This window comes from Nerophis lumbriciformis, linkage group LG09, assembly GCF_033978685.3.
Source record: "Nerophis lumbriciformis linkage group LG09, RoL_Nlum_v2.1, whole genome shotgun sequence".
NCBI lineage: Eukaryota > Metazoa > Chordata > Actinopteri > Syngnathiformes > Syngnathidae > Nerophis > Nerophis lumbriciformis.
The window spans coordinates 4,150,385-4,438,742 of NC_084556.2; the positions used below are offsets into that span (position 1 = coordinate 4,150,385).

Here is a 288,358-nt window from a genome sequence, read left to right on the forward strand (position 1 = left end):
TGGCTCAGGGTGGAGGACAGAGTAAACCAACTTGCACTGAGCCTAGTCTATAAAATACGCTACACCTCCCTGATACCGAAGCACATGTCAAACTACTTCCTTAACGTAAATGACCGCTATAACCACAACACCAGGGGGAGCTCCACTTACCACGTTAAACCCAGATTCCGATCTAACAAAGGTCTTAACTCATTCTCTTTCTATGCCACATCAATGTGGAATGCGGTCCCAAAAGGTGTAAAAGAAAGGGCATCTCTATCCTCCTTCAACATCGCAATAAAAGTACACCTCCAGGCAACTTCAACCCTAAACTAACACCCTCCCCGGATTGTTAATAATCAAATGTAAGTAATCTCTCTCTCTCTCTCAAGTCAGACCTACACTGTTTCAACCAAACCTAACCCCCTCCACCCCACAGGATTGTAAATAATGTAAATAATTCAATGTATATACCCTGCTGATTATCTTGTGTGATGACTGTTTTATAATGATGATGATAGTATATATGACAGTATATATCTGTATCATGAATCAATTTAAGTGGACCCCGACTTAAACAAGTTGAAAAACTTATTCGGGTGTTACGATTTAGTGCTCAATTGTACGGAATATGTACTTCACTGTGCAACCTACTAATAAAAGTCTCAATCAATCAAGAAAAGAATCTGGGTATTATCTTCGACCCAACTCTCTCGTTTGAATCACACATTAAGAGTGTTACTAAAACGGCCTTCTTTCATCTCCGTAATATCGCTAAAATCCGTTCTATTTTATCCACTAGCGACGCTGAGATCATTATTCATGCGTTCGTTACGTCTCGTCTCGACTACTGTAACGTATTATTTTCGGGTCTCCCTATGTCTAGCATTAAAAAATTACAGTTGGTACAAAATGCGGCTGCTAGACTTTTGACAAGAACAAGAAAGTTTGATCATATTACGCCTATACTGGCTCACCTGCACTGGCTTCCTGTGCACTTAAGATGTGACTTTAAGGTTTTACTACTTACGTATAAAATACTACACGGTCTAGCTCCGTCCTATCTTGCCGATTGCATTGTACCATATGTCCCGGCAAGAAATCTGCGTTCAAAGAACTCCGGCTTATTAGTGATTCCCAGAGCCCAAAAAAAGTCTGCGGGCTATAGAGCGTTTTCTATTCGGGCTCCAGTACTATGGAATGCCCTCCCGGTAACAATTAGAGATGCTACCTCAGTAGAAGCATTTAAGTCCCATCTTAAAACTCATTTGTATACTCTAGCCTTTAAATAGCCCCCCTGTTAGACCAGTTGATCTGCCGTTTCTTTTCTTTTCTCCTCTGCTCCCCTTTTCCTTGAGGGGGTGGGGGGGGCACAGGTCCGGTGGCCATGGATGAAGTGCTGGCTGTCCAGAGTCGGGACCCGGGGTGGACCGCTCGCCTGTGCATCGGCTGGGAACATCTCTGCGCTGCTGACCCGTCTCCGCTCGGGATGGTGTCCTGCTGGCCCCACTATGGACTGGACTCTTACTATTATGTTGGATCCACTATGGACTGGACTCTCACAATATTATGTCAGACCCACTCGACATCCATTGCTTTCGGTCTCCCCTAGAGGGGGGGGGTTACCCACATATGCGGTCCTCTCCAAGGTTTCTCATAGTCATTCACATCGACGTCCCACTGGGGTGAGTTTTTCCTTGCCCTTATGTGGGCTTTGTACCGAGGATGTCGTTGTGGCTTGTGCAGCACTTTGAGACACTTGTGATTTAGGGCTATATAAATAAAGATTGATTGATTGATTGATTGATTCATGACGTCATTTCCGGGCTGGATTTGGCCTGTGGGCCGCCAGTTGAATAGCACTGCTCTACAGCAAACTATGAACAGCATTCATATGTTTCATTCTGGCACTTTTTAAATGCCTTGAATTATACATTTTAGTACATCTTGTATTGTAAATGACCACATATTTTAACAAATAAATAAAAATGCAGGCACTGTATTAAAAGCAACAACTTAAGATGACAACAATGTGAAAGACAAGATGGTCAAGCAAGCTCACCTTTAAAGTTTTAAAATTTAAAACAATGACGTTTCACAATAGTCCAGAAGCCGGTCCAGAAGCACTACTCCCGTCCTTGAGCAGCGTGTTGTTCCAAGTTTTATCATGCTGCCACACCGGAAGAGGCATTTCTCACCTCCTCATTCTCCTCCTCCTCCTCCCTCGAATATGGCGTCCATTGAGACATTTATGTCCAGTGCGGATGTTAGCCGCTTCAGTTCATTTGTTTTGTCACACCAACTTGTCAATTGAAGCATTTGTTCGATTAGCTTGCCAGCCTTGCGTTGCTCCCGGTGTGGTGTTAGCGCATATGTGTCGCATGGCGATGACGTAACTACTGTCTCGACCAATCAGAGTGTTTTGTTGTTGTTACGTCATAATCCCGGAAGGCTTTCAAAACAACCGTGCCAAATGTAAACAATGTGGTAAATAACAAAACATTCTTCGACGGCAGCTGATTAAAATGATTAGAACATAACTTTGGTTAGGGGGTGACAGCATCACTGACAAATAGATTGAAATAAGATAGTATATGTAAATATCAAATATAAAATATAAATACATTTATATATAAAATATAAAATTCCTCACTAAGATTACTAGTTTACAAAATATGCAGTTTTTAATCCTCAACCAACAGAAGTAGCGTGAGGCCAATTGTAAGACAGCGAGTTGATTTAATCAGAATGAATTGTCACAATTGCACTATTCCCTTAAATAAACAAATCACTACAGAGTGTGACTGTGACCAAAGATAAACAAAAGCCATGGCAGTGATTACATCAGTAGGGGAAACTAAACTACTTATTTCCTGCCTCTTGTTCTGCGTGTTCTTCATAAGGAATGCATTTATATAAGACAATACATATATGTATACATACATATATGTATGTACGACGTGTTTGTGTGTTTCTTTTGTTGTCAAATGGAGGATGGATTTATGTTTGCTTCTGTCACACAGAATGATAACTAACACAAAAACGTTCTGGTCATAACTCATAGAAATAATGTCAAGGTCATCTTTTTATTGGCTGCTGTACCGAAGATAACAACCCTTTATATATGTTCATTGGAGATTTTTTTTTCTTTTAATCCATAATGAAATAGTGCTTGAAAATAGATCGTTTTATGATATAAAGATTGAGATAAATTGCATTTAGGACTAAAATATTTCTAGATATTATGTATTTCATAATTTCTAGCTTTCATTGATTAATTATGAGATAACTATGACTCAAACGAATTTCATAATTTCGATTTTTTTATCTCATAATTTCGATTTTTAATCTCATAATTTCGATTTTTTTAATCCAATAATTATAATTTTTTTTATCTCATAATTTCGACTCTGTATCTCATAATTATGATTTTTTTTTTCTGATAAATTCGAATTTCTTGTATCTTAATTTAGACTTTTTATTATGACTTTTTATGGCATAACTGCGATTTATACTTATCTCATAATTTAGATTTTTTTTAATCACATAATTTCACATTTTTAATCTAATATTTTCTCATAATTTTTACTTTCTTATCTCATGTCGCTTATTTATCTCATAATTATGACTTTTCATCTCATACTTTCGATTTTCTTATCTCATAATTAAACTTTTTATTCCATAATTTAAATTTTTGAATCTCATTATTTCGTGTTTTTTAAATCTCATAGTTATGATTTTTGTTATCTCATATTTTTATTTATTTTAATCTCATACTTATGAATTCGTATCTTACAATTTAGACGTTTTTATCTCGTAATTTCGAGTTTTTGTCTTATAACCAGGGGCGCCGCTAGGGATTTTGGTTCCCATGAAAATAATCTTTACAGGGCCCCCAACACAGTGTCATTATTTTTTCTGTATTATAACTTATTAGTGATTCCCAGAGCCCAAAAAAAGTCTGCGGGCTATAGAGCGTTTTCTATTCGGGCTCCAGTACTATGGAATGCCCTCCCGGTAACAATTAGAGATGCTACCTCAGTAGAAGCATTTAAGTCCCATCTTAAAACTCATTTGTATACTCTAACCTTTAAATAGCCCCCCTGTTAGACCAGTTGATCTGCCGTTTCTTTTCTTTTCTCCTCTGCTCCCCTTTTCCTTGAGGGGGGGGGGGGGCACAGGTCCGGTGGCCATGGATGAAGTGCTGGCTGTCCAGAGTCGGGACCCGGTGTGGACCGCTCGCCTGTGCATCGGCTGGGAACATCTCTACGCTGCTGACCCGTCTCCGCTCGGGATGGTGTCCTGCTGGCCCCACTATGGACTGGACTCTTACTATTATGTTGGATCCACTATGGACTGGACTCTCACAATATTATGTCAGACCCACTCGACATCCATTGCTTTCGGTCTCCCCTAGAGGGGCGGGGGGTTACCCACATATGCGGTCCTCTCCAAGGTTTCTCATAGTCATTCACATCGACGTCCCACTGGGGTGAGTTTTTCCTTGCCCGTATGTGGGCTTTGTACCGAGGATGTCGTTGTGGCTTGTGCAGCCCTTTGAGACACTTGTGATTTAGGGCTATATAAATAAAGATTGATTGATTGATTGATAATTTCATCATCATCATCATCTGGGTCCCCCTATATGGGCCCCTAGAATCCGTCTCCTTTACCCCCCCTTTTCGGCGCCCCTGCTTATAACTATAACTTTTTATCTCATAATTATGACTTTCCATCCAAACTTTGATTCATCTCATCATTATGACTTTTAATCTCATAATTTTTTTTTTGTGGCGGAAACGGGCTTCCATAGTGGTTTGATGTATTTTTTTTTCCATAGTACGAATTTGTAAGTGTAAATACTTTTTTTTAAATGTATTTTATAAACCTTTATTTATAATATGAACATTTACTTACAATCAAGAAACAATAAACAAAACAAGTACAGAAATAGTACAGAACAGCGGGGTTGTAAACTCGATAAACCCAGGTAACACGCGAACGTTATGAGAACGTTAGGAGAACGTAGTGGCATTGTTATGGGAACGTTAGTTTGTAACGTTCAAAGAACGTTAGGTTGTGGAGTTCTTGCTTGGTTAGCAGAACGTTAGCCAAGAACGTTTGGCAAGAACGTTTAGGGAACTGTTTAGGAACATGCTATTTTCGTCTGTTTTTGCTCTATATTGTCAGGACTAACACTCAAACACAAAATTCAACAATAATTCTTTATTAGTGATAATTATAATACAATAGAAATGGAATGCAATGGTATTTACGTCTGTTTTTGTGCTATATTGTCAGGACTATAACAAACAGAAAATTCAACAATAATTCTTTATTAGTGATAATTATAATACAATAGAAATGGAATGCAGTGGTATTTACGTCTGTTTTTGTGCTATCTTGTCAGGACTGACACTCAAACAGAAAATTCAACAATAATTCTTTATTAGTGATAATTATAATACAATAGAAATGGATTTGCATTCTATTTTAGTTACTTAAGTAACTAAAATAGAATGCAAAATATACAGTATATGGAACAAAATGTTCCGTAAATAATCCAAATTTGGCACACAGCATCATAGATTTCACAGCTTTTTGGTTGTTAGAGGTAGAGAGTGTTTTAAAATAGAGTTCTAATTATTTTTTAAAGGCACAAAAAACTTACATTTATGAATATAAAACTTAACCAAAAGTATAATGAGGTTACAAATGTAAAATTCCTTTTAATTTTTTTTTCATCCATCCATTTTACTACCGCTTGTCCCGTTCATACAGTGCAATCCAAATAGTGTAAGTGTAAATACTGGAGAAGAGCCATTCAATAATATGACAACCCACTGCCTGTTCACGCGAGATTCGGCGAGACTATAAGTTAAGGGAACATGGCGTCGTCTAATTTGCTAAAGGTAAGACCCCCGCTCCTATTCAATTAATTTCCACCTCACGGCCACCGAAGTGCGTGTCACCGGCAAGGTGTCGCGTCGCTGATAAAGTCTCACGCTCACAGAGCACCCGAGTCACCGAAACCCCGCGGGTCGTCAGCTTGACGCCGGCGGGGAGCATTTTAAGTTTGCTAGCATTAGCTCTCCCTGTCTTGAGATTTAGCTTGGCTAAATGGCTAAGGTATTATACACCTAAACAAGAGAGGGAAAAAGGCAGCCCACGGCGGCGTGAAGACTGTGTCCTGGGCCGCATGTCCCCACATAACCGGGTGTGGACGCGTTTTTGTCCGGCGCAACCCACGCAGAAGAGGAACTATTAGCGGTGGCCGCGCAAAGCTTGAATATCATCTGTCAAGTCAGGAATCTGCAGCTGACTCGAGCCCCCCTAAAAACCCACGCTAAAGGCTGCCAAAAGGCTACTGCGTGGTATTTTCTGCACGCTGAGCCGTCACTAAACCCCCCTGCTGGTCTCTTTCTAGGCATAACAGCACCTTTTGACTCTTGTTTTTTTTTTTGTCAGAGCACTTTTAAGGACCTACTGCGAAAACACTAATCAAAGATCGTCTAAATGACAGATCTGCGTTGTGTTTCTAAAGACATACTGCAAAAATGCTACGACGTACTGCACAAATGCTATTCAAAGATCCCTCGAATAACAGCTGTTTTTAAATACCTGTTGCCCAAAATGTTTTTTGATTGAAACTTTTATTAGTAGATCAATACAGTACATATTTCGTACAATTGACCACTAAATGGTAACACCCGAATAAGTTTTTCAACTTGTTTAAGTCGGGCTTCACGGTGACAGAGGGGTTAGTGCATCTGCCTCACAATACGAAGGTCCTGCAGTCTTGGGTTCAATCCCGGGCTCGGGATCTTTCTGCGTGGGTTCCCTCCGGGTACTCCGGCTTCCTCCCACTTCCAAAGACATGCACCTAAACACTAAAAATTGGCCCTAGTGTGTGGATGTGAGTGTGAATGTTGTCTGTCTATCTGTGTTGGCCCTGCGATGAGGTGGCGACTTGTCCAGGGTGTACCCCGCCTTCCGCCCGATTGTAGCTGAGATAGGCTCCAGCGCCCCCCGCGACCCCAAAGGGAATAAGCGGTAGAAAATGGATGGATGGATGGAACTTGTTTAAGTCGGGGTCCACGTTAATCAATTCATGGCACAAATACAGTATACAGGTAAAAGCCAGTAAATTAGAATATTTTGAAAAACTTGATTTATTTCAGTAATTGCATTCAAAAGGTGTAACTTGTACATTATATTTATTCATTGCACACAGACTGATGCATTCAAATGTTTATTTCATTTAATTTTGATGATTTGAAGTGGCAACAAATGAAAATCCAAAATTCCGTGTGTCACAAAATTAGAATATTACTTAAGGCTAATACAAAAAAGGGATTTTTAGAAATGTTGGCCAACTGAAAAGTATGAAAATGAAAAATATGAGCATGTACAATACTCAATACTTGGTTGGAGCTCCTTTTGCCTCAATTACTGCGTTAATGCGGCGTGGCATGGAGTCGATGAGTTTCTGGCACTGCTCAGGTGTTATGAGAGCCCAGGTTGCTCTGATAGTGGCCTTCAACTCTTCTGCGTTTTGGGGTCTGGCATTCTGCATCTTCCTTTTCACAATACCCCACAGATTTTCTATGGGGCTAAGGTCAGGGGAGTTGGCGGGCCAATTTAGAACAGAAATACCATGGTCCGTAAACCAGGCACGGGTAGATTTTGTGCTGTGTGCAGGCGCCAAGTCCTGTTGGAACTTGAAATCTCCATCTCCATAGAGCAGGTCAGCAGCAGGAAGCATGAAGTGCTCTAAAACTTGCTGGTAGACGGCTGCGTTGACCCTGGATCTCAGGAAACAGAGTGGACCGACACCAGCAGATGACATGGCACCCCAAACCATCACTGATGGTGGAAACTTTACACTAGACTTCAGGCAACGTGGATCCTGTGCCTCTCCTGTCTTCCTCCAGACTCTGGGACCTCGATTTCCAAAGGAAATGCAAAATTTGCATGGTTGGGTGATGGTTTGGGGTGCCATGTCATCTGCTGGTGTTGGTCCACTCTGTTTCCTGAGATCCAGGGTCAAAGCAGCCGTCTACCAGCAAGTTTTAGAGCACTTCATGCTTCCTGCTGCTGACCTGCTCTATGGAGATGGAGATTTCAAGTTCCAACAGGACTTGGCGCCTGCACACAGCGCAAAATCTACCCGTGCCTGGTTTACGGACCATGGTATTTCTGTTCTAAATTGGCCCGCCAACTCCCCTGACCTTAGCCCCATAGAAAATCTGTGGGGTATTGTGAAAAGGAAGATGCAGAATGCCAGACCCAAAAACGCAGAAGAGTTGAAGGCCACTATCAGAGCAACCTGGGCTCTCATAACACCTGAGCAGTGCCAGAAACTCATCGACTCCATGCCACGCCGCATTAACGCAGTAATTGAGGCAAAAGGAGCTCCAACCAAGTATTGAGTATTGTACATGCTCATATTTTTCATTTTCATACTTTTCAGTTGGCCAACATTTCTAAAAATCCCTTTTTTGTATTAGCCTTAAGTAATATTCCAATTTTGTGACACACGGAATTTTGGATTTTCATTTGTTGCCACTTCAAATCATCAAAATTAAATGAAATAAACATTTGAATGCATCAGTCTGTGTGCAATGAATACATATAATGTACAAGTTACACCTTTTGAATGCAATTACTGAAATAAATCAAGTTTTTCAAAATATTCTAATTTACTGGCTTTTACCTGTATACTATCACCATAATACGGCGTGGCGCAGTGGAAGAATGGCCGTGCGCGACCCGAGGGTCCCTGGTTCAATCCCCACCTAGTACCAACCTCGTCATGTCCGTTGTGTCCTGAGCAAGACACTTCACCCTTGCTCCTGATGGGTGCTGGTTAGCGCCTTGCATGGCAGCTCCCTCCATCAGTGTGTGAATGTGTGTGTGAATGGGTAAATGTGGAAGTAGTGTCAAAGCGCTTTGAGTACCTTGAAGGTAGAAAAGTGCTATACAAGTACAACCCATAATACAGTCATCACACAAGTTAATCATCAGTATTGATTGATTGATTGTTTGAGACTTTTATTAGTAGGTTGCACATCCATCCATCTTCTTCCGCTTATCCGAGGTTGGGTCGCGGTGGCATCAGCCTAAGCAGGGAAGCCCAGACTTCCCTCTCCCCAGCCACTTCGTCCAGCTCTTCCTGTGGGACCCCGAGGCGTAGTAGTCTTCCCAACGTGTCCTGGGTCTTCCCCGCGGCCTCCTACCGGTCGGACGTGCCCTAAACACCTCCCTAGGGAGGCGTTCGGGTGGCATCCTGACCAGATGCCCGAACCACCTCATCTGGCTCCTCTCGATGTGGAGTAGGTTGCACAGTGAATTACATATTCCGTACAATTGACCACTAAATGGTAACGCCCGAATAAGTTTTTCAACTTGTTTAATTCATGATACAGATACTATCAGATATACACTATCATCATAATACAGTCATCACACAAGATAATCATCAGGGTATATACATTGAATTATTTACATTATTTACAATCCGGGATGTGGAGGGGGGGGGTTAGGTTTGGTTGTTATCATCACTTCAGTCATCAACAATTGAGAACAGAGAAATGGACATTGAAACAGTGTAGGTCTGACTTGGTAGGATATGTACAGCAAGTAGTGGACATAGAGAGAGAGAGAGATCAGAAAGCATGAGAAAAAGTATCTACATTTGATTATTAACAATCTGGGGAGGGTGTTAGTTTAGAGTTGAAGTTGCCTGGAGGTGTACTTTTATTGCGGTTTTGAAGGAGGATAGAGATGCCCTTTCTTTTACACCTGTTGGGAGCGCATTCCACATTGATGTGGCATAGAAGGAGAATGAGTTAAGACCTTTGTTAGATCGGAATCTGGGTTTAACGTGGTTAGTGGAGCTCCCCCTGGTGTTGTAGTTATGGCGGTCATTTACGTTAAGGAAGTAGTTTGACATGTACTTTGGTATCAGGGAAGTGTAGCGGATTTTATAGACTAGGCTCAGTGCAAGTTTTTTACTCTGTCCTCCACCCTGAGCCAGCCCACTTTGGAGAAGTGGGTTGGAGTGAGGTGGGATCTGGGGTGGAGGTCTAAAAGTAACCTGACTAGCTTGTTCTGAGATGTTTGGAGTCTAGATTTGTGGGTTTTGGAGGTGCTAGGGTAACAGGAGGTGCAAGCGTAATCGAAAAAGGGTTGAACAAGAGTTCCCGCTAGAATCTTCAAGGTGCTTTTGTTGACCAGAGAGGAGATTCTATAGAGAAATCTCATTCGTTGGTTGACCTTTTTGATTAAACGCACCTTTTGCCTCTTGTTTTTTGTGTCAGAGCACTTGTGGCAGGATCATTTTTAAGGACCTACTGCGAAAACACTAATCAAAGATCGTCTAAATGACAGATCTGCGTTGTGTTTCTAAAGACATACTGCAAAAATGCTACGACGTACTGCACAAATGCGCTTGCACCTCCTGGTACCCTAGCACCTCCAAAACCCTGAAATCGGCGCCATCTGCAGTCCGACTTCTTCAGGACTTTGTCCCAGGTGTGGGACAGGTGGTACGCCCCCTCGTCCCGGCCGAAACCGCCAGGTACGGAAATGAACACAGGTCTGGCTATAAGAATAACAAAATTGCAAAAATGCTTGTTAAAGATTATCTATAAGACATGGGCACTGTGCTGTTTTGAAGACCTAGAGCAAAAACACTATTCAAAGATCCTTTCCGTGACAGGAGCTTTCTGCTGTTTTCAAGAACATATTGCAAAAATGCCAGTAAGAGATTCTCTTTATCAAAAATAAATGCTAATCAAATATACTTCAAAAGAAGGCACTGATGAAAAATAACTACACAGTGCTAAAATAAAATACATTCTAACTAAATTAATGATAATATATATGTTTCTTAAATAACTGTCAATACAATTTAAGTGTAAATTAACATACAGGTACACTTAAGTCATAATTCTCCTATGACTTTCGCACCAGACTTCTGTTTATTTGATATCAATACCGCCACAAGTGGTGGAAAAGTGTATTACAGCTGAGAAACAGATATTTTTGGCTTTTCAGGACTTTCCTGCAAAAAGGTAAGTCAAAGATCTCATATGTGAGGAAGCGCTGTACTGTCCTCAAAACAGGAGTGCTCTGCTGTTTTTGAGGACTCACTGAAAAAATGCTGGTCAAAGATCGTCTATAAGATACAAACGCTCTGCCGCTTTTAAAGACCTACTACAAAAAATACTATTATAAGTCCCCTTAATAACAGGAGTACTGTTATTTTTAAGGCCCAACTGGCAAAATCCTAGTCAAAGATCATCGCTATGACATGACTTGAAGCACTCTGCTGTTTTTAAGGACAGACTGCCAAAACTTGAGAATTACGTGATATAGATAGCACTTTCTACACCAGCGGTGCCCATTACATCGATCGCGAGCTACCGGTCGATCGTGGAGGGTGTGTCACTCGATCGCCAGCCGGGCATTAAAAAAATAGACCTAAAAATTAGCGATCATCAGTCTTCACCAATACGTCACTTTCGTCACTTGATTGACATTCACGGCACCCGGAGTCTTGTGAGATGACGCTGGCTGCTGCAAGCTCATTATTAAGAAAAAATTACCGACAGGAAGACGAGAAACACTTTGTATTTCAACAGACTCTCGCGCCGTACCTGCCGTCAAAACTCTAAAGACCGACTGCACAGTTCCTATCTTCACAATAAAAGCGCTCCGTCATCCTGCCTGCGCTAACAAAATAAGAGTCTCAGAAAACTGGCGTGCACAATGTATTTCTTGTAAAGTGTATAAAAAGGAGTATGGAAGCTGGACAAATAAGATGCCAAAAAACAACCACTTTCATGTGGTATTGGACAGAAAGGAGGACTTTTTTTCTTCCTCCATTTGAAAATGTGGACGTTATCAGCATTAATGTCTGATTCCAATCAATGCAAGTCATCAGAATCAGGTAATACACCAACTTATATTCTTGTCTTCATGAAAGAAAGGAATATACATGCTTGTATTATCATTAAATACCTTTAACTTGTTAACAAAAACGTCTCTTTCATAATTAAATAAATATAAATGATATATATGAATGAGGTAGATCCCCTCCAATCAAAAAGTAGCTTGCCTGCAGAAAAAGTGTGGGCACCCTTGCTCTACACAATGTTCATACCCCGTATTATCGTCGTTCCTGCGATGCGCATTACTAGGTGACGCTGTTACGCCAATTTGGAAAAGTTTGAGGCTCTGCGGCACATCATGTGCAGATAAGTGCTATTTAGTGCTTGTCATAGAAGCCTTTGATTGACAGCTGCTTTAAAAATAAAATGAAGATGATCAATACTAAAGGCATGTAAGAATGTAGTGTTTCACTTAGGTTGCTGTCACACAGTTGACGTGGGATCAATTCTGACTAAAAGTCCCAATCCCGTCGTCTTTCTTGGATTTATACTTCCAAGGAAAGCATGCTGCTTCCTTGTGACCTTCGGCAAGATCAAATGATTAAATGTTTGATTCCTTTTTACACATCTGCTCAGTCTTCCAATATCATAACAACAGCTTGTTTTCCAGAACAAAGGCTCCCTTCAGTTTGAGGACAAATGGGACCTGATGCGTCCCATCGTGCTAAAGCTCTTACGGCAAGAGTCCGTCACCAAGCAGCAGTGGTTTGACCTTTTCTCGTAAGTTTGTCGTAAAAATCTAACTGGTAGGGGGGTAGGGGGGTGGACTTTCACAACTCAACATTGTGTTTTTCGTCCCCACAGAGATGTCCATGCAGTGTGCCTGTGGGATGACAAAGGCCCCGCCAAGATCCACCAGGCCCTTAAAGAGGACATTCTGGATTTCATCAAACAAGCACAAGCAGTAAGACAAGCCCTCAAGTCTATTTACATGCCACATTTTTATTAATGTATTTTCAGTCCTATTTCATATCAGTGCAGAGTTGTCATAGTTGTCCTATGACAACTTTGCACTGCTGGTTGTCATAGTGATACAGCATGAAACTGCTCTGACTGGGATATTAAAAGGGGAGAACGATACAATGATCTTGAGATTTGTACATGCAAACCAGTGGGTGGCACCAAATGAGCTTCTTTGCCTGTCACACACGTGTGCTGGAGACTTCAGACAGAGCTGGGTCAAGTGGGCAAATTCTCGCAGCTAATTGTTATGATCTCCATTTTTATTGCAGTCTAACCGCTGTTGTTTTACGGATATTGAAAAACATGATGTAAACGTATTCATATTTTATGTAATACTTTTTATGTTGACGATTTTGTTTTAAAAATGAGGGGTTTCCCTGACCCGATATTGATATCAGCAAAAAACAAGGCTTGCATCTAAAATCTCCGATATCAGCGCTCCGATACAAGCAGTCCTGCAGCGTGTCTACTTGTGCAAAGCTGGACAGCCACTTAACATCTAAATGTCCTCCAATAAGCACACACCTTTTCCTGTATATTAGTCAAGCCATTTACAAAAGGTAAACATAAGGGGTGTCAAAAAAACCAGATTTTCGAATGAGTCGCGATTCTCATTTGTAACGATTCTTAATCGATTCATTAAAAAAAGTATTATTTTTTTAAATTGTATTAAATTTTTTGTAACTCCGTCCCGTCCAGCCACTCAGACAAATCATATTGTTAATGTATATGCTCATATCTGCTGTACAAATATACTGAGAAATGTTCACATACTTCTCTGGTTGCCTTATTTGTATTTGACATAAAGTTTGCATGTTCTCCCCGTGACTGCGAGGGTTCCCTCCGGGTACTCCGGCTTCCTCCCACTTCCAAAGACATGCACCTGGGGATAAGTTGATTGGCAACACTAAAATTGGCCCTAGTGTGTGGATGTGAGTGTGAATGTTGTCTGTCTATCTGTGTTGGCCCTGCGATGAGGTGGAGACTTGTCCAGGGTGTACCCCGCCTTCCGCCCGATTGTAGCTGAGATAGGCTCCAGCGCCCCCCGCGACCCCAAAAGGGAATAAGCGGTAGAAAATGGATGGATGGATGGATAATTAAATATTTGAGTAGGATTTTACTAAACAAAACCGGTTTTCTTTTAAGTAATAAAGAAATTGATCAGAGCTGTTTATCTATTTTATGGAGGAATTTAATTAATCATAGAACTTGCACCCAATGTTATTAAAAAAGTATTGATTTTGAATCGAGAATCGTTTTGAATCGATTCTGAATCGAATCGTTACTCCCAAGAATCCAATTGAATCGTGCGGTGCCCAAGATTCACAGTCGTAGTAAACATAGTAGCAGAGGCGGATCCAGACTATTTTGAAGTGGCAGGCACAGAGTGTACAACCAATACATTAGGGGGGTTCAAGTTAAAACGACAAAAAAGAAAGTTAGTGCCTTTTATATGTAGACCAATAGGTACTAATAATTACTGCTCATGAATCACACAGAAAACAATGATGTCTTTATCATATATATAAAATGTCAAATAAGTTTTCGTAGCCAAAGACTGTTAATGTGAAAAAGTAAAACATTTTCAAAATGCATGAAACTCTTATGCACAGTTCCGCTATAACTAAAGAAAAGAAAAAATGAAACTGCTTCTCCTGTTGGAGAAATGTCTATAAAGTGAATACGTTTCAAAATGAGTCTGTGAATATGTATTCTCCTGATTCAGTGTTTGAGCTTAAAGGGGAACTGCACTTTTTGGGGGGAATTTTGAGAGACAAAACCTTTTTTTATTTATTTTTTGCTTTCTAATCGGCTCGTTCTTGGTGGCTAGCAATGCAGCTAACGGGAGCAATCAGATCTACCTCTAAATCACTTTAAAAATGCATTCAAAAACCGTCAACAATACTTCATTTATGTTCCGTAACCCGTATAATAACCAAGCTGTAGCAAAACTGTTATTGTCAGAACGAACAACGGGGAACTCTTTTTCTAGCATAGTTACACATCGGCATTCTTCGGTATTAGCCGTAAAAGCTAGCTACAGAAAGAGATAAGCTAGCTTCTACGTCAGCGTTTGAGTTTGTGATGCACAACACAATATAATAGGACAACACTGTACTGGCTGAAAAATATGAACAATTATATTACAGTATCTATAAAGTATTAGCCCACATATCACGTTTTGTTTGTACACAACGAGCCAGACAGTGTATACACTAGTTGTACAGTGATGTGTTGCGTGTATCATGATTAATATTAAAGTATGACTCACTCAATAGACAGTTCCACGTTTGGTCCATCTGGTAGGGGAAGTTTTTTCCGCTTTATTTGGGTAAGCACTCCCTTTATGTTGAAATGGCATGGCTTCAACTTCCACATTTTGCAGCTTCGAGTCACATTGACTTCACTCTCTCGGCTTTCGTCTGCTCCAACATTTCACTCTTCATCCGTGCTCGCTTCTAAAACCCGCAGTTCATCCGCTGTATATTCAGCTTCAAAAAGATAAGGTTGTGAATCCTCATTTGTCCAAAAAAACAGTTGTCTTCGTTGTCAGTAACCAAGTCTGCCATGATTAGAAAACACACTTGTGTCTGATTCCGGAAGTAGGAATGCACATTTGTTGCCACAAGTCGGAAGTGCGCTGCTATGGAAACGGAAATCAATGCGCTGAAGAAATCAGTCCCGACAGTGATTAAAATGATGAAGATACGGTAAATATTGTACATATTACATATTGTTATGAATGTGTCTTTTATCACATTTTATATATATATATATATATATATATATATATATATACTTGCAGTGTGTTTATAAAACGTTAATAGAGGTGTTTGAAGTTGTTTTAGAGGGCTTTGAAGGCTACAACGGCTACTCCCTGTAGCTGCATCTTCCAAGCGTTTTTTGTCATCTTTAAAATCCTAAAAAAAAAAAAAAGATGTGTTGCTGTCTCATAATGATTAACAGTGTAGAATGTCAATACAGAGTTTGAACCTAGAAGACAATTTTTTTCTTCAGAAAAAAAACTTTTGTTTAATAAAAGAACATTGCAGATATTATTTTCCAAGTATAAATATTTCTGTGTAATTCAAAGCATTACAGAAAGGGAACTTGAACAAACAAGTCTCAACCATCTTAATTCTAATTGTTCTGATAGAAAACTGCATTACAGCAGGTAAAACTCCAAACATCATAATTAAGTGTTCTAGTATAACAATATCCTGAAGCACATACTTAGGTAGAAATCTTACTGGATGAAGCTACGTGTACTGTAGTAGGCTACATACGTCAATTGTTTGAACCAAACAAAACTCAGCCAGCTCACATAGATTAACTACATAAAATGCATTAGAAAATGATCTGCATCACTAGACAATGCCAAATAAAGACATCACTGGGTAAACATTAGGCACTACATAAATTAATAAATAAAACCTGAAATACAAATCTAAACTGGCCAGGAAAAAAACAAAACTTACAACAAAATTATATTTCTTAGTTGTGTCCTCGTTATCAAACTTAGCACTGCTTCAGCACCAAGGAGACCACCTGGCTGTTTTTATTTTTAAGTTTTGTCCATGAAAAGTGACTTCACTGTTTCAGCTGCTGTTACTTTATCTGTGTTTGAATCCTCTTTGTGTTTTAGAAGGAACGTGTGCATGGACAGGGAAGCTTCTTTTTGAGCAACTCCTTGTTTGTAAGCCTCGCAGCTTCTGTCATTTCATGTCATATTCACCTGCGTGTGAAATGGTAAACGACTCGAGCAGATTTCGCACAAAACTTTACCAGACTAGCCTTGTATTGGTTTTACCTCGGAATAGATGGTTTGCTAGTCTTTGTTGTAGCTGCATTTACCTTTTTTAGCTGTACAGATTGTGATTTTCTCCCCTTTCTCCATTGCTCACACTCGTGCTGCACACGGAGATGCCGTACTGACCTGATTTGCATATTTCTAATTGGTGGGTGTGGCCATCTGTGTCGCAGTTTGATTGACATGACTAAACAACCCGACCTTCACTGCTTTCGCCACACAATGCCTTCCACTTGATAAGTGTCAGATTAGCCGTACAGAACAACCCATTTCAAAACGAGAGGCCGACTGTTAGCAATGCGGGACGTCTAGTCACCCTATTTTTAACCTGTGGCTGCAACATTTCCATCACAGTGTTGGAGAACTCTGTGGTAGTGTCTTACCTGCAGTCGTCCTTTGTCAGATCCTGTTTGTAGAACTTCAAATTAAAAGCCCCCTTTTATTTTAGACAGAGTTTTCTCATAATAAATACAAATACTGTGTTTTTGAATGTGGTTGGTGACAGAATAGAGGGGAGCAACTACATGACTGACAGCGTCAAGAGCAAATTTAGTTTGGGGTGGCGCACAAGCTCTGTCACTGCATAGTAGGCTATAGGCTACTAGGAGATAGCAGCTACACAACAGCTAAGCACACAATAGCACACAAGCTAGACATATGTAATAAGTGTTAGTTGAAAATGATTGCAGTCTAAAACAGCACATTTGTCACTGTGAACAAGTATCAACTAATTATAGTTGCATATACACATACAAAATATGTTGATTGATCGAATTTAGTTTATTTCAAACATTAACACAATTACATTATAATACATCACACATCAGTTCATATAATTTCTCTATATGTACATCATGTTTGAAAAGGAGTAGGAAGAAGCAAATCTTATTTAATCCTACCCATTTCCCACGTCAGAGCGTTTACAAATACAAATGTTCATTTACTGTCTTCTATTTGTAACACAAACACATCAGTGAATAATGAATACAGCAGTTCTTGCAATAGATAATTAAGTCAGTCATGAACATACTGAGATAAAGAATATCTATTTTTCAATAAGGTTGAAGGTGTTTCTCATAATTCTTCTCAACCTCTTAAACTAGATCATATCAGTACATTGTTTAACTTATTTGCTTAATCCATTCCATAGTTTAGTTCCACATACTGATATACTAAAGGTCTTAAGTGTTGTTCGTGCAAACAAATGTTTTAAGTACATTTTTCCTCTAAGGTTATATTTCTCCTCTTTAGTTGAGAAGAATTGTTGTACCTTCTTGGGTAGCAGGTTATAGTTTGATTTGTACATCATTTTAGCTGTTTGCAATTTTACCAAATCGTTGAGTTTCAGTATCTTTGATTCATACATCTCTATATCCAACATGATGTATCAGTCTAACTGATCTTTTTTGTAACACGGCTAGTGAATGAAGTGCACATTTGTAGTTATTTCCCCATATTTCTGCACAATAACTCAGATATGGTAAGTATCTTCAAGGCAGAAGTGTATTAGAAAGTATCAATTGATAAATGTGTCCGCATCATTCAACTTACTGTGTCATGAGCCTAAAGGGGTCCTATTGTGCAAAGCCAACTTTTCTTACCTGTTGGTTTTTGTGTAGTCGGGATCCCCATAACTCTCGCAACTGTGAAATCAAACCATAGAGCAGTGGTTCTTAACCTTGTTGGATGTACCGAACCCCACCAGTTTCATATGCGCATTCACCGAACCTTCAGTAAAAAATATATATCTTTTTTTTTTTTCAAATTCAAGACAAAGTTATATGTTTTTTCACCGGTGCACAAAATGAACCATGCATGAACATCACCTTGTTCAAAGAACAAAACCAACACAGTGCATAAACTCACAACAATTTACACACCTGCAAATCAGTGTGACTTCTGCTGTTGCCGTATCCATAATACGCCGATATGGAGAAGTTTTTATTTACACAATGAGTCGGGTGTGTCTCGACATCCGTGGCAGAGGGTCCGCCGAACCCCTGAGGCCGACTCACCGAACCCCTAGGGTTCGATCGAACCCAGGTTAAGAACCACTGCCATATAGGCATGGCAGGGATATTCATAAAACATTATTGCCTACTTCCAAACTTTCCATTTGGAATTTGAGACTGTAATGACGTATTATTATATTATTTTAAGTTGTAGTTTATAAGTTCCTTCTTTTTCTCTATCCTCTTGTTTTGAGGCAGCCTGGCTCGTACATGCACATGCATCCTCCACTGTTGCCATTTCTAATACAAAATAGCGTATAGTTTTAACTTAGTTGACTTGATATCCATCCATCCATCTTCTTCTGCTTATCCGAGGTCGGGTCGCGGGGGCAGCAGCCTAAGCAGGTAAGCCCAGACTTCCCTCTCCCCAGCCACTTCGTTCAGCTCTTCCAGTTGGATCCCGAGGCGTTCCCAGGCCAGCCGGGAGACATAGTCTTCCCAACGTGTCCTGGGTCTTCCCCGTGGCCTCCTACCGGTCGGATGTGCCCTAAACACCTCCCTAGGGAGGCGTTCGGGTGGCATCCTGACCAGATGCCCGAACCACCTCATCTGGCTCCTCTTGATGTGGAGGAGCAGCGACTTTACTTTGAGCTCCCCCCAGATGGCAGAGCTTCTCACCCTATCTCTAAGGGAGAGCCCCGCCACCCGGCGGAGGAAACTCATTTGGGCTGCTTGTACCCGTGATCTTGTCCTTTTGGTCATAACCCAAAGCTCATGACCATAGGTGAGGATGAGAACGTAGATCGACCGGTAAATTGAGAGTTTTGCCTTCCGGTTAAGCTCCTTCTTCACCACAACGGATCGATACGGCGTCCGCATTACTGAAGACGCCGCACCGATCCGCCTGTCGATCTCACGATCCACTCTTTCCTCACACGTGAACAAGACTCCGAGGTACTTGAACTCCTCTACTTGGGGCAAGATCTCCTCCCCAACCCGGAGATGGCACTCCACCCTTTTCCGGGCGAGAACCATGGACTCGGACTTGGAGTTGCTGATTCTCATCCCAGTCACTTCACACTCAGCTGCGAACCGATCCTGACTTTATATGGAAGCGCTAAAAGCTACAACATGGCTGACGGGGAAAAGATGTAGTCGAAAGGGGCATGGCCGGGAGGAGGACTTTGGCGTGTAAATAATATCTGCCACAAAACGATAGACAGCCAAAAAGCGAGACCAATTTGCCCATTTTTTGTCCAGAAATAGTCAGAAAATCCATCTAATGCACCCTAAATTAAACAAACTGTATGCAATAAAATGTGAGAATATGTTGATTTTAGAGTGTCTCTAATGCCAATTTTGTTTGCATCTTGTCACAAAGCGGGTGTTGAGTCACCAAGATGACACGGCGCTGCTGAAGGCCTATATTGTAGAGTGGAGGAAGTTCTTCACACAGTGCGACATCCTGCCCAAGCCTTTTTGCCAACTGGAGATCACGCTGATGGGAAAGCAGGGCAGCAACAAGAAGTCCAATGTTGAGGACAGCATCGTCCGCAAGGTGAGAGACCGAACTGACGTGCTAGATCTAACGCGGCGCCGTACACGAATAATCTAACGCGCCGTTGTACATGATTGACCTCTATCCACCGACTTTGCCCTGCAGCTGATGCTGGACACGTGGAACGAGTCCATCTTCTCCAACATCAAGAACAGATTACAAGACAGTGCAATGAAGCTGGTCCATGCTGAGCGGCTAGGGGAAGCCTTCGATTCGCAGTTGGTCATCGGAGTACGGGAGTCCTACGGTGAGCAATGCACACTTATTGCATAATCACACTGTCAATAGCTTTATCATTTACAACATCAATTCTATCTCATCTGAAACAAAGTATAACTGCTCACACAAAGTAAATTAAAAAAAGGGAAGCTTCCATTTTAAATCTAGTGGTCAACATTACACATTCTTTTCTTTTTTCCATTTTTGTATTTTTCATTATTACAAAACACAAACGCCTTGAATAAAACCTATATTAAATGTACACTCATTTTTCTAAAATTTTAATTTTCTCAAATCATTCAAGTGTTAAAAGATGAACCTCTGCTAACTTTAAGACATTTTGAGATTTAAAAACGAGACACTTTTAGGCCTCATGTTTAATTACTGTTTCTTTTTTTTATATTTATTGTCACACAAGTGTAGAAAAAGCTAACCACTAGGGGACAATAAATATTGCCTCAATGAGTGTGTGGCACACTCACTGGTTGTATTGACACTGCTCTGATACTTTGTGTTTCAAAATGGCTCCATCTGCTGGATTAAAAAGTCACTACATTTGACCTGCAAATAAAATTAATAGAAAATGTTTTGTTTTTTTAAACCATTAGCTTTGTAGAAAATAATGTGAAACATGCAACTCTGGTCAATGAACCTAAAGAACAAGAAAAGAAGAACATTCACCTTATTTGACGCTATAAAAGAAAAATCCATTGCGCTTGATGATGGTGACAAAAGCCGAAATCAAACGCGGCAGGTCACTCCCTTGACTTCATTTTGTACAAGCTGTCACTCGTGAGCCGAAAGAAACGCTTCCTAATAAACGCTACTTCACGCTTCACACTCAAGTGACACAACAGCTGTATCAATCACATGTTTTTTTCTTAGAGTGACACAAACATCCTCGAACACACTCGATGCTTCAGTATCGTTTGACCCATCACTACTAACCACTGTCTCCCTTCTCAGTTTCTTCTTTTGTTGTTCTCTTTCTTGAGTTGCAAAACAAGGCTCAAGTAAACCCTTGGGCAAAGTGTTATTTTTAGTGTTTGTTAAAAACTTGTCAAAACACTTTTAATTGTCAAAATACGTATAAAGTACCGTTATGTCTAATTTTTTGCGTTTCTATCGATGTCATCTCTTTGTGGCTGCAGTAAACCTGTGCTCCAACCCCGATGACAAGCTGCAGATCTACAGAGACAACTTCGAAAAGGCCTACATGGACTCGACCGAGCGCTTCTACAGAACTCAGGCGCCCGCCTATCTGCAGCAGAACGGCGTCCAAAACTACATGAAATATGTGAGTGTCGCACAGGCTGGGATCTTTTAATAAACATATATGTGGAGCGCTGTATGAATACACATTGTCAACCTGTCATCAGGCTGATTCCAAGTTGAGGGAAGAGGAGAAACGTGCACTGCGATACCTGGAGACGAGGCGCGACTGCAACTCTGTACAAGCAGTGAGTACTTTGTAACGTATTTTTCGGATCATAGGGCGCACCGGATTATAAGGCGCACTGCCAATGAATGGTCTATTTTTTATCTTTTTCATATATTAGGCGCATTGAAACACTTCCTTGCGGTCTCCATAAAATGTAATGGTGGTTCTTTGGTAAGATCATCTTCAAGCCGCTTTCTGACAGTCGCTTTCCGGATGCGCCGTTTTGTGGGTTGTCTTATTTACGTGGCTCACTTATTTACGTCTTCTCCCCGTCATCTTTGTTGTAGCGGTGTAGCGTGCAAGGACGGGAGTGGAAGAAGTGTCAAAAGATGGAGCTAACTGTTTTAATGACATTCAGACTTTACTGAAATCAATAACGAAGCAGCATCTCTTCATCAGGAAACAACCACACTGGAAATGTGTCCCGTGAAAAAATATCCGAAAGAAACTCTAATAACTAAAGTTCCTTGGGTGAATAATGTAAACTCACTACGCCGGTATGTTTTAGCGCTTTCATGGCCAGTTTACTGACAGATATAAGTAAGACATTTAAACTACTTTATATTAGATATGGCAACAGCGGAGAATGAATGTCACATAACAAGAAGATAGACAACAAAATAAGTTTATTGACTATAGTGTCGGCGCGGACGCGCGCAATTTTTCAGGATTTATGCAGATCCCAAATGCAGATCGGCAGGTACCAGAAGGTAAGAAAAGTTGCTTTTGCGTAATATTGCGAAACAAAACGCCAGATAATGTCTTACCTTATACACACACCATAATAATACTCGTAGGTTTTAATGCGCCGACAATCTATGCAAAATGTTGACGATAAGAAAGTGTTTTAAATATAGAAAAAAAATAGGATCCCTTTAATGGCAAAGACTACTTCCAGACAGTGGCAACACCTAGAACAAACTGAAATGAACACATAGGGACAACATTTATTATCAGCACAGTTTTAAATGTTAAAAAATAGCATTTATTATCGCATAAACATACTTAAAAATTGCAAAAAATGGTACTGTTAAATACCGATATTGATATAAATGTGAAATGTATCCATCTCTAATGTCCCAATACTTTTGTGCACGTGCATCTTCACACACAAACCTCTGTTTCTGCTTCCCAGCTGATGGAGTGTTGCGTCAACGCGTTGGTGACGTCCTTCAAGGAGACCATCTTAGCAGAGTGTCCGGGCATGATCAAAAGGAATGAAACAGATAGTGAGTACCAAAAGCTTCCAGAAATTGGTTTTGGTTATGATTTGTTTGTTTCAGACATGTTTATCAAGTTACATTAAGGAACAACACGTGGTTACATTTGCACAATTCAACATATCCCAAGAGGAGTAAATTCCATGTATTTTACCGATAATTCATTCACATCAAAACTTTTACATGTTTAAATGTAGTTCCCTCCCTGTGTGAAAGAAAGCAAGGTGTTGGAAAAAATATATAAATAGCAGTACATCTCAATATGTAAATAGAGAGCAAGCACAATGAGACTCAAGAATGTTGACTTATTTCTACAATTCATAAATAATGTCTAGATCAGTGACGTGCGGTGAGGTTCATGACTGGTGAGGCACTGACTTCATCACAGTCAGATTTACAAACATATGAACCCTAAAGAGTATCTTATTCACCATTTGATTGGCAGCAGTTAACGGGTTATGTTTAAAAGCTCATACCAGCATTCTTCCCTGCTTGGCACTCAGCATCAAGGGTTAGAATTGGGGGTTGAATAACCAACAATTATTCCCGGGCGCGGCGCCGCTGCTGCCCACTGCTCCCCTCACCTCCCAGGGGGTGATCAAGGGATGGGTCAAATGCAGAGGACAAATTTCACCACATCTAGTGTGTGTGTGACAATCATTGGTACTTTAACTTAACTTTAACTTTACACATACAAACTGTAGCACACAAAAAAGCACATTTAATTAAAAAAACGTTATTATGGTCTTGCCTTTACTTATAAGTGCGGGAACAGTGGTGTTCGTGTTGGAGGAGTTGTGAATGAATGAAATATGAAATCCGTGCTGCAGTCTGCAGGTGTACCTAATGTTGTGTCCCTGCAGTCGTTCACGGCTCCTCCGGCGCGAGCAATGTTGTTTTTGCACTTTTTGGCTTCTTGTTAAGTGACTTTTTTTGGATGGATTCGGTCTTGCACGTGGAGGGTTTGGGTGTGGGCTTTGGTTGGTGTGGCGCTCCCGTCGGGGGGTGCAGTCTGCGGCGAAGGTGCCTTAACCGGCACCAGGAGGCGGGGTTACGCGAGCCTCAGCCAGTGCGTCTTCGCAGCAGTTTTAGGATTGCTCAGCACAAGAGATACTTTACACACATACAGTTGTTGACAAAATACACTGTACATTATATACCTCAGCTAACTAAACTATGGAAATGTATAATATAATTCATATAGCAATACGGTCTCACTGCACAGCAGGCCAGCAGTTAGCCGAGTCCGCAATCCATGTTGAGGCACAATTGAGTGATGTGCCTCAACTGGCTGCTGATCACCGCACCGTCTCTTCTCAGTATTTGAACGGCAAATGTGAAAATTCAGCGATTTTGAATAAAAATAATCTAAAACTGGTGAAGTTAAATGGAAAATAACTTTATAGTATAATCAATGGATACATATAACAATTTACGGTAATAATTTTTTTTTCTTTTTACATTTTTTTTCTTTCCATCCTCTAGTGACCGCACGTCACTGGTCTAGATATACATAAAGTAATAACTTATAAATGATAGTCAATGGATTTAATGTATTACTTATTATTGGGGATTATTTCTGTTACTATTAGAGAGTTGTTATAATCGACTTTAGCTGAGAATTTGTCTTTTAGTTACCTGTAGTCAAGATTAAGATGATTCATTTTCAGTGTTTGTCCCGTTCCTTGACGTCTTTGACAACAACTTCTTTGGCTTCATCCTGTCCTCCATTTGACTTCATTTAGATGTTTCCGGGCCCTCAGTGTCCCCCTGCTTCCTCAACTGGCGTGCTTTCTTGGCGATGTCAGTGTTGTATTTTGTCAGATGTTCATTTTTTTTGTAGACATTGGTTCCTTTCAGCTTGACTCTGCGCCTCAGCATACCGACCTTGCATTTTTTGTCGATGAAATCTGTGATGATGAAAGCTATTCCTGCTGGACAATAGCGGCATTTCTATTGCAGTTTTTAGCAAAATAAAAGCGATATATTTAAAATGTCGACAAAGTACATGCTTCTGTATGTATGTATTTAGTATAATATTTATTTACTGTAAACAACACATTGAACATAAATTGTTCTCAGGACTGGACTGTGCACCTTACCTCCTTTTGCACTATTTTTCTTTTTCTTTTCTTCCCATGTTTTGCATATTTTGTAGACTGTCGCACTGATACTGGAGTTGCTTTTAATCTAATTGTACCTGTGTATAGTGACAATAAAAGGCATTCTATTCTATTCTGTTTGCGTCATAAGCCGTAATTCTCGTAAAATCTCATCCCGTAAGACTCCACTATGAGGAAGATATTGCTGCCACCACTGTTGCCGTGATGTCAATAGATGACGAAGGCAGCGGGTGATCGCTCAAAGGCAACATCCTTATGGTCTCCTTGACATTGTTCGGGCATGTGAGTCTATCCGAGCCTGCGGGTCGGCCTCTATTGCGGGGAAGGGACCCGCTCCGACCGGAAGCGAGACAAGACAATCCGTCTGCCCTAGTTGTCCTGCATTGGCGCCCCACCATTTGGGTACTTAGGTGACCTCTAAATGCGCAAAGTGTTTCCATCATGCTTTTGCGAAACACTTCGTAATCGAAACGTCTCAAAAACCACCTCATGAGGGTGCAAAAATGTTATAGCTATATATATATATTTTTAATATATGGTTGTCAATGTTCCCTCTAATTGTTCATGTGTCTGAGCAAACACAAAAACTCCCTGAGCATTCAGTGGAGCACATGTGAGCAACATCACATGTGGCAATATCAGCAGCACACCTGTCTCAAACCAATCTTTTATAATAACACTCAAATGAGAGGAGTCATTTTCATGAGATTATTTTGTGATATTAGTGATTTGGCCCACTTGTAATGAAAATAAAAGAAATCTTGTTTTTCATAAGCTATGGATTAGTATTGTACAATATGTCTGGGTGGGGGTCCTGCTTTGGAAATCATTTGTACCCCTTTCAGAGATCACATTTAGTTCCCCTTAAACATCCTCATGTTGCACAATGAGATGTAAGCATAGGATGAAGTGTGCATTCCTGTAACTTTCTCTAGTAACAGCATTCCATGATTAATATAAATAAATTAACATGAATAATAAATGACAGTAGAATAAGCACACGTATGACTGAGGAGTCATAGTGTAACTTTGTGTGGTGTTTGAGTTGTCTGACTTTTTGTGTGGCCATAAACGCACCAGTGGCTTAGTGGTATGCGTGTTGGTGACAGATGACAAGTTGGTTTTGGCCTGGTTTGTACGGCAGAAAATGACTAGTTTTTCGGGATAGAAGTTTTTTACTCATGTTTTTGGTGTGGTTATGGCCGAATATAAACAGTTTTGCGCAATAAAGTGCTCGATATAATTCCTGTCCTCGAAGCATCTCGATAGACGTTACAATAATTGAACGGTGTTGACGAACACCGTTAGGGTCGCTTGTTGTCACTGTCACTCAGAGTTGCATTGCATAATTATACAGAATAAATGTGTTTATTTTGTTTAGAATTCAGATGGGATTTGATGTGGTGCGCGGCATATATTTGCTGTGCGCAGAGGACGCTTGAGCCGTGCGCAATTGCGCAGGCGCGCACCTTAGAGGGAACGTTGATGGTTGTTTATGGCGTCACATTAGTGCCAAAAATCAGAGCGCATAAAAACTGTTATCGCGCGCTGATTCTCCACTTCGTGCGCGCGCGACACCATTTTGCGCGCGCGCGGTGCCTTTCTGCGTGCGCGCGACGCCTTTCTGCGCGCTCTCTGTGTACTCCTGGCATCTCTCCTCGCGCTGTGATGTTTCTTTTTGGCACTTTGGGGGCGGGTATGCTTAGACGGCCCCTTCTTTCTGATTGGCTGTGAGCATTTTTCATATGACCAATCATTCTCCAGCGTAGCAACGTTGTAGCCATCTTACCTCGGACATCTAGCCTCAATCATTACATTGATGTCAATGGTACATGTACTAATTAAATTACCATAACTTGCTCGATTTTCGACCAATTTACAAACGGTTTGCCTTGTTACAAATCTTATTACATGTAGATATGACATAGGATGCTGTACCTGTTGAAATTACCTCTTTCGCTTTAAAAAAAAATGACTTAATTGTGCAACATAGTTGTGTAGGGTCAGTGTTAGTCAGTTCTCTGATTATTTTAAACTGTTTCAGAATACATTATTAAAAGCTATTTTTAACATTTTAAAAACAAAATTCGAAGATTATTTCATTACTTTTATGGCTCAATCAAAAGAAATTCCATAAATTAGAAAACAAATGTTCAAGAAGAAGTGAAAATATAAAATAATGTTATGGTTGGATGTTATTGCTGGTGGACCAGTTCCGGCTGAAAGATGTGATTATGGTGTTTGTTGTCTTATTATTTATTTGGGTCACATTTTGTATTACCCTGTATTGTGTTTATGTGGTATGAAATAACCTTCATCAGCGCGCGACATTTTTTTATCCACTTCTTCCTCCGTAAATCTTGATACATATTGACGATGACCCGCCCTGCTATACTTCTGATTGGCTCTGAGCATTTTTCAGCATTTTTCGCCTGACCAATCAGAAAGGAGGGACCGTCTAAGCATACCCGCCCCCAAAATGCCAAAAAGAAACATGACAGCGCGAGGAGAGATGCCAGCAGTACACAGAGAGCGTGCAGAAAGGCGTCGCGTGCGCGCAGAAAGGCACCGCGCGCACACAGAAAGGCACCGCGCGCAAAATGGTGTCGCGCGCGCACGAAGTGGAGAATCAGCGCGCGATAACGTTTTTATGCGCTCGGATTTTTGGCACTAATGTGACGCCATAGTTGTTTCCATTACCAATTTTTATTTTGCAATATTTAGGTATTTTCACATTTCTAGGGGTAATGGAAATGCAGCTATTGGAATGCATGTTTCATCCACCCCCTGTGATTGCAGAAAGTTGACCACCTGTTGGAGCAGCATCATCTTGTCCTCTGTTTTCAGCTGCTCTGCCATTAGGCATGCACGTTATCAGAAGCCCAGTCCTAATCACATTGTTCATACAGACTCTTGCACTTCCTGGATTGGACACATCATTTCATACATAATGTGATTCCTCACATTATTTTGCTTCTTAAAACATTCACTTTATCTTTCAGACGATTCACTTGTTTATGAATGTTGCATTATCATTCCTCCCTCCCTAGTATGTTTTGTTAGTTCAGCCCAATTCCCATATTATTTAACATTGTTACTACTTCTTGGAGACAACCTGATATTTGATGCTTTTCCATATCATCCTCCTCTGGTGCAGAAGCCTTTTTTCTGCTTAAGTGGTTGGTTAGAAGGCTTTAAAGTTCAGGGGTTAGCAATCTGATCTGGAATTATTGTCAAGAGGTTGGTAAAAGTGCCAAAATAGTTCAAAAACCTTGAATTTGTCCTTCTTCACAAGAAGTGATATAAAAAAACAGCCCTGACTTAAACTTCATAAGGAGACTTAAAGTTAAAGTATCAATGATTGTCACGCATGCACTAGGTGAGGTGAGATTATCCTCTGCATTTGGCTCATCACCCTCACCCCCTGGGAGGTGAGGGGAGCAGTGAGCAGCAGGGGTGGCCGCGCCCGGGAATCATTTTAGTGATTTAACCCCCAATTCCAACCTTGTCATATTAATCTGTGTGTTTCTGCATCTCAAGTGTTTTTTTTTGTTGTTTTTTTAAATGTTAGAGTTGCATCTGATGTTCTCACTGATGGACAAAGTGCCGAGCGGCATCGAACCCATGCTGAAGGACCTGGAGGAGCACATCATGAGCGCCGGCCTGGCTGACATGGTGGCGTCCGCCGAGACCATCACCTCCGTGAGTGCCCTTTCGGCCTTGATAACATTACAGGCGGGTCTCTGCCTTGACAAGACTTGTCCCTGTTTGTCGCAGGACTCTGAGAAATATGTGGAGCAGCTGCTCACTCTGTTCAACCGCTTCAGTCGGCTGGTGAAGGAAGCGTTTCAGGATGACCCGCGTTTCCTCACGGCGAGAGACAAAGTGAGTCTCGTCCCCTTTTGCATTGGTAAAAGCCGGTACTATCAGGTGCCATTGGTTGAGCAAATTTCTCGTCAAAAAATGACAAAAAATAAACACGTGCAAACGTTAGCTTCGGTGTTATAATCCTCAGTCTCCCGGGATCAAATTTAACATATGTCAACTTCTTTTCATCCCTTTGCAGGCATACAAAGCAGTCGTCAACGATGCCACTATTTTTAAATTAGAGCTTCCATTGAAACAGAAAGGGTAAGTGTGTAACTGTGTTTTTTTTGTATTTAATTTAATTTGATGTGTATATTTCTTTATTTTCTTCACAAGCAAGTGAAAGATTTTTGATACCTTTAATTTATTTGTATTTTATTGAACAATAAATCAATTAATTTTAATCCTGTAGTAAGTCACTCGCTCAAAATATACTGTCAATTTCGAAAACATTTTAACCTGCAAGGAATGAGCCTTTTCAGTCCAGTAGCATCAAATCACTGCTTTCCACCTTCAACACTTGACACAGCTTTTAATATGTGGCATCAAAGGGGTTTGAAATGCTTCAATGATCTTTTTATAGACAATATATTCGCCTCTTTTACGGAGTTGTCCAAGAAATTTAATCTACCCAGTTCCCATATATTTAGATATTTCCAGATAAGGGATTATGTTAAAACAGTTCTTCCGCAGTTCCCTAACAAACCCTCTAAATCAACCACAGATGAAATTATGTCTTTAAATCCAATAAAGAAGAGGGCAGTCTCACATATACTTAATTTACTCTCAGGATTAGAATGCACTTCCATGCTAAGAATCAGAACAGCATGGGAACAAGATAGGGCTGCAGCTAACGATTATTTTTCTATCGATTAATCTATAGATTATTTTTTCGATTAATCGGTTAATCTATAGATTATTTTTTTCGATTAATCTATAGATTATTTTTCCTTTTACCGATTATTTTTTTTATTTAAAATGAAGAGGAAAAAATAAATGTAGGCCAGTTTTTTCAAAAGGCATGGCTTTTATTTACAAAAAAAAAAGTATGGCCACTCAGTCAACATTGACAACAACATGACAAAATATTCTGTAACAATGTAAATTTAAAACTTTTAACATTTAACAAAATTAAAAGTAGCTTATTTGCTTTTTAATGTGCAAATATAAAAGTAAACATCCAGTGCAAATCTTAATATTCTGGAATAGTATAAGCATTTCAAAAGTAAAAGTATTGCTTATTTTGCTTTAAAATGTGCAAAAATAAAGATAAACATCCAATACAAAAAAGTGCAAAACGGAAATATTCTGTAACAAGTGTAAACATTTCAACAAAAGTAAAAGTATTGCTTATTTGCTAAAATGTGCAAAAATAAAGCTAAACATCCAATACAAAAAAGTGTACAGTGTAAACATTTCAACAAAAGTAAAAGTATTGCTTATTTTGCTTAATAACACAACAATGATAGTATGATTAAAGTGAAAGTTAATTGTTGGTTTGTACATAGTATATGTAACTGTTAATGTTGTAAAAGGTATTTGCACAACTAATTAACGTTAGCGTTTGTGACACGTCTTGTGCCGTGGGGTTCTTTCAGGACCGACAGACTGAACGCCAGACGGCTTTGCCAGGTTTACAATCTTTTAATTTTAAACTAAGTCTTTTCTCTTCCAACTCTTTTCTCTCCTCGCTTTTCGGCTCCTCTTCCTCGCTCGCTCGGATCGCGCACCTGGGCACGATTGCGGCGTCGCTCCCGGCGCGCCCCGCCTCGCCGCTCGCTCGCCGCCGCCGCCTCTCCACAGCGTTAAAGAGGAGCGCGTCTTTGTAAACACTGAACAGGCACGCCAAACGCGCCTCTCAGAGCGAAACGGTGCTTTAGTTTATGAATTTACAACGCAGATACAAATGACACATTCATGTTTTTGTGTAATAATGACAACGTATACGCACGCGGACGATTTACTTGGTGATGGCAAGAACGCTGTCGGGGGTTTTCTTTTCAAATGTTCGTTCATAGCCGTTGGGCTGCTATGATAGGCCATTTCCGCTCGACACAGTGTGCATACAACAACGTTATTAGGCCGTTTATTGAAATACTCCGACACTTTTGACGACTTTTGGCGTGCTTTTTTCCCCTCGCTCGCATCGTCTGCTTTGCGCTCCGCCATGACAGTAGTGTGACGTAAATATGCGACACGCCGACGCACAAAAACGGCGTCGACGTATTTACGTAACCGATGACGTCGACTACGTCGACGCGTCGTTTCAGCCTTAGAACAAGACCTCCAAACATCAATAGATGACGTAACCTGGGCAAAAATTGAGAAAAGGGTTCAGTCATCTTCAATGTGCGCACGACACTCACTGGTCCAATTTAAAGTGATACACCGGGTGCACTTCTCAAAAGCAAAATCAGCAAAAATATTTCCACGTATTAACCCATTATGTGATAGATGTAAACTAGATAACGCAACATTAATACACGTTTTGGCTTTTTCCGAAGCTAAAAGGGTACTGGAAGTCCATCTTCGAAGCACTCTCCACGGTCTTAACAATTCAAATCGATCCAAACCCTTTAATTTCTGTATTTGGAATCATTCCTGAAGGGATGGAACTACCTGTCGGGGGTCACAAAATAGTTGCCTTTACCACCCTCCTCGCACGCCGCCTGATATTGTTGAAGTGGAAGGAGGCTGTCCCACCCTTAGTCTCCCACTGGATAAGGGACGTACTAGCAAACCTGAAGCTTGAGAAAATAAGATACACATTACGGGGCTCTGAAAACAAGTTTTTTTAAGTGTGGAGACCTTTTTTGACTTTTTTTGACCAATCTTCTACACAAGTGCAGGAAGAGCCCTAGATATGTACCTAAATATGGCCTTGTCATGCTGCGTCTACATTATGTTTCAGTTTTCAATGACGGTACCGGTACTTTGTTTTAAGTGCCTTGTACTGAACTTTATTTATTTTATTTTTTTTACTCCGGGTACTTTTGTACTCTTACTTTTGTTTTTTGTTTTTGTTTTGAGTGACAGCAGGGGTAGGGGATGAAGAGGGTTTGAATATGTTGTTAATGTGAATGTGAAATCAATAAAAAGAACTATGAAAGAAAGAACAATAAATCATGTGATTGGACTCGCCTTTCTCCACAGTGTGGGCTTGAAAACTCAACCCGAGTCCAAGTGTCCGGAGCTGCTGGCCAACTACTGCGACATGCTGCTGAGGAAGACCCCGCTGAGCAAGAAGCTCACATCGGAGGAGATCGAGGCCAAGCTCAAGGAAGTGGTGCGTGTTGTTTTTAAACCTCATACTTGTTAGCATTGGGCCTGATGCGTCATGGGAAATGGTTTCAAGCAGGTCAGCACTGAGCTCTATTATGATTATGACCAAATACTGTAGATCACTTGTCAAACTCAAGGCCCCGGGACCACATCATTTTTTTATAGCCCGAGAACGCCTGGAAATAAAAACGCATCAATAAAGCAATAACCCATTATTATTTTTATTATTGAAGTTGTTTTAGAGGGCTTTGAAGGCTACAACGGTGACTCCCTTTAGCCGCATCTTCCAAGCGTTTTTTGGGGGGGTAAATTGGTTATACTTGTATAGCGCTTTACTATTTCCACATTCACCCATTCACACACTGAAGGCGGGAGTTCCCATGCAAAGCCCAAACCACCACCCATCAGTAGCATGGGTGAAGTGTCTTGCTCAAGTACACAATGGACGTGACTAGGATTGCGGAAGCTGGGATCAAACCCGGAACCCTCAAGTTGCTGGCACGGCGAGCCACGCCGTCCCCATTATCATCAGTAAAATCCAAAAAAAGACTTCTTGTCTCTCAGTCATACTTGCCAACCCTCCCGGATTTTCCAGGAGACTCCCGAAATTCAGCGCCTCTCCCGAAAACCTCCCGGGACAAATTTTCTCCCGAAAATCTCCCGAAATTCAAGCGGAGCTGGAGGCCACGCCCCCTCCAGCTCCATGCGGACCTGAGTCGCTTTCCCACAATATAAAGAACGTCTACAGTAAAGCAGTCCGTCTGCCGTAAACAGCAATGTTGTGACACTCTTAAACAGGACAATACTGCCATCTAGTGCATTTGATGAAAGCACTTTTGTGCGTGCCACACAGCAATGCATAATCAGAGAGGGTGTTCAGCATGGTTAGAAAGATAGTGACAGAGAATAGAACAAGGATGGACAATTCAACCCTTAACTCAACAATGAGTAGATGAGTGTTATGTGTGTGTATATGTGTAAATAAATGAACACTGAAATTCAAGTATTTCTTTTATTTATATATATATATATATATATATATATATATATATATATATATATATATATATATATATATATATATATATATATATAGCTAGAATTCACTGAAAGTCAATTATTTCTTATATATATATATATATATATATAAGAAATAATTGACTTATCCCGCGACCTTCGGGGTCGCGGGATATATATATATATATATATGAAATACTTGACTTGGTGAATTCTAGCTGTAAATATACTCCTCCCCTCTTAACCACGCCCCCGCCCCAGCCACGCCCCCTGCACCCACCCCCCACCTCCCGAAATTGGAGGTCTCAAGGTTGGCAAGTATGCTCTCAGTATGATTGTGAACGATAGGCAAATTACAAAATAAGTGCAGTTTCCCTTGAGCTTAGCTTGTGGCCACTAGATGTCGCCAAAAGACAAATTACCATTTCACTTCAATTTAAAGACAGCCATTCCAGTTAATAATACATATGTTAGTATTCTTCAAACCTACCATTATTTGATTAATTTCACTTGATCAAACCTTTTTTGACATTCCACACTACAAAATAATAAAAGTATGTACTGATTAATACTCGAGCCTAATATCTGTATCGTATCGAAAGTGAAAAAGTTGCATCGGGACACCTCTACTAAAAAGTTGATTGAAATCAATATAAGACAGCAAGTGTAACGTGTGTGTGCGTTTAAAATGTAAAGTTAAAGTACCAATGATTGTCACACATACACTAGGTGTGGTGAAATTATTCTCTGCATTTGACCCATCACCCTCGATCACCCCCGGGAGGTGAGGGGAGCAGTGAGCAGCAGCGGTGGCCGCGCCCGGGAGTCATTTTTGGTGATTCAACCCCCAATTCCAACCGTTGATGCTGAGCGTCAAGCAGGGAAGTAATGGGTCTCATTTTTATAGTCTTTGGTATGACTCCGTCGGGGTTTGAACTCACGACCTACCGATCTCAGACCTGCTCAGTAGCACCATTCTAAAGCGCATGCAGAGCTGAAACAAGCTGCTTGTGATACTTAAAATGCAGCTGCTGTCATCTTGTGACGTTAATTCAAACAAAAAACTACATCTGCAAAAAAAGTATTTAATCTGAGCAATACTTACTAAGATGAATGCATTCTGTCATGTTAATTTTCCAAATATTCATTTCCAGCTGTTGGTTCTTAAGTATGTCCAGAACAAAGACGTGTTCATGCGCTACCACAAAGCCCACCTGACCCGCCGCCTTATCCTGGACATCTCAGCGGACAGCGAGATTGAGGAGAACATGGTGGAGTGGCTCAGGGTAAGAACAAATAGAAAGTCTTTGTCATTTTACTGAGGAAAATCGATTATTGATATGATTTTATCCATCCCAACAGGAGGTAGGAATGCCGGCTGACTACGTCAACAAACTGGCCAGGATGTTCCAGGACATTAAAGTGTCAGAGGACCTCAACCAGTCTTTCAAGGAATTGCACAAACACAACAAGCTGGCTTTGCCAGGTGAAGACGCACGGGAGTGGTAATAACTTTGCAATATCCTGCTCTAATGCGCTGTTGACCTTTCTCCATCCGGCAGCTGACTCCGTCAACATTAAGATCCTGAACGCCGGAGCGTGGTCGAGGAGCAGCGAGAAGGTGTTTGTCTCGCTGCCCACCGAGCTGGAAGATTTGATTCCGGAGGTGGAGGACTTCTACAAGAAGAATCACAGCGGACGCAAGCTTCACTGGCATCACCTCATGTCTAACGGCATTGTGAGTGCAATCCGCAATAACACACGCACACACTTTATTAGGTACACAATCTAATAGATTAAAATATTAACACGCTCTCAGTGCGATGTAATAGGCAACCTCCTCTGACAGTTTTTATTAGCTGCATTGAAATTGTCATGAGCAGCTTTACCTTGCTCTGCATGCACTTTAAAATGTTGCAACTTTGCTGTCAGGTGTACTGTTGCTTACAATGAAGTCAACAGCTCCAATATTGCTGATTTGGTTTTGGTTAGATTTTTGGCGCTATTACAACATTGGTCCTCCTGTTGCTGCTGTGTTGTGCAATATACTTGCTAATTCATGATTGTGGATTCATAGAGAAATAATTTTTTCCCCACTTATGCAGTCAAAAATATTATTAAAGCTGATCACATACTTCAGAATCAGCTTTATTGTCATTACGCAGGGTAACGAGATTGAGGCCATTCCATACAGTGCGATGTGTGCATGCTAGAAAAACAATGTGTAAATATATAAAAATATAAAAAATATAGAAGTGCAATGAATATAGGATGAAATGAATATATACATGAAAAAAAAACCAAAAAAAACAAAACAAGGTGGTTGGTGGAATGGGTTATTGTGTATAATTTGAGTTTCCATATTTTCTCTTAATTCTTACCTGCTTCCAACCAACGTTTTGTCCTCTTTGCACTGAAACTAAATACTTTTTTAAGCTCTGTAACCACAAAAGTCACAAAGATTGTTTTCTAAATATTTATGTACACATGCATATAGAGTGGAACCTCGAATTATGAAGTTAATTGTTTCTTGATCAGGGTTCGTAAATAGAAAACAAAATTCTCCATAAAAAACAATGTAATTATTAATAATGGGTTCCAGCCTCGACAAAAGTCCATTTATTAACAAGCTAAAACAACAACAAGCTGAATTGTCCTGTATGTGCTGCTCTGCCAACACACACACGTGTCCTCACAAACTATCAGAAATCACAAAAATCTTCAACTTTTCCAACCATATTGCTACAATAATAAACATTTTAAAAAGTAAAATCCATTTACACACATTAACATTGGCAAAGGAGCAGCTTAAGAGAGGGGAGGAAGAAGCAGACAGACTGGGAGGAGGCCAGGGGAAGGGCCGTGTATGTGTGTGTGCGCTTTTGGATAAGGGGCTGCTGAATGAGAGGTAATCTTCTCTGCCGCTGTGAAATTAGTAAGCTTTGGCATCTTTTTCCAGAGAAGTAAGTTTTTTCACCACAATTAAAAACTTGCTGTGGTACGAAGTCTGCTTCCCAAATCTCTTCAATATGAGCAAGCAAAAAATTCTTGCCAATGGGACACAAAATGAATGAATGAAGCGTTCGTACATACAGACATGTTTGGCGCATTCTAAAATTCATAAACCAAAAAGTTTGCCAACAGAGGTTCCATTGTACACTATCATCAACAACAAGTGGAAGCCCGCTGGGGTACATTGTGGTCGTTGACAAGTATGAATTTCTAGGTGAAACTATTACTTCACCAGTAAATAGAACTACAGCATTATAATAGCACTCATATATATGCAGTAAAAAAAAAAAAATCAGATGATGTCCAGTGGGATACATTGTGGTCATCTACAACCATATTCGTATGATTTTCTTTGTAGAGGCAGCATTTTTGTGTGGGACATCATGACATTGTACAGCTATGTGCCTCACTTTAGTTGCTGGTGAAAAATATGAAACGTCTTTGTTTTATTCCCCCCCCACAGATCACCTTCAAGAACGAGGTGGGTCAGTACGACCTGGAGGTGACCACCTTCCAGCTGGCCGTGCTCTTCGCCTGGAACCAGAGGCCCCGAGAGAGGATCAGCTTCGAAAACCTCAAGCTCGCCACGGAGCTGCCAGACGCCGAACTAAGGCGTACTCTCTGGGTAAAATAAAAAATAATATTACCCCACAGTATCTTTTTTTGAGACACTCGTTGCTCCTTCAGTCGCTGGTGGCGTTTCCCAAACTCAAGCGGCAGGTGTTGTCGTACGACCCGCTGGTATCGTCACCCAAAGACTTCGCAGAGGGAACGCTATTCTACGTCAATCAAGAGTTTTCCCTCATGTAAGTAAGGGCGTACTCACACATTCGTAACTTGCAGGACCCTCCTTGTCCTGACCTGCGCTTCGGCCCCTTAGATAATCTGTGGTACAGGGCATCCGCAGGGTCTTAAAATGTCTTAAATACAACAATTCGAATTAAAGGGCTTAAAATATCTAAAATTCTCTTAAAATCTCATAAAAGGTCCTAAATACGATTTTGAGCGGTCTTAAAAAAATCTATTAACATTACTTTTATTTAAAACATGCATAAACTTCAGTCTTGCTCTTGAATGTTTTGATTTTTTAGGACGCTGTAACTTCAAAACGTAACTAAAGTAGGCTACCTTGTGCTGCTTGGTGAGCACCAACAGCCAGTGGGCTGTGTGTGCCCAGTGGTGTGTTGTTTTAGATAGATAGATAGATAGTACTTTATTGATTCCTTCAGGAGAGTTCCCTCAGGAAAATTAAAGTTCCAGCAGCAGTCTACAAAATTGATATTGAATTTAAAAAGTAAAAAGTAAATCATAAATAATGGGGGTATATGTTATTGTTTTGCATCCCCTGTCATCCTAGTACCCTCCCGCCGAGTGTCCGAATCTGTGAGTTTAAGATGTGTCAAACAAACATTATTCAGAAGTCACAACAACAAGCTGCTGTCCTGTATGCACTGCTCTCCCACACAGAAGTCGCTTTGGTGCCCCCACAAATGATCAGAAATCACAAAAATCCCTAACTTTAATAACCTTTTTGCTATTAAATAATAATATTTGATAATATAATATATTAAAAAAGGTAGAAAAGCGCTGTACAAGTATAACCCATAGTTGACAAGAAAGCAGCAGGCAGACATAGGGAGAGAAGGGAGCTATTAGGAGAGAGCGGCCATGTGTGCGTGCGCGTGTGTGTGGGCGTGTTAAGAACAAAAAATATTTTTTCTGCGCTATGACATAAGTCTTTTTTGGCATCTTTTTCTTGAAAAGTTCGATCTCATCACAATTAGAACTTGCTGTGGGACGAAGCCTGCTTTGTTGATTCTTCCATACTTGAGCACCGTTATTGTACACCTTGAAAATAGTTTTTTTTTAAAACTCCACATCGATTCCCTCCTTCTTTCGATGCTGGTTTGTTGAGTTTTTTGAAAGTCATATTGCTTGGTTAAAGTTTATTTTGAACATTATATGATGATACGATTTGATAGACTTTATTTATCCCATAATGGGGAAATTATGTGGCTACAGTGCAGATACCTTATTTTTTGTGGACTTTTTGTAAGAAAAACACCACAACAGGGAAACAAAGAACACAATATGTATACAGTTTCAATATTATCCGTGACATATTTTCCATTTCTCTTTACAACATGCCCAAAAAGGGAGTATAAAGAAGAAAATCTTATTTGATCCTACATCTTTTCCACTTCAAGCAACACATATTTTTTTTCGTTCTCAATTTGTAACACAATTTACATCAATAATTTCTAAATACAACACTTTTGGTAATAGAATAGTTCAGTCAGTTATGATTCACTTAATGAAATCATTAATATTTTATTTTCAGTAAGTTCAATACCGACCTACTCAGTGGCCTAGTGGTTAGAGTGTCCGCCCTGAGATCGGTAGGTTGTGAGTTCAAACCCCGGCCGAGTCATACCAAAGACTATAAAAAAAAATTAAAATGGGACCCATTACCCCGCTGCTTGGCACTCAGCATCAAGGGTTGGAATTGGGGGTTAAATCACCAAAAATGATTCCAGGGCGCGGCACCGCTGCTGCTCACTGCTCCCCTCACCTCCCAGGGGGTGATCAAGGGGATGGGTCAAATGCAGAGGACAAAGTTCACCACACCTAGTGTGTGTGTGACAATCATTGGTACTTTAACATTTGTCAAAATTCTTCTGCCTTGTACTTTGTAAACAGTTGTTGAATATTCTCTTGAACTGAATCATATTAGTACATTGTTTGACTTCTTTGCTTAACCCATTCCATAATTTAATTCCACAAACTAATATGTTGAAGTTTTTAAGTGTTGTACGTGCATGCAAATGTTTTTAGTTAGATTTTTCTCTAAGATTATATTTTTCCTCTTTTTGTTAAGAAATATTGTTGTACATACCTATTGAGTTAGCAAAATGGACAAACTTGTCAAAAGGCGAAAAAACACAGAAAAGACTTAAGCGCTGAGAAGTGACGAGTAGTGTACTGCTCCGCCTCCCCAAAAAGGCTGCACCCTGCTTTATGCCCGCAGGCTGGACACAAAATTAATGAATGAAGCTACTTACACAAGGGACATGGTTTAAAGTTAAAGTACAAATGATTGTCACACACACACTAGGTGTGGTGAAATGTGTCCTCTGCATTTGACCCATCCCCTTGATCACCCCCTGGGAGGTGAGGGGAGCAGTGGGCAGCAGCGGTGCAACGCCCAGGAATCATTTTTGGTGATTTAACCCCCAATTCCAACCCTTGATCAGGGAGGTAATTTTTATAGTCTTTGGTATGACTCGGCCGGGGTTTGAACTCGCAACCTACCGATCTCAGGGCGGACACTCTAACCACTAGGCCACTGAGTAGGTGGCCTAGTTTAGGTTTGCACATGGAGACATATTTGATGCGATCTAAAAATGTGTAAATCAAAAAGTTTGCAAAGAGGGGTTTGTATATCGAGGTACCTTTTTATATTAGTTTCACCTTGTAAATCTAAATGCTTTAATAAACAAACTTTTGCACGACATTCACATTTTTTTGAGTTTTGCCTGTAAACTGTTGCCTCTTGTTGATAACTTGGAGTGATCCCATTAAGAAGGGGTGCATGATAAGTATTGGACAGATATGAGAAATTATGACTTTGAACGGAATAAAAAAGCTCAGGTGAAAATATTAGATAATTAGACACCTGTTCTGTGCTGTAAGTGGGTTAGGTTGAGCAAATCAAGCGCTTTTTTTCCGTACTGTAATCCTGTCATAAACTTCCCCTGAACTTATGGTGTGTTCCATTTGCACTGGGAAGTCAGAATTTCCAAGTTCCTCGTCTGTAACTGTAACGCCCCTTGAAGTCGGATTTCCAGCTCGGAAAGCTGGAGAATTCTGACCAAACCCGAGTTTGTTTCAAAGATGGCGGCTCTGAATGTAAACAATGATATCCGCTTCTATAATATCCATTATTACCACTTCTGTTTTTTGTATTGTTTTACGTTTATATATGGCAGTGCTTCTCAAATATTTTCTATTCCGCCCCTCCTAGGGAGGAGAAAATATTTTGCGGCCCCCCCCATTTTCCACTGTGACTATAAATAGTATCATTTGTCTATAAAATTGTTATACCTATACCTCTTCATAACATTGTAAGCTTATTAACGTTAAAGGAAACAACACGCTGGTCTTTCCTCATCTCCTACCATGTTTGCAGTGAAGCCAAGTGAGACATACGCTTCATCATATAAGCGAAAAAAGCATGTTTCCCAAGGTCACACGTGCCCCCTTCACTATTTCATACCTGCCAACTACTCCGGTTTTCCCGTAATTAGTACGGTTTTCATCAACCTATTCCGGGTTACGGTTGCAGTGATAAAAAATACGGTTTTTCATTAATTAAAATTTTTTTTAAAATGCGCGAGGCTATTTATAGCACCGCTGCCAAGCACGAGGCACCTGTTGCCATTGTTTCCAAACGAGCGAACGATCATGGAATCAGCCGGAGAAAAATCGCAAACCAGTCTTAAACCGAAAAGAAAACTGCAGTCATTCCGTGAAGAATATTCAAAAGCCTATCCGGGAATAATTATCCTTTCCAAAAAGGGTGAAAACTACGCGAATTGCACCTTGTGCAGACAAGATTTTTCGATCGGACACGGAGGAATTAGCGATGTAAAAGACCACGTTGGGACAAAAAAACACAAGTCTAATGCCGTTGCTAGCGATACAAGTGCGAAACTTTCAACGTTTTTCGGATTTTAGCCACAAAAAGGTAATGACACCAATGTTATCTATTGGAATTGTTTTGTTATATAGTGTTGTTATACTGTTAAAAGTGTTTATACTATTTATGCTTTCAAGTCCAAGTTGAAGAAATCTTGTTAAATGTTGACAGCATAACTACCAAAATACAGAAGTATGTCCTTAATATTTTTGCAGTGCTATTTCTGTTGAAAAGTTAAAATGATTACATTCGAGATGTGATGTGCCACTTTTCAAGTGTCTGATGGCTTAAATTAATTTTCATTAATTTTTCATATTTTGAATTCTTTTGAAAGGCTTACAAAAAAACTACATTTGAATTGTAATTCCATGCTATTGACAGGACTATTAATTTTAATGAAGTTAGCTTACCATGTTTACAGTATGATAATTGTGATAGAAATGTGAATTTTATACAATTTTTTATACAATTGAACAAGGCAGTAGATTATACAAGCTTGGACAGAAAGTTAATAATGACACCAATTTTTTTTTTAATGGAATTGTTTAGTACTGTTTTACCATTTGTTTACTGTAAAAAGTGTTTATACTGTTTATACTTTCAATTAACAAATTGAAGTCTTGTGAAAGGTTGACAGGATAACTGGCATTAACTGTCAAAATAATTTCAAACTATTGAAGTTAGCTTACAGAATAAACATGTCAATCAACCCATATGATTTTTGCTGTAATATTTTGTTTTGAAAAGTCACTGTGACTGATAGAAAAGTGATGGTTTTAGCAACATTTTAACCTGTCTGAATGCTAATAATCATTTTGCGTCGGGGAACCCCCCACCAGGACTTTGTCCTGGACCTACCGGGGCCTGCGGCCCCTGGACCCTGGCTACTAGGTTTTTCTGATTTCAAAAGTTGGCAGGTATGCTATTTGAGAAGGACTGATACATGGTAACATCACTGTAGTGTAAAATAAATGTATTTGATGTGGTATATACATTCTATATCGCTAGCAATATCGTGTGGGACTACTTCACTGTTTCAGAGGAAGACATTCCGCATGCTATTTGCACCAAATGTTCTGCAAATGTTCCGTGGGTAGGGAAAAACATAAAGCCACAACACAATAAACCTTATCAGCCATCTGAATCGCATCACTACGACAATGTTTTGAAGGCCCACAGAGACGCCTGCTGCTAAAGAAGTTGACCCAAGCCTGCCACAAAGAAAGGACACGCTAAATTTAAAGAATAAAATATATCAAGTTGTCAGTGTTGAGAAGCAGGTAGTTATCTGTATCGGCCTGAAAAAAATATTGTGCGTCCCAAGCAGAATAATGACACGTCCTTATTACACTTACGAATGTAGCGTGCTGTGTTTTTTGTCCTTTGGAATATTTAATTAGGTTAGTTAATGGTACGATTGACCTATGTGAGTACCGTATGCTCTGCAGTGACTCCTCCCCCTTAAAGGACATACTCTGAACTTTGTGTGCTTTTTGTTTAATTTTCAGAAAAAATTCCAAGGTTCAAAAGAGAGGGAAGATCAACCTAATTGGCCGGCTGCAGCTCACCACAGAGCGGATGCGAGAGGAGGAGAACGAGGGCATCGTCCAGCTCAGGATACTAAGAACACAGGTAGGCAGGGGAGCGCTCAGCACGTCCCACCCCCTAGAGAGAGCTCCCCCTACTAGGCATAGATGGTGTCGCCTTCCCCCTCCAAATATGACTTCATGTTTTTACAGTATAAGCCGGGTGTGTGCAGACTTTTATGACAGAGGGTCGTATACAGAAAACAATAAAAATAGAGGGGACCACTTGGCATTATTGGTCTTTTAGGTTTTTATTCAACTCGCTAAAAACAATACACTGTATGGATGAAACGGCATACAATTTTAGGGCTACAGTTGAGGAGTGAGCATATGTTCATCAAATTTAAGCACTATGGGGATATTATTGATAACATGAGTGTCCCGATCCGCTATTGTAATTGGATATCAGTCCATTATTTAAAAAAAACCAATCTGCTTACACCTAAATTCACTGATGCAAGCAGTCCTGCAGAGTGTTTACTTGTGCAAAGCTGGACAGCCAGTTAACATCTAAATGTCCTCCAATAAACACATAAGGTTAGTCTTTTCCTGTATTCGAGCCAATCAATCAATCAATCAAAGTTTATTTATATAGCCCTTAATCACAAGTGTCTCAAAGGGCTGCACGAGCCATAACGACATCCGCGGCTCAGATCCCACATCAGGGCAAGAAAAAAACTCAATCCAGAGAGACAAAGAGAAACCTTGGAAGGGACAGCAGATGTGGGGACCCCACCACCGGTGCAATGGATGCTAAGTGGATACGGTTAATAATGTGAGAGTCCAGTCCATTGCATGTAGACACGTCACAGCGCAGGGACATCACCGACTGATGCATAAGGAGGGGTCCACCCCGGGTCCCGACTTCATGTGAAAGTCCAGTCCATTGGGAGACCAGCAGGGGATCATCTGGAATGGAGAAAAGTCGGCAGCAGAGTGACGTCCCTAACTGATGCAAAGAGGTGTGATCCATCCTGTGTCCCGACTTTGAACAGCTGGCGTATCATCCGTGGAGGCTGATAGAGGGGGGCAGAGCAGAAAAAACAGACCGCAGATCAACTGGTCCAAAACGGGTCTATTTAAAGGCTAGAGTATACAAATGAGCTTTAGGATTGGACTTACATGCTTCTACGGAGATAGCATCTCTAACTGTTACCAGGAGGGCATTCCAGAGTACTGGAGCCCCAATAGAAAACGCTCTAAAGCCCGCAGACTTTTTGGGGGCTCTGGGAATCACTAATAAGCCGGAGTTTTTTGAACATATGGTACAATACAATCAGTAGATAAGATGGAGCTAGACCGTTTAGTATTTTATACGTAAGTAGTAAAACCTTAAAGTCACATCCTAAGTGCACAGAAAGCCAGTGCAGGTGAGCCAGTATAGGTGTATTATGATCAAACTTTGTTGTTATTGTCAAAAGTCTAGCAGCCGCATTTTGTCCCAACTGTAATCTTTTAATGCTAGACATAGGGAGACCCAAACATAATACGTTACAGTAATCGAGACGAGACATAACGAACGCATGAATAATGATCTCAGCGTCGGTGATGGACAAAATGGGTGAATTAAAAAAAATCCAATTCAATATCAGCAGGAATCATACATATACTGTAGCTACTTGTATTTGTAGTGTGGAATATGAGAAAAGGCTTGGTCAAACAAAGAACAATTATATTAAAAACACTAACCTATTTATTATTAACCATCTGGAATGGACTTATGGTGTCTTTTAAGTTGAAATGGAGTGGTATTAGTTTTTTTTGACGATACCTATTGGACACAATAATTCATGGAGTTAAGATCGTGACGCAGTAAATTAAACGTAAATGTGGAAACGTTTGTTACTAAGTACTCCCTAATATGCTTCTGTTACCTTCAGGACTTTGTATGTGTAAGTAATTTGTAACTATAATTATTTGATACTTGCTTATATTGACAAATGTACTGTTTTAGACTGCAATATTGTTCAATTGATGACATATGTCTAACTTGTGTGCTATTTTGTGCTTAACTGTCATAGCATGTTTACCTTTTGTAAATGACTTGACTAAATTAGAAGAAAAAACCATTTTGTGTGTTTATTGGAGGACATTTAGATGTTAACTGGCTGTCCAGCTTTGCAAAAGCCAGTCCTTCTCAAATAGGTTAAAGTGTATTATTATATATTGTGAGTCCTGAGTTAATATTGCTGATCAGTTTGAATTTATTTTCATTTATTGAGTTTATTTTTCATATTCTTTAAGTCTTTTGAATAAGGATTAAAAATTTTTTTTATTTCAGTCAAATTGATGCACTTTAAATCTTTTCTGTTACAAACTAAATAATATTTATGAAGTTGTTCTTTTTTGTAAGTTGATCTACAATGTTATACAGAGGTGTACTTATAATTTTATAAACAAATTAAGAGTGGGGGCGAGGGGGCGCAAAATGTTTTCTTATTACTTGGGAGGCATAACAAAATATAATTGAGAAGTATTGACGTATGTAAACACGCTGCAGGACCGCTTGTATCGGACATTTTACATGCAAACTAATATCATCCGGCACTTGTTTTTTGTTGTTGATTTTTTTGCTGTTTGTGGCCAAACCGCTACATTTTTTTGTTTCATCTAACCACGGAACTTTCCTCCAGAAGGTCTTATCTATGTCCATGTGATATATTGCAATCCAAACACCACGTTTGTGAATACAAACAATGACAAAATATTAGTTGCATATTACTTACAGATACAGAGTCTCCAAAGCAGACGTGCGTTTGAGTTTGAGTTTGAGTTTATTTCGAACATGCAAGCATACAACATGATACATCACAATTTCCAGTTTCTCTTTTCAACATGTTCGAAAAGGAGTAGGAAGAAGCAGATCTTATTTAATCCTACCCCTTTTCTTTTACATAACAGTTGCTAAAACTTTTTGTTCACTTCCTGTTCACAATTTATTCACAATATACTCCATAAGTAATCACAATATAAATAAATAATAATAATTTAATAATAATAATTGGTGAAGTAAGTCATATTTCATATGATCAGATAAGTAAGTTTATTTTGTGAATGAATGAATGAATGGATTGATGAAATAAATTGAGAATGTTTGTCATGGTTCTTGTTCTTTGTACTTTGTAAACACTTAAAGTTTGAAGAGTTTCTTGAAGTGGATCATATTAGTACATTGTTTGATTGCTTTTCCATAATTTAATTCCACATACTGATATACTGAAGGTCTTAAGTGTTGTACGTGCGTACAAATGTTTTAAATTACATTTTTCTCTAAGATTATATTTCTCCTCTTTTTTTGAGAAGAATGGTTGTATATTCTTGGGTAGCAGGTTATAGTTTGCTTTGTGTATAATTTTAGCTGTTTGCAAATTCACTATGTCATGGAATTTCAGTATTTTTGATTCAAAAAATAAAGGATTTGTATATTCTCTATATCCAACATTATGTATTATTCTAACTGATCTTTTTTGTAACACCGTTAGTGAATGAAGTGCACTTTTGTAGTTATTTCCCCATATTTCTACACAGTAACTCAGATATGGTAACACTAGCGAGCAGTAGAAAATATGAAGTGATTTTTGGTCTAGAACATGTTTTGCTTTATTCATTATTGATGTGTTTCTCGCTACTTTATGTTGTATATTTTTTACATGAGATTTCCAGTTCAATTTATCATCAATAATTATACCTAGACATTTGGTTTCATTTACTCTTTCAATTTCCACTCCGTCTATTTGTACTTGTGTTTGACTTTCTCTTCTACTGGTACCATGTATTAGAAAGTATCTAGTAACAAATGTGTCTGCGTCAATAAATATGTGTCATGAGCTTAATATAATTAATTATATAAATTGTGGTCACTTGATGTAGCCAAAAAAAACAAAACCCCAGCCACTTAAACTTAAAAACACCACATCGCCATTCCAGACGGTTAATGAAAAATGTGTTTATATTTTTCATACATAGCGCAAGCATTTCATTGTTAACTTTTGCTGATTGTCTGGCGATGCTTGAGGCATCCTAGTAATCATCATAACGCAATCATAACTATATTTTACTATTCAAAACATGTTTAGCAAGTGTGTGATAAGCATATTGTAGTTTTTAGAGTAAGGGTGCCCAAAGCAGGGCCCGTGGGATAAATTCAGCCCGCTAAAAAGTGGGAACTTAATTATTTACATTACATTAACAACTATTTGTGTTTCATGTTTCAAATAGCTGTATTTAGCCCCTTTGCACATACAGGTAAAAGCCAGTAAATTAGAATATTTTGAAAAACTTGATTTATTTCAGTAATTGCATTCAAAAGGTGTAACTTGTACATTATATTTATTCATTGTACACAGACTGATGCATTCAAATGTTTATTTCATTTAATTTTGATGATTTGAAGTGGCAACAAATGAAAATCCAAAATTCCGTGTGTCACAAAATTAGAATATTACTTAAGGCTAATACAAAAAAGGGATTTTTAGAAATGTTGGCCAACTGAAAAGTATGAAAATGAAAAATATGAGCATGTACAATACTCAATACTCAATACTTGGTTGGAGCTCCTTTTGCCTCAATTACTGCGTTAATGCGGCGTGGCATGGAGTCGATGAGTTTCTGGCACTGCTCAGGTGTTATGAGAGCCCAGGTTGCTCTGATAGTGGCCTTCAACTCTTCTGCGTTTTTGGGTCTGGCATTCTGCATCTTCCTTTTCACAATACCCCACAGATTTTCTATGGGGCTAAGGTCAGGGGAGTTGGCGGGCCAATTTAGAACAGAAATACCATGGTCCGTAAACCAGGCACGGGTAGATTTTGCGCTGTGTGCAGGCGCCAAGTCCTGTTGGAACTTGAAATCTCCATCTCCATAGAGCAGGTCAGCAGCAGGAAGCATGAAGTGCTCTAAAACTTGCTGGTAGACGGCTGCGTTGACCCTGGATCTCAGGAAACAGAGTGGACCGACACCAGCAGATGACATGGCACCCCAAACCATCACCCAACCATGCAAATTTTGCATTTCCTTTGGAAATCGAGGTCCCAGAGTCTGGAGGAAGACAGGAGAGGCACAGGATCCACGTTGCCTGAAGTCTAGTGTAAAGTTTCCACCATCAGTGATGGTTTGGGGTGCCATGTCATCTGCTGGTGTCGGTCCACTCTGTTTCCTGAGATCCAGGGTCAACGCAGCCGTCTACCAGCAAGTTTTAGAGCACTTCATGCTTCCTGCTGCTGACCTGCTCTATGGAGATGGAGATTTCAAGTTCCAACAGGACCTGGCGCCTGCACACAGCGCAAAATCTATCCGTGCCTGGTTTACGGACCATGGTATTTCTGTTCTAAATTGGCCCGCCAACTCCCCTGACCTTAGCCCCATAGAAAATCTGTGGGGTATTGTGAAAAGGAAGATGCAGAATGCCAGACCCAAAAACGCAGAAGAGTTGAAGGCCACTATCAGAGCAACCTGGGCTCTCATAACACCTGAGCAGTGCCAGAAACTCATCGACTCCATGCCACGCCGCATTAACGCAGTAATTGAGGCAAAAGGAGCTCCAACCAAGTATTAAGTATTGTACATGCTCATATTTTTCATTTTCATACTTTTCAGTTGGCCAACATTTCTAAAAATCCCTTTTTTGTATTAGCCTTAAGTAATATTCTAATTTTGTGACACACGGAATTTTGGATTTTCATTTGTTGCCACTTCAAATCATCAAAATTAAATGAAATAAACATTTGAATGCATCAGTCTGTGTGCAATGAATAAATATAATGTACAAGTTACACCTTTTGAATGCAATTACTGAAATGAATCAAGTTTTTCAAAATATTCTAATTTACTGGCTTTTACCTGTATTCACTTCAGCCCTCAGGCAAACGTTTGTGCACCCCTGCTTTAGATCATCTAAAATTGTTATGGGTATGTCTATTAGGCCATTTGCCGGGAGTCTCAGTACACTTTTTAAGTTGACTTACTCTCACTGCTTCACACTCGCATTAGTTAAATTAGTTGTTGGTGCAAACTGTCACTCGCACTGATTTCTCCCGTTTTTGTTTTTCTTTCTCCCCCGCCTACCTTCAGGAGGCCATAATCCAGATCATGAAGATGAGGAAGCGCATCAACAACGCCCAGCTGCAGACGGAGCTGGTGGAGATCTTAAAGAACATGTTTTTACCACAGAAGAAGATGATCAAGGAGCAGATCGAGTGGCTGATCGATCACAAGTACATCAAGCGGGACGAGACCGATATAAACACCTTCATCTACATGGCATAGCACAGCGGCGCGTGTGACGGTTTGGACTTATTTTTTGGGGGTGGGTTTCGATCAGGCCTGATGGACACTAGATTACTTCCAGGCCCCCTCCCCCAATCCCCTTGTCCCCTATTTAAGAATACATCCTGTGCAGGGAGGCATGAATTAAAGACTTGAGACCTATTTAAAAACACTTCCTGCCTTAAAGTTGTACAAAGGAAAGATAAAAAAAAAAAGAGTCTGCACCTAGTGGTTGTTACTGTTTTTATTTGGGATGTCAGATGAGGGTGTAATTCATGTTTCTTGTTTTGGTTTTTCCGGAACGCTACGGCGTGCCCGGCTAGTCTCATGCTTGATGCTTGTGGAATTCTACTGACTGGCTTGAGGATCCTGGAAAACGTTTTTGTTTTGTTTGTTTGTTTTAAACAGTCTGAGCGAGGCGCCTGTGCTTTCTTGCCTGCGCCGCCCCACCCGCTCCCGTTGTTTGTATTGTTGTTGTGAGAGTAAGTAATCACTGATAATCAGGACTTCCGAGAGTGCAGCCAGTGCCACACAGCAGTACAGTAGGATGGGTGTCCCCGGGGTCAGCGGGGGGGGCAGTCCTAACCCCGGGAGCTTATTTGTATTAGCAAAAACAAAACAAAAATCACTATTTTCTGCAGGAAGTCCCGGGAGGAGAGGCAGAGGTCAGTATTAAGCTTGGTGAAATTCATACGATTCAGAAGGCGTGTACCGTGAGATGTGAATATTGAAATAAAAACAGCACCTTATCATGAAAACACATGCAGACATGCATTTTTGTCCTGCTTTCCCAGTCGTGAGCCCGTTTGACATGATGTACTTCAAAGGGGCCAGTAGGTGGCGTCAGAGCAAAGCTCTTAAGAAACACTGTTTAAAATGTCCATTTTTTTAGAATTGACATGAAATGTCAATATTTGTGGGTGTGTCACAATTTACAGATTGCATATTCATTGATCTAGATTGTGTTTAATTTGCAATTGTGTTCTGTTACAGGTTGTTCAAGCGACCTGCTGACTTTAATTAGACTGCTATTTTTCCTAATTACAGATTCGCCTTGGATGTGTGACAAAGGGATGGGGGAATAGGAATAACCATACAGCAGGCCTCTCCGCCGTGCGCATGCGCTGTCATCAGTCCTTTTTGCCATAGAAAGCTGGTAAGACTTCCTACTTTCAAAATAATGTCAGCATGATTTGAGTGGCTATTCGTGTTGGGACTCATACGGAGAACATAATAGTGGTCAAATAATACGATTTTTGTTATTTATGGGTTGAATACATCTAATGTTCTGTTTGTAAGTGACATATATCTAAGCTAGCTGCTAGCTACGTCGTATTTATGTCAGCCCAGCCGAGGCTACACTTTATAAATACATGACTTCTCACTTTTAATACGAATTGACTGAAATAACGTTAATATCACGCATTACTTCTCACTTTTAGTATTAATTGACTAATATCACGCCACAAAGCTGAAAACATGTTGAACTTATTTTGAAAAGCGGCGGAATTTCCGGTGTTTTGGCGGAATGATACATGCCAGCTTGACACTAGCTCCAGCGGAGGAGGAGAGAGGAACTCCGGCGGAGGACCAGGGAGGAGAGAGCGTGGTGGTGAGGAACCCCGGCAGCCCCTCTCCCCCCACCCCCGACCCTGGAGAGCGAGAGTTGGACCCGGCCGGACCCCCACCCCGGTCCCCGGAGGAGAGGACCCGAGAGAGAACCACGTTGCCACGGGAGAGGCCTCCGCTCAGGTAACCGCGACGACTCCCCGGGATCTCGCCTCCTCGCCCGGAGCGTAGGGATGCTGTAGAGGCGGTCGGTCGGTCGGTCGGTGAGCGAGTTGCACGAAGCGGCTCGTTAAATCTCTGGAGATCCGAGATGCTATTACTTACTGAGCGTTTCATTTAGAGGGCTCGACTTACTGGGCATGAAAAGATGAAGGAGGGGGAGAAAAAAAAAAAATCCAAACACTAAGCCTGTACGTCTGCGCATAAAAACAGCGGCATTTATGCCAGCAGCACCGCATATCTTGCTTGTACTGCTATTATGTCTTATTCAAATCTATAGGTGATAACTTCATGTGGATTCACTCCTATGCTTTCAAATAATAGGAAATATACATCATGCAGAGCGTATGGCATCCATGTATGCTCTGCTACAACACTAAAGAAAACATCCCAGTATAGTGATGTCATGTTCTCTAATATATTGCCTACAAACCGGGGGCTAGAAATGTTATCAATTAGGCTTAAAAAAAAAATCCTGCCTCTTAATGCACCGCTGCCTCGGTCTGATCCTTTACAGCCATCTTCTTCCGTGTGCTCTCATCATGAATTACTTACTTCAAGAAGTGTATTGTTGTGCCAAAAAAGACACATTCAAATGCCAGCCTGCGCAGTCTTAAGACCTACAGTACAGCATTTTACGGCAGCGTTTGCCTTCCAAGATACAGGCGGTAGCATCCGGGCACGCAGTGTGAAGAAAAAGAAGAATACGGAGTAATAATAATATTAAACAATTGAAAACTGGTTTTACGAGTAAAGAAATCGGAGACTAAAGTCATGTTCGGAACCCCCCATTTAAGGGCAAGGTCCTCCGAATTTCCTTTTATTCCAATAAAGCCAGTATTGAAGACAAACATTAATGTATTCTACAAAAATGAGTAAACACAAACAGTCGCAATACCAAACTGAGCTGTCTAAAGTCTGGCACGTTCTCTGAAAATGGTCGCACTGTCCATCTCGCAGCCCCGCCTTGGCGGAGATTTCACACCGAAAGTTAAACACATCTTCCCCCTCTGACTTCGTCTAGTTCCATACCTCGCTCCCTAAAGCCTAAATGAGATTAACAACTATGTTTAACCAATTTGGCGCCCTAGGCAAGATTTTAGGTGGCACCCCCCCACATCGGCAGTGAAGTGTATATACTCACAAGAAACCGAATAGCTTTGTCTTTGACCTTTTTTTTTTAAACTTACAACTATACCTAATATATAAAGGGGTGGAAAAGTGACTATTATCTGCAGGGCAAACATTAGCTAACCAGAAGGCAATAACAATGTAAACAAAAAACACCTGCTTAAAAGATCTAATACAAATGTCCCTGAGGAATGTAAGGTGGGAGTACTGTAATTACCTAACGTTACATTATTATTTTCCATAACAATTTAGCCCCCTCCACAATATTAACCCGACGTTAAAACAGAACTAGCTATTTATTGATTAGCAATTGCCGAATCATGTAAAATTAGCTTAATGCTAAAAAGCCAGGTTACTATCACATTCTGTAACAGACAAATAATTTCATGTAGGCTAACGTTACCTCCCTGCTACCTCTGTCTTTTCTCGTTTCTCCTCCTCTTCTTTTCTCTTTTTTCTTCCCTGGGCACCTGACAGTTTTGGCCATTTTTGACATCTTGTGTTGATTTTTTGATGTGGTGACGTCCAAAAAGAGTCATGATACGGGAAGGGAGGGGACGCACCGTGCGGTGGGAGGGGGGGGGGGGGGGTGTAATGTTGTAACAAATAATATTTCTATTAAATAGGCTTTACTTTGCATTTTAATTAACGTGGGATTATTTTTTGTATTTAGAAAGAATAGTACCAACTTTTTTTTTTCTTTTTTTTTTTCTCCAACATTTGTGGCACTGGCGTGGCGCCCCCTGATGGACGGCGCCCTTAGCATTTGCCTATACGGCCTATGCCACGGGCCGGCCCTGTTTACACTGCAGGCCAAAGTGGACCATACTTGATTTTTTTTCCAAATCTATTTTTTTCCCCCCGCAGCTGACTCTTTTGATACCAAGTAAGTCATGTGATCTTTATCGGACTCCAGTATAAACGCGCACAGGCCCCAATGTTCAGTTCAGTTCAGTTCAGTTTATTTCGAACATGCATACGATACAATGTAATGCGCCACATATTTCCAGATGTTTCATTACAGCACGTCCGAAAAGTAGTAGGAACTTGTAGTTTGAACAGTCTATTAAACTGAATCATATTGGTGCTTTGTTTGATTTCTTTGGTTAATCCATTCCATAATTTAATTCCACATACGGATATGCTAAAGTTTGTAAGTGTTGTACGAGCATACAAATGTTTTAAATTAGATTTTCTTCTAAAGGGGAACATTATCACCAGACCTATGTAAGCGTCAATATATACCTTGATGTTGCAGAAAAAAGACCATATATTTTTTTAACCGATTTCCGAACTCTAAATGGGTGAATTTTGGCGAATTAAACGCCTTTCTATTATTCGCTCTCGGAGCGATGACGTCACAACGGGAAGCAATCCGCCATTTTCTCAAACACATTACAAACACCGAGTCAAATCAGCTCTGTTATTTTCCGTTTTTTTCGACTGTTTTCCGTACCTTAGAGACATCATGCCTCGTCGGTGTGTTGTCGGAGGGTGTAACAACACGAACAGGGACGGATTCAAGTTGCACCAGTGGCCCAAAGATGCGAAAGTGGCAAGAAATTGGACGTTTGTTCCGCACACTTTACCGACGAAAGCTATGCTACGACAGAGATGGCAAGAATGTGTGGATATCCTGCGACACTCAAAGCAGATGCATTTCCAACTGGACTGGACAGATCAGCTTTCAGGAAAAGAGAGCGGATGAGGGTATGTCTACAGAATATATTAATTGATGAAAACTGGGCTGTCTGCACTCTCAAAGTGCATGTTGTTGCCAAATGTATTTCATATGCTGTAAACCTAGTTCATAGTTGTTAGTTTCCTTTAATGCCAAACAAACACATACCAATCGTTGGTTAGAAGGCGATCGCCGAATTCGTCCTCGCTTTCTCCCGTGTCGCTGGCTGTCGTGTCGTTTTCGTCGGTTTTGCTTGCATACAGTTTAAACCGATATGGCTCAATAGCTTCAGTTTCTTTTTCAATTTCGTTTTCGCTACCTGCCTCCACACGACAACCATCCGTTTCAATACATGCGTAATCTGTTGAATCGCTTAAGCCGCCGAAATCTGAGTCTGAATCCGAGCTAATGTCGCTATAACTTGCTGTTCTTTCCGCCATGTTTGTTTGTATTGGCATCACTGTGTGACGTCACAGGAAAATGGACGGGTGTATATAACGATGGTTAAAATCAGGCACTTTGAAGCTTGTTTAGGGATATTGCGTGATGGGTAAAATTTTGAAAAAAAACTTCGAAAAATAAAATAAGCCACTGGGAACTGATTTTTAATGGTTTTAACAGTTCTGAAATTGTGATAATGTTCCCCTTTCTAAGGTTATATTTCTCCTCTTTTGTTGAGAAGAATTGTTGTACATTCTTGGATAGAAGGTTATATATTTTGCTTTGTACATCATTGTAGCTGTTTGCAAATGCACCAAATCGTTGAATTTCAATATTTTTGATTCAATAAATAAAGGGTTTGTATGTTCTCTATATCCAACATTATTATGTATTATTCTAACTGATCTTTTTTGTAACACCTTTAGTGAATGAAGCGCACATTTGTAGTTGTTTCCCCATAATTCTACACAATAACTCAAATATGTTAACACTAGCAAGCAGTAAAGAGTATGAAGTGATTTTTGGTCTAGAACCGGGGTGTCAAACTCATTTTAGATCGGGGACCACATGGAGAAAAATCTACTCCCAAGTGGGCCGTACTGTTAAAATCATGGCACGATTACTTAAAAATAAAGACAACTTCAGATTGTTTTCTTTGTTTAAAAATAGAACAAGCACATTCTGAAAATGTACAAATCATAATGTTGTTGTTTTTTTTTCCACACTTACATGTTTATTTGTTGTTATTTATACTTTCTGAATAAATTATGTGATAATGTTCATCAGTGAACTCATTGGTGTTAATTTTCAATCTATCAAGATAAAAAAATCAAATTACAGTATGTTATTTATGTAGTTTGCTCATTTTCCTCGACTGGTGCACTAACATGTGGTTTATTTTTTTTACATATGTAGCATCATCTACAAAGATACAAAGAATTGTTATTGCGACATCGAGTGGACACATTTCGAACGGTAGTTTCTTTCATTAAAAAAGTTCGGCTCATTTTTATACTTAGCAAACTCATCCCGCGGGCCAGATAAAACCTGTATCAGGCCCGCGGGCCATACGTTTGACACCCCTGGTCTAGAACATGTTTTGCTTTATTCAGTATTGACGTGTTTCTTGCTACTTTATGTTGTATATTTTTTTACATGAGATTTCCAGTTCATTTTATCATCTATTATTACACCCAAAAATTTGTTTTCTTATACCCTTTCAATATCTACTCCGTCTACTTGTAATCGACATCACTCGCAGGCATGTAAAATATCTGCGTGCATGCGGAAATCCGTGTTTTTAAACATTCATTTTTGCGTCAAAATATCACTTCCACGTTTTTTTAAATAAAATATCAATAAAAATACGAACGCTTGTCTTGGCCGCAGGTACCGTGCTTTTCGGAGTATAAGTCGCACCGGAGTATAAGTCGCACCGGAGTATAAGTCCTTAATCACTCGTCTTGAGAACTGTGTGGGCATTAAGGGCGCCGCCCTCAACTGGTTCCGGTCGTACCTAACCGACAGGAGTTTTTGTGTAAAAGTAGACAGTTTTATGTCGTCCACAGCTCCTTTACCACATGGGGTCCCCCAGGGCTCAATCCTTGCCCCAATTTTATTTGCGCTTTACCTTCTCCCCCTTGGTTCTATTTTTAGGAAGTACAGTATTGCATTTCATTTTTATGCCGATGATTGCCAGATTTATTTTCCCATGGCACAAAATAACACGGTTCAACGTCTTATTGACTGCCTGCACGACATCAAAGTCTGGCTTTCAGCTAACTTCCTGAGCCTAAATGAAGACAAAACAGAAGTTATGTTGTTCGGTCCAAGTCGCTCTCCCTCCCCCAACGTTGACCTCGGCACTCTGACCCCGTATCTCAGCGACTCTGTCACAAACCTGGGGGTAAAGTTTGACTCAGATTTTAAATTCGAAAAACAAATCAGCAGCGTCGTTCAAAAAAGCTTTTATCAATTACGCCAAATAGCGAAAGTGAAACCGCTTCTATCAAGACATGATCTTGAGAAATTAATCCACGCTTTTATCTCGACTCGTCTTGATTATTGTAATGCCCTGTATGTTGGCATTAGCCAGGCCTCCCTCGCCCGCCTGCAGCTCGTGCAGAACTCTGCTGCTCGTCTGCTAACACAGACCCGCAGACGTGAGCACATCACCCCTATTTTAGCGTCCCTTCACTGGCTCCCTGTGCGTTACCGAATACATTTTAAACTCCTTTTATTTGTTTTTAAATGTCTAAACAACCTCGCGCCAACCTATCTCTCCGACCTCCTTCAGCCTTACTGCCCCACCCGATCCTTAAGATCAGCCGATCAGCTGCTGTTGACGGTCCCTGACACAAGGCTGAAGCTTAGAGGTGACAGAGCTTTCGCCGTTGCTGCTCCCAAGCTCTGGAACGACCTACCCCTGAGTGTTAGACAAGCCTCCTCTCTTCCTGTTTTTAAATCTCTCTTAAAAACATACTTTTATTCCATGGCTTTTAACACTGAGTGATATCCATCCTGCAATGGCGCCCCATAATACACCTGCTGTGATCCTGTTTTTATGTTTTTATTAATTCTATTTTAATTATTTATTTTCTATCGTGTTCTGTTTGTGTTGTGTTGTGTTTGCTCGGTACTCGTTTTATCTTTTAACCTGCTCATTGTACAGCACTTTGGCTACCCCTGTGGTAAATTTTAAATGTGCTCTATAAATAAAGTTGATTTGATTTGATTTGATTTGAAAATATCACTTCCACGTTTTTTTAAATAAAATATCAATAAAAATACGAACGCTTGTCTTGGCCGCAGGTACCGTGTTTTTCGGAGTATAAGTCGCACCGGAGTATAAGTCGCACCGGAGTATAAGTCGCACCGGAGTATAAATCGCACCGGCCGAAAATGCATAATAAAGAAGGAAAAAAAAACATATATAAGTCGCACTGGAGTATAAGTCGCATTTTTTGGGGAAATTTATTTGATAAAACTCAACACCAAGAATAGACTTTTGAAAGGCAATTTAAAATAATTAAAGAATAGTGAACAAAAGGCTGAATAAGTGTACGTTATACAGTGTTGGGTTAGTTACTGAAAACCAGTAACTAGTTACAGTTACTAGTTACTTAATTTCAAAAGTAACTCAGTTACTAACTCAGTTACTTTTTTCTTGTTTTTGTTTGTATAGTATTGTTCTTGTATTATATTGTTTATGTTAAATAGGGAGTGAGTGAGAGGGGTTGGGATATTATAAGCAATTGCTTCATCCAACCCCTTTTCAAGCCATGCATAAATGTCTCTGCCAAAATGTAAAAAAAAAATAAAAAAAAATGTGTGTTGTGCAGGTTTGAAATAAATACTTCAATCAATCAATCAATCACTTACACCAAAAAGTAATGCGTTACTGTGAAAAGTAACTATTTAGTTACTTTTTTTAAAGCTCCCATTAATGCCCTTTTAGCCTTCATTTCAGTGCTGTTATTGCACTGGAGAATAATACAATGTGTTGATCAACTTGACATGCATTTGCATCACTGAACTCTGCTAAGCAATGTGCTCTACATACAACACACAGAGACAAAGATATGTTTCAAAGGGCCAATTTATTTCAGGCCAGAACAAATTGACAAAACTATTTTAAATAGCTGCAACATAACATACCAGAGGTGGGACCAAGTCATTGTTTTGCAAGTCACAAGTAAGTCTCAAGTCTTTGCCCTCAAGTCCGAGTCAAGTCCCGAGTCAAGACAGGCAAGCCCCGAGTCAAGTCCAAAGTCAAGACTGGAAAGTCTCAAGTCAAGTCCTAAGTCCTGCATTTTGAGTTTCGAGTCCTTTCAAGTCCTTTTAACCACAGACTAATATATTAACACAGATTGTGTATGCTTTTCAAACGCTGTATTTATTTATTAAAACAAGTGCATTTTAAATTGCAGGAAAGAAAATTGTGCTGACATTGCACTTTATAATAGCACTATTAACCAGTCATTTTAAACATTAACTCATTCCTTTACAGAACAAACACATTAAAAAATAAAGTGCAAATGTACTTATTTGTACAAAAGTGTTAACATTGAAAAAACATGACATATACGTGAACATAACAAAAAAGTTGTACTTTTTATATGTCAGGGCCCTATGCTGCATTGCATTTGCAAAAGACCAAATTAGCCAAGAGTCTGTCAGTCATTTGTGCACGATGGGGGCGTAGTATGATGCCACCATGGCTGAAAACTCGCTCCACTGGAGCACTGGAGGCAGGCACTGCCAAGACTCATGGCCACTCGGAACAGTGAAGGAAGAGTCTTCATGTTCAATGCCCAGAACAAAAGGGGAGAGAGGTTTTTTGGGTTGGTGCACTACTTGTAAGTGTATCTTGTGTTTTTTACGTTGATTTAATAAAAAAAATAAATAAAATAAATTATTTCTTGTGCGGCCCGATACCAATCGATCCACGGACCAGTACCGGGCCGCGGCCCGGTGGTTGGGGACCACTGAGGTAAACAACCAACAGTATGTCAGAAAGCTAGCTAAAACGGTACACATATTCATAATATAGTATACATTTTAACTGACCTTTATTTTACTATTTTTGTCTTTTTTTAGGTGGCTAAAATACGCGGTGCTGCTGACCGCCGTCTAACGTTACGTGTGATATATTGACTAACGTAACCCTGCTTGAAAAAAATCACTGAACAAAAAGTATGAATAAGGTAGTGAACTGCAACAGATTCCCGTGTTTGCAATAATGTTATAACGTTAGCAGTGAGTTTACAGCCTCACTGATTTAACTACACAGCAAATAAAAGTCACGTTACTTAGCCAATAAACGTTATCTTACATTCAAAACTTACCGTTCTTTGTGCAACTTCAAATGCCGGACGAAGTTGGAAGTTGTTGCCTCTCCATCAGTAATTTTCGAACCGCATGTGTTGCATACTGCAAACCGTTTTGTGTTGACCACCTCGTAATTTTTATACCCAAACGAAATTATTTTAGTTATCATTTTTTGTTCACTGGCGTGTGGTTTGGACATGTCTTCTTCGTTGGTTGTCCTGCAATTTGATTGGATGAATGCTGTGTGATGAAAACAAAGTAGATCTAATTTGATTGGCTGTTGCACTGAGACCACACCAGCTGACACACGCAACGCTGATAGACAAGTACACAATGAAAAATACGGAGCGCTCCCGAATAACTTTTTCATCTTTGGGTTTTGGCGAAAGTAGCAAGTCATGTCAAGTCATGTCAATTCAAAAGGCTCAAGTCCAAGTGAAGTCACAAGTCATTGATGTTAAAGTCTAAGTCGAGTTGCAAGTCTTTTTACATTTTGTCAAGTCGAGTCTAAAGTCATCAAATTCATGACTCGAGTCTGACTCGAGTCCAAGTCATGTGACTCGAGTCCACACCTCTGTAACATACGTAAGTAACAAACAGCATAATGACAACATAACTGTAAAGCTGGCTTCACCTAAGGAAGGCACACGTGACATACACAGAGCCTAACCAGGCAGATTTGAATTGTTGTTTTGGGCAGTAGACGGGATCTTTGATCCAAGACACAACTTACATTTAACTAAAATGTTCTTTTCTTTGTGCTCGACAAAAGAAAAGAAGTGAGAATATCTCATACTTGCCAACCCTTCTGAATTGCAGTGCCTCTCCCCGGGATAACCATTCTCCCAAATTTCTCCCGATTTCCAGCCGGACTTAAGGCACGTACCCCAACAGGTCCGTGCGGACCTGAGTGAGGACAGCCTGTCGTCACGTCCGCTTGGCCAACCAAAAAGTAACCACAGAACACTATACCGTATAGTCGTATAGTGTTCTGTGGTTACTTTTTGGTTGGCCAACGGTTTACGTTGTATTGCCCTCCCCTTCCCACACCCAGACACACACACACAGAGAGAGCGCAGAGGAAGAATCAGAAGCACGTCACTGCTTCGCTGCAATAAAACACACTCAGATCTTCTGTTTCTAACCGATACTACATAGAAAGTAACGTAAAATAACGCAGTAACGCATCTTGTATTAACGGTAACTGAGTTACTGAATATAAAAAATAACGCGTTAGATTACTAGTTACCGCCGAAACTAACGGCGTTACAGTAACGCGTTACAAACACTGACGTTATATGACGCATAAATAACCAACTGAGAAGGTGCCTGGTAGAGATGCGCGGTTTGCGGACACAACCGCGGAGTCCGCGGATTATCCGCGGATCGGGCGGATGAAATAAAAAAAAATAAGATTTTATCCGCTCGCGGGTCGGGTCGGGCGGATTAATTAGATTTTTTTTTTTTTTTTTTTTTTTTGCGGGTGGCAGTTAAACCAATTCGGAAATATATATACATAGTTAAATGTTGTTACCCACATACGAAAAACGAGCAGGCACCTGCTGCATATGCCACAACAGAAGAAAAAAAAAAAAAGAAGAGATGGACACTTTTACGGAGCGGAGAAGGGACGCCTCGCTGGGGTCCGGGACCGAGGCCCCTTCCCCCGAGAGGGCCCCACCGCTCCCATATGATTGCGCACTGGTGTGCGTCTGGGTCGTGACAGCGTGGCACGCGAATGTCTGTGCATTGGATCAGTCTCCTTTCTTTAACAGGCAAAAGCTTTATAACCTCACCATACCTGCCAACTTTTAAATCAGAAAAACCTAGTAGCCAGGGTCCAAGGGCCGCAGGCCCCGGTTGGTCCAGGACAAAGTCCTGGTGGAGGGTTCAGGGCTTCGCCCCCCGACGCAAAATGATTATTAGCATTCAGACAGGTTAAAATGTTGCTAAAACCATCACTTTTCTATCAGTCACAGTGACTTTTCAAAACAAAAATATTACAGCAAAAATCATATGGGTTGATTGACATGTTTATTCTGTAAGCTAACTTCAATAGTTTGAAATTATTTTGACAGTTAATGCCAGTTATCTTGTCAACCTTTCACAAGACTTCAATTTGTTAATTGAAAGTATAAATAGTATAAACACTTTTAACAGTATGTCGTGCTGTGAAATACAGCTGACAGGATTGCGCATGCACGGTGCAGGAGAACAAAGGACTTCTTTCATTTAAGGTTTGTGATAAACCATCAAACTCATTCGTTAAAAGGACTCTATAGTAATATAAAGCGAATTTTTCTGGACATTATCATGCAAGAAAGGTTTATTTTTGGGATCGCGATCACCGCGTAATGATTTTTAAAGGTTGCATTACATTATTAACTGTCCCATGTGATCAGCCAGTGCGATTGGAAGTCCATGCTCAATTATTGCCTCCGTAAATAAAACTTCGGCATTTATCACATCCAAAGAATCTGTTTGGGCGACGAAAAACGTTGAAAGTTTTCCACTTGTATAGCTAGCAACTGCATTAGACGTGTGTTTTTTTGTCCCAACGTGGTCTTTTACATCGCTAATTCCTCCGTGTCCGATCGAAAAATCTTGTCTGCACAAGGTGCAATTCGCGTAGTTTTCACCCTTTTTTTTTTTTTTAAATTAATATTAGATATATAACAACGGGCGGATGGCGGGCGGGTGCAGTTCTGATCAAACGTTACATCGGGTGGATGGCGGATGGTTGACGACTTTCTGACGCGGTTGCGGATGAAATAATTGCCTATCCGCGCATCTCTAGTGCCTGGTATGTTAACGTAACATATTATGGTAAGAGTCATTCAAATAACTATAACATATAGAACATGCTATACGTTTACCAAACAATCTGTCACTCCTAATCGCTAAATCCCATGAAATCTTATACGTCTAGTCTCTTACGTGAATGAGCTAAATAATATTATGTGATATTTTACGGTAATGTGTTAATAATTTCACACATAAGTCGCTCCTGAGTATAAGTCGCACCCCCGGCCAAACTATGAAAAAAAACTGCGACTTATAGTCCGAAAAATACGGTACTCTCTGTTCTTCATGCCTAAACGCAGCACCGAGTTGCAAGACGAGGAGCACCGAAACAAGCTCACAAGTTAGCTAACCATCTAGCTAGCACAGGTCTAGGCAAAACACGGCCTGCGGGCCACATGCGGCCTGTTAAGATTTTCAATCCGACCGGCCGGATGTTGTACATAATTTATTTTTAGACCTTTAACATCTAAACTGTCGCCGCCATTATGATCTTCAGTGCTGTTTTTAAATGACCGTAAGTCTTGGACTATACAAAGTATTTCATTGGTCGAAACATGTGCTTATGAGTGTTGTAGGAGTTATTACTGTAATCTACGTCAGTGGTTCTCAAATGGGGGTACGCATACCCCTGGGGCTACTTGAAGGTATGCCAAGGGGTACGTGAGATTTTTTTTAAATATTCTAAAAATAGCAACAATTCAAAAATCCTTTATGAATATAAATAAAAACCTATCTTGTTTTCCAAATAGTTCAAGAAAGAACACTACAAATGAGCAATATTTTGCACTGTTATACAATTTAATAAATCATAAACTGATGACATAGTGCTGTATTTTACTTCTTTATCTCTTTTTTTCAACCAAAAATGCTTTGCTCTGATTAGGGGGTACTTGAATTTAAAAAAAATTCACATGGGGTACATCACTGAAAAAAGGTTGAGAACCACTGATCATACTTGCCAACCCTCCCGGAATTTCCGGGAGACTCCCGAAATTCAGCGCCTCTCCCGAAAACCTCCCGGGACAAATTTTCTCCCGAAATTCAGGCGGACTCAGGTCCATGCCGTAAACAGCAATGTTGTGACACTCTTAAACAGGACAGTACTGCCATCTAGTGCATTTGATGAAAGCACTTTTGTGCGTGCCATACAGCTATGCACCATCAGAGAGGGTGTTCAGCATGGTTAGAAAAATAGTGACAGAGAATAGAACAAGGATGGACAATTCAACCCTTAACTCAACAATGAGTAGATGAGTGTTATGTGTGTGTATATGTGTAAATAAATGAACACTGAAATTCAAGTATTTATTTTATATATATACATATATATATATATATATATATATATATATATATATAAAATAAAATAAATATATATTTATAGCAAGAATTCACTGAAAGTCAAGTATTTATTGTGTGTATATATATATATATATATATATATATATATATATATATATATATATATATATGAAATACTTGACTTAGTATTTCTTATATATATATATATATATATATATGAAATACTTGACTTGGTGAATTCTAGCTGTAAATATACTCCTCCCCTCTTAACCACGCCCCGCCCCCAACCACACACCCCGCCCCGCCCCCTCACCTCCCGAAATCGGAGGTCTCAAGGTTGGCAAGTATGCCACTGATCTACGTCACAGCAGCTCAGAGGAGGAACAAAGCAGAGTGGGCGGGGTTTGTTTTCAGAGTAGCCAGCCCGAAACGCCTGTGTCACAAACAGATGCGGAAGCAGATATTTACAACACATTTCTGCATAAAAGTGATAATATATCACATTGTAGGTGTTTATTACACTTTGCATTCATATGTTGCTGTTTGTTACATTTTTGTTGTGTTTTGCTTGATTGTAAAAGATACACTACTATGGAGGAGCTGGTCTGAGAAGTAAAATATGTTCATATGTTGTTAATATTCAGTGTTTTATTGTTCATAGTTAATACTCAGTGGCCTAGTGGTTAGAGTGTCCGTCCTGAGATCGGTAGGTTGGGAGTTCAAATCCCGGCCGAGTCATACCAAAGACTATAAAAAAAATGGGACCCATTACCTCCCTGCTTGGCACTCAGCATCAAGGGTTGGAATTGGGGGTTGAATCACCAAAATGATTCCCGGGCGCAGCCGCCGCTGCTGCCCACTGCTTCCCTCACCTCCCAGGGGGTGATCAAGGGTGATGGGTCAAATGCAGAGAATAATTTCGCCACACCTAGTGTGTGTGACAATCATTGGTACTTTAACTTTAACTTTATTGTAAATCCTACTGTCTTTATTTTAACATACATTTTGGGTGTCCCATTCAGTAAAAAACTGTAAAATTCCATTCCGTTTTTTGGAGTTGGTCTGTCATAACTTTTTTAGAACTCTATCGGACATTGTGACTTTTGGTATTAGTGTTCCGGAAAAAAAGGGACCCTAACACACATACTGTACAGCAGATTTTTACAGCTAAATGTGTACGTATAATTTATACACACATACACTTTGGCCCCCCAGACACATTTTTTTTCTCTAAATGTGGCCCCCGAGTCGAAATATTTGCCCAGCTCTTGCCTCGGTTTGCCCTCCGAGCCAGAACGTTGACTGCGGTCTACTTGACTTGTAATTATATTTGGATGATAACAATCCGAACACTGTTAGTTCCAAACCAGTTGCAGTTCTAGAGCATGTATTAGTAGCCAGGGAGAAGGTATATTTTTGACGTGACGGATGTAAACAGAGGTCACAACACAGGAAGTATATTACCAGAGGGGGCTTGGTTACAGGATAAGAGTTGCCAAATGAGAAATGTTTTCGGAGTACTTTGCATGCAGGTTATAGAACAGGGGTGTCAAACTCATTTTAGCTCTAGAGGAAAATCTGTGCACACGCGGGCCGGACTATTAAAATCCTGGCATTAAAACTTCAAAATAAAGACAACTTCAGATTGTTTTCTTTGTCCTACTTTCTCAGTGGTACCTCACTTTTTGCTACTAATTATTTGCATTAGTTCAGACGAAAAACTGAATCGAGCTAAAAAAAAAAACTAAGCAATTCTTCCAAAAGGAAATCATGTAAATCCAATTAATCCTAAAACAATAATACAAAACACATTTTATGGAGCGAATAATTAAAGTTTTCCAATTATGCTAAATACAAAACCCAAAACCAGTGAAGTTGGCACATTGTGTAATTTGTGAATAAAAACAGAATACAATGATTTGCAAATCATTTTCAACTTATATTCAATTGAATAGACTGCAAAGACAAGATATTTAACGTTCGAACTGAGAAAATTGCAATTAATCATTAACTTAAAATTTAATGGCAGCAACACATTGCATAAAAGTTGGCACAGGGCATACTTGCCAACCTTGAGACCTCCGATTTCGGGAGGAGGGGGTGGGGCGGGCCGTGGTTAAGAGGGGAGGAGTATATTGACAGCTAGAATTCACCAAATCAAGTATTTCATACATATACAGTATATATATATATATATATATATATATATATATATATATATAGAGAGATATCTACATCCTGAAAATATGCAAACAAAACTGTGTTTAGATAATTGATACTTCAAACTTGCATAAATAAATATTAAGGAATATAACATAACTTGGCTTCTGAGAGTTTCAAAATGTAATGAATAAAATGCTAAAATTGTTGATAAACAAGCAATTATTTTAATGATTAAATATGGTCATTTTAAATGAATTATTATGATAATTTAAAATCAATTATTTCAAATATGTTTATTTTAATGTATAATTCTATGGCTGGATGTAATAAGGAGTCAGGAAAAAATACAAATAAAAATACAATTAATTTTGATGTTTTCAGCAAAATATAGTAAACATGTATTTGGTTTTTTTTTTTTGTAAATTATTAAATATATTTATTTTTAGGTAAGATAAACATAATGATACAATTTATCTCTAGTCTGGATGATTTAGTTCTTGTCACCCTGTTGTCCTCCCGTCATGAAAAAAGGCTGTCCTCACTCAGGTCCGCATGGAGCTGGAGGGGGCGTGGCTTCCAGCTCCGGCTGAAAATCGAGAGATTTTCGGGAGAATATTTGTCCCGGGAGGTTTTCAGGAGAGGTGCTGAATTTCGGGAGTCTCCCGGAAAATTCGGGAGGGTTGGCAAGTATAGCACAGGGGCATTTTTATCACTGTGTTACATGGTTTTTCCTTTTAACAACCCTTAGTAAACGTTTGGGAACTGAGGAGACCAATTTTTGAAGCTTTTCTCATTGTTGCTTGATGCACAGCTTAAGTTGTTCAACAATGGAAGACAGGTCTGGACTACAGGCAGACTCTTTTACTATGAAGCCACGCTGTTGGCATTGTCTTGCCGAAATAAGCAAGGGGCATCCATTATAATGTTGCTTGGATGTGTTGCTCCTAAACCTGTATGTACCTTTCAGCATGAATGGTATATTCACATATGTGTAAGTTACCCAAGCCTTGAGCACTAATACACCCCCATACCATCACAGATGCTGGCTTTTCAACTTTGCGCCTAGAACAATCCGGATGATTCTTTTCCTCTTTGTTCCGGAGGACACAACGTCCACAGTTTCCAAAAATGTTTTGAAATGTAGACTCGTCAGACCACAGAACACTTTTCCACTTTGCATCAGTCCAACTTAGATGAGCTCGGGCCCAGCGAAGCCGGCGGTGTTTCTGGCTTTCGCTTTGCATAGTAGAGTTTTAACTTGCACTTACAGATGTAGCTACGAACAGTAGTTACTGACAGTGGTTTTTTCCGAAGTGTTCCTGAGCCCATGTGGTGATATCCTTTACACACTGATGTCGTTTTTTGATGCATTACCGCCTGAGGGATCGAAGGTCCATAATATCATAGCTTGCGTGCAGTGACTTCTCCAGATTCTCTGTACCCTTTGATGATATTACGTCCTGTTGATGGTGAAATCCCTAAATTCCTTGCAATAGCTCGTTGAGAAATGTTGTTCTTAAACTGTTCGACAATTTGCTCATGAATTTGTTCACAAAGTGGTGACCCTTGCCCCATCCTTGTTTGTGAATGACTGAGCATTTCAGTGGCTTTTATACCCAATCATGGCACCCACCTGTTCCCCATTAGCCTGTTCACCTGCAGGATGTTCCAAATAAGTGTTTGATGAGCATTCCTCAACTTTCTCAGTCTTTATTGCTACTTGTGCCAGCTTTTTGAAACATGTCGCAGGCATCAAATTCCAAACGAGCTAATATTTGCAAAAAATAACAAAGTTTTCCAGTTCTAACGTTAAATATCTTGTCTTTGCAGTCTATTCAATTGAATATAGGTTGAAAATGATTTGCAAATCATTGTATTCTGTTTTTATTTACCATTTACACAACATGCTAACTTCACTGGTTTTGGGTTTTGTATATATAAATGACAAAGGGGATTCTGTTTTTGGCGTAATTTTGGGGAACGATACATAAGCAAATGGAGTAGTTTGTTACTCGCAGTGTTTGGCCCCAAGAAAACTAGAGAAAGTATTAAGTCCAAAACCAAATCATGTAAAAAGCGGGGTGTACAAAAACCGAGGTACCGCTGAATACAAAAAAGTTGAATTTCCCTGGGAGTAAGATCACAATATTATGAGAAACTAGATAGAAATTATAGTCTGGTGTAATTTATTTTTACTGCGATGAGGAACTGGAAATAAATCTGGAATCCAAGGGATTTTCATTTTGGATTTTCTAAAACATGAAAGAACAAAAATTCTCTCTACAGACAAAAAACCTACCTTGTGACTGATTGACCTGTTGTGTTTAATAGACAAACCATAGAAAACATTTAAGGACGTCATCATGAACATATTGATCTGTTACCCTCTATCGTCCATACACAGTCCCAGTGTCTTGGTCAATGACTCAAAGTATGCTTATGTGCTTTTCTAGGTCACCTCCGGCCATTTTGACTTTCAGTAAAATTCTTTATTCTGGTGGTGTTGCAAAAACTCAAGGGAGCGCAGAGCTCCGGCAAGGCCAATTTGCTGTCCTCCTAACTGAACTATAGCTGTAAACAATCCTGGAATTAAGCCTTTGTGTCCAAAAACACTCCTGCCTGGGGATGAGCTCTTTTATTGTACAGCCATAAAATACCATATCAATCTGTCCAAATGGTTTATATCTCATAGTCAAAACAGAGGATTGTTAAATTATATTTTTAGTGCAGTTTCTGACTCGTGTACCTAATTTGACTTGTGAATTTATAGTTGTGTGTCAATCATATCCTTTTTTTTTTAACATATCTTTACAGCTCGGGAAAAAAATTGTCTTTAGAAAGGATCCTTGCGGGACTCCACATGTAGCAAGATGTTCTAATGATTAGGCAAAATTCAGTGACTGGACACTTGCTTTTAGTACACCAGAAATACTTTTCCTTTTCAGAAAACTATAACCACAACAATAATAAACATGTCAAATTAAATACATCACTATAGAAAACGTAGAATTATGTTTTTACAATAAGTTTCTGATACAGGTTTATGATTCTAAGTGCAACAGCCTCGTGGTTAGAGCAGGGGTGCTCACACTTTTTCTGCAGGCGAGCTACTTTTCAATTGATCAAGTCGTGGGGATCTACCTCATTCATATATATAATTTATATTTACTTATTTATGAAATATATGTTTTTGTTAACAAGTTAAAGGTGTTTAATGATAATACAAGTATGTTTAATACATATAGTTAATATTGTTAACAAGTTAAAGGTGTTTAAAGATAATGCAAGCATGTTTAACACATGTAGTTAATATTGTTAACAAGTTAAAGGTGTTTAATCATATACAAGCATGTTTAACACATAGTTAATATTAATAAATTAAAGGTGTTTAATGATAATACAAGAATGTTTAATACATATAGTTAATATTAACAACTTAAAGGTGTTTAAAGATAATACAAGCATGTTTAACACATATAGTTAATATTGTTAACAAGTTAAAGGTGTTTAAAGATAATACAAGCATGTTTAACACATATAGTTAATATTGTTAATAAGTTAAAGGTGTTTAAAGATAATACAAGCATGTATAACACATATAGATTCCTTTCTTTCATAAAGACAAGAATATAAGTTGGTGTATTACCTGATTTTGATGACTTGCATTGATTGGACAGTGGTGCTGATAACGTCCGCATTTTCGAATGGAGGAGGAAAAAAGTCCTCCTTTCTGTCCAATACCACATGAAAGTGGTTGGTTTTTGGCATCTTATTTGTCCAGCTTCCGTACTCCTTTGTATACACTTTACAAGAAATACATTGTCGGCAAACTCCGTAGCTTGCTAGCTTGTGCACGCCAGCTTTCAGAGACTCTTATTTTGTTAGCGCAACTGCGCAACTGTGCAGTCGGTCTTTGTAGTTTTGACGACAGGTACGGCGCCAGAGTCTGTTGAAATAAAGTAATTCTCGCCTTCTAGTCGGTAATTTTAATGAGCTGGCAGCAGCCAGCGTCATCTCAGAAGACCCTCGGGTGCCGTGAATGTCAATCAAGTGACGAAAGTGACGTCATAGTGAAGATTTATGATCGCTCATTTTTAGGACTATTTTTTTAATGCCTAGCTGGTGATCGACTGACACACCCTCCGAGATCGACCGGTAGCTTGCGATCGACGTAATGAGCACCCCTGGGTTAGAGTGTCCCCCTGAGATCGGTAGGTCATTATAGTCATACCAAAGACTATAAAAATGGGACCCATTACCTCCCTGCTTGTCACTCAGCATGGAATTGGGGGTTAAATCACCAAAATGATTCCCGGGCGCGGCCACCGCTGCTGCTCTCTGCTCCCCTCACCTCCCAGGGGTTGAGGGTGATGGGTCGAATGCAGAGAATAATCTCACCACACCGAGTGTGTGTGTGACAATCATTGCTACTTAATAGTGTTAGAGCTAGTCAAAAAGGCAGTGTAATACAAAAAAAAGTGGTCTTAGAGTGGATCCTTGTGGGACACCACAAGTAGTAAGCATAACCTAAGGATGAAAAACCCAGTGGTCCTAGAAAGGATCCCTGTGGGACACCACATGTAGGACTATGTTTTGATGTGATTTAAATACATTTCTTCGAGTTCACCCGAAACTATTTAAAATGTCGCAATATGTATTTCAAAGCTGTAAAATAAAAACAATGTTTATGCTACCTGAGGTGTGTGGGCAGCAGACCAGAACAGGAAGTCTTACCCATGAGTCCAACTTGGGAATGAGCGATGCCGCTGTCTCTCAGGCCACATTCATTTTATGCACCCAAGGTCTGTTACTCCCGCGTAATGCCATTCATTATGAAAATATCAATATTAAATATCCCCAAGTTTAATGGCTGATGCTTCACTGCCTCACCGAGTTCAGTGACTATCGAGCGGGTAGTTGTTGTTGATAGTCAGAGAAAGACAGCTGCCATTGTGAGAGTTTATAGGTAGTTGTTTTTTTTGGATTGCAGCATGATGCTCTAGGCCAGACCTGAGTAAATTAAGGCCCGTTAAGCTTTTCAATCTGGCCCGCCGGACGTTCCCAAATAATTGTATTAGATCTTTAAGATGGAAACTGTAGCTGCCATTATGATGATTGTGCAGTGAGGTTTTCAAATGACTGTAAGTCTTGAACTAAACAAAGTATTTCAATGGTTGGAATCTGTGCTTTTGCATGATATACTAGTTACTATGGTAATCTAAGTCACAGCAGCTCAGACGAGGCACCAAGCAGTGTGGGTGGGGAGCGTTTCCACAGAGTGTTTCTAGAGCGACCAGCCTGAAATGCGGGTGTCAGGGACATACGCGGAAGGAGATTTTTACAAGAAAGTTCTAAAATGTAGTGATATATCAGATTGTAGGTGGGTTTTTTTTTTACCCTTCGCGTTAATTTTTCGCTGAGTTTGTTGCGTTTCGCTTGATTGTAAAATATGTCGATCGAGAGGGGGTCTGACATTCATATGTTGTCAATATTCAGTCTTTTATCATTAATAGTTAATATTGTAAATCCCGCATTCTTTATTTTCATGTACATTCTGGGTGTCTCATTCAGTAAAACAATGTAAAATTCCATTCCGTTTTTTAAGGCGGTCTGTCATAACGTTTTTGGCAATCAGACATTATTGTGAGGTTTTGTATTAATATTTGTGTATTAGTGTTCCTACAAATAGGTATACCAGCCCCGAGACACATTTAAATTTGGCCCCATGAGTCAAAATTATTGCCCAGGCCTGCTCTAGGTTGATTTAAAAAAAAAAACATGCCAATGCCATATTGACCACTAAATGGTAACACCCGAATACGTTTTTCAACTTGTTTAAGTCGGGGTCCACTTAAATTGATTCATGATACAGATATATACTATCAGATATACAGGTAAAAGCCAGTAAATTAGAATATTTTGAAAAACTTGATTTATTTCAGTAATTGCATTCAAAAGGTGTAACTTGTACATTATATTTATTCATTGCACACAGACTGATGCATTCAAATGTTTATTTCATTTAATTTTGATGATTTGAAGTGGCAACAAATGAAAATCCAAAATTCCGTGTGTCACAAAATTAGAATATTACTTAAGGCTAATACAAAAAAGGGATTTTTAGAAATGTTGGCCAACTGAAAAGTATGAAAATGAAAAATATGAGCATGTACAATACTCAATACTTGGTTGGAGCTCCTTTTGCCTCAATTACTGCGTTAATGCGGCGTGGCATGGAGTCGATGAGTTTCTGGCACTGCTCAGGTGTTATGAGAGCCCAGGTTGCTCTGATAGTGGCCTTCAACTCTTCTGCGTTTTTGGGTCTGGCATTCTGCATCTTCCTTTTCACAATACCCCACAGATTTTCTATGGGGCTAAGGTCAGGGGAGTTGGCGGGCCAATTTAGAACAGAAATACCATGGTCCGTAAACCAGGCACGGGTAGATTTTGCGCTGTGTGCAGGCGCCAAGTCCTGTTGGAACTTGAAATCTCCATCTCCATAGAGCAGGTCAGCAGCAGGAAGCATGAAGTGCTCTAAAACTTGCTGGTAGACGGCTGCGTTGACCCTGGATCTCAGGAAACAGAGTGGACCGACACCAGCAGATGACATGGCACCCCAAACCATCACTGATGGTGGAAACTTTACACTAGACTTCAGGCAACGTGGATCCTGTGCCTCTCCTGTCTTCCTCCAGACTCTGGGACCTCGATTTCCAAAGGAAATGCAAAATTTGCATGGTTGGGTGATGGTTTGGGGTGCCATGTCATCTGCTGGTGTCGGTCCACTCTGTTTCCTGAGATCCAGGGTCAACGCAGCCGTCTACCAGCAAGTTTTAGAGCACTTCATGCTTCCTGCTGCTGACCTGCTCTATGGAGATGGAGATTTCAAGTTCCAACAGGACTTGGCGCCTGCACACAGCGCAAAATCTACCCGTGCCTGGTTTACGGACCATGGTATTTCTGTTCTAAATTGGCCCGCCAACTCCCCTGACCTTAGCCCCATAGAAAATCTGTGGGGTATTGTGAAAAGGAAGATGCAGAATGCCAGACCCAAAAACGCAGAAGAGTTGAAGGCCACTATCAGAGCAACCTGGGCTCTCATAACACCTGAGCAGTGCCAGAAACTCATCGACTCCATGCCACGCCGCATTAACGCAGTAATTGAGGCAAAAGGAGCTCCAACCAAGTATTGAGTATTGTACATGCTCATATTTTTCATTTTCATACTTTTCAGTTGGCCAACATTTCTAAAAATCCCTTTTTTGTATTAGCCTTAAGTAATATTCTAATTTTGTGACACACGGAATTTTGGATTTTCATTTGTTGCCACTTCAAATCATCAAAATTAAATGAAATAAACATTTGAATGCATCAGTCTGTGTGCAATGAATAAATATAATGTACAAGTTACACCTTTTGAATGCAATTACTGAAATAAATCAAGTTTTTCAAAATATTCTAATTTACTGGCTTTTACCTGTATACTACCATCATAATACAGTCATCACACAAGATCATCACATTGAATTATTTACATTATTTACAACCCGAAGTATGGAGGGGGGTGGGTTTGGGTTTGGTTGTTATCATCAGTCATCAACAATTGAGAACAGAGAAATGGATATTGAAACAGTGTACAGTAGGTCTGACTTGGTAGGATATGGACAGCAAGTAGCAGAGGTGGGACCAAGTCATTGTTTTGCAAGTCACAAGTAAGTCTCAAGTCTTTGCCCTCAAGTCCGAGTCAAGACAGGCAAGCCCCGAGTCAAGTCCAAAGTCAAGACTGGAAAGTCTCAAGTCAAGTCCTAAGTCCTGCATTTTGAGTTTCGAGTCCTTTCAAGTCCTTTTAACCACAGACTAATATATTAACACAGATTGTGTATGCTTTTCAAACGCTGTATTTATTTATTAAAACAAGTGCATTTTAAATTGCAGGAAAGAAAATTGTGCTGACATTGCACTTTATAATAGCACTATTAACCAGTCATTTTAAACATTAACTCATTCCTTTACAGAACAAACACATTAAAAAATAAAGTGCAAATGTATTTATTTGTACAAAAGTGTTAACATTGAAAAAACATGACATATACGTGAACATAACAAAAAAGTTGTACTTTTTATATGTCAGGGCCCTATGCTGCATTGCATTTGCAAAAGACCAAATTAGCCAAGAGTCTGTCAGTCATTTGTGCACGATGGGGGCGTAGTATTTATTTTACCTTTATTTTACTATTTTTGTCTTTTTTTAGGTGGCTAAAATACGCGGTGCTGCTGACCGCCGTCTAACGTTACGTGTGATATATTGACTAACGTAACCCTGCTTAAAAAAAAATCACTGAACAAAAAGTATGAATAAGGTAGTGAACTGCAACAGATTCCCGTGTTTGCAATAACGTTATAACGTTAGCAGTGAGTTTACAGCCTCACTGATTTAACTACACAGCAAATAAAAGTCACGTTACTTAGCCAATAAACGTTATCTTACATTCAAAACTTACCGTTCTTTGTGCAACTTCAAATGCCGGACGAAGTTGGAAGTTGTTGCCTCTCCATCAGTAATTTTCGAACCGCGTGTGTTGCGTACTGCAAACCGTTTTGTGTTGACCACCTCGTAATTTTTATACCCAAACGAAATTATTTTAGGTATCATTTTTTGTTCACTGGCGTGTGGTTTGGACATGTCTTCTTCGTTGGTTGTCCTGCAATTTGATTGGATGAATGCTGTGTGATGAAAACAAAGTAGATCTAATTTGATTGGCTGTTGTACTGAGCTCAGTACAACAGCTGGTGTGCTCTAGAGCACGCCAGCTGACACACGCAACGCTGATAGACAAGTACACAATGAAAAATACGGAGCGCTCCCGAATAACTTTTTCATCTTTGGGTTTTGGGGAAAGTAGCAAGTCATGTCAAGTCATGTCAATTCAAAAGGCTCAAGTCCAAGTGAAGTCACAAGTCATTGATGTTAAAGTCTAAGTCGAGTTGCAAGTCTTTTTACATTTTGTCAAGTCGAGTCTAAAGTCATCAAATTCATGACTCGAGTCTGACTCGAGTCCAAGTCATGTGACTCGAGTCCACACCTCTGGCAAGTAGTGGGCAGAGAGAGAGAGAGAGAGATCAGAAGGCATATGAAAAAGTATCTGCATTTGATTGTTTACATTTGATTATTAACAATCCGGGGAGGGTGTTAGTTTAGGGTTGTAGCTGCCTGGAGGTGAACTTTTATTGCGGTTTTGAAGGAGGATAGAGATGCACTTTCTTTTATACCTGTTGGGAGCGCATTCCACATTGATGTGGCATAGAAAGAGAATGAGTTAAGACCTTTGTTAGTTCGGAATCTGGGTTTAACGTGGTTAGTGGAGCTCCCCCTGGTGTTGTGGTTATGGCGGTCATTTACGTTAAGGAAGTAGTTTGACATGTACTTCGGTATCAGGGAGGTGTAGCGGATTTTATAGACCAGGCTCAGTGCAAGTTGTTTTACTCTGTCCTCCACCCTGAGCCAGCCCACTTTGGAGAAGTGGGTAGGAGTGAGGTGGGATCTGGGGTGGAGGTCTAGAAGTAATCTGACTAACTTGTTCTCTGTTGAGAACTCAGGTTACTGTTTGGAAAAGTCAATATTTTGGGTCTTCATTATTGACAAAATGGCATTGTAATTGATCACCCTGTTGGTCATCAGGTAAAGGTGTTTTAATGCGTCTGGCAGCGAGGAGGCGACGCTGCAGAGGGAAGATCACGAAGGTGGGAGCATGGGACAGCCCTCCTCCCTGGCGCAGGCCACACATGGAGGAGGGTAAGGGGGCTCGATGAGGTATGATGTGGTAGAAACCCTCCTTCATTCTCTCCCCTCTTCTCTGTGGGATAGTGGTGCATTACTGCTCCCTCTTCACTTCTTTGGGTCTAATCAGTCTGTCAGCAGAAGCAGACTCAATCAGTCACCGCGCACACCCCCCCGAAGCCCACCCCTCCCCTAGAACAGCAGAGTACACTCGTCCCTGATCTCTGACCAGCCAGAATGTGCTGCTGCAGCCCGCTGTGCACAGTCTTGATTCTGTACCCCAGGTCTGGTATAATCACACTTCCCAGCAGGGAAAATTGCTATTACATGGCTGGTTCCTTTTATTTTTTTTGTTTTTGGGCTCGTGGGGCGATGTTTGTCACGACTCCATCTCACTAAAAAGCATCCGTCGTGATTTTAACTCGCCTACGCTGCAGCAACTTCTGTAGCATTATAATATGTCGAGCGCTCCAACGTGACTGTATGTGTTTATTCTACTTCTGAATTGCTGCAATTGTTAAAAAAAACATGCGCCCTTACTGTGTTGCCCGTGCTATTTTGCATGCAAAAACACCACATTGTGGCATTGTTATTAAAGGCCTACTGAAATGCGATTTTCTTATTCAAACGGGGGATAGCAGGTCCATTTTATGTGTCATACTTGATCATTTCGCGATATTGCCATATTTTTGCTGAAAGGATTTAGTAGAGAACATCGAGGATAAAGTTCGCAACTTTTGGTCGCTGATAAAAAAAAGCCTTGCCTGTACTGGAAGTAGCAGACGAGTAGCGTGACGTCACAGGTTGTGGAGCTCCTCACATCCGCACATTGTTTACAATCATGGCCACCAGCAGCGAGAGCGATTTGGACCGAGAAAGCGACGATTTCCCCATTAATTTGAGCGAGGATGAAAGATTTGTGGATGAGGAAAGTGAGAGTGAAGGACTAGAGGGCAGTGGGAGCGATTCAGATAGGGAAGATGCTGTGAGAGGCGGGTGGGACCTGATATTCAGCTGGGAATGACTAAAACAGTAAATAAACACAAGACATATATACACTCTATTAGCCACAACACAACCAGGCTTATATTTAATATGCCACAAATGAATCCCGCATAACAAACACCTCCCCCCTCCCGTCCATATAACCCGCCAATACAACTCAAACACCTGCACAACACACTCAATCCCACAGCCCAAAGTACCGTTCACCTCCCCAAAGTTCATACAGCACATGTATTTCCCCAAAGTCCCTAAAGTTAGGTACGTGACATGCACATAGCGGCACGCACGTACGGGCAAGCGATCAAATGTTTGGAAGCCGCAGCTGCATGCGTACTCACGGTACCGTGTCTGCTTATCCAACTCAAAGTCCTCCTGGTAAGAGTCTCTGTTGTCCCAGTTCTCCACAGGCCAATGGTAAAGCTTGACTGTCATCTTCCGGGAATGTAAACAATGAAACACCGGCCGTGTTTGTGTTGCTGCAGTTGGCCGCAATACACCGCTTCCCACCTACAGCTTTCTTCTTTGCTGTCTCCCTTGTTCATTGAACAAATTGCAAAAGATTCACCAACACAGATGTCCAGAATACTGTGGAATTTTGCAATGAAAACAGACGACTTAATAGCTGGCCACCATGCTGTCCCAAAATGTCCTCTACAATCCGTGACGTCACGCGCAGACGTCATCATACCGAGACGTTTTCAGCAGGATATTTTGCGCAAAATTTAAAATTGCACTTTAGTAAGCTAACCCCGGCCGTATTGGCATGTGTTGCAATGTTAAGATTTCATCATTGACATATAAACTATCAGACTGCGTGGTCGGTAGTAGTGGGTTTCAGTAGGCCTTTAAACTCAATTGCACTACAAACTCACGTACATGCCAATATTTGCATTTGAAAATAAGGTACATTTCCCGGAAAAAAACACTAACATTTTACATGTTCAGAAGTTAAAACTTAGACAATGTGGGGACATTATCAAACACTCCTACTCAATTGTCAAGACTATACAGACCTGTTTTGAACCATTTTAGCAAACCGTATGAGTTACTTTTGCAGTAAGTTAGATATTTATGTGGCTAACTAAAATGTTAGCTTAGCTGCTAGTGTTGTCCCAATACCAATATTTTGGTACCGGTACCAAAATGTATTTCGGTACTTTTCGATACTTTTCTAAATAAAGAGGACCACAAAAAAATTGCATTATTGGCTTTATTTTGACAAAAAATCTTAGGGTACATTAAACATATGTTTCTTATTGCAAGTTTGTCCTTAAATAAAAGAGTGAACATACAAGACAACTTGTCTTTTATTAGTAAGTAAGCAAATAAAGGCTCCTAATTTAGCTGCTGACGTAGGTAGTAACATATTGTGTCCTTTATCTTGCTATTATTTTGTCAACATTAGAATCAGAATTAGAATCAGAATAGTTTTTATTGCCATTGTTTGAGAACGGGTTCACAAACTAGGAATCAAGGACAAGTGGTAGAAAATGAATTATTGATCTACTTGTTCATTTACTGTTACTATCTGCTTACTTTCTCTTTTAACATTTTCGATCTACACTTCTGTTAAAATGTAATAATCACTTACTCGTCTGTTGTTTGGATGCTTTACATTAGTTTTGGATGATACCACAAATTTGGGTATCAATCCAATACCAAGTCGTTACAGGATCATACATTGGTCATATTTTGAGTGTCCCGGGATGTATTTACTGAGTTTATAAACATGATATGAACTTGAAATAAAACTAAAAAAGATTTTGTGATGCTAAAAAATATAGATGTAATCATAGTAGTATTGACTAGATACACTCTTGTACTCAGTATCATTACAGTGGATGTTAGGTGTCGATCCACCAATGGCGTTTGTTTACATTCAGGTACGGCGGTGAGTTACGGTGTGTAGTGAAACATATTTAGCTGGGGGAGGGGGGGTTTGACGTTACTTTTTAGAGGCGCTATAGTACAGAATATGATTCATTAGTATCGCGGTACTATACTAATACCGGTAAACCGTACAACCCTATTAGCTACCTACAGTATATTTACACTTGGAGCTAACATTAGGCAACGGTGATGATTTGGGTGTCTTTGTTTTTTGTTTTTTCTACCGACATCAGAGTCTGATTTTGGAAGTCTAAGAGATAGGTTGAGGAGGTCTGTCATTCTGGAGGTAGTCAAAGTAAAGCCGCTGCTCCTCCACATCTAAAGGAGCCAGATGAGGTGGTTCGGGCATCTAGTCAGAATGCCCCCCGAACACCCCCCTTGGGAGGTGTGTAGGGCACGTCCAAACAGTAGGACACCACGGGGAAGACCCAGGACACAGTGGATAGACTATGTCTCCCAGCTGGCCTGGGAACGCCTCAGGATCCCCCGGGAAGAGCTGGACGAAGTAGCTGGGGAGAGGGAAGTCTTGGCTTCTCTGTTTAGGCTGTTGCCTCTGCGACCAGACTTTGGATAAGCGGAAAAAGATGGATGGATGGTTGGTCTTGTCCCAGTGAAATGTAGTACACACCATTAGCGGACTGACACGCACATTTGTGTAACATTTAAAAAAGCTTGTTTAAAAAACATAGGCGCCATTAAACAAAAGGGGGAGGCATAGTAGGTTATTGTCCACAAGCTATCAACCATTTGTCTACTGATGACAAAACCTGATTACATCTTTATTACATGTACAGTAGGTAAGGTTGTATTTTTGCCTCATCCTTCACTTAACGCGTGACTGAAGAATGTGTGAAGAAACGCTATACCGGACCTGATGAGTCTGAAAGAGAACGAGATGATACAGTATTATCTGCCCACACTGCTCACTACCTGGTGTTTGTTTGAACACACTGCAGATAGTCCTGGGTAGTCCCACTCCTTGATTCTTTGGTCACACGCAGGATTCTCACAGGAATGAGGCAAATATACAACCGTACGTACTCTATGCTATTCAAAACTTTTTAACTACCACCCACAAATGTTTTATGTTGACCAGTGGGCACAAGGAACGGACTGTTTTGACCTTAACATTTAACTTTACAACTAATGAGATCAGCTGTATCAAAAACCTTCATTTATTCGATGATTATTTCCCAATCGTAAAACCAATTGTTGTGTGCAATATTGTGGCTAGGTTGTGTATTGCTTTTACACTCATCTTAGGAAACCATAATCTTTAGAATTTGGCTGAAATATAAGCACCAAATAATAACTGTGGTTCAGGAATGGATCCTTGCGGTACTCCATATTCAAAGAGGCAGTTGATCATGTTTTTTTTAATGACAGTAAATACTGACAGGCAAACCAAAAACAGGAACAAGCAAGCTTACAGGTAAAAGCCAGTAAATTAGAATATTTTGAAAAACTTGATTTATTTCAGTAATTGCATTCAAAAGGTGTAACTTGTACATTATATTTATTCATTGCACACAGACTGATGCATTCAAATGTTTATTTCATTTAATTTTGATGATTTGAAGTGGCAACAAATGAAAATCCAAAATTCCGTGTGTCACAAAATTAGAATATTACTTAAGGCTAATACAAAAAAGGGATTTTTAGAAATGTTGGCCAACTGAAAAGTATGAAAATGAAAAATATGAGCATGTACAATACTCATTACTTGGTTGGAGCTCCTTTTGCCTCAATTACTGCGTTAATGCGGCGTGGCATGGAGTCGATGAGTTTCTGGCACTGCTCAGGTGTTATGAGAGCCCAGGTTGCTCTGATAGTGGCCTTCAACTCTTCTGCGTTTTTGGGTCTGGCATTCTGCATCTTCCTTTTCACAATACCCCACAGATTTTCTATGGGGCTAAGGTCAGGGGAGTTGGCGGGCCAATTTAGAACAGAAATACCATGGTCCGTAAACCAGGCACGGGTAGATTTTGCGCTGTGTGCAGGCGCCAAGTCCTGTTGGAACTTGAAATCTCCATCTCCATAGAGCAGGTCAGCAGCAGGAAGCATGAAGTGCTCTAAAACTTGCTGGTAGACGGCTGCGTTGACCCTGGATCTCAGGAAACAGAGTGGACCGACACCAGCAGATGACATGGCACCCCAAACCATCACCCAACCATGCAAATTTTGCATTTCCTTTGGAAATCGAGGTCCCAGAGTCTATTGAGTATTGAGTATTGTACATGCTCATATTTTTCATTTTCATATTTTTCAGTTGGCCAACATTTCTAAAAATCCCTTTTTTGTATTAGCCTTAAGTAATATTCTAATTTTGTGACACACGGAATTTTGGATTTTCATTTGTTGCCACTTTAAATCATCAAAATTAAATGAAATAAACATTTGAATGCATCAGTCTGTGTGCAATGAATAAATATAATGTACAAGTTACACCTTTTGAATGCAATTACTGAAATAAATCAAGTTTTTCAAAATATTCTAATTTACTGGCTTTTACCTGTATATGAGGTATCGGCGACTGTATGCTAGACTCTGTTGGAGTCGCAGCGTCACTCTTGATTAATGCCCATCATCATCCGACTCACTGCACCGCCCTGCACTATTATGTCCACTGTGCTGAAACATCTGTTTGACAGAGCACTTTGTTTCCTTCCACTCGCTTCCTGGATTATTGAATATTGACCGAAAGGCTCATACTTGCACCTTACTTGTCTCTCCGCATTGCAGGAGCGGACTGTTTTTTGAATCATGCTTCGAGAGAGAGAAAGAGAGAGAGCGGGAGAATCAGTCAGTCCTGAATTTATGGACTCGCAAATCATTTGGCTTTGGCATACGTCCTATTTTAGTTTTATAGGACCCACATTTTATACCCCCCTTCAACATCATAAGTCAGTCTCAGAGGTATGTTGGGATTTAGGCAGTTTAAAAGTGTTTTTGGTAAGCCCAACTGGGAACATGCGGTTTTGCATGTCTGTAGCTTGTGTGTGTCTCTAGAAATCTCTATTGTGTACTTGATCTACATTTTACATAGTGCACTAGAAAATTAAAAGAGAGTTAGCAGAACTCCAGGGTTTATTTTAAGATGTGTAGCAAAGCCTTTTTTGCATCACTGTATACATTATTGTTAAATAAGTCTCTAAAGTTGCACAAAATCTTTTGTGTTCGAACCACCGTTTTGAAAGACGTCACGCAAATCCTCAACGAATGTCAGAGGTCTTCACTTCAAACTTCTGCTAGCTTGCAAGAAACACAGTTTGAACCGCTAACGCCAAATACCGCAATTAACCGTAATATTAAAGAGTGTGACAGGTGGATACGAAAATTAGCCACACTTGCATAGCCACGTGAGCTACATGCTAAAATTGCACTATTTTAACGGTAACATCATGCTCGGTTAGCCTAGAAAACTAAAAGATCAGACTTACACCTCAAATGTCTGTAGCTGATGGGGAGTTAGCAGAACCCCAGGCTTTATTTTAGGATGTCTAGCATAGCTTTCTGTACGTCATTGTTTACACTATTGTTAAATAAGACTCTAAAGTTGTACAAAATCTCTCTGTTTGTACCACCGTTATGAAAGATGTCACAAATCTTCAGTTTAGACTTTTGCTAGCGTATAAAGAAACACAGTTTGAACTGATAACGCCAAATTCTTCAGTTAACATTAATATTAAGGAGTGTGACAGGCGGATACGAAAATTAGTCACACTAGCATAGCCGTGTGTGCTACGTGCTAACATTGCACTATTTTAACAGTAACATCATGCTAGGTTAGTCTAGAAAACTAAAATATCAAACTTACACCTCAAATGTCTGTAGCTGATGGGGAGTTAGCAGAACCCCAGGCTTTATTTTAGGATGTCTAGCAAAGCTTTCTGTACGTCATTGTATACACTATTGTTAAATAAGACTCTAAAGTCGTACAAAATCTCTCTGTTTGTACCACCGTTATGAAAGATGTCACAAGTCTTCAGTTTAGACTTTTGCTAGCGTGTAAAGAAGCACTATTTGAACTGGTAACGCCAAATACTTCAGTTAACATTAATATTAAGGAGTGTGACAGGCGGATACAAAAATTAGCCACACTAGCATAGCCACGTGAGCTACATGCTAACATTGCACTATTTTAACGGAAACATCATGCTCGGTTAGCCTAGAAAACTAAAAGATCAGACTTACACCTCAAATGTCTGTAGCTGATGGGGAGTTAGCAGAACCCCAGGCATTATTTTAGGATGTCTAGCAAAGCTTTCTGTACGTCATTGTATACACTATTGTTAAATAAGACTCTAAAGTCGTACAAAATCTCTCTGTTTGTACCACCGTTATGAAAGATGTCACAAATCTTCAGTTTAGACTTTTGCTAGCGTGTAAAGAAACACAGTTTGAACTGGTAACGACAAAACAAAAACAAAAATTAGTCACACTAGCATAGCCGTGTGAGCTACATGCTAACATTGCACTATTTTAACAGTAACATCATGCTAGGTTAATCTAGAAAATTAAAGTACACCTACACCTCGAATGTCTGTAGCTGATGGAGATTTAGCAGAACCCCAGGCTTTATTTTAGGATGTCTAGCAAAGCTTTCTTTACATCATTGTATACATTATTGTTAAATAAGTCTCTAAAGTTGCACAGCATTTTTTTGTGTTTGAACCACCGTTTTGAAAGACGTCACACAAAACCTCAACGGATCTCACAAGTCTTCAGTTCAAACTTCTGCTAGCTTGCACTAACGCCAAATACTGCAATGAACCGTAATATTAAAGCGTGTGACAGGCGGCGGATACAAAAATGAGCCACACTGGCATAGCCATGTGAGCTACATGCTAACATTGCACTATTTTACCAGTAACATCATGCTAGGTTAGTCTAATAAACTAAAATATCAAACTTACACCTCGAATGTCTGTAGCTTATGGAGATTTAGCAGAACCCCAGGCTTTATTTTAGGATGTCTAGCAAAGCTTTCTTTAAATCATTGTATACGTTAAGCCTCTAAAGTTGCACAAAATCTCTCTGTCTACAGTTCAGACTTTTGCTAGCTTGTAAATAACTACAGTTCCAACTGCTAGCGCCACAATTAATATTCATATTAAGGAGTGTGACAAGAATACAAACATCATGCTAGGTCATACTTGCCAACCCTCCCGGATTTTCCGGGAGACTCCCGAAATTCAGCGCCTCTCCCGAAAACCTCCCGGGACAAATTTTCTCCCGAAAATCTCCCGAAATTCAAGCGGACTCGGGTCCTCCACAATATAAAAAAGCGTACCTGCCCAATCACGTTATAACTATAGAATGATGGAGGGCGAGTTCTTGGTTTCTAATGTGGGTTTATTGTTAGGCAGTTTCATTAACGTCCTCTCAGCGTGGCAACAACACACAACAACAGCAGTCACTTTTTTGTATACCGTAAAGCAGTTCGTCTGCCGTAAACAGCAACGTTGTGACACTCTTAAACAGGACAATACTGCCATCTAGTGCATTTGATGAAAGCACTTTTGTGCGTGCCACACAGCAATGTCAGAGAGGGTGTTCAGCATGGTTCGGAAAATAGTGACAGAGAATAGAACAAGGATAGACAATTCAACCCTTAACTCAACAATGAGTAGATGAGTGTTATGTGTGTGAATATGTGTAAATAAATGAACACTGAAATCCAAGTATTTATTTTATATATATATATATATATATATATATATATATATGAAATACTTGACTTGGTGAATTCTAGCTGTAAATATACTCCTCCCCTTTTAGCCCCGCCCCCGCCCTACCCCGACCACGCCCACCCCACCCCCTTCCCCCCACCTCCCGAAATCGGAGGTCTCAAGGTTGGCAAGTATGTGCTAGGTTAGGCTAGAAAACGAAAATATCAAACTTACATCTCCCACGTCTGTAGCTGATGGAGAGTCAACAGAACCCTAGGCTTTATTTTGAGATGTGTAGCGAAGCTTTCTTTGCGTCATTGTATACATTATTGTAAAATAAGCCTCTAAAGTCGCACAAAATCTCTCTGTCTGAACCACCATTATGAAAGAAGTCACGCAGAACCTCAACGTATGTCACAAGTCTTCAGTTCAGACTTTTGCTAGCTCGTAAAAAACCACAGTTCTAACTGCTCACGCCAAATACCGCAATTAACCATAATATTAAAGGGGAACATTATCACAATTTCAGAAGGGTTAAAACCATTAAAAATCAGTTCCCAGTGGCTTATTTTATTTTTCGAAGTTTTTTTCAAAATTTTACCCATCACGCAATATCCCTAAAAAAAAAGCTTCAAAGTGCCTGATTTTAACCATCGTTATATACACCCGTCCATTTTCCTGTGACGTCACACAGTGATGCCAATACAAACAAACATGGCGGATAGAACAGCAAATTATAGCGACATTAGCTCGGATTCAGACTCGGATTTCAGCGGCTTAAGCGATTCAACAGATTACGCATGTACTGAAACGGATGGTTGTAGTGTGGAGGCAGGTAGCGAAAACGAAATTGAAGAAGAAACTGAAGCTATTGAGCCATATCGGTTTGAACCGTATGCAAGCGAAACCGACGAAAACGACACGACAGCCAGCGACACGGGAGAAAGCGAGGACGAATTCGGCGATCGCCTTCTAACCAACGATTGGTATGTGTTTGTTTGGCATTAAAGGAAACTAACAACTATGAACTAGGTTTACAGCATATGAAATACATTTGGCAACAACATGCACTTTGAGAGTGCAGACAGCCCATTTCAGGCGCGCTAAGAACATATATATTTTTCCATGATTTCAGCACTCAGGTTAACCATACCTAAATAGACACAAAATACTGTATTACACAAGACTACCCGAATGTACTCGAATGATTGAAAAAAATAAATGTTTTTAAGCTAAATTATTGGTAAACACAGTTTATGTATAATAATTTACGTAAAACCGCGAGTAATGAATAAAGTTTTCATCAATTAATATATTCTGTAGACATACCCTCATCCGCTCTCTTTTCCTGAAAGCTGATCTGTCCAGTTTTGGAGTTGATGTCAGCAGGCCAGGGAAGCTAGGGTCTTTATCGTTGGAAATGCATCTGCTTTGAGTGTCGCATGATATCCACACATTCTTGCCATCTCTGTCGTAGCATAGCTTTCGTCGGTAAAGTGTGCGGAACAAACGACTGACCATTTCGTCGGCTTTCCCCACACCTTCGTATTTTTAACAAATTTCGTCCAATTTCTTGCCACTTTCGCATCTTTGGGCCACTGGTGCAACTTGAATCCGTCCCTGTTCGTGTTGTTACACCCTCCGACAACACACCGACGAAAGTGAGAAAATGGCGGATTGCTTCAAGAGCGAATAATAGAAAGGCGTTTAATTCGCCAAAATTCACCCATTTAGAGTTCGGAAATCGGTTAAAAAAAATATATGGTCTTTTTTCTGCAACATCAAGGTATACAGGTAAAAGCCAGTAAATTAGAATATTTTGAAAAACTTGGTTTATTTCAGTAATTGCATTCAAAAGGTGTAACTTGTACATTATATTTATTCATTGCACACAGACTGATGCATTCAAATGTTTATTTCATTTAATTTTGATGATTTGAAGTGGCAACAAATGAAAATCCAAAATTCCGTGTGTCACAAAATTAGAATATTGTGTAAGGCTAATACAAAAAAGGGATTTTTAGAAATGTTGGCCAACTGAAAAGTATGAAAATGAAAAATATGAGCATGTACAATACTCAATACTTGGTTGGAGCTCCTTTTGCCTCAATTACTGCGTTAATGCGGCGTGGCATGGAGTCGATGAGTTTCTGGCACTGCTCAGGTGTTATGAGTGCCCAGGTTGCTCTGATAGTGGCCTTCAACTCTTCTGCGTGTTTGGGTCTGACATTCTGCATCTTCCTTTTCACAATAACCCACAGATCTTCTATGGGGCTAAGGTCAGGGGAGTTGGCGGGCCAATTTAGAACAGAAATACCATGGTCCGTAAACCAGGCACGGGTAGATTTTGCGCTGTGTGCAGGCGCCAAGTCCTGTTGGAACTTGAAATCTCCATCTCCATAGAGCAGGTCAGCAGCAGGAAGCATGAAGTGCTCTAAAACTTGCTGGTAGACGGCTGCGTTGACCCTGGATCTCAGGAAACAGAGTGAACCGACACCAGCAGATGACATGGCACCCCAAACCATCACTGATGGTGGAAACTTTACACTAGACTTCAGGCAACGTGGATCCTGTGCCTCTCCTGTCTTCCTCCAGACTCTGGGACCTCGATTTCCAAAGGAAATGTAAAATTTGCATGGTTGGGTGATGGTTTGGGGTGCCATGTCATCTGCTGGTGTCGGTCCACTCTGTTTCCTGAGATCCAGGGTCAACGCAGCCGTCTACCAGCAAGTTTTAGAGCACTTCATGCTTCCTGCTGCTGACCTGCTCTATGGAGATGGAGATTTCAAGTTCCAACAGGACTTGGCGCCTGCACACAGCGCAAAATCTACCCGTGCCTGGTTTACGGACCATGGTATTTCTGTTCTAAATTGGCCCGCCAACTCCCCTGACCTTAGCCCCATAGAAAATCTGTGGGGTATTGTGAAAAGGAAGATGCAGAATGCCAGACCCAAAAACGCAGAAGAGTTGAAGGCCACTATCAGAGCAACCTGGGCTCTCATAACACCTGAGCAGTGCCAGAAACTCATCGACTCCATGCCACGCCGCATTAACGCAGTAATTGAGGCAAAAGGAGCTCCAACCAAGTATTGAGTATTGTACATGCTCATATTTTTCATTTTCATACTTTTCAGTTGGCCAACATTTCTAAAAATCCCTTTTTTGTATTAGCCTTAAGTAATATTCTAATTTTGTGACACACGGAATTTTGGATTTTCATTTGTTGCCACTTCAAATCATCAAAATTAAATGAAATAAACATTTGAATGCATCAGTCTGTGTGCAATGAATAAATATAATGTACAAGTTACACCTTTTGAATGCAATTACTGAAATAAATCAAGTTTTTCAAAATATTCTAATTTACTGGCTTTTACCTGTATATTGACGCTTACATAGGTCTGGTGATAATGTTCCCCTTTAAGGATTGTGACAGGTGGTTACAAACAATTGCAACACTAGCATGGCTATGTGAGCTAAATGCTAACATGGCACTCATTTTAACAGCGACATCATGCTTGGTTAACAATACTTGCTGGGGAAAAACAAAACCAGCTTCCACGTCTTTGGCTGGATTGTTGGCAAAGTTCCAGGCTTTCTTGTAAGACGTGTCGCGAAGCCTGTGGTCGTTTGAGCGCCTCTTTTCTCAACAAGTGAAACAGATGAGGGCTTTGTACCGAGGATGTCGTTGTGGCTTGTGCAGCCCTTTGAGACACTTGTGATTTAGGGCTATATAAATAAAGATTGATTGATTGATTGATGATAGATTTTTCTCACGTTTGGTGCTCTTAAACCGGCTGTACTATCAGAACGTCATTAAAATGTCAATTTGGCATAATGTTGTTGTGTTGAAAGGCAGCTATCCCGCCGGCCTTTCCGAATCCGCTCTCCGCAGGTAATGCTGTTGGCCGTCTGCAGAGGCCGAGCGACAGCATGGTTTTCCCTGTGGTGGTCACGAGCCAAGGCACCGAGCCATCTGTCAGATTTAGAATCCCGCTGCGACCTCCTCAATCTGACTGGAACCGCTTTATATCGCCCGTTTAGGAGCCAGATACCTTGCAAAATCCGAGGACTTAGCTGTTTAGACCAGGATGAGTTAGAGCAGGAGTGTCCAAACTTCCACTGAGGGCCACGCACTGAAACATTTAAGCAGGCAGGGGCCATTTTTATATTTTTCATTTTCAAAGCCAATACAATATATTTTTTTACCTTTAGGGCTCCTCTCAAGTTTGGTCCCGGTGACTTGGAAGGGTCTTAGTCATAAAAATGGTTAAAAAATACGTATTTAAAAAAAATGTTATTATTAAACTCTTAAATTTCTAGATCAACTTCAGGTTTACAGTATCTGTTGATATAAAGTAAAAAAAAAAGAAAAAGGTTTTGTTTTTTTAATGTTTAATGCCCTTTTTGTCAAAGAAAACCCTGTGTTTTAATGGAAAAAACACAAAATATGCAATATTTTCCCCAAAAAATCTTCAAAGTGGAATATTTGATGTGAAAAAACTAGAGCTTTAAACAACTCAATGATTCATAACACCATTGATTTGAATTAATTATTTTTTGAGAAGTGACTTTTAAAAAAAAAATAAAATCACACTAAAATTATTGGGGATCCATACGGGCCTCACTCATAAATTAAAAAAAAAAAAGTCTTACATTTATTTATTATTTTTTTTACTTTCAACACTTATTTATTTTGTATACCTTTTTTTGTCAAAAAAAACGTACGTTTGTTTATGTAAAAAAAAAACGAACAAAGAAAACAATTTTGTCACCCCCCAAAAAATGTCAAAACGGAATATTTGATGCGATTGGAGCTTTGAATAGGTCAAAAATACCATAACATTGATTTTGATTCATTATTATTTTTTGAGCAATGGCAGCTTTAAAGAAAAAAACAGCCTCCATAGCAGCTTTGTGTTGTTACAGTCAAAATTGCAACGTTTTTCATTACATTTCACCTGTTTAATCTTTTATTCCACTTTTTTATATTAACTAACATTTTTTCTTTATATATATATATATACATACATATATATATATATATATATATATATGTATATATGTATGTATATATATATATATATATATATATGTATGTATATGTTTATATATATATATGTTTATGTGTATATATGTATATGTATATAAATGTATATATATGTATATATATATATATATATATACATATACCAAGCAACCCCCCCGTACCAAAAAGCCCTTGATGAAAGCGGATACAATTTCACCCTCACCTATGAACCCACGCCAGGAAACCAGCCAAAAAAGAACAGAAAACGAAACGACATCATCTGGTACAACCCCCCATACAGCAAAAACGTCTCAACTAACATTGGACACAAATTCCTCAATCTGATTGACAAACACTTTCCCAAAGACAACACCCTAAGAAAAGTATTCAACAAGAACAACATTAAATTGAGCTACAGCTGCATGAACAATATACGACAAATCATCTCAAACCACAACAAAACAATTGCAAATGAGCCGTCGGCCCCCAGACAGAGCGACTCCAAAACCAACAAAGGCTGTAACTGCCGAAAGAAACCTGATTGCCCTCTCAACGGGGGGTGCTTACAAACATCAGTTGTCTACCAATCTAAGGTAATACGCAAGGACATTAACACATCCGACACATATGTAGGATTAACCGAGGGAGAATTCAAAACCAGATGGAACAATCACAAGGCTTCTTTCAGGAACAAAAACCTGCGAAATACCACAGAACTCAGCAAACACATTTGGGACCTCAAAGACAATAATGTTGAATATTCAATAACATGGCAAATTCTTGCATCCAGCACACCTTACAATAGTGGTAATAAAAGATGCAACCTATGCTTGAAAGAGAAACTGTTTATTATTTACCGTCCAGACCTGTCATCCCTCAACAAGCGCAGCGAAATTGTAACAGCATGCCGCCATAGACGGAAACACCTCCTAGGTAACACATGAGCCAATCACCACGCCCCTACGCCAGCCTGTACCCACCCACTCTGTGCCCTATATAAACCATGGTATGCGAATGCTCCCATTAAAATCTCCTGATGATTGAGGGTACCCCCCCTCATGAAACAGGCCTGTAGAGATGAAATAGTCTTGTGATTTTTTTCCCCACACATACATATATATATATATATATGTATATACACAGTATATATATATATATATATGTATATACATGTATATATGTATATACACATATGTATATGCATATATATATATATATGTATGTACAGTATATGCATATATATATATATATATATATATATATATATATATATATATATATATATATATATATATATATATATATATATATATAAATAAAAGGGACGGCGTGGCGCAGTGGAAGAGTGGCCGTGTGCGACCCGAGGGTCCCTGGTTCAATCTCCACCTAGTACCAACCTCGTCATGTCCGTTGTGTCCTGAGCAAGACACTTCACCCTTGCTCCTGATGGGTGCTGGTTAGCGCCTTGCATGGCAGCTCCCTCCATCAGTGTGTGAATGTGTGTGTGAATGGGTAAATGCGGAAGTAGTGTCAAAGCGCTTTGAGTACCTTGAAGGTAGAAAAGCGCTATACAAGTACAACCCATTTATCATTTATCATATATATATATGCATATATATATATATATATATATATATATATATATATATATATATATATATATATATATATATCCATCCATCCATTTTCTACCGCTTATTCCCTTTTTGGATATATATATATATATATATATATGCATATATATATGCATATATATATATACATACAAGTTTCAATAGTAGTTTTATACTTTGGACACCCCTGAGTTAAACCATGGATAGAGACAAAAAATCCTGTAAATTTGTGACAGTATCTAGTAGAGGTGGGAATCTTTGGGCACCTCACAATTCGATTACGATTACGATTCAGGAGCTATGATTCTATTAAAAATCAATTCTTAATGCATCATTAATTTATATATTGATGCAGTTCGACAATTATTTTCGTTTCACTAAATAAGCGTTTATCACTTGCAACATTCAAAAACAGTGCAGTTGTAATAAGAAATAGTTAAATGAATTCAGATCACATTTATTATGTTACGTATATTAAATGTGTGCAAAACTGGAACACACAGTAAGTGCTCTATAATGAAGGAGTTGGTGGGATCTCTCAGTGAGGTGGCTCGCTGCAGTCAGTCAAATTTTAGAACTGTCTGCATTACGTTATTTACAATAAATACATCCATTATTGATTTTCTAATTTTCTATGTCCGCATTGCGATTAATCTAAAAATGGATTATTTCCCCCGCCTCTAATATCTAGTAACTTTTTGACGAATGCTATTTAGTTCCAATGATAGCTCTGCATCGTCGGCATTCCGGCCTCGTTAGTGTAAAATCGATAGTATGGTGGTAACAAGATGGAGCTCAATCACCTAGGTATGACATCAATATTGATATTTACGAGATTGAACAATCATGTTTGCCGGGGAAGAATTAGGTTAAATGATAGAGAGCTTTATCTAGTGGCGCAGTTATCGATCACGACTCGGGACGGCTCCATTTTAGCGCAGCCCAGCCCAGACTGGCTGTTCCCTGAGTCGGCTGATCAATGTGGACATGTCTGCCGCTCTCTGCATTGCTGTGCTAATTAGGCCCTGGAGGACATCAGCACATTGGCAGATTCATCATTTGGACCCGGTGGATTCAAGTATCTGCACACTCGTGGTTTGGCTCCCTAGTTTGGTGCGGTCCACTCAGCAGGTATCTTTGTCATGTGACCAAAGGCTGCACAATAAAGAAAATATGCATAAAGTAAGGACTTGATTGGACGTCCAAACCAGAACGCCGTCTGCTGAGTTGGTTATTTTTCCATTATGATATACAGGTAAAAGCCAGTAAATTAGAATATTTTGAAAAACTTGATTTATTTCAGTAATTGCATTCAAAAGGTGTAACTTGTACATTATATTTATTCATTGCACACAGACTGATGCATTCAAATGTTTATTTCATTTAATTTTGATGATTTGAAGTGGCAACAAATGAAAATCCAAAATTCCGTGTGTCACAAAATTAGAATATTACTTAAGGCTAATACAAAAAAAGGATTTTTAGAAATGTTGGCCAACTGAAAAGTATGAAAATGAAAAATATGAGCATGTACAATACTCAATACTTGGTTGGAGCTCCTTTTGCCTCAATTACTGCGTTAATGCGGCGTGGCATGGAGTCGATGAGTTTCTGGCACTGCTCAGGTGTTATGAGAGCCCAGGTTGCTCTGATAGTGGCTTTCAACTCTTCTGCGTTTTTGGGTCTGGCATTCTGCATCTTCCTTTTCACAATACCCCACAGATTTTCTATGGGGCTAAGGTCAGGGGAGTTGGCGGGCCAATTTAGAACAGAAATACCATGGTCCGTAAACCAGGCACGGGTAGATTTTGCGCTGTGTGCAGGCGCCAAGTCCTGTTGGAACTTGAAATCTCCATCTCCATAGAGCAGGTCAGCAGCAGGAAGCATGAAGTGCTCTAAAACTTGCTGGTAGACGGCTGCGTTGACCCTGGATCTCAGGAAACAGAGTGGACCGACACCAGCAGATGACATGGCACCCCAAACCATCACCCAACCATGCAAATTTTGCATTTCCTTTGGAAATCGAGGTCCCAGAGTCTGGAGGAAGACAGGAGAGGCACAGGATCCACGTTGCCTGAAGTCTAGTGTAAAGTTTCCACCATCAGTGATGGTTTGGGGTGCCATGTCATCTGCTGGTGTCGGTCCACTCTGTTTCCTGAGATCCAGGGTCAACGCAGCCGTCTACCAGCAAGTTTTAGAGCACTTCATGCTTCCTGCTGCTGACCTGCTCTATGGAGATGGAGATTTCAAGTTCCAACAGGACTTGGCGCCTGCACACAGCGCAAAATCTACCCGTGCCTGGTTTACGGACCATGGTATTTCTGTTCTAAATTGGCCCGCCAACTCCCCTGACCTTAGCCCCATAGAAAATCTGTGGGGTATTGTGAAAAGGAAGATGCAGAATGCCGGACCCAAAAACGCAGAAGAGTTGAAGGCCACTATCAGAGCAACCTGGGCTCTCATAACACCTGAGCAGTGCCAGAAACTCATCGACTCCATGCCACGCCGCATTAACGCAGTAATTGAGTCAAAAGGAGCTCCAACCAAGTATTGAGTATTGTACATGCTCATATTTTTCATTTTCATACTTTTCAGTTGGCCAACATTTCTAAAAATCCCTTTTTTTGTATTAGCCTTAAGTAATATTCTAATTTTGTGACACACGGAATTTTGGATTTTCATTTGTTGCCACTTCAAATCATCAAAATTAAATGAAATAAACATTTGAATGCATCAGTCTGTGTGCAATGAATAAATATAATGTACAAGTTACACCTTTTGAATGCAATTACTGAAATAAATCAAGTTTTTCAAAATATTCTAATTTACTGGCTTTTACCTGTATTTACATTACCAGCTTCGAAGGCCCAAGGGTGCTTTGTAAAACTTGCCAAGTTTTGTTGGGTTAAAATAAACTCTGGTGCGCATCCCTTGCTTGTACGCTTTGTTTGGTCAAGACTAGTGGCGAAGTTGGGAGAGTGGTCGTGCCAGCAATCTGAGGGTTACTGGTTCAATCCCCACCTTCTACCATCCTAGTCACGTCCGTTGTGTCCTTGAGCAAGACACTTCACCCTTGCTCCTGATGGGACTGGTTAGCGCCGTGCATGGCAGCTCCCGCCATCAGTGTGTGAATGTATGAATGTGTGTGTGTGAATGGGTGAATGTGGAAAATAGTGTCAAAGCGCTTTGAGTTCCTTAAAAAGGTAGAAAAGCGCTATACAAGTACGACCCATTTAGTGTTTTGGCACCAGGACCAAAGTGTATTTCGATACTTTTCAAAATAAAGGGTACCACAAAAAATGTCATTATCAGTTTAATTTTAACAGAAAATCATATGATACATTAAACATATGTTTCCTATTGAAATCAACAAACAATTATGGCATTAAATAAGATAACATACGAGACAACTTCTCTTTTAGTAGTAAGTAAGCCAAGGGGTTAAAAAGGCTCCTAATGTGGCTGCTAACCTACTCACACAAAAATGCTGGGTTATTTTAATAACCCAATTTATGAGTTGCGAGGGTTGGGTTAAATTTTGGAGTTATTTTTATGAAGAGCAATCAATTTTTTGGGTTATAAGGGAATTTTTAAAAATAAATTTCTGGGTTTTCAAAACTATGAACCATTTTGGGGTTGTTTTTCAATTAGTAACACATTTTGGGGTAAAAAGCTTTTTTTTTTTTTTTTTAATTAAAAAGGTACTTTTTTCTTGAAGGGAAGTTTATTATGGATTAATCTCATTAAGATTATTTACAATCACACAGCTTATGTACACGAAGATATTTGAGCATGCTGTATAGGACTACTATCACCATACACTGCAATTCTTGTAAAAAAAATAAAATGTCACTCATATCTTGCTTTTGAGTATATTTTAATGGAATAAAAATTATTTTGATCAGAAGTTGGGAAGGAGTAGGACAAACCAGCAGTAAAATGTATAATTTTTAACCAACTATTGGGTCAAGGAGATGCTAAATTGCTCAACCCAATAGTTGGGTTTGGAATAACCCAACATTGTAGTTGGCATATTCAGCTTTTGTGTTAAATAAATTAAACCCAATAGTTAGGTTATGAATCAACCAACATTGAGTTAGCATAACTCAACTTTTGGGTTAAATAATTCAACCCAATAGTTTGGTTGGGAATAACCCAACATTAAGTTATCATAACTCAACTTTTTGGTTAAATAATTCAACCCAATAGTTTGGTTGGGAATAACCCAACATTAAGTTATCATAACTCAACTTTTTGGTTAAATGATACAACGCAAAAGTTGGGTTAAAAAAATTACCCAAAATGTTGAGTTAAAATAACTCAAATAAGCGGTTCGTCCTTTTCTGAACCAGCAGTTGGGTAAAATTGGGTTATTTTTCAACCCAACATTTTTGTGTGTGTATGCAGTAACTTATTGTGTCATTTCCCATTCTATTATTTTGTCTAAATTTTGAGGGACAAGCAGTAGACATTGGATTATTAATCTACTTGTTCATTTACTGTTAATATCTGCTTACTTTTTGTTTTAACGTGTTCTATCTACACTTCTGTTGAAATGTAATAAGCACTTATTCTTCTGTTGTTTGGATATTTTGCATACGTTTTGGCTGATGCTACAAACTTGGGTATCGATCCAATACCAGGATCATACATTGGTCATAATTAAAGTTCTCATGTGTCCAAGGACACTATTTATTAATTAATAAACAATTTGAAAAATGGCAAAAGATTTTGTGATAATAAGAAATATTGATGTAATCATTGTAGTATTGACTATATATGGCTTTTGGAGTTGGTATCGTTACAGTCGATGTCTGTGTAGATCCACCCATTTGTTTCCATTGAGGAGCCCTAGCTTGCTGTTAGCAGTTAGCGATTGTATCCTCCTACAGTGTGTAGTGAAGCATGTTTAGCTAGTCTTCGTCCTGCAGGGATGATACTTGCTTCAGTGTTTAAAGCTCCACCTTTATCTTTAGTTTTTGAGCCAAAATACGTCCATTCTTCCGCTTCTGTCTTCAAGCAAAAAAAAGTACCGGTATTTTTCAAAGGCAGTATAGTACCTTTTAAATAATTAGTACCCCCGTACTTTATTAGTACAGGTATACGGTACAACCCTAGTCAAGAATGAACGCCATTAGCGTTGTTTTTTTGCTCAGGTATTTTCACCAGCTTATTTTTGAAAATATATTCTAAAACAGGTGTGTCCAAATTGCGGCCCGTTGGCCAAGTGCAGCCCACCAGCCTCTTCAGTCTGGCCCGCGACACGTCGTGAGTTTATAAAAGCATTTTTGTGCCCATTTTGTGGACAACGTGAGTAAATCTGGTCAACGAACATGAATCGTGCGTTGAAGAAAGATCAGCACAGCATTCACTTGTATGACCCAATCCAAACAACCTTCCCTAGCCATGGTACAAAAAAAATGCAACCAACACAAAATGTCAACACACGGTCACACATAACCCAACCTGCTCACAATCTATCCATCTATCCATCGATCCATCTATCTATCTATCTATCTATCTATCTATCGCTCTCTACGTATATATATATATATATATATATATATATATATATATATATATATATATACACATACACACACACACGTTAGGTCAGGAAAAAACACAAGAGGCTATATCATCCCTACAAGCCTGTTTCGCAGGCTTCCCTGCTCGTCAGGGGATTTTATGCTGTTTGTGCTGAAAACAAAGTTTTGTTGTACTTGTGCAATGACAATAAAGACCTACCCTTTATTCACCTTTTAAACAGGCTTGTAGGGATGATATAGCCTCTTGTGTTTTTTCCTGACCTAACGTATATTCCGCTCTACCCCGGTATTGAGCATTGTATAATGCAGGGGTCGGCAACCCGCGGCTCCGGAGCCGCATGCGGCTCTTTGATCACTCTGATGCGGCTCAGCAGCTTATTTGCTGAACCCCCCAATTTTCCCGTGAGACTTCCGGATTTCAGTGCCCTCGCAGAAAACTCCCGGAATTAATATTCACCGATTTTCACCCTTACAGGTTTAATAAGGGCGTGCCATGATGGTACAACATTTGACGCCCTCTACAATCTGTATTAACAACGTGCCAGCCCAAAACTTGTTATACATTAAACATCTTCTGCTTGCACACGTACGTGACAGCAAGGCATACTTGGTCAACAGCCACACAGGTTACACTGACGGTGACCGTATAAAACAACTTTAACACTCTTACTAATAATGCGCCACACTTTGAACCAAAACCAAACAAGAATGACAAACACATTTCGGGAGAACATCCGCACCTTAACACAACATAAACACAACAGAACAAACACCCAGAATCCCATGCAGCCCTGACTCTTCCGGGCCACATTATACACCCCTGCTACCTCCCCCGTGCGTTGGTTGAGGTGGGCGGGGTTTGGTAGCGGGGGGTGTATAATGTAGCCCGGAAGAGTTAGGGCTGCATGGGATTCTGGGTATTTGTCCTGTTGTGTTTATGTTGTGTTACGGTGCAGATGTTCTCCCGAAATGTGTTTGTCATTCTTGTTTGGTGTGGGTTCACAGTGTGGCGCATTATTAGTAAGAGTGTTAACGTTTTTTTTATACCGCGACCGTCAGTGTAACCTGTGTGGTTGTTGAGCAAGTATGCCTTGCTGTCACTTACGTGGGCAAGCGGAAGCCCTATTCAACATGTGGCTGATCAGGCACGCTGATTGTAGTGGGCGCTATATGCTGTACCATCACGGCACGCATGACGCTGACAACCGCTATTCATTTAAAACCTGCGTGCCGCACCAGCTTAAAAATTCCATAAAAAGGTGTGGGCATCGTGTCTGAGACCCCTGGTTAATACATAGCACAAAGCAAAAAAAACAACTTTGTATGCAGTGTTATTTCATTTAAAATTTCAAAAATGTTTGCGGCCCCCATTGTTTTCTATAATTTGTGAAACTGGTCAAAATGGCTCTTTGACTGGTAAAGGTTGCCGACACCTGGTATAATGGATAAACCACAGAAACCTCGACTATATATATGCTGCTGATTCCAATACCGATCTTCCTAGAGTGAAATCGTCTGATACCAATATTGATACAGATCACAATATATTTATGTTGAGTGCTATTGACAGCGTAACAATACCAACACGATATTTAAACTACTTCCTCATAGTCTTTTATTGCATATAATTGTTTGATCGCAATAACGTTAAAAATAATCAAACAAAAGCAAAAACTACTATCTACTACTCACTGGAATAATTTGGTTTTGGCCCTCACAGTCCTCCTGTGTCGAGGGAAATTGTTTCATGAAGTTGTAAACATGAAAATATAAATCTAAACGTTTTGAAGCACCTATTTCTCGATTGTTTTAATCTAGCTTAGCCACGAGCATGTCTCTTACCGTGTGAAACCTGTGTAGCCGAGTACTCCAGTGATAACGGGTACGTGACAATGATAAGATACTGAGAAATGTAGTTTATTTGCCACGATGGAGGTGATTGTATTAACTAAGTCGGTAACCGCCTCTGTCAGTCGAGTGACCAAATCAGTCAGAGGTGATCTGATTTGAAAGGCATTTATCGGCATGTTCTTTTCAACTAAAATAGGCTGATACTAATAGATGACAAATTGATCGGCAGAGCTCTACTCCCAACACTATTTCTGTGACAAATGTGTCATTTAAGCGTGCTTTGAGCTGTCATTTCAACATTGCTTCTTGTCTGTAGTCCGAGATTGGTCTCAGCCCCCTTGTTAGCGCACACCATGATTTGGATAATCATATTCCGACTTGACCAAATGAACCATACTGGTACAGCAAATGCACCACAGTTCCTATTAACCAAACCAAGCATGACAAGTGTGAACACACTTTCAGGGGCATAATGAACAAAACACATTAAAAAAGATCATGAAGTCTTTGCTGAGAGGATCTATTGACCGCTCTGGTCCTCCACAGGGCTGCAGTATGTTTGCGTCGGTGAAGGCCTTCGAGGGGCAGCAGTACTCCACCCTGAAGAGGCAGTGCCTGCAAAGCGGCCTGCTCTTCGAGGACCCCCGTTTTACTGCATTCGATGACTCGCTCTTTCACCAGGGCAACAGGATCGGACGTGTGGTGTGGAAGAGGCCGCGGGTAAGTTGCTGGAAACGGTTATCATCATTTGGTAACTTATTTACGGGTGTGTGGCGAATGTTGACAACCTACGGTATATATATATATTTTTAAATTATTTTTACTTTTATTATTTGTTAATTAGTTTCATTTGTATTTATATATATACAGGTAAAAGCCAGTAAATTAGAATATTTTGAAAAACTTGATTTATTTCAGTAATTGCATTCAAAAGGTGTAACTTGTACATTATATTTATTCATTGCACACAGACTGATGCATTCAAATGTTTATTTCATTTAATTTTGATGATTTGAAGTGGCAACAAATGAAAATCCAAAATTCCGTGTGTCACAAAATTAGAATATTACTTAAGGCTAATACAAAAAAGGGATTTTTAGAAATGTTGGCCAACTGAAAAGTATGAAAATGAAAAATATGAGCATGTACAATACTCAATACTTGGTTGGAGCTCCTTTTGCCTCAATTACTGCGTTAATGCGGCGTGGCATGGAGTCGATGAGTTTCTGGCACTGCTCAGGTGTTATGAGAGCCCAGGTTGCTCTGATAGTGGCCTTCAACTCTTCTGCGTTTTTGGGTCTGGCATTCTGCATCTTCCTTTTCACAATACCCCACAGATTTTCTATGGGGCTAAGGTCAGGGGAGTTGGCGGGCCAATTTAGAACAGAAATACCATGGTCCGTAAACCAGGCACGGGTAGATTTTGTGCTGTGTGCAGGCGCCAAGTCCTGTTGGAACTTGAAATCTCCATCTCCATAGAGCAGGTCAGCAGCAGGAATCATGAAGTGCTCTAAAACTTGCTGGTAGACGGCTGCGTTGACCCTGGATCTCAGGAAACAGAGTGGACCGACACCAGCAGATGACATGGCACCCCAAACCATCACTGATGGTGGAAACTTTACACTAGACTTCAGGCAACGTGGATCCTGTGCCTCTCCTGTCTTCCTCCAGACTCTGGGACCTCGATTTCCAAAGGAAATGCAAAATTTGCTTTCGTCAGAAAACATGACTTTGGACCACTCAGCAGCAGTCCAGCTGGTGTCGGTCCACTCTGTTTCCTGAGATCCAGGGTCAACGCAGCCGTCTACCAGCAAGTTTTAGAGCACTTCATGCTTCCTGCTGCTGACCTGCTCTATGGAGATGGAGATTTCAAGTTCCAACAGGACTTGGCGCCTGCACACAGCGCAAAATCTACCCGTGCCTGGTTTACGGACCATGGTATTTCTGTTCTAAATTGGCCCGCCAACTCCCCTGACCTTAGCCCCATAGAAAATCTGTGGGGTATTGTGAAAAGGAAGATGCAGAATGCCAGACCCAAAAACGCAGAAGAGTTGAAGGCCACTATCAGAGCAACCTGGGCTCTCATAACACCTGAGCAGTGCCAGAAACTCATCGACTCCATGCCACGCCGCATTAACGCAGTAATTGAGGCAAAAGGAGCTCCAACCAAGTATTGAGTATTGTACATGCTCATATTTTTCATTTTCATACTTTTCAGTTGGCCAACATTTCTAAAAATCCCTTTTTTGTATTAGCCTTAAGTAATATTCTAATTTTGTGACACACGGAATTTTGGATTTTCATTTGTTGCCACTTCAAATCATCAAAATTAAATGAAATAAACATTTGAATGCATCAGTCTGTGTGCAATGAATAAATATAATGTACAAGTTACACCTTTTGAATGCAATTACTGAAATAAATCAAGTTTTTCAAAATATTCTAATTTACTGGCTTTTACCTGTATATTGACTCTTTCTCGTTACTACCAATTACTCTTCCTTTTTCTTTATTTGCTTTCTCACTATTATAAAATGTTAACATTCTAAACACAGAAAGTGGAGAAACTATTAACTGGATTATATAAGGTGTGCTTTTTCCTTTTTCTTTTTAGACGTGTTGAATTGTGTAAGTGTAAACACCTGACGTTTCTTCTGTTTAGCATGTTTGGAACAAATTAAACCAAAAAATAAAAGAAATGAGTAAATAATATCGACATAGAAATAACAAATTAAATGAATAGGGAAAAAATAAATGAATAGAAAAAAGATACAGGAATAAAAACAAAATCAGTAATAATTAATCTCTTTTGGTTTTTTACATAAATGTATGGCAATAATGTATGCAGGCAGGCAGACAGGCTGTGGTTGTGGATGGCACAACCTCCTTCTGCCTGTGCGTCGCTGCAGCGACAGCCAGCGTGCATTGCCATGGAAACTGGGTCACGCAGATTATATGTTTTGGTCTGTGCGGATGTCAGTCATGCGGACTGAGCGCTGCGAGATGAGCGGAAGGGAAAGAGGAAGGGAAGAAAAGCAGGAGGATCCTCTCTTTCAGAGCCAGCCGAGCACATTGTAACTGTGTTAATATATAAATATATGTATTTATATTTATATATATATATATGTGTGTGTGTGTGTATATATGTATGTATATATATATATGTATGTATGTATGTGTGTGTGTATGTATATATATGTGTGTATATATATATATGTGTATATATGTATATATATATATATATATATATGTGTATATACAGTATATGTATGTATATATATATATATGTATACATGTATATATATATATATATATATATATATATATATATATATATATATATATATATATCCATCCATCCATCCATCCATCCATTTTCTACCGCTTATTCCCATTGGGGTCGCGGGGGGTGCTGGAGCCTATCTCAGCTACAATCGGGCGGGAGGCGGGGTACACCCTGGACAAGTCGCCACCTCATCACAGGGCCAACACAGATAAACAGACAACATTCACACTCACATTCACGCGCTAGGGCCAATTTAGTGTTGCCAATCAACCTATCCCCAGGTGCATGTCTTTGGAAGTGGGAGGAAGCCGGAGTACCCGGAGGGAACCCACGCAGTCACGGGGAGGACATGCAAACTCCACACAGAAAGATCCCGAGCCCGGGATTGAACCCAAGACTACTCAGGACCTTCGTATTGTGAGGCAGACGCACTAACCCCTCTTCCACCGTGCTGCCCTATATATATATATATATATATATATATATATATATATATATATATATATATATATATATATATATATATGTCTTAATAAGGTTATCCAAAAAATAGTGCTCGATACCGTAGTAGAGCGCAATATATGTATGTTTGGGAAAAAAATCACAAGACTATTTCATCTCTACAGGCCTGTTTCATGAGGGGGGGTACCCTCAATCGTCAGGAGATTTTAATGGGAGCATTCGCATACCATGGTTTATATAGGGCACAGAGTGGGTGGGTACAGGCTGGCCTAGGGGCGTGGTGATTGGCTCATGTGTTACCTAGGAGGTGTTTCCGTCTATGGCGGCATGTTGTTACAATTTCGCTGCGCTTGTTGAGGGATGACAGGTCTGGACGGTAAATAATAAACAGTTTCTCTTTCAAGCATAGGTTGCATCTTTTATTACCACTATTGTAAGGTGTGCTGGATGCAAGAATTTGCCATGTTATTGAATATTCAACATTATTGTCTTTGAGGTCCCAAATGTGTTTGCTGAGTTCTGTGGTATTTCGCAGGTTTTTGTTCCTGAAAGAAGCCTTGTGATTGTTCCATCTGGTTTTGAATTCTCCCTCGGTTAATCCTACATATGTGTCGGATGTGTTAATGTCCTTGCGTATTACCTTAGATTGGTAGACAACTGATGTTTGTAAGCACCCCCACGTTGAGGGGGCAATCAGGTTTCTTTCGACAATTACATCCTTTGTTGGTTTTGAAGTCGCTCTGTCTGAGGGCCGACGGCTCATTTGCAATTGTTTTGTTGTGGTTTGAGATGATTTGTCGTATATTGTTCATGCAGCTGTAGCTCAATTTAATGTTGTTCTTGTTGAATACTTTTCTTAGGATGTTGTCTTTGGGAAAGTGTTTGTCAATCAGATTGAGGAATTTGTGTCCAATGTTCGTTGAGTATATATATATATATATATATATATATATATATATATATATATATATATATATATATATATATATATATATATATATATATATATATATATATATATATATATATATACATATATATATATATATATACATATATATATATATATATATATATACATATATATATATATATATATATGTATGTGTGGGAAAAAAAAATCACAAGACTACTTCATCTCTACAGGCCTGTTTCATGAGGGGTTCCCTCAATCATCAGGAGATTTTCTCACGTAAGAGACTAGACGTATAAGATTTCATGGGATTTAGCGATTGGGAGTGACAGATTGTTTGGTAAACGTATAGCATGTTCTATATGTTATAGTTATTTGAATGACTCTTACCATAATATGTTACGTTAACATACCAGTTGGTTATTTATGCCTCATATAACGTACACTTATTCAGCCTGTTGTTCACTATTCTTTATTTATTTTAAATTGCCTTTCAAATGTCTATTCTTGGTGTTGGGTTTTATCAAATAAATTTCCCCCAAAAATGTGACTTATACTCCAGTGCGACTTATATATGTTTTTTTCCTTCTTTATTATGCATTTTCGGCCGGCGCGACTTATACTCCAGAGCGACTTATAGTCCGAAAAATACGGTACTTACTTTCCATCCTTACTTTTTCCATACTTTGAAACTGAGCTACTGTGTGGAACAATTTCCCTTGTGGATCATTAAAGTTTGTTTAAGTCTAAGTCTAAATTAGTCACAGTAACAATCTAAATGTTATGTTATCACTGCACCTTAACGGTAATCTGAACACAGAAGTGAAGCACCACCCACTGCAGCAGGCTTTTGCTGCAGGAAGGTTGTGTCTTCTCACGACGAAAAATAGTCATTTTCTTGTCGGGAAAACAACTTGCCATTGATTTGAACCTGATATTTCCACAAGGTAGACTTTCTGCTCGCTTGTGGCTAATCAGTAGCAAGTGAACTGCAGCCAAGTTCCCCCGCTACGGCACGGTCCGAGTGTTAAAAAGGAAGTATTTGTGTTAATCGCCCGATAAAAAAAATTGTGCCGTTATTGAAATGTATATTTAACACGTTATTATCGCGTTAACTTTTACAGCCCTAATGTATATATGTACATACAGTATATTTATATATACAGGTAAAAGCCAGTAAATTAGAATATTTTGAAAAACTTGATTTATTTCAGTAATTGCATTCAAAAGGTGTAACTAGTACATTATATTTATTCATTGCACACAGACTGATGCATTCAAATGTTTATTTCATTTAATTTTGATGATTTGAAGTGGCAACAAATGAAAATCCAAAATTCGGTGTGTCACAAAATTAGAATATTACTTAAGGCTAATACAAAAAAGGGATTTTTAGAATTGTTGGCCAACTGAAAAGTATGAAAATGAAAAATATGAGCATGTACAATACTCAATACTTGGTTGGAGCTCCTTTTGCCTCAATTACTGCGTTAATGCGGCGTGGCATGGAGTCGATGAGTTTCTGGCACTGCTCAGGTGTTATGAGAGCCCAGGTTGCTCTGATAGTGGCCTTCAACTCTTCTGCGTTTTTGGGTCTGGCATTCTGCATCTTCCTTTTCACAATACCCCACAGATTTTCTATGGGGCTAAGGTCAGGGGAGTTGGCGGGCCAATTTAGAACAGAAATACCATGGTCCGTAAACCAGGCACGGGTAGATTTTGCGCTGTGTGCAGGCGCCAAGTCCTGTTGGAACTTGAAATCTCCATCTCCATAGAGCAGGTCAGCAGCAGGAAGCATGAAGTGCTCTAAAACTTGCTGGTAGACGGCTGCGTTGACCCTGGATCTCAGGAAACAGAGTGGACCGACACCAGCAGATGACATGGCAGCCCAAACCATCACTGATGGTGGAAACTTTACACTAGACTTCAGGCAACGTGGACCCTGTGCCTCTCCCGTCTTCCTCCAGACTCTGGGACCTCGATTTCCAAAGGAAATGCAAAATTTGCTTTCGTCAGAAAACATGACTTTGGACCACTCAGCAGCAGTCCAGCTGGTGTCGGTCCACTCTGTTTCCTGAGATCCAGGGTCAACGCAGCCGTCTACCAGCAAGTTTTAGAGCACTTCATGCTTCCTGCTGCTGACCTGCTCTATGGAGATGGAGATTTCAAGTTCCAACAGGACTTGGCGCCTGCACACAGCGCAAAATCTACCCGTGCCTGGTTTACGGACCATGGTATTTCTGTTCTAAATTGGCCCGCCAACTCCCCTGACCTTAGCCCCATAGAAAATCTGTGGGGTATTGTGAAAAGGAAGATGCAGAATGCCAGACCCAAAAACGCAGAAGAGTTGAAGGCCACTATCAGAGCAACCTGGGCTCTCATAACACCTGAGCAGTGCCAGAAACTCATCGACTCCATGCCACGCCGCATTAACGCAGTAATTGAGGCAAAAGGAGCTCCAACCAAGTATTGAGTATTGTACATGCTCATATTTTTCATTTTCATACTTTTCAGTTGGCCAACATTTCTAAAAATCCCTTTTTTGTATTAGCCTTAAGTAATATTCTAATTTTGTGACACACGGAATTTTGGATTTTCATTTGTTGCCACTTCAAATCATCAAAATTAAATGAAATAAACATTTGAATGCATCAGTCTGTGTGCAATGAATAAATATAATGTACAAGTTACACCTTTTGAATGCAATTACTGAAATAAATCAAGTTTTTCAAAATATTCTAATTTACTGGCTTTTACCTGTGTATATATATATACGTACATACAATATATTTATATATTGTTAAATATGCTGACATGCAGTTAATTAAAGCTAACATTTTATAGATCAACCCTATTCCTTTTATAGATTGCAGTAAGTCCTCCATAATGACTGCAGTGTACCAAGAAGGTTAGCCTAATGCACCTTTTAATAAAAACAAACCCCTGGATGACCATTATTACAAGAACAATGATGCACATTTACCACACAATTTCACTCCGTTTCACTGAAACCATTAAGCAACGTATCCCCGTCCCTTTTCACTAATGGCTACTGAAAGCTCTTTCAACTCCGCGGGAGGCTTGGGTTCACTGAGGTGGAGAGGGAAAGTGCGGGGTAATCGAGTTTAACGTCAAACTACTTCGGGGATAAAGCGTTTTCTTTTTTTCAAGATTGAAGTCGAAATTGAACGCAATTCCTGAGAAAAGCTCATCACACGCACAGGGTTGATGATTGTGCACTACACTCGAAGTAAACATTGCATCAAACTACTCCAGAGCCGCAATATTTGCCGATTATGTTCCAAGACCCCCAGCAAATGGCGAACCCTTGCGAAGGCTTACAATGTGAATTTTTTATATTCTGTCCCAATCCGATATTAATATCCAATATCGGTCTGATATCAGCAAAAAAGCTTTACGGTATTAAATCGGCTTACATCTTACGTTTATTTGTGCAAAGATGGACAGCCCGTTTACGCCTAAATGTCCTCCAATAAGCACACTAAGGTTGGTCTTTTCTTGTACTTCAGTCAAGTCATTTACAAAAGCTAAATACGCTACTAGCAGCTACACAACAGCCAAGCACACAAAAGCACACAAGCTAGTAATAACTGTCCTTAATTGAATAATATTGCGGTCTAAAATAGCCATACTTGCCAACCTTGAGACCTCCGATTTCGGAAGGTGGGCGGTGGGGGCGTGGTGTGGGGTGGGGCGTGGTTGGGGGCGTGGTTAAGAGGCGAGGAGTATATTGACAGCTACAATTCACCAAGTCAAGTATTTCATACATATATATATATATATATATATATATATATATTAGAGATGCGCGGATAGGCAATTATTTCATCCGCAACCGCATCAGAAAGTCGTCAACCATCCGCCATCCACCCGATGTAACATTTGATCAGAACCGCACCCGCCCGCACCCGCCCGTTGTTATATATCTAATATAGACGATGCAAGGCATTAGTGAGGTTATAAAGCTTTTGCCTGTTAAAGAAAGGAGACTGATCCAATGCAGCACAGACATTTGCGTGCCACGCTGTCACGACCCAGACGCACACCAGTGCGCAATCATATGGGAGCCGCGCTGAGCGCACCTCCAAGCGCGTCTCGCTGCCGGCGACGGCCGGGTATGTGCCCGACGCTCCAGCGCCATCCATTTTCAGGGCTAGTTGATTCGGCAGGTGGGTTGTTACACACTCCTTAGCGGGTTCCGACTTCCATGGCCACCGTCCTGCTGTCTATATCAACCAGGGTGAGCCCCACCCCTTTCGTGAGCGCACTGCGCGCGGAGTGACCCCTGTTACGCGCCCCCGGCAACAGGGGTGGCGGGCTGGTAAGCTGCGCGGGCGGAGCGCGCGGAGTGACCCCTGTTACGAGCCCCCGGCCACGGGGGTGGCGGGCAGGTAAGCTGCTTACCTGCTGCGCGTGACGCCGGCCGCGGCGAAGGCGGACGAGGCGGGGTGTCGGTGCGGTGGGCGCGGTGGTGACCCTGGACGTGCGTCGGGCCCTTCTCGCGGATCGCCTCAGCTACGGCTCCCGGTGGGGCCCTCTCGGGGGAAGGGGCCTCGGTCCCGGACCCCGGCGAGGCGTCCCTTCTCCGCTCCGTAAAAGTGTCCATCTCTTTTTTTTTTTTTCTTCTGTTGTGGCATATGCTGCAGGTGCCTGCTCGTTTTTCGTATGTGGGTAACAACATTTAACTATGTATATATATTTCCCAATTGGTTTAACTGCCACCCGCCTGAATCTATTTAAAATCTAATTTTTTTTTATTTCAACCGCCCGACCCGACCCGACCCGACCCGCGGATAAAATCTAATTTTTTAAAATTTCATCCGCCCGATCCGCGGTTAATCCGCGGACTCCGCGGTTGTGCCCGCAAACCGCGCATCTCTAATATATATATATATATATATATATATATATATATATATATATATATATATATATATATATATATATATATACTTATATATATATATACTTATATATACATATATATATATATATATATATATATATATATATATATATATATATGCAAACAAAACTGTGTTTAGATAATTGATACTTCAAACTTGCATAAATAAATATTAAGGAATATAACATAACTTGACTTCTGAGAGTTTCAAAATGTAATGAATAAAATGCTAAAGTTGTTGATAAACAAGCAATTATTTTAATAATTAAATATGGTCATTTTAAATGAATTATTATGATAATTTAAAATCAATTATTTCAAATATGTTTATTTTAATGTATAATTCTATGGCTGGATGTAATAAGGAGTCACAAAAAAATACAAATAAAAATACAATTAATTTTGATGTTTTTAGCAAAATATAGTAAAAATGTATTTAGTTTTTTTTTTTTTTTTTTTAAATAATAAATATATTTATTTTTAGGTAAAATAAACATAATAATACAATTGATCTCTAGTCTGGATGATTTAGTTCTTGTCACCCTGTTGTCCTCCCGTCATGAAAAAAGGCTGTCCTCACTCAGGTCCGCATGGAGCTGGAGGGGGCGTGGCTTCCAGCTCCGGCTGAAAATCGGGAGATTTTCGGGAGAATATTTGTCCCGGGAGGTTTTGGGGAGAGGCGCTGAATTTCGGGAGTCTCCCGGAAAATTCGGGAGGGTTGACAAGTATGGAAATAGCACATTTGCCAATAAAAACAGGTATAGGATATTTATAGTTTCATATTACTTACACATACTGTACAGTACAAAGTCTCCAAGGCAGAAAACCGCGTTCGTAAGTATCCAGTAACAAAAGTGTCCGCATCATTCCAAAAAGTTACCGATGATGAACTCAATGTTTTATTGTTGTCACCGAGTGTCACCAAAAAACACAATCACCACTCCGCTTCAACTTAAAGACAGCATACGTCCATTCCAGACAGTTAATAATAAACAGGTTCATACCTTCCATTGTTCTCTGTTTGACTAATTTCCCTTCATCAAACTATTTCTCACCTTTCACACAGAAAAGCGCATTAGAAAGTATCCAGTAACAAAAGTGTCCGCATCATTCCAAAAAAGTTACTGTGTCTTCCATTGTTCTCTGTTTGACTAATGTCCCTTGATCAAACTATTTCTCACCTTTCACACAGAAAAGCGCATTAGAAAGTATCCAGTAAAAAAAGTGTCACCAAGTGGCCACCAAGTGTCACCAAAAAAACCCCAATTACCACTCCACTTCAATTTAAAGACAGCATACGTCCATTCCAGACAGTTAATAATAAACAGGTTGGTGTTTTTCCATACCTACCATTGTTCTCTGTTTGACTAATTTCCCTTAATCAAACTATTTCTCACCTTTCACACAACAAAGTAATAAAAGTATGTACGATTGGTGTTGATTTTGTAGTATCCAGTAACAAAAGTGTCCGCATCATTCAAAAAAAGTTACTGTGTCATGGGGTGAACTTAATGTTTTATTGTGGCCACCAAGTGTCACCAAAAAAAACCCAATTACCACTCCACTTCAACTTAAAGACAGCATACGTCCATTACAGACAGTTGATAATAAACAGGTTGGTGTTTTTCCATACCTACCATTGTTCTCTTTTTGACTAATTTCCCTTAATCAAACTATTTCTCACCTTTCACACAACAAAGTAATAAAAGTATTTATGATTGGTGCTGATTTTGTATCGGACCAATATTGCTATCGGCCAACACTCGAGGTTCCAATATCTGTTTGACTAATTTCCCTTCATCAAACTATTTCTCACCTTTCACACAGAAAAGCGCATTAGAAAGTATCCAGTAACAAAAGTGTCCGCATCATTCAAAAAAAAGTTACTGTGTCATGGGGTGAACTTAATGTTTTATTGTGGCCACCAATTTCCCTTAATTTCCCTTAATCAAACTATTTATCACCTTTCACACAACAAAGTAATAAAACCAATATTGCTATCGGTTCCAATATCGGTATCGTATTGGGAGACAGCATACGTCCATTCCATGGTGTTTTTCATACCTACCATTGTTCTCTGTTTGACTCATTTTAACTGTCTGGAATGGACGTATGCTGTCTTTAAGTTGAAGTGGAGTGGTAATTGTTTTTTTTTTGGTGACACTTGGTGGCCACAATAAAACATTAAGTTCACCCCATGACACAGTAACTTTTTTTGAATGATGCGGACACTTTTGTTACTGGATACTTTCTAATGCGCTTTTCTGTGTGAAAGGTGAGAAATAGTTTGATGAAGGGAAATTAGTCAAACAGATATTGGAACCTCGAGTGTTGGCCGATAGCAATATTGGTCCGATACAAAATCAGCACCAATCATAAATACTTTTATTACTTTGTTGTGTGAAAGGTGAGAAATAGTTTGATTAAGGGAAATTGGTGGCCACAATAAAACATTAAGTTCACCCCATGACACAGTAACTTTTTTTGAGTGATGCGGACACTTTTGTTACTGGATACTTTCTAATGCGCTTTTCTGTGTGAAAGGTGAGAAATAGTTTGATAAAGGGAAATTAGTCAAACAGATATTGGAACCTCGAGTGTTGGCCGATAGCAATATTGGTCCGATACAAAATCAGCACCAATCATAAATACTTTTATTACTTTGTTGTGTGAAAGGTGATAAATAGTTTGATTAAGGGAAATTAAGGGAAATTGGTGGCCACAATAAAACGATAATTCACCCCATGACACAGTAACTTTTTTTGAGTGATGCGGACACTTTTGTTACTGGATACTTTCTAATGCGCTTTTCTGTGTGAAAGGTAAGAAATAGTTTGATGAAGGGAAATTAGTCAAACAGATATTGGAACCTCGAGTGTTGGCCGATAGCAATATTGGTCCGATACAAAATCAGCACCAATCATAAATACTTTTATTACTTTGTTGTGTGAAAGGTGAGAAATAGTTTGATTAAGGGAAATTAAGGGAAATTGGTGGCCACAATAAAACATTAAGTTCACCCCATGACACAGTAACTTTTTTTGAATGATGCGGACACTTTTGTTACTGGATACTTTCAAATGCGCTTTTCTGTGTGAAAGGTGAGAAATAGTTTGATGAAGGGAAATTAGTCAAACAGATATGGGAACCTCGAGTGTTGGCCGATAGCAATATTGGTCCGATACAAAATCAGCACCAATCATACATACTTTTATTACTTTGTTGTGTGAAAGGTGAGAAATAGTTTGATTAAGGGAAATTAAGGGAAATTGGTGGCCACAATAAAACATTAAGTTCACCCCATGACACAGTAACTTTTTTTGAATGATGCGGACACTTTTGTTACTGGATACTTTCTAATGCGCTTTTCTGTGTGAAAGGTGAGAAATGGTTTGATGAAGGGAAATTAGTCAAACAGATATTGGAACCTCGAGTGTTGGCCGATAGCAATATTGGTCCGATACAAAATCATCACCAATCATACATACTTTTATTACTTTGTTGTGTGAAAGGTGAGAAATAGTTTGATTAAGGGAAATTAAGGGAAATTGGTGGCCACAATAAAACATTAAGTTCACCCCATGACACAGTAACTTCTTTTGAATGATGCGGACACTTTTGTTACTGGATACTTTCTAATGCGCTTTTCTCTGTGAAAGGTGTGAAATAGTTTGATGAAGGGAAATTAGTCAAACAGATATTGGAACCTCGAGTGTTGGCCGATAGCAATATTGGTCCGATACAAAATCAGCACCAATCATAAATACTTTTATTACTTTGTTGTGTGAAAGGTGAGAAATAGTTTGATTAAGGGAAATTAAGGGAAATTGGTGGCCACAATAAAACATTAAGTTCACCCCATGACACAGTAACTTTTTTTGAATGATGCGGACACTTTTGTTACTGGATACTTTCTAATGTGATTTTCTGTGTGAAAGGTGAGAAATAGTTTGATTAAGGGAAATTAAGGGAAATTGGTTGCCACAATAAAACATTAAATTCACCCCATGACATAGTAACTTTTTTTGAATGATGCGGACACTTTTGTTACTGGATACTTTCTAATGCGCTTTTCTGTGTGAAAGGTGAGAAATAGTTTGATGAAGGGACATTAGTCAAACAGATATTGGAACCTCGAGTGTTGGCCGATAGCAATATTGGTCCGATACAAAATCAGCACCAATCATACATACTTTTATTACTTTGTTGTGTGAAAGGTGAGAAATAGTTTGATTAAGGGAAATTGGTGGCCACAATAAAACATTAAGTTCACCCCATGACACAGTAACTTTTTTTGAATGATGCGGACACTTTTGTTACTGGATACTTTCTAATGCGCTTTTCTGTGTGAAAGGTGAGAAATAGTTTGATAAAGGGAAATTAGTCAAACAGATATTGGAACCTCGAGTGTTGGCCGATAGCAATATTGGTCCGATACAAAATCCGCACCAATCATACATACTTTTATTACTTTGTCGTGTGAAAGGTGAGAAATAGTTTGATTAAGGGGAATTAGTCAAACAGAGAACAATGGTAGATATGGAAAAACACCAACCTGTTTATTATTAACTGTCTGGAATGGACGTATGCTGTCTTTAAGTGGGATCAATATTGCTATCGGCCAACACTACACTATTACACGATATATTACTCCAAAGTGTGTAATATGCTTCTCACACTTCAAAGGAATGTGTGAGTATGCGGGCGAGCGAATGACAGATGTTGTCCCGCCTCTGTTACAGCTCTGATATTGCCCTCAAAAAGGGAGAATTGCCAGGTCGCGCTCAGAAGAGGCCCGTTATATTCTATATTCTATATTCTATATATATTTTTAATTTTTTTTTGCAAAGACGCGCTCCGCCCGGCCGTCCGCGTTGTCATCGTCAGGGTGAAGGTTCAGGGGCATCCCGACGAGCGGGAACGTTATCCTTGCTCTGATGCATTCAGGCGATATTTATGGCTGCGCTCAAGTCCCGGCGGCAAAGCAGGCGAGCATAAAGAGCGAGGGCTAATAAAATGTTGCTCCTCTTCGGTCGTCTCGTGCGGCTCGCCGCTCTGTCGTCCTACGGTAGGGCGAAATGTAATTGAGGAAAACAAATTAAGTGTACGCTAACAAGGTATTGGAATACCTGACCAGTACAACTACAGGAAGTCATTATTGAGGACTGTATGGAGAGGGAAGGAAGTGTATGCTATTTCAGTTTGAGCACATAAAATAAGGCCCCATAGTTTGACATTCGCAGGTGGACTTCTCGTAGGAAAGAGGCCCTAATTTGGACTTCAGAATGCAAAAGTGATAGCCCTATCCTTGAGAAGAGACTACATGTTTAGCTCAATGCCAACATTTATGTGTAAATGTTTTAAGGCAGAGGTGTCAAACTCATTTTAGATGCGGGGGCCACATGGAGAAAAATCTACTCCCAAGTGGGCCGGACTGGTAAAAACACGGCATGATAACTTAAAAATAAAGACAACTTCAGATTGTTTTCTTTGTTTAAAAATCGAACAAGCAGATTCTAAAAATGTACAAATCATAATGTTGTTGAGTTTTTTTTACGCTTACATGTTGCAGTTAATAGTGTTCTATCTTTATTTGTCGTTATTTGTACTTTGTGAATAAATGATGTGATAATGTTCATCAGTCAACTCATTGGTGTTCATTTTCAATCCATCAAGATAAAAAAAATTATATCAAAATCAAATTACAAGATGTTATTTATATAGTTTGATCATTTTCCTCGACTGGTCCCCTGGTTTATTTATTTTTTTTTTACATACAGTATGTAGCATCATCTACAAAGATACAAATAATTGCTTTTTCAACATCTAGTAGACACATTTAGAAGAGCAGTTTCTTTCAATAAAATATTTCGGCTCATTTTTATACTTTGCAAACTCATCCCACAGGCCGGATCAAACCTGTTCCGGCCCGCGGGCCGTTTGTTTGACACCACTGGTTTAAGGCATTTGACTTGGGGGCCGCATTGGGCTAAAAAAAATAAAAAAAATAAAAAAATAAAAAAAATAAATAAATTTAAAAAATAATAATAATAATAATAAGAATAAAAAAATTAAAAAAATAAATAAATATATAAGACCTACTGACTCAAGCACTAGACTTCGCCTCAGACTACGACTCAATCACAGGCAACGAAAGAAACATCATCATCCACGCAAAAAACTCCATTCTCATCCACAACAGTACACCATGGCAAAAAAAGAACAATGCAACATTTGACGTCACTATGGGAAGTTTTGACGGAGCAGAAACGTGTGAACTCGTTGGGAGTTTCCTCCTCTCCCAGCTCGCTAGCCTCAATCTGAACCTTGGTATTTACCGTGATGACGGACTGGCAGTGTGTCGCGCCTCACCAAGGAGCAGCGAGAATACCAAGAAGCGCATATGCCAAATTTTCAAAGAGAACGGCCTACGGATCACGATTGAAGCCAACAAGCAAACCGTCAACTTCCTTGACGTCACTTTCAACCTGAGAAATAACAGCTACCAACCATTCACGAAACCCAACACAACACTCCAATACGTGCACCATGACAGCAACCACCCACCCACCACCACGAAAAGAATACCTACCGGAATCAATAAAAGGCTATCGATGCTGTCATCTAGCAAAGCTGAATTTGACCAAGCAACCCCCCCGTACCAAAAAGCCCTTGATGAAAGCGGATACAATTTCACCCTCACCTATGAACCCACGCCAGGAAACCAGCCAAAAAAGAACAGAAAACGGAACGACATCATCTGGTACAACCCCCCATACAGCAAAAACGTCTCAACGAACATTGGACACAAATTCCTCAATCTGATTGACAAACACTTTCCCAAAGACAACATCCTAAGAAAAGTATTCAACAAGAACAACATTAAATTGAGCTACAGCTGCATGAACAATATACGACAAATCATCTCAAACCACAACAAAACAATTGCAAATGAGCCGTCGGCCCTCAGACAGAGCGACTCCAAAACCAACAAAGGATGTAATTGTCGAAAGAAACCTGATTGCCCTCTCAACGGGGGGTGCTTACAAACATCAGTTGTCTACCAATCTAAGGTAATACGCAAGGACATTAACACATCCGACACATATGTAGGATTAACCGAGGGAGAATTCAAAACCAGATGGAACAATCACAAGGCTTCTTTCAGGAACAAAAACCTGCGAAATACCACAGAACTCAGCAAACACATTTGGGACCTCAAAGACAATAATGTTGAATATTCAATAACATGGCAAATTCTTGCATCCAGCACACCTTACAATAGTGGTAATAAAAGATGCAACCTATGCTTGAAAGAGAAACTGTTTATTATTTACCGTCCAGACCTGTCATCCCTCAACAAGCGCAGCGAAATTGTAACAACATGCCGCCATAGACGGAAACACCTCCTAGGTAACACATGAGCCAATCACCACGCCCCTAGGCCAGCCTGTACCCACCCACTCTGTGCCCTATATAAACCATGGTATGCGAATACTCCCATTAAAATCTCCTGACGATTGAGGGTACCCCCCCTCATGAAACAGGCCTGTAGAGATGAAATAGTCTTGTGATTTTTTTCCCACACATACATATATTGCGCTCTACTACGGTATCGAGCACTATTTTTTGGATAACCTTATTAAGACATATATATATATATATGTATATATATATATATATATATATATATGTATATATATATATGTGTATGTATATGTATATATATATATATGTATGTATGTATGTATGTATGTATATAGGCGGTATAGCTCGGTTGGTAGAGCGGCCGTACCAGCAACTTGAGGGTTGCAGGTTCGATCCCCGCTTCCGCCATCCTAGTCACTGCCGTTGTGTCCTTGGGCAAGACGCTTTACCCACCTGCTCCCAGTGCCACCCACACTGGTTTAAATGCAACTTAGATATTGGGTTTCACAATGTAAAGCGCTTTGAGTCACTTGAGAAAAAGCGCTATATAAATGTAATTCACTTCACTTATATATATATATATATATGTACTGAACACAAATTTTAACGCAACACTTTTGTTTTTGCTCCCATTTTTCCCGAGTTGAACTCAAAGATGTAAAACTTTTAATGTACACACAATACACCTATTCCTCTCAAATATTGTTCACAAATTTGTCTAAATCTGTGTTAGTGAGCATTTCTTCTTTGCCAAGATAATCCATCCCACCTCACAGGTGTGACATACCCAGATGCTGATTAAACAGCATGATTATTGCACAGGTGTGCCTTAGGCTGCCCACGAGAAAAGACCACTCTGAAATGTGCAGTTTTGCTTTATTGGGGGTGCAGTCAGTATGTGGTGTGACCACCATTTGCCTCACGCAGTGCAACAAATCTCCTTGGCATAGAGTGGATCAGGTTGCTCTTCAATGGCTGTGCCAAGTTGCTGGATATTGGCAGGAACTGGAACACGTTGTTGTATACACCGATCCACAACATCCCAAACATGCTCAATGGGTGACAGTGTGCTGGCCATGCAAGAACTGAGATGTTTTTCGGCTTCCAGGAATTGTGTACAGATCCTTGCAACATGGGGTCATGCATTGTCATGCTACAACTTGAGGTGATGGTTTCAGATAAATGGCACAACAATGGGCCTCAGGATCTCGTCACGGTATCTCTGTGCATTCAAAATGCCATCAACAGATAACCATCAGCGGTTAAGATAAAGGAGCATGTGCGCGCCAAATAAATTGCATGATTAATCTGCGTTTGTACATGATTAATGCGATAATGTTGTGCGATTAATCACACACGTTAACTCAGACGTTGACAGTATGTTTATTTTCAAATTTGCAGACTTTGGTATCCTCAAAGCACGTTAAACTGAAGACTTCTGACGGACTTTGAGATTTGTTTAGCTCGTCATCTTTAGTGGTGGTGGTTGTTTGAACTCAGAGGTTTTGAGACTAATCTAACACTAATGTCCATTATACGTTTCAAGCAGGCTTCACTACACATCTTAAAATACAACTTTGCCACCTACTTGTCAGTTAGCTACAACAGACCTGGTTTATTTACAGGTAAAAGCCAGTAAATTAGAATATTTTGAAAAACTTGATTTATTTCAGTAATTGCATTCAAAAGGTGTAACTTGTACATTATATTTATTCATTGCACACAGACTGATGCATTCAAATGTTTATTTCATTTAATTTTGATGATTTGAAGTGGCAACAAATGAAAATCCAAAATTCCGTGTGTCACAAAATTAGAATATTACTTAAGGCTAATACAAAAAAGGGATTTTTAGAAATGTTGGCCAACTGAAAAGTATGAAAATGAAAAATATGAGCATGTACAATACTCAATACTTGGTTGGAGCTCCTTTTGCCTCAATTACTGCGTTAATGCGGCGTGGCATGGAGTCGATGAGTTTCTGGCACTGCTCAGGTGTTATGAGAGCCCAGGTTGCTCTGATAGTGGCCTTCAACTCTTCTGCGTTTTTGGGTCTGGCATTCTGCATCTTCCTTTTCACAATACCCCACAGATTTTCTATGGGGCTAAGGTCAGGGGAGTTGGCGGGCCAATTTAGAACAGAAATACCATGGTCCGTAAACCAGGCACGGGTAGATTTTGCGCTGTGTGCAGGCGCCAAGTCCTGTTGGAACTTGAAATCTCCATCTCCATAGAGCAGGTCAGCAGCAGGAAGCATGAAGTGCTCTAAAACTTGCTGGTAGACTGCTGCGTTGACCCTGGATCTCAGGAAACAGAGTGGACCGACACCAGCAGATGACATGGCACCCCAAACCATCACCCAACCATGCAAATTTTGCATTTCCTTTGGAAATCGAGGTCCCAGAGTCTGGAGGAAGACAGGAGAGGCACAGGATCCACGTTGCCTGAAGTCTAGTGTAAAGTTTCCACCATCAGTGATGGTTTGGGGTGCCATGTCATCTGCTGGTGTCGGTCCACTCTGTTTCCTGAGATCCAGGGTCAACGCAGCCGTCTACCAGCAAGTTTTAGAGCACTTCATGCTTCCTGCTGCTGACCTGCTCTATGGAGATGGAGATTTCAAGTTCCAACAGGACTTGGCGCCTGCACACAGCGCAAAATCTACCCGTGCCTGGTTTACGGACCATGGTATTTCTGTTCTAAATTGGCCCGCCAACTCCCCTGACCTTAGCCCCATAGATAATCTGTGGGTTATTGTGAAAAGGAAGATGCAGAATGCCAGACCCAAAAACGCAGAAGAGTTGAAGGCCACTATCAGAGTAACCTGGGCTCTCATAACACCTGAGCAGTGCCAGAAACTCATCGACTCCATGCCACGCCGCATTAACGCAGTAATTGAGGCAAAAGGAGCTCCAACCAAGTATTGAGTATTGTACATGCTCATATTTTTCATTTTCATACTTTTCAGTTGGCCAACATTTCTAAAAATCCCTTTTTTGTATTAGCCTTAAGTAATATTCTAATTTTGTGACACACGGAATTTTGGATTTTCATTTGTTGCCACTTCAAATCATCAAAATTAAATGAAATAAACATTTGAATGCATCAGTCTGTGTGCAATGAATAAATATAATGTACAAGTTACACCTTTTGAATGCAATTACTGAAATAAATCAAGTTTTTCAAAATATTCTAATTTACCCGGCTTTTACCTGTATGTAATTTGGATCCATCCATCCATCCATTTTCTACCGCTTGTCCCTTTTGGAGTCGCGGGGGGTACTGGAGCCTATCTCAGCTGCATTCGGGTGGAAGGCGGGGTACACCCTGGACAAGTCGCCACCTCATCACAGGGCCAACACAGATAGACAGACAACATTCACACTCACATTCACACAATAGGGACCATTTTTTTTAGTGTTGCCAATCAACCTATCCCCAGGTGCATGTTTTTGGGCGTGGGAGGAAGCCGGAGTACCCGGAGGGAACCCACGCAGTCACGGGGAGAACATGCAAACTCCACACAGAAAGATCCCGAGCCCGGGATTGAACTCAGGACTACTCAGGACCTTCGTATTGTGAGACACATTGATCATTTTGTTTAATTCAGCAAATGGTAATGTTTGCACATAGCTATGCTAGTGTCACCAACATTTGTGTCCGAGTGTTCCATTCTTGAATGTTTAGTTGTGGTTTGTGCACTAGTGCAACAACAGCGCCGGAAATGTGTCCCGTGAAAAAACGTCTCATAACTAAAATTCCTTGGGTGAATAATGTAAACTCACTACACCGGTATGTTTTAGTACTTTCATGGCGAGTTTACTGACAAATATAAGTGAGAACTTTACACTACTTTATATTAGAAATGGCAACAGCGGAGGATGAATGTCCCTGAACAAGAAGATAGAGAAAAAGAAGAAGCTTATCGACTATGGGGTCGGCACGGACTAGAAAGGCGGACTCGCGCAATTTTTCAGGACTTATGCAGATCCCAAATACAGATCAGAAGGTAAGAAAAGTTGCTTTTGCATAATATTGCGAAACAAAACGCCAGATAATATGTCTTACCTTATACACCCACCTTAATAATACTCCTATGTTGAAGCACAGTACAATCCATCAAGCGGTGCGGCTTCATGGCTTACCAAAGTCGTACTAAAACATTTTGATAGATTTTTGAGCGCCGTGTGTAATGTTCTATATTTTCAAATGGAACATATAAAATGTTGATGTTGTTTACTTGAGTCATATTGCAGTCTACACGTATCTCTTATGTGTGACTGCCATCTACTGGTCACACTTATCATTTCACCATGTACCAGATAAAATAGCTTCGAGGTCGGTAAGCAAAACCAGAAATATTCCATTTATAAGGCGCCTTATAGTCGGGAAAATACGATACTCGTTACTAGTAAAAGTAACAGCGTTTTTCCCAATGCTGGTAAAAAGTAGATGGAGTGCATAAACACTTCCTAGGGACAAACAGCCCATTAGCATTAAAGCTACAGACACAAACTAAAATGTTCCCAGTTGAGCTTACCTAAAGCATTTTGAAACGGTCTCAAGTCCAGCAACAAGGCTAGATATAGGACAACACACAATTATTGGACCTCTAAAATACAGAGATAAAATTAATGAGGTTATCAGAGTTATCAGTAGCGTAGACATTTAGTACCGGGTAATGGAGACGGATGCATAAAGGCCACAAAAGTCATTGGTCAGTCATGCTGCTTGCTGCCCTTTAATGAACAAGCGTATGTTGATTTACAAGCTGGGTTGTTTCTGTTTTTTGAAAGAAAAGACCACACCCAACCAGGATTGTTTTCTCGTTCTGTGGTAGCGCGGTGCCGCTGGTAGTGGTGCTTGATGATGGATGGCGCCGAGGAGGCGACCGCGGAGCTGGTTGACAGCTTCTCAGTAGCAGGGTAAATGATTCGGCCGCGATGTTGGCATGACTTCACTGTCTGCAGGGCGGGGATCGATACGCCATTATTATTCTACCTGGGACGTTTCCCCCCAGAACCAAAACCAGAACCGGTGATTAGATTTCTTCAACACCGCCATCCTTCAGCTTCACACAGTCATGCTGGTCAGGGGAACTCTGCTGCAATCCCGCAGAGTCAGCGAAATTCCTGACCTTGGTGTGTGTGCGAGTTTGCATTAAAGCACATTCACGTGGGGCTTTGAAGGCTTCGGCGTCAATATATGGATGATTTAATGTGGCGCTCACCTTCACCCCTGTCAACAAGTGTGGGCTGCGAATAGCAATTAGAAGGGGTGGTCGCTAACCAAACGAATGTAGTTGATGATATATTACAATACATCTTTTTTTGAACAAAGAAAAAAAACACATATATATGGACTTGCATGGAAAATCTAAAATTTAAAAAAATATATAGATAGAGATATACTGTATGTATACAGGTAAAAGCCAGTAAATTAGAATATTTTGAAAAACTTGATTTATTTCAGTAATTGCATTCAAAAGGTGTACCTTGTACATTATATTTATTCATTGCACACAGACTGATGCATTCAAATGTTTATTTCATTTAATTTTGATGATTTGAAGTGGCAACAAATGAAAATCCAAAATTCCGTGTGTCACAAAATTAGAATATTACTTAAGGCTAATACAAAAAAGGGATTTTTAGAAATGTTGGCCAACTGAAAAGTATGAAAATTTGCCTCAATTACTGCGTTAATGCGGCGTGGCATGGAGTCGATGAGTTTCTGGCACTGCTCAGGTGTTATGAGAGCCCAGGTTGCTCTGATAGTGGCCTTCAACTCTTCTGCGTTTTTGGGTCTGGCATTCTGCATCTTCCTTTTCACAATACCCCACAGATTTTCTATGGGGCTAAGGTCAGGGGAGTTGGCGGGCCAATTTAGAACAGAAATACCATGGTCTGTAAACCAGGCACGGGTAGATTTTGCGCTGTGTGCAGGCGCCAAGTCCTGTTGGAACTTGAAATCTCCATCTCCATAGAGCAGGTCAGCAGCAGGAAGCATGAAGTGCTCTAAAACTTGCTGGTAGACGGCTGCGTTGACCCTGGATCTCAGGAAACAGAGTGGACCGACACCAGCAGATGACATGGCACCCCAAACCATCACTGATGGTGGAAACTTTACACTAGACTTCAGGCAACGTGGATCCTGTGCCTCTCCTGTCTTCCTCCAGACTCTGGGACCTCGATTTCCAAAGGAAATGCAAAATTTGCATGGTTGGGTGATGGTTTGGGGTGCCATGTCATCTGCTGGTGTCGGTCCACTCTGTTTCCTGAGATCCAGGGTCAACGCAGCCGTCTACCAGCAAGTTTTAGAGCACTTCATGCTTTCTGCTGCTGACCTGCTCTATGGAGATGGAGATTTCAAGTTCCAACAGGACTTGGCGCCTGCACACAGCGCAAAATCTACCCGTGCCTGGTTTACGGACCATGGTATTTCTGTTCTAAATTGGCCCGCCAACTCCCCTGACCTTAGCCCCATAGAAAATCTGTGGGGTATTGTGAAAAGGAAGATGCAGAATGCCAGACCCAAAAACGCAGAAGAGTTGAAGGCCACTATCAGAGCAACCTGGGCTCTCATAACACCTGAGCAGTGCCAGAAACTCATCGACTCCATGCCACGCCGCATTAACGCAATAATTGAGGCAAAAGGAGCTCCAACCAAGTATTGAGTATTGTACATGCTCATATTTTTCATTTTCATACTTTTCAGTTGGCCAACATTTCTAAAAATCCCTTTTTTGTATTAGCCTTAAGTAATATTCTAATTTTGTGACACACGGAATTTTGGATTTTCATTTGTTGCCACTTCAAATCATCAAAATTAAATGAAATAAACATTTGAATGCATCAGTCTGTGTGCAATGAATAAATATAATGCACAAGTTACACCTTTTGAACGCAATTACTGAAATAAATCAAGTTTTTCAAAATATTCTAATTTACTGGCTTTTACCTGTATAATATGTATATAGGAGCTAGCAGCTACTCAACAGCTAAGCACACAGTAGCACACAAGCTAGGCCTACATAATAAGTGTCCTTAATTGAATATTGCCGTCTAAAGAATGTTTGTATGTGTCAAAATAAACAAGTGACCAATAAGCATGGTTGCATATTACTTATATATACAACGTTTCCAAGGCAGAAGCGTCTTGGAATGTATCCAGTAATAAACGTGTCCGTATCATTCAACGTACTGCTTCACAAGCTTAATTTAATGAATTATCATGGCCAGTGAGTGTCACCAATATCGATATCGGCCAATACGCAAGGCTCCAATGTTGGCACTGTATAGGAAGTGAAAAAGTTGTATTTACGGAGAAAAATAGTTTCAAATCTGAATCATGTTGAAAATGTATTTTACGGGTATCGCTGAAAACCCACGCAGTGGCGTCTCCCCGGGAGAGGTGGAAAATATTAGCACCCATTACAAAGCGTCAGATTGACATGAAATCAAGTACACACATTCATCATGGCAGGAGGCGCTGAAATCAACAAATGTGATTGCTGAATCAGCAATCCAAGAAGTGGCGCCTTAAAGCATCATCAGTGATGATGCTTTAAGGCGCCACTTCTTGGATTATGTGATGAGCAGTCTTGAGTAGTCCAATGGTAGACACCAAGCATCTCTCGTTCTACGGAGGCGAATCACCGCACTTCAGTGAAGTTGTCTTCGAAAAACATTGACAGGGACAAAAAGATGGACTGTGACACTGAAAAGCGCACACGTCATAATTTAAAGATACTGTATTTTTTTTATTAGGCGTGTTTTATTGTTCAATGAAACTCTTGTATGTCATTTTCTACTTAGTGTCAGTGTTCTGAACCATAAAGTTACCTTAAACGCCAATCACATGTTCTTGTTTAAGGAGGTACTTGCTACTATTGGATCAAGTGTCCTTAACATTATCAATAGTAGCCTCTCTTCTGGAATAGTTCCAGTAGAGTTTAAACATGCAGTGGTACGACCTCTACTTAAAAAACCCAGCCTCGACCCCTCTCTCCTCTCTAACTTCAGACCTATCTCTAATCTTCCATACATTTCCAAAATATTAGAGAAGGTTGTCTACAGTCAGTTGTTGCCCTTCTTAGAGGATAATGGTATCACTGAGCTGTTCCAGTCCGGTTTTAAAGCCCTCCACAGCACAGAGTCAGCGCTTCTAAAAGTTTTTAACGATATCCTCCTGTCCACTGATTCTGGTAAATATGTTGTCCTGGTGCTTTTAGATCTGTCTGCTGCGTTCGACACCGTCGACCACGCCACCTTAATCACTCGTCTTGAGAACTGTGTGGGCATTAAGGGCGCCGCCCTCAACTGGTTCCGGTCGTACCTAACCGACAGGAGTTTTTGTGTAAAAGTAGACAGTTTTATGTCGTCCACAGCTCCTTTACCACATGGGGTCCCCCAGGGCTCAATCCTTGCCCCAATTTTATTTGCGCTTTACCTTCTCCCCCTTGGTTCTATTTTTAGGAAGTACAGTATTGCATTTCATTTTTATGCCGATGATTGCCAGATTTATTTTCCCATGGCACAAAATAACACGGTTCAACGTCTTATTGACTGCCTGCACGACATCAAAGTCTGGCTTTCAGCTAACTTCCTGAGCCTAAATGAAGATAAAACAGAAGTTATGTTGTTCGGTCCAAGTCGCTCTCCCTCCCCCAACGTTGACCTCGGCACTCTGACCCCGTATCTCAGCGACTCTGTCACAAACCTGGGGGTAAAGTTTGACTCAGATTTTAAATTCGAAAAACAAATCAGCAGCGTCGTTCAAAAAAGCTTTTATCAATTACGCCAAATAGCGAAAGTGAAACCGCTTCTATCAAGACATGATCTTGAGAAATTAATCCACGCTTTTATCTCGACTCGTCTTGATTATTGTAATGCCCTGTATGTTGGCATTAGCCAGGCCTCCCTCGCCCGCCTGCAGCTCGTGCAGAACTCTGCTGCTCGTCTGCTAACACAGACCCGCAGACGTGAGCACATCACCCCTATTTTAGCGTCCCTTCACTGGCTCCCTGTGCGTTACCGAATACATTTTAAACTCCTTTTATTTGTTTTTAAATGTCTAAACAACCTCGCGCCAACCTATCTCTCCGACCTCCTTCAGCCTTACTGCCCCACCCGATCCTTAAGATCAGCCGATCAGCTGCTGTTGACGGTCCCTGACACAAGGCTGAAGCTTAGAGGTGACAGAGCTTTCGCCGTTGCTGCTCCCAAGCTCTGGAACGACCTACCCCTGAGTGTTGGACAAGCCTCCTCTCTTCCTGTTTTTAAATCTCTCTTAAAAACATACTTTTATTCCATGGCTTTTAACACTGAGTGATATCCATCCTGCAATGGCGCCCCATAATACACCTGCTGTGATCCTGTTTTTATGTTTTTATGTTTTTATTAATTCTATTTTAATTATTTATTTTTTATCGTGTTCTGTTTGTGTTGTGTTGTGTTTGCTCGGTACTCGTTTTATCTTTTAACCTGCTCATTGTACAGCACTTTGGCTACCCCTGTGGTAAATTTTAAATGTGCTCTATAAATAAAGTTGATTTGATTTGATTTGATTTGTTTTTACTTTTGTGGGTGTGTAGGAGCTGTGCGAGGACCCTCATCTGTTCGTAGACGGCATCAGCGCGCACGACTTGCACCAGGGGCAGCTGGGTAATTGCTGGTTTGTGGCGGCGTGCTCCAGCCTGGCCTCCAGAGAGTCTCTGTGGCAAAAGGTAAGTGCGCTCCTCTCTCGGTCAGAGCTCTTCAGGAGTCTGATGTCATTCCTTGAATGGATTTGATTGGAAACTTGGAAGCGGCAGGCATATTTGCAGCAGATTGCTACAAACAGCAGAGCATTGTTCTATAGAGGATCTTTGATCAGCGTTTTTGCAGAATGTCCTTAAAAACAGCAATATGCTCCTGTTCTATGGAGGAGGTTTTAAGTAGTGTTTTTGAAGTAGATGCTCCAAAACAGTAAAGTGGCCCCGCCCCGTCACATAGAGCAGTGGTCCCCAACCACCGGGCCGTGGATCGATTGGTACCGGGGCGCACAAGAAAAAAAAATTAAATAATTTTTTTTAATTTATTTTTTATTTTTTATTAAATCAACATAAAAAACACAAGATACACTTAAAATTAGTGCACCAACCCAAAACACCTCCCTCCCCCATTTACACTCATTTGCACAAAATGGTTGTTTCTTTCTGTTATTAATATTTGTGACTCCTATATTATATATCAATATATCAATCAATCAATCAATCTTTATTTATATAGCCCTAAATCACAAGTGTCTCAAAGGGCTGCACAAGCCACAACGACATCCTCGGTACAAAGCCCACATACGGGCAAGGAAAAACTCACCCCAGTGGGACGTCGTATATAGATCAATACAGTCTGCAGGGATACAGTCCGTAAGCACACATGATTGTATTTTTTTATGACAAAAAAAAAAAAAAAAAATATATATATATATATATATATATATATATATATATATATATATATATATATATATATATATATATATATATATATATATACATATATATATATATATATATATATACACACAGGTAAAAGCCAGTAAATTAGAATATTTTGAAAAACTTGATTTATTTCAGTAATTGCATTCAAAAGGTATAACTTGTACATTTTATTTATTCATTGCACACAGACTGATGCATTCAAATGTTTATTTCATTTAATTTTGATGATTTGAAGTGGCAACAAATGAAAATCCAAAATTCCGTGTGTCACAAAATTAGAATATTACTTAAGGCTAATACAAAAAAGGGATTTTTAGAAATGTTGGCCAACTGAAAAGTATGAAAATGAAAAATATGAGCATGTACAATACTCAATACTTGGTTGGAGCTCCTTTTGCCTCAATTACTGCGTTAATGCGGCGTGGCATGGAGTCGATGAGTTTCTGGCACTGCTCAGGTGTTATGAGAGCCCAGGTTGCTCTGATAGTGGCCTTCAACTCTTCTGCGTTTTTGGGTCTGGCATTCTGCATCTTCCTTTTCACAATACCCCACAGATTTTCTATGGGGCTAAGGTCAGGGGAGTTGGCGGGCCAATTTAGAACAGAAATACCATGGTCCGTAAACCAGGCACGGGTAGATTTTGCGCTGTGTGCAGGCGCCAAGTCCTGTTGGAACTTGAAATCTTCATCTCCATAGAGCAGGTCAGCAGCAGGAAGCATGAAGTGCTCTAAAACTTGCTGGTAGACGGCTGCGTTGACCCTGGATCTCAGGAAACAGAGTGGACCGACACCAGCAGATGACACGGCACCCCAAACCATCACTGATGGTGGAAACTTTACACTAGACTTCAGGCAACGTGGATCCTGTGCCTCTCCTGTCTTCCTCCAGACTCTGGGACCTCGATTTCCAAAGGAAATGCAAAATTTGCATGGTTGGGTGATGGTTTGGGGTGCCATGTCATCTGCTGGCAAGTTTTTCAAAATATTCTAATTTACTAGCTTTTACCTGTATATATACACAGTATATATATATATATATATATATATATATATATATACAGTATATATATATATATATATTTATACAGTATATATATATATATATATATAAGTATATATATATATATATATATATATATATATATACATACATATATATGTACACACACACACACACACACACACACGCGCACGCACACACACACACACACGCACACACACACACACACAGACACACACACACGTACACCCTCCCCCGGTCCGTGGGACAAATTTTCAAGCGTTGACCGGTCCGCAGTTACAAAAAGGTTGGGGACCACTGACATAGAGCAGTGGTTCTCAACCTTTTTTCAGTGATGTACCCCCTGTGAAAATGTTTTTAATTCAAGTACCCCCTAATCAGAGCAAATGATTTTTGGTTGAAAAAAAGAGATAAAGAAGTAAAATACAGCACTATGTCATCAGTTTCTGATTTATTAAATTGTATAACAGTGCAAAATATTGCTCATTTGCAGTGGTCTTTCTTGAACTATTTGGAAAAAAAGATAGGATTTTGAATTGTTGCTATTTTTAGAATATTTAAAAAAAATCTCACGTACCCCTTGGCATACCTTCAAGTACCCCCTGGGGTACGCGTACCCCCATTTGAGAACCACTGACATAGAGGATTTTTGACAAGTGCAGTTGGTCCTTAAAAACGGAGCACTCCTGTCATGTAGATCAGTGCTTCTTCACTATAGCTGTTTCTCATCTGTGGCAGTTGTAATACACTTTTCCACCACTTGTGGCAGTAATGGCCATCTCAAACAAATAGAAGAAGTCTGGCCTTTGAGTCACAGACAAGTCTCTTAAGTGCAAAAGTTATGACTAAAGTGGTAAAGCTGTATTTTCTTTTGCGCTTTAATTTATTAGCAGTTTTGTTAAGAAATAATAAATAAAAACAGAATACAGTGATTTGCAAATCTTTTTCAACCTATATTCAATTGAATACACTGCAAAGACAAGATACTTAAAGTTCGAACTGGAAAACTTTGTTATTTTTTGCAAATATTAGCTCATTTGGAATTTGATGCCTGCAACATGTTTAAAAAAAAAGCTGGTGGGTGCCATGATTGGGTATGAAAGTAGCTTCCATGAAATGCTCAGTCATTCACAAACAAGGATGGGCAAGGGTCACCACTTTGTGAACAAAAGCCTGAGCAAATTGTCGAACAGTTTAAGAACAACATTTCTCAACAAGCTATTGCAAGAAATTTAGGGATTTCACTATCTACGGTCCGTAATATCATCAAAATGTTCAGAGAATCTGGAGAAATCACTGCACGTATGCGATGATTATACAGACCTTGGATCCCTCAGGCGGTACTGCATCAAAAAGCGACATCAGCGTGTAAAGGATATCACCACATGGGCTCAGGAACACTTCAGAAAACCACTGTCAGTAACTACAGTTTGTCGCTACATCTGTAAGTGCAAGTTAAAACTCTACTATGCAAAGCCAAAGCCATTTATCAACAACACCCAGAAACCCAGAAGATTAAGTACCCTTTATGCAGATGATCTTTGATTCACATTTTTGCAGTAGGTCCTAAACAACAGCAGAGTACTCCTGTCAAATAGATGATCTTTAACTACCATTTTTGCAGTTACTGTATAGGTCCTCAAAAACAGCAGAGGTATTGAGTTGTTTTTTTAAGTAGATGCTCAAAACAGCAAACTGGGCCTGTCATATAGAGAGGATCTTTGATTTAAATTGTTTAAAAAGTAGGTTACCCTTAAACATTAGCATGCTCCTGATGTTTGAGGAGTCTTTAAAAAAACCAAAAAAAAACCAGCTCCGCGGTCCTGTCATTTACAACTGAGGCCAATATGGATCTCAGAAGAGAAACAGGTGTTTTTGGTGGCCCTATAGGGGGCGCTCACTGCCCAACAATTGGCCCCGGCCTTATGATTAAAAAATACTGATAAAGAGGATTTTTGACTTGCGTTTTTTTCCATCCATCCATCCATCCATCCATCTTCTTCCGCTTATCCGAGGTCGGGTCGCGGGGGCAGCAGCTTAAGCAGGGAAGCCCAGACTTCCCTCTCCCCAGCCACTTCGTCCAGCTCTTCCTGTGGGACCCCGAGGCGTTCCCAGGCCAGCCGGGAGACATAGTCTTCCCAGCGTGTCCTGGGTCTTCCCCGCGGCCTCCTACCGGTGGGACGTGCCCTAAACACCTCCCTAGGGAGGCGTTCGGGTGGCATCCTGACCAGATGCCCGAACCACCTCATCTGGCTCCTCTCGATGTGGAGGAGCAGCGGCTTTACTTTGAGCTCCTCCCGGATGGCAGAGCTTCTCACCCTATCTCTAAGGGAGAGCCCCGCCACCCGGCGGAGGAAACTCATTTCGGCCGCTTGTACCCGTGATCTTGTCCTTTCGGTCATAACCCAAAGCTCATGACCATAGGTGAGGATGGGAACGTAGATCGACCGGTAAATTGAGAGCTTTGCCTTCCGGCTCAGCTCCTTCTTCACCACAACGGATCGATACAGCGTCCGCATTACTGAAGACGCCGCACCGATCCGCCTGTCGATCTCACGATCCACTCTTCCCCCACTCGTGAACAAGACTCCGAGGTACTTGAACTCCTCCACTTGGGGCAAGATCTCCTCCCCAACCCGGAGATGGCACTCCACCCTTTTCCGGGCGAGAACCATGGACTCGGACTTGGAGGTGCTGATTCTCATCCAAGTCGCTTCACACTCAGCTGCGAACCGATCCAGTGAGAGCTGAAGATCCTGGCCAGATGAAGCCATCAGGACCACATCATCTGCAAAAAGCAGAGACCTAATCCTGCAGCCACCAAACCAGATCCCCTCAACGCCTTGACTGCGCCTAGAAATTCTGTCCATAAAAGTTATGAACAGAATCGCTGACAAAGGGCAGCCTTGGCGGAGTCCAACCCTCACTGGAAACGTGTCCGACTTACTACCGGCAATGCGGACCAAGCTCTGGCACTGATCATACAGGGAGCGGACTGCCACAATCAGACAGTCCGATACCCCGTACTCTCTGAGCACTCCCCACAGGACTTCCCGAGGGACACGGTCGAATGCCTTCTCCAAGTCCACAAAACACATGTAGACTGGTTGGGCAAACTCCCATGCACCCTCAAGGACCCTGCCGAGAGTATAGAGCTGGTCCACAGTTTTTTCCCCAAATGTGTTTAAAAAAAATAGCAGAGCGGTCTTGTCAAATAGTGATTTTTAAGTAGATGCAAACACAAAACAGCAAATTGCTCCTGTCATATAGAGAATATTGGCCCAGCAGAAACATCATGTTTTTATTTATGACTATATTTTCCGCAAGGTATTTCCCCGAAAGGACATGAAATAAAAAAAGCATAAAAGAACATTTGGGGGGAAGTAATTTGGGTTGCTTTTTGCTAACTCAACAAACCGCAGTCCAGTTCACTCCAGTTAATTGTGTAATAAATGCAGCCTTACTAGAACTCGTAACGCTTGCTATTAATCCAAAGACTGGGAAGACATCCAAATGGAGAGAAATAATTTGCAGAGCAGATGAAATAATAAATTCTGTCCTCTCTCTGACGCTTTGGTACTAATTTGTAGCTCAGAATCAGACGATGGCTCCCGTAAAAGACAATTAAAGGAAAAGCTATGTTAGATCCGAGCCATAGAAAGCAGTCTTTGTTGCAGTCACATTCATCTGTTCAGTTCTCCTCCAACTTTACTTGCCTTTACTGTCATAGTTAGGGGGTCTCGAAGGACGAGATTTTTCCCAGTGAAACCAGCGCCGCCGCTTCCAAAACATGATTTTTTTTTGTTTCATAGCGTTTAGACGTTAATCACCAGCCAATATCGGCGAGTGCTTTTTATTTACAGCCTCGCTTAGATCTTTTTAATTACACTCCCTTGTCTGCCGGAGCAGAGTATTAGCATGCAGCCTGCAGCAGCCAGTCTACCGGGCATCTTCTTCCTTAATAACGAGACTCATTTTGCAAAAACGCAGCCCATTTGTTTGGCTCCCGGTCATAAATTGATACACGCACACACAATAAGTTATGCACTCAAGACTTACGGCAAGATCGATTTTATTAGCCTCGTTAGAGTCTGCGGTATTAGATTTTCAATAGAGTTGCACGCCAAGTAAAAAAAATAAAAAAAATCCATCAGTAATTTTAATAGCGAATAAGATAATTAGTGCTCTAATGTTGCGACTGTCCAGGGTCAACTTAGCAGGAGATAAAAATGTTTTTTTTTTGGTTTTTGCTCAGTCATTCCGATGACTGCAAGCGCACTGCACTGCGTAAATGTGAAGTTATTGTGAAGCGCATTTTCTCGATGTGAGTTTGTAATTGCTGCGAAAATCTACAATTTAATTTGGATATGTCATTTTAATCCTATAATACAGCAATATCTCGTGTATCCTGTCTAATTGGTGACAGGCCTAAGTAGTATTTTCACAGTTGAAGCTTAAAAAAGAGTTTTTGTGTAAAAGTAGACAGTTTTATGTCGTCCACAGCTCCTTTACCACATGGGGTCCCCCAGGGCTCAATCCTTGCCCCAATTTTATTTGCGCTTTACCTTCTCCCCCTTGGTTCTATTTTTAGGAAGTACAGTATTGCATTTCATTTTTATGCCGATGATTGCCAGATTTATTTTCCCATGGCACAAAATAACACGGTTCAACGTCTTATTGACTGCCTGCACGACATCAAAGTCTGGCTTTCAGCTAACTTCCTGAGCCTAAATGAAGATAAAACAGAAGTTATGTTGTTCGGTCCAAGTCGCTCTCCCTCCCCCAACGTTGACCTCGGCACTCTGACCCCGTATCTCAGCGACTCTGTCACAAACCTGGGGGTAAAGTTTGACTCAGATTTTAAATTCGAAAAACAAATCAGCAGCGTCGTTCAAAAAAGCTTTTATCAATTACGCCAAATAGCGAAAGTGAAACCGCTTCTATCAAGACATGATCTTGAGAAATTAATCCACGCTTTTATCTCGACTCGTCTTGATTATTGTAATGCCCTGTATGTTGGCATTAGCCAGGCCTCCCTCGCCCGCCTGCAGCTCGTGCAGAACTCTGCTGCTCGTCTGCTACCACAGACCCGCAGACGTGAGCACATCACCCCTATTTTAGCGTCCCTTCACTGGCTCCCTGTGCGTTACCGAATACATTTTAAACTCCTTTTATTTGTTTTTAAATGTCTAAACAACCTCGCGCCAACCTATCTCTCCGACCTCCTTCAGCCTTACTGCCCCACCCGATCCTTAAGATCAGCCGATCAGCTGCTGTTGACGGTCCCTGACACAAGGCTGAAGCTTAGAGGTGACAGAGCTTTCGCCGTTGCTGCTCCCAAGCTCTGGAACGACCTACCCCTGAGTGTTAGACAAGCCTCCTCTCTTCCTGTTTTTAAATCTCTCTTAAAAACATACTTTTATTCCATGGCTTTTAACACTGAGTGATATCCATCCTGCAATGGCGCCCCATAATACACCTGCTGTGATCCTGTTTTTATGTTTTTATTAATTCTATTTTAATTATTTATTTTTTATCGTGTTCTGTTTGTGTTGTGTTGTGTTTGCTCGGTACTCGTTTTATCTTTTAACCTGCTCATTGTACAGCACTTTGGCTACCCCTGTGGTAAATTTTAAATGTGCTCTATAAATAAAGTTGATTTGATTTGATTTGATAAAAAACCTGTTAACAGCCTTCTAAAGACAATTTTTAGCTTTATTGGAGCCATCTCGACATGAAATAACGCAGGTTTTACACACTATATTAGCCTTGAGTGTGTTTCACTTGATAAGTTAGCACCGACATTTAGGGATGGGTGCCTAACTGTACATATTTTAACCAATAGGGTACCAATTCACGGTTCCTGGGAATCAATGCAGGTACTCAACGGTACCAATTTTTATTTTCTGTGCTTAGGTGTTCCAGTCGTTCAAATAGAGAGATAGGAAAGAGCTTTCTCAGAGACCCGAAAAAAGTGGTTCATAAAGGTAATAAAGTCAGGAAAAAAACAAAATGACGTCAAAGGAAAGGGCTCTTAAACATAATCACTTTCATCATCTTGTGGAATACAATCGGACAATGCTTGTGTCTGCAGTGATCCATCCATCCATCCATCTTCTTCCGCTTATCCGAGGTCAGGTCGCGGGGGCAGCAGCTTAAGCAGGGAAGCCCAGACTTCCCTCTCCACAGCCACTTCGTCCAGCTCCTCCCGGGGGATCCCGAGGCGTTCCCAGGCCAGCCGGGAGAGATAGTCTTCCCAGCGTGTCCTGGGTCTTCCCCGTGGCCTCCTACCGGTCGGACGTGCCCGAAACACCTTCCTAGAGAGGCGTTCGGGTGGCATCCTGACCAGATGCCCGAACCACCTCATCTGGCTCCTCTCGATGTGGAGGAGCAGCGGCTTTACTTTGAGCTCCCCCCGAATGACAGAGCTTCTCACCATATCTCTAAGGGAGAGCCCCGCCACTCGGCGGAGGAAACTCATTTCGGCCGCTTGTACCCGTGATCTTGTCCTTTCGGTCATGACCCAAAGCTCATGACCATAGGTGAGGATGGGAACGTAGATCGACCGGTAAATCGAGAGCTTTGCCTTCCGGCTCAGCTCCTTCTTCACTACAACGGATCGATACAGTGTCCGCATTACTGAAGACGCCGCACCGATCCGCCTGTCGATCTCACGATCCACTCTTCCCCCACTCGTGAACAAGACTCCGAGGTACTTGAACTCCTCCACTTGGGGCAAGATCTCCTCCCCAACCCGGAGATGGCACTCCACCCTTTTCCGGGAGAGAACCATGGACTCGGACTTGGAGGTGCTGATTCCCATCCCAGTCGCTTCACACTCGGCTGCGAACCGATCCAGTGAGAGCTGAAGATCTTGGCCGGAGGAAGCCATCAGGACCACATCATCTGCAAATAGCAGACACCTAATCCTGCAGCCACCAAACCAGATACCCTCAACGCCCTGACTGCGCCTAGAAATTCTGTCCATAAAGGTTATGAACAGAATCGGTGACAAAGGGCAGCCTTGGCGGAGTCCAACCCTCACTGGAAAAGTGTCCGACTTACTGCCGGCAATGCGGACCAAGCTCTGACACTGATCATACAGGGAGCGAACTGCCACAATAAGACAGTCCGTTACGCCATACTCTCTGAGCACTCCCCACAGGACTTCCCGGGGTACACGGTCGAATGCCTTCTCCAAGTCCACAAAGCACATGTAGACTGGTTGGGCAAACTCCCATGCACCCTCAAGGACCCTGCCGAGAGTATAGAGCTGGTCCACAGTTCCACGACCAGGACGAAAACCACACTGTTCCTCCTGAATCCGAGGTTCGACTATCCGGCGTAGCCTCCTCTCCAGTACACCTGAATAGACCTTACCGGGAAGGCTGAGGAGTGTGATCCCACGATAGTTGGAACACACCCTCCGGTTCCCCTTCTTAAAGAGAGGAACCACCACCCCGGTCTGCCAATCCAGAGGTACCGCCCCCGATGTCCAGTCTGCAGTGATCACTTTGGAAAATGTTTATGTAAACATTTGATTTGTTTTACAAACTTTCTGTGATGCAATTTTGTTTATTCTCTACTATATTAGTAGTGTTTGATAGCAGAACTAAACGTAAAGACAGGACAAGAGATTGCATTAGTTTGTGTTCTTTAGTGGTTGTTATGCCTAAATAGAACTACAAAGACCTGTTTGTGCAAATAAACTAACGTCATGTTAAGTTCTAGTAATAAATATTGTGATTGTTGGTCCAATCCACCATATTTTTATTGCTGATTTTCATAACAGAAACTACAAGCTTATGTTGTTGTGCAGGAAAGCCAAGTGCTTTATTCTTTGGTGCTATTTGTTAGCATCAAGAAAATATCCTTAATAGTATTAATAAACTAGATGAATAAATCTCTCGTAGGCTCAACAGCATATACTGGATCTTGATATCGCTTGCTGAACAACAGGGACATTTGTAGCTAAATAATGAGACAAAATATACTTCACACCATAAAAACAACTGCAGACATGAATTGTAGATGACAGATGTGTCGCAGGAAATCAACTGCAAAAATTAAACTTGTCTTTTTTACCAATAGCATCACGATCACAACAATACGGCACTCGTTATGTCAATTACAATAATTACTAATATTGTCTTTCACCGATTAATGCTTAATTTGTGGACCCCTCCAGATTTAAGGACATGATGTGCCTCCAATATTTTCTACTCTAAATCCAGGTGAGTGTCAAATGAAGTTAGGTCGTAGCGAGCAGTCTTGATGATCAATGGTTTAAATCTTTCAAAAAATGTTTTTATTAAGAGTGTATAAACCCACTCCATCCCATTTTTTTTATATTTTTTTCATCGTTGCTTATACATTTCAAACCTAGATCTGCACTGATACAGGTAAATATACAGTAGCTCAATGAGACTCTAAAGTTAAAGTTAAAGTACCAATGATTGTCACACACACACTAGGTGCGGTGAAATGTGTCCTCTGCATCTGACCCATCCCCTTGTTCACCCCCTGGGAGGTGAGGGGAGCAGTGGGCAGCAGCGGTGCCGCGCCCGGGAATCATTTTTGGTGATTTAACCCCCAATTCCAACCCTTGATGCTGAGTGCCAAGCAAGGAAGTAATGGGTCCCATTTTTATAGTCTTTAGTATGACTCGGCCGGGGTTTGAACTCACAACCTACCGATCTCAGGGTGGACACTATAACCACTAGGCCACTGAGTAGGTGACCAGGGGTCGCCAAACTTTTTGACTTGGGGGCCGCATTGGGTTATAAAAATTGGGCTGGGGGCCGCACTGTACATATATATATATATACATATATATATATATATATATATATATATATATATATATATATATATATATATACAGTATATGTCAGAACGTGGACTTTGGGGTTTGTTTTCCCGGAATGCAAACAAAGGTTGGCGCGGGCAAGGCGTGAAGGAAAAGACATTATTTATTTTACACTAACATCCATCCATCCATCCATTTTCTACCGCTTATTCCCTAACAAAGGAACAAAAAGCGCGCTCAAGGGCGGAAGTACAAAACTTGACTATAAACACAAAAACTTGCACAAAGGCTGAAACTATGAACAATGAAACAAAACTTGCAAACTATGGCATGAATAAAGAAAACTTACTTGGACGAGAAAACGGCATGAAAAAGAGCAGCAAGGGTCATAAGGGTGTGTGGAGAGTGATGTTGCCAGACAGACAGCCTGGCAACTCGAAGCTTAAATAATAGTGACATGATTAGTGAAAACAGGTGCGTGACTCAAAACGTGAAACAGGTGCGTGACGTGACAGGTGAAAACTAATGGTTGCTATGGTGACAAAACAGACAAAAGTGCACAAAAAGTCCAAAACCAAACATGACTAAAACAAAATATGATCACACAGACATGACAGTATATATATATATATATATATATATATATATATATGTTTATATATATATATATATATATATATGTTTATATATATATATATATGTTTATATATATATATATATATGTTTATATATATATATATATATATATATATATATGTGTTTATATATATATATATATATGTGTTTATATATATATATATATAAATATATATATATATATATATATAAATATATGTGTTTATATATACATATATATATATATATATATATATATATAAATGTGTATATATATATATATGTGTGTTTATATATATATATATATATATATATATATATATATATATATATATATATATATATATATATATATATATATATACCGAGCGCGATGATGTCATGTTGTCGATGGAAAAATGCATTTTTCGACAATATGATTTGCCTGAGCGGCTAAGAGACACCAAGAATAACAAGCGGTAGAAAATGGATTAGAAAGGACAGATTTAAAAAAATTATAACAATTTGGGACTTCCCGTGGGCCGTAGTTTGGGAACCCCTGCTCTAGACCATCACCTGAAAACAGAAAGTGCCTCTAGGTCACGTGATTGCAACCCAGCAATGAGCCACAGATATACTGACATTGTGAAATGAGATATTTGCGTTGAAAGATTTTGAAAATGTTGATACCTTGATTATTTCCAAACGTTGCCTGTAAAATGGCTGATCAAAGATGTTTATCAGGATTTTTCTTCCTAAACACTTTGAGTTGGAACAGTTTCGAAAATAAATTTTAGGACATTGTTTTATTTCAATTCCATAATTTAGCCGTTAGCGAGGAAAAATACATAGATTAGCCGCACCTTTGTATAAGCCGCAGGGTTCAGAGCGTGGGGAAAAAAGTAGCGGCTTATAGTCCGGAAAATACGGTACTCCAGAGTCAAGCGGGTCATTCAAACCCCTTTCAGCGACCACTGAGATATGTGGTCACAACAATTATATATCTTTTTTTTTCATTATTTTCAATGTGGAGGTTTATGACTTAATCTAAATGTAGTTCGAATGAACGGAATAAGCAATTATGTGCTGGTAATGGTTTTATTTGTTAGAGATATGCTTAAAAAGTTACATTGAAAGACATCACAATTCAGCATGTCGAAAAGCAGTAGGAAGAAGCAGAACTTATTAAATCCCACCTAATATATACAGTATATTTTTTAAAGCATGTTGATGTAACATAAATTGTAGACAGGAAGTTGCACACAAATCAAACCCTGTCTTTTTCACTGAAAGCACTTGAAGCAAATTTGAGAAGAAGAAAAAATATGAATAAAAATAATAATATGCTAAAGTGTTTTATGGGAGGGGTAGTTCTCAGTGGGATCCGTGTCGGGGGAATCTGGCACATGAAGACAAAAACACAACAATTCCTGTCATGTGGGACTCAACGCAAGCCAGCCGGAGATAAACATGCTCGTGAGGAGAATTCTAACACGCCTTAAAGTCCAATTAACTTCCACAAAATAATACAAGAATGTGAGTTATTGTTAAAAAGTCATTATCTAAGTTTGAGTAGTTTGTCTTTATTTTGGTTTTATTGTACCGTTTGTTTTGACTATTTTCCTCGAAACTTCAACTAAAAGCGCCTCCAAGTTGTCGTCCTGCCTTCATCTGTCCACAGTGAAGGCGACGGAGCAGTCCACGCTCTCAGGGCTGCAGCCGTCCTCGAACGCAAACAGGAAGTACATCACCTTCCTCACCTTCGCCAGCTCGGCGATCCTCTCGCCGAACTCGTGCGCGTCGGCCTCGTAGCACTTGATTTGCGTTTCGGAGCTTTCCCTCGGCGCCCGCCAGAAAACCCCGGCGGGCTCCAGGAGCTGCCGGGTCATCAGGTGGGTGAGGTCTGGGGTCCATAGCTGCGAGGTGGCCACGATGGTGAGGCAGCCCGTCTGGGCCAGACGCACCGTCCAGTGGGAGAAGTGCAGGGACTGCTGGGAGAAGTCCAGGCGGTACACGGCCTCGTTGGGCTGCAGCAGCCGCTCGCCGTCCTGCTTGCTCTGGCCTCGCTGCTGCAGGGACTGAACCCGCAGGCGCATCACCTCCGTCAGCTGGGAGTCCAGTCGGAAAGGCAGCTCCAATTTTTTGGCCATAACTTGCAGGACTAGACTTCTTTCTGGTAAATAACGCTCTCGACTGCTCGCTTTCTGAGCGTTGCACTGGGCAGGGCGGGGTCTGACTCCCGGCTGCAGATGGCAACAAGATCTAATGACGTTTGCGAGCCGAGCGCAGGGTTTTGTCCTCGGGGGAGCTGCCTTTTGTTTGGTTGCTCAGCCCTCGTTGGAATACACGACACGTACACAAGAATCCAACCTGGATAAGTCAGTGTCAATAAATCCTCATCTGCTGGCTTGCCAGGAAATGTTGGCTATTCTGCGAACCAGCTTCATCCATCCCTTCGAGTTAGCTTTTATGATGACGCCGGCTGGAAAGGTCTCTTTTGGCAAGGTCTTCCTTTTGAATATCACCATGGGTGGAAGTTTCTGGCCATTAGCATGGCAAGCTAGAACCACAGTGAAGGATGACTTCTCATTCCCTGTGGTGCGAATATTCACCGTACGTGCTCCCGTTGTATCCACAGTGCGGTTCACAGGAATATCAAAAGTCAGTGGAACCTCGTCCATGTTGATAATGTTCTCTGGCCGGATCTTTTTTTCAGCTATCTTGTTTTTACAATATGCACGGAAAGTAGCCAGCTTTTCTTGAAAGTCTTTAGGCAGTTGCTGTGAAATAGTAGTCCGTGTGCGGATGGAGAGATTGCGTCTTTTCATGAACCGGAAACCTGTCGCTTAGTAGGAGCCATTTTGTGGTCTTTACAGATGTAAACACACAAAGGACATGAAACGTACGGTAATATCCGCGCGCTTCTTCTTCTTCTACGCGGGCGGGTGGTTGCTTACAGTAGAAGAAGAAGCGCTTCCTGTTCTATGGGGGCGGGTGCTTACCTTGGCGGTTGCTTGCGTAGAAGAAGAAGCACTTCCTCTTCTACGGGGAAAAAAGATGGCGGCTGTTTACCGTAGTTGCGAGACCGAAACTTTATGAAAATGAATCTTAATATTAATCCATATATAAAGCGCACCGGGTTATAAGGCGCACTGTCAGCTTTTGAGAAAATTTGTGGTTTTTAGGTGCGCCTTATAGTGCGGAAAATACGGTACGTGGGGGGACGTTATTACAGTTTACACATATCACACCGATTACTACATTAAAGGGGAACATTATCACCAGACCTATGTAAGCGTCAATATATACCTTGATGTTGCAGAAAAAAGACCATATATTTTTTTTAACCGATTTCCGAACTTTAAATGGGTGAATTTTGGTGAATTAAACGCCTTTCTATTATTCGCGAAGTGCGTGGCTCAGTCTGCTCGTAGAAACATTTGTTAGTAAGTTTCAGTTTATTTTGAACATGCATACAATACAATTACAATGTAATGCATCACATATTCCAAGTTGTTTCATTACAGCACGTCCGGAAAGGAGTAGGAAGAAGCAGAGCTTATTTAAAGGCCTACTGAAATGCGATTTTCTTATTTAAACGGGGATAGCAGGTCCATTCTATGTGTATTTGAACCTACTCAGTGGCCTAGTGGTTAGAGTGTCCGCCCTGAGATCGGTAGGTTGTGAGTTCAAATCCCGGCCGAGTCATACCATCCATCCATCCATCCATCCATCCATCTTCTTCCGCTTATCCGAGGTCGGGTCGCGGGGGCAGCAGCTTAAGCAGGGAAGCCCAGACTTCCCTCTCCTCAGCCACTTCGTCCAGCTCCTCCCGGGGGATCCCGAGGCGTTCCCAGGCCAGCCGGGAGACATAGTCTTCCCAACGTGTCCTGGGTCTTCCTCGTGGCCTCCTACCGGTCGGACATGCCCTAAACACCTCCTTAGGGAGGCGCTCGGGTGGCATCCTGACCAGATGCCCGAACCACCTCATCTGGCTCCTCTCGATGTGGAGGAGCAGCGGCTTTACTTTGAGCTCCCCCCGGATGGCAGAGCTTCTCACCCTATCTCTAAGGGAGAGCCCCGCCACCCGGCGGAGGAAACTCATTTCGGCCGCTTGTACCCGTGATCTTGTCCTTTCGGTCATAACCCAAAGCTCATGACCATAGGTGAGGATGGGAACGTAGATCGACCGGTAAATTGAGAGCTTTGCCTTCCGGCTCAGATCCTTCTTCACCACAACGGATCGATACAGCGTCCGCATTACTGAAGACGCCGCACCGATCCGCCTGTCGATCTCACGATCCACTCTTCCCTCACTCGTGAACAAGACTCCGAGGTACTTGAACTCCTCCACTTGGGGCAAGATCTCCTCCCCAACCCGGAGATGGCACTCCACCCTTTTCCGGGCGAGAACCATGGACTCGGACTTGGAGGTGCTGATTCTCATCCCAGTCGCTTCACACTCAGCTGCGAACCGATCCAGTGAGAGCTGAAGATCCTGGCCAGATGAAGCCATCAGGACCAAATCATCTGCAAAAAGCAGAGACCTAATCCTGCAGCCACCAAACCGGATCCCCTCAACGCCTTGACTGCGCCTAGAAATTCTGTCCATAAAAGTTATGAACAGAATCGGTGACAAAGGGCAGCCTTGGCGGAGTCCAACCCTCACCGGAAACGTGTCCGACTTACTGCCGGCAATGCGAACCAAGCTCTGACACTGATCATACAGGGAGCGGACCGCCACAATCAGACAGTCCGAAACCCCATACTCTCTGAGCACTCCCCACAGGACTTCCCGAGGGACACGGTCGAATGCCTTCTCCAAGTCCACAAAGCACATGTAGACTGGTTGGGCAAACTCCCATGCACCCTCAAGGACCCTGCCGAGAGTATAGAGCTGGTCCACAGTTCCACGACCAGGACGAAAACCACACTGTTCCTCCTGAATCCGAGGTTCGACTATCCGGCGTAGCCTCCTCTCCAGTACACCTGAATAGACCTTACCGGGAAGGCTGAGGAGTGTGATCCCGAGTCATACCAAAGACTATAAAAATGGGACCCATTACCTCCCTGCTTGGCACTCAGCATCAAGGGTTGGAATTGGGGGTTAAATCACCAAAATGATTCCCGGGCGTGGCCACCGCTGCTGCCCACTGCTCCCCTCACCTCCCAGGGGGTGATCAAGGGTGATGGGTCAAATGCAGAGAATAATCTCGCCACACCTAGTGTGTGTGTGACAATCATTGGTACTTTAACTTTAACTTTACTTGATCATTTTGCGATATTGCCATATTTTTGCTGAAAGGATTTAGTAGAGAACATCGACGATAAAGTTCGCAACTTTTGGTCGCTGATAAAAAAAGCCTTGCCTGTACTGGAAGTAGCAGACGAGTCGCGTGACGTCACAGGTTGTGGAGCTTCTCACATCCGCACATTGTTTACAATCATGGCCACCAGCAGCGACTGACTGCGGATGGACGATAGCCGCCAACTAGCTAGCCGTGTTTTAAAGCCCCTTTTGCTGAGCGGCGTTTCAGTGTTATAACTTCACCTTTATTGTTAGTTTTTAGGCCAAAATGCGTCCGTTCTCCCTTTTCTGTCTACACACTGTATCTGCTTGTAAGTACTCCGTGATTGTGCGCTGCCGAACATGCTCGTAAAACCAGCAATGTCATGATGTGACGGGGAAAAAAATGGGGAACTTTTCAAACAGGGTATAGTACTGTTTTTGATTCATTAGTACCGCGATACTATACTAGTAACCGGTATTCCGTACAACCCTAATACACAATAAAATTCCCATAAATAAATAGTTAGATAAATTATAGTTGCCAAAGAAAATGTGGTTTCTTTTTTTTAATAATGTACAATCCATTCATTTTGCAACCAATGTGAATCGGGATTATATTGCTTGGAATTATTATCGCAATGTTCTAGCATGTGAAGACACACACACCATGTTCAGGGCCACATATTTACGTTGTAAAGAAATCGTACCCGTTTCTATTATTTTTATTATTATTATTATTATTATTATTATTATTATTGTACCGTATTTTCTAGACTATAAACCGCACTCACTGAATTTTCAAAGAAAAAATATGTTTCCATATATTAGCCGCACCGAAATTAGTGAAATTTGTTATTTACACAGTAAGAGTAGGGATGTCCGATAATGGCTTTTTGCCGATATCCGATATCCCGATATTGTCCAACTCTTTAATTACCGATACCGATATCAACCGATATATACAGTCGTGGAATTAACACATTATTATGCCTAATTTGGACAACCAGCTATGGTGAAGATAAGGTACTTTTTAAAAAAATTATTAAAATAAAATAAGATAAATAAATTAAAAGCATTTTCTTGAATAAAAAAGAAAGTAAAACAATATAAAAACAGTTACATAGAAACTAGTAATTAATGAAAATGAGTCAAATTAACTGTTAAAGGTTAGTACTATTAGTGGACCAGCAGCACGCACAATCATGTGTGCTTACGGACTGTATCCCTTGCAGACTGTATTGATATATATTGATATATAATGTAGGAGCCAGAATATTAATAACAGAAAGAAACAACCCTTTTGTGTGAATGAGTAAATGGGGGAGGGAGGTTGTTTGGGTTGGTGCACTAATTGTAAGTGTATCTTGTGTTTTTTATGTTGATTTAATTTAAAAAAAACGATACCGATAATAAAAAAAACGATACTGATAATTTCCGATATTACATTTCAACGCATTTATCGGCCGATAATACCGGCAGGCCGATATTATCAGACATCTCTAAGTAAGAGTTTTTAAATGTTTATTAACGTACCTTAATTGTTTCCAAACAGTGTCTGTAAAACAGCAGTAAAATGGCTGCTCAAACAAAACAGAAGTCATCGTCATGGACCCACGAGCTGCAAAAGCTTGCTCTCCAACCAGCTAAACAGACTCAATAAATCCATAGTGACGTTTTGGCGAGTTTGCTGGGGAATTTGTTAAACTGAAACAATACAAAAAGAATGCCATTGTAAGTTAATAATACTAACGCATACACTCGTGAACGTGCTAGCAAATTAGCTAATGCTAATGACGCTAGCGTCAGTACATTACGATAGCACGTGCAAATATGCATGAAAACACTTCTACAAACATCACACAAGGGACGGTTTAGTAATTAGAATTTTTCAGTTAAATTGGAGAACTTACATAGTGATGAATGAAGAATCCATACGAGTAGAAATGTTTTGGACGGCTAGAAGACTGATAAAAAAAATAAAAAATGCACTTCCGATAAATGAAAGGACACTGCTGACAATCCGATGGATATATTGCTTTGCAAACAGAAGTCAAGGTGACAAGCACCTATTATATTATATTGTTATTGTTATATATTGATTATTTTTTTAAAAGGGTTTCAATGAAAAGTAAAATGCATAGAATAGTTTTTTTTATTTATTTAAGAAGCAGTTGTATGCAGTAAAATAATATATCTGTAAAATGTTATACACATTGAGCAAAAATGCCATGACATGAATGACATGAACATGTTGAGCCAAATGCGACAAAATTAAACAGATACATCTTTAAATAATTAATTATTATAGTTAATTAATTATAATTGGAATTAAATACACTGTTACCAACTGTCATCAATTTAAAGTGAAATTACATTTATTATTTAATTATTTATTGATTTCATGATTTATCTAATGATTTAATTATAACAATGAAACGTTGAGGTAAATATGTATTTATTAATTTAATTTTGTCTCGTTTGGCCCTTCGTATATTGACACAGGTTTTCGCGAGCCACATGAAACAATGTGGCGGGCCCGATGTTGGAGTTTTTATTTTTTATAAAGGTTTATTTGAAATAGGGACAGATACAAAAACATAGACATGTGCATACTTGCCAACCCTCCCGGATTTTCCGGGAGACTCCCGAAATTCAGCGCCTCTCCCGAAAACCTCCTGGGACAAATTTTCTCCCGAAAATCTCCCGAAATTCAGGCGGACTCAGGTCCTCCACAATATAAAAAAGCGTACCTGCCCAATCACGTTATAACTATAGAATGATGGAGGGCGAATTCTTGGTTTCTTATGTGGGTTTATTGTTAGGCAGTTTCATTAACGTCCTCCCAGCGTGGCAACAACACACAACAACAGCAGTCACTTTTTTGTATACCATAAAGCAGTTCGTCTGCCGTAAACAGCAATGTTGTGACACTCTTAAACAGGACAATACTGCCATCTAGTGCATTTAATGAAAGCACTTTTGTGCGTGCCACACAGCAATGCATCATCAGAGAGGGTGTTCAGCATGGTTCGAAAAATAGTGACAGAGAATAGAACAAGGATGGACAATTCAACCCTTAACTCAACAATGAGTAGATGAGTGTTATGTGTGTGTATATGTGTAAATAAATGAACACTGAAATTCAAGTATTTATTTTATATATATATATATATATATATATATATATATATATATATATATATATATATATAATATATAGCTAGAATTCACTGAATGTCAAGTACTTCTTATATATATATATATATATATATATATATATATATATATATATATATAAGAAATACTTGACTTGGTGAATTCTAGCTGTAAATATACTCCTCCCCTTTAAGCCCCGATACCGATAATAAAAAAAACGATACTGATAATTTCCGATATTACATTTCAACGCATTTATCGGCTGATAATACCGGCAGGCCGATATTATCTGACCTCTCTAAGTAAGAGTTTTTAAATGTTTATTAACGTACCTTAATTGTTTCCAAACAGTGTCTGTAAAACAGCAGTAAAATGGCTGCTCAAACAAAACAGAAGTCATCGTCATGGACCCACGAGCTGCAAAAGCTTGCTCTCCAACCAGCTAAACAGACTCAATAAATCCATAGTGACGTTTTGGTGAGTTTATTTTATATATATATATATATATATATATATATATATATATATATATATATATATAATATATAGCTAGAATTCACTGAATGTCAAGTACTTCTTATATATATATATATATATATATATATATATATATATATATATATATATATATATATATATATAAGAAATACTTGACTTGGTGAATTCTAGCTGTAAATATACTCCTCCCCTTTTAGCCCCGATACCGATAATAAAAAAAACGATACTGATAATTTCCGATATTACATTTCAACGCATTTATCGGCCGATAATACCGGCAGGCCGATATTATCTGACATCTAGAACAAGGATGGACAATTCAACCCTTAACTCAACAATGAGTAGATGAGTGTTATGTGTGTGTATATGTGTAAATAAATGAACACTGAAATTTAAGTATTTATTTTATATATATAAGAAGACGGAAGAGGGAGTTGGTTATTTTATATATATATATATACCCCCCCCGGAGGTCCGGAGGTCTCAAGGTTGGCAAGTATGGCCATGTGAAAGTTATCCAATGAATGCATCATAGTGTTTGTAGCCAAAGCTAATTTACAACACTTGTCCCCAACAACAACAACAACAACACAGATCCAACATCATTAAAATCGGAAAATAAAAAAAACAGAATAAGGCAAAGATGAGTCGATAATAATGATAATAGAAATAATACAGACAAAGTGCAAACTAGATAAAAGCCAATAATAATAATAACACAGACAAAGTGCAGACTAGATAAAAAAACAATTAGTAAACATTTGTAAAAACTAAACAGGGGAACACGATTGTTGCTCAACTAGCCATAATTTTGAGTTTTACGTCTGTGGTAGAGTGCCTTTCCAACATGCTTGACGACGTTACATTGGAGTATGTCACACGTCTACGCTTGCGCAATTCGACGCGTGCGAAAAGGAGTAGGAAGAAGCAGAGCTTATTGAAATATTGAAACTATTTTCGGAGCAGCTGGAAGTAGCCTCTTAGCTACTGTTGCCTGCAACTGTTTACTCAAGGCAGGTTGAGTTATGTAGTTATTAGACAACATACACACACACACACACACACACACACACACACAGTTATTACATTTCACCCTGTTACAGCCCGGATTTATGAGAGATGGAGCCACGGCGATAAATTAACGCATCAGCAGACATGAGGGTACACTATCTCTCTCCCTGACAGCCCTGCCGTGATTTATGCTCTGCCGTTTGTTTATTTGCCGTACCAACTCCCTCTTCCGTCTTCTTCAGGTCATTCCCGACTGGAAAGAGCAGGAGTGGGACACGGAGAAGCCCGACTCGTACGCCGGCATCTTCCACTTCCGCTTCTGGCGCTTTGGCGAGTGGGTGGACGTGGTGATCGACGACCGGCTACCGACGGTGGACAACCAGCTGGTCTACTGCCACTCCAACGACAGCAACGAGTTCTGGAGCGCTCTGGTGGAGAAGGCCTACGCCAAGTTAGTACCGGTTGATAGGAGAACTTTGAGTTATTCATGGACATTTTGTAAACAATGAGGATATGCTGTAGGTGAATAATGTAATAATATGAGTACCGTATTTTCCGCACCATAAGGCGCCCTGGGTTATAAGCCGCGCCTTCAATGAACGGCATATTTCAAAACTTTGTCCACCTATAAGCCGCCCCGTGTTATAAGCCGCATCTAACTGCGCTAAAGGAATGTCAAAAAAACAGTCAGATAGGTCAGTCAAACTTTAATAATATATTAAAAACCAGCGTGATGTGGGCGCGCATGGAGTCGTATATCAACATGGACGGAGCTGCGTGAAAAAAGCCACCCGGCCTCTTCGCGTAAACTTACCTTAACCACTCGCTCATCTTTTCTTCATCCATCCATCCCTTCGAGTTAGCTTTTATGATGACGCCGGCTGGAAAGGTCTCTTTTGGCAAGGTCTTCCTTTTGAATATCACCACGGGTGGAAGTTTCTGGCCATTAGCATGGCAAGCTAGAACCACAGTGAAGGATGACTTCTCATTCCCTGTGGTGCGAATATTCACCGTACGTGCTCCCGTTGTATCCACAGTGCGGTTCACAGGAATATCAAAAGTCAGTGGAACCTCGTCCATGTTGATAATGTTCTCTGGCCGGATCTTTTTTTCAGCTATCTTGTTTTTACAATATGCACGGAAAGTAGCCAGCTTTTCTTGAAAGTCTTTAGGCAGTTGCTGTGAAATAGTAGTCCGTATGCGGATGGAGAGATTGCGTCTTTTCATGAACCGGATCCCTGTCGCTTAGTAGGAGCCATTTTGTGGTCTTTACAGATGTAAACACACAAAGGAAATGAAACGTACGGTAATATCCGCGCGCTTCTTCTTCTTCTTCTACACGGGCGGGTGGTTGCTTACAGTAGAAGAAGAAGCGCTTCCTGTTCTATGGGGGCGGGTGCTTACCTTGGCGGTTGCTTGCGTAGAAGAAGAAGCACTTCCTCTTCTACGGGGAAAAAAGATGGCGGCTGTTTACCGTAGTTGCGAGACCGAAACTTTATGAAAATGAATCTTAATATTAATCCATATATAAAGCGCACCGGGTTATAAGGCGCACTGTCAGCTTTTGAGAACATTTGTGGTTTTTAGGTGCGCCTTATAGTGCGGAAAATACGGTACGTGGGGGGACGTTATTACAGTTTACACATATCACACCGATTACTACATTAAAGGGGAACATTATCACCAGACCTATGTAAGCGTCAATATATACCTTGATGTTGCAGAAAAAAGACCGTATATTTTTTTTAACCGATTTCCGAACTCTAAATGGGTGAATTTTGGTGAATTAAACGCCTTTCTATTATTCGCTCTCGCGTTGTGACGTCACATCGGGAAGCAATCCGCCATTTTCTCAAACGCATTACAAACACCGAGTCAAATCAGCTCTGTTATTTTCCGTTTTTTCGACTGTTTTCCGTACCTTGGAGACATCATGCCTCGTCGGTGTGTTGTCGGAGGGTGTAACAACACGAACAGGGACGGATTCAAGTTGCACCAGTGGCCCAAAGATGCGAAAGTGGCAAGAAATTGGACGTTTGTTCCGCACACTTTACCGACGAAAGCTATGCTACGACAGAGATGGCAAGAATGTGTGGATATCCTGCGACACTCAAAGCAGATGCATTTCCAACTGGACTGGACAGATCAGCTTTCAGGAAAAGAGAGCGGATGAGGGTATGTCTACAGAATATATTAATTGATGAAAACTGGGCTGTCTGCACCCTCAAAGTGCATGTTGTTGCCAAATGTATTTCATATGCTGTAAACCTAGTTCATAGTTGTTAGTTTCCTTTAATGCCAAACAAACACATACCAATCGTTGGTTAGAAGGCGATCGCCGAATTCGTCCTCGCTTTCTCCCGTGTCGCTGGCTGTCGTGTCGTTTTCGTCGGTTTCGCTTGCATACGGTTCAAACCGATATGGCTCAATAGCTTCAGTTTCTTCTTCAATTTCGTTGTCGCTACCTGCCTCCACACTATAACCATCCGTTTCAATACATGCGTAATCTGTTGAATCGCTTAAGCCGCTGAAATCCGAGTCTGAATCCGAGCTAATGTCGCTATAGCTTGCTGTTCTATGCGCCATGTTTGTTTGAGTTGGCTTCACTATGTGACGTCACAGGAAAATGGACGGGTGTATATAACGATGGTTAAAATCAGGCACTTTGAAGCTTTTTTTAGGGATATTGCGTGATGGGTAAAATTTTGAAAAAAACTTTGAAAAATAAAATAAGCCACTGAGAACTGATTTTTAATGGTTTTAACCCTTCTGAAATTGTGATAATGTTGCCCTTTAACATCACATACTGTAGGGAAGAGTACGGGATCCGGTACTTTTTTGACACCGATCGAAGCCCGCCAGTCCTACTAGGCATCGATTCACGTAAAATCCAACGGCTCATGCCGATCACTTCAGCAGCAGTGAGAGTGGACTCAGACAAACTACATCCCAGTTATGTTGCAATTTTTTGACTAAAAAAAGACTCCAACATACATAAAGTAATGCAAGACTCCACTTTTCCAAAATTGTGCTAGCTTGGTGCTAATATACATTGGCTTTATAAATTGACTTTATACATGCTGATTAGCAATAGCGATTTTACATGGCAATTTCAACATCTTCCAATTTGTTAATTAAAGCTACGACAAAGTTGCACGTTACAATTAAACGGCTACTATATACCTTTTCCTCATTCAATGCGTTTTCTTTATTTTCATGACTATTTACATTGTAGATTGTCACTGAAGGCATCAAAACTATGACACCTGTGAAGTGAAAACCATTCCAGGTGACTACTTCTTGAAGCTCATCAAGAGAATGCCAAGAGTGTGCAAAGCAGTACAATGTAAATAGTCATGAAAATAAAGAAAACGCATTGAATGAGAAGGTGTGTCCAAACTTTTGTTATAAGATATATATATATATACAGGTAAAAGCCAGTAAATTAGAATATTTTGAAAAACTTGATTTATTTCAGTAATTGCATTCAAAAGGTGTAACTTGTACATTATATTTATTCATTGCACACAGACTGATGCATTCAAATGTTTATTTCATTTAATTTTGATGATTTGAAGTGGCAACAAATGAAAATCCAAAATTCCGTGTGTCACAAAATTAGAATATTACTTAAGGCTAATACAAAAAAGGGATTTTTAGAAATGTTGGCCAACTGAAAAGTATGAAAATGAAAAATATGAGCATGTACAATACTCAATACTTGGTTGGAGCTCCTTTTGCCTCAATTACTGCGTTAATGCGGCGTGGCATGGAGTCGATGAGTTTCTGGCACTGCTCAGGTGTTATGAGAGCCCAGGTTGCTCTGATAGTGGCCTTCAACTCTTCTGCGTTTTTGGGTCTGGCATTCTGCATCTTCCTTTTCACAATACCCCACAGATTTTCTATGGGGCTAGGGTCAGGGGAGTTGGCGGGCCAATTTAGAACAGAAATACCATGGTCCGTAAACCAGGCACGGGTAGATTTTGCGCTGTGTGCAGGCGCCAAGTCCTGTTGGAACTTGAAATCTCCATCTCCATAGAGCAGGTCAGCAGCAGGAAGCATGAAGTGCTCTAAAACTTGCTGGTAGACGGCTGCGTTGACCCTGGATCTCAGGAAACAGAGTGGACCGACACCAGCAGATGACATGGCACCCCAAACCATCACTGATGGTGGAAACTTTACACTAGACTTCAGGCAACGTGGATCCTGTGCCTCTCCTGTCTTCCTCCAGACTCTGGGACCTCGATTTCCAAAGGAAATGCAAAATGTGCATGGTTGGGTGATGGTTTGGGGTGCCATGTCATCTGCTGGTGTCGGTCCACTCTGTTTCCTGAGATCCAGGGTCAACGCAGCCGTCTACCAGCAAGTTTTAGAGCACTTCATGCTTCCTGCTGCTGACCTGCTCTATGGAGATGGAGATTTCAAGTTCCAACAGGACTTGGCGCCTGCACACAGCGCAAAATCTACCCGTGCCTGGTTTACGGACCATGGTATTTCTGTTCTAAATTGGCCCGCCAACTCCCCTGACCTTAGCCCCATAGAAAATCTGTGGGGTATTGTGAAAAGGAAGATGCAGAATGCCAGACCCAAAAACGCAGAAGAGTTGAAGGCCACTATCAGAGCAACCTGGGCTCTCATAACACCTGAGCAGTGCCAGAAACTCATCGACTCCATGCCACGCCGCATTAACGCAGTAATTGAGGCAAAAGGAGCTCCAACCAAGTATTGAGTATTGTACATGCTCATATTTTTCATTTTCATACTTTTCAGTTGGCCAACATTTCTAAAAATCCCTTTTTTGTATTAGCCTTAAGTAATATTCTAATTTTGTGACACACGGAATTTTGGATTTTCATTTGTTGCCACTTCAAATCATCAAAATTAAATGAAATAAACATTTGAATGCATCAGTCTGTGTGCAATGAATAAATATAATGTACAAGTTACACCTTTTGAATGCAATTACTGAAATAAATCAAGTTTTTCAAAATATTCTAATTTACTGGCTTTTACCTGTATATAGGATCTTTGACTAATGGTTTTGTCAGTATGTCTTTAAAAACAGTATGCCGTGCTTGTCACAAAGAGGATAGAGGATCTTTGACCAGCATTTTTGGCAGTAGATCTTTAAAAACAGAGGAAGGGTCCCGTTGAATTGAGGATCTTTGACTAGCTGTTATGACTGTAGATCCTTCAAAACAACAATGTAGTCCTGCTACAGTATATATATATTGGATCTTTGACTAATGTCTTTGTCAGTACGTTTTTTGTTTTTGTTTATTAATATACAGGTATATATATATATATATATATATATATATATATATATATATATATATATATATTGTATGTATGTATATACTGTATGTATGTATATACAAATGTGTTTTAAAATTTTAATCAGTAGACAGCGCTTGTCACATAGAGGATCTTTTCCTGGCGAAAACAAATTGTGTTTTGAATCATTTATGACAATATTTTCAATTTGCTGAGATAAAATGTTAAGTTATGTCAGTCTTCTGTGTTTCCCATAGAACTGCAATCTACAAACCCCGTTTCCATATGAGTTGGGAAATTGTGTTAGATGTAAATATGAACGGAATACAATGATTTGCAAATCCTTTTCAACCCATATTCAGTTGAATATGCTACAAAGACAACATATTTGATGTTCAAACTGATAAACTTTTTTTTTTTTTGCAAATAATCCTTAACTTTAGAATTTGATGCCAGCAACACGTGACAAAGAAGTTGGGAAAGGTGGCAATAAATACTGATAAAGTTGAGGAATGCTCATCAAACACTTATTTGGAACATCCCACAGGTGAACAGGCAAATTGGGAACAGGTGGGTGCCATGATTGGGTATAAAAGTAGATTCCATGAAATGCTCAGTCATTCACAAACAAGGATGGGGCGAGGGTCACTAAATTGTTGAACAGTTTAAGAAAAACCTCTCTCAACCAGATATTGCAAGGAATTTAGGGATTTCACCATCTACGGTCTGTAATATCATCAAAGGGTTCAGAGAATCTGGAGAAATCACTGCACGTAAGCAGCTAAGCCCGTGACCTTCGATCCCTCAGGCTGTACTGCATCAACAAGCGACATCAGTGTGTAAAGGATATCACCACATGGGCTCAGGAACACTTCAGAAACCCACTGTCAGTAACTACAGTTAGTCGCTGCATCTGTAAGTGCAAGTTAAAACTCTCCTATGCAAGGCGAAAACCGTTTATCAACAACACCCAGAAACGCCGTCGGCTTCGCTGGGCCTGAGCTCATCTAAGATGGACTGATACAAAGTGGAAAAGCGTTCTGTGGTCTGACGAGTCCACATTTCAAATTGTTTTTGGAAACTGTGGACGTCGTGTCCTCCGGACCAAAGAGGAAAAGAACCATCCGGATTGTTATAGGCGCAAAGTTGAAAAGCCAGCATCTGTGATGGTATGGGGGTGTATTAGTGCCCAAGACATGGGTAACTTACACATCTGTGAAGGCGCCATTAATTCTGAAAGGTACATACAGGTTTTGGAGCCATCCAAGCAACGTTACCATGGACGCCCCTGCTTATTTCAGCAAGACAATGCCTGCCTGCAGTCCAGACCTGTCTCCCATTGAAAATGTGTGGCGCATTATGAAGCCTAAAATACCACAATGGAGACCCCCGGACTGTTGAACAACTTAAGCTGTACATCAAGCAAGAATGGGAAAGAATTCCACCTGAGAAGCTTCAAAAATGTGTCTCCAATTTTTACTGAGTGTTGTTAAAAAGAAAGGCCATGTAACACAGTGGTGAACATGCCCTTTCCCAACTACTTTGGCACGTGTTGCAGCCATGAAATTCTAAGTTAATTATTATTTGCAAAAAAAAAAATTAAGTTTATGAGTTTGAACATCAAATATCTTGTCTTTGTAGTGCGTTCAATTAAATATGGGTTGAAAATGATTTGCAAATCATTGTATTCCGTTTATATTTACATCTAACACAATTTCCCAACTCATATGGAAACGGGGTTTGTATTTGTGGTGGCGGTGGGTTCCTTGGAGTGTATGTGTGATGTCATGAAATTATGGTCAACTTTTTGGCCGTGATGCATTTGCAGAAAACCTAAATAAATATGCTTAAAACTACAACTGAGTTTTATTCTGTCGCTAACATGTTAGATTCTCCCAAAGTCTATTCACTGGATTTGTTGCGAGTTACTTTTTGTAAAGAGTTTTTAGAGAGTTCTGATTATTCGCTAAAAAAGCGACAAAGTTGGCAACGCTGATCCCTTCTGCTGTGTCTTTTTATTCTCTGGAAGACCAGGTGCATTATAATGTGTTTATGAGCGAGAGTAAACAGCTAGGGCCAAATATATCGTTGGCGGTCCGCAACAAATAAATGAACATGTGGGAAATACTGCATTGAATGAGAGTAATAGTGGAGAGAAAAGTCACCTCCGATGATGAAACTAAAAGTTGACGTAATGAAGCACGACTTTCCCTCTTGCCGCAGGGTGTATGGCTGCTACGAGGCCTTGGATGGTGGAAACACGGCCGATGCCCTGGTGGACTTCACAGGCGGTGTTTCGGAGCCCGTCGACCTGCTGGAGGGTCAGATGGCAACCGACGAGGTGGCGCGCAACCAGCTGTTTGAACGAGTCCTCAAAGTCCACAACCGAGATGGCCTTATCAGCTGCTCCATAAGGGTAAGAACAAACTTGTCAGCTGTTTTTTCCTTTTGCCATGCATGTTGCAGTATAACTTTCATCCATTTCTTTTTTTTAACATTTGTTTATTGGATTTTTGACATATACAGGTAAAAGCCAGTAAATTAGAATATTTTGAAAAACTTGATTTATTTCAGTAATTGCATTCAAAAGGTGTAACTTGTACATTATATTTATTCATTGCACACAGACTGATGCATTCAAATGTTTATTTCATTTAATTTTGATGATTTGAAGTGGCAACAAATGAAAATCCAAAATCCCGTGTGTCACAAAATTAGAATATTACTTAAGGCTAATACAAAAAAGGGATTTTTAGAAATGTTGGCCAACTGAAAAGTATGAAAATGAAAAATATGAGCATGTACAATACTCAATACTTGGTTGGAGCTCCTTTTGCCTCAATTACTGCGTTAATGCGGCGTGGCATGGAGTCGATGAGTTTCTGGCACTGCTCAGGTGTTATGAGAGCCCAGGTTGCTCTGATAGTGGCCTTCAACTCTTCTGCGTTTTTGGGTCTGGCATTCTGCATCTTCCTTTTCACAATACCCCACAGATTTTCTATGGGGCTAAGGTCAGGGGAGTTGGCGGGCCAATTTAGAACAGAAATACCATGGTCCGTAAACCAGGCACGGGTAGATTTTGCGCTGTGTGCAGGCGCCAAGTCCTGTTGGAACTTGAAATCTCCATCTCCATAGAGCAGGTCAGCAGCAGGAAGCATGAAGTGCTCTAAAACTTGCTGGTAGACGGCTGCGTTGACCCTGGATCTCAGGAAACAGAGTGGACCAACACCAGCAGATGACATGGCACCCCAAACCATCACTGATAGTGGAAACTTTACACTAGACTTCAGGCAACGTGGATCCTGTGCCTCTCCTGTCTTCCTCCAGACTCTGGGACCTCTATTTCCAAAGGAAATGCAAAATTTGCATGGTTGGGTGATGGTTTGGGGTGCCATGTCATCTGCTGGTGTCGGTCCACTCTGTTTCCTGAGATCCAGGGTCAACGCAGCCGTCTACCAGCAAGTTTTAGAGCACTTCATGCTTCCTGCTGCTGACCTGCTCTATGGAGATGGAGATTTCAAGTTCCAACAGGACTTGGCGCCTGCACACAGCGCAAAATCTACCCGTGCCTGGTTTACGGACCATGGTATTTCTGTTCTAAATTGGCCCGCCAACTCCCCTGACCTTAGCCCCATAGAAAATCTGTGGGGTATTGTGAAAAGGAAGATGCAGAATGCCAGACCCAAAAACGCAGAAGAGTTGAAGGCCACTATCAGAGCAACCTGGGCTCTCATAACACCTGAGCAGTGCCAGAAACTCATCGACTCCATGCCACGCCGCATTAACGCAGTAATTGAGACAAAAGGAGCTCCAACCAAGTATTGAGTATTGTACAAGCTCATATTTTTCATTTTCATACTTTTCAGTTGGCCAACATTTCTAAAAATCCCTTTTTTGTATTAGCCTTAAGTAATATTCTAATTTTGTGACACACGGAATTTTGGATTTTCATTTGTTGCCACTTCAAATCATCAAAATTAAATGAAATAAACATTTGAATGCATCAGTCTGTGTGCAATGAATAAATATAATGTACAAGTTACACCTTTTGAATGCAATTACTGAAATAAATCAAGTTTTTCAAAATATTCTAATTTACTGGCTTTTACCTGTACTATCCCGAAATACAATTAAACTTCCGTCTATTTCTCTACCTTGACCTTTTTGCTTTTGTAAGAATTCAGAGTAGTGTATTGTGATTCCGAACCAGCTTTGGGTCAATTGCAAAATGATATCTCTGATTTATATTCATGAGTTTGCACTCTGTGGGCTTTATCCTACACCTCGCGTTATAAGCGCAGCCTAGAAATGTAAATTTTTTCCATCATTCTTCATGGTTTTCATTACTTTTGTGTATTACTTATACAGTTGTACTGATACAACTTTTTCATATGATACCGGTATTGGAGCCTATATATTGGCTGACACCAATTAAACCTACTTCTATTATTTTATAGTATGACATGTAAAATACTTTATTAGGGAATTTACACAGAGAACAATGTTACTGGAGGTATAAAAACAGGACTGGATTTAGGATTTCTTTAAGTTGGAGTGGTAAATGTTTTTTGGCGACATCTAGTGGCCACAATAACTCAATAAGTTAAGCCAGTGGTCCTCAACCCAAAATGTTTAAAGAGCCATATTGGAAGAAAACTACAAAAAATGAATCTGTCTGGAGCCGCAAAAAATTAAAAGCCTTATATAAGTGTTATAGTTAAGGCAACACATGATTTTAGTGTCTATTAGCTAAAATAGCCTACTATCAAAATGACTACCGGTATGTGTCGCAGGCTGACGCAAATCATCTTTGTTTACAGAAATGTTGAAATTTCTACACATTTTCAACATTGGAAAACATTAGTAAAACGTAGTAACTCCTGAAAATGACTGTCTCAGAATGGCCAAAGGTATAGACGTGTGTCAAAGTTAAAGGAAACGGTAGGCTGTCTTCTTCTAATGCAGTGGTTCTCAAACTTTTTTTGTCATCCCCCACTTTGGACAAGGGGGAGTTTTCAAGCCCCACCTGCCCCATCACCTCAACAGAGCGCTAATGCCAAGCTTTAACATTTTCAAATTTATTGAACATCAAGTTGTATACATTCAAACTCAATAACATAAAATAACATTAAGTTCAATAATAAATAAAATAACTGTGCAGTTGTGGTATAACTTGCATCAAGTTCAATAATAAATAAAATAACTTCCATCAAGTTCAATAATAAATAAAACAAAAGTGTTATAACTTGCATCAAGTTCAATAATAAATCAAAAAAAGTGTTATAACTTGCATCACGTTCAATAATAAATCAAAAAAACTGTTATAACTTGCATCAAGTTCAATAATAAATCAAATAAAAGTGTTATAACTTGCATCACGTTCAATAATAAATAAAAAAAGTGTTATAACTTGCATCAAGTTCAATAATAAATCAAAAAGTGTTATAACTTGCATCACGTTCAATAATAAATCAAATAAAAGTGTTATAACTTGCATCAAGTTCAATAATAAATCAAATACAAGTGTTATAACTTGCATCAAGTTCAATAATAAATCAAAAAAAGTGTTATAACTTGCATCAAGTTCAATAATAAATCAAAAAACTGTTATACCTTGCATCAAGTTCAATAATAAATCAAAAAAAGTGCTATAACTTGCATCAAGTTCAATAATAAATCAAATAACTTGCATCAAGTTCAATAATAAATCAAAAAAAGTGTTATATCTTGCATCAAGTTCAATAATAAAAAAAAAAAAAGTGTTATAACTTGCATCAAGTTCAATAATAAAAAAAAGTGTTATAACTTGCATCAAGTTCAATAATAAATCAAATACAAGTGTTATAACTTGCATCAAGTTCAATAATAAATCAAAAAAAGTGTTATAACTTGCATCAAGTTCAATAATAAATCAAAAAACTGTTATACCTTGCATCAAGTTCAATAATAAATCAAATAACTTGCATCAAGTTCAATAATAAATCAAAAAAAGTGTTATAACTTGCATCAAGTTCAATAATAAATCAAATAACTTGCATCAAGTTCAATAATAAATCAAAAAAGTGTTATAACTTGCATCAAGTTCAATAATAAATAAAACAAAAGTGTTATAACTTGCATCAAGTTCAATTAAAAAAAAAAGTGTTATAACTTGCATCAAGTTCAATAATTAATAAAACAAAAGTGTTATAACTTGCATCAAGTTCAATAAAAAAAAAAAGTGTTATAACTTGCATCAAGTTCAATAATAAATCAAATAAAAGTGTTATAACTTGCATCAAGTTCAATAATAAATCAAATAACTTGCATCAAGTTCAATAATAAATCAAAAAAAGTGTTATAACTTGCATCAAGTTCAATAATAACCTGTCATGTCTCTATTCCCCACCAGTGGGGCGCGCCCCACACTTTGAGAAACGCTGTTCTAATGGCTTTATTTACAATCTTTGCATGCTGGGTTTGCTGTGGTTTGGAACAACATGGCACAAAAATAACGGAATAATCAGAAATGCAGCCAATATTACATACAGATAATGTGTCATGAGACATGCAAATATAAATTAAATACACAGAGGACATAAGTAAAATAAATTAAATGAGCTCAAATATACCTACAAACGAGGCATAATAATGCAATATGTACATACAGCTAGCCTAAATAGCACGTTAGCATCAATAAGCTTGCAGGCATGCAGTGACAAAATATGCCTGATTAGCACTCCCAACAAGTCAATAACATCAACAAAGCTCAACTTTGTGCTGTCACGCACAGCATAAAACATTTGGCGGACAAAATGACACAAAGAAGGAGTGGCATAAAACATGTCTTTCTGTGGCAGTGTCGAAGACAGTTGTACATGTAAACAAAGTACGGTGAGTTCAAACACCGCCGAAATTTGTAGGACAAAACGGCGGTCTCCAAATACTCATCAGTGAAGCATGTATAACATAAACAGTGGGATTTGTAACAATTAGGAAGGTTTGTGTCATGTTTGTCCTCCTACAGAAACCATATTCAAACTAGAGATGTCCGATAATGGCTTTTTTGCCGATATTCCGATATTGTCCAACTCTTAATTACCGATTCTGATATCAACCGATACCGATATATACAGTCGTGGAATTAACACATTATTATGCCTAATTTTGTTGTGATGCCCCGCTGGATGCATTAAACAATGTAACAAGGTTTTCCAAAATAAATCAACTCAAGTTATGGAAAAAAATGCCAACATGGCACTGCCATATTTATTATTGAAGTCACAAAGTGCATTATTTTTTTTTTAACATGCCTCAAAACAGCAGCTTGGAATTTGGGACATGCTCTCCCTGAGAGAGCATGAGGAGGTTGAGGCGGGTGGGGTTGGGGGGGGATTGGGTTTAAGGGGTAGCGGGGGGGGTGTATATTGTAGCGTCCCGGAAGAGTTAGTGCTGCAAGGGGTTCTGGGTATTTGTTCTGTTGTGTTTATGTTGTGTTACGGTGCTGATGTTCTCCCGAAATGTGTTTGTCATTTTTGTTTGGTGTGGGTTCACAGTGTGGCGCATATTTGTAACAGTGTTAAAGTTGTTTATACGGCTACCCTCAGTGTGACCTGCATGGCTGTTGACCAAGAATGCCTTGCATTCACTTGTGTGTGTGAAAAAACGTAGATATTATGTGATTGGGCCGGCACGCAAAGGCAGTGCCTTTAAGGTTTATTGGCGCTCTGTACTTCTCCCTACGTCCGTGTACACAGCGGCGTTTTAAAAAGTCATAAATTTTACTTTTTGAAACAGATACCGATTATTTCCGATATGACATTTTAAAGCATTTATCGGCATCTCTAATTAAAACAAAAAAAAAAATTTTTCTCCCATTTTTCCTACTTTCATCCATTTTTTTGATAGCTCCAGGGAGCCACTAGAGCGGGACTAAAGAGCCGCATGCGGTTCTAGAGCCGCGGGTTGCTGAACCCTGAGTTAAGCTTATGATGCAATAAATTGAATGATGCAGACATTCCTGGAAGTTTTTTGAACTTGGAAAAATGATACTTTGAATGTCCAGGATCAATCAATCAATCAATCAATCAATGTTTATTTATATAGCCCTAAATCACAAGTGTCTCAAAGGGCTGCACAAGCCACAACGACATCCTCGGTACAAAGCCCACATAAGGGCAAGGAAAAACTCACCCCAGTGGGACGTCGATGTGAATGACTATGAGAAACCTTGGAGAGGACCGCATATGTGGGTAACCCCCCCTCTAGGGGAGACCGAATGCAATGGATGTCGAGTGGGTCTGACATAATATTGTGAGAGTCCAGTCCATAGTGGATCCAACATAATAGTAAGAGTCCAGTCCATAGTGGGGTCAGCAGGAAACCATCCCGAGCGGAGACGGGTCAGCAGCGCAGAGATGTTCCCAACCGATACACAGGCGAGCGGTCCACCCCGGGTCCTGACTCTGGACAGCCAGCACTTCATCCATGGCCACCGGACCTGTGTGTCTCCCCCTCCACAAGGGATAGGGGGGAGCAGAGGAGAAAAGAAAAGAAACGGCAGATCAACTGGTCTAAAAAAGGGGGGGCTATTTAAAGGCTAGAGTATACAAATGAGTTTTAAGATGCTTCTACTGAGGTAGCATCTCTAACTGTTACCGGGAGGGCATTCCATAGTACTGGAGCCCGAATAGAAAACGCTCTATAGCCCGCAGACTTTTTTTGGGCTCTGGGAATCACTAACATGCCAGAGTTCTTTGAACGCAGATTTCTTGCCGGGACATATGGCACAATACAATCGGCAATATAGGATGAGTGAAATATGTTGAAGGTGGAAGGGTTTCAATCGGTTGAAAAATGTGGAAATGGTGGAAGTTTGAAAAATTCATTTTGAATGGGGAAAAAAAAGTCTGCGGGCTATAGAGCGTTTTCTATTCAGGCTCCAGTACTATGGAATGCCCTCCCGGTAACAATTAGAGATGCTACCTCAGTAGAAGCATTTAAGTCCCATCTTAAAACTCATTTGTATACTCTAGCCTTTAAATAGCCCCCCTGTTAGACCAGTTGATCTGCCGTTTCTTTTCTTTTCTCCTCTGCTCCCCTTTTCCTTGAGGGGGGGGGGGGCACAGGTCCGGTGGCCATGGATGAAGTGCTGGCTGTCCAGAGTCGGGACCCGGGGTGGACCGCTCGCCTGTGCATCGGCAGGGAACATCTCTGCGCTGCTGACCCGTCTCCGCTCGGGATGGTGTCCTGCTGGCCCCACTATGGACTGGACTCTTACTATTATGTTGGATCCACTATGGACTGGACTCTCACAATATTATGTCAGACCCACTCGACATCCATTGCTTTCGGTCTCCCCTAGAGGGGGGGGGGTTACCCACATATGCGGTCCTCTCCAAGGTTTCTCATAGTCATTCACATCGACGTCCCACTGGGGTGAGTTTTTCCTTGCCCGTGTGTGGGCTTTGTACCGAGGATGTCGTTGTGGCTTGTGCAGCCCTTTGAGACACTTGTGATTTAGGGCTATATAAATAAAGATTGATTGATTGATTGATTGAAAATGTCACGGAAAACCTGGAATCCCGGGGAATCTAGGAATGTTTGGAATTTGTCAAGAGAAAGCTTGCGATTCCCAAATAGGCTGAACAGTTTGAAGGTGGAAGGTAGAGCGTGCCAAAATCTGGAGAAGAAGAAGAAAAAGTTGAAGAATAAATAGATGCATTTTGATGTAGAAAACCATATCTGTGAATGTTTTGGAGCATTCACACAATAAAATATGGTTAAACATTTTTAGGGTGTATAAGTATTGTACTTTTTGAGCCCTGTTAATATTGTTACATCCCTACCGTGGACACCTGTTTGGACTATAAAGCACTTATCTCTCCGAGAAGCTCACGATGACGAGCTTTGTTGCCGTCCCCTAGGCAACCACCATAGAGGACATGGAGGCGCGGCTGGACTGCGGCCTGGTCAAAGGCCACGCCTACGCCGTGACCGACGTCCGCAAAGTGCGGCTGGGCCACGGGCTGCTGGCCTTTTTCAAGTCGGAAAAGCTGCACATGATCCGCATGAGGAACCCCTGGGGGGAGAAGGAGTGGAGCGGCCCGTGGAGCGACAGGTAAATCACAACACTGCCACCTAGTGTTGCTTATTGGAGATGGGATGTTTGGCTCTTGAGGAGCTGTTCCTCACAAAGAGCCGGTCAAAAGACAAGCTGGTTATTATAGTTAGTTTATTTTTTTTTTTTATCAAGGAGACAATCACTAGTATCAAATATTAGCAGTGATGGGCAAGCTACTTGGACAATGTAGTAAGCTAAGCTACAAGCTACACGGCAAAAGTAACTTGCTACATTTAGCGACATTTCTATTTTTGGGCCCACATGCATAATATCAATGTTAAATGCCAAGCTTTAACATTTTCAAATTTATTGAACATCAAGTTGTATACATTCAAACTCAATAACATAAAATAACATTAAGTTCAATAATAAATAAAATAACTGTGCAGTTGTGGTATAACTTGCATCAAGTTCAATAATAAATAAAATAACTTCCATCAAGTTCAATAATAAATAAAACAAAAGTGTTATAACTTGCATCAAGTTCAATAATAAATCAAAAAAAGTGTTATAACTTGCATCACGTTCAATAATAAATCAAAAAAACTGTTATAACTTGCATCAAGTTCAATAATAAATCAAATAAAAGTGTTATAACTTGCATCACGTTCAATAATAAATCAAAAAAAGTGTTATAACTTGCATCAAGTTCAATAATAAATCAAACAAAAGTGTTATAACTTGCTGCACATGATCCGCATGAGGAACCCCTGGGGGGAGAAGGAGTGGAGCGGCCCGTGGAGCGACAGGTAAATCACAACACTGCCACCTAGTGTTGCTTATTGGAGATGGGATGTTTGGCTCTTGAGGAGCTGTTCCTCACAAAGAGCCGGTCAAAAGACAAGCTGGTTATTATAGTTAGTTTTTTTTTTTTTTTTATCAAGGAGACAATCACTAGTATCAAATATTAGCAGTGATGGGCAAGCTACTTGGAAAATGTAGTAAGCTAAGCTACAAGCTACACGGCAAAAGTAGCTTGCTACATTTAACGACATTTCTATCTATGGGCCCACATGCATAATATCAATGTTAAATGCCAAGCTTTAACATTTTCAAATTTATTGAACATCAAGTTGTATACATTCAAACTCAATAACATAAAATAACATTAAGTTCAATAATAAATAAAATAACTGTGCAGTTGTGGTATAACTTGCATCAAGTTCAATAATAAATAAAATAACTTCCATCAAGTTCAATAATAAATAAAACAAAAGTGTTATAACTTGCATCAAGTTCAATAATAAATCAAAAAAAGTGTTATAACTTGCATCACGTTCAATAATAAATCAAAAAAACTGTTATAACTTGCATCAAGTTCAATAATAAATCAAATAAAAGTGTTATAACTTGCATCACGTTCAATAATAAATCAAAAAAAGTGTTATAACTTGCATCAAGTTCAATAATAAATCAAACAAAAGTGTTATAACTTGCTGCACATGATCCGCATGAGGAACCCCTGGGGGGAGAAGGAGTGGAGCGGCCCGTGGAGCGACAGGTAAATCACAACACTGCCACCTAGTGTTGCTTATTGGAGATGGGATGTTTGGCTCTTGAGGAGCTGTTCCTCACAAAGAGCCGGTCAAAAGACAAGCTGGTTATTATAGTTAGTTTATTTTTGTTTTTATCAAGGAGACAATCACTAGTATCAAGTTACATTTAGCGACATTTCTATCTATGGGCCCACATGCATAATATCAATGTTAATGTAACTGATAGTGTACAAATGGATCCAATAAGGGTCAATTACTATTAACTATCTGTCATTTAGCTGGGGACACCCTACAACTACCTCTAGGGGTCCCCCGCACCTCACTGTATGTATTTATTTAGTTTGCCTTTTCTTTGGCCCACCCATAATGTTAATTTTCTCTCTCCCTAGAGTAAAAAAAACCCAGCATCTAACTATATGTTGACAAAAAAAAACAATGACTTGTGCTTTGTTTGGGAACAGTTTGGTTATGTGCAGTAAAACTTTTAATGAACTCAACTCACCTTAACCCTTGTGTGGTGTTCGGGTCTGTGGGACCCTGTCATGACTTGGTCCTGGGGTTTAGTTTTTCTCGAAGGCAACGGAAAGTTGGCTCGGGCGAGACGGGAATGAAGGTACATTTTTATTTAAACACTATAAATACAAAACAAGGAAGTAAACAAAAGGCGCGCACAATGGCGGAGAACAAACTATGAAACCAAACACTTGCACAAAGGCAAAAACTATGAACAACAAAAAACACTAACTGTGGCAATAATAAACAAAACTTACTCGGCATGGACAAAAAGGAGCAGCGTGAACGACGGACATGAAAAAAGAGTCAGAAATGTGCAGAGCATAAATGTGGGGATGTCACCAGAAAGACAAACTGAAAAACAATGAACTTAAATACTACATGATTAACGAAAACAGGTGCGTGACTCAAAACGTGAAACAGGTGCGTGACGTGACAGGTGAAAACTAATGGGTTGCTATGGTGACAAAGAAGAGTGCACAATGAGTCCAAACGTGGAACAGGTGAAACTAATGGGTAATCATGGAAACAAGACAAGGGAGTGAAAAGCCATAAACTAAAGAGTCCAATAACTAAACAAAACATGACTAAGACAAAACATGATTACACAGACATGACAGACCCGTTTTAAAAATTTTTTAGTAAAAGAAAAATGATACAATTAATTAATTTTTCAAACTGAGACTCACTGACTTTGGCTCATTTTCTGTGAAGAACATACATCAGAATACTTATTTAATGACCACACAGCATACTCCCCTCCTACACATTTCTATTACATATAAGATGTCCGGGTCCACTGGCACACACACACACACACACACACACACACACACACACACACACACACACACACACACACACACACACACACACACACACACACACACACACACACAGCAAGCCTAGACAGGAGGAGGACAGAGTGTAGGTACACAGAACATCAGAGGGTCAAATGTGCGAGAAAATGAGAGCAGACAGTGTTGACAAACAATGTTGCAACCTTGTGTGGGAACCGCAGGTGCAGAAACACAAAAGAAGACTCCCTGTGGGATGCAGAAACTGGCAGAGAAATTTTCCGTGCAACGTTCATATTGTTGTTACTCAGCCAGCGTTTGTGGGTCTGATGGACCCGTTGCATTTTGTGGCTTTTAATGCCTCACAATCAAACACTTTTATGTTAAAATACTGAACAGATGTTTATTGTGATATGGTAAACACCTGTTCAGTATTTTAACATATAAGTGTTGAACAGAACAGATGTTTATTGGGATAAGGTAAACATCTGTTCAGTATTTTAACATAAAAGTGTTTGATTGTGAGGCATTAAAAGCCACTAAATGTAATGGGTCCATCAGACCCACAAACGCTGACTGAGAAACAACAATATGAACATTACACAAGGGTTAATGTGTGTTCCTAAATTTGTGTTGGACGTCTTCATAGAATAAACAACTAAAAACTAAGGTTTTGGGTATTGTTTTGTCTGAACGCATACATTTGTCTAAATATGGCCAAGGCCACGCATTATTGTGGCTTTCCTGCACGGCATCTTCATCACTAAAGGAAAAATCTAATCTGCGGGAGAGAATTCCTCTGCCATTTTCAACTTATGTTTCTTTTTGAGTCGTCATGTGACACGAGTGTGTGACTGTGACTGATTTTGTTTACTACCGTATTTCGCGGACTATAAATCGCATTTTTTTTCATAGTTTGGCCGGCGGTGCGACTTATACTCAGGAGCGACTTATGTGTGAAATTATTAACACATTACCGTAAAATATCAAATAATATTATTTAGCTCATTCACGTAAGAGACTAGACGTATAAGATTTCATGGGATTTAGCGATTAGGAGTGACAGATTGTTTGGTAAACGTATAGCATGGTCTACAGGTAAAAGCCAGTAAATTAGAATATTTTGAAAAACTTGATTTATTTCAGTAATTGCATTCAAAAGGTGTAACTTGTACATTATATTTATTCATTGCACACAGACTGATGCATTCAAATGTTTATTTCATTTAATTTTGATGATTTGAAGTGGCAACAAATGAAAATCCAAAATTCCGTGTGTCACAAAATTAGAATATTACTTAAGGCTAATACAAAAAAGGGATTTTTAGAAATGTTGGCCAACTGAAAAGTATGAAAATGAAAAATATGAGCATGTACAATACTCAATACTTGGTTGGAGCTCCTTTTGCCTCAATTACTGCGTTAATGCGGCGTGGCATGGAGTCGATGAGTTTCTGGCACTGCTCAGGTGTTATGAGAGTCCAGGTTGCTCTGATAGTGGCCTTCAACTCTTCTGCGTTTTTGGGTCTGGCATTCTGCATCTTCCTTTTCACAATACCCCACAGATTTTCTATGGGGCTAAGGTCAGGGGAGTTGGCGGGCCAATTTAGAACAGAAATACCATGGTCCGTAAACCAGGCACGGGTAGATTTTGCGCTGTGTGCAGGCGCCAAGTCCTGTTGGAACTTGAAATCTCCATCTCCATAGAGCAGGTCAGCAGCAGGAAGCATGAAGTGCTCTAAAACTTGCTGGTAGACAGCTGCGTTGACCCTGGATCTCAGGAAACAGAGTGGACCGACACCAGCAGATGACATGGCACCCCAAACCATCACCCAACCATGCAAATTTTGCATTTCCTTTGGAAATCGAGGTCCCAGAGTCTGGAGGAAGACAGGAGAGGCACAGGATCCACGTTGCCTGAAGTCTAGTGTAAAGTTTCCACCATCAGTGATGGTTTGGGGTGCCATGTCATCTGCTGGTGTCGGTCCACTCTGTTTCCTGAGATCCAGGGTCAACGCAGCCGTCTACCAGCAAGTTTTAGAGCACTTCATGCTTCCTGCTGCTGACCTGCTCTATGGAGATGGAGATTTCAAGTTCCAACAGGACTTGGCGCCTGCACACAGCGCAAAATCTACCCGTGCCTGGTTTACGGACCATGGTATTTCTATTCTAAATTGGCCCGCCAACTCCCCTGACCTTAGCCCCATAGAAAATCTGTGGGGTATTGTGAAAAGGAAGATGCAGAATGCCAGACCCAAAAACGCAGAAGAGTTGAAGGCCACTATCAGAGCAACCTGGGCTCTCATAACACCTGAGCAGTGCCAGAAACTCATCGACTCCATGCCACGCCGCATTAACGCAGTAATTGAGGCAAAAGGAGCTCCAACCAAGTATTGAGTATTGTACATGCTCATATTTTTCATTTTCATACTTTTCAGTTGGCCAACATTTCTAAAAATCCCTTTTTTGTATTAGCCTTACACAATATTCTAATTTTGTGACACACGGAATTTTGGATTTTCATTTGTTGCCACTTCAAATCATCAAAATTAAATGAAATAAACATTTGAATGCATCAGTCTGTGTGCAATGAATAAATATAATGTACAAGTTACACCTTTTGAATGCAATTACTGAAATAAATCAAGTTTTTCAAAATATTCTAATTTACTGGCTTTTACCTGTATATGTTATAGTTATTTGAATGACTCTTACCATAATATGTTACGTTAACATACCAGGCACGTTCTCAGTTGGTTATTTATGCCTCATATAACGTACACTTATTCAGCCTGTTGTTCACTATTCTTTATTTATTTTAAATTGCCTTTCAAATGTCTATTCTTGGTGTTGGGTTTTATCAAATAAATGTCCCCCAAAAATGCGACTTATATATGTTTTTTTCCTTCTTTATTATGCTTTTTCGGCCGGTGCGACTTATACTTCGGAGCGACTTATAGTCGTGTAGTTTCGACGACCCGCCTTATCTTGTCTCTGATTGGCCAGTTCGTAATGTTTCGCCCTAACCTTAGCCAATTGTGACTCATCATACGAACACCAACCAATCATCATGGATTTTCTCCGTATGTATGGATGTTGTCATTCATCCAGGTCATTGGATTTTCTCCGTATTTTCTCTCTTTGTAGCTTTGATGTAAGCTACCAAGCGACATGGGTCTAAAAGTAGCTAAGCTGCAGGAAAAGCTACTCGTTAAAAAAGTAGCGAAGCTACCGCCGAACTACTGGGAAAAATTGATAAGATACTTAGCTTAGCTACATGTAGCTTGTTACTGCCCATCACTGGTTATAAGATAATAATAATAATAATTTAATTTACACAAATATTACTCTATTTTGAAAAGTAGACTATAATTGTATTTTTTTGTTGTGTTTCCATTGTAAACATTCCATAAGACCATATTTCAATGCTTTGGCAGGAACATCACTAGTTAGAATTTTCCCTTACCTAAAAAAAAATGTGTAGCATTTCAACAATATGGAAAAAAAAAAAATACATAAATCATAAGTAAGAATAAAATGAATTATTGGATACAAAATGTAGCAATAAAACTACAATAAAAATTAGGACATGATAAAAAATGTACTACAAATTTGTACTACCGTATTTTCCGCACTATAAGGCGCAGCTAAAAACCTCCAATCATCTCAAAAGCTGACAGTGCCACTTATAATCCGGTGCGCCTTATATATGGACCAATATTGAGCCACAACAGGTCTCGCAACTGCGGGATCCATAACGTAACCCCAGCCTCTACTGTAGCGTCTATTCTATGCGCCTTATAATGCGGTGCGCCTTATATATGAACAACGTTTTAAAATAGGCCATTCATTGAAGGTGCGCCTTATAATCCGGTGCGCCTTATAGTGCGGAAAATACGGTACCATACCTAGTGTGTGTACGCTTGACCTACTACTCTTTAGAATAATTAACCCAAAAAGTGAATCCAAATACAAATAAAACAATAAAAGTAAAAAATATAGACATAGTTCTATATTTTTGTATGTAAAAATATACATTTTTATTTTATAAAAAAAAGTGTATTCAAACACCAGTGGTGTGCCATTCTATGCTGGCCTAACATAACCCATACTTGCCAACCCTCCCGAATTTTCCGGGAGACTCCCGAAATTCATCGCCTCTCTCAAAAACCTCCCGGGAAACACATTCTCCCGAAAATCTCCCGATTTTCAGCCGGAGCTGGAGGCCACGCCCCCTCCAGCTCCATGCGGACCCAAGTGAGGACAGCCTTTTTTCACGACGGGAGGACAACAGGATGACAAGAACTAAATCATCTAGAGATACATTGTATTATTATGTTTATCTTACCTAAAAATAAATATACTTATTAATTAAAAAAAAAAAAACGAAATACATTTTTACTATATTTTGCTAAAAACATCAAAATTATTTGTATTTTTATTTGTATTTTTTCTGACTCCTTATTACATCCAGCCATAGAATTATACATTAAAATAAACATATTTGAAATAATTAATTTTAAATTATCATAATAATTCATTTAAAATGACCAAATTTCATTATTAAAATAATTGCTTGTTTATCAACAACTTTAGCATTTTATTCATTACATTTTGAAGCTCTCAGAAGCCAAGTTATGTTATATTCCTTAATATTTATTTATGCAAGTTTGAAGTATCAATTATCTAAACACAGTTTTGTTTGCATATTTTCAGGATGTAGATATATATATATATATATATATATATATGTATGAAATACTTGACTTGGTGAATTCTAGCTGCCAATATACTCCTCCCCTCTTAACCACGCCCCCAGCCACGCCCCGCCCCCCGCCCTCCACCTCCCGAAATCGGAGGTGTCAAGGTTGGCAAGTATGCCATAACCAGAAATCATAATCATAATTAAAGATAAAAGTAATTTTGGATTTACTTTCCCCTAAATATCTAAAAGTATTCATATTCTCTTCATGTCATATTATGCTCCTTCCAGCGCTGTTGCCATGCTGTACCAAATCTGCCCAGAGCCTTCAGAATCAACAATGCTGGCGTCTGTGCGAACGGATACAAACGGACACAAACATTTGACAGACAGTTGCGATAGCCAATCAGATCACGAGTTGTTGTCAGTAAGGTCTTCAAGCTGGCCTAAGGCAGATATATATAGTGATGTTATAAATAAATAAATGATAAATGGGTTGTACTTGTATAGCGCTTTTCTACCTTCAAGGTACTCAAAGCGCTTTGACACTACTTCCACATTTACCCATTCACACACTGATGGAGGGAGCTGCCATGCAAGGCGCTAACCAGCACCCATCAGGAGCAAGGGTGAAGTGTCTTGCTCAGGACACAACGGACATGACGAGGTTGGTACTAGGTGGGGATTGAACCAGGGACCCTCGGGTCGCGCACGGCCACTCTTCCACTGCGCCACGCAGTTCCCAATGAGCTAGGTAACATAAGAACTCCATTACCCAGCATTCCACAGTAGTGGAGAGCATGGGCAGTAGCCCCGTTTAGGTTGTTAAATGTAGACATTGACGAGCACGCTGTGGAGTAAACTTTAAGAACTCAGCCAACACGCCTTGTCTGCATCTTTAATGATTAGACAAGACAACACATACAGGTGAAAGCCAGTAAATTAGAATATTTTGAAAAACTTGATTTATTTCAGTAATTGCATTCAAAAGGTGTAACTTGTACATTATATTTATTCATTGCACACAGACTGATGCATTCAAATGTTTATTTCATTTAATTTTGATGATTTGAAGTGGCAACAAATGAAAATCCAAAATTCCGTGTGTCACAAAATTAGAATATTACTTAAGACTAATACAAAAAAGGGATTTTTAGAAATGTTGGCCAACTGAAAAGTATGAAAATGAAAAATATGAGCATGTACAATACTCAATACTTGGTTGGAGCTCCTTTTGCCTCAATTACTGCGTTAATGCGGCGTGGCATGGAGTCGATGAGTTTCTGGCACTGCTCAGGTGTTATGAGAGCCCAGGTTGCTCTGATAGTGGCCTTCAACTCTTCTGCGTTTTTGGGTCTGGCATTCTGCATCTTCCTTTTCACAATACCCCACAGATTTTCTATGGGGCTAAGGTCAGGGGAGTTGGCGGGCCAATTTAGAACAGAAATACCATGGTCCGTAAACCAGGCACGGGTAGATTTTGCGCTGTGTGCAGGCGCCAAGTCCTGTTGGAACTTGAAATCTCCATCTCCATAGAGCAGGTCAGCAGCAGGAAGCATGAAGTGCTCTAAAACTTGCTGGTAGACGGCTGCGTTGACCCTGGATCTCAGGAAACAGAGTGGACCGACACCAGCAGATGACATGGCACCCCAAACCATCACTGATGGTGGAAACTTTACACTAGACTTCAGGCAACGTGGATCCTGTGCCTCTCCTGTCTTCCTCCAGACTCTGGGACCTCGATTTCCAAAGGAAATGCAAAATTTGCATGGTTGGGTGATGGTTTGGGGTGCCATGTCATCTGCTGGTGTCGGTCCACTCTGTTTCCTGAGATCCAGGGTCAACGCAGCCGTCTACCAGCAAGTTTTAGAGCACTTCATGCTTCCTGCTGCTGACCTGCTCTATGGCTTTTACCTGTATATCTGCAAGGCCATTTTCAAGAAAGATATTTAAAGAGAAACTACATCTTGTGAGACGATGTCGGCCAACCCCGGAAGCTAGCTCAAATGTGAGTTTAGATATTTTATTTCTTTATTTTTTCACGCTTAATATGTTTTTGCAATTTTAATTTTGACAGTACCACATAAGATAGGTTTTAATTGCTGATGCGGGTTTATTGATTTTTAAATGTGCCATAAAATAATCCGTTTTGTGCAATGCCCAGTAGTGCGTAAATGTGTTTCTGTATAGTATTTCTCCAGCAATGGTCATGTGGTGACATAAATGATGGTATTTTGAGAGGTAATCATTGAAGTCGGACATCACTGAAGGCCTGGGTGAGAAACGCACGGCCCGCCACCGTTCAAATGCTGCTACGTTTCCTTTAACTCTGACTAATTTTCTAGTCTAGTTGCCAGTCGGGTGCCACGCACGTGCTGAGTTGGCAATAGGTTGGAATTAGTCATGTGCAGGCATGTGATTTTTCCGTCTAAAAGCCGGAATTCCGTCTTTTTTAATCTCGGGGGAAAAAAAATAATCACTCCCGTTTTTCGGTTTTTTTTTCCGACCCTAAATCAAGATTCGAGACGTAGTTTATATTAGGCCGCAGTTGATTGGTCGATATGTTCCTTGTGACCAATCAGGACATCTGTTATGAATGATGACGTTCTTAACGTCATCATTCATAATGGTTATTACCGCCATTTTCCATATGTAAACGATGTCGGTTCTCGAGAGAAAGGACGCTTTACGAGTAAAAGAAATTGATAAACATGTCAAAAATAAGTTTCGATGGGACTGGATGGAAAGGGAAATCACTGATACTGTTGGGAAGAAGGAAGTTACGACTTTGTTCGGTGATTTTATTCGGAAAATCGATCGTCCCGGAAAGGTTTTGTGCACGTGGTGTCATGATAATATTGACTACAAGGTTTCAAGGCTTTGGAAGTACATGCGAAACGCCAAAACCATATGAAACAACTTGAAGCAAGGTATGTTCTGTTAATGATGGTTTCATGTCTTTAAACACTAAAATATTTTCTTCAAATGGTGCTGTCTTTGTTAATTTTAGCATGTTAAATTGGTGAAAAACCAGGAGCTTTGGGGGGCGTCGCCCCCTTTGTCCGCCCACCAGGGCACCGCCCTGGACCTGGCTGGGGGCCTTCGTCCCTCAGACCCCCGGAAATGTTTTCAGTCTTTTTCATTGTGGTCAAATCACATGTCTGCATGTGACTTTTGAACAAAAAGTAAGAAAAAGTGGTGGGCCACCAAACCAACATGGCTACTGTGCAGCAAACAGAGTGCGGACTATTTGAGTACGCGAGGGGCCTACTAGATCTTACCACTAAAAGCAGATACGGGCAACAATTCGTACAATGCAATGGAATCTATCAATATACATGATCAAAATAGGATTTATTGAGTGATATCAAGGATTATCTGTCGGCCGCGTTCCCAGACATGTGGACCTATCGCGTGCTCTAGACGTCATTCTACACGACAAAGCAGATGAAAACTTGGAAAAGCATGGAGGTCTCCAACTTATTTGTGTGTGGCTTGGTCAAAGAAATTGGTATCGAGACTCTCCGGGTAAATCATGCATCGTTTTTGCGCGGGTAAGGTTGCATTTCTTGATTTAACTTTGCATCTACAGCCATGTTTGTTGTTGTTGCAAGCGCCTTTTACAAGCACGCATGTTTTTCCCCAGTCTTTATGAAACTATAACTATAGATGTCAACATTGCGTATGTGCTGAAAGCTTCATTTATGACTGCTGCCTTTGGTAAAAGCTTAACTCTTTTAGGTTTTGCTCACATTTGCTACCATCAAACATCGCATCCACTTTAAAATAATTCTCCTCACTTTCAAAGCCATCCATAACCTCTCTCCATCATATCTCTCTGACCTGATCCATGTCGCCACGCCCTCACGTTCCCTAAGATCCTCTTCATCCATCCATCTCACTGTCCCTTTATTTAAACCAGGGGTGCTCACACTTTTTCTGCAGGCGAGCTACTTTTCAATTGATCAAGTCGTGGGGATCTACCTCATTCATATATATAATTTATATTTACTTATTTATGAAATATATGTTTTTGTTAACAAGTTAAAGGTGTATAATGATAATGCAAGCATGTTTAACACATATAGTTAATATTGTTAATACATTAAAGGTGTTTAATGATAATACAAGTATGTTTAATACATAGTTAATATTGTTAACAAGTTAAAGGTGTTTAAAGATAATGCAAGCATGTTTAACACATATAGTTAATATTGTTAACAAGTTAAAGGTGGTTAAAAATAATACAAGCATGTTTAACACAGAGTTATTATTGTTAACAACTTAAAGGTGGTTAAAGATAAAACAAGCATGTTTAACACATATAGTTAATATTGTTAACAACTTAAAGGTGGTTAAAGATAATACAAGCATGTTTAATACATATAGATTCCTTTCTTTCATGAAGACAAGAATATAAGTTGGTGTATTACCTGATTCTGATGACTTGCATTGATTGGAATCAGACAGTGGTGATGATAACGTCCGCATTGAAAGTGGTTGGTTTTTGGCATCTTATTTGTCCAGCTTCCGTACTCCTTTGTATACATTTTACAAGAAATACATTGTCGGCAAACTCCGTAGCTTGCTAGCTTGTGCACGCCAGCTTTCTGAGACTCTTATTTTGGTAGCGCAGGCAGGATGAAGCAGAGCTTTTATTGTGCAACTGTGCAGTCGGTCTTTGGAGTTTTGACGACCGGTACGGCGCCAGAGTCTGTTGAAATAAAGTGTTTCTCGCCTTCCAGCCAGCGTCATCTCAGAAGACCCTCGGGTGCCGTGAATGTCAATCAAATGACGAAAGTGACATCATAGTGAAGATTTATGATCGCTCATTTTTAGGACTATTTTTTTAATGCCTGGCTGGTGATCGACTGACACACCCTCCGAGATCGACCGGTAGATCGCGATCGACGTAATGAGCACCCCTGATTTAAACTGTCTACCATGGGTGCCCGAGCTTTCAGCCGCTCTGCCCCACATCTTTGGAACTCTTTACCACCAGACCTTTGCAACTTAGATTCAATATCCCTCTTCAAATCAAGACTCAAAACACACTTATTCCTGACTGCTTATTCATTGTAATCATCTTTTCTTTTCTCTTTGTTGTTGTTGTTGTTGTTTTTTTTATCCAATCTGATTTTATTGTTGTAATTTTGTACGGTGTCCTTGAGTGCCCAGAAAGGCGCCTTATAAATAAAATGTATTATTTTTTATTATTTATTATTTGATTTCTTTCATTTAGACTCGCCGAGTTGGTGCTTTACGAAAACACTTGTAGCAAAAATGTGCATTAAGAACTCCGAAACAAGATCAAATACAAATTAAAGCTGCAAGCAGCATTGGTCGGGCCCGCGTATTTGGCAGGTGCTAGTCCTAAGTGTCCCAATACTTTTGTCTACTTTTAGTCTGAAGTGTCCCAAGACTTTTGTCTAGTGTACCTACCTTGTCTGCATTGTGTGGGCACGTTGGTGCTTCCTGCTTTTGAGCAGCCATCTTAAAAAAACAGCAGCGCAGCAGCATCAGTGCAGCGGGTCTTTGAAGGGTCATAAAATCAAAACCGGAGCAGGTATTAAAAAGCTGTTCTATACTTTTATACACAAGGGTTCAATCTCTCTCCTGTGTTAGTTTGAAGCCTAAACGACAAACGCGCTCAGAGGAGATAGATTTTGAAGGAAGGTGACCGGTTTTTACAAAAATGTTGTTTTGAAGGGGGAATAGCAAACTTCCTGTTGATTTTTGCTGGGGGTTGTCAATTTATGAAATGTAGGTCTAAGTGAGACCTACATTGAGGTTTTTGTTTCATGTCTCTCCGACCTTCCCAGTGGGAGTTACAGGCAGTTTTGTCATTTTTTTCTTCCGAGGAGCAGTTTTTTCTCTGTTTTATTAAAAAATTGCTCTAGAGCGCAATTTTTAAATTTGGGGTTAGGTTTTTTTTTATTAGATCGCAATTTCTGCTAGTCCTGATGTGTGTGTTCAGTTCGGTGAGTTTTGAAGCATGTTAAGGGGGTCAAATTACAGCTCAAAGAGGCAAAAGTGACTGTTTTTAGTACATTTTTGTCTTGAAGGGGGAATTGCCAACTTCCTGTTGATTTTTGCCCGAGGAAATTAATTAATGAAAAGTAGGGCTAAGTGAGCCCTACATAGAGGTTTTTGTTTCATGTCTCTACAACATTCGTACTGGGAGTTATAAGCAGTTTTCTTTCTAGGGGGCGCTAGAGCGCAATTTTGAGTTTTGGGGTTCGGTTTTTTTTTCGCAGGTCCTGATGTGTGGGTCAAATATGGTGAGTTTTGAAGCATGTTAAGTGGGTCAAATTAGTGCTCAAAAAGGCGGCGGAATAATAATAAAACCTTAGAAAAACAATAGGTCCTTATGTCCCATTGTAAAAGGACTCCCATTGGGATTCCTTTTACAATGGGCCATGCGGGCCCTAATAATATCGAGTTAATACTGAACGTTAAAAGTCTATCAAGCAAACCTTTAACGAAGTAATCGTGTCACGTTTCTTGTTGTCTTTCTTAAAATCTTGCACTTTTCCGAAACTCTAAAGAATCTTTTATCCTTTTTGTGATTTGAATGGTTCCAACAGCCTATAACAACTCTAGCATTTGGCATTTTTCTTCGAGAAATGTAGAACGCTATGACGACAGACGCTCGCTGGCTCACCACTTGGAGCCTGGCGTGTTTAATGATGGACGTGACATCAGGTGAATACAACCTATTCCTAAAGCTAAATCTTTATTTGCAGAAAAACGGCTTCCAAACCACGGCTCACAACTGGTAATCAATTTCCTCATCATTCACTAAAGAGAGTTGTTCAAAAGACTCAATTCGTTTGCGAACCTCACATCTCTATTACTTATATTAGACCTGAAATCTGAGCCTGAAATGTCCAGGTTGTCATGTCTGTGTGATCATGTTTTGTTTTAGTCATGTTCGGTTTTGTTTTTGGACTTTTTGTGCACTTTTGTTTGTTTTGTCACCATAGCAACCATTAGTTTTCACCTGTCACTTCACGCACCTGTTTTCACTAATCATGTCTGTAGTATTTAGGTTCATTGTTTTCAGTTCGTCGTTCTGGCGACATCCCGCATTCATACCCCTGTCACACTCTGTCTACCTCTGCGCACTTCATGCCATGTCCAAGTAAATTTTTTTCTATTAATGCCACAGTTAGTGTTTTTGTTTAATTGTTCACAGTTTTTTGCCCACGTGCAAGTCCTTTTGTTTCGTTAGTCAAGTTTGTACTTCCGCCTTGAGCGCGTTTTTTGTTCCTTTGAGTGTTATAAATAAATATGTATTTACCTTCACGCCATGACCAGTCCAGCTTTTCTTGCATCTCGGGAAAACAAACACACCATAGTCCACGTCTTGACAGATGTCGCCAGCACGACGAACTGAAATCAATGAACCTAAATACTACAGACATGATTAGTGAAAACAGGTGCGTGACTCAAAACGTGAAACAGGTGCGTGACGTGACAGGTTAAAACTAATGGTTGCTATGGTGACAAAACAAACAAAAGTGCACAAAAAGTCCAAAAACAAAACCGAACATGACTAAAACAAAACATGATCACACAGACATGACACAGGTGTGGTAATCAATCATTACACAGATCAATGACTCTCTGCTCGATCCATCCATCCCCGTCAAACTGAGTTGGATCAGAATTGAGTTTATAGCGGCAACAAACAAGGTCGTAATTGTTTTTTTTTTGTTTTTTCTATGCGTCCTTGTTTGGTCCTGGGCCAATCCCACCAATTTCTTTGATTCGATTTTCAAAATGGGAAAGTGCATCGGTCCCTCGGGCTCCACTCACCGTTACGGCGAGATTACACGTGATGAATGAGCAAAAGATACGGCGAGGAAACAAGAAGGCCACACACGAGCAAAGGTCAAGTTGACATCCTAGAAACACTGTTGTCATGGAGATACAAACACTAGCGTTGCATGATATAGACCAGGGGTGTCAAACGTACGAACAGTATTTATCCAAGTTTTGCCAAGTATAAAAATTAGCCGAAATTTTTGAATGAAAGAAACTGCTGTTCTAAATGTGTCCACCAGATGTCGCAATAGCAATTCTTTGTATCTTTGTAGATGATGCTACATATGTAAAAAAAAAAACCAAAAAAAACCACATGATGTCAGTGCACCAGTCAAGGAAAATGAGCAAACTACATAAATATCATCCTGTAATTTAATTTTGATATTATTTTTTTCATCTTGATAGATTAAAAATGAACACCAATGAGTTGACTGATGAACATTATCACATAATTTATTCAGAAAGTTTAAATAAAGACAAATAAAGATAGAATACTATTAACTGCAATATGTAAGGGTAAAAAAACCCCAATAACATTATGATTTAGATAGATAGATAGTACTTTATTGATTCCTTCAGGAGAGTTCCCTCAGGAAAATTAAAATTCCAGCAGCATTGTACAGAATTGAGATCGAATTTAAAAAGTAAAAAGTAAATAATGTGGGTGTAAATGGAAATAAAATAGAAAATATTGTAATAAGAATAAAAAATAAAAAGTAACAATCAGAATACAAATATAACAGTAAAAATAAGAATATAACAACAGAAATTAGGCAGTAGTGACCATGTTATGAAAATGTATTGCACTGTTATTGCACTGTTTTTTGTTGCAGTTTATTTCGGTATTGTTATTGTTATTGTTTTGCATCCCCTGTCATCCTAGTAGATGGGTGGGTAGATCCATACAAATATTGACAGTAATTGATTTGATTTTTATTAAGGATCCCCATTAGCTGGTTGCCTCAACAACCCACTAGTCTTCCTGGGGTCCACAATTCAATACAATTACAAGTAAAAGCAGATAATTATAACTAAACAATACAGGAAAAAAAATAAAATAAAAGCATAAATGATACCGAGTACAATGGAAGCTCCATTTACAAACTGAATTGGTTCTTGAACAGGGTCGTAAATTGAAAAGTTTGTACGGTGAAGCAAATTTCTCCATAAAAACAATGTAAATATGAATAATGGGTTCCAGCCTTGACAAATATCCATATGATCTTTAATGTTTGTACACTTTGAACACAATATAACGTGCTGTACTTTACTGTATATCAAACTGATGAATTAAATGTCTCTTGATTAAAAAATCTAAAACAACAACAATGACAAGCTCAACTGTGCGGTATGCGCTGCTCTGCCATGACGCGCAGTTTCTTTGGTGCCCCCACAAACGATCAGAAATCACAAAAATCATTCACTTTAACAACCTTATTGCCACAATAATAAGCACTTAAGAAGTAAAATGTACTTACAGTACATTAACATCAGCAAACGAGCAGCTCACGAGAGGGTAATTGGGGGGCGGGGGCCGCGTCTTTGGTCTTGGACAAGGCGCTGCTGAACGAGCAGTAGTCTTCTCCTCCACTGATATAGCTTTGACACCTTTTTTCCAGAAACGTCCGTTCTCATTACAATTAAAAACTCGCTGTGGTTTGAAGCCTGCTTTGTCGATCTCTTCAATACCAGCAAGTACAAAATGGCTGCCAGCGGGATTCAAAATAAATCAAAAAGTTTGCAAACGGAGGCATTCGTAAATCGAGGTTCCACTGTGATACACCAGCATATGGTCGATGTATCACAGTGGCACCAAAATACCCCGAGCGGAACATTCGAGTATCATTTCCGCACTATAAGGCGCACCTAAAAACCACAAATTTTCTCAGAAGCTGACAGTGCGCCTTATAACCCGGTGCGCTTTATATATGGATAAATATTAAGATTCATTTTCATAAAGTTTCGGTCTCGCAACTTCGGTAAACAGCCGCCATCTTTTTTCCCCGTAGAAGAAGCGCGCGGTGCATGCTGGGATATGTGACGTTTCATTTCCATTTGTGTGTTTATGTAAAGACCCCAAAATGGCTCCTATTAAGTGTGTTGTCTGTCTAATTATAAATAATGCAGACGAGGCGTGTTAACTGAGTTCTCAACGTTTACTCACAGCGTGCTCATAACCACATTCTAACTGCCAGCATACAACAACGCTTCTCAGGGCTACCGCGCATGCTCGTCACTATCGTTGCATGCTGGGTAGTGTAGTTGTTATATTTGCTAGCTCATAACATCACATTAAGAGAAACGCTTACGCGCTTAATTCAATACTCGCCGTCATTCCGGGTGGATTGACAAAAGACCTCCAGCCGCTAGATATTGGTGTCAACAGGGCATTCGAAGCTAGACTGCTAACTGCGTGGGAACAGTGGATGACAGAAGGCGAACACACGTGACGTTCACCAAGACAGGGAGACAGCGCCAGACGACATTTTGGATCCCACATTCGCCCAACTTTTCAATTCGGACAACGAAGGAGAATAATTTGAGGGATTTATGAATGAAGAATAACTTCAGAAAGTGAGCGTTATGTTTATTTTGTGTGTTGTGATATTAACGTTCGAGCAACATTATGTTGCTATTGCTCTGCACTATTTTGAATTTTACTATGTTTGTGATTGCACATTTGCGTACATTTTGGGAGTGAACAGAGTTGTTAGAACGCTGGTCTTTAATATATCATTAAAGTTTGACTGACCTATCTGACTGTTTTTTTTGACATTCCTTTAGCGCAGTTAGATGCGGCTTACAACACCGGGCGGCTTATAGGTGGACAAAGTTTTGAAATATGCCGTTCATTGAAGGCGCGGCTTTTAACCCAGGGCGCCTTATGGTGCGGAAAATACGGTATATGGTTGATACTCGGATGTTCCGATCAGGGTATTATGGTGCCGATTCCAATACCGATCATCCATAAGTGAGATTAGCTGATACCAATTCCGATATCAATGTATTAACTGTAAATGTGTCCAATTCAAAATTATTCAAACTATAGAAGTTATTTATTGTCTTTATTACATTCATTTGTTTAATCAAAAAACAGTCAATAGTACACAATAAGTAAACAAAAACAAAAGCAAAGCCTTTTTTTTTTTTTGCCCTCAAAGTTCTCCTGTGCCCAGGAAATGATTCCCTGAATTTGTAGACATTAACAAAATTATTCAAAGAATATTTTGAGGAAATACAAATTATCAACCTAATCACTCACTGTATTGATCATATACTCATACTACCCTTGGTATCAACGCCACCAACTCATGGTTGGATCACACACACACACTAGGTGTGGTGAAATTTGTCCTCTGCATCCCCTTGTTCACCCCCTGGGAGGTGAGGGGAGCAGTGAGCAGCAGCGGTGGCCGCGCCCGGGAATCATTTTTGGTGATTTAACCCCCAATTCCAACCCTTGATGCTGAGTGCCAAGCAGGGAGGTAATGGGTCCCATTTTTATAGTCTTTGGTATGACTCGGCCGGGGTTTGAACTCACGACCTACCGATCTCAGGGCGGACACTAACCACAAAGCCGCTGAGCAGGCTCAGTTGCTCTTACAGGTCGTGTACTGACTGTGCCAATGCTGACACACCAACAATCGTTATATTCATTTCTTGTTAATAACTTATCATCGCTGGTTACTTCTTAAAGTTTACTGAGCACCTGTTTCTTGGCATTGTTGAAAGCCAGCTTAGCAGGGTAACTTAGCTATTAGCATTCCTGCTCCTGGCTTGATCTCGGTGTGTAATATGTTTAGCCTTCTCCTCCAGTGATAATGATACTTAAAATACTAAGAAATGTAGTTAATTTGCCGTAATGGCGGTGATTATTATTAGCGTAGAGGAGCGGCTTAAGGAAACAGTGAGCTGGGGGACTAAAAATGAAATACAGCGTAAGCCAGAGAGGATCAGCAACAAAATGCATTAATCGGCAATGGCGATCACATTGCTTTTTCTCCGTCATCTTTGTTGTAGCGGTGTAGCGTGCAAGGACGGGAGTGGAAGAAGTGTCAAAAGATGGAGCTAACTGTTTTAATGACATTCAGACTTTACTTCAATCAATAACAGAGCAGCATCTCCTCAACCGTCCGACCGGAACTCTCTAATAACTAAAGTTCCTTGGGTGAATAATGTAAACTCACTACACCGGTATGTTTTAGCCCTTTCATGGCGAGTTTACTGACAGATATAAGATATAACAGCGGAGGATGAATGTCCCATAACAAGAAGACAGAGAAAAATAAGAAGCTTATCGACTACGGTGTCGTCACCGACTACAAAGGTGGACGCGCGCAATTTTTCAGGATTTATGCAGATCCCAAATACAGATCAGCAGGTACGAGAAGGTAAGAAAAGTTGCTTTTGCATAATATTGCAAAACAAAACACCAGATAATGTCTCACCTTATACACACACCATAATAATACTCCTATGTTTAATGCGCCAACAATCCATCCATTTTTTGCGGCTTCATAGCTTACCAAAGTCGTACTAAAACATATTGATCGATTTTTGAGCGCCGTGTGTGTAATGTTCTATATTTTGGTGTTTGTGTTGAGTTGAGTTGAGTTGAGTTTGAGTTTATTTCGAACATGCAATCATACAACATGATACATCACAATCTCCAGTTTCTCTTTTCAACACGTTCGAAAAGGAGTAGGAAGAAGCGGAGCTTATTTAATCCTACCCCTTTTTCTTTTACATAACAGTTGCTAAAACTTTTGTTCACTTCCTGTTCTCAATTTATTCACAATATACTCCATAAGTAATCACAATAAAGATAAGTAAATAAATAATAATTGGTGAAGTAAGTTACATTTCATATGTTGAGATAAGTAAGATTATTTTGTGAGTGAAAGAATGGATAAATTCAGAATGTTTATCATGGTTCTTGTTCTTTGTACTTTGTAAACACTTAAAGTTTGAAGAGTTTCTTGAAGTGGATCATATTAGTACATTGTTTGATTGCTTTGCTTAATCCATTCCATCATTTAATTCCACATACTGATATACTGAAGGTCTTAAGTGTTGTACGTGCGTACAAATGTTTTAAATTACATTTCTCCCTAAGATTATATTTCTCCTCTTTTTTTGAGAAGAATTGTTGTATATTCTTGGGTAGCAGGTTATAGTTTTCTTTGTGTATAATTTTAGCTGTTTGCAAATTGACTATGTCGTAGAATTTCAGTATCTTTGATTCAATAAATAAAGGATTTGTGTGTTCTCTATATCCAACATGATGTATTATTCTAACTGATCTTTTTTGTAACACCGTTAATGAATGAAGTGTACTTTTGTAATTATTTCCCCATATTTCTACACAGTAAGTCAGATATGGTAACACTAGTGAGCAGTAGAGAATATGAAGTGCTTTTTTGTCTAGAACATGTTTTGCTTTATTCATTATTGACGTGTTTCTTGCTACTTTATGTTGTATATTTTTTACGTGAGATTTCCAGTTCAATTTATCATCAATCATTATACCTAGAAATTTGGTTTCATTTACTCTTTCAATTTCTATTCCGTCTATTTGTATTTGTGTTTGACTTTCTCTTCTACTGTTACCAAATAGAATTATTTTAGTTTTACTGAGATTCAACGATAGTCTGTTTTTGTCAAACCATCTTTTTAATTTGTTAATTTCTTCTGTTATTATTTGTAGTATCTTCTGAATTAAACACTGTTGTATCATCCGCAAATAATACTAACTTTAAATCTTTTGTAACTTTACAGATGTCATTTATATATAGATTGAATAATTTAGGTCCTAGTATTGATCCCTGAGGTACACCACAGCATATATTTAACGTTGTAGACGTGTGTTCGCCTAGCTTCACGTATTGTTTCCTGTTCATTAGATAACTTCTTATCCAGTTTAAGACTAACCCTCTGATGCCATATCGTTCTAGTTTTTTGATTAAAATATTGTGATTAATTGTGTCAAATGTTTAGTTAGATCCATAAAAACTGCTGCCGCACATTTTTTATTATCTATAGCATTGGTAATTAGGGCCCGCAATGGCCCATTGCAAAAGGACTCCCTGTTAGGGCCCGCAATGGCCCATTGCAAAAGGACTCCCACAGGGAGTCCTTATGCAATGGGACATAAGGACCTATTGTTATTCGTCCGTTTTATTAGGGCCCGCACGGCCCATTGCAAAAGGACTCCCACAGGGAGTCCTTATGCAATGGGACATAAGGACCTATTGAATTTCTAAGGTTTTATTATTATTATTATTATTATTATTCTTTCTTATTGTTCCGCAGCTTTGCGCACTACTTTCACCCCCTTAACATGCTTCAAAACTCACCAAATTTGACGCACACATAAAAAAACTCGAACAAAACTCTTTGGTAAAGAAATCAAACCCCAAAACTCAAAATTGCTCTCTAGCGCCCCCTAAAACCAAAACTACCTATAACTCCCAGTACAAATGTCGTAAAGACATGGAACAAAAACCTCTATGTAGGTCTCACTTAGACCTACTTTTTATTAATTTATTTCCTCGGGCAAAAATCAACAGGAAGTTGGCTATTCCCCCTTCAAGACAAAAAAGTACTACAAACTGTCACTTTTGCCTCTTTCAGCTATAATTTGACCCCCTTAACATGCTTCAAAACTCACCAAACTGAACACACACATCAGGACTGGCAAAAACTGTGATCTAAAAAAAAAACCTAACCCCAATTCTAAAAATTGCCCTCTACAGCAATTTTTGAATAAAACTGATAAAAAACTGCTCCTCGGAAGACAAAAATTACAAAACTGCCTGTAACTCCCACTGGGAAGGTCGGAGAGACATGAAACAAAAACCTCTCCGTAGGTCTCACTTAGACCTACATTTCATAAATTGACAACCCCCAGCAAAAATCAACAGGATGTTTGCTATTCCCCCTTCAAAACAATTTTTTTGTTAAAACCGGTCACCTTCCTTCAAAAACTATCTCCTCTGAGCGCGTTTGTCCTTTCGCCTTCAAAATAACACAGGAGAGAGATTAAACCCTTGTGCATAGAATAACAGAACCGTTTTGTAATACCTGCTCCGGTTTTGATTTTATGACCCTTCAAAGACCCGCTGCACTGATGCTCCTGCGGTGCTGTTTTTCTAAGATGGCTGCTCAAAAGCATGTTTTTCTAAGATGGCTGCTCAAAAGCAGGAAGCACCAACGTGCCCACACAATGCAGACTAGGTAGGTACACTAGACTAAAGTCTTGGGACACTTCAGACTAAAAGTAGACAAAAGTATTGGGACACTTAGGACTAGCACCTGCCAAATACGCGGGCCCGAACAACGCTGCTTGCAGCTTTAATTATTATTATTATTATACCGGCCGCCTCTTCGAGCACTAATTTGACCCACTTAACATGCTTCAAAACTCACCATATTTGACCCACACATCAGGACCTGCGAAAATTGCCTTTTGATGAAAAAACCAAACCCCAAAAATAAAAATTGCACTCTAGCGCCCCCTAGAAAAAAAAAAAACTAGACTGCCTGTAACTCCCACTAGGAAGGTCGGAGAGACATGAAACAAAAACCTCTATGTAGGTCTGACTTACACCTACATTTCATTAATGGTACATTCTCGGGCCAAAATCAACAGGAAGTTGGCAATTCCCCCTTCAAGACAAAAAAGTACTAAAAACAGTCACTTTTGCCTCTTTGAGCTGCAATTTGACCCCCTTAACATGCTTTAAAACTCACCAAACTTAACACACATATCAGGACTGGCTAAAACTGTGATATAATGAAAAAACCTAACCCCAAATCTAAAAATTGCGCTCTACAGCAATTTTTGAATAAAACGGACAAAAAACTGCTCCTCGGAAGAAAAAAACTACAAAACTGCCTGTAACTCCCACTGGGAAGGTCGGAGAGACATGAAACAAAAACCTCTCCGTAGGTCTCACTTAGACCTACATTTCATAAATTGACAACCACCAGCAAAAATCTACAGGAAGTTTGCTATTCCCCCTTCAACACAACATTTTTGTAAAAACCCGTCCCCTTTCTTCAAACATTATCTCCTCTGAGCGCGTTTGTTGTTTCGGTTTCAAACTAACACAGGAGAGAGATTGAACCCTTCTGATTAAAAGTTGGTGAAAGAGTTGTGATACCTGCTCCGGTTTTGATTTTATGACCCTTCAAAGACCCGCTGCACTGATGCTCCTGCGGTGCTGTTTTTGTAAGATGGCTGCTCAAAAGCAGGAAGCACCAACGTGCCCACACAATGCAGACAAGGTAGGTACACTAGACAAAAGTCTTGGGACACTTCAGACTACAAGTAGACAAAAGTATTGGGACACCTAGGACTAGCACCTGCCAAATACGCGGGCCCGAACAACGCTGCTTGCAGCTTTAATTATTCTTTCTTTTTTCTTCCGCCGCCTCTTCGAGCACCAATTTGACCCACTTAACATGCTTCAAAACTCACCATATTTGACCCACACATCAGGACCTGCGAAAATTGCCTTTTAATAAAAAAACCGAACCCCAAAAATCAAAATTGCGCTCTAGCGCCCCCTAGGAAGAAGACAAAACTACGCTGCCTGTAACTCCCACTAGGAAGGTCGGAGAGACATGAAACAAAAACCTTTATGTAGGTCTGACTTAGACCTACATTTTTCAATTGTACATCTTCGGGCTAAAATCAACAGGAAGTTGGCAATTCCCCCTTCAAGACAAAAAAGTACTAAAAACAGTCACTTTTGCCTCTTTGAGCTGTAATTTGACCCCCTTAACATGCTTCAAAACTCACCAAACTTAACACACACATCAGGACTGGCTAAAACTGTGATCTAATGAAAAAAACCTAACCCCAAATCTAAAAATTGTGCTCTACAGCAATTTTTTAATAAAACGGACAAAAAACTGCTCCTCGGAAGAAATAAACTACAAAACTGCCTGTAACTCCCACTGGGAAGGTCGGAGAGACATGAAACAAAAACCTCAATGTAGGTCTCACTTAGACCTACATTTCATAAATTGACAACCCCCAGCAAAAATCTACAGGAAGTTTGCTATTCCCCCTTCAACACAACATTTTTGTAAAAAACGGTCACCTTTCTTCAAACATTATCTCCTCTGAGCGCGTTTGTTGTTTCGGCTTCAAACTTACTCAGGAGAGAGATTGAACCCTTCTGATTAAAAGTTGGTGAAAGAGTTGTGATACCTGCTCCGGTTTTGATTTTATGACCCTTCAAAGACCCGCTGCACTGATGCTCCTGCGGTGCTGTTTTTTTAAGATGGCTGCTCAAAAGCAGGAAGCACCAACGTGCCCACACAATGCAGACAAGGTAGGTACACTAGACAAAAGTCTTGGGACACTTCAGACTACAAGTACACAAAAGTCTTGGGACACTTACGACTAGCACCTGCCAAATCCGCGGGCCCGAACAACGCTGCTTGCAGCTTTAATTCTTTCTTTTTTCTTCCGCCGCCTCTTCGAGCACCAATTTGACCCACTTAACATGCTTCAAAACTCACCATATTTGACCCACACATCAGGACCTGCGAAAATTGCCTTTTAATAAAAAAACCGAACCCCAAAAATCAAAATTGCGCTCTAGCGCCCCCTAGGAAGAAGACAAAACTACGCTGCTTGTAACTCCCACTAGGAAGGTCGGAGAGACATGAAACAAAAACCTTTATGTAGGTCTGACTTAGACCTACATTTTTCAATTGTACATCTTTGGGCTAAAATCAACAGGAAGTTGGCAATTCCCCCTTCAAGACAAAAAAGTACTAAAAACAGTCACTTTTGCCTCTTTGAGCTGTAATTTGACCCTCTTAACATGCTTCAAAACTCACCAAACTTAACACACACATCAGGACTGGCTAATACTGTGATCTAATGAAAAAACCTAACCCCAAATCTAAAAATTGTGCTCTACAGCAATTTTTTAATAAAACGGACAAAAAACTGCTCCTCGGAAGAAATAAACTACAAAACTGCCTGTAACTCCCACTGGGAAGGTCGGAGAGACATGAAACAAAAACCTCTCCGTAGGTCTCACTTAGACCTACATTTCATAAATTGACAACCCCCAGCAAAAATCAACAGGAAGTTTGCTATTCCCCCTTCAAAATTACTTTTTTGTAAAAACCAGTCACCTTCCTTCAAAAACGAACTCCTCTGAGCGCGTTTGTCGTTTCGCCTTCAAACTAACACAGGAGAGACATTGAACCCTTGTGATTACAACAACAGAAGCGCTTTTTAATTAACTGCTCCGGTTTTGATTTTATGACCCTTCAAAGACCCGCTGCGCTGATGCTGCTGCAATGCTGTTTTTTTAAGATGGCTGCTTAAAAGCAGGAAGCACCAACGTGCCCACACAATGCAGACAAGGTAGGTACACTAGACAAAAGTCTTGGGACACTTCAGACTACAAGTAGACAAAAGTATTGGGACACCTAGGACTAGCACCTGCCAAATACGCGGGCCCGTCCAACGCTGCTTGCAGCTTTAATTTCTTCTGTAATTTCAATTAAAGCCATCGAAGTTGGCTTTAATTGTTTACTTGAGTCATATTGCCATCATATTGCAGCCTACACGTATCTCTTATGTTTGACTCCCATCTACTGGTCACACTCATCATTACACCATGTACCAAATAAAATTGCTTCGAGGTCGGTAAGCAAAACCAGAAACATTCCGTACATTAGGCGCACCGGGTTATAAGGCGCACTGTCGAGTTTTGAGGGGGAAAAAGATTTTAAGTGCGCCTTACAGTCCAGAAAATACGATACTATAAGATTTTTTTTTTTAAATACATTTTTTGTGGTCCCCTATTTATTTTTGAAAAGTATCAAGATACAACCAAAATATTGGTATCAGGACATCTGCTGTCATGATTTCCATTGAATTTTGCTGTCTTGTCTCTTCAGTTGTCCTTTTTTCTCCCCCCCCAGCAGCCCCAGTAAAGAAAGCCTGTTAATGTAGTTTGTCTCTGCTCCGTACTGAATGTTCCGTACTCGAAATTTGATTAGGAATCCGTGTAGCGTGACGTACAATTGAGAAGACGCACTAGACAATAACACAGACCTCAGAAAGCGTTTACCCCGCTGCACCGCTCCCAAAGCAATCTGTCCAAATTTGAGCTGGCTGATTCTTCGCTGAAACCGTATTACTGTTGTGTGCAAGAGGCCTCGCTCTCCTCGGCTGTTCTCTCTCTCCGCAGGAACGCCTCGTTCTTTTTATTTTTGCATTTAGCCTCCTCGGCACCCCGGGGGAATAAGTAAGCCCGGGATGAAGTTGGTCCCACGACAGCCTTCCGTCTTTGAATTGTTAGTTACCAGCCTCTTGTGAAACAAACAGGGGCTGGTGGTAAAGCAGGATAATGGAGTCTGAATAATTGATGGCAGAAACAGACGATTGTTAAGGAGACTCTGCGCTCTTCTTCCTCCATCACTCCACCGCTCTCACCGAAATATCTGGGCATTAGAGATGCGCGGATAGGCAATTTATTTCATCCGCAACCGCGGCAGAAAGTCGTCAACCATCCGCCATCCACCCGATGTAACGTTTGATCAGAACTGCACCCGCCCGCCATCCGCCCGTTGTTATATATCTAATATTAATTAAAAAAAAAAAAAAATGGTGAAAACTACGCGAATTGCACCTTGTGCAGACAAGATTTTTCGATCGGACACGGAGGAATTAGCGATGTAAAAGACCACGTTGGGACAAAAAAACACAAGTCTAATGCCGTTGCTAGCGATACAAGTGGAAAACTTTCAACGTTTTTCGTCGCCCAAACAGATTCTTTGGATGTGATAAATGCCGAAGTTTTATTTACGGAGGCAATAATTGAGCATGGACTTCCAATCGCACTGGCTGATCACATGGGACAGTTAATAATGTAATGCAACCTTTAAAAATCATTACGCGGTGATCGCGATCCCAAAAATAAACTTTTCTTGCATGATAATGTCCAGAAAAATTCGCTTTATATTACTATAGAGTCCTTTTAACGAATGAGTTTGATGGTTTATCACAAACCTTAAATGAAAGAAGTCCTTTGTTCTCCTGCAGCATGGCCTTGCTTTGTGTTTGGTGCGCCATCCTGTCGGCTGTATTTCACAGCACGACATACTGTTAAAAGTGTTTATACTATTTATACTTTCAATTAACAAATTGAAGTCTTGTGAAAGCTTGACAGGATAACTGGCATTAACTGTCAAAATAATTTCAAACTATTGAAGTTAGCTTACAGAATAAACATGTCAATCAACCCATATGATTTTTGCTGTAATATTTTTGTTTTGAAAAGTCACTGTGACTGATAGAAAAGTGATGCTTTTAGCAACATTTTAACCTGTCTGAATGCTAATAATCATTTTGCGAGCAAGCAGGTAAGCTGCGCGGGCGGAGCGCGCGGAGTGACCCATGTTACGAGCCCCCGGCCACGGGGGTGGCGGGCAGGTAAGCTGCTTACCTGCTGAGCGTGACGCCGGCCGCGGCGAAAGCGGACGAGGCGGGGTGTCGGTGCGGTGGGCGCGGTAGTGACCCTGGACGTGCGTCGGGCCCTTCTCGCGGATCGCCTCAGCTACGGCTCCCGGTGGGGCCCTCTCGGGGGAAGGAGCCTCGGTCCCGGACCCCGGCGAGGCGTCCCTTCTCCGCTCCGTAAAAGTGTCCATCTCTTTTTTTTTTTTTCTTCTGTTGTGGCATATGCTGCAGGTGCCTGCTCGTTTTTCGTATGTGGGTAACAACATTTAACTATGTATATATATTTCCCAATTGGTTTAACTGCCACCCGCAAAAAAAAAAAAAAAAAAAAAATATCTAATTAATCCGCCCGACCCGACCCGCGGATAAAATCTTATTTTTTTAAATTTCATCCGCCCGATCCGCGGATAATCCGCGGACTCCGCGGTTGTGTCCGCAAACCGCGCATCTCTACTGGGCATGCTTTGATAAAAGAAGAAAACCTGTTACTTTCCGAGGGCCGTGTGTTCGAGTCCCACACTTCTGCTTCCACTTTCTCTACACACACACACACACACGTACCTTCATTGTGATGCCATTTCTTTGCAGTTCAGAGGAGTGGAACAAGGTGAGCAAGAGCGAGAGGGAAAAGCTCGGCGTCACCGTGCAGGACGACGGCGAGTTCTGGTGAGACATTTCCGCCTTGCACTGCAGTCGAGTTTTTTTTCCACCTTTACAGTAGAAAATGCACAACCTGTACTATTATTTTTCTCTGTTCAAACACATCCTGGTGTTACTATACTTGCCAACCCTCCCGAGTTTTCCGGGAGACTCCCGGATTTCAGTGCCTCTCCCGAAAATCTCCCGGGACAACCATTCTCCCGATTTCCAGCCGGGCTTAAGGCACCTCCCCTCCAGGTCCGTGCGGACCTGAGTGAGGACAGCCTGTCGTCACGTCCGCTTGGCCAACCAAAAAGTAACCACAGAACACTATACCGTATAGTGTTCTGTGGTTACTTTTTGGTTGGCAAACGGTTTACGTTGTTTTGTGCACCCTGACGGCAAGAGTGGGAGTCGGTTCTGATATGAAGTAAAGAGACGTAACTTCGTCACCTCGCCTGGTTATTGACTCCAACCCAGAATATTACACTGCCCATACCTATGCTCCTTCAAAGGCTGTGCTACTGGCTGCAAAGCATTGTACTTTCAAATACAACAATGAGTAGAGGAGTGTTATGTGTGTATATTTGTAAATAAATAAACACTGAAATTCAAGTGTTTATTTTATTTATATGTATATATATATAATAATAAAATACATATATATATATATATATAGTCAAGTATTTCTTTTATTTATATATATATATATATATATATATATATATATATATATATGTATATATATACTGTATGTGTGTGTATATATATATATATATATATATGTATATATATATATATATATATATATGTGTGTGTGTATATGTGTGTGTATATACAGGTAAAAGCCAGTAAATTAGAATATTTTGAAAAACTTGATTTATTTCAGTAATTGCATTCAAAAGGTGTAACTTGTACATTATATTTATTCATTGCACACAGACTGATGCATTCAAATGTTTATTTCATTTAATTTTGATGATTTGAAGTGGCAACAAATGAAAATCCAAAATTCCGTGTGTCACAAAATTAGAATATTACTTAAGGCTAATACAAAAAAGGGATTTTTAGAAATGTTGGCCAACTGAAAAGTATGAAAATGAAAAATATGAGCATGTACAATACTCAATACTTGGTTGGAGCTCCTTTTGCCTCAATTACTGCGTTAATGCGGCGTGGCATGGAGTCGATGAGTTTCTGGCACTGCTCAGGTGTTATGAGAGCCCAGGTTGCTCTGATAGTGGCCTTCAACTCTTCTGCGTTTTTGGGTCTGGCATTCTGCATCTTCCTTTTCACAATACCCCACAGATTTTCTATGGGGCTAAGGTCAGGGGAGTTGGCGGGCCAATTTAGAACAGAAATACCATGGTCCGTAAACCAGGCACGGGTAGATTTTGCGCTGTGTGCAGGCGCCAAGTCCTGTTGGAACTTGAAATCTCCATCTCCATAGAGCAGGTCAGCAGCAGGAAGCATGAAGTGCTCTAAAACTTGCTGGTAGACGGCTGCGTTGACCCTGGATCTCAGGAAACAGAGTGGACCGACACCAGCAGATGACATGGCACCCCAAACCATCACCCAACCATGCAAATTTTGCATTTCCTTTGGAAATCGAGGTCCCAGAGTCTGGAGGAAGACAGGAGAGGCACAGGATCCACGTTGCCTGAAGTCTAGTGTAAAGTTTCCACCATCAGTGATGGTTTGGGGTGCCATGTCATCTGCTGGTGTCGGTCCACTCTGTTTCCTGAGATCCAGGGTCAACGCAGCCGTCTACCAGCAAGTTTTAATTTCGTCCCAATCCAACACTACCAAAAAAAAAAAAGCAGAAAGTCTCCTTAACGTTAAACCTTCTCCTTTGCCCCGATCTCATTTCCTCTTATTTGTACACCTGTGGAAGGTCTTCTTCTCAAAAGCTCTCCCCTCTCGTGGGTACCCACTCCTCTCCTTGTCCCGCCCTCCCTCAGGATGACCTTTGACGACTTCTGCCAGTACTTCACCGACCTGATCCTGTGCCGCCTCATCAACACCTCCTACCTGAGCATCCACAAGACCTGGGAGGAGGAGGTGATGAGGGGCTCCTGGGTGCACCGGCAGGACCCCCTGCGCAACCGATCGGGAGGCTGCATCAACCACAAGGCCACGTTCCTGCAGAACCCTCAGGTGGGTCCAGATGATGACAATCGTACACTAGAGGGCGCACTGAGCGTTACGACCTGTGTTCCTCTCCGCAGTACGTGTTTGACGTGAAGAAGGTGGAGGACGAGGTGCTGATCTGCTTGCAGCAGAAAGAGAAGAGAGCCACGCCCAAAGAGGGCAAAGGGGAAAACCTTGCCATAGGCTTCGATATTCACCGGGTAAAACAAATTATCTTGAAATTTCCGTCAACGTTTTTTTTTTTGCAACCTATCGCCTAAAACTATTGAAAGATTCTTAGTATGACACGAGCACTTTATTCCCAATCTTTAATGAACCTACTGCCAAAGCACGAGTCAAAGATCATCTATACAACAGAAGCGCTCTGCTGTTTTTGAGGACCTACTCTTAAAACACTACTCAAAGATCCTCTATACAGCAGAAGCACTCTGCTTATTTTGAGAACCTACTTCTAAAACATTAGTCAAAGATTCTCTATACGACAGAAGAGCTCTGCTGTTTTTGAGGACCTACTCCTAAAACACTAATCAAAGATCCTCTATACAGCAGAAGCACTCTGCTTATTTTGAGAACCTACTTCTAAAACATTAGTCAAAGATTCTCTATACGACAGAAGCGCTCTGCTGTTTTTGAGGACCTACTCGTAAAACACTAATCAAAGATCCTCTATACAGCAGAATCACTCTGCTTATTTTCAGAACCTACTTCTAAAACATTAGTCAAAGATTCTCTATACGACAGAAGCGCTCTGCTGTTTTTGAGGACCTACTCCTAAAACACTACTCAAAGATCCTCTATACAGCAGAAGCACTCTGCTGTTTTTGAGGACCTACTCCTAAAACACTACTCAAAGATCCTCTATACAGCAGAAGCACTCTGCTTATTTTGAGAACCTACTTCTAAAACATTAGTCAAAGATTCTCTATACGATAGAAGCGCTCGGCTGTTTTTGAGGACCTACTCCTAAAAAAATACTCAAAGATCCTCTATACAGCAGAAGCACTCTGCTTATTTTGAGAACCTACTTCTAAAACATTAGTCAAAGATTCTCTATACGACAGAAGAGCTCTGCTGTTTTTGAGGACCTACTCCTAAAACACTAATCAAAGATCCTCTATACAGCAGAAGCACTCTGCTTATTTTGAGAACCTACTTCTAAAACATTAGTCAAAGATTCTCTATACGACAGAAGCGCTCTGCTGTTTTTGAGGACCTACTCGTAAAACACTAATCAAAGATCCTCTATACAGCAGAATCACTCTGCTTATTTTCAGAACCTACTTCTAAAACATTAGTCAAAGATTCTCTATACGACAGAAGCGCTCTGCTGTTTTTGAGGACCTACTCCTAAAACACTACTCAAAGATCCTCTATACAGCAGAAGCACTCTGCTGTTTTTGAGGACCTACTCTTAAAACACTACTCAAAGATCCTCTATACAGCAGAAGCACTCTGCTTATTTTGAGAACCTACTTCTAAAACATTAGTCAAAGATTCTCTATACGATAGAAGCGCTCGGCTGTTTTTGAGGACCTACTCCTAAAAAAATACTCAAAGATCCTCTATACAGCAGAAGCGCTCTGCTTATTTTGAGAACCTACTTCTAAAACATTAGTCAAAGATTCTCTATACGACAGAAGAGCTCTGCTGTTTTTGAGGACCTACTCCTAAAACACTAATCAAAGATCCTCTATACAGCAGAAGCACTCTGCTTATTTTGAGAACCTACTTCTAAAACATTAGTCAAAGATTCTCTATACGACAGAGACGCTCTGCTGTTTTTGAGGACCTACTCCTAAAACACTACTCAAAGATCCTCTATACAGCAGAAGCACTCTGCTGTTTTTGAGGACCTACTCTTAAAACACTACTCAAAGATCCTCTATACAGCAGAAGCACTCTGCTGTTTTTGAGGACCTACTCCTAAAACACTACTCAAAGATCCTCTATACAGCAGAAGCACTCTGCTGTTTTTGAGGACCTACTCTTAAAACACTACTCAAAGATCCTCTATACAGCAGAAGCACTCTGCTTATTTTGAGAACCTACTTCTAAAACATTAGTCAAAGATTCTCTATACGATAGAAGCGCTCGGCTGTTTTTGAGGACCTACTCCTAAAAAAATACTCAAAGATCCTCTATACAGCAGAAGCGCTCTGCTTATTTTGAGAACCTACTTCTAAAACATTAGTCAAAGATTCTCTATACAACAGAAGCACTCTACTGTTTTTGAGGACCTACTTTTAAAACACTACTCAAAGATCCTCTATACAGCAGAAGCACTCTGCTTATTTTGAGAACCTACTTCTAAAACATTAGTCAAAGATTCTCTATACGACAGAAGCGCTCTGCTGTTTTTGAGGACCTACTCTTAAAACACTAATCAAAGATCTTCTATACAGCAGAATCACTCTGCTTATTTTCAGAACCTACTTCTAAAACATTAGTCAAAGATTCTCTATACAACAGAAGCGCTCTGCTGTTTTTGAGCACCTACTTTTAAAACACTAGTCAAAGATCCTCTATACAGCAGAATCACTCTGCTTATTTTCAGAACCTACTTCCAAAACATTAGTCAAAGATTCTCTATACGACAGAAGCGCTCTGCTGTTTTTGAGCACCTACTTTTAAAACACTAGTCAAAGATCCTCTATACAGCAGAAGCACTCTGCTTATTTTGAGAACCTGCTTCTAAAACATTAGTCAAAGATTCTCTATACGACAGAAGCGCTCTGCTGTTTTTGAGGACCTACTCCTAAAACACTACTCAAAGATCCTCTATACAGCAGAAGCACTCTGCTGTTTTTGAGGACCTACTCTTAAAACACTACTCAAAGATCCTCTATACAGCAGAAGCACTGCTTATTTTGAGAACCTACTTCTAAAACATTAGTCAAAGATTCTCTATACGACAGAAGCGCTCGGCTGTTTTTGAGGACCTACTCCTAAAAAAATACTCAAAGATCCTCTATACAGCAGAAGCGCTCTGCTTATTTTCAGAACCTACTTCCAAAACATTAGTCAAAGATTCTCTATACGACAGAAGCGCTCTGCTGTTTTTGAGCACCTACTTTTAAAACACTAGTCAAAGATCCTCTATACAGCAGAAGCACTCTGCTTATTTTGAGAACCTACTTCTAAAACATTAGTCAAAGATTCTCTATACGACAGAGACGCTCTGCTGTTTTTGAGGACCTACTCCTAAAACACTACTCAAAGATCCTCTATACAGCAGAAGCACTCTGCTTATTTTGAGAACCTGCTTCTAAAACATTAGTCAAAGATTCTCTATACGACAGAAGCGCTCTGCTGTTTTTGAGGACCTACTCATAAAACACTTGTCAAAGATCCTCTATACAGCAGAAGCACGATGCTGTTTTTGAAGATCTACTTCTAAGACACTAGTCAAAGATGCTCTTATACAACAGAAGCGCTCTGCTGTTTTTGAGGACCTACTCTTAAAACACTAGTCAAAGGTTCTATATAAGGCAGAAGCGCTCCGATGTTTTTGAGGAAGTAACGCAAGTCAAAGATCCTCTATATGCCACAAATATGTTGCCGTTTTTGAAGACCGGCTGCCAAATATGCTCCTCAAAGATTCTCTCAATGACAGCAGCGCTGTTTTTAAGGACTATACAACAAAAGCACACTGCTGTTTTTGAGCACCTCCTGCAAAAGTACTAGTCAAAGATCTTTCATACACCAAAATAACTCACAATCTCTTAATGACCCTCCTGCCAAAGCCTTACTCAAAGATCCTGTATACAGCAAAAGCACTCTGCTGTTTTTGAGGACCTAGTCTTAAAACGCTAGTCAAAGATTCTAAATAAAGCAGAAGTGCTCCGTTGTTTTTGAGGAAGTACTACCAAAACGCAAGTCAAAGATCCTCTATATGACTCAAATATGTTGCCATTTTTAAGACCTACTGCCAGTGAAAGTACGTTAGTGTAATATTCTCTCAATGCTGTTTTTAAGGACTATGCTGTTTTTGAGCACCTCCTGCAAAAATACTAGTCAAAGATCTTGTACACATCAAAAGGACTCACAATCTTTTAATGAACCTACTGCCAAAGCACTACTCAAAGATCCTCTATGCAACAGAAGTGCTTTGCTGTTTTTGAGGACCTACTTCTAAAACACTAGTCAAAGATGCTCTATACAACAGAAGCGCTCTGCTGTTTTTGAGGACCTTCTCTTAAAACACTCGTCAAAGATCTTCAATACGGCAGAAGCGCTCTGTTGTTTTTGAGGAAGTACTAAAAAAATGCAAGTCAAAGATCCTCTTTATGCCACAAATATGTTGCCGGTTTTAAAGACCTGCTGGCAAACATGCTCGTCAAAGATTCTCTTAATGACAGGAGCGCTGTTTTTAAGGACTATACAACAAAAGCGCACTGCTGTTTTTGAGCACCTCCTGCAAAAATACTAGTCAAAGACCTTTTACACACCAAAAAGTGTGTAAAAGAACCTACTGCCAAAGCACTACTCAAAGATCCTCTATACAACAGAAGTGCTTTGCAGTTTTTGAGGACCTACTTCAAAAACACTAGTCAAAGATCCTCTCTCCAACAGAAGTGCTCTGCTGTTTTTGAGGACCTACTCTTAAAACAGTACTCAAAGGTTCTATATAAGGCAGAAGCACTCTGTTGTTTTTGAGGAAGTACTACAAAAACGTAAGTCAAAGATCCTCTATATGCCACAAATATGTTGCCATTTTTAAATACCTGTTGCCAAACATGCTCGTCAAAGATTCTCTCAATGACAGAAGTGCTGTTTTTAAGGACTATACAACAAAAGCACACTGCTGTTTTTGAGCACCTCCTGCAAAAATACTAGTCAAATATCTTCTGTACACTAAAATGACTCCCAATCTTTTAATGAACCTACTACCAAAGCACTACTCAAAGATCCTCTATACAACAGAAGCACTTTGCTGTTTTTGTGGACCTACTTCTAAAACACTAGTCCAAGATCCTCTATACCACAGAAGCGCTCTGCTGTTTTTGAGGACCTACTCTTAAAACACTCGTCAAAGATCTATACGGCAGAAGCGCTCCGTTGTTTTTGAGGAACTACTACAAAAACGCAAGTCAAAGATCCTCTATATGACACAAATATGTAAGATCTATTGCCAGTGAAGGTATACTAGTGAAAAGATTCTCTCAATACTGTTTTTAAGGACTATACAACAAAAGCACACTGCTGTTTTTGAGCACTTCCTGCAAAAATACTAGTCAAAGATCTTTTATACACCAAAATAACTCACAAACTTTAAATGAACCTCCTGCCAAAACACTAGTCAAAGATCCTCTATACAACAGAAGCGCCTTGCTGTTTTTGAGGACCTACTTCTAAAACACTAGTCAAAGATCCTCTATACAACAGAAGCGCCTTGCTGTTTTTGAGGACTTACTCTCAAAACACTCGTCAAAGATCTTCTATACGGCAGAAGCACTCCGTTGTTTTTCAGGGAGGTACTACAAAAACGCAAGTCAAAGATCCTCTATATGCCACAAATATGTTGCCGTTTTTAAGTTATACTGCCAAACATGCTCGTCAAAGATTCTGTCAATGAAAGGAATGCTGTTTTTAAGGACTATACAACAAAAGCACACTGCTGTTTTTGAGCACCTCCTGCAAAAAGACTAGTCAAAGATCTTTTATACACCAAAATAACTCACAAACTTTAAATGAACCTCCTGCCAAAGCACTACTCAAAGATCCTCTATACAACAGAAGCGCCTTGCTGTTTTTGAGGACCTACTTCTAAAACACTAGTCAAAGATCCTCTATACAACAGAAGCGCCTTGCTGTTTTTGAGGACCTACTCCTAAAACACTCATCAAAGATCTTCTATACGGCAGAAGCACTCTGTTGTTTTTGATGAAGTACTACAAAAACGCAAATCAAAGATCCTCTATATGCCACAAATATGTTGCCGTTTTTAAGTCCTACTGCCAAACATGCTCGTCAAAGATTATCTCAATGACAGGAGCGCTGTTTTTAAGGACTATACAACAAAAGCACACTGCTGTTTTTGAGCACCTCCTGCAAAAATACTAGTCAAAGACCTTCTGTACACTAAAATGACTCCCAATATTTTAATGAACCTACTGCCAAAGCACTACTCAAAGATCCTCTATACAACAGAAGCACTTTGCTGTTTTTGTGGACCTACTTCTAAAACACTAGTCTAAGATCCTCTATACAACAGAAGCGCTCTACTGTTTTTGAGAACCTACTCTTAAAACAGTACTCAAAGGTTCTATATAAGGCAGAAGCACTCCGTTGTTTTTGAGGAAGTACTACAAAAATGTAAGTCAAAGATCCTCTATATGCCACAAATATCTTGCCATTTTTGAAGACCTGTTGCCAAACATGCTCGTCAAAGATTCTCTCAATGACAGGAATGCTGTTTTTAAGGACTATACAACAAAAGCACACTGCTGTTTTTGAGCACCTCCTGCCAAAATACTAGTCAAAGATCTTTTATCACCACAAGAACTCACAAACTTTAAATGAACCTCCTGCCAAAGCACTACTCAAAGATCCTCTACACAGCAGAAGTGCTCTGCAGTTTTTGAGGACCTAGTCTTAAAACACTAGTTAAAGATTCTATGTTTGTAAATAAAGCAGAAGCGCTCCATTGTTTTTGAGGAAGTACTACCAAAACGCAAGTCAAAGATCCTCTATATGACTCAAATATGTTGCCATTTTTAAGACCTACTGCCAGTGAAAGTATGTTATTGTAATATTCTCTCAATGCTGTTTTTAAGGACTATACTGTTTTGGAGCTCCTCCTGCAAAAATACGAGTCAAAGATCTTCTTCACATCAAAAAGACTCACAATCTTTTAATGAACCTACTGCCAAAGCACTACTCAAAGATCCTCTATACAACAGAAGCGCCTTGCTGTTTTTGAGGACCTACTTCTAAAACACTAGTCCAAGATCCTCTATACAACAGAAGCGCTCTGCTGTTTTTGAGGACCTTCTCTTAAAACACTCGTCAAAGATCTTCAATACGGCAGAAGCGCTCTGTTGTTTTTGAGGAAGTACTAAAAAAATGCAAGTCAAAGATCCTCTTTATGCCACAAATATGTTGCCGGTTTTAAAGACCTGCTGGCAAACATGCTCGTCAAAGATTCTCTTAATGACAGGAGCGCTGTTTTTAAGGACTATACAACAAAAGTGCACTGCTGTTTTTGAGCACCTCCTGCAAAAATACTAGTCAAAGACCTTTTACACACCAAAAGGTGTGTAAAAGAACCTACTGCCAAAGCACTACTCAAAGATCCTCTATACAACAGAAGCGCCTTGCTGTTTTTGAGGACCTACTTCTAAAACACTAGTCAAAGATCCTCTATACAACAGAAGTGCCCTGCTGTTTTTGAGAACCTACTCTTAAAACAGTACTCAAAGGTTCTATATAAGGCAGAAGCACTCCGTTGTTTTTGAGGAAGTACTACAAAAATGTAAGTCAAAGATCCTCTATATGCCACAAATATCTTGCCATTTTTGAAGACCTGTTGCCAAACATGCTCGTCAAAGATTCTCTCAATGACAGGAATGCTGTTTTTAAGGACTATACAACAAAAGCACACTGCTGTTTTTGAGCACCTCCTGCCAAAATACTAGTCAAAGATCTTTTATCACCACAAGAACTCACAAACTTTAAATGAACCTCCTGCCAAAGCACTACTCAAAGATCCTCTACACAGCAGAAGTGCTCTGCAGTTTTTGAGGACCTAGTCTTAAAACACTAGTTAAAGATTCTATGTTTGTAAATAAAGCAGAAGCGCTCCATTGTTTTTGAGGAAGTACTACCAAAACGCAAGTCAAAGATCCTCTATATGACTCAAATATGTTGCCATTTTTAAGACCTACTGCCAGTGAAAGTATGTTATTGTAATATTCTCTCAATGCTGTTTTTAAGGACTATACTGTTTTGGAGCACCTCCTGCAAAAATACGAGTCAAAGATCTTCTTCACATCAAAAAGACTCACAATCTTTTAATGAACCTACTGCCAAAGCACTACTCAAAGATCCTCTATGCAACAGAAGTGCTTTGCTGTTTTTGAGGACCTACTTCTAAAACACTAGTCAAAGATGCTCTATACAACAGAAGCGCTCTGCTGTTTTTGAGGACCTTCTCTTAAAACACTCGTCAAAGATCTTCAATACGGCAGAAGCGCTCTGTTGTTTTTGAGGAAGTACTAAAAAAATGCAAGTCAAAGATCCTCTTTATGCCACAAATATGTTGCCGGTTTTAAAGACCTGCTGGCAAACATGCTCGTCAAAGATTCTCTTAATGACAGGAGCGCTGTTTTTAAGGACTATACAACAAAAGCGCACTGCTGTTTTTGAGCACCTCCTGCAAAAATACTAGTCAAAGACCTTTTACACACCAAAAGGCGTGTAAAAGAACCTACTGCCAAAGCACTACTCAAAGATCCTCTATACAACAGAAGTGCTTTGCAGTTTTTGAGGACCTACTTCAAAAACACTAGTCAAAGATCCTCTCTCCAACAGAAGTGCTCTGCTGTTTTTGAGGACCTACTCTTAAAACAGTACTCAAAGGTTCTATATAAGGCAGAAGCACTCTGTTGTTTTTGAGGAAGTACTACAAAAACGTAAGTCAAAGATCCTCTATATGCCACAAATATGTTGCCATTTTTAAATACCTGTTGCCAAACATGCTCGTCAAAGATTCTCTCAATGACAGGAGCGCTGTTTTTAAGGACTATACAACAAAAGCACACTGCTGTTTTTGAGCACCTCCTGCAAAAATACTAGTCAAAGACCTTCTGTACACTAAAATGACTCCCAATATTTTAATGAACCTACTGCCAAAGCACTACTCAAAGATCCTCTATACAACAGAAGCACTTTGCTGTTTTTGTGGACCTACTTCTAAAACACTAGTCTAAGATCCTCTATACAACAGAAGCGCTCTACTGTTTTTGAGGACCTACTCTTAAAACACTCATCAAAGACCTTCTATACGGCAGAAGCACTCTGTTGTTTTTGATGAAGTACTACAAAAACGCAAATCAAAGATCCTCTATATGCCACAAATATGTTGCCGTTTTTAAGTCCTACTGCCAAACATGCTCGTCAAAGATTATCTCAATGACAGGAGCGCTGTTTTTAAGGACTATACAACAAAAGCACACTGCTGTTTTTGAGCACCTCCTGCAAAAATACTAGTCAAAGACCTTCTGTACACTGAAATGACTCCCAATATTTTAATGAACCTACTGCCAAAGCACTACTCAAAGATCCTCTATACAACAGAAGCACTTTGCTGTTTTTGTGGACCTACTTCTAAAACACTAGTCTAAGATCCTCTATACAACAGAAGCGCTCTACTGTTTTTGAGGACCTACTCCTAAAACACTCATCAAAGATCTTCTATACGGCAGAAGCACTCTGTTGTTTTTGATGAAGTACTACAAAAACGCAAATCAAAGATCCTCTATATGCCACAAATATGTTGCCGTTTTTAAGTCCTACTGCCAAACATGCTCGTCAAAGATTATCTCAATGACAGGAGCGCTGTTTTTAAGGACTATACAACAAAAGCACACTGCTGTTTTTGAGCACCTCCTGCAAAAATACTAGTCAAAGACCTTCTGTACACTGAAATGACTCCCAATATTTTAATGAACCTACTGCCAAAGCACTACTCAAAGATCCTCTATACAACAGAAGCACTTTGCTGTTTTTGTGGACCTACTTCTAAAACACTAGTCTAAGATCCTCTATACAACAGAAGCGCTCTACTGTTTTTGAGGACCTACTCTTAAAACACTCATCAAAGATCTTCTATACGGCAGAAGCACTCTGTTGTTTTTGATGAAGTACTACAAAAACGCAAATCAAAGATCCTCTATATGCCACAAATATGTTGCCGTTTTTAAGTCCTACTGCCAAACATGCTCGTCAAAGATTATCTCAATGACAGGAGCGCTGTTTTTAAGGACTATACAACAAAAGCACACTGCTGTTTTTGAGCACCTCCTGCAAAAATACTAGTCAAAGACCTTCTGTACACTAAAATGACTCCCAATATTTTAATGAACCTACTGCCAAAGCACTACTCAAAGATCCTCTATACAACAGAAGCACTTTGCTGTTTTTGTGGACCTACTTCTAAAACACTAGTCAAAGATCCTCTATACAACAGAAGCACTTTGCTGTTTTTGAGGACCTACTTCTAAAACACTAGTCTAAGATCTTCTATACAACAGAAGCGCTCTACTGTTTTTGAGGACCTACTCTTAAAACACTCATCAAAGATCTTCTATACGGCAGAAGCACTCTGTTGTTTTTGATGAAGTACTACAAAAACGCAAATCAAAGATCCTCTATATGCCACAAATATGTTGCCGTTTTTAAGTCCTACTGCCAAACATGCTCCTCAAAGATTATCTCAATGACGGGAGCGCTGTTTTTAAGGACTATACAACAAAAGCACACTGCTGTTTTTGAGCACCTCCTGCAAAAATACTAGTCAAAGACCTTCTGTACACTGAAATGACTCCCAATATTTTAATGAACCTACTGCCAAAGCACTACTCAAAGATCCTCTATACAAAAGAAGCACGTTGCTGTTTTTGTGGACCTACTTCTAAAACACTAGTCAAAGATCCTCTATACAACAGAAGTGCCCTGCTGTTTTTGAGAACCTACTCTTAAAACAGTACTCAAAGGTTCTATATAAGGCAGAAGCACTCCGTTGTTTTTGAGGAAGTACTACAAAAATGTAAGTCAAAGATCCTCTATATGCCACAAATATCTTGCCATTTTTAAAGACCTGTTGCCAAACATGCTCGTCAAAGATTCTCTCAATGACAGGAATGCTGTTTTTAAGGACTATACAACAAAAGCACACTGCTGTTTTTGAGCACCTCCTGCCAAAATACTAGTCAAAGATCTTTTATCACCACAAGAACTCACAAACTTTAAATGAACCTCCTGCCAAAGCACTACTCAAAGATCCTCTACACAGCAGAAGTGCTCTGCAGTTTTTGAGGACCTAGTCTTAAAACACTAGTTAAAGATTCTACGTTTGTAAATAAAGCAGAAGCGCTCCATTGTTTTTGAGGAAGTACTACCAAAACGCAAGTCAAAGATCCTCTATATGACTCAAATATGTTGCCATTTTTAAGACCTACTGCCAGTGAAAGTATGTTATTGTAATATTCTCTCAATGCTGTTTTTAAGGACTATACTGTTTTTGAGCACCTCCTGCAAAAATACTAGTCAAAGATCTTGTATACATCAAAAGGACTCACAATCTTTTAATGAACCTACTGCCAAAGCACTACTCAAAGATCCTCTATGCAACAGAAGTGCTTTGCTGTTTTTGAGGACCTACTTCTAAAACACTAGTCAAAGATGCTCTATACAACAGAAGCGCTCTGCTGTTTTTGAGGACCTTCTCTTAAAACACTCGTCAAAGATCTTCAATACGGCAGAAGCGCTCTGTTGTTTTTGAGGAAGTACTAAAAAAATGCAAGTCAAAGATCCTCTTTATGCCACAAATATGTTGTCGGTTTTAAAGACCTGCTGGCAAACATGCTCGTCAAAGATTCTCTTAATGACAGGAGCGCTGTTTTTAAGGACTATACAACAAAAGCGCACTGCTGTTTTTGAGCACCTCCTGCAAAAATACTAGTCAAAGACCTTTTACACACCAAAAGGTGTGTAAAAGAACCTACTGCCAAAGCACTACTCAAAGATCCTCTATACAACAGAAGTGCTTTGCAGTTTTTGAGGACCTACTTCAAAAACACTAGTCAAAGATCCTCTCTCCAACAGAAGTGCTCTGCTGTTTTTGAGGACCTACTCTTAAAACAGTACTCAAAGGTTCTATATAAGGCAGAAGCACTCTGTTGTTTTTGAGGAAGTACTACAAAAACGTAAGTCAAAGATCCTCTATATGCCACAAATATGTTGCCATTTTTAAATACCTGTTGCCAAACATGCTCGTCAAAGATTCTCTCAATGACAGAAGTGCTGTTTTTAAGGACTATACAACAAAAGCACACTGCTGTTTTTGAGCACCTCCTGCAAAAATACTAGTCAAATATCTTCCGTACACTAAAATGACTCCCAATCTTTTAATGAACCTACTACCAAAGCACTACTCAAAGATCCTCTATACAACAGAAGCACTTTGCTGTTTTTTTGGACCTACTTCTAAAACACTAGTCCAAGATCCTCTATACAACAGAAGCGCTCTGCTGTTTTTGAGGACCTACTCTTAAAACACTCGTCAAAGATCTATACGGCAGAAGCGCTCCGTTGTTTTTGAGGAACTACTACAAAAACGCAAGTCAAAGATCCTCTATATGACACAAATATGTAAGATCTATTGCCAGTGAAGGTATACTAGTGAAAAGATTATCTCAATACTGTTTTTAAGGACTATACAACAAAAGCACACTGCTGTTTTTGAGCACTTCCTGCAAAAATACTAGTCAAAGATCTTTTATACACCAAAATAACTCACAAACTTTAAATGAACCTCCTGCCAAAACACTAGTCAAAGATCCTCTATACAACAGAAGCACTTTGCTGTTTTTGTGGACCTACTTCTAAAACACTAGTCTAAGATCCTCTATACAACAGAAACGCTCTACTGTTTTTGAGGACCTACTCTTAAAACACTCATCAAAGATCTTCTATACGGCAGAAGCACTCTGTTGTTTTTGATGAAGTACTACAAAAACGCAAATCAAAGATCCTCTATATGCCACAAATATGTTGCCGTTTTTAAGTCCTACTGCCAAACATGCTCGTCAAAGATTATCTCAATGACAGGAGCGCTGTTTTTAAGGACTATACAACAAAAGCACACTGCTGTTTTTGAGCACCTCCTGCAAAAATACTAGTCAAAGACCTTCTGTACACTGAAATGACTCCCAATATTTTAATGAACCTACTGCCAAAGCACTACTCAAAGATCCTCTATACAACAGAAGCGCCTTGCTGTTTTTGAGGACCTACTTCTAAAACACTAGTCTAAGATCCTCTATACAACAGAAGCGCTCTACTGTTTTTGAGGACCTACTCTTAAAACACTCATCAAAGATCTTCTATACGGCAGAAGCACTCTGTTGTTTTTGATGAAGTACTACAAAAACGCAAATCAAAGATCCTCTATATGCCACAAATATGTTGCCGTTTTTAAGTCCTACTGCCAAACATGCTCGTCAAAGATTATCTCAATGACAGGAGCGCTGTTTTTAAGGACTATACAACAAAAGCACACTGCTGTTTTTGAGCACCTCCTGCAAAAATACTAGTCAAAGACCTTCTGTACACTAAAATGACTCCCAATATTTTAATGAACCTACTGCCAAAGCACTACTCAAAGATCCTCTATACAACAGAAGCACGTTGCTGTTTTTGTGGACCTACTTCTAAAACACTAGTCAAAGATCCTCTATACAACAGAAGTGCCCTGCTGTTTTTGAGAACCTACTCTTAAAACAGTACTCAAAGGTTCTATATAAGGCAGAAGCACTCCGTTGTTTTTGAGGAAGTACTACAAAAACGTAAGTCAAAGATCCTCTATATGCCACAAATATGTTGCCATTTTTAAATACCTGTTGCCAAACATGCTCGTCAAAGATTCTCTCAATGACAGAAGTGCTGTTTTTAAGGACTATACAACAAAAGCACACTGCTGTTTTTGAGCACCTCCTGCAAAAATACTAGTCAAATATCTTCTGTACACTAAAATGACTCCCAATCTTTTAATGAACCTACTACCAAAGCACTACTCAAAGATCCTCTATACAACAGAAGCACTTTGCTGTTTTTGTGGACCTACTTCTAAAACACTAGTCCAAGATCCTCTATACAACAGAAGCGTTCTGCTGTTTTTGAGGACCTACTCTTAAAACACTCGTCAAAGATCTATACGGCAGAAGCGCTCCGTTGTTTTTGAGGAACTACTACAAAAACGCAAGTCAAAGATCCTCTATATGACACAAATATGTAAGATCTATTGCCAGTGAAGGTATACTAGTGAAAAGATTCTCTCAATACTGTTTTTAAGGACTATACAACAAAAGCACACTGCTGTTTTTGAGCACTTCCTGCAAAAATACTAGTCAAAGATCTTTTATACACCAAAATAACTCACAAACTTTAAATGAACCTCCTGCCAAAACACTAGTCAAAGATCCTCTATACAACAGAAGCGCCTTGCTGTTTTTGAGGACCTACTTCTAAAACACTAGTCCAAGATCCTCTATACAACAGAAGCGCCTTGCTGTTTTTGAGGACCTACTCCTAAAACACTCATCAAAGATCTTCTATACGGCAGAAGCACTCTGTTGTTTTTGATGAAGTACTACAAAAACGCAAATCAAAGATCCTCTATATGCCACAAATATGTTGCCGTTTTTAAGTCCTACTGCCAAACATGCTCGTCAAAGATTATCTCAATGACAGGAGCGCTGTTTTTAAGGACTATACAACAAAAGCACACTGCTGTTTTTGAGCACCTCCTGCAAAAATACTAGTCAAAGACCTTCTGTACACTAAAATGACTCCCAATATTTTAATGAACCTACTGCCAAAGCACTACTCAAAGATCCTCTATACAACAGAAGCACTTTGCTGTTTTTGTGGACCTACTTCTAAAACACTAGTCTAAGATCCTCTATACAACAGAAGCGCTCTACTGTTTTTGAGCACCTACTCTTAAAACACTCGTCAAAGATCTATACGGCAGAAGCGCTCCGTTGTTTTTGAGGAACTACTACAAAAACGCAAGTCAAAGATCCTCTATATGACACAAATATGTAAGATCTATTGCCAGTGAAGGTATACTAGTGAAAAGATTCTCTCAATACTGTTTTTAAGGACTATACAACAAAAGCACACTGCTGTTTTTGAGCACCTCCTGCAAAAATACTAGTCAAAGATCTTTTATACACCAAAATAACTCACAAACTTTAAATGAACCTCCTGCCAAAGCACTACTCAAAGATCCTCTATACAACAGAAGCGCCTTGCTGTTTTTGAGGACCTACTTCTAAAACACTAGTCAAAGATCCTCTATACAACAGAAGCGCCTTGCTGTTTTTGAGGACCTACTCCTAAAACACTCATCAAAGATCTTCTATACGGCAGAAGCACTCTGTTGTTTTTGATGAAGTACTACAAAAACGCAAATCAAAGATCCTCTATATGCCACAAATATGTTGCCGTTTTTAAGTCCTACTGCCAAACATGCTCGTCAAAGATTATCTCAATGACAGGAGCGCTGTTTTTAAGGACTATACTGTTTTGGAGCACCTCCTGCAAAAATACGAGTCAAAGATCTTCTTCACATCAAAAAGACTCACAATCTTTTAATGAACCTACTGCCAAAGCACTACTCAAAGATCCTCTATGCAACAGAAGCGCCTTGCTGTTTTTGAGGACCTACTTCTAAAACACTAGTCCAAGATCCTCTATACAACAGAAGCGCCTTGCTGTTTTTGAGGACCTACTTCTAAAACACTAGTCCAAGATCCTCTATACAACAGAAGCGCCTTGCTGTTTTTGAGGACCTCCTCATAAAACCAAATGTGCAATCTGGATGAAATAACTGGCTTTGACGTTTTGGTGCCTCAAACGTCTCCCGGCTGGTCCTGCAGGTGGAGCTCAACAGGAAGTACCGTATGCACTCGGCCCAGCAGAAGGTGGCGGGCTCCATCTACATCAACTCGCGCTGCGTCTTCCTCAGGAAGGAGCTGAAGGAGGGTCGCTACGTCATCATCCCCACCACCTTTGACCCCGGGCAGCAGGGCGACTTCCTGCTCCGCGTCTTCACTGATGTGCCTTCAGACTGCAAGTAAATCTGCTATGCTTCCCGTCTCGTGTAAATCATCCCGAGTAAGCCTCTTAGCGAAGGCTTAGAGCAGCCCCCCCCACCCCTCCTAGCTGAGGGCGACCTCTGGTGGACGCGTGGTGACGCGCAGGCCTTCTTTCCCCTCAGAGAGCTGACCCTGGACGAGCCTCCTCAGACGTGCTGGACGGGGATGTGCGGCTACCCCCAGCTGGTCACTCAGGTCCACGTTCTGAGCGCCGAGGGTCTGCAGGGACAGGAGTCCAACGGAGGTAGCCGCCGCACTGCCGTCCTCTCGGAGGAGCCGATAGTCACTAATGGTGTCAGCGTCTGTTTCCGCAGCCGTCGACCCCTACGTGATCATCACCTGCGAGGGAGAGAGGGTTCGCTCGCCCGTCCACAAGGACACGCGCTCGCCCAACTTCGACATCAAGGGTCTGTTCTACCGCAAGAAGCCCAAAGAATGCGTCCACATCGAGGTAGGCCCCCTAATTGTTCTCTTCATGGGAATCGAACCCGCGGCCCTTTGGTTACATATCCCACTCACATTCACACACTGATGGCGGGAGCTGCCATGCAAGGCACTAACCACCACCCATCAGGAGCAAGGGTGAAGTGTCGTGCTCAAGGACACAACGGACGTGACTAGGTTGGTAGAAGGTGGGGATCGAACCAGGAACCCTCAGGTTGCTGGCACGGCCACTAGAGATGCGCGGTTTGCGGACACAACCGCGGAGTCCGCGGATTATCCGCGGATCGGGCGGATGAAATAAAAAAAAATAAGATTTTATCCGCTCGGAGGTCGGGTCGGGCGGATTAATTAGATTTTTTTTTTTTTTTTTTTTTTTTGCGGGTGGCAGTTAAACCAATTGGGAAATATATATACATAGTTAAATGTTGTTACCCACATACGAAAAACGAGCAGGCACCTGCTGCATATGCCACAACAGAAGAAAAAAAAAAGAAAAGAGATGGACACTTTTACAGAGCGGAGAAGGGACGCCTCGCCGGGGTCCGGGACCGAGGCCCCTTCCCCCGAGAGGGCCCCACCGGGAGCCGTAGCTGAGGCGATCCGCGAGAAGGGCCCGACGCACGTCCAGGGTCACTACCGCGCCCACCGCACCGACACCCCGCCTCGTCCGCTTTCGCCGCGGCCGGCGTCACGCGCAGCAGGTAAGCAGCTTACCTGCCCGCCACCCCCGTGGCCGGGGGCTCGTAACATGGGTCACTCCGCGCGCTCCGCCCGCGCAGCTTACCTGCTTGCCACCCCTGTTGCCGGGGGCGCGTAACAGGGGTCACTCCGCGCGCAGTGCGCTCACGAAAGGGGTGGGGCTCACCCTGGTTGATATAGAGAGCAGGACGGTGGCCATGGAATTTCATTTAAGGTTTGTGATAAACCATCAAACTCATTCGTTAAAATGACTCTATAGTAATATAAAGCGAATTTTTCTGGACATTATCATGCAAGAAAAGTTTATTTTTGGGATCGCGATCACCGCGTAATGATTTTTAAAGGTTGCATTACATTATTAACTGTCCCATGTGATCAGCCAGTGCGATTGGAAGTCCATGTTCAATTATTGCCTCCGTAAATAAAACTTCGGCATTTATCACATCCAAAGAATCTGTTTGGGCGACGAAAAACGTTGAAAGTTTTCCACTTGTATCGCTAGCAACGGCATTAGACTTGTGTTTTTTTGTCCCAACGTGGTCTTTTACATCGCTAATTCCTCAGTGTCCGATCGAAAAATCTTGTCTGCACAAGGTGCAATTCGCGTAGTTTTCACCCTTTTTTTTAATTTTTATTAATATTAGATATATAACAACGGGCGGATGGCGGGCGGGTGCAGTTCTGATCAAACGTTACATCGGGTGGATGGCGGATGGTTGACGACTTTCTGACGCGGTTGCGGATGAAATAAATTGCCTATCCGCGCATCTCTAACGGCCACTCTCCCAACCCGCGCCAATCTTCATTAATCCTTTTTTCCTCCCATTCCTGTAAATGACCATTCTCTGTCGGCCAATCAAACTCCAGCTCCGCCCCTTCAGGTATCGTCCTAATTTAGAGATGGCTACCTAACAGTTTCAGATATGAAATATGACTCGACAACTTTTTGGTAGAGCAATTACTCGAATGGTGTAAGGGTACACGGGTTCGATTCCCAGCAAGGGCAATGCCAATGCTAGTCCCAGGCCCAGATAAATGTAAGGGTTGCGTCAGGATGGGCACACGAAGCCATTGAGTTGCTATGGCGACGCTGAACAACATTTGGGGTACCAATTGTACAGGCGTGGTAACTTCTTCTCAAAATTACGACGTTATTTGTGTAGTGTGACTTTTGCTGCCAAAATACTGCTTCTTTTTCCTCCTAAAATTATGTTAATAACATTTTTTCATTAAAAATTCTGCTTATTTGCTTGAGATTAAGATCCTATTTTAGTTAAAGTTACAACTTTATTTTTATATTACTTTTTTCCTACTAAATTACAACTTTTTTTAATCCTAAAATTGCGACATTATTTTCGTAAAATGACAACATTTTTCATGAAATTCCGACTTTTTTTTAATAGAACTATGACTTTTATCTCGCCAAATTCCAACATTTTGAAGTTCCGAAGAATAAAGATCCGACTGTTTTTTCATAGCAATATGACTTCTTCTCTGCAAAATAACAACCTTTTTTCTCATACATTTACACGGATATCCTCGCAAAAATCCTACTTTTACTTTCTCGTAAAACTACAACCTCTCAAAATTCTGACTTTATTTTAGTAATGTGACTTTTTTTTGGTCCCGTTTTATTGCTGTTACCACCCTGAAGTAACCATTCTCAGTGGACCAAAGCAGATTAATATTTGAATATGAATCAACAGGTGTGCTAACTTTTCCTCAAAATGACGACTTTATTTTTGTCCTATTACTTTTTTCCTGCTAAATTACTGCTTCTTTTTCTCATGTAAAATGATGTCGTTCTTTGCATAATTCTAATAAAATCTCCTAAAATTCCGACTTGTTTGCGTGATATTCGGGTCCTTGTTGAAATTACGACTTTATTTTTATAATGTTACTTTTTTCCGCTAAATTACAACTTTTTTCTTAAAATTACGAAATGATTCTCTTAAAATTACAACTTGTTTTTTTTTACGAGAATTATGACTTTTACTACACTAAATTACAATTTGTTTGTCGTAATAATACGAGGGCTTTCTCGACAAATTCCTACATTTTGAAGTTCCGAAGAATAAAGATCCGACTGTTTTTTCATAGCGATATGACTTCTTCTCTGCAAAATAACAACCTTTTTTCTCATACATTTACACGGATATCCTCGTAAAAATCCTACATTTACTTTCTGGTAAAACTACAACCTCTCAAAATTCTGACTTTATTTTAGTAATATGACTTTTTTTTGGTCCCGTTTCATTCCTGTTACCACCCTGAAGTAACCATTCTCAGTGGACCAAAGCAGATTAATATTTGAATATGAATCAACAGGTGTGCTAACTTTTTCTCAAAATGACGACTTTATTTTTGTCCTATTACTTTTTTCCTGCTAAATTACTGCTTCTTTTTCTCATGTAAAATGATGTCGTTCTTTGCATAATTCTAATAAAATCTCATAAAATTCCGACTTTTTTGCGTGATATCGGGGTCCTTGTCAAAATTACGACTTTATTTTTATAATGTTACTTTTTTCCGCTAAATTACAACTTTTTTCTTAAAATGACGACATTATTCTCTTAAAATGACAACTTTTTTTTTTTTTTTACGAGAATTATGACTTTTACTACACTAAATTACGATTTGTTTGTCGTAATAATACGAGGGCTTTCTCGCCAAATTCCTACATTTTGAAGTTCCGAAGAAAAAATAAAGATCCGACTGTTTTTTCATAGCAATATGACTTCTTCTCTGCAAAATAACAACCTTTTTTCTCATACATTTACACGGATATCCTCGCAAAAATCCTACTTTTACTTTCTGGTAAAACTACAACCTCTCAAAATTCGGACGTTATTTTAGTAATATGACTTTTTTTAGGTCCAGTTTCATTCCTGTTACCACCCTGAAGTAACCATTCTCAATCGACCAAAGCAGATTAATATTTGAATATGAATCAACAGGTGTGCTAACTTTTTCTCAAAATGACGACTTTATTTTTGTCCTATTACTTTTTTCCTGCTAAATTACTGCTTCTTTTTCTCTTGTAAAATGATGTCGTTCTTTGCATAATTCTAATAAAATCTCATAAAATTCCGACTTTTTTGCTTGATATCGGGGTCCTTGTCAAAATTACGACTTTATTTATGTTACTTTTTTCCGCTAAGTTACAACTTTTTTCTTAAAATGACGACATTATTCTCTTAAAATGACAACTTTTTTTTTTTTTTTTACGAGAAATATGACTTTTACTACACTAAATTACGATTTGTTTGTCGTAATAATACGAGGGCTTTCTCGCCAAATTCCTACATTTTGAAGTTCCGAAGAATAAAGATCCGACTGTTTTTTCATAGCAATATGACTTCTTCTCTGCAAAATAACAACCTTTTTTCTCATACATTTACACGGATATCCTCGCAAAAATCCTACTTTTACTTTCTCGTAAAACTACAACCTCTCAAAATTCGGACGTTATTTTAGTAATATGCCTTTTTTTTGGTCCCATTTCATTCCTGTTACCACCCTGAAGTAACCATTCTCAGTGGACCAAAGCAGATTAATATTTGAATATGAATCAACAGGTGTGCTAACTTTTTCTCAAAATGACGACTTTATTTTTGTCCTATTACTTTTTTCCTGCTAAATTACTGCTTCTTTTTCTCATGTAAAATGATGTCGTTCTTTGCATAATTCTAAAAAAATATCATAAAATTCAGACTTTTTTGCGTGATATCGGTCCTTGTCAAAATTACGACTTTATTTTTATGTTACTTTTTTCCGCTAAATTACAACTTTTTTCTTAAAATGACGACATTATTCTCTTAAAATGACAACTGTTTTTTTTTTTACGAGAAATATGACTTTTACTACACTAAATTACGATTTGTTTGTTGTAATAATACGAGGGTTTTCTCGCCAAATTCCTACATTTTGAAGTTCCGAAGAATAAAGATCCGACTGTTTTTTCATAGCAATATGACTTCTTCTCTGCAAAATAACAAAGTTTTTTCTCATACATTTACACGGATATCCTCGCAAAAATCCTACTTTTACTTTCTCGTAAAACTACAACCTCTCAAAATTCGGACGTTATTTTAGTAATATGCCTTTTTTTTGGTCCCATTTCATTCCTGTTACCACCCTGAAGTAACCATTCTCAGTGGACCAAAGCAGATTAATATTTGAATATGAATCAACAGGTGTGCTAACTTTTCCTCAAAATGACGACTTTATTTTTGTCCTATTACTTTTTTCCTGGTAAATTACTGCTTCTTTTTCTCTTGTAAAATGATGTCGTTCTTTGCATAATTCTAATAAAATCTCCTAAAATTCTGACTTGTTTGCGTGATATTCGGGTCCTTGTTGAAATTACGACTTTATTTTTATAATGTTACTTTTTTCCGCTAAATTACAACTTTTTTCTTAAAATTACGAAATGATTCTCTTAAAATTACAACTTTTTTTTTTTTACGAGAATTATGACTTTTACTACACTAAATTACAATTTGTTTGTCGTAATAATACGAGGGCTTTCTCGCCAAATTCCTACATTTTGAAGTTCCGAAGAATAAAGATCCGACTGTTTTTTCATAGCAATATGACTTCTTCTCTGCAAAATAACAACCTTTTTTCTCATACATTTACACGGATATCCTCGCAAAAATCCTACTTTTACTTTCTGGTAAAACTACAACCTCTCAAAATTCGGACTTTATTTTAGTAATGTGACCTTTTATTGGTCCTATTTCATTCCTGTTACCACCCTGAAGTAACCATTCTCAATCGACCAAAGCAGATTAATATTTGAATATGAATCAACAGGTGTGCTAACTTTTCCTCAAAATGACGACTTTATTTTTGTCCTATTACTTTTTTCCTGGTAAATTACTGCTTCTTTTTCTCATGTAAAATGATGTCGTTCTTTGCATAATTCTAATAAAATCTCCTAAAATTCCGACTTGTTTGCGTGATATTCGGGTCCTTGTTGAAATTACGACTTTATTTTTATAATGTTACTTTTTTCCGCTAAATTACAACTTTTTTCTTAAAATGACGACATTATTCTCTTAAAATGACAACTGTTTTTTTTTTTTTACGAGAAATATGGCTTTTACTACACTAAATTACAATTTGTTTGTCGTAATAATCCGAGGGTTTTCTCGCCAAATTCCTACATTTTGAAGTTCCGTAGAATAAAGATCCGACTGTTTTTTCATAGCAATATGACTTCTTCTCTGCAAAATAACAACCTTTTTTCTCATACATTTACACGGATATCCTCGTAAAAATCCTACTTTTACTTTCTCGTAAAACTACAACCTCTCAAAATTCGGACTTTATTTTAGTAATATGACTTTTTTTAGGTCCAGTTTCATTCCTGTTACCACCCTGAAGTAACCATTCTCAGTGGACCAAAGCAGATTAATATTTGAATATGAATCAACAGGTGTGCTAACTTTTTCTCAAAATTACGACTTTATTTTTGTCCTATTACTTTTTTCCTGCTAAATTACTGCTTCTTTTTCTCATGTAAAATGATGTCGTTCTTTGCATAATTCTGATAAAATCTCATAAAATTCCGACTTGTTTGCTTGATATCAGGGTCCTTGTCAAAATTACGACTTTATTTTTATAATGTTACTTTTTTCCGCTAAGTTACAACTTTTTTCTTAAAATGATGACATTATTCTCTTAAAATGACAACTTTTTTTTTTTTTTTACGAGAAATATGACTTTTACTACACTAAATTAGGATTTGTTTGTCGTAATAATACGAGGGCTTTCTCGCCAAATTCCAACATTTTGAAGTTCCGAAGAATAAAGATCCGACTTTTTTTTCATAGCAATATGACTTCTTCTCTGCAAAATAACAACCTTTTTTCTCATACATTTACACGGATATCCTCGCAAAAATCCTACTTTTACTTTCTGGTAAAACTACAACCTCTCAAAATTCTGACTTTATTTTAGTAATATGACTTTTTTTAGGTCCAGTTTCATTCCTGTTACCACCCTGAAGTAACCATTCTCAGTGGACCAAAGCAGATTAATATTTGAATATGAATCAACAGGTGTGCTAACTTTTTCTCAAAATGACGACTTTATTTTTGTCCTATTACTTTTTTCCTGCTAAATTACTGCTTCTTTTTCTCATGTAAAATGATGTCGTTCTTTGCATAATTCTAATAAAATCTCATAAAATTCCGACTTTTTTGCTTGATATCGGGGTCCTTGTCAAAATTACGACTTTATTTTTATAATGTTACTTTTTTCCGCTAAGTTACAACTTTTTTCTTAAAATGACGACATTATTCTCTTAAAATGACAACTTTTTTTTTTTTTTACGAGAAATATGACTTTTACTACACTAAATTACGATTTGTTTGTCGTAATAATACGAGGGCTTTCTCGCCAAATTCCAACATTTTGAAGTTCCGAAGAATAAAGATCCGACTGTTTTTTCATAGCAATATGACTTCTTCTCTGCAAAATAACAACCTTTTTTCTCATACATTTACACGGATATCCTCGCAAAAATCCTACTTTTACTTTCTGGTAAAACTACAACCTCTCAAAATTCGGACTTTATTTTAGTAATGTGACTTTTTTTTGGTCCCGTTTTATTGCTGTTACCACCCTGAAGTAACCATTCTCAGTGGACCAAAGCAGATTAATATTTGAATATGAATCAACAGGTGTGCTAACTTTCTCTCAAAATTACGACTTTATTTTTGTCCTATTACTTTTTTCCTGCTAAATTACTGCTTCTTTTTCTCATGTAAAATGATGTCGTTCTTTGCATAATTCTAATAAAATCTCATAAAATTCCGACTTTTTTGCTTGATATCAGGGTCCTTGTCAAAATTACGACTTTATTTTTATAATGTTACTTTTTCCGCTAAGTTACAACTTTTTTCTTAAAATGACGACATTATTCTCTTAAAATGACAACTGTTTTTTTTTTACGAGAAGTATGACTTTTACTACACTAAATTACAATTTGTTTGTCGTAATAATACGAGGGTTTTCTCGCCAAATTCCTACATTTTGAAGTTCCGAAGAATAAAGATCAGACTGTTTTTTCATAGCAATATGACTTCTTCTCTGCAAAACAACAACCTTTTTTCTCATACATTTACACGGATATCCTCGCAAAAATCCTACTTTTACTTTCTGGTAAAACTACAACCTCTCAAAATTCGGACTTTATTTTAGTAATATGACTTTTTTTAGGTCCAGTTTCATTCCTGTTACCACCCTGAAGTAACCATTCTCAGTCGACCAAAGCAGATTAATATTTGAATATGAATCAACAGGTGTGCTAACTTTTTCTCAAAATTACGACTTTATTTTTGTCCTATTACTTTTTTCCTGCTAAATTACTGCTTCTTTTTCTCATGTAAAATGATGTCGTTCTTTGCATAATTCTAATAAAATCTCATAAAATTCCGACTTTTTTGCTTGATATCGGGGTCCTTGTCAAAATTACGACTTTATTTTTATAATGTTACTTTTTTCCGCTAAATTACAATTTTTTTCTTAAAATGACGACATTATTCTCTTAAAATGACAACTTTTTTTTTTTTTTACGAGAAATATGACTTTTACTACACTAAATTAGGATTTGTTTGTCGTAATAATACGAGGGCTTTCTCGCCAAATTCCAACATTTTGAAGTTCCGAAGAATAAAGATCCGACTGTTTTTTCATAGCAATATGACTTCTTCTCTGCAAAATAACAACCTTTTTTCTCATACATTTACACGGATATCCTCGTAAAAATCCTACATTTACTTTCTCGTAAAACTACAACCTCTCAAAATTCTGACTTTATTTTAGTAATATGCCTTTTTTTGGGTCCCATTTCATTCCTGTTACCACCCTGAAGTAACCATTCTCAGTGGACCAAAGCAGATTAATATTTGAATATGAATCAACAGGTGTGCTAACTTTTTCTCAAAATGAGGACTTTATTTTTGTCCTATTACTTTTTTCCTGCAAAATTACTGCTTCTTTTTCTCATGTAAAATGATGTCGTTCTTTGCATAATTCTAATAAAATCTCATAAAAATTCCGACTTTTTTGCATGATATCAGGGTCCTTGTCAAAATTACGACTTTATTTTCATAATGTTACTTTTTTCCGCTAAATTACAACTTTTTTCTTAAAATGACGACATTATTCTCTTAAAATGACAACTGTTTTTTTTTTACGAGAAATATGACTTTTACTACACTAAATTAGGATTTGTTTGTCGTAATAATCCGAGGGTTTTCTCGCCAAATTCCTACATTTTGAAGTTCCGAAGAATAAAGATCCGACTGTTTTTTCATAGCAATATGACTTCTTCTCTGCAAAATAACAACCTTTTTTCTCATACATTTACACGGATATCCTCGCAAAAATCCTACTTTTACTTTCTCGTAAATCTACAACCTCTCAAAATTCGGACTTTATTTTAGTAATGTGACCTTTTATTGGTCCTATTTAATTCCTGTTACCACCCTGAAGTAACCATTCTCAGTGGACCAAAGCAGATTAATATTTGAATATGAATCAACAGGTGTGCTAACTTTTCCTCAAAATGACGACTTTATTTTTGTCCTATTACTTTTTTCCTGCTAAATTACTGCTTCTTTTTCTCATGTAAAATGATGTCGTTCTTTGCATAATTCTAATAGAATCTCATAAAATTCCGACTTTTTTGCATGATATCGGGGTCCTTGTCAAAATTACGACTTTATTTTTATAATGTTACTTTTTTCCGCTAAATTACAATTTTTTTCTTAAAATGACGACATTATTCTCTTAAAATGACAACTTTTTTTTTTTTTTACGAGAAATATGACTTTTACTACACTAAATTACGATTTGTTTGTCGTAATAATACGAGGGCTTTCTCGCCAAATTCCTACATTTTGAAGTTCCGAAGAATAAAGATCCGACTGTTTTTTCATAGCAATATGACTTCTTCTCTGCAAAATAACAACCTTTTTTCTCATACATTTACACGGATATCCTCGCAAAAATCCTACTTTTACTTTCTGGTAAAACTACAACCTCTCAAAATTCTGACTTTATTTTAGTAATATGACTTTTTTTTGGTCCTGTTACCACCCTGAAGTAACCATTCTCAGTCGACCAAAGCAGATTAATATTTGAATATGAATCAACAGGTGTGCTAACTTTTTCTCAAAATTACGACTTTATTTTCGTCCTATTACTTTTTTCCTGCTAAATTACTGCTTCTTTTTCTCATGTAAAATGATGTCGTTCTTTGCATAATTCTAATAAAATCTCATCAAATTCCGACTTTTTTCCTAAATTACGACTTTAATGTTTAATGATTTAATGTTACTTTTTTCCGTTAAATTACAACTTTTTTCTTAAAATCACGACATTCTCTTAAAATGACGACTTTTTTTTTGCGAGAAATATGACTTTTACCACACTAAATTACGATGTGTTTCTCGTAATAATATGAGTGCTTTCTCGCCAAATTCCTACATTTTCTTATTGCCATTCCGACTTTCTTCGTGTGATACACAAATTTAGGGGGTTCGACCGGATCGCCGTGGAATTTAGTTCTCACCAGCACAGATGTGCCAACTTGAAGCTAGGTTGGTTGAAAAACATTGCTGCCGTTGTTTAAAAAGGGGCAGGACTTAGCAGACAAATATTGACTTTGAGAATATCTGTGTTACATACAGGTAAAAGCCAGTAAATTAGAATATTTTGAAAAACTTGATTTATTTCAGTAATTGCATTCAAAAGGTGTAACTTGTACATTATATTTATTCATTGCACACAGACTGATGCATTCAAATGTTTATTTCATTTAATTTTGATGATTTGAAGTGGCAACAAATGAAAATCCAAAATTCCGTGTGTCACAAAATTAGAATATTACTTAAGGCTAATACAAAAAAGGGATTTTTAGAAATGTTGGCCAACTGAAAAGTATGAAAATGAAAAATATGAGCATGTACAATACTCAATACTTGGTTGGAGCTCCTTTTGCCTCAATTACTGCGTTAATGCGGCGTGGCATGGAGTCGATGAGTTTCTGGCACTGCTCAGGTGTTATGAGAGCCCAGGTTGCTCTGATAGTGGCCTTCAACTCTTCTGCGTTTTTGGGTCTGGCATTCTGCATCTTCCTTTTCACAATACCCCACAGATATTCTATGGGGTTAAGGTCAGGGGAGTTGGCGGGCCAATTTAGAACAGAAATACTATGGTCCGTAAACCAGGCACGGGTAGATTTTGCGCTGTGTGCAGGCGCCAAGTCCTGTTGGAACTTGAAATCTCCATCTCCATAGAGCAGGTCAGCAGCAGGAAGCATGAAGTGCTCTAAAACTTGCTGGTAGACGGCTGCGTTGACCCTGGATCTCAGGAAACAGAGTGGACCGACACCAGCAGATGACATGGCACCCCAAACCATCACTGATGGTGGAAACTTTACACTAGACTTCAGGCAACGTGGATCCTGTGCCTCTCCTGTCTTCCTCCAGACTCTGGGACCTCGATTTCCAAAGGAAATGCAAAATTTGCATGGTTGGGTGATGGTTTGGGGTGCCATGTCATCTGCTGGTGTCGGTCCACTCTGTTTCCTGAGATCCAGGGTCAACGCAGCCGTCTACCAGCAAGTTTTAGAGCACTTCATGCTTCCTGCTGCTGACCTGCTCTATGGAGATGGAGATTTCAAGTTCCAACAGGACTTGGCGCCTGCACACAGCGCAAAATCTACCCGTGCCTGGTTTACGGACCATGGTATTTCTGTTCTAAATTGGCCCGCCAACTCCCCTGACCTTAGCCCCATAGAAAATCTGTGGGGTATTGTGAAAAGGAAGATGCAGAATGCCAGACCCAAAAACGCAGAAGAGTTGAAGGCCACTATCAGAGCAACCTGGGCTCTCATAACACCTGAGCAGTGCCAGAAACTCATCGACTCCATGCCACGCCGCATTAACGCAGTAATTGAGGCAAAAGGAGCTCCAACCAAGTATTGAGTATTGTACATGCTCATATTTTTCATTTTCATACTTTTCAGTTGGCCAACATTTCTAAAAATCCCTTTTTTGTATTAGCCTTAAGTAATATTCTAATTTTGTGACACACGGAATTTTGGATTTTCATTTGTTGCCACTTCAAATCATCAAAATTAAATGAAATAAACATTTGAATGCATCAGTCTGTGTGCAATGAATAAATATAATGTACAAGTTACACCTTTTGAATGCAATTACTGAAATAAATCAAGTTTTTCAAAATATTCTAATTTACTGGCTTTTACCTGTATACAACTCTAGACGACAACTCCAATCAATTGATTAATCGCGCCTATTTCTCCGCTTCATCAGCTGTTTCTCTTTCAAGCTTCAATTCCACTCGATCTTATTTCCCTTTTCTCCTTTTTCCCCTCTTTCCTTGCTGCTTCTGTCCCGCGCTCTCTCGGGCTTGCTCTTTGGGATCAGATCTACAACAAGAACATGATCGTGGACACCTTCCTGGGCCAGGTGGTCATGTTCAGCGACCCAAACGAGCGGCAGGAGCAGCACACGCTCCACCTGCGCGACAAAGGCAACCGCCAGGACAACGACCTCCCGGGCACGCTCACTGTGCGCCTCATCACCTCCACCACGCTCACCAACATCTGACCGCCATTCCTCTACATGGACTTTTTAATGGCCTTTTACGTCAATCTCTTCACTCCGTGTCGCTGCTGCAGGTCTTATTCTTATTCTTATTATTATTATGAAGTATAATTCAAGTTGCCTACAGCAACTCAAAAAAAAAGAAGAAAAAAAAAAGAGTGGCCAAAACGGAACAGCTTTCTTTTTTTTAGGGTGCGTTCACACTTGTCAGGTTTGGTTCGGTTAAAAGCGATCTCTGGTGCGTTTGTTCTGCTCGTGTGGTCAAATGTGATCGTGATTGTGCACCAAACATGCGGACCGAGACCAATATCTCGCTCGCAAGTGAACTCTGGTGCGGTTCTGTTCTCTTGTTAGTAATATCAAGACGCTGTTATTGTAAAACTACCACTTTTTTTTCAAAATGACGACTTCATTTTGTAGTATCAATCAATCAATCAATCAATCAATCAACGTGTATTTATATAGCCCTTAATCACAAGTGTCTCAAAGGGCTGCACAAGCCACAACGACATCCTCGGCTCAGATCCCACATCAGGGCAAGAAAAAACTCAACCCAATGGGATAACAATGAGAAACCTCGGAGGGGACCGCAGATGTGGGGACCCCCACATCTGCGGATCTAGTTAATGGTGTGAGTGTCCAGTACATAGTGGCCCCAGCTGATGCACAGATGAGTGGTCCACCCCGAACAGCTAGCGCGTCATCTGTGGTCACCTTATAATGTCTCCACGCAGGAGAGGGGGGGCAGAGCAGAAAAGAGGCGGCAGATCAACTGGTCTAAAAGAGGGTATATTTAAAGGCTAGAGTATAAAAATGAGTTTTAATATTCATAATAAAAAAAAATTGTAATTTTTAGTCTCGCTAAAAAAAATTTTTTTTTTACGTGATATTAAAATCTTATTCTCATAAAAACTACACTTGCTTAAATTACAATTTAATTTTTTAAATATAACTTTTTTCCTGATAAATTTCAACTCTTTTATCCTAAAATGGTGACATTATTGTCGTATAATTACAAGGTTGTCAACGCACTTTCAACTTTTTTCACGTTATATTAAAACGCCATTCTCGGAAAATTCTACCTTTCTTTGCGAGATTTGAAGATAATAATAATAATAATAATAATACCTGGGATTTATATAGCGCTTTTCTAAATACCCAAAGTCGCTTTACATGTGTGTGTGGGGGTGGGGGGGGCTGGGGGAGGAGGGACGATAAAAACAATTTTATTAGAAAAAATAAATAAAAAAATAAATAAGAGACACCTTGGGCAGGGTCAGTTTGGAAAGGCTAATGTGAAGATGCGAGTCTCTTAAACTAAAACTTGTGAAAATGACGAAATTAAATTACAAATTACGGCTTTTTTTCCCCGTTTATCACGGGGTTCTTCTTACAAAATTCTTACCGGTGCCTCGTAGAATTCCAAATTTGTTCTCATGATGTTAACGTGATATTTGTGCAACATTTTTTATCCTTATTATGGTCGTAAAATGACACCTTTTCTCGAGAAATCTATACTTAAAAAAAAAACTTATTTCCTGCTAAATTACCACCAAAAAACAATTCTCGTAACAATACAAGATTATAATTTTCTCACGAGAAAAATCACTTACTTTGCATGATTTTTAAATGCTATTCTCGTAAAACTACAACTTCTCAAAGTTATGACTTATTTTGTTTATAATTGCACAATATATTTTATAATTATGATTATTAGGGCTGTGAATCTTTGGGCACCACATGATTCGATTCGATTCTTGGTTGTAATAATCTGATTCAGAATTGATTCTCGATTTAAAATGATTCTTAAGTCAAAATTAATACTTTTTTAATAACATTGAGTGCCAGTTCTCTGATTAACAGCTCTGATAAAGTTCTATATTACTTAAAAGAAAACTGGTCCTGTTTGATAAGATTCTACCTAAACATTTACTTTTGGAAGAAGAAGAAAAATTATTTGTATTTTTTTGTAATCCATTTTTGAATGCAGCTGAGATAGGCTCCACCCACGACCCCGAAAGGGACAAGTGGTAGAAAATGGATGGATTTTTTTTTTTTTTTTTAATTGTTACACATAGGAATTGCAATTCATATGAAAATCGATTTTTTTTTTGACACCCCTAAAAAGTATATTGCTTAAGACTTAGACTGAGACAAACTTTAATGATCCACAAGGGAAATTGTTCCAAACAGCATCTCAGTTACAAAGGATGGAAAGGATAAGGATGGAAAGGATAATGCACACAAGGGCACAAAAAGAGGGCAAAAACAAAAGGTATAAAGTAGACTAAAAATGTACCATAGTAGCAATATAAAATAAAACATATATGTAACATTTACATATTATATATACAGTATATAATATATACTGATATATTATTATATGATATTATATTATTACATAATATACACAATATAACAAATCTCAATTACCATGTATAATATGTTTATATAATAAATACAATATAAAACAAATCCCAATTATGATGTACAATACTATAGTACATGTAACAGCTGCAGCATAAAATAGAGAGTAGATCCAGCAGAAAATATACATTATAAACAAAGAGAGATAGCTAACATAGAAGCGGTCTATTCCTGTATGGCGAGTGATTATACAGCTGATTATTGCAACTGTTCAACTTTCTAATAATAAATAAATACAATTATGACATTATTTTCGTAAAATTGCAATCTTATTAGTTTCAGACTTTTTTCCCCTCATTGTAATACGACTTTGTTTCCTGCAAAATTACTTTTTTCCCCATTATGTCAACACGCTACTTTCACAAAATTCCAACATTTAAAAAAAAATAAAATTCCAATTCCCTCTGTGTAATTCAAAAATCGCCCGGACAAGGGTGGAGTGCCATCTCCGGGTTGGGGAGGAGATCTTGCCCCAAGTGGAGGAGTTCAAGTACCTCGGAGTCTTGTTCACGAGTGAGGGAAGAGTGGATCGTGAGATCGACAGGCGGATCGGTGCGGCGTCTTCAGTAATGCGGACGCTGTATCGATCCGTTGTGGTGAAGAAGGAGCTGAGCCGGAAGGCAAAGCTCTCAATTTACCGGTCGATCTACGTTCCCATCCTCACCTATGGTCATGAGCTTTGGGTTATGACCGAAAGGACAAGATCACGGGTACAAGCGGCCGAAATGAGTTTCCTCCGCCGGGTGGCGGGGCTCTCCCTTAGCGATAGGGTGAGAAGCTCTGCCATCCGGGATGAGCTCAAAGTCAAGCCGCTGCTCCTCCACATCGAGAGGAGCCAGATGAGGTGGTTCGGGCATCTGGTCAAGGATGCCACCTGAACGCCTCCCTAGGGAGGTGTTTAGGGCACGTCCGACCGGTAGGAGGCCGCGGGGAAGACCCAGGACACGTTGGGAAGACTATGTCTCCCGGCTGGCCTGGGAACGCCTCGGGGTCCCACAGGAAGAGCTGGAGGAAGTGGCTGGGGAGAGGGAAGTCTGGGCTTCCCTGCTTAGGCTGCTGCCCCCGTGACCCGGCCTCGGATAAGCGGAAGAAGATGGATGGATGGATGGATGGATGGATGGATAATTCAAAAATCGGATTCTTGTAAAACTACAACATCTCCAAATTGCGCCCTTATTTTTTCCCCTGCTAAATTTCTCTTAAAAGTACAACTTTTCTCATGAAATTCCACTTTTTCTTTTAATAAAGATAACTTGCCTCTGGTAATATAACACGCCCTGGGCTTTCTTGTAAGGTGATAATATGCGATAAACGTGATCCTGCTTCCCAAAACTACACATTTGTATTGAGGATTAATTATTTTCTGATTAAAACATATTATTACTTCTTTTTTTATGTACTATTGCAGGGGTCGGCAACCCGCGGCTCCGGAGCCGCATGCGGCTCTTTGATCACTCTGATGCGGCTCAGCAGCTTACTTGCTGAACCCCCCAATTTTCCCGTGAGACTTCCGAATGTCAGTGCCTCTCGCAGTAAACTCCCGGGATTTATATTCACCGAATTTCACCCTTACAGCTATAATAAGGGCGTGCCATGATGGTACAACATTTGGCGCGCTCTACAATCTGTATTAACAGCGTGCCAGCCCAACACTTGTTATACAATATACATCTTCTGCTTGAACACGTAAGTGACAGCAAGGCATACTTGGTCAACAGCCACACAGGTTACACTGACGGTGGCCATATAAAACAACTTTAACACTCTTACTAATAATGCGCCACACTTTGGACCAAAACCAAACAAGAATGACAAACACATTTCGGGAGAATATCTGCACCTTAACACAACATAAACACAACAGAACAAACACCCAGAATCCCATGCAGCCCTGACTCTTCCGGGGTACATTATACACCCCTGCTACCACCAAACCCCGCCCCCACCCCAAACCTGCTCCCTCACACATCACCCCCCTCTGTGCGTCGGTTGAGGTGGGCGGGGTTTGGTAGCGGGGGTGTATAATGTATCCCGGAAGAGTTAGGGCTGCATGGGATTCTGGGTATTTGTCCTGTTGTGTTTACGTTGTGTTACGGTGCAGATGTTCTCCCGAAATGTGTTTGTCATTCTTGTTTGGTGGGTGTTCACAGTGTGGCGCATTATTAGTAAGAGTGTTAAAGTTTTTTTTATACCGCCACCGTCAGTGTAACCTGTGTGGTTTTTGACCAAGTATGCCTTGCTGTCAACTACGTGAGCAAGCGGAAGCCTCATACAACGTGGGGCTGTTCAGGCACGTTGGTTGTAGTGGGTGCTATACAGGTAAAAGTCAGTGAATTAGAATATTTTGAAAAACTTGATTTATTTCAGTAATTGCATTCAAAAGGTGTAACTTGTACATTATATTTATTCATTGCACACAGACTGATGCATTCAAATGTTTATTTCATTTAATTTTGATGATTTGAAGTGGCAACAAATGAAAATCCAAAATTCCGTGTGTCACAAAATTAGAATATTACTTAAGGCTAATACAAAAAAGGGATTTTTAGAAATGTTGGCCAACTGAAAAGTATGAAAATGAAAAATATGAGCATGTACAATACTCAATACTTGGTTGGAGCTCCTTTTGCCTCAATTGCTGCGTTAATGCGGCGTGGCATGGAGTCGATGAGTTTCTGGCACTGCTCAGGTGTTATGAGAGCCCAGGTTGCTCTGATAGTGGCCTTCAACTCTTCTGCGTTTTTGGGTCTGGCATTCTGCATCTTCCTTTTCACAATACCCCACAGATTTTCTATGGGGCTAAGGTCAGGGGAGTTGGCGGGCCAATTTAGAACAGAAATGCCATGGTCCGTAAACCAGGCACGGGTAGATTTTGCGCTGTGTGCAGGCGCCAAGTCCTGTTGGAACTTGAAATCTCCATCTCCATAGAGCAGATCAGCAGCAGGAAGCATGAAGTGCTCTAAAACTTGCTGGTAGACGGCTGCGTTGACCCTGGATCTCAGGAAACAGAGTGGACCGACACCAGCAGATGACATGGCACCCCAAACCATCACCCAACCATGCAAATTTTGCATTTCCTTTGGAAATCGAGGTCCCAGAGTCTGGAGGAAGACAAGAGAGGCACAGGATCCACGTTGCCTGAAGTCTAGTGTAAAGTTTCCACCATCAATGATGGTTTGGGGTGCCATGTCATCTGCTGGTGTCGGTCCACTCTGTTTCCTGAGATCCAGGGTCAACGCAGCCGTCTACCAGCAAGTTTTAGAGCACTTCATGCTTCCTGCTGCTGACCTGCTCTATGGAGATGGAGATTTCAAGTTCCAACAGGACTTGGCGCCTGCACACAGCGCAAAATCTACCCGTGCCTGGTTTACGGACCATGGTATTTCTGTTCTAAATTGGCCCGCCAACTCCCCTGACCTTAGCCCCCCATAGAAAATCTGTGGGGTATTGTGAAAAGGAAGATGCAGAATGCCAGACCCAAAAACGCAGAAGAGTTGAAGGCCACTATCAGAGCAACCTGGGCTCTCATAACACCTGAGCAGTGCCAGAAACTCATCGACTCCATGCCACGCCGCATTAACGCAGTAATTGAGGCAAAAGGAGCTCCAACCAAGTATTGAGTATTGTACATGCTCATATTTTTCATTTTCATACTTTTCAGTTGGCCAACATTTCTAAAAATCCCTTTTTTGTATTAGCCTTAAGTAATATTCTAATTTTGTGACACACGGAATTTTGGATTTTCATTTGTTGCCACTTCAAATCATCAAAATTAAATGAAATAAACATTTGAATGCATCAGTCTGTGTGCAATGAATAAATATAATGTACAAGTTACACCTTTTGAATGCAATTACTGAAATAAATCAAGTTTTTCAAAATATTCTAATTTACTGGCTTTTACCTGTATGCTGTACCATCACGGCATGCATGACGCTGACAAGCGCCACTCATTTAAAACCCGCGCGCAGCACCAGCTTACAAATGTGGGCAGCGTGTCTGAGACCCCTAGTTTATACATAGCACAAAGCAAAAAAAAAACCTTTGTATGCAGTGTTATTTCATTTAAAATTTCCAAAAAATTTTGCGGCTCCCATTGTTTTCTATAATTTGTGAAACTGGTCAAAATGGCTCTTTGACTGGTAAAGGTTGCCGACCCCTGTACTATTGCAACATTTTTCCTGTGAAAGTCCTTATTTTCTCATAAAATTCAGTTTTTATCTTATAATATTAGAATGTAATTCTCGTAAAATGAAGTAAAAAAAAAAAAAAAACGTATCTGATTTTTTTCATAATGTGGCTTTTTCACGCTGAATTGTGACTTTCTTCTCATAATCGAACGACGCTGTTCTCATAAAACTACAACTAGTTTTCGTCAAATTCCGGAATTGTTATTTCTGTAATAATTATTTGGCACCAGAGTTCACTTGGAAGCGATCTGAGGGCGAGTTCACACTTAGTTAGTTCAGTTAAATGGAACTCTGGTGCTCTGTTAGTGAGGTTTGTTTGGTTAAATGTGAACGCTTTACTTTCTGCACAATTCCGTTGTTTACTGCGCAGCCTTCGGTCACATGACACGAGTACCAGTGTGAACGCTACCCGCGCCAAAGTATCCGTTCGTGGTCGTTGGTTCCGGACCAGAGAACTGAACCGCAAGTGTGAAGGCAGCCTGCATCACATGACGTGCACAGGCGGACATTTGTGCACTCCCATGCATGTGCCAACGTTTCCAAGGGCTATGCATCGCCTTAAGGCTGCGTCTGTCTCGCGCCGAGCTCCTTGTCTACCGGTCGCCCTTCGCCATGTCTGTTTGGATGGACGCCATCTTGGCCCCGCAGCGTCCTCTCTCCGCCCTGGGCGAGCATGCGCCATCGTCTTGACCTGTCAAAACCTCGCCTCCGGTCTTCCGCCTCTCCGCCGGTCGCTATGGACGACATCCGACAATCGCATGGCTTCAAAAAAAAAAGGACGTTTTGCCCGCGTCGTAGCTTAGCGGCCGGCGTTTGTCGTCCTTTTCACCCTGAACAAGTGCTTTACGGGACCAGAGACCAGCCAGCCAGCCAAATCCCGCTTTTTTGTGTCCCGCTCAGAAGAGCCCGGCCCCCAGAAAGCTCTGCCCCCTCCTGTGCTACATCATCTACGTAACGGCAACACCACTGCCCGACCCTCAAGTCTCTGACCTGAGACGCAGCAGGCCCATAAACACTTTGTGTGTACTTCTTCTTCTGAAATGTTTGTCATGGCTGCAGGAAAGGTGTGCAGAACGTCCGTTGTTGGCGAGACACACCTTCAATCTGTCGTTCTTTGTCTTCGCTGAAAGAATGGACAACCTTCCCAAACTAACAGTGCCATCTCGGTCCTCGTTTGAGCCCTTTTTGCATGGATTTTGCATATTGGACCACTATCTCTGGTACTTTGCATTGTGAGGAGTTTCATGTGTGGCACTAGACTCCACTGTGGAGGTCCCTTATTATGCTTTTCTAACTTATCTTTCATACTGTATGTGTCCATATGAGCACCGAACGTGAGAAAAATGACAGCAAATAGCAGTAGGGGTGTCCAGATCCAAGATTTATGTGAATATCGGCAAAAAAACAAGGATCTCGGCTTGCATCTAAAATCTCCGATACAAGTTTTTTTCTGTGAAGAACATATATCAGAATACATATTTAATGACCACACACCATACACCCCCCTCTACACATTTCTAATACATATAAGATGTTCGGGTCCACTGGACCCGGGGCTAATAGAAGTGTCGAAATTGATGTTCTGTGTACACCACACACACACACACACACACACACACACACACAGACAGCAGGCCTAGACAGGAGGAGGACAGAGTGTAGGTACACAGAACATCAGAGTGTCAAATGTGCGAGAAAATGAGAGCAGACAGTGTTGACAAACAATGTTGCAACCTTGTGTGGGAACCGCAGGTGCAAAAACACAAAAGAAGAATCCTTGTGGGACGCAGAAACTGGCAGAGAAATGTTCCGTGCAACGTTCATATTGTTGTTACTCAGCCAGCGTTTGTGGGTGTGATGGACCCTTTGCATTTTGTGGCTTTTAATGCCTCACAATCAAACACTTTTATGTTAAAATACTGAACAGTTGTTTATTGGGATAAGGTAAACATCTGTTCAGTATTTTAACATAAAAGTGTTTGATTGTGAGGCATTAAAAAGCCACAAAATGCAACGGGTCTATCAGACCCACAAACGCTGGCTGAGTATGAACATTACCACAAGGGTTAAGTCAAGTGGTGAACATGGTAAACGATAGTATAGGAACTAGCAGCTACACAACAGCTAAGCATACAATAGCGCGCTAGATAAACCTCTAACTTTTTCCCCCCCGTATTATTATTACGTTTTTCCTTGTAAAATTACGTTTGTCAAAAAAAAAAAAACTTTATTTTCGTAAACATGTAGCGTCTCACTAAATTTTTTTCCCCTCAATATTACCTATAGTACAAATTTGTTTTTCTCTTGATATTTCGAGGTTATTTTCGCAAAATTTGCCTCATAAAATCCCTACTTTCTTCTTGTCAAACATACCACACTATTTCTAAATTCCAACATTTCTTCATAAAATTCCACCTGTCGTCGCCTGATAGTCAAATGCAATTTGCATTCTTTTTTTTTTTTAATTCTCATAATCTTCTGTCTTTCTTCGCATTGTAATGCTTTTCTTGTAAAAATGACATTTTCTCATAAAATTCTGAGATTTTTTTATATTAATGTGACTTTTTTTCTCGTTGAATCGCTACTTTCGTCTCATGATCAAACGTTGCAGAAAAATACTTTTTTTCTAACAAAATGTCCAACTTTTTTTTGCAATATTGAGACTGTTCCTGCAAAATCCAACATTTTCTCATAAAATTATTTTTTCAAAAGACTTTTAAATGTAAATTATGATTTGTTTTCTTGTATTATTGCATTTTTCTTGTAAAGTAAGTACTTCCGATGCAGGGTGTTTACTTGTGCAAAGCTGGAGAGCCAGTAAACATCTAAGGGCCTGATTTACTAACATCCAAATATCTCGAGCTAAACAGCGTGTGCAATCTATCAAATAGCGTGTGCTATTAGTGCGATTGACTTAAACTGTGTGTGCAATTATAAAGTGGCGCAGACCGCTTTAGTTATATGAGGATTTTGCGTCACCATGGAGACACTCATTTACTGTACATTCATGTCATCATGCTCCATGTTTTGCCATGTTTTTTTAAACAAGCAGTAGACATGTACCACTTTTTATGGGCATTTTAGAAGCAGTCTTGCAGCTCATCTACATTGACACACACTTTTCTTTTTTTTTACCGCATTGTAGAATGCATGCTTAAATAATTTTTTTATATACAAATATTTTTATAATATGTATTCTATGTGGGAAAAAAAGAACATCATTTAAAAAAATACTAAAAGACACCAAAATGCATCAATTGAATTTGTACTCGGGTAGCGATAAAATTATAAAATTATGTTGCTGAATAGATGATACGTCTAATATTTCTTTTTTTTTAAATCATTCAAATATGTTGAGGCACACGTGTAAAATGAAGGATTCCCCTCTGCACCGATCCTGCAGCCGTGTGTGGAACTGTCAGGACGTCCTTCCAAAACGTGCAAAGTAGTACTCGCAAAAATAATGATGAGTTTTGATAAATCACATTGCGCGTGCTAAATATTTATAATTGCATCTTCTCCTCCCTGTATTGTGGGCGTTTTGATGATCAGCATCTGCAGTATTTCGCAATCCACTTTGCACACGTTAATATGATCAGGTTTGCGTGTGCTATCCGGTTTGCACGTGTTTTAGTACACGCACGCCTTTAGTAAATCAGGCCCTAAATGTCCTCCAATAAGCACACAAAATTGGTCTTTTCTCTTATTTTAGTCAGGTCATTTACAAAAAGTAAACATGGTAGCTACACAACAGCTAAGCACACAAGCTAAACGTACACAGTCACTGAACACTATTGTGGTCTAAAATTGTCCCGATAAATGAGTAGCAAATAACTAAAGTTGCATATTACGTACACATACAAAGTCTTCAAGGCAGAAGCGTATGAGAAAGTATCCAGTAACAAACGTGTCCGCATCGTTCAACTTACTATGCCATGAGCTTTACGTAATAAATTATTGTGGCCACTAGGTGTCACCAAAAAACTATTTCCACTCCACTTCAACCACGGATCATGTTTTTTTTAGTTATGTTCTGTTAGTTTTGGACTCCCTTAGTTCCTGTTTTGTGCACTTCGGGGGTTTGTTTTGGTTACCATGGGTACTAATTGGTTTCACCTGCCTCTGATTAGTGTTCGGCACCTTCACCTGCTGTTGAGCACTAATCAGTGAGCTATTTATTCACGTTGCTCGCCACACTCGGTCTGGCTTCATTGTTTGCGGTATGCAACAAGTTATGTTGGTTTATTCCCGTTCTCGATTCCTGATTCCCGTGCTAAGTTGTTGCCTTAGCTTCCCGTGCGATCGGCACGCTTTTTTTTTTTTTGTTTCCTGTCTTTTGGTATTGTGTAGGATTTATGGATTAAATCCTGTTCCTACCTTCACGCGTTCGTCCGTAGTTGTCCGTTCTGCATTCCTGCGGGAGAACTGACAGCTGGCTTCATTCTGTCACGAGGGGGGGTCGCAGCTCACTGCGGGGTCGTTCTCCCAGGAATGCAGAACGGAGGCAGGTGAAAGCAATTAGTACCCAAGGTAACCAAAACAAACCCCAGAAGTGCACAAAACAGGAACTCAGGGAGTCCAGAACTAACAGTACATAACTAAACAAAACATGATCCGGACCACGGATCATGACAGAATTCAGTCCATTCCAGATGGTTAATAAATAGGTTGGTGTTTATCACACCTACTATTGTTTTCTGTTTGACTCATTTAACTTCATCAGACCTGTTCTAACATTCCACACTACAAAACAATACAAGCTTGTATGATATCGTAGTGGATCAATACAAGTATCGGCCAACACTCAAGGCTCCAATATTGAAGAGTAAAAGCTGTATCGGGACACCCCTAAACACCTGGCTTTGCTACACGTCCTAAAATAAATACTCGGCCAGTCATCGGCGGTTAGTTTGACCGTGTTGCTTTTCTTCAGCACCCCACACGCCGGTAAAATGGGAGTGTAATGTTAGCACTTTAGCACATCGCTCATTAGCACTAAAGCTACAGACACACGAAAGGACGTGTTGCCATTAGGGTTTTAGTAGATTGTGACACCGCTGACACGTATTTAAAAGGATTACCGATACCGTATTTTTCGGACTATAAGTCGCAGTTTTTTTTCATAGTTTGGAGGGGGGTGCGACTTATACTCAGGAGCGACTTATGTGTGAAATTATTATACACATTACCGTAAAATATCAAATAATATTGTTTCGCTCATTCACGTAAGAGACTAGACGTATAAGATTTCATGGGATTTAGCGATGAGGAGTGACAGATTGTTTGGTAAACGTATAGCATGTTCTATATGTTATAGTTATTTGAATGACTCTTACCATAATATGTTACGTTAACATACCAGTTGGTTATTTATGCCTCATATAACGTACACTTATTCAGCCTGTTGTTCACTATTCTTTATTTATTTTAAATTGCCTTTCAAATGTCTATTTTTGGTGTTGGGTTTTATCAAATACATTTCCCCCCAAAAATGCGACTTATATATGTTTTTTTCCTTCTTTATTATGCATTTTCGGCCGGTGCGACTTATACTCCGGAGCGACTTATACTCCGAAAAATACGGTACTATAATATGGGACCTTTACAGTATCAATCAGGTTTTTATCGTTCTCAATATCCTCAACTTCTGTTTCCAAGTGGTATTGAAGTGAATAATTTAAGACGGCAAACGAGTGGACTGAATCCACAGCGCCTCTGCTGGTTGAAGTAGTGCACTCCATGTTTCCCCCAATAATTACCTCAAGATGGGACTGATCAACAATCAATTCATCTATCGGTATGCCCGTTCCTTATTTATGGATGCAGGCGTTTCATACCATTATCAAAACTTTTGTTTTATGTTTACTTTGAATGTAAGTTCATTTCCCAACTTCCTCCCCGTTATTACTTGAAGTGTTGCACATGGCATTTACTCTATGTGAGCACACATCTTTTTTTTATTTTTTTTTAATATCTTGCATGACTTAATCCCCATCCCCATATTTCCATGGCCTTCTACTGTTTTTTTTTGTACTTGTATGTTGCGTTTATCCCTTCACTCACTGTTAGCATCCAGCATGCGTAACAAAGCACTGATACTTTTTCAACGGTTTTCGGTGCTAAATCTGCTCCGTTTTTTTTTTTGTCGGGTTCACTTTGCAAAATGAACAGTAATCTGTCGTGCCAACAGTTAGCGAAAGAATGCATGTCGGACATTTTATTTGAGCGAGGCTCTAAATTCAGCGGAGCCTCCCCAAAAAAACAGATTATTGGTTGAGATTATTGGTGCCAAAATACAGCACGATCATGCATATATACAGGTAAAAGCCAGTAAATTAGAATATTTTGAAAAACTTGATTTATTTCAGTAATTGCATTCAAAAGGTGTAACTTGTACATTATATTTATTCATTGCACACAGACTGATGCATTCAAATGTTTATTTCATTTAATTTTGATGATTTGAAGTGGCAACAAATGAAAATCCAAAATTCCGTGTGTCACAAAATTAGAATATTACTTAAGGCTAATACAAAAAAGGGATTTTTAGAAATGTTGGCCAACTGAAAAGTATGAAAATGAAAAATATGAGCATGTACAATACTCAATACTTGGTTGGAGCTCCTTTTGCCTCAATTACTGCGTTAATGCGGCGTGGCATGGAGTCGATGAGTTTCTGGCACTGCTCAGGTGTTATGAGAGCCCAGGTTGCTCTGATAGTGGCCTTCAACTCTTCTGCGTTTTTGGGTCTGGCATTCTGCATCTTCCTTTTCACAATACCCCACAGATTTTCTATGGGGCTAAGGTCAGGGGAGTTGGCGGGCCAATTTAGAACAGAAATACCATGGTCCGTAAACCAGGCACGGGTAGATTTTGCGCTGTGTGCAGGCGCCAAGTCCTGTTGGAACTTGAAATCTCCATCTCCATAGAGCAGGTCAGCAGCAGGAAGCATGAAGTGCTCTAAAACTTGCTGGTAGACGGCTGCGTTGACCCTGGATCTCAGGAAACAGAGTGGACCGACACCAGCAGATGACATGGCACCCCAAACCATCACTGATGGTGGAAACTTTACACTAGACTTCAGGCAACGTGGATCCTGTGCCTCTCCTGTCTTCCTCCAGACTCTGGGACCTCGATTTCCAAAGGAAATGCCAAATTTGCTTTCGTCAGAAAACATGACTTTGGACCACTCAGCAGCAGTCCAGCTGGTGTCGGTCCACTCTGTTTCCTGAGATCCAGGGTCAACGCAGCCGTCTACCAGCAAGTTTTAGAGCACTTCATGCTTCCTGCTGCTGACCTGCTCTATGGAGATGGAGATTTCAAGTTCTAACAGGACTTGGCGCCTGCACACAGCGCAAAATCTACCCGTGCCTGGTTTACGGACCATGGTATTTCTGTTCTAAATTGGCCCGCCAACTCCCCTGACCTTAGCCCCATAGAAAATCTGTGGGGTATTGTGAAAAGGAAGATGCAGAATGCCAGACCCAAAAACGCAGAAGAGTTGAAGGCCACTATCAGAGCAACCTGGGCTCTCATAACACCTGAGCAGTGCCAGAAACTCATCGACTCCATGCCACGCCGCATTAACGCAGTAATTGAGGCAAAAGGAGCTCCAACCAAGTATTGAGTATTGTACATGCTCATATTTTTCATTTTCATACTTTTCAGTTGGCCAACATTTCTAAAAATCCCTTTTTTGTATTAGCCTTAAGTAATATTCTAATTTTGTGACACACGGAATTTTGGATTTTCATTTGTTGCCACTTCAAATCATCAAAATTAAATGAAATAAACATTTGAATGCATCAGTCTGTGTGCAATGAATAAATATAATGTACAAGTTACACCTTTTGAATGCAATTACTGAAATAAATCAAGTTTTTCAAAATATTCTAATTTACTGGCTTTTACCTGTATGTCCGCCAAATAAATACCCTACCACCAATAATGATATATTCATACAGAATATATCAAGATGGAGTGAGTTTTTCTTTACGGTGCCATGTTAGTGTTGATTGTTTGCTTTATTCATCTCTTCGGATTAACGCATGTGCCATTTTTCTGTATTTTAAAGTTGCAATAACGTGCCCACAATGTTATTTGTTGACGTCAGGTGTTTTTTTAATTATTTCCGTGTTGTTGTTTTTTTTTTACATTTTGGTACACAAACATTGCATAAAAAATACAAAGCTTTCATGTGTACGAAGGTTGCTTTTTTTGCCACGCTGGAAAATAAAATGAATCGTATTAATTATAAAGAGGTACAAGGAATTAAGATGTAATATTACGAGAAAAGGCAATTTGGATCTTGCAATATAACGAGAAGTGTTTTTTCGGCAAAATCTTAAGTACCGTATTTTTCGGACTATAAGTCGCAGTTTTTTTCATAGTTTGGCTTATACTCAGGAGGGATTTATGTGTGAAATTATTGTACACATTACCGTAAAATATCAAATAATATTATTTATCTCATTCACGTAAGAGACTAGACGTATAAGATTTCATGGGATTTAGCGATTAGGAGTGACAGATTGTTTGGTAAACGTATAGCATGTTCTATATGTTATAGTTATTTGAATGACTCTTACCATAATATGTTACGTTAACATACCAGTTGGTTATTTATGCCTCATATAACGTACACTTATTCAGCCTGTTGTTCACTATTCTTTATTTATTTTAAATTGCCTTTCAAATGTCTATTCTTGGTGTTGGGTTTTATCAAATACATTTCCCCAAAACGTGCGACTTATATATGTTTTTTTTCGTCTTTGTTATGCATTTTTGGCAGGTGCGACTTATACTCCGAAAAATACGGTATCCATGTTAATATTTTTAGTTTTACAGATTTATCATCACAGAACTACTTTTACTCATAAAATGTAACGTAATGTAATAATAGGACCTTTTATTTTTTTGCGCTAAATTACCAGCGTTTAATTACGTTATCCTTGTCAAATTACGACTTTTGTCTCAACATATTCTAACTTTTTCATTAAGATGCAGCTTTATTCACACTAAATTACAACTTTTTCTCATAATAATGAAATATTTTCAGCTGTATTGCGACTTTTGTCTCGTAATATTACAAGGTTATTCTCGGAAAATTTCTACTTTTGCCTCATAAAATTCCGACTTTCTTGTATAATTAAAATGCTATTCTCTCAAAATTCCAACATTTCCTCCAAAGGCTACCTTTTGTCACGTGATATTAAGATGCGAATGTCGTAAAACTACAACTTTTTTTTAGCTAAGTTACAACTTTTTTTCTCTTGTTTTATTGCAACGTCTTGCAAATATTGTGGCTGTTACTCTTGTAAAATTTTCTCATACAGTAAAATTCCAACTTTATTTTAATAACCCAACTTTTTTTTTTACATTTTGGTACACAAACATTGCATAAAAAATACAAAGCTTTGATGTGTATTTTTGCCACGCTGGAAAATAAAATTAATCGTATTAATTATAAAGAGGTACAAGGAATTAAGATGTAATATTACGAGAAAAGGCAATTTTGATATTGCAATATAACAAAAAGTGTTTTTTCGGCAAAATCTTAAGTATCCATGTTAATATTTAGTATTACAGATTTATCATCATAGAACTACTTTTACTCATTAAATGTAACGTAATGTAATATTAGGACCTTTTATTTTTTTGCGCTAAACTACCAGCGTTTCAATTACGTTATTCTTGTCAAGTTACAACTTTTGTCTCAACATATTTCTGACTTTGTTTTCATAACTAAATTAGATCTTTTTCTCATAATAATGAAATATTTTCAGCTGTATTGCGACTTTTGTCTCGTAATATTACAAGGTTATTCTCGGAAAATTTCTACTTTTGCCTCATAAAATTCCGACTTTCTTGTATAATTAAAATGCTATTCTCTCAAAATTCCAACATTTCCTCCAAAGGCTACCTTTTGTCACGTGATATTAAGATGCGAATGTCGTAAAACTACAACTTTTTTTTAGCTAAGTTACAACTTTTTTTCTCTTGTTTTATTGCAACGTCTTGCAAATATTGTGGCTGTTACTCTTGTAAAATTTTCCCATACAGTAAAATTCCAACTTTATTTTAATAACCCAACTTTTTTTTTTACATTTTGGTACACAAACATTGCATAAAAAATACAAAGCTTTGATGTGTATTTTTGCCACGCTGGAAAATAAAATTAATCGTATTAATTATAAAGAGGTACAAGGAATTAAGATGTAATATTACGAGAAAAGGCAATTTTGATATTGCAATATAACAAAAAGTGTTTTTTCGGCAAAATCTTAAGTATCCATGTTAATATTTAGTATTACAGATTTATCATCATAGAACTACTTTTACTCATTAAATGTAACGTAATGTAATATTAGGACCTTTTATTTTTTTGCGCTAAACTACCAGCGTTTCAATTACGTTATTCTTGTCAAGTTACAACTTTTGTTTCAACATATTTCTGACTTTGTTTTCATAACTAAATTACATATTTTTCTCATAATAATGATATATTTTCAGCTATATTACGACTTTTGTTTCGTAATATTACAAGGTTACCGTATTCTCGGAGAATTTCTACTTTTGCCTCATAGAAATCCGAGTTTCTTGTATAATTAAAACGCTATTCTCTCGAAATTCCAACATTTCCTCCAAAGGCTACCTTTTGTCACGTGATATTAAGATGCGAATGTCGTAAAACTACAACTTTTTTTTAGCTAAGTTACAACTTTTTTTCTCTTGTTTTATTGCAACGTCTTGCAAATATTGTGGCTGTTACTCTTGTAAAATTTTCTCATACAGTAAAATTCCAACTTTATTTTAATAACCCAACTTTTTTTTTTACATTTTGGCACACAAACATTGCATAAAAAATACAAAGCTTTGATGTGTATTTTTGCCACGCTGGAAAATAAAATTAATCGTATTAATTATAAAGAGGTACAAGGAATTAAGATGTAATATTACGAGAAAAGGCAATTTTGATATTGCAATATAACAAAAAGTGTTTTTTCGGCAAAATCTTAAGTATCCATGTTAATATTTAGTATTACAGATTCATCATCATAGAACTACTTTTACTCATTAAATGTAACGTAATGTAATATTAGGACCTTTTATTTTTTTGCGCTAAACTACCAGCGTTTCAATTACGTTATTGTCAAGTTACAACTTTTGTCTCAACATATTTCTGACTTTGTTTTCATAACTAAATTACATATTTTTCTCATAATAATGATATATTTTCAGCTATATTACGACTTTTGTTTCGTAATATTACAAGGTTACCGTATTCTCGGAAAATTTCTACTTTTGCCTCATAGAAATCCGAGTTTCTTGTATAATTAAAACGCTATTCTCTCGAAATTCCAACATTTCCTCCAAAGGCTACTTTTTGTCACGTGATATTAAGATGCGAATGTCGTAAAACTACAACATTTTCTCGCTAAGTTACACGTTTTTTCTCTTGTGCTATTGCAACGTCGCAACGTATTGCAAATATTGTGGATGTTACTTTCGTAAAATGTTCTCATACGATAAAATTCCAACTGTATTTTAATAACCCAACTTTTTTTTTTACATTTTGGTACACAAACATTGCATAAAAAATACAAAGCTTTGATGTGTATTTTTGCCACGCTGGAAAATAAAATTAATCGTATTAATTATAAAGAGGTACAAGGAATTAAGATGTAATATTACGAGAAAAGGCAATTTTGATATTGCAATATAACAAAAAGTGTTTTTTCGGCAAAATCTTAAGTATCCATGTTAATATTTAGTATTACAGATTTATCATCATAGAACTACTTTTACTCATTAAATGTAACGTAATGTAATATTAGGACCTTTTATTTTTTTTGCGCTAAACTACCAGCGTTTCAATTACGTTATTCTTGTCGAGTTACAACTTTTGTTTCAACATATTTCTGACTTTGTTTTCATAACTAAATTACATATTTTTCTCATAATAATGATATATTTTCAGCTATATTACGACTTTTGTTTCGTAATATTACAAGGTTACCGTATTCTCGGAAAATTTCTACTTTTGCCTCATAGAAATCCGAGTTTCTTGTATAATTAAAACGCTATTCTCTCGAAATTCCAACATTTCCTCCAAAGGCTACTTTTTGTCACGTGATATTAAGATGCGAATGTCGTAAAACTACAACATTTTCTCGCTAAGTTACAACTTTTTTCTCTTGTGCTATTGCAACGTCGCAGCGTATTGCAAATATTGTGGATGTTATTCTCGTAAAATGTTCTCATACGATAAATTTCCAACTGTATTTTAATAACCCAACTTTTTTTTTTTACATTTTGGTACACAAACATTGCATAAAAAATACAAAGCTTTGATGTGTATTTTTGCCACGCTGGAAAATAAAATTAATCGTATTAATTATAAAGAGGTACAAGGAATTAAGATGTAATATTACGAGAAAAGGCAATTTTGATATTGCAATATAACAAAAAGTGTTTTTTCGGCAAAATCTTAAGTATCCATGTTAATATTTAGTATTACAGATTTATCATCATAGAACTACTTTTACTCATTAAATGTAACGTAATGTAATATTAGGACCTTTTATTTTTTTGCGCTAAACTACCAGCGTTTCAATTACGTTATTCTTGTCAAGTTACAACTTTTGTCTCAACATATTTCTGACTTTGTTTTCATAACTAAATTACTTATTTTTCTCATAATAATGATATATTTTCAGCTATATTACGACTTTTGTCTCGTAATATTACAAGGTTACCGTATTCTCGGAAAATTTCTACTTTTGCCTCATAGAAATCCGAGTTTCTTGTATAATTAAAACGCTATTCCCTCGAAATTCCAACATTTCCTCCAAAGGCTACTTTTTGTCACGTGATATTAAGACGCGAATGTCGTAAAACTACAACATTTTCTCGCTAAGTTACAACTTTTTTCTCTTGTGCTATTGCAACGTCGCAGCGTATTGCAAATATTGTGGATGTTACTCTCGTAAAATGTTCTCATACGATAAATTTCCAACTGTATTTTAATAACCCAACTTTTTTTTTTTACATTTTGGTACACAAACATTGCATAAAAAATACAAGGCTTTGATGTGTATTTTTGCCACGCTGGAAAATAAAATTAATCGTATTAATTATAAAGACGTACAAGGAATTAAGATGTAATATTACGAGAAAAGGCAATTTTGATATTGCAATGTAACGAAAAGTGTTTTTTCGGCAAAATCTTAAGTATCCATGTTAATATTTAGTATTACAGATTTATCATCATAGAACTACTTTTACTCATTAAATGTAACGTAATGTAATATTAGGACCTTTCATTTTTTTTGCGCTAAACTACCAGCGTTTCAATTACGTTATTCTTGTCAAGTTACAACTTTTGTTTCAACATATTTCTGACTTTGTTTTCATAACTAAATTACATATTTTTCTCATAATAATGATATATTTTCAGCTATATTACGACTTTTGTTTCGTAATATTACAAGGTTACCGTATTCTCGGAAAATTTCTACTTTTGCCTCATAGAAATCCGAGTTTCTTGTATAATTAAAACGCTATTCTCTCGAAATTCCAACATTTCCTCCAAAGGCTACTTTTTGTCACGTGATATTAAGATGCGAATGTCGTAAAACTACAACATTTTCTCGCTAAGTTACACGTTTTTTCTCTTGTGCTATTGCAACGTCGCAACGTATTGCAAATATTGTGGATGTTACTCTCGTAAAATGTTCTCATACGATAAAATTCCAACTGTATTTTAATAACCCAACTTTTTTTTTTTTACATTTTGGCACACAAACATTGCATAAAAAATACAAAGCTTTGATGTGTATTTTTGCCACGCTGGAAAATAAAATTAATCGTATTAATTATAAAGAGGTACAAGGAATTAAGATGTAATATTACGAGAAAAGGCAATTTTGATATTGCAATGTAACAAAAAGTGTTTTTTCGGCAAAATCTTAAGTATCCATGTTAATATTTAGTATTACAGATTTATCATCATAGAACTACTTTTACTCATTAAATGTAACGTAATGTAATATTAGGACCTTTTATTTTTTTGCGCTAAACTACCAGCGTTTCAATTACGTTATTCTTGTCAAGTTACAACTTTTGTCTCAACATATTTCTGACTTTGTTTTCATAACTAAATTACATATTTTTCTCATAATAATGATATATTTTCAGCTATATTACGACTTTTGTTTCGTAATATTACAAGGTTACGGTATTCTCGGAAAATTTCTACTTTTGCCTCATAGAAATCCGAGTTTCTTGTATAATTAAAACGCTATTCTCTCGAAATTCCAACATTTCCTCCAAAGGCTACTTTTTGTCACGTGATATTAAGATGTGAATGTCGTAAAACTACAACATTTTCTCGCTAAGTTACAACTTTTTTCTCGTGCTATTGCAACGTCGCAGCGTATTGCAAATATTGTGGATGTTACTCTCGTAAAATGTTCTCATACGATAAATTTCCAACTGTATTTTAATAACCCAACTTTTTTTTTTTTACATTTTGGCACACAAACATTGCATAAAAAATACAAAGCTTTGATGTGTATTTTTGCCACGCTGGAAAATAAAATTAATCGTATTAATTATAAAGAGGTACAAGGAATTAAGATGTAATATTACGAGAAAAGGCAATTTTGATATTGCAATATAACAAAAAGTGTTTTTTCGGCAAAATCTTAAGTATCCATGTTAATATTTAGTATTACAGATTTATCATCATAGAACTACTTTTACTCATTAAATGTAACGTAATGTAATATTAGGACCTTTTATTTTTTTGCGCTAAACTACCAGCGTTTCAATTACGTTATTCTTGTCAAGTTACAACTTTTGTCTCAACATATTTCTGACTTTGTTTTCATAACTAAATTACTTATTTTTCTCATAATAATGATATATTTTCAGCTATATTACGACTTTTGTTTCGTAATATTACAAGGTTACCGTATTCTCGGAAAATTTCTACTTTTGCCTCATAGAAATCCGAGTTTCTTGTATAATTAAAACGCTATTCTCTCGAAATTCCAACATTTCCTCCAAAGGCTACTTTTTGTCACGTGATATTAAGATGCGAATGTCGTAAAACTACAACATTTTCTCGCTAAGTTACAACTTTTTTCTCTTGTGCTATTGCAACGTCGCAGCGTATTGCAAATATTGTGGATGTTACTCTTGTAAAATGTTCTCATACGATAAATTTCCAACTGTATTTTAATAACCCAACTTTTTTTTTTTTACATTTTGGCACACAAACATTGCATAAAAAATACAAAGCTTTGATGTGTATTTTTGCCACGCTGGAAAATAAAATTAATCGTATTAATTATAAAGAGGTACAAGGAATTAAGATGTAATATTACGAGAAAAGGCAATTTTGATATTGCAATGTAACGAAAAGTGTTTTTTCGTCAAAATCTTAATCTAATGAAAACAAGTATCCATGTTAATATTTAGTATTACATATTTATCATCATAGAACTACTTTTACTCATTAAATGTAACGTAGTGTAATATTAGGACCTTTTATTTTTTTGCGCTAAACTACCAGCGTTTCAATTACGTTATTCTTGTCAAGTTACAACTTTTGTCTCAACATATTTCTGACTTTGTTTTCATAACTAAATTACTTATTTTTCTCATAATAATGATATATTTTCAGCTATATTACGACTTTTGTCTCGTAATATTACAAGGTTACCGTATTCTCGGAAAATTTCTACTTTTGCCTCATAGAAATCCGAGTTTCTTGTATAATTAAAACGCTATTCCCTCGAAATTCCAACATTTCCTCCAAAGGCTACTTTTTGTCACGTGATATTAAGACGCGAATGTCGTAAAACTACAACATTTTCTCGCTAAGTTACAACTTTTTTCTCTTGTGCTATTGCAACGTCGCAGCGTATTGCAAATATTGTGGATGTTACTCTCGTAAAATGTTCTCATACGATAAAATTCCAACTGTATTTTAATAACCCAACTTTTTTTTTTTTACATTTTGGCACACAAACATTGCATAAAAAATACAAAGCTTTGATGTGTATTTTTGCCACGCTGGAAAATAAAATTAATCGTATTAATTATAAAGACGTACAAGGAATTAAGATGTAATATTACGAGAAAAGGCAATTTTGATATTGCAATGTAACGAAAAGTGTTTTTTCGTCAAAATCTTAATCTAATGAAAACAAGTATCCATGTTAATATTTAGTATTACATATTTATCATCATAGAACTACTTTTACTCATAAAATGCAACGTAATGTAATCATACGACCTTTTCTTTTTTTGCGCTAAACTACCAGCGTTTCAATTACGTTATTCTTGTCAAATTACAACTTTTGTCTCAACTTATTTCTGACTTTGTTTTCATAACTAAATTAGATCTTTTTCTCATAATGATATATTTTCAGCTATATTACGACTTTTTTCTCCTAATATTACAAGGTTATTCTCGGAAAATGTCTACTTTTGCCTCATAAAATTCTGACTTTCTTCTTGTATAATCAAAACGCTATTCCCTCGAAATTCCAACATTTCCTGCAAAGGCTACCTTTTGTCACGTGATATTAAGATGCGAATGTCGTAAAACTACAACTTTTCCCAGCTAAGTTAAAACTTTTTTTCTCGTGCTATTGCAACGTATTGCACATTTTGTGAATGTTACTCTCGTAAATTTCATCTTAATAACCCAACTTTTTTCATGCTAAATTGCGACTTTCGTCCCATAATGGAATGACGCTGTTCTTGCTAAAAAAAAAGTTTCCGAACAAAATTCTACATTTTATTCACGATATTGAGACGACATTCTCAAAATCCCAACAGTTTCTCAGAAAATTATTTTCTCAAAAGGCTGTTTGCTGATGACTCTTTTTTCTTGTAATGTTGCATTGTTCTTGTAAAAGTACAACTTTTGTCTCATAAAATTCCGACTTTATTTTTTACACTGAAGAAAGCGAAAATGTTTAAAAAACTACGATTTTAGTTTCGTAATAGGACATTTTCTCAGCTAAAATACAAAGAAGTTTTCACAATGTTCTCAAAAAAGTCCAACCATTTTCAAAATGACTTTTTTTCTGCTAAATTCTAACTTTTTCTCCGACCACTACGACGTTATTCCCGCAAAATTCCAACTTTACTACGTTTTTCTCGTAATGTTATGTTATTTTTGTGAAGTTACGACTTCTCATGAAATTCTCATGGATTTTCACACGGCAAGTGTTACTCTTGTAATATTCCAGCCTTGGTCCGAGCTAAATTACGACTTAATTTAAGTGTTATCATTTTTTATCGTTATGATATCATATTTTTGTAGACGTTTTCTTAACTGCGTGGTCCTAATATTCCTTCGTAGACGTCTGGACGCGGAAAAGGTGTTTATAATCATCTTATAGATGGTGCATTCAAAAGCACTTTGGTCCTTTTTTCTGTTTGAAATTTTTTTTTTCGTCATTTTTCTTGTTTTTATCTCACCTCCTTGCATTGTTCGTCTTTTTCCGCATTGTGCGTCTTCGGGCTTTCACTGTAATGTAAAAAACACTGCAAACACTGTCTGGACCTTTGACTGTTTATTGTTTTTTTTTGTTGTTGTTGTTGGCGTTAAATGCTTTCACTGTCTAGTTTTGTTTTTTTTACGAGTCCAAAAAACCCTCCCCCGACAAAAAAGCCAAAGCCAATGCATGTAGCAAAACGGCTTCAAATCCACCGCTTCAAATGGCAGGAAAAAAAACTACGTATTTTTGGGCTGTGAAAAGCTATCGCTACTTTGATAAACATATAAACCGTGTCGCACTCTCGCATGCGTCCAAACGATATTTGTAAGAAGATTTTCTATTGCGTACGTGGAAAAAAAGTAGCTGCGACGATGGGCTATTATCCATGTTTTTGATGGATGCTACGCAGGCTAGTGTTGACGTTGCTCACTACCTCTGGTGGTCATTTATAGGAATTGCGATGCTTTTGGCTTAGAGTGCCGGGAGAAAACGTGCAGCCGTGTTGCTTCCTGCTGCATGAAAATAAAGACAACAGTTTTGGTGTTTCAAAGACGGCATTGCGGAGGACACCCCGCCACCCCTCTTTCGGCGGGTCACCCGGAACGTTCTCTTCTCACCGGGGAATGAGCTTGTAACTCTTCTTGTACTTTTTCTGCTGATGTTTGTGAGCTGGAAGACTGGAGTACATTACTGCATGGGGACACTTTTATCAGTATTTTATATCCTTGCTCATTTTATATATCTGTATACAGTGCATATATATATAAATATTAATATATATATATATATATATATATACCCACTTTACCTTGCGTTCCAAGCCGGTATGATTAGCTAGCTAGCTATCGGAATATGTCGTGAAATTATGTGGTTGTGTGTGCTCCTCATTTCTCCGTGACAGCCTTCCCCTTTTTTTCTTTTCTTTTTTTTTTTAACGTTTTATTTAGATTTCAATCGCCGCCTGTGCGTTGACTTCTCGGTTACACTGTGGTTATTTTATAGCTACGATCTGGAATCATGATTTTTGCATTTGTATTTAATGTCAACTTGTGGCATGACTTTGAAATAAAAGGAGAAAAATCGTATTTTTACGTGTTGTCCTTTCGGTAAACGCAAAGTGTTTTAGTGGGTTTGTTTGCATGTAATAGCGATTCCCCAAAAGCAAGACAGTGCCCCCTGGTGACCGTGAGCAGATCATCAATCTGATTGGATTCTTATTAATGCTGCAAACATCCAGGGATGTCATGACGTTATTTTTGTTTGTTTTTAAAAAAAATAAGAAAATACTTGTGTAGACTTTTAATATACTTTTGTTCGCATGCAGAATGCAAAAATGACAATCCAAAGTTTGTTGTTGTACGACAATTTTTTCAAATACGTTTTTTCTCATAATATTACGTTGTTATTTACGCTAAATTCCGAAAAAATTTACAAAAAAATCTGACTATTTCTGACTATTATGCTATTTTTGTTCTTCTTGTGCAATTGAAATACTATTTTTGTAAAAAAAAATAAAAAATTACCACTGTTTCTCGGAAAGTTCCACCATTTAGTTTTTAATCTGTTCGCATGCAGTATGCAAATATGACAATCCGAAGTTTTTTAGTTCTACGACAATTTTTTCAAATACGTTTTTTCTCGTAATATTACGTTATTTACGCTAAATTCCAACATTTTTTACAAAAATTCTGACTTTATTTCCGACTATTATGATGCTATGTTTGTTCTTCTTGTGCTATTTTTGTATTAAAAAAAATACCACTATTTCTAGGAAAGTTCCACCATTTAGTTTTTAATCTGTTCGCATGCAGTACGCAAATATGACAATCCGAAGTTTTTTAGTTCTACGCCAATTTTTTCAAATACGTTTTTTCTCGTAATATTACGATGTTATTTACGCTAAATTCCCCAAAAAATGTTAACTAAAATTCAGACTTTTTTTCCGACTATTATAATGCTATTTTTGTTCTTTTTGTGCAGTTGAAATGCTATTTTTGTAATAAAAAAAAAATACCACTATTTCTCGGAAAGTTCCTCCATTTAGTTTTTAATCTGTTTGCATGCAGTATGCAAATATGACAATCTGAAGTTTTTTAGTTCTACGACAACTTTTTCAAATATGTTTTTTCTTGTTATATTACAATGTTATTTGCTCTAAATTCCAAACATTTTTACAAAAATTCAGACTTTATTTCCGACTATTATAATGCTATGTTTGTTCTTCTTGTGCAATTGAAATACTATTTTTGTATTAAAAAAATTACCACCATTTCTAGGAAAGTTCCACAATTTAGTTTTTAATCTGTTCGCATGCAGTATGCAAATATGACAATCCGAAGTTTTTTAGTTCTACGACAATTTTTTCAAATACGTTTTTTCTCGTAATATTACGTTATTTACGCTAAATTCCAACATTTTTTACAAAAATTCTGACTTTATTTCCGACTATTATGATGCTATGTTTGTTCTTCTTGTGCTATTTTTGTATTAAAAAAAATACCACTATTTCTAGGAAAGTTCCACCATTTAGTTTTTAATCTGTTCGCATGCAGTACGCAAATATGACAATCCGAAGTTTTTTAGTTCTACGCCAATTTTTTCAAATACGTTTTTTCTCGTAATATTACGATGTTATTTACGCTAAATTCCCCAAAAAATGTTAACTAAAATTCAGACTTTTTTTCCGACTATTATAATGCTATTTTTGTTCTTTTTGTGCAGTTGAAATGCTATTTTTGTAATAAAAAAAAAATACCACTATTTCTCGGAAAGTTCCTCCATTTAGTTTTTAATCTGTTTGCATGCAGTATGCAAATATGACAATCTGAAGTTTTTTAGTTCTACGACAACTTTTTCAAATATGTTTTTTCTTGTTATATTACAATGTTATTTGCTCTAAATTCCAAACATTTTTACAAAAATTCAGACTTTATTTCCGACTATTATAATGCTATGTTTGTTCTTCTTGTGCAATTGAAATACTATTTTTGTATTAAAAAAATTACCACCATTTCTAGGAAAGTTCCACAATTTAGTTTTTAATCTGTTCGCATGCAGTATGCAAATATGACAATCCGAAGTTTTTTAGTTCTACGACAATTTTTTCAAATACGTTTTTTCTCGTAATATTACGTTATTTACGCTAAATTCCAACATTTTTTACAAAAATTCTGACTTTATTTCCGACTATTATGATCCTATGTTTGTTCTTCTTGTGCTATTTTTGTATTAAAAAAAATACCACTATTTCTAGGAAAGTTCCACCATTTAGTTTTTAATCTGTTCGCATGCAGTACGCAAATATGACAATCCGAAGTTTTTTAGTTCTACGCCAATTTTTTCAAATACGTTTTTTCTCGTAATATTACGATGTTATTTACGCTAAATTCCCCCAAAAATGTTAACTAAAATTCAGACTTTTTTTCCGACTATTATAATGCTATTTTTGTTCTTTTTGTGCAGTTGAAATGCTATTTTTGTAATAAAAAAAAAATACCACTATTTCTCGGAAAGTTCCTCCATTTAGTTTTTAATCTGTTTGCATGCAGTATGCAAATATGACAATCTGAAGTTTTTTAGTTCTACGACAACTTTTTCAAATATGTTTTTTCTTGTTATATTACAATGTTATTTGCTCTAAATTCCAAACATTTTTACAAAAATTCAGACTTTATTTTCGACTATTATAATGCTATGTTTGTTCTTCTTGTGCAATTGAAATACTATTTTTGTATTAAAAAAATTACCACCATTTCTAGGAAAGTTCCACAATTTAGTTTTTAATCTGTTCGCATGCAGTATGCAAATATGACAATCTGAAGTTTTTTAGTTCTACGACAACTTTTTCAAATATGTTTTTTCTTGTTATATTACAATGTTATTTGCTCTAAATTCCAAACATTTTTACAAAAATTCAGACTTTATTTCCGACTATTATAATGCTATGTTTGTTCTTCTTGTGCAATTGAAATACTATTTTTGTATTAAAAAAATTACCACCATTTCTAGGAAAGTTCCACAATTTAGTTTTTAATCTGTTCGCATGCAGTATGCAAATATGACAATCCGAAGTTTTTTAGTTCTACGCCAATTTTTTCAAATATGTTTTTTCTTGTTATATTACAATGTTATTTGCTCTAAATTCCAAACATTTTTACAAAAATTCAGACTTTATTTCCGACTATTATAATGCTATGTTTGTTCTTCTTGTGCAATTGAAATACTATTTTTGTATTAAAAAAATTACCACCATTTCTAGGAAAGTTCCACAATTTAGTTTTTAATCTGTTCGCATGCAGTATGCAAATATGACAATCCGAAGTTTTTTAGTTCTACGACAATTTTTTCAAATACGTTTTTTCTCGTAATATTACGTTATTTACGCTAAATTCCAACATTTTTTACAAAAATTCTGACTTTATTTCCGACTATTATGATATTATGTTTGTTCTTCTAGTGCAATGGAAATGCTATTTTTGTATTAAAAAAATGTCCACTATTTCTAGGAAAGTTCCACCATTTAGTTTTTAATCATGCATGCAGTATGCAAATATGACAATCCGGAGTTTTTTAGTTGTACGCCAATTTTTTCAAATACGTTTTTTCTCGTAATATTACGATGTTATTTACGCTAAATTCCCCCAAAAATGTTAACTAAAATTCAGACTTTTTTCCCGACTATTATAATGCTATTTTTGTTGTTCTTGTGCAATTGAAATGCTATTTTTGTAAAAAAAAAAAAAAAAAAAATTACCACTATTTCTCAGAAAGTTCCACCATTTAGTTTTTAATCTGTTAGCATGCAGTATGCAAATATGACAATCCGAAGTTTTTAGTTCTACGCCAATTTTTTCAAATACGTTTTTTCTCGTAATATTACGATGTTATTTACGCTAAATTCCCCCAAAAATGTTAACTAAAATTCAGACTTTTTTTCCGACTATTATAATGCTATTTTTTTTCTTCTTGTGCAATTGAAATACTATTTTTGTAAAAAAAAAATATTTCCACTATTTCTCAGAAAGTTCCACCATTTACTTTTTAAACTGTTCGCATGCAGTATGCAAATATGACAATTATACGTTTTTTAGTTCTACGACAATTTTTTCAAATACGTTTTTTCTCGTAATATTACGATGTTATTTACGCTAAATTCCCCAAAAATTTACGAAAATTCAGACTTTATTTCCGATTATCATAATGCTACTTTTGTTCTTCTTGTGCAATTGAAATGCTATTTTTGTAAAATAAATTTCCACTATTTCTCGGAAAGTTCCACCATTTAGTTTTTAATCGGACTTTTTTTTCCCTGTTAACATTTTTTTTTCCTTTATTCTAACAGAATTACGACTTTTTCTTTGATTAATTATATGTTAATGTGGTACGCAAATATGAGCGTCAACATTTTAAAGCTTCGTTTAAAATGTACAAAGAATTATGAGAGCCACAGTGAAAAAAACGTTTTACTGGGACGAAAGAGGAAAGTTATAATGTTCCCTTTTTTCGAGGAACAAGTCAAAACTTCGCAATTTACTCGAAAAAAAAAAAAAAACTTTCATAGAACATGTTCTGGAATTTAGTGGTAAAATGTCAAAAGTCATTTTACTGCAATTTGTCTTTCATTTTTTACAAATAATGACTTTATTGGTGTAACATTTCCCTGTAAAATTGCGATCTTTTATTTTTTATTTTTTTTGTAACATTACGATAAAGTTAGATGAGCAATTGTTAACTAGCAAATAACTATTCTATAACAATGTCCCCTAGTGTCCGAGAACAGTGTAGGCATCTTCTAGCGATGCACTCACAATGTGACTATAAAGACGTCGTATATTTGGGAAAGTGTTGGTAAAAGTACGTAACTACCCAAAGCCTTGGCAGAGGTCTGCACTCTCCTTGACTCTCGGATTAAATGCATTATTCTGAAAGTAAATGGGAGCCAAACAAAAGTGATCCTGAACACAAACCACGAAAGACACCAAAAAGCTGCTTAGTCGCTGAGACAAAAGCGAGGTTGCGTAATTTGAGGTTCAAAAGGACAAAAGTAAGACGATTTGGGCTTTTTATGACCTACTTTTTTTCACTTTTATGGCAGCGATATTCAACTGACAACATTTTGGCTGCAAATTCTTAAAAACAGCAGAGCTCTTCAGTCATATAAAGAATCATTCACTAGTGTTTTTTCATTTGTTTTTTAAAAACAGCAGAGCGCTCCTGGTCCTGTTATATTAAAGATCTTTGACTGCTGTTTGTTGATGTTGTTGTCGTTTTTTTTTTTTTTAAATTACAGCAGATACTTAAATACATCACAGTGCTCCTGTTATATAAATGATCTTTTGCTTGGCTGGGCTTTTTGTCATTAGGTTTCTAAAAACAGAAAAGCACTCCTGTCAAATAGAGGAACTTTGACTGCCGTTGGTGGCATTAGATTCTTAAAACAGCCGAGCGCTCCTGTTAGATAGAGGATCTTTGACTAGTCATTTTAAAGTATGTTCCTAAAAACAGCAGAGCGCCTTTGTCATTTAGAGGATCTTTGACTGACCTTTTCGACATTATGTTCTTAAAAACAGCAAAGCACTTCTGTCATGTAGAGGATCTTTGACTACCGTTTTGGGCATTAGGTTCTTAAAAACAGCAGCGCATTCCTGTCAAATAGAGGATCTTTGACTTGTATTTTTAAAGTAGGTTCACAAAAAGAGCAGAGCACTTCTGTCATATAGAGGAACTTTGACGTGTAATTTTTAAGTATGTTTCTAAAAACAGCAGAGTGCCCCTGTTATATAGAGGATCTTTGACTGACCTTTTTGACATTATGTTCTTAAAAACAGCAAAGCACTCATGTCATGTAGAGGATCTTTGACTACCGTTTTGGGCATTAGGTTCTTAAAAACAACAGAGCGTTCCTGTTAAATAGAGGATCTTTGACTTGTATTTTTAAAGTAGGTTCACAAAAACAGCATCGCACTTCTGTCGTACAGAGGATCTTTGACTAGTAATTTTAAAGTATGTTCCAAAAAACAGCTGAGCGCCCCTGTCATATAGAGGATCTTTGACGGACCTTTTTGACATTATGTACTTAAAAACAGCTAAGCACTCCTGTTATGTAGAGGATCTTTGACCACAGTTTTGGGCATTAGGCTCTTAAAAACAGCAGAGCGTTCCTGTTAAATAGAGGATCTCTGACTTGTATTTTTAAAGTAGGTTCACAAAAACAGCAGAGCACTACTGTCAAATAGAGGATCTTTGACTAGTAATTTTAAAGTATGTTCCTAAAAACAGCAGAGCGCCTTTGTTATTTAGAGGATCTTTGACTAGTCATTTTAAAGTATGTTCCTAAAAACAGCAGAGCGCCTTTGTCATTTAGAGGATCTTTGACTGACCTTTTCGACATTATGTTCTTTAAAACAGCAAAGCACTCCTGTTATGTAGAGGATCTTTGACTACCGTTTTGGGCATTAGGTTCTTAAAAATAGCAGAACATTCTTGTTAAATAGAGGATCTTTGACTTGTATTTTTAAAGTAGGTTCACAAAAACAGCATCGCACTTCTGTCATACAGAGGATCTTTGACTAGTAATTTTAAAGTATGTTCCAAAAAACAGCAGAGCGCCCCTGTCATATAGAGGATCTTTGACTGACCTTTTCGACATTATGTTCTTAAAAACAGAAAAGTACTCCTGTCATGTAGAGGATCTTTGACCACCATTTTGGGCATTAGGTTCTTAAAAACAGAGCGTTCCTGTTAAATAGAGGATCTTTGACTTGTATTTTTAAAGTAGGTTCACAAAAACAGCAGAGCACTACTGTCAAATAGAGGATCTTTGACTAGTAATTTTAAAGTATGTTCCTAAAAACAGCAGAGCGCCTTTGTTATTTAGAGGATCTTTGACTAGTCATTTTAAAGTATGTTCCTAAAAACAGCAGAGCGCCTTTGTCATTTAGAGGATCTTTGACTGACCTTTTCGACATTATGTTCTTTAAAACAGCAAAGCACTTCTGTTATGTAGAGGATCTTTGACTACCGTTTTGGGCATTAGGTTCTTAAAAATAGCAGAACATTCTTGTTAAATAGAGGATCTTTGACTTGTATTTTTAAAGTAGGTTCACAAAAACAGCATCGCACTTCTGTCATACAGAGGATCTTTGACTAGTAATTTTAAAGTATGTTCCAAAAAACAGCAGAGCGCCCCTGTCATATAGAGGATCTTTGACTGACCTTTTCGACATTATGTTCTTAAAAACAGAAAAGTACTCCTGTCATGTAGAGGATCTTTGACCACCATTTTGGGCATTAGGTTCTTAAAAACAGAGCGTTCCTGTTAAATAGAGGATCTTTGACTTGTATTTTTAAAGTAGGTTCACAAAAACAGCAGAGCACTACTGTCAAATAGAGGATCTTAGACTAGTAATTTTAAAGTATGTTCCTAAAAACAGCAAAGCACCCCTGTCATATAGATGATCTTTGACTGACCTTTTTGACATTATGTTCTTAAAAACAGCAAAGCACTCCTGTCATGTAGAGGATCTTTGACTACCGTTTTGGGCATTAGGTTCTTAAAAACAGCAGAGCGTTCCTGTTAAATAGAGGATCTTTGACTTGTATTTTTAAAGTATGTTCCTAAATACAGCAGAGCGCCCCTGTCATATAGATGATCTTTGACTGACCTTTTCGACATTATGTTTTTAAAAACAGCAAAGCACTCATGGCATGTAGATGATCTTTGACTAGTAATTTTAAAGTATGTTCCTATAAACAGCAGAGCTCTCTTGTCATATAGAGAGAGGATCTTGTCACTAGCGTTTTTGGCATGAGGTTCTTAAAAACAGCAGAACAATTCTCTCATATAGAGGATCTTTGACTGGCCTTTTTTGACATTAGGTTCTTAGAAACCGCAGAGCGCTCTTGTCATATAATTATATATAGATATGTATAGAGGACCTTTGACTGCCGTTAATGACATTGTAGGTTCTTTAAAAAAGCAGAGCACTCCTGTCATATATAGGATCTTGTGACTGACGTTTTTGGCATTATATCCTTGAAAACAACTGAGCACTCTTGTCAATAAGAGGATCTTCGACTAGCCGTTTTGACATGAGGTTCTTAAAAACCGCAGAGCACTCCTGTCGTATACATGATCTTTGACTGCTGTTTATGACATTTTTTATTCTTCCAAAGAGCAACGATATTTGACTGGCGTTTTTGGCATTAGCTTTTTAAATACAGTAGAGTGCTTCTGTCGTATAGAGGATCTTTGACTTGTACTTGTAAAGTATGTTCCTAAAATCAGCAGATGGCTCCTGTCATATATACTGTAGGATCTTGTGACTGGTGTTTTTGACTTTAGGTTCTTAAAAACAGCAGAGCGGTCCTGTTGTATAAAGGATCTTTGACTGGCGGTTTTGGCACTAGGTACTTAAAAACAGCAGAGCACTCCTCATATAGAGGATCTTTATTTGGTCTTTTTGACATTAGTTTCTTAAAAACAGCAATGTGCTCCTGTTATATAGAGGATCTTTGACTAGCCTTTTTGACATTAGGTTCTTAAAAACAGCAGAGCACTCCTGTCGTATACATGATCTTTGACTGCTGTTTATGACATTTTTGATTCTTCCAAAGAGCAACGATATTTGACTGGCGTTTTTGGCATTAGCTTTTTAAATACAGTAGAGTGCTTCTGTCATATAGAGGATCTTTGACTTGTACTTGTAAAGTATGTTCCTAAAATCAGCAGATGGCTCCTGTCATATATACTGTAGAATCTTGTGACTGGTGTTTTTGACTTTAGGTTCTTAAAAACAGCAGAGCGGTCCTGTTGTATAAAGGATCTTTGACTGGCGGTTTTGGCACTAGGTACTTAAAAACAGCAGAGCACTCCTCATATAGAGGATCTTTATTTGGTCTTTTTGACATTAGTTTCTTAAAAACAGCAATGTGCTCCTGTTATATAGAGGATCTTTGACTAGCCTTTTTGACATTAGGTTCTTAAAAACAGCAGAGCACTCCTGTCGTATACATGATCTTTGACTGCTGTTTATGACATTTTTGATTCTTCCAAAGAGCAACGATATTTGACTGGCGTTTTTGGCATTAGCTCTTTAAATACAGTAGAGTGCTTCTGTCATATAGAGGATCTTTGACTTGTAATTTTAAAGTATATTCCTAAAAACAGCAGAGTGCTCCTGTCATATATACTGTAGGATCTCGTGACTGGTGTTTTTGACTTTATGTTCCTAAAAACAGCAGAGCGGTCCTGTTGTATAAAGGATCTTTGACTGGTGGTTTTGGCACTAGGTACTTAAAAACAGCACAGTGCGCCTGTCATTTGGAGAATATTTGACGAGCATTTTTTTTTTTTTTTTTTTTACAGTAGATTAAAACAGAGCGCTCCTGTCATGTAGAGGATCTTTGACTGCTGTTTTTGACACTTTTGGTTCTTAAAAACAAGAGAGCATTCCTGTCAGATAGAGGATCTTTGGCTAGCATTTTTGCAGTAGGTTCTGAAATGTAGACGCGTGCTTCTGTCATATAGACAATCTTTGACTTTTTCTTGTTTTACAGCAGGTACTCAAAAACACCCAACCGAGTGCTTCTGTCGGATAGAGGATCTTCGACTGGCATTTTTGACATGTTCTAAGAAAAAATAATTGCTTGATGTTTTTGGGATTAGGTTTCGAAAAACAGCTGAGCGCTCCTGTCATCTCGAGGATCTACGACTGGCATTTGAGAATCTTTGACTGGCGTTTTTGGCATTAGGTTCTTAAAAACAGCGGAGCAATCCTGTCAAATCTTTCTCACTTCCTTAAACCAAAGTTCCAGCAGAACCAGCAGACTGGCTTCCAGGTTTTGATTCTACCCGGCAACACGCTGTTGACCCAAGTTACCTGCTTTGCCCCGCCTCCCAGCAGGCTCCGCCCACAATCCTCCAGCTAATCAGGATCAGCAGCCATGAATGGGACACAGCGAGAGTCTGGAGAGTCCCTAGACTGACCCAAAACATCCAAAAACTGCTAACTGGACCCTCACTCAGGAGTCGGGAGACCACCAGAGACCTAAAAGGAGGACTTTACTGGAAGGTGGACGGGAGCAGGACCCGGAAGTCGACTCTTCTTCGTCAGTCCATCATCCTCTTGGTCTCCTTTTAGACCAGGACTGAAGAGACCCAGACTAGGAGGAATAAGAGGGGGTCTTGACAAAGTGTGCTGAGAGGTAAGCGGGCCAGCTGACTGGTGGGTCACGACTGAAGGCTTTGCCAGACTGCCAGGCCCCAGCGAACACTGCCGGGCTCGGCTGCAGCTTTAGGCCAAAGCCTCTTACCAGTTCTTTGGTCACAGGCCAGCACTTAAAGGAGCCATTATTGACGTTTTCTGATGGTCAGGTTCTTCTTAAACTGCTTACTCCTGGAAAAACTAACACCAAAGACACAAAAACTATCAATGCAAATCTGCAATTAATTTTAATTTTAATTTTATTTTTATTTTTTTAAACACGGATATACATATTTTGAAAGGCTTCCTAGTTTGGTTGATTATAACCATGAAAAGAGAAATTATTTATTTAAAAACATATATTAAATTTAGCTTTTCAAAATTTTAAATGTGATTATTTTTTTATTATTATTATTATCACGTTTAATATTGTTTGCCTATATGTTCTTTGGTGCCTGCCAGTAGTTAACCAAAATGTTTGTTTAAATTTAAACAATCATCGTGGTATATAGAGGATCTTTGTCTAGTCATTTTTGACATTATGTTCTTAAAAACAGCAAAGCACTCCTGTCATTTAGAGGATCTTTGACTGACCTTTTCGACATTATGTTCTTCAACACTGCAAAGCACTTCTGTCATGTAGAGGATCTTTGACTACCGTTTTGGGCATTAGGTTCTTAAAAACAGCAGCGCATTCCTGTCAAATAGAGGATCTTTGACTTGTATTTTTAAAGTAGTTTCACAAAAAGAGCAGAGCACTTCTGTCATATAAAGGAACTTTGACTTGTAATTTTAAAGTATGTTTCTAAAAACAGCAGAGTGCCCCTGTTATATAGAGGATCTTTGACTGACCTTTTTGACATTATGTTCTTAAAAACAGCAAAGCACTCATGTCATGTAGAGGATCTTTGACTACTGTTTTGGGCATTAGGTTCTTAAAAACAGCAGCGCATTCCTGTCAAATAGAGGATCTTTGACTTGTATTTTTAAAGTAGGTTCACAAAAAGAGCAGAGCACTTCTGTCATATAGAGGAACTTTGACTTGTAATTTTAAAGTATGTTTCTAAAAACAGCAGAGTGCCCCTGTTATATAGAGGATCTTTGACTGACCTTTTTGACATTATGTTCTTAAAAACAGCAAAGCACTCATGTCATGTAGAGGATCTTTGACTACCGTTTTGGGCATTAGGTTCTTAAAAACAGCAGCGCATTCCTGTCAAATAGAGGATCTTTGACTTGTATTTTTAAAGTAGTTTCACAAAAAGAGCAGAGCACTTCTGTCATATAGAGGAACTTTGACTTGTAATTTTAAAGTATGTTTCTAAAAACAGCAGAGTGTCCCTGTTATATAGAGGATCTTTGACTGACCTTTTTGACATTATGTTCTTAAAAACAGCAAAGCACTCATGTCATGTAGAGGATCTTTGACTACCGTTTTGGGCATTAGGTTCTTAAAAACAGCAGCACATTCCTGTCAAATAGAGGATCTTTGACTTGTATTTTTAAAGTAGTTTCACAAAAAGAGCAGAGCACTTCTGTCATATAGAGGAACTTTGACTTGTAATTATTTTAAAGTATGTTTCTAAAAACAGCAGAGTGCCCCTGTCATATAGAGGATCTTTGATTGACCTTTTCGACATTATGTTCTTAAAAACAGCAAGCCACTCCTGTCATTTAGAGGATCTTTGACTACCGTTTTGGGCATTAGTTTCTTAAAAACAGCAGCGTGTTCCTGTCAAATAGAGGATCTTTGACTTGTATATTTAAAGTAGGTTCACAAAAAGAGCAGAGCACTTCTGTCATATAAAGGAACTTTGACTTGTAATTTTAAAGTATGTTTCTAAAAACAGCAGAGTGCCCCTGTTATATAGAGGATCTTTGACTGACCTTTTTGACATTATGTTCTTAAAAACAGCAAAGCACTCATGTCATGTAGAGGATCTTTGACTACCGTTTTGGGCATTAGGTTCTTAAAAACAGCAGTGCATTCCTGTCAAATAGAGGATCTTTGACTTCTATTTTTAAAGTAGGTTCACAAAAAGAGCAGAGCACTTCTGTCATATAGAGGAACTTTGACTTGTAATTTTAAAGTATGTTTCTAAAAACAGCAGAGTGCCCCTGTTATATAGAGGATCTTTGACTGACCTTTTTGACATTATGTTCTTAAAAACAGCAAAGCACTCATGTCATGTAGAGGATCTTTGACTGACCTTTTCAGCATTATGTTCTTAAAAACAGCAAAGCACTCTTGTCATGTAGAGGATCTTTGACTACCGTTTTGGGCATTAGGTTCTTAAAAACAACAGAGTGTTCCTGTTAAATAGAGGATCTTTGACTTGTATTTTTAAAGTAGGTTCACAAAAACAGCAGAGTACGTCTGTCATATAGAGGATCTTTGACTGATTTAGTCTGATTAAGTTTTTTTTTTCTTCTAAATATCTATAATATAATTAAACTGAAAATAAAATCAATTTAAAGAAAGTAAACTGAAAAAAAAAAGTTTTTGAATTAAAAAAAAACATTCCTCTCTTTGTTAAACTAAGACAACAAACAAAACAAAATAAGAGAACAATAAAACAAATTATTTTACAGACAGTAACTACAAACATGTATTAAAAAATGGTAACAATGTCACAGTTTATTTTCATCTATTTTAAGAAAACAAAGAAAAAGAGAGAATTTTTTTTAATTAAAACTACATTTAAAAAAAACAACAACAAAAAACTTTTTTGACTGTTAGAATAATTTGTTCCTAGAAATTCTCAAATACAAACAAATTGCAAAATATACCTTGAGAAATGAATGTTATTTAAATGTTATTAAAAAAATAGTTAATTTAATTGAGTAGCCCTTTTGTTTGATTCAGGTATGTAAAAAAAATCTAAAGAACGATAACAAAATGAAAATAAAATATTATCTCAATAATATTAAATGTTTTGTCTTTCAAAGTTTTTTTATTTTTTTTTATTTTCACAAATATATGAAAACAGTTTTTAAAGGAAATAATATCGCTTTCTCCAAATCACTTGTCAATGTTAAAAATATTATATATTTCCAAAATTATATTCAATCTAATTGTTTTTGCTTTTTTAATATTGGTATTTTTTTTTAAATTCAGGTTTTTTTTACATTTATTCTTGTTATTGTGTTAATGAATAATTTTGAAATGATATCAATGACACTTAAGCTGCGCTTCTAACGACTGTATCAGCTCATAATATTTACCTTTGAATATTTTTGGGAATTGATATCAGTTTATTTTAGATACATTTCACTTTGCTTTCTGTCTTAATTGTCAACACCAACAAAAAGTGTGTCGCTCCTTGCAGAGGCTGCGACACTCATGGACGAGCGGAAGCCGAGGCCTTTAGTCGACTTCCTAGGCCATTAATGAACTTTCCAAGTCGCTCCAGCCATGTAAGTCTTAATTATTGCCATTGTCACATTAAAAAAAGAATCAACATTATGATCAAAATAATGTTTTCTATACAGTAGTAGCGACAGTTCATCTGTACCCAAAACATGTGCATGCTAGTTAGTACATTTTCTTGAAGGCACACACCCACAGGATTAATAATGAAAAAAAAAGTATATATACATAAAATAAATTTAACTTAAATATAAGTATTTCAGATTTTTTTGCTGTCAATAGACTGCATACATTGCTAACATAAGATGCTAGCAGTTAGCTACCTTTAAGCAGCATTTCCATGTTCTTGTGCAGTGTTAAGAATAAACCGTCTACCTAGGACAGGGGCTAGAGCCGCATGCGGCTCTTTAGCGCCGCCCTAGTGGCTTTCTGGAGCTTTTTAAAAAATGTATGAAAAATGGAAAAAGATGAGGGGGAAAAAAATTATTTTTTGTTTTAATATGGTTTATGTAGGAGGACAAACATGACACAAGCCTTCCTAATTGTTACAAAGCACACTGTTTATATTAAACATGCTTCACTGATTCGAGTATTTGGCGAGCGCCGTTTTGTCCTACTAATTTTGGCGGTCCTTGAACTCACCGTTTGTTTACATGTATAACTTTCTCCGACTTTCTAGGACGTGTTTTATGCCACTTCTTTGTCTGTCTCATTTTGTCCACCAAACTTTTAAGGTTGTGCATGAAAGGTGAGTTTTGTTGATGTTATTGACTTGTGTGGAGTGCTAATCGGAGATATTTGGTCACTGCATGACTGCAAGCTAATCGATGCTAACATGCTATTTAGCAGAGGTGTGGACTCGAGTCACATGACTTGGACTCGAGTCATACTCGAGTCATGAATTTGATGACTTTAGACTCGACTTGACAAAATGTAAAAAGACTTGCAACTCGACTTAGACTTTAACATCAATGACTTGTGACTTCACTTGGACTTGAGCCTTTTGAATTGACATGACTTGACATGACTTGCTACTTTCCCCAAAACCCAAAGATGAAAAAGTTATTCGGGAGCGCTCCGTATTTTTCATTGTGTACTTGTCTATCAGCGTTGCGTGTGTCAGCTGGTGTGCTCTCAGTACAACAGCCAATCAAATTAGATCTACTTTGTTTTCATCACACAGCATTCATCCAATCAAATTGCAGGACAACCAACGAAGAAGATATGTCCAAACCACACGCCAGTGAACAAAAAAATGATACCTAAAATAATTTTGTTTGGGTATAAAAATTACGAGGTGGTCAACACAAAACGGTTTGCAGTATGCAACACATGCGGTTCGAAAATTACTGATGGAGAGGCAACAACTTCCAACTTCATCCGGCATTTGAAGTTGCACAAAGAACGGTAAGTTTTGAATGTAAGATAACGTTTATTGGCTAAGTAACGTGACTTTTATTTGCTGTGTAGTTAAATCAGTGAGGCTGTAAACTCACTGCTAACGTTATAACGTTATTGCAAACACGGGAATCTGTTGCAGTTCACTACCTTATTCATACTTTTTGTTCAGTGATTTTTTTTAAGCAGGGTTACGTTAGTCAATATATCACACGTAACGTTAGACGGCGGTCAGCAGCACCGCGTATTTTAGCCACACAAAAATAGTCAAATAAAGGTCAGTTAAAATGTATACTATATTATGAATATGTGTACCGTTTTAGCTAGCTTTCTGACATACTGTTGGTTGTTTACCTCAGTGGTCCCCAACCACCGGGCCACGGCCCGGTACTGGTCCGTGGATCGATTGGTATCGGGCCGCACAAGAAATATATATATATTTTTTCTTTTTTTAATTAAATCAACATAAAAAACACAAGATACACTTACAAGTAGTGCACCAACCCAAAACAACTCTCTCCCCCCTTTTGTTCTGGGCATTGAACATGAAGACTCTTCCTTCACTGTTCCGAGTGGCCATGAGAGTCTTGGCAGTGCCTGCCTCCAGTGCTCCAGTGGAGCGAGTTTTCAGCCATGGTGGCATCATACTACGCCCCCATCGTGCACAAATGACTGACAAGACTCTTGGCTAATTTGGTCTTTTGCAAATGCAATGCAGCATAGGGCCCTGACATATAAAAAGTACAACTTTTTTGTTATGTTCACGTATATGTCATGTTTTTTCAATGTTAACACTTTGGTACAAATAAGTACATTTGCACTTTATTTTTTAATGTGTTTGTTCTGTAAAGGAATGAGTTAATGTTTAAAATGACTGGTTAATAGTGCTATTATAAAGTGCAATGTCAGCACAATTTTCTTTCCTGCAATTTAAAATGCACTTGTTTTAATAAATAAATACAGCGTTTGAAAAGCATACACAATCTGTGTTAATATATTAGTCTGTGGTTCAAAGGACTTGAAAGGACTCGAAACTCAAAATACAGGACTTAGGACTTGACTTGAGACTTTCCAGTCTTGACTTTGGACTTGACTCGGGGCTTGCCTGTCTTGACTCGGGACTTGACTCGGACTTGAGGGCAAAGACTTGAGACTTACTTGTGACTTGCAAAACAATGACTTGGTCCCACCTCTGCTGTTTATATTAAACACGCTTCACTGATTCGAGTATTTGGCGAGCACCGTTTTGTCCTACTAATTTTGGTAGTCCTTGAACTCACCTTAGTTTGTTTACATGTATATCTTTCTGCGACTTTCTAGGACGTGTTTTATGCCACTTATTTTTCTGTCTCATGTCCACCAAACTTTTAACGTTGTGCATGAATCCACAAAGGTGAGTTTTGTTGATGTTATTGACTTGTGTGGAGTGCGCTAATCAGACCTATTTGGTCACTGCATGACTGCGAGCTAATCGATGCTAACTTGCTATTTAGGCTAGCTATATGTACATATTGCATAATTATGCTTCATTTGTAGCTATATTTGAGCTCATTTGGTTTCCTTTAAGTCATATTAATTCAATTTATATCTCATGACACACTATCTGTATGTAATATGGCTTTTATTTTTTTGCGGCTCCAGACAGATTTGTTTTTGTATTTTTGGTCCAATATGGCTCTTTCAACATTTTGGGTTGCCGACCCCTGACCTTGGACATCCCCATAGCACTTTATGCCACAAAATGTGACAAACTGCAACGTCTTTGCTTCGCAAAATTGTATTATTGACGTTTGAGGTGGCAAACACGGTACACAGCCAACATAAACCAAAATGGTGTAACATAAATGGCGGCCTGGTGGAGGAGAAAATGATTCAGCAGTCATACGTAAACTATGCTGGGTACTTAAGTGACGGGATTAGCTCCTGGAATCCAATAAGCCCCCCTTTTTTACTTACCAACCCCCACATTTTTACTTACCAAACTTTGCCGCCTCTTTTCCTTCCACTGGACACCCGAGTGCAGGGGTCACCAACGCGGTGGCCGCGGGCACCAGGTGGCCCGTAAGGACCAGATGAGTAGCCCGCTGGCCTGTTCTAAAAATAGCTCAAATAGCAGCACTTACCAGTGAGCTGCCTCTATTTTTTAAATGTTATTTATTTACTAGCAAGCTGGTCTCGCTTTCCTCTACATTTTTAATTCTAAGAGAGACAAAACTCAAATAGAATTTGAAAATCCAAGAAAATATTTTGTTTTATTTTATTTTATTTTTTTAAATGTATTTATTTATTTATTTTTTTTCTATATGATTTGCCTGAGAAGCTGGACAGGACAAAATCATCAAATCATATAGAAAAAAAAAGAAAAGAAAAAAAATATTTTAAAGACTCTGTCTTCACTAACTGACAAAGAAACAGATAACAGATTTGGTGTCCAGTTCAAATTGTGACATGATTTATTTCAAAATTTGAGAGCTGACTTTTGTATTTTACATGAGTTATTATTTGTACAAACATGGTGCAAAGTAATTCATGATTTGTTAAAAAAATGTTAGTGGCTAGCTAGTAGAGATGCGCGGATAGGCAATTTAGCTCATCCGCAACCGCGTCAGAAAGTCGTCATCCATCCGCCATCCACCCGATGTAACGTTTGATCAAAACTGCATCCGCCCGCCATCCGCCCGTTGTTATATATCTAATATTAATTAAAAAAAAAAAAAAAAGGGTGAAAACTACGGGAATTGCACCTTGTGCAGACAAAATTTTTCGATCGGACACGGAGGAATTAGCGATGTAAAAGACCACGTTGGGACAAAAAAACACAAGTCTAATGCCGTTGCTAGCGATACAAGTGGAAAACTTTCAACGTTTTTCGTCGCCCAAACAGATTCTTTGGATGTGATAAATGCCGAAGTTTTATTTACGGAGGCAATAATTGAGCATGGACTTCCAATCGCACTGGCTGATCACATGGGACAGTTAATAATGTAATGCAACCTTTAAAAATCATTACGCGGTGATCGCGATCCCAAAAATAAACTTTTCTTGCATGATAATGTCCAGAAAATTTCGCTTTATATTACTATAGAGTCCTTTTAACGAATGAGTTTGATGGTTTATCACAAACCTTAAATGAAATTCCATGGCCACCGTCCTGCTCTCTATATCAACCAGGGTGAGCCCCACCCCTTTCGTGAGCGCACTGTGCGCGGAGTGACCCCTGTTACGCGCCCCCGGCAACAAGGGTGGCAAGCAGGTAAGCTGCGCGGGCGGAGCGCGCGGAGTGACCCATGTTACGAGCCCCCGGCCACGGGGGTGGCGGGCAGGTAAGCTGCTTACCTGCTGCGCGTGACGCCGGCCGCGGCGAAAGCGGACGAGGCGGGGTGTCGGTGCGGTGGGCGCGGTAGTGACCCTGGACGTGCGTCGGGCCCTTCTCGCGGATCGCCTCAGCTACGGCTCCCGGTGGGGCCCTCTCAGGGGAAGGGGCCTCGGTCCCGGACCCCGGCGAGGCGTCCCTTCTCCGCTCCGTAAAAGTGTCCATCTCTTTTCTTTTTTCTTCTTCTGTTGTGGCATATGCTGCAGGTGCCTGCTCGTTTTTCGTATGTGGGTAACAACATTTAACTATGTATATATATTTCCGAATTGGTTTAACTGCCACCCGCAAAAAAACAAACAAAAATAAAAAAATTAAAAAAAATATCTAATTAATCCGCCCGACCCGACCCGCGAGCGGATAAAATCTTATTTTTTTTAATTTCATCCGCCCGATCCGCGGATAATCCGCGGACTCCGCGGTTGTGTCCGCAAACCGCGCATCTCTACTAGCTAGTTAAAATGGGATATTGTGATTTCATAAGACTGTCTTAGAAGTGATCATTTGAAAATGTTCAATTTGAAAAATGTGCACTTAGAGAAAATATGAAAATAAAGTGTTGTATATTGATATTTATCTGTTTTTATATATATTTATTGTGAGATGATCAGTGTTTCCACAAAGATAAATATCATTAATTATTAATAATAACAAATAAATTGAGCAAATTGGCTATTTCTGGCAATTTATTTAAGTGTGTATCAAACTGGTAGCCCCTGCGATGAGGTGGCGACTTGTCCAGGGTGTACCCCCGCCTTCCGCCCGATTGTAGCTGAGATAGGCTCCAGCGCCCCCCGCGACCCCAAAGGGAATAAGCGGTAGAAAATGGATGGATGGAAACTGGTAGCCCTTCGCATTAATCAGTACCCAAGAAGTAGCTCTTGGTTTCAAAAAGGTTGGTGAACCCTGCCCTAGTAAATAACTCATTTTCATGTTCTCGTTATTGTTGTTTTTTTGTGACTCTTGCAGCGCCCACACATGTGAGTTCTGATGTCCTGGATTCAAACCGAGACTGAACCATGGTCATTCTGCAGCAGGTAAGGCCTGCCTGAAACATATCATGCATAGCCACATAACATGGATTTATCATTGACAGTATATGTTTGGGGATACGTTCCTATTGTATTAAATGAAAGTGCCTCTAGTCTAAACCATACTTGCCAACCGTGAGACCTCCGAATTCGGGAGATTTGGGGGGGTTGAGGTGGGCGGGGTTAAGGGGGAGGAATATATTTATAGCTAGAATTCACTGAAATTCAAGTATTTCATATATATGTATATATATATATATATATATCAACTAACATTGGACACAAATTCCTCAATCTGATTGACAAACACTTTCCCAAAGACAACACCCTAAGAAAAGTATTCAACAAGAACAACATTAAATTGAGCTACAGCTGCATGAACAATATACGACAAATCATCTCAAACCACAACAAAACAATTGCAAATGAGCCGTCGGCCCCCAGACAGAGCGACTCCAAAACCAACAAAGACTGTAACTGCCGAAAGAAACCTGATTGCCCTCTCAACGGGGGGTGCTTACAAACATCAGTTGTCTACCAATCTAAGGTAATACGCAAGGACATTAACACATCCGACACATATGTAGGATTAACCGAGGGAGAATTCAAAACCAGATGGAACAATCACAAGGCTTCTTTCAGGAACAAAAACCTGCGAAATACCACAGAACTCAGCAAACACATTTGGGACCTCAAAGACAATAATGTTGAATATTCAATAACTTGGCAAATTCTTGCATCCAGCACACCTTACAATAGTGGTAATAAAAGATGCAACCTATGCTTGAAAGAGAAACTGTTTATTATTTACCGTCCAGACCTGTCATCCCTCAACAAGCGCAGCGAAATTGTGACAGCATGCCGCCATAGACGGAAACACCTCCTAGGTAACACATGAGCCAATCACCACGCCCCTACGCCAGCCTGTACCCACCCACTCTGTGCCCTATATAAACCATGGTATGCGAATGCTCCCATTAAAACCTCCTGATGATTGAGGGTACCCCCCCTCATGAAACAGGCCTGTAGAGATGAAATAGTCTTGTGATTTTTTTTCCCACACATACATATATATATATATAAAATAAATACTTGACTTTCAGTGAATTTTAACTATATATATTTATTTTATTATATACCGTATTTTTCGGACTATAAGTCGCAGTTTTTTTTCATAGTTTGGCCGGGGGTGCGACTTATGCTCAGGAGCGACTTATGTGTGAAATTATTAACACATTACCGTAAAATATCAAATAATATTATTTAGCTCATTCACGTAAGAGACGTATAAGATTTCATGGGATTTAGCGATTAGGAGTGACAGATTATTTGGTAAACGTATAGCATGTTCTATATGTTCTAGTTATTTGAATGACTCTTACCATAATATGTTACGTTAACATACCAGTTGGTTATTTATGCCTCATATAACGAACACTTATTCAGCCTGTTGTTCACTATTCTTTATTTATTTTAAATCGCCTTTCAAATGTCTATTCTTGGTGTTGGGTTTTATCAAATAATTTCCCCAAAAAATGCGACTTATACTCCGGTGCGACTTATATATGTTTTTTCTTTCTTTAATATGCATTTTCGGCAGGTGCGAATTATACTCCGGTGCGACTTATACTCCGAAAAATACGGTATATAAATATATATAAATAAAATAAATACTTGAATTTCAGTGTTCATTTATTTACACATATACACACACATAACACTCCTCTACTCATTGTTGTATTTGAAAGTGCAATGCTTTGCAGCCAGTAGCACAGCCTTTGAAGGAGCATAGGTATGGGCAGCATCTGTGAAATTTAATTTGCAGGAAAGGAGTGAGTTTAGGGTTGAATTGTCCATCCTCGTTCTATTCTCTGTCACTATCTTTCTAACCATGCTCAACACCCTCTCTGATGACTTGCAAGCGTACTTCTTCTTCTTACTAGTCGTCACCACGACTGTCTCTTCTTCGTTCTTCTGCTTCGTCTCCTTCTTGTTGTGTGTGCAGTTGTGCACTCTCCAAAAGCCGTAGATGTTATAACGTGACTGGGCCGGCACGCTGTTTATATGAAGGAAAAGCGGACGTGACGAAAGGCTGTACTCACTCAGGTCCGCACGGACCTGGAGGGGGCGCGTGCCTTGTTGTCCGGCTGAAATTCGGGAGAATGATTGTCCTGGGAGATTTTCGGGAGAGGCACTGAAATTCGGGAGTCTTCCGGAAAATTCTGGAGGGTTGGCAAGTATGCTCTAAACATTTGACATAAACTAATGATAAACAACACTAAAGCTTGTGCTTGACCCCCCCCCCCCCGAAAATGTTAGGGTCCTGACAAAATGTTTGGAAAACCCTGACTCAGCCTTTATTGCATATGTATTTATTTATTTACAGACAGACATAGTTTTGTATTACATTATTGTTTCTTTTGTTAATATCAGAGTCCGTTCTGCAAAAAGGTAAACACACAGCTTGTGGGCAGGGACCCACATTTAAAATATACAGTCGTTTGTGTCATCTCATGGATGATTTAGCCATCCATGAGATGGCTAAATCATGGATGTTATGGGGCATTTATGTTATGCCCCATTAATTCTGCTATATTCTAATAATTGTCAAAAACTACTCGTTTAACATTAAACATCAAATGCCTGAGAGAGACGACTAATTCCAAAGGACTTGTCCTTTTGACTTTGAGAAGGATCATTCCGCCTGCGACAATCTGGGGAATGGGAGTCAATTGGCAGTGACTGCCCCCGTCACTCACCATTTTAGTCTACTTTGCTTAAAGCCAGATAAGCACAAGCCAATTACACTATCAGCCAAGGAGAAGATGAAAAATGTGATAAACTTGTGAGGGATCAAGACGCCGGAACAAAGTAAAAAGATGCTGCTAAAGCTTCAGTGGGCTTGATAACGGTAAGGAATTTAGCCGTGAATTACACAAAAAGACAAGAATTATAGCAAACTTATGTGAGGTTTTCTACTTAGGGTTGGAAAATGTATAGACTTTTCTATAGGAAGTTAAAATAGCATACTTGCCAACCCTCCCGGATTTTCCGGGAGACTCCCGAAATTCAGCGCCTCTCCCAAAAACCTCCCGGGACAAATTTTCTCCCGAAAATCTCCCGAAATTCAGGCGGACTCAGGTCCTCCACAATATAAAAAAGCGTACCTGCCCAATGACGTTATAACTGTAGAATGATGGAGGGCGAGTTCTTGGTTTCTTATGTGGGTTTATTGTTAGGCGGTTTCATTAACGTCCTCCCAGCGTGGCAACAACACACAACAACAGCAGTCACTTTTTTGTATACCGTAAAGCAGTTTGTCTGCCGTAAACAGCAATGTTGTGACACTCTTAAACAGGACAATACTGCCATCTAGTGCATTTGATGAAAGCACTTTTGTGCGTGCCACACAGCAATGCATCAGAGAAGGTGTTCAGCATGGTTCGAAAAATAGTGACAGAGAATAGAACAAGGATGGACAATTCAACCCTTAACTCAACAATGAGTAGATGAGTGTTATGTGTGTGTATATGTGTAAATAAATGAACACTGAAATTCAAGTATTTATTTTATATATATATATATATATATATATATATATATATATATATATATATATATCTAGAATTCACTGAACGTCAAGTATTTCTTATATATATATATATATATATATATATATATATATATATATATATATATATATATATATATATATATATATATATATAAAATAAATACTTGAATTTCAGTGTTCATTTATTTACACATATACACACACATAACACTCATCTACTCATTGTTGAGTTAAGGGTTGAATTGTCCATCCTTGTTCTATTCTCTGTCACTATTTTTCGAACCATGCTGAACACCCTCTCTGATGCATTGCTGTGTGGCACGCACAAAAGTGCTTTCATCAAATGCACTAGATGGCAGTATTGTCCTGTTTAAGAGTGTCACAACATTGCTGTTTACGGCAGACAAACTGCTTTACGGTATACAAAAAAGTGACTGCTGTTGTTGTGTGTTGTTGCCACGCTGGGAGGACGTTAATGAAACCGCCTAACAATAAACCAAAGGATGAAATGTAGGAATCAACACTGGGGTGAGCGACAAAGTGTCTTTGCGTTGGCTGATCTCCTCACTCTCTCAGTCCGAAATCAGTTTTTTGTTTTGTTTCTGTCATTTTAGTTATTTAAAAACAAAAACATTTTATACGAGTCGGGCAAGAATAATCTAAGACAAAAGACAGCAGAACCCAGTGAAGAGATGTCTCTCAAGCTCCAGTTCGCCCAATACTGGTGAGATGTTGCCAATATCAAGTCGGAAGCCATACAAAAAGTTAAGCAATATGGCAGACTTGTCACAGCCAGGGCGCATTCCAATGCGTCCTCATCTGTGCGTCCTGACGAGCGCACCGCGGGCCACGCCCACATGCGCTCTCTCTCCGCTGACAGCGCGCTCGGACACGCCCCTGCTTGCGCTGAGAGCAGCACGCCCACGCAGCTACAAGCCTGCAGACGATTTGCAATCCACACACCTGGAATTGATGAGGGCGAGCTGCTTAAAGGACCAGTGGACCCAGGGATCCTTGCGGGAACTTAATTTTCTATGGTGTACCTACCCTCCTTCGCCTGGAAAGTGAGCTGTGCGTCTCACTTTTCCCCGGATCTCCTGACTTTTACTGCCTCCTTCGTTCCTCGACTCCTCGCTCGCCCCTGGATTCTGACGCCTCTCTCTCGCCCCGGATCACCTGCCTGCCCCATGGACTGCCTCTATCGCTCTCGTCCAAACTTGTTAACACACACTTCAGTTAAATACTACACATAGTCTTACACCATACACACTCTTGGATCTAGTTCACACTCCATTTCCCTAGTTTATATTATTATTGTTTTGTTATTATATATATGGTCTATATATGTAAAAAATCTTTGAACATTAAAACCCTCTGATGTCAGTTGTCGTCATCTTCCCCTCAGTAACCATAACAAGACTTGTCCGATACTTGCTAGACAGTAGACCAGGGCTAATCAGATGGCGGCCCTGGGGCAAGATTTGGGCCAAACTGCGAGTTCGGTTTAAAATTTTGGAGACAAACATTTTTGCAGAAAATTCCTAAAAACACGAGAGTATTCCTGTTGTATCGAGGACCTAGGACCACTGTATGTACACATTGTCACATATTTGCATTGATCATTTAACCTTGTTAGCAAACATAAAACACTCTGGCCCAAATTTGTGATTTACATAACTGAGGCGTTCCTCAAGGCCCCCCATTAAGTCCTCTTCTTTTTGGCAGTTACAATTTTTTCCCTGTTATTTGATTTATGTACCTAAGATGTTGCTGTACCTTGTTTACTTCAGATGCAGTCATTGGTTCAACTTCTTTAGTTATACTTCCTTAAGGTTACATTTTAGGTCTTCTCTTTTTCATCATTTGGGCTATTCAACTGGTGGCCTGCGAGTTTAGTTTAATAAACTTGTGAGAGACTCACATTTTTGCAGAAAGTCCTTAATCAATCAATCAAATGTCTACTGTAGAGGATGCTGGTTCTCTGGAATATAAAAAATAAGACTAATAGTGAAGGCCAAAGTCCAGCCTTTCGATCTTTAGCTTTTTGGAAATGTGACCCCCCCCCCCCAAAACAATTTAGTTGGATATCACTGCAGTTGACCCTCAACTGGAATGATTCAGCAGTCTAGTCTTAGAGCTGAAATATATGTAGGTAGTCCAAAAGAAAAAAATGTAGGACTTCAAGACACGAGCAAAAATGAGAGGAGATACGACGCAACTAAGTGTCTTAGCATTAGCTGATCTTCGGAGCTCTGAGTCGAAGTTCCACGTTTATTTGAGTGTTTTCTTTGGCCTTTCAAAGGAATACTGTTACGATCCGCTGCACGGATCATAGTTTGTTTATGTTTCTCGTCACATATGTTTTCAGCACATTGATTTTGTTTGTGTTCAGTTGCCATGTCAACTGATTACTTTCACCTGCCTCTGGTTAGTGTTCGGGACGCGCACCTGTTGCCCGGGCACTAATCAGAGGGCTATTTAGTCTTTGTCCTGGCCTCACTCGGTCTGGCTTCCTAGTTTGTTCCCATACAACTGATAACGACAACTTAGATTCCCGCTAGCTTTTCACGCTATGCCATTTTGCCTGCTAGCTCCCACGCTAGTCCTTTTGTTTTTGCCTTTTGCTATTTGCACGTCTTTTGTTTGATCCCCGTACGATTTATATTTTCAATAAATTATTTTCCTACCTGCAAGCTGTGTCCGAAGCCGTCTGCATCCTTGGGAGAACCACACCCGCATCACTATGCGACCACGTCGTTTCAAATACAAGTTAAAGAGAAGAATTGCATTGACAACAATACACCGACTTGTCAAACAAAAGCAATACTCATCGGAGGTACTGTGCGTTATGCACTTTTAACAGTCACTTACCAAGCTGCTTTTTACTATTGCCTGACCGTTACTTAGAGATGGGTACTGAATTTTGTGCATTTAAATTCCATCGTTACTACCTAGTTCCGATTCACGTAATATCGAACGATACTGTAGCCGAGTGTCCTGGGTTCGCATATTCTGTGTACTTATATAAGAAAATAATAAATGGGAGTCATGAGCGCAGGTCCGGTCTCCACCACTTCTTTAATGTCATCTTCACACACCTTGGGGCGGTATAGCTCGATTGGTAGAGTGGTCGTGCCAGCAACTTGAGGGTTGCAGGTTCGATCCCCGCTTCCGCCATCCTAGTCACTGCTGTTGTGTCCTTGGGCAAGACACTTTACCCACCTGCCCCCAGTGCCACCCACACTGGTTTAAATGTAACTTAGAAATTGGGTTTCACTATGTAAAGCCCTTTGAGTCACTAGAGAAAAGCGCTATATAAATATAATTCACTTCACTTCACCTTCTTCAACAACCCACCTTTTATAGACCTCTTACGTCACAGCCCTACGGCAACTCTGGAGGGACAAAACTCCTCCTCCTTACCTAACAAACGCCGGTAACTTGGGACACCCTGAACTGTTTGTTACATACGCCCCCCCCCCAATTAGAAACGTCCCCGTTTCATTACAAACAAAATAGGTAACAAACAAGGGAAAATAGAGCAGGAAAAAAAAAATCACAATCTTAATGCACACAACAAATCAACAATATTTTCAACTGATCCACACAGTATTGGATAGGCTAGCACAGTGGCCCCTCAAAACATGCAAAAACTTGCAGATGCGAAGGAGGTCGCTCCAATCGCCCCCTGCGAGATAGTTCAATGATGCGAGGGAGGTCGCCCCAGTCACCCCCTGATTGTCCGATTGTGCGAAGGAGGTCGCCCCCTGCAAAGAAGGTCGCCCCCTGCGAGATAGTTCGATTATGACGCTCCATCATGCCATCAGACTTGGGGTTATAGGCAGTGGTGCGTGTCCTTTTTTTTTTCGTATTTCAAGCAACTGGCAGAGTCTCTGGAAGGGGCAACAACCCTGGGACTCCCCCCGGCCCCCATGGGAACTTCTGGGCCATTCCAGAATGTCCATGACCACCCTCCGGAGGGGCCGACAAACCTGGGACACCCCCTGAACTTCTGGGCCACTCCAGAATGTCCATGACCACCCTCCGGAGGGGCCGACAAACCTGGGACACCCCCTGAACTTCTGGGCCACTCCAGAATGTCCATGACCACCCTCCGGAGGGGCCGACAAACCTGGGACACCCCCTGAACTTCTTGGCCACTCCAGAATGTCCATGACCACCCTCCGGAGGGGCCGACAAACCTGGGACACCCCCTGAACTTCTGGGCCACTCCAGAATGTCCATGACCACCCTCCGGAGGGGCCGACAAACCTGGGACACCCCCTGAACTTCTGGGCCACTCCAGAATGTCCATGACCACCCTCCGGAGGGGCCGACAAACCTGGGACACCCCCTGAACTTCTGGGCCACTCCAGAATGTCCATGACCACCCTCCGGAGGGGCCGACAAACCTGGGACACCCCCTGAACTTCTGGGCCACTCCAGAATGTCCATGACCATCCTCCGGAGGGGCCGACAAACCTGGGACACCCCCTGAACTTCTGGGCCACTCCAGAATGTCCATGACCACCCTCCGGAGGGGCCGACAAACCTGGGACCCGCCCACGGGGACGTTAAGGGCACCGACGGGTCCGACACGCTCTGCACTGCTCACACCACCGTCGAATGTCTCTCAGCATGAAGGACCAGTAGTAAGATTGCCGGGAACGCCTCCGTAACCAGCCGGCTCACGTCCGCAGCAAACACCTCCAAGCTCTCCCCCGGAGCACGCTCACGCGCCGATAGGCTGGCCCCGAAGCGGTCCATCAATTGTCTCTGTCCAAGAGCTGCCCCCAGTCTCTCTTCAATGAGACGAGTCGGGAGACTTCTCACCAGCTCTTCACTGCCTCCATGTAATGTTGCAAGTTTCCATGGCAGCAAAGATAAAATGCCTAACAAAAAAGTAAGGCTCCTCTATTAAAAAAAAGGCAAGCTCGATGCTAATTTATATTATATCTGCCGTATACAAGCTACGACTTAGCATTAGCAATTTTACATGACAATTTCAACACATCCAATTTTGGTAATGAAAACTACAACTAAGATACACGTTACAATCAAACAACTGGTGTGTAATAAATACAATACTTACAGTATAAACTCTTTGTAGGACACAACAAAAGACAAAGCTAACATATTCAAACTAATGGCAAAGACTACTTCTTGACTACAGCAGCATACCTTAAGACAAACTCAAATTAATGCATACTTGCAAATGAGACTCGTAGGTGTAAGAAAACAAAACATAACCGTTGGACAGCACAGTTATCAAGATCAACTCACTGTTAAATGTTGCATTTCATAAATATGATTTTATTATTAAACAAATTAACATTTATTACCATATGAATACACACAAAATACTGAAAATGTGTACCATTGAGTACCGGCGTCCATTCCCAGATACTGGGAATTTGTACCCTATCTGTTCAACTGTGAAAGATACCTCTCCTCACCGTTACCTGTGCTCAATTGCAGGCACAAATGTACAAGTACTAGACACTATTTTAATGTTTGTTAAAAAATGTTAACAAATCTTACATTTAAAAGCCACCTGGAATGTTTTGTGTTGGACTTCCGGAGTCAATTAAAGTAGGCGAGCAGAAAATAATATTAGTGCTTATTATTTGAGTACTATTAAAAATTGGACTTAAATTTATTACTACAATTTTTTTTATAGTTTTGATGCGTGATTAGGTTTAGTAAGAATTTAAATACAGGAATTCATGACAGAGACGAATGTGACGCGACAAAATGTCTTGGCATCACCGAATCTTCGTTGTACTCAGTCAGATTTACGTATTGTTAAATTTTAGATTTTAGATTTTAGAACGTCAAAAGAGGAACTTATGTCTAAAAACGATACAATAGATGATGCTAATAGGCTGAGTATCTACTGTACTCATTAAAATAATACTGGCTTCTTTTTACACTTTGGGGGACGTTTGTTATTAATCCGAACAAATGACACATCAACATGGATCGTACAGCGTTGGACTTCCTAATTCACGTACAGCGGAACCTCAATTTACGAACTTAATAGGTTCTTTAACAGGGTTCGTAAAAGTAAAAGTTCTTATAGCGAAGCACATTTTCCATAAGAAACAATGTAAACAAAAGTCCATATTTTAGTGAAGGTTTTTACTCTTTCAACACAATATAAAGTGCTATACAGTACTGCAAATCAAACAAACATAACAAGGAGGTGATGATTAATTCAACTTTCTATTTATTAACAAGCTAAAACAGCAACAAGCTCAACTGTGCTGTATGCGCTGTTCAGCCAACACACACAGAAGTCTCTTTGGTGCGCTCACAAATGATCAGAAATCACAAAAATCCCTAACTTTAAAAACCATATCAAACATTAAAAAAAGTAAAATCCACTTACAGTACATTATCGTCTAAAGTCCTCTCGTGAGCTGCTCCTTATGAGAGGGGACAAACGAGCAGACAGAGGGAGAGAAGGGAGGGGTCGGAGGAGGGGCCACGTGTGCGTGTTTATGCTTTGGAAGAGGTGCAGCTGAACGAGAGGTAGTCTTCTCCGCTGTTAAAATCTGAACGAGAGGTAGTCTTTGGCATTATTTTCAAGAAAAGTTCATTCTCATCACAATTAAAAACTTCCTGTGGTAAAAAGCCGGCTTACTTAATTAATCTCTTCAATATGAGCAAATCAAATCAAATCAAATCAACTTTATTTATAGAGCACATTTAAAATTTACCACAGGGGTAGCCAAAGTGCTGTACAATGAGCAGGTTAAAAGATAAAACGAGTACCGAGCAAACACAACACAACACAAACAGAACACGATAAAAAATCAATAATTAAAATAGAATTCATAAAAACATAAAAACATAAAAACAGGATCACAGCAGGTGTATTATGGGGCGCCATTGCAGGATGGATATCACTCAGTGTTAAAAGCCATGGAATAAAAGTATGTTTTTAAGAGAGATTTAAAAACGGGAAGAGAGGAGGCTTGTCTAACACTCAGGGGTAGGTCGTTCCAGAGCTTGGGAGCAGCAACGGCGAAAGCTCTGTCACCTCTAAGCTTCAGCCTTGTGTCAGGGACCGTCAACAGCAGCTGATCGGCTGATCTTAAGGATCGGGTGGGGCAGTAAGGCTGAAGGAGGTCGGAGAGATAGGTTGGCGCGAGGTTGTTTAGACATTTAAAAACAAATAAAAGGAGTTTAAAATGTATTCGGTAACGCACAGGGAGCCAGTGAAGGGACGCTAAAATATAAAACATAATTAAACATTTCAATGCGGCCCGCTGGATATTTTCAAACTATTAAAATGGTTCCAATAGAAGTCGTATGTCACTCAAAAGTGTAGATTCTAACCACTGGAATCATTTTTATAGTTTCAAAATATTCAGCGGGCCGCGTTGAAAAGTTATTTATGTTGTATTGTGCCGAGGTAGCGCAGTTAACTGCCTTTTTAATGCTGTTTTGCAAGACCTGTGTCACATGACTTCAAACTTGACACCTCATTGGCTGGTTCTGAGACAGGATCGATTGCTTCTGTCTTAATTTACTGGAAGTGAGGAATACATTTTGAAGCAGCAAATTTTTCAACTCTGAATTTTTCAGCACTGAATTTTTTTACAATTTTTTTTATGCTCTGAATTTTTATACACTGAATTTTTTTTTTTTTATTCATTTTTACACACATAATTTTTATACACTGGATTTTAATACACAGAATTTTTTTTACAATTATTTTTTATACACTGAATATTTATACACTGATTTTTCATACCCTGAATTTTTTACACTGAATTTTGATACACTGAACTTTTTAACAGATTTTTTTTTTACAATTAATTTTTATACACTGAATTGTTTTACACTGAATTTTAAAACACAGATTTCATTAAATGGTCAACATAATTTGATTCAAATTCAAAATTCAAATGCAAAAAATTCAGTTACATAAATTCAGAGTTAAAAAAAAAGCTTTCTTAATATAGACACAAATTAAGAGTTTTCATGAGTCATGAAATAAACACAGAATAAATTAAATAAAATTTGACAAGATAGAACTTTGATTATTTGGTCTTGTGACCCCAGGGAAATTGAGGTTCCAGTAGCAGCAGTACCATATGCGGTATATATAACCCACCTGGTTCAGTTTCGAGCTAAAATTGGGAGCTATCAACCCGGTAGCCAGAACTGCCCTTAAAGTTGTCAGGGAGTAAGGTTTACCCTCTTACACATGACCCAAAAACACGGGCTGGCCTCAGTAACACTCACCCTCACTCGCATCCGGGTCACGGCACCAATGTAACCCCTGCTGAATACACTGGAATTGTTGCTAATTCAAACCCCCTAGACTTTGCGTTGTTTGTTATAATGAAGGACAGGAGACCTGATACTGTAGACAGTACAGTGAAGCCCTTTGTTGCACACTATGAAGAAGATTAAGTCACGTAGCGTCTAAATTAAATTAAATAGTAACTAAATAATGTAAATATTCTTCTTTTTCTGTTTACTGTTTGGCTCGTTGAGCAGTGCTTTGCGTTTCGTATTCATTTCTGCGCAGGAATACATAAAAATGTACCTGCTAACTTAATTTTATTTTTAGGTCAAAATGTAATTACTTTTTTTTAATACAGGTAATGAGTGTGTCGTACGCTCACTAAGGCGTCATTAGTAATAGCAATGGCAGCAAAGCACGCAGAGTAAAACAGGTGTACATGACATAATATCATGAAGTAAGAATAAAAACAGCTGTGAAAATATATTTTAATAGCATTGCATATTGTCCAGTTAAAAAGTGTACATCTCTGTAAATTCTCGAGGCAAGAATACATTCACATAGCAGCATTAGTAAAGGCCTGTAATACTGTTAATAATAACAACAATACTACTTATAATCGTAATTATAATACTAATGACACATCCTTTAATGCGGTGTTTTTCAACCTTTTTTGAGCCAAGGCACATTTTTTGCGTTGAAAAAATCCGGAGGCACACCACCAGCAGAAATCATTAAAAAACAAAACTCAGTTGACAGTAAAAAGTCGTTGTCGCAATTGTTGGATATGACTTTAAAGCATAACCAAGCATGCATCACTATAGCTCTTGTCTCAAAGTAGGTGTACTGTCACCACCTGTCACATCACACCCTGACTTATTTTGACTTGTTTGCTGTTTTCGTGTGTGTAGTGTTTTAGTACTTGTCTCGCGCTCCTATTTTGGTGGCTTTTCTTCTTTTTTTGGTATTTTCCTGTAGCAGTTTCATGTCTTTGAGCGATATTCCCCGCATCTACTTTGTTTTTATCCTTCTTCGTGGGGACATTGTCGATTGTCATGTCATGTTCGGATGTACATTGTGGACGCCATCTTTGCTCCGCAGTAAGTCTTTGCTGTCGTCCAGCATTCCGTTTTTGTTGACTTTGTAGGCAGTTCAGTTTTGTTCTGCATAGCCTTCCCTAAGCTTCAATGCCTTTTCTTAGGGGCACTTACCTTTTGTTTATTTTTTTTGTTTAAGCATTAGATACCTTTTTACCTGCACGCTGCCTCTCGCTGTTTCCGACATCTACAAAGCAATTAGCTACCGGCCGCCACCTACTGATATGGAAGAGTATTACACGGTTACTCTGCCGAGCTCTCGACAGCACTGACACTCAACACATCATTTGCAGACTATAATTACTGGTTTGCAAAAAATATATTTTACCCCAAATAGGTGAAATTAGATCATCTCCCACGGCACACCAGACTGTATCTTACGGCACACTAGTGTGCCGCGGCACAGTGGTTGAAAAACACTGCTTTAATGCAATGGTTTCCAAACTTTTTCCACAAGCGGCAGCACACTGAAAAATTAAAGCATGATGATATTTTTATTTTTCAAAACTATTTGGGTTCCCCTCAATGAAGGTGCTGGGGACCCAAAAGGGTCTCAGTCAATAAAGTGTTACAAATAGTCATATATTAATGTTTATTTTTTTTTTTTTACATTCAACACTTAAAGAGCAACTTCAGATCTATCAGTTGCAATAAAGTTTTTTATTTGTTTGAATGTTTTATGCCCCTTTTTTTAAACGTAAACTTTTTTTTTTTAAATTATGCCAAAAACATCAAATATGCAATATTTTCCCCGAAGCATTTTTCCAAATTTTGGATTCATTATTATTCTTTAAACAATGTCAATTAAAAAAAACAAAATCAGACTGAAAGGTCTTGAGGATTGAAAAGGGCTCCTCTTTTAAAAGTGTTAAAAATGTCATGACTGAGACTGTGGTGTGGTTTGTTCTCCCGAGGTGCAAAAGATTTGGACCAGATGTGGCGTGAAGGGGAGTACATGATTTATTTTAACACTATAACTACAAAAAAAGAAGCAAACAAAAGGCACGCACAAGGGCGGAAGTACAAAACTTGACTATAAACACAAAACTTGCACAACGGCAGAAACTATGAACAATGAAACAAAACTTGCAAACTATGGCATGAATAAAGAAAACTTACTTGGACGAGAAAACGGCATGAAAAAGCGCAGCAAGGGTCATAAGGGTGTGTGGAGAGTGTGTCAGGGGTATGATGTCGCCAGAAAGACAAACTGAAAACAATGAACTTAAATACTACAGACATGATTAGCGAAAACAGGTGCGTGACTCAAAATGTGAAACAGGTGCGTGACGTGACAGGTGAAAACTAATGATTGCTATGGTGACAAAACAAGAGTGCACAATGAGTCCAAACGTGGAACAGGTGAAACTAATGGGTAACCATGGAAACAAGACAAGGGAGTGAAAAGCCAGAAACTAAAGAGTCCAATAACTAAACAAAATATGACTAAAACAAAAGATGATTACACAGACATGACAAAAAATAAGTCATAAGTATATTATTTTTACCAAAACGCCTACATTTCTAGATCATCTTCAGATCTATCCGTCGATTATTTGTTTTTATTATTTTTTGAGCAATGTCAGTTTTAACGTAAAAAACTGCCTGCATGGCAGATTTGTGTTATTAGTGTCAACATTGCAACATTTTCTCATTGCATTACACCTATTTGCTCTTTAATTCCATTTATTTTTTATTCTTCTGTAATGGTATTTTTAAAATGGGCAGGGGTTATTAAAAATATATATATATATATATATATATATATATATATATATATATATATCAATCAATCAATCAATCAATCTTTATTTATATAGCCCTAAATCACAAGTGTCTCAAAGGGCTGCACAAGCCACAACGACATCCTCGGCACAAAGCCCACACACGGGCAAGGAAAAACTCACCCCAGTGGGACGTCGATGTGAACCCCCCCCCCCCCTCTAGGGGAGACCGAAAGCAATGGATGTCGAGTGGGTCTGACATAATATTGTGAGAGTCCAGTCCATAGTGGATCCAACATAATAGTAAGAGTCCAGTCCATAGTGGGGCCAGCAGGACACCATCCCGAGCGGAGACGGGTCAGCAGCGCAGAGATGTTCCCAGCCGATGCACAGGCGAGCGGTCCACCCCGGGTCCCGACTCTGGACAGCCAGCACTTCATCCATGGCCACCGGACCTGTGCCCCCCCCCCCCCCCCCCCCCCCTCCCCCCCCTCAAGGAAAAGGGGAGCAGAGGAGAAAAGAAAAGAAACGGCAGATCAACTGGTCTAACAGGGGGGCTATTTAAAGGCTAGAGTATACAAATGAGTTTTAAGATGGGACTTAAATGCTTCTACTGAGGTAGCATCTCTAATTGTATATATATAATGTGTGTGTGTGTGTGTGTGTGTAATGTATTTTTACATTATTTTATTGGTACTAACATACAAAGATGGACTCAGTGAAAAGGAAAAATATAATGGAATATTCAGTACTAATTTTTAGATTTACAGTTAGATTTGCTGGTTAAAAAAAATAAATAATAATAAATAAATATATATATTTTCATTGACAGAATTCCTGTTAAATCCCTTTGTGTGTAACCAGACATTGTCTATTCAATCCAGGGCGACTATGTGTGGCTGGACCTCAAAACGGGCCGGGAGTTTGACGTGCCCGTGGGCGCGGTGGTCAAACTGTGCGACTCCGGACAGATCCAGGTTCTGGACGACGAAGGCAGGGTGAGTCGGAAGCAAGGGGAAAAAAAAGAACCAAATTTGTCTCAACTTCTCCTGGAGTGATACCACTTCCTTTCTTGTGTTCCTGCAGGAACACTGGATCGCCCCCCAGAGCGCCCCCAACATCAAGCCCATGCACCCCACCTCCATCCAAGGGGTGGAGGACATGATCCGGCTGGGCGACCTCAACGAAGCCGGAATTCTGCGCAACCTGCTGATCCGCTACAAGGAACGCGTCATTTATGTCAGTACCCCCCACACCCTCCCAATTGTTGTAACGCACCAACAGCTGTCTCTAATTGGCTAGCATCACTACAGCCTGACTGTTACCTTCTTATTCAGGTTAATCTGTTTACTTCACTGCACTGCGGTGGATTCCACTTGTTACTATAAATAATTCAAGCATATATCTGCGCCTCACTCTTTGCTTGGCTGCACACTCACCGGCCACAACATTAGGTACACCTTAAAATGCAAGGTTTTTTTTAACGAGCAAGTCAAGTGTGTAAATACAGTAATAAGAAGGGTAAACGGGATAATGCTGTATATCAAGATTCAAGATCAAGATGCTTTATTATTGTCCATTCTTTAACATGTACAAGACACATAAGAACTGAAATTTCATTTTCGGCACAGTCCCACTAAGAGCAGACATACGTTACAGGGAGACAAGACGGGACCGCCAACGGGTCAGCCACTTACGGCGCTCCTTAAAAAAGGTAGGAAAAAGGTGATATTGGGAAAGGGGGGAAGAGTAAAAAATATCAGTCTAAGGCTAGACCCTCGGGAGGGGGTCCAGACTGAGTCCAAGGGTAAAAACCTCACATATCATAGCCCACAAAAATAAATGTTACATATAATCACAACAACTCGCAACAGAGGGGGGGGGGGGTTTGGGGCCCTAGAGGCCGGCCTGCTGCTATAAAGCGCTACTAGCCATCCATAACCCCAGGAATTAAGCAGTGGTAAAGGCGTTGAATGAGGAAGGGGCGGGTGCGTGCATGTATGCCCAATTAACTTGGGTGTGATGTTGAAATGTTTTTGTGGACTGGGGCCGATCTCAAAGTTCGACACCAGGTGTTGTTGAGAAAAAGGGAGGTCAAAAGCGTCCATCGTTGAGGTGTCCTCGGGGGTGTTTTTCAGAACAGCCTGTTCCTGATAGCGTCAAGGCCATTCGAGGGAGTCAAATCATAGATTAGGATGTTGTTTTCGTCGAGCAGTCAAAAACAATGACTTGCCTGCTCTATTTGTCCATGCTGGTTTCTCTCAAATTCAATTCAATTCTCCTTCTCAACAAACTTCTCCATGATGTGATCCATTTTGCGATTCAGTTCAGAAATTGCCACAGTCTGTGTTCCCAATCCTTCCGTTGCGACGAACAGCCGTTGGGCTCCTTGAGTAGCTGCCAATGTCTTCCGAATTTGACGATACACCAGAGCAATGCCCAGCCCAATCAGCAGGTGCCCCAAGATCACGGTTCCAAATAGGTAAATGTCTTCCACGTCCTCGATGGAAAGGACTGAGAGGCACATGATTCTCCATTTATCCCAGGAGTCTCTCACGTACCCCGCAGCAATGGTTCCATCATGGCAGCCAGGCTCCCCTGAACCTCTTTTCCTTGTCGAAAAGACTTTGTCAATTGCGTCGAGAGTCCAGCTGATCATATCCATGTTTGATGTTTAGATTTGAGGACAGCGCAAAGAAAGAGGCTTCAAAAAAGTTCAGACAAGACAAAAACGAAGAGAGCAAGCAGGGAAGGAGGGAGCGGAGAAAAATGCGACCGCCCTCACCAGAGGCAAGACAGAAAAATATGCTTTAATTATGGCTGGACATTTCTTTACGCTAATTGGAAGCAGGCAATAATTGTAGAGAAGCTGTCATTCCCAAATTTGGATACAAGAAGGTACTTTTTTACTTTAAAAAGGTCTGATTTGATGATTGGATGAGAATCAGCACCTCCAAATCCGAATCCATGGTTCTCGCCGGGAAAAGGGTGGAGTGCCATCTCCAGTTTGGGGAGGAGATCCTGCCCCAAGTGGAGGAGTTCAAGTACCTCGGAGTCTTGTTCACGAGTGAAGGAAGAGTGGATCGTGAACTCGACAGGCGGATCGGTGCGGCGTCTTCAGTAATGCGGACGCTGTATCTATCCATTGTGGTGAAGAAGGAGCTGAGCCGGAAGGCAAAGCTCTCAATTTACCGGTCGATCTACGTTCCCATCCTCACCTATGGTCATGAGCTTTGGGTTATGACTGAAAGGACAAAATCCCGGGTACAAGCGGCCGAAATGAGTTTCCTCCGCCGGGTGGCGGGGCTCTCCCTTAGAGATAGGGTGAGAAGCGCTGCCATCCGGGGGGAGCTCAAAGTAAAGCCGCTGCTCCTCCACATCGAGAGGAGCCAGATGAGGTGGTTCGGGCATCTGGTCAGGATGCCACCCGAACGCCTCCCTAGAGAGGTGTTTAGGGCACGTCCGACCGGTAGGAGGCCACGGGGAAGACCCAGGACACGTTGGGTAGACTTTGCCTCCCGGCTGGCCTGGGAACGCCTCGGGATCCCCCGGGAAGAGCTGGATGAAGTGGCTGAGGAGAGGGAAGTCTGGGCTTCCCTGCTTAGGCTGCTGCCCCCGCGACCCGACCTCGGATAAGCGGAAGAAGATGGATGGATGATTTAAAGTCCGTTAGAATGTGGAAAACATAATCTCTCTTCAAACACATGGTCATTTTTTTAGGAATACCGCGCAATATAATAAAGCAACATGTTGTAAAAGTGATAAGGAGCAAAAAAACAACATTTGTTTAACTTTAATAATGATTTGGAGTGCATGAGAAAGTAGAACAGAAAATGTAGCTTTCTTTAATGACGTGGTCGTTTATAACAAGCATGTTGTTCCAACACAGCAGCAACAGAAAATTTTTTTTAGTAAAGCTAGAAAGCATAAAAAACTAACTTTAATAATGATTTGGAGTGCATGAGAAAGTGCATAATAAGTACAATACTTACAGTATTAACACTTTTTAGGGTGCAACAGACAACAATAACTGAACTGACCGACACACCATAAGCTACCAGAGGTGGGTAGAGTAGCCAGAAATTGTACTCAAGTAAGAGTACTGTTACTTTAGAGATTTATTACTCAAGTAAAAGTAAGGAGTAGTCACCCAAATATTTACTTGAGTAAAAGTAAAAAGTATGTTGTAAAAAAACTACTCAAGTACTGAGTAACTGATGAGTAACATACACACACATATATATATATATATATATATATATATATATATATATATATATACACACACACACACACACATACATATATATACACACACACATATATATATATATATATATATATATATATATATATATATATATATATATATATATACCGTACATTGATATATACAGTATATCATTTATTTTATTTTTTTGGCCGTTTTTGTTTACATGTTAATAGTGTTTTAATGAATATACATGCATGTTTAACACATATAGATTCCTTTCTTTCATGAAGACAAGAATATAAGTTGGTGTATTACCTGATTCTGATGACTTGCATTGATTGGAATCAGACAGTAGTGATGACAAACGTCCACGTTTTCAAATGGAGGAGAAAAAAAGTTCCTCCTTTCTGTCTAATACCACATGAAAGTGGTTGGTTTTTGGCATCTTATATGTCCAGCTTCCATATTCGTTTTTATACACTTTACAAGAAATACATTGGCGGCAAACTCCGTAGCTTGCTAGCTTGTTTGCGCAGGCTTTCGGAGACTCTTATTTTGAAAGCGCAGGCGCGATGGAGCGGCACTTTTATTGTGAAGACAGGAACTGTGCAGTCAGTCTTTAGGCTTTTGAAATAAAAAATTGTCTTTTTTCCTTCACACTTTTGATTGATTGATTGGAACTTTTATTAGTAGATTGCACAGTACAGTACATATTCCGTACAATTGACCACTAAATGGTAACACCCCAATAAGTTTTTCAACTTGTTTAAGTCAGGTCATGTGACCCCTGGCTCTGTTTGATTGGTCCAACGTCACCAGTGACTGCATCTGATTGGTGGAACGGAGTGAACGTCACCAGTGACTGTATTTGTTGAAACGCAGGCACTATGAAGGTCTGTCTGACAGACCAAAACAAACAAAGCGTGCATTAACAGATCGATAAAAATTAGTAGCGAGTAGCGAGCTGAATGTAGATAAAAGTAGCGGAGTAAAAGTAGCGTTTCTTCTCTATAAATATACTCAAGTAAAAGTAAAAGTATGTTGCATTAAAACTACTCTTAGAAGTACAATTTATCCCAAAAGTTACTCAAGTAGATGTAACGGAGTAAATGTAGCGCGTTACTACCCACCTCTGTAAGCTACACACTACGGCGGTATAGCTCGGTTGGTAGAGCGGCCGTGCCAGCAACTTGAGGGTTGCAGGTTCGATCCCTGCTTCCGCCATCCTAGTCACTGCTGTTGTGTCCTTGGGCAAGACACTTTACACACCTGCTGCCAGTGCCACCCACACTGGTTTAAATGTAACTTAGATATTGGGTTTCACTATGTAAAGCGCTTTGAGTCACTAGAGAAAAGCGCTATATAAATATAATTCACTTCACTTCACTGCCATCTGCTGTTTTGGACTTGCGACTGCAATTGCAACCTAGTGTCATACTTGCAAATGAGACACAAAAGTGTGATAATGATAACAACTGGACGGCAGTTATCATAATCAGCTCATTTTAAATGTTGCAATAAAAAAAATGGACAATTAATATTGTTTAACGCACAAGGTTAAACGTGAAAGATGAAAACGCTCAGATGTATTTAAACTTAGAAGCCAAAACTGGGTTTTTGTTTTTGGTTCCTCCCCCCTGCAGACGTACACGGGGTCCATCCTGGTGGCTGTCAATCCCTACCAGCTGCTGCCCATCTACACGCCCGACCAGATCCGCCTCTACACCAACAAGAAGATCGGCGAGATGCCGCCGCACATATTCGCCATCGCCGACAACTGTTACTTCAACATGCAGCGCAACAACAAGGACCAGTGTTGCATCATCAGGTGCCCACTGATTACTGTTCAATGCCCAGCGTTGTATCCCTGCCACGTTCCTGGCTTTTGGCATTTCGCATTGCATTTAGAAATGTGTTTTTTTTCCTTATTCTGACAGCGGCGAATCCGGAGCCGGGAAGACGGAGAGCACCAAGCTGATTCTTCAGTTCCTGGCAGCCATCAGCGGGCAGCACTCCTGGATTGAGCAGCAAGTCCTGGAGGCCACGCCCATCCTGGAAGGTAAACCCAGATCGATTGACGTCATTTTGACATGACTGCGTGTGTTTTGAACAGCTGCACGCACAAAGTTTGAAATGTTTCAAAACCTCCACCTCTATTGTGTTGCTTGCATTAAAATTTTTCTGATAAATACACCACACGGTGGCGCTGTTATCAAACCCCCCATAATTCAGATTGACTTAAAAATGTCTCTACAACATGACACACATGTTCTGGTCCTGTCCCTGTCTGAAAGCCTACTGGAATAATATTTTTAAACATCTTGCAGATGCACTAAATTGTAAGTTGACGGCTAATTCCACCAAACTATCCAAAAATTAAGCAGACTTTTAGGGATAGTATCGCCTTTGCATCATTACTAGCTCTTGGAAGGATTTTGTTGGAGTGGAAATCACAGTTTGCCCCCAAGGCCTCCCTATGGCTTAAAGATCTCATGATTTTCTTAGATTTAGAGAAAATTAAATATAATCTGAGGGGTACACCAAAACAATTTGACTTGACCTGGGGCTGTATGATTAGCTAAATTAAAGACACAAATGCGACACTCACTTTCCACTTACCTCAATTCTCTTTTTGTTTTTCAATCCAATCCAATCCACTTTATTTATATAGCACATTTAAACAACAAAAATGTTTCCAAAGTGGTGCACAACAATATTAAAAACAATATTCAAAAATATTATCCTTAGCTCCCCCAATGACTGAATAAAAACAAAAAATAAATAAATATAAAACCAATATAAAATTAATATAAGAATAAATATGATTAAAAACCAATTAAAACAGTAAATAGAAATCAAAATGTATAAAAAAAACAAAACACAGAGGATAGAGGACCACACAACTCACATAGTGTTAAAAGCCAAAGAAAAAAAGTGGGTCTTAAGACGAGACTTAAAACACTCCACTTTTTATTCAGTGACACTTCTCTGTATGTTTTTTATGCCTATTTTTTTAGTCAATTTGTTTGATTTTCTATCTGCTTGTGGTGAAGAGGAAGGCAGTGCATTGCCACTCACTGTGACTGAAATGTAGGATGGGGGGGAGAGCGGAGGGTTGTTTTATTTATTTTTTATTTTTTTTATTTTGCATATTATATTTTTTTTTGGGGGGGGGGGGGTGGAGTGTCTGTTTCTTAGTACCTGCATTATGATTTTCCTATCAAATAATTTTTTTAATTTTTTTTTTTTATATAAATGTCTCTACAAAACACCTGCTGTAATTTTAGGGTTTTAGTCGAATCACCACAAAATTTGGTATGTTTCTTTAAGGGACTGACCGGCACATGAGTGTAAAATTTGAGCAAAATTGGTTGGAAACATGACCACCATTTAACAAAAAGGGGTGGGACTTAGCAACTAATTGTCCATAAGCTATTGACCATTTGTGTAATAATGATAAAACATTGAGTATATCTGTATTAAATGTATGTTAGTATGGCTTACAAAGCATTTCGACCACAGCCTATAGGGGGCACCACTAATATAATTTACAGCGTGGGGCTGTCTGACTGGTGGGCCGCATTGGGCTAAAAAATTTGGCCGGAGGTCGAAAGCCGACTGCATACGAAGTAACCATATATACAGGTAAAAGCCAGTAAATTAGAATATTTTGAAAAACTTGATTTATTTCAGTAATTGCATTCAAAAGGTGTAACTTGTACATTATATTTATTCATTGCACACAGACTGATGCATTCAAATGTTTATTTCATTTAATTTTGATGATTTGAAGTGGCAACAAATGAAAATCCAAAATTCCGTGTGTCACAAAATTAGAATATTACTTAAGGGTAATACAAAAAAGGGATTTTTAGAATTGTTGGCCAACTGAAAAGTATGAAAATGAAAAATATGAGCATGTACAATACTCAATACTTGGTTGGAGCTCCTTTTGCCTCAATTACTGCGTTAATGCGGCGTGGCATGGAGTCGATGAGTTTCTGGCACTGCTCAGGTGTTATGAGAGCCCAGGTTGCTCTGATAGTGGCCTTCAACTCTTCTGCGTTTTTGGGTCTGGCATTCTGCATCTTCCTTTTCACAATACCCCACAGATTTTCTATGGGGCTAAGGTCAGGGGAGTTGGCGGGCCAATTTAGAACAGAAATACCATGGTCTGTAAACCAGGCACGGATAGATTTTGCGCTGTGTGCAGGCGCCAAGTCCTGTTGGAACTTGAAATCTCCATCTCCATAGAGCAGGTCAGCAGCAGGAAGCATGAAGTGCTCTAAAACTTGCTGGTAGACGGCTGCGTTGACCCTGGATCTCAGGAAACAGAGTGGACCGACACCAGCAGATGACATGGCACCCCAAACCATCACTGATGGTGGAAACTTTACACTAGACTTCAGGCAACGTGGATCCTGTGCCTCTCCTGTCTTCCTCCAGACTCTGGGACCTCGATTTCCAAAGGAAATGCAAACCAAACCAACCCAAACCATCAGTGATGGTTTGGGGTGCCATGTCATCTGCTGGTGTCGGTCCACTCTGTTTCCTGAGATCCAGGGTCAACGCAGCCGTCTACCAGCAAGTTTTAGAGCACTTCATGCTTCCTGCTGCTGACCTGCTCTATGGAGATGGAGATTTCAAGTTCCAACAGGACTTGGCGCCTGCACACAGCGCAAAATCTACCCGTGCCTGGTTTACGGACCATGGTATTTCTGTTCTAAATTGGCCCGCCAACTCCCCTGACCTTAGCCCCATAGAAAATCTGTGGGGTATTGTGAAAAGGAAGATGCAGAATGCCAGACCCAAAAACGCAGAAGAGTTGAAGGCCACTATCAGAGCAACCTGGGCTCTCATAACACCTGAGCAGTGCCAGAAACTCATCGACTCCATGCCACGCCGCATTAACGCAGTAATTGAGGCAAAAGGAGCTCCAACCAAGTAT

The 288,358-nt window shown here is 39.4% G+C and overlaps 5 protein-coding genes across 6 annotated transcripts in view; 3 read left to right on the forward strand and 2 right to left on the reverse strand.

Moving 5' to 3' along the window:
- Window positions 1-2,352, reverse strand: part of slc35f2 (solute carrier family 35 member F2) — a 30,047-nt gene extending 27,695 nt beyond the window's left edge. The window contains exon 1 of the mRNA XM_061962788.2: window positions 2,042-2,352. The gene's annotated coding sequence lies outside the window, so the exon portion shown is untranslated. The remainder of the gene's footprint in view (window positions 1-2,041) is intronic.
- A 3,422-nt stretch (window positions 2,353-5,774) lies between these two features.
- On the forward strand, window positions 5,775-49,066 carry LOC133607802 (cullin-5). The gene is made up of 19 exons (XM_061962765.1): window positions 5,775-5,891; window positions 12,547-12,656; window positions 12,741-12,840; window positions 20,044-20,220; window positions 20,326-20,467; window positions 21,591-21,736; window positions 21,819-21,899; window positions 23,016-23,109; window positions 28,795-28,925; window positions 29,001-29,108; window positions 29,290-29,354; window positions 32,244-32,376; window positions 34,544-34,675; window positions 34,752-34,875; window positions 34,952-35,127; window positions 36,865-37,026; window positions 37,089-37,207; window positions 42,609-42,732; window positions 48,753-49,066. The coding sequence occupies exons 1-19, from the start codon at window positions 5,868-5,870 to the stop codon at window positions 48,945-48,947; spliced, it is 2,343 nt and encodes a 780-aa protein (XP_061818749.1). The 5' UTR covers window positions 5,775-5,867; the 3' UTR covers window positions 48,948-49,066.
- An 841-nt stretch (window positions 49,067-49,907) lies between these two features.
- capn5b (calpain 5b) lies at window positions 49,908-222,468 on the forward strand. 2 transcript variants are annotated; one of them, XM_061962782.2, is made up of 14 exons: window positions 49,908-50,103; window positions 50,501-50,699; window positions 98,022-98,195; window positions 124,084-124,215; window positions 145,592-145,800; window positions 152,850-153,042; window positions 160,532-160,725; window positions 189,151-189,228; window positions 191,163-191,358; window positions 191,430-191,552; window positions 207,018-207,214; window positions 207,359-207,480; window positions 207,536-207,687; window positions 219,851-222,468. In XM_061962782.2, exons 3-14 carry the CDS (start codon window positions 98,031-98,033, stop codon window positions 220,031-220,033), a joined length of 1,944 nt encoding a protein of 647 aa, XP_061818766.1. In that variant the 5' UTR covers window positions 49,908-50,103; window positions 50,501-50,699; window positions 98,022-98,030; the 3' UTR covers window positions 220,034-222,468. The 2 variants fall into 2 exon arrangements, with proteins under 2 accessions (XP_061818766.1, XP_061818767.1); XM_061962783.2 differs by having other exon boundaries at window positions 207,551-207,687.
- Window positions 137,062-137,670, reverse strand: ompb (olfactory marker protein b). Its single transcript, XM_061961635.2, has one exon. The coding sequence runs from the start codon at window positions 137,542-137,544 to the stop codon at window positions 137,062-137,064; it is 483 nt and encodes a 160-aa protein (XP_061817619.1). The 5' UTR covers window positions 137,545-137,670.
- Window positions 222,469-261,280: 38,812 nt separating the features above from the next.
- myo7ab (myosin VIIAb) overlaps window positions 261,281-288,358 on the forward strand; it is a 90,288-nt gene continuing 63,210 nt past the window's right edge. The window contains exons 1-6 of the mRNA XM_061962770.2: window positions 261,281-261,534; window positions 264,481-264,548; window positions 280,082-280,195; window positions 280,284-280,436; window positions 285,054-285,238; window positions 285,348-285,469. Coding sequence (XP_061818754.2) covers window positions 264,531-264,548; window positions 280,082-280,195; window positions 280,284-280,436; window positions 285,054-285,238; window positions 285,348-285,469 — 592 coding nt within the window. The 5' untranslated portion in view covers window positions 261,281-261,534; window positions 264,481-264,530. The remainder of the gene's footprint in view (window positions 261,535-264,480; window positions 264,549-280,081; window positions 280,196-280,283; window positions 280,437-285,053; window positions 285,239-285,347; window positions 285,470-288,358) is intronic.

What these genes read in the sequence shown, in the direction of transcription:
- capn5b (XM_061962782.2), top strand. Translation starts at nt 98,031, where the DNA reads ATGTTTGCGTCGGTGAAGGCCTTCGAGGGGCAGCAGTACTCCACCCTG. An exon ending in GTGGAGAAGGCCTACGCCAA is followed by an intron (nt 145,801 to 152,849) that starts GTTAGTACCGGT and finishes CTCTTGCCGCAG; the next exon opens with GGTGTATGGCTGCTACGAGG. An exon ending in GATGTGCCTTCAGACTGCAA is followed by an intron (nt 207,215 to 207,358) that starts GTAAATCTGCTA and finishes CTTTCCCCTCAG; the next exon opens with AGAGCTGACCCTGGACGAGC.
- LOC133607802 (XM_061962765.1), top strand. Translation starts at nt 5,868, where the DNA reads ATGGCGTCGTCTAATTTGCTAAAG. An exon ending in TCATCAAACAAGCACAAGCA is followed by an intron (nt 12,841 to 20,043) that starts GTAAGACAAGCC and finishes CTTGTCACAAAG; the next exon opens with CGGGTGTTGAGTCACCAAGA. An exon ending in AACTAAGGCGTACTCTCTGG is followed by an intron (nt 37,027 to 37,088) that starts GTAAAATAAAAA and finishes TTGCTCCTTCAG; the next exon opens with TCGCTGGTGGCGTTTCCCAA.
- ompb (XM_061961635.2), bottom strand. Translation starts at nt 137,544, where the DNA reads ATGGCCAAAAAATTGGAGCTGCCTTTCCGACTGGACTCCCAGCTGACG.